This window comes from Castanea sativa, chromosome 12 (genome assembly GCF_040712315.1).
Source record: "Castanea sativa cultivar Marrone di Chiusa Pesio chromosome 12, ASM4071231v1".
NCBI classification, from domain to species: domain Eukaryota; kingdom Viridiplantae; phylum Streptophyta; class Magnoliopsida; order Fagales; family Fagaceae; genus Castanea; species Castanea sativa.
This window is the reverse complement of record NC_134024.1, coordinates 15,932,373-16,189,815: the sequence shown is the minus strand read 5'-3', so window position 1 is coordinate 16,189,815 and position 257,443 is coordinate 15,932,373. Positions and strand designations below refer to the sequence as shown.

The window sequence follows — 257,443 nt, the reverse complement described above, 5'->3', positions numbered from 1 at the left end:
CTTTTCTTTTTTGAATTTATATGTCCGTTTTCTTGTAATAGTGGGTGCTTGAGGTGTAATATCTGTTCTATTTGAATCATATATATATGTTGTGGCTTAGTTTCATCAGTTGACCAGAGAATCGAACAGAATTATAGTTTTCTATCCAGTATCAATTTTCATGTTGAGATTTGCTCGAAAGTTAGACTGTTGTCGTATCCAAAAAAAAAAATTTTAAAAAGAAAAAAGTGAGAGCCTAGCAATAGGTAAAAATGACCTCGATTTGCCAAGTGTCTAATTTTAAATACAAAATAGCTTAAATGAAGGGTGACTATTGATAGGTAAAAATGTGATATTAGTAGAAGATCCAAATGAGAACCAATAAAAATCTCAACATTTATTAATGTTAAGATTGATGTATATATAACATTGCTCAAAGATGTTGGAGAACTGGGAAGTGAGAGAAGATGCAAGCTCATAATTTATTTTCCTAATTATTCTCTCTCATTTCCTTGGTTAGAAATTAGAACTCATAATATCTAATATTTCCATACACAAGCGAGCTAATGGATATCTTTGGCAATAGCTTAGCAGTTAGCACGTTTCTGAGCATTCCTCAAACTTAAATTATTTAGTTGTATTTTACTTTTAAACATTAATGTTGTTTGTTCGAAGGGAATCATAAACACCAAAATGGTTTGCAATGTATAAAACTAGTTCCCTTTTTGAAAACCTGGGACGTCGTCCTTGTCTAAAAAGGGACACTTAATAAAACGGCTAAAACTCCTGTCGTCAACCATGGTCCAAGGATGGATTATATAAATTAATCAAAATGTCAAGAAAATGTGCTGCTTTAATACACTAATATATATTATATATATGCACACACATTAGACACCGAAATTATCTCCCTTTATTTCTTTGACGTGAAAGTTTTGTATGCATCCAACATATGAGACTTAAGATAACGTCTCTCTCTTGACAGGCACATTGCGTTTAACGGTTGAGACTGCTACTCTTCCATGAGTATAGAATAGAATTGTAAATTACAAGTTGAAATTCTCTTGAAAACCACGTTGTTTAATGAGAGGATAAACAATGTTACTGCGTACTGGTCGATACAACGCAACATTTTCCACTTTTTATTGGCCAACAGGTGTAGGCTAAGGTAGATGCATGAATGCTTTCGTTTGAGTAAAAAGGTTGATGAATGCTTTAGTTTGGAGAAACTTCTTGATTAATATATATACTTTATAATTGTCACAGTTGAGTTACCCTTTATTTCGTGTACGGATTTTGAACAAACAATATAATATGTAAAGTTTAAAGAAATCAACATAATATGGATTAGCATTTTATTTGCACAAAATTAGTGTGTATGCATAAAGATTTTTATAGATGAGATCATTGTTAATTTATGGTTGTCTTTATATTTCGCTCTATGTAGAGCATAAGAAGAAAATAAAATTTAACAGTAAAATAGTAAAAAAACACATCTAATAAAAAGTTATTGAATGATATAAAATCGATAAAAGTTTCACTATATATAACTTAAATCCAACCATAAATTAAATAACCTTCTGATTAGACTTATCTTAAATCAAAGACCCACACACATATTGGGTTAGAGTTGAGGCATGATGCTAATCCTACGCAGTAGAATTAGATGATTTTAGCAAATAAAATATTCCAAGTTGAAGAGTATAACTGAATTAAGTTGATTATTCTTGATACGCTGGGGAACATTAATCAATGACACCAAATAACTAAAAAGAACACCTTAATTACTAGGACAGAGATTATATGTATTATCATAGTTATGAGAACTGATATGGATGTCCACTTTGAGAGATGTTGCTTTCGGTTAAACAGCCAGATTAATGTTCATATATAGCTAATTCAACAACTAGTAAGTGTATTTTAAAAAATTAAAATTTCTATGATGGAGGTTTATTATGAATTAATGTTTAAATTATCTTCTTTAAAAGTTTAGTTGTGTATGTATTTTATGTTTCTTTTTTTGTAGAAAACTTTCATTTAAGCACAATTACTAAATTTAGTTATGCATGTATACCTGGAAAAGAGAATTCACTACCTACTTTAGTTATAAGCATAGTTAAATATATAAAGATCATTCCCACTTGATAGTAAAAAATTGTTGATTTTTATAGAATATGGATGAGTACTTCAAAGTTTAAAATATAAAAGCAATGGTGCAAATCAGAATGGAACATAACAAGGGTGCCAATGGGCGAGAATATGATTTATACCTGGGCATATCATAGCATAGGGGATGACTTGCCCACAGGACCTAATAGAAGAAAAATAACCCAATAGGACCTAAGGTTGGTTCACTTCTTTATAAAATTAGTTGGGAAATATATAGGTATTCAAATTTCAAAGCATCACTTTAATAAAAGGCTACCAAAAAACAGCTTCTTCTATAACACGTTTTCAATTGAGGATTGAATCTCATTGTCACCAAATTGACGCCTCTGAAGGACGAAGAGGAGATGGCCCAAAAAGAAGAACGAAGAGTACTCAATCAAGCAACTCATGGGCCCTATGAAACCAATACATGCACAAAATTACGGAAGAAATTAAAGTTCAACCGCGACTGCTAAATTTCCCATTAATAGTGACTATTAAAAAAACAGTGCTATAAATTACTAATGCTTATTTATTTTTTATTTTTTTCCAAAATGACTTAAGCCACGATAAAATCACAAAAAAAAAAGTCGTTTATGAATTAATTACTTTAACATCGCAATCTTTTCAAATACAGCTGTTTCCAGCAGTGGATTCGATTCATGTCTAATACTTTCTTATACTTAACCTAAGATAAATGCAACCTATCTTATCTTTGTACATGTAGGATGGGCCACCATCTTTCATTTTCTTTTCCTTCAAACCAAACATAATAAGAGTGTTGTTAGGAAGGAGCGGAATTGGGGCACTCCTTCTTTTTAAGGAGTGTCCCAATAAGAATGTTGTTAGGAGGGAGCGGAATTGGGGCACTCCTTTTTTAATTCTTCTACCGACGAATTTGTTTGATTTAAGAGGATTAGAGATAAGAATATTTGATTGTGTATTATATAATCAAAAGATTCTGATTAAGCACATTTTTCAACTTCACAGCTAAATATGATATCGATAGGTGATCCCACTAAAAGTGAGGTTTTGCATCATATTATTTAAGATTTATTGCATTTATAACATTATTAATAAATTTAAGGTTAACCGGCACTACGAAGAAAAAAAAATTCTGACACAGCCACTAGCAAAAATAAAACATAGTTAAAAGGTTATGTGATCTTTCTTGCTTTTTTTGATGAACAAAAGTTATGTGGTCTAGTTATGAGATCAGAAATCTTTTATATTTTTACTTGCCAACATCTGCATTTTTGATCGATCGAGCAGCTCTCTCTCTCTCTCTCTCAGCGTTGAAGTTTGTTCATGCATGTGATAAAATTTCACATCAAGTAAGAATAACCAGGTATAATATTACGAGTCACAAATCAATTGAGTCAAGCTCCTCAAATAATTGACAAGAAAAGCAGTCATCAAAGTTTGATTTGTTCAGATATTAAAAAGCAAAAGAAAGACTCAAAAGATATACAGTTATATACACCAGTATTAAAGAATGGAAGCCAATCTCTAGATTTTTCAGCCATTGCCTATTGGTGGGTTTGTTATCAAAAAAGGGTTTCAACTATTGGAAGATGGCTATCTTGTTTTGACATGGATGTGTCAAGTGTCAAATATGCAATGACTAGAGGAAATCAACTTGCAATTAATGTAGAACTTAGCCATTTATTGTGTATAAAAAAGTTTATTTTGTCAAGTTGTTTTGTTTTATAGTTTTGCGAATATATATATATATATATATATATATATATATATATATATATAAAATATAAATCAAAAGTTTAAATTCTATAAAAATGTAATATAAAACTTAAGTTTTACACCTTCAAATCTCAACATGTCATATTATCTTTTTACATATTAAAAAATAAACACAATTACACCAAATATATTTTAATACCCATTTGAAAATTTAACTAAATTGAGAGTTTATTGAGATGTTATTAGGTGTGATGAGATGTATCAAGTCTTAAGTAAAAAGCTAATGTGACAATTTCTTGATAAGAATTATACATTTTTTAAAACTGAAAATAAACTCAACCAATGAAAAACTCACAAACTTGATTTCATTTACAAACAGTTTGGTAATTTTTTCCTATAAAACATGATGTTGGATAGAAGGATAAGGATTAAGAATCTAAGATACAAATATATATATATATAATAGGTGAAGTAAAGAGAAACTCCAATTGGAATTCTAAATTAGAATTCTAATCTATTGTTATGCCACGTGTCAATGTAAATATGAAATTGGAGTCTAATTTGTAATTCCGATGTGCTTCTTTTTTTTCCTTTTTTTTTCCACACCCGTGTATTTTCAGGTTCACCTCTCTTTTCCACACTCACGTATTTTCAAGTCACCTCCCTTTTCCACATGGAATTTCAAAAGAATCTTTCGGTATCAATGATGCATGTATTTGGGTATTTTTGTATCTTATAGAAGAGGTTCTCCAAATATTTTGATTGTACTTGTCTTTACAATTTTCATGGTCCTGGTTTATGCTCTGCAAAACGAATTCCAACCATTCCTAAGGTTTGATTACTGCTTTCTTTCATCTACCTATACTGTCGTTCCTTTTTGTGTAAATTTTTTTTTGTTTAATTATATAATTTTGTGGTTTTCCTATGATTGATGTTGTATGTTTATTGTCTTTCATTTGCCTATACTTTCTTTCCTTTTTGTCAATAATTTTTATTGCTTAATTATAAAATTTTTTTGTTTTCCTATCATTGATATTGCATGTTTCTTTTATTTTTTATAACACGTTATCAGCACAAGTCTCTACCTAATTTCGAAATGAAGTTGTAATCCCATTATTCTTCAAATATCAAAGATTATTTGTGTAGTTTTCTCAACTCACTGTAAGTTTTCTTTTAAGGAATTAGTACTTATCCTATTTGTTTGTCTTTATGTTTTATGCTCATAATTTTAGTGATTTTTAATTGATAAATTTTTATTTATGAGATTTACGTTATTCTATTGTTATATATTGTTATGAGATGCACGTTATGAGATTCACATTTAATTGATTAAAACATTTTGTTAAAAATAGTTTGTGATAAAGCAACTTAATCATAGTTATATGTACCGTGTATGAATCAACCTTGAATATATATGTCTATGTAGCATTCTTTCATTAGAATTTTGTATGATAAAAGTATTTGTTAAAAAATTATATAATACTAAGTTTTATTAAACATGAATAAACTAAGTCTTTTAAACATGACTAAACTCATGATTAATAAATAAATAAATAAATAACAAAACCAATAGTATCACTTAAATAATAAAATGCAATATATTTATTTCCATTGTTTTATTAAATTATATCAATTCTCGTGCCGTAACATAGGTTACATACTAGTTATTCTCTAAAGAGGAGCATCACTACTATATGTAAAATCAAACTCTTTAGCACGAAGCTAAAAATTCAATTCAATTCATATATATATATATATATATATATATATATATATATATATATATATATATATATATATATATATACCGTTACTTTAATTTAAGGGTTTAATGTTACACTCTTTTACGCTTTCTCTTTTTTATGATACTCTTTCCATTTTGCGCAAGTTTTCACTTTGGGATCCTATTTCCAAGTTCTATATTCCAATTTTGTTGCTAAAAAGGGTAATTATGCTTTGAGCCCAAGCCACGCAGAAAACAATCCAATGCTTGTGAGCTAAGCATTACTAAGAAAAACCATGCATAGTCTATATCTAAAATCTTGTCACGCTTGAAGCACTTTTTACATGATATATGCCACCAAATGTTATCGTGAAGAATCTTGATCCAACCATAAAAGTAGAAAGGGTAAAAAGAGATTAAAGGAAAACTACCTAAGTGTCTAAAAAAATAGATGCTCTTCAACCAACAAAAAAAGAAATGCTCGATTACTTAAACTATTCGATTTGTCCGATTTCTGAACCTTACAGTAATTTCATTATCTTGGCGAGATTAGAATCTGGTGCAATACTGCTAGGTGTAATTACCTCCTTCCACCCTTGCAAATTTTTTTTTTTTTTTACAATTTTTACTTTTTTACTTTTACTATTTTTACTTTTTTTTATTTAATGGTTGAGATTGAAAGTTGATTTTTCAACTTCCAATCTCAGTCATTAAAAGCAATTGATGATCTTAATCTATTTTGGTGTGCACAAGTTTCTCATAGAAGGTACATGCATAGAAAAAGAAAAAGAAAAAGAAGAGAGAACCAATGAGCGGGTGTTACTGTTCAGGAAGCAGTAGCAGTAGCACCATTCTATTACCATTATCATCGTTCCTTGTGTGGTAAGCTTCATTTGTTGGTCATTCCTTCTCCATCAACAGAGAAAAAAAAAAAAGTGTAGATGGTAATATGGGACAAAGGAAGTGAATTTCTGTTTTAAGACTTGTACTATAGAAAGTTTTAAAAAAATTTAGCCGGCATATAAAGTAACACAAACACTAATAAATAAAATAATAAATTGAGAGAATTTATGGGCATATAATTTTAGAACATACCTATAAAGGAAAAACTCTATTATGTTTTTGGTGTATGTTACTTCTCTCTTACAAGGGGTGGACCCCACACTTGCAATGTGTGATGAAAATATCCGATAGTGCCTTTTTTATTTTATTGAAATATGTTGAGATATATTGGACCATAACCCATAAAATTTTATTTTATTGAAATATGTCGAGATATATTGGATCATAACCCATAAAAGTTATTTTATGATATAGGAATAACTTATCGATTTATGAACTAAAAATAACTTTTTATTTTGTAACTGTTTTTGAAGGGTAATGAGTTAATCTATAAATTCATGATGTTTAGAAATGTCCCAATTCGAGTTAGAATCATTATGACAAATACACAGTTTCATTTACCTTAAACAGAAACTTCATAATTGTAGTTTTGCAGTTGGTGGCTGTATTATATCCTGAAGGTGAACTTCATAATCTAGCTATCTCTTTGGAATGGGTGCAAGTATCATCTTAAATGTAATATTTAATACACTCCTCGTAGACCTAGTCACAGTATCTTTTGATTTCTACTCATATTACTCAACATCAACAGATCTCAAGAGTGAGAGATGCTACATACTTTGCTAGGTTACAGTAGTATTACTGTTATACAGACCATTTGATCATTGTTTATCCCAACATTGGTTTAGAATTTCACATGCTTTTGATAGCCTTACTCTTTCGGTCTATCCAAATTGTTGAAGTTTTACTCCAAAGTAAAGGCACCATTAGGTCCATTGCTTTATATCTAAAATCTCCTATATATGCATTTAGCAAAAAAAAAAAAAAAAAAAAAATGTATGGGATTCAGACGCGCTTCCAATTTTGGACACGTTTCTAAATCTTAACATGTCCTATGCATTTTATATCTAATTGATCATGTCACAAATACTTGGTAATTCAATTTCCACAAATTTGAAAATAAGATCAACAAGAAATCTTTCTTCTTCTTCTTTCTTTTAATCTTTTGGGTATAAATGTATTCAAATTACATTTTCTTTTCCGGGGAGATATTGCTTATAAAAAAATGTAGGTAATACAAATAACAAAAAATGCACCACTCATATATGGTCTATTGGCTAACATACATAATGAATACTCATTAGTTATATGATGAAACACGATCCTCTCCATTTTAAATTAGAGAGAGACTAATTCAAGTCTAAGATTTTATTTCCTAAATCTCATAGTATATAAAAAAACATATTATTTAAAATTTTAAATAACGTAATACTAAATAAACTATTAGATTTATAATATTTAATTTGAACTAATAAATAAAATTTTCTTTTTTCTTTTTAAGATTGAAATAAATCTGTTTTAAATAGAGATGACCCAATACTTGTAGGGCACCACAAATATACTTTCCAAACACTCATTATACATTATAAATTCACAATGGTGTGCTAATTAGATGTGTATGGGACCAGTGAGATATTAACTTTACACATTTTTATTGGTCCAAAATAGGGAAAAGTACACCAATCTTTCTGACTTTATAAGCACAAATCAAAATGTGTTACCTAAGCAAAATGATGACAAGGTTTGAACCCTTTTGAGTTTTGATCAAGGCTTTGGAAAAAGTCATCCTTAAAACCCCAATTTAGGCACATGAATTAAGTGAAGCCTTCTCGTCAAAGTAAGTGAGCTAAAGAGAAGATTGAAATATGCGAGTTGGGCCAACCATTCAAAAAGAAATAATACCATAGACACAATATTTTTTCACAAATTTAATATAATTTATTGTAATCTATATATAATAAAAATTATATCAATGATAAATCTAAATAAAAATTAACAATCTTATTTCAAAGGTAACATAAAAATTGAGTAATTGTGAAAATTGTTGTGTTATTTTCAAATTCAAATTCAAGATTGAAGTAGTGATTGAAGGAAAAATGAGAAAGATAGATGAAAGTGATGATAGGGATAGTAATAGTTAAGGGCATCCCCCATAACCCAAAAGAAATAACATCAAAGAAGTCATTGTCAATCCACTCGGTCGGAAAGGGCCTTAATTAAAGACTCACCCTCTCTCATCTCTCCCTCCCATGTGTCCCTCTCTTTCAAACTTGAAGAAATGAAAAGAAAGGCTATGTAGAAGTAAGGTTGAGCTAACCATTAACCAAATTCTTCTCATTCATTGACAATTTCTCTCTCTCTCTCTCTCTCTCAATCTTGTATGTGGTGTGGATTGTGGACCCTACTTCACCTCCAACCAGCGGCGCTATTAGTCTTTACTTGGTTTCCAAGCTCACCCACCTCCTCCTCTCTCTCTCTCTCTCTCTCTCTCTCTCTCTCACATAAATCAACCTCATCCTCCATTTATTATAAACAAATTCAAACACCACCTTACCATCTTCTTGCTCTGTCTCCCTCTCTCTCTCTCTCTCTATCTCTCTCAAAGTCTTGGCTCTCTCCTTCTACCAAGTCCAAACTAGCTTTCTAGTTTCTTCTCTATATTTTATTACAATTTACAAAACCCACAAAAAATATCCTATTCCTCAAGTTTCCTAAACCAATCATAAACCCAATACAAATATCCATCTATTAAAAAAAAAAAAAAGACACAAAAACAATGAAAGGTGAATATGTAGAACCAAAAAACGAAAACACTTCCAACATGTTCTCAAAACTTCACCACCCTTCTTCCCCACATCTCCAAAACCCATTTTCTCACCCTTTCCACCAAGTCCCCACCGACTCCCAAACCCAACAACATCATCATCACCAACATCATCATCATCACCAACAACAACAACAACAACACTCCGAAGACGACGAGAGCCGAAGCAGTGGTGGTGGGCCCACACCGGCCCAAACTCCGGGCCTAAAGCCCAAACACGACGCTGATGGAGCGTCAATCGAAGTGGTTCGGCGGCCCAGAGGCCGCCCGCCCGGTTCCAAAAACAAGCCCAAACCGCCCGTCATCATAACCCGAGAGCCCGAACCGGCCATGAGCCCGTACATTCTCGAAGTCCCAGGCGGAAACGACGTCGTCGAGGCGATCTCCAAGTTCTGTCGCCGCAAAAACACCGGCCTCTGCGTATTAACAGCTTCCGGAACCGTCGCCAACGTCACGTTACGTCAGCCGTCGACCACACCCGGCGCCACCGTTACTTTTCACGGCCGTTTCGACATCTTATCGGTCTCCGCCACCTTCCTAACGGCGTCGTTTCCACCAATCCCCAACGGGTTCACCATCTCCCTCGCCGGCCCTCAGGGCCAGATCGTCGGAGGACTCGTCGCCGGAGCTTTACTCGCCGCAGGAACCGTCTTCGTGGTAGCTGCCTCGTTCAACAACCCCACGTACCACCGCCTCCCGCCTGAGCTGGAAGATATAAGGGACGAAGGAAATTCACCGCCTCACGCGGCGGTTTCTGGTGGAGATAGTGGGCAACACCCGGCGGCACCGTCTCAGGGAGGAGGAGGAGAGTCGTGCGGGAATATGGCTATGTATAGTTGCCACTTGCCTTCCGATGTGATTTGGGCTCCTACTGCTAGACCACCACCACCACCACCACCTTACTAATTTTAGTGTTTTCTCTTTCTTTTTTGGTTTTTTAAATTTCTGGGTACTGTGAATTTTAGAAAGTCTTTTATTTTGTTGTTGGAATCTGGGGTTTGTCACCCTGGATCAACTTCTTTGTTTAAATTTCATGTTAATGTTAATGTTAATCTTAGCGTTTTTTTAGTTTACCTGTTTAGGGTTTTTTTTTTCTTTATAAAAAAAAATTAATATTTTATTTCTATTTTGGGAAATTTAAATAGTGGTTTTTTTAAAAAAAATTTTATTTATAAAAAAAAAAAAAGAAAAAAAGAACCGGGTTCAGAATTCAGATATTCACATTGTGTGGAAAAAAAAAAGTCATGAGCTGATACTCTGTCATTCTTTAATGGTGGATAGCTTTCATGGGTCAAAATCAAGCTTTTTTTTTTTTTTTTTTTTTTTGGTGTGTGTTTTTTTTCTCTCTCTCTCTCTCTCTCTCTTTCTCTGGCTCTGCGTTTTTTTGGGGTTCAAAATTGAATTTGGTCTGGCATTCACATGTTAGATACTGGTGGAGTAATAAAGGATTGGGCATGGGTTTTGGGTTTTGCTTTGAAGTTTGAGAACTGATGAGAGGACTGAGCATGAATGTGTATACACATGAATGAGTCCACAGTACTGCTTTCTCTGCTATTACTATTGCTTTGCTGCTGCTATGCTATGCTATGCTATGCTGGCTCGCTGAGCCAATCTGCATGCGCGAAGATTGTGCTTTGACTCTGATTGATTTCCCTTTACTTTACTTTACGTCTCAGGCTGCTTGATTCGGATAAAGTTAACAGAAGAGAACGTGGCTAGGGTTTTGTGTGACAGGGCCTTTTCAGTGTTTATAAGAGAGAGAGAGAGAGCCTGTGTTTGTTTTTGCTTTATTCAAGGCGTTCTTGAAAGCTCTGTGTGAGAGAGAGAACTTGATGAGAAAGTAGAGAAAATCCCAAACTTTATTTCTCCATCTGCTTTCAATCTATCCATCTATCTACCTCTCTGATTCTACAAGCTGTACTTTACTTTGTCTCTTTGTCCCTTCTCTCTCTCTGCTTTTTCTTTGATAGCTTTTAAAAGAAAAAGAAGACTTGTGTTATGAGCTTGTTAAAAAGACTCTCATCATCCCAGTCTTCACGGTTATTCACACCACCGTTTTGACAGGGCACTAGTTTTTATTGGCTGTGAATTTTTTTTTTCTCTGGTTGAGCTCATTATTACAGGGACACTCGTGCATATATACGAGTTTAAAGGCAAATGTGCTGATTATTTTAGAAAAGAAAGAACAAGTATAGGAGTTGTTACTAAAGTACAAAACTATTATGGGCCTGTATCAACTTCTAGTTCTTCATCTGCATTATTGCGGGATGGTTTGGAAAAGGATGTTTCCAGTTTGTTTTCTATCTCAAATGGGATTGGGATTGGGATTGGCCAAGTTCGAATTATCTAGAAAAATATCAACAACAAAAAATGTTACATTTTTTGGGGTAAAATAAAAATGAAAGGCTGAAAAAAGTGTCTGAGAATATATATATATATATATATATATATTAACAAGTCTTGGTTTAGAGATTTTTGAAGTAGAATGAAATGTTTATTCTTAGTGTAGATGATATAATTTACTTGCTGTGGAAGATAAGGATTTTTCTTGATATGAAAGAAAATTTCATTATTGAAGTTTGGTGGCTTTTGCCTAAGGGTTTCTCCCGCATGGGGAGAGTAGAAACTCGTAAAAGAACATAAATGAGTTTCTTCTAAGAGTAAATGGTGGGTTTTGGGGGTTGAAAGATCATCGTATCCTAGTTGTGTGTTGAGAGTTGTTTGTTTTGTGAGTGCAGCGAGAGTTATTAGTGTATGAAGACATTGACTAGTAACGTTATTTTATTTTTTAAAAATTCGTGCAGGTGAAAATGTGTAATATTGTTTAAAAATTAAAAACATATGTTTAAACACGTGTATCAAACGGGTCCTGAGTTTGTGAGTTTATGTTGGTGATATTTGTGAGTGTTGATTAATGTCGTTATAATTCATATCGTTAATAGTGTGTAATTTTTGTTGGCGTTGCCTGTGAACATAGGTATAGAGTTGGTCAAACTACATTAAATACTGTTATTTCTTATAGATGTTTTATTTTTTTTGTTCACATGAATGTGTTTCTGCTAGCCTCAAATCATAATAATTGATGTTAAAACTTGTGTGCGTGTATGTTTTTTCAAAGATACAAACACACACATAAAGGAGAGGAAATCATGCATAAAGATTTTTTATTATTATTATTGTAACTATAGATCATTGAGTCGAATTACCTAATTGCCAAAGATTTTAACAAACACTGCTTTAGAGAAGCAAACAAGTGCGTCGGCGCACTCGCACGCAAACAAGGCACCGTTTTTATCAAGTGGAAGCTGCCCCCACAACATTGGCACAGACTGAACATAGATGGATCCTCTCTTGGCAATCCTAGATGTTCTGGGGGAGGGGGCATTATTAGAAACTCTAATGGCGAGTGGGTGGGAGGCTATGCTTGAGCTATTGGAATCATAACCAGTGCTGCAACTGAATTATGGGCATTACGAGACGGATTAAAAATGTGCATTGGCTTAAACCTTCCAGCTGTGATAATAGAGTTGGATGCAAAACTTGTTGTGGATCTTTTGAAAAAATCGGGTGGGAGTTTAAATGGGAATGATGTAATTGTGGTAGACTACAAGGAAAGCCACAAGAAAATCCCAAGAACTCTTATCAAACATTGCTTTGGAGAAGCAAACAAGTGCGCCGATGCACTCGGGAGAAGAGGAGCCTTATTGTCCCAAGACTTTACCTCCTTCTCCTTCCCTCCTTTTGATGTAGCTCTTTTGCTTAGCCTAGATTTTGTTGGCACTTTGTATGAGCGTGTCTGTTCAATTTTTTTTTGTATTTGCTCCTGCTTAGTTAATGAATTTCTCCTTCTTACCCAAAAAAAATAATTTAACAAAGGGTTTCAAAAAAAAGAATAAGAACTAGTATTACAAACTAGGGAATATATGTGCCAAGTTTGCTTTATATTATATGTTTGTTTCACCATAGAATAAAGAAAGATTGTACATTCTTTTACTTAGGAAAAAAAAGAAAGTAAAACAATCTTATTTTTGAAGTTTGGTTTGCAATAGGTGCAAAAGAGAAATTAAGAAAATAAAGTGTAACTCCTTTAGATTCCACAAATTTTTTTTCTTCCAAACAAATCAGTTTAGAAAAGATTTGGCTTGACTTTAGTGCTTTTGTGCAGTAAATCTACTGTGATGGCAACATGTGTCAACTTTTAATAATATATCACTATCATAACAAGATCACTGTATTGATTGGAGCAAACTAGATCCAATTTTTGCCTGTTTGGAAAAGAATGAGAATGATATGTTGATGGAATTACTAAAACTTAATTGATTTTCTTTCTATATATTTCACTACCTTGCCTTTGAAGCATAAAAAATGAAAACAATGTAATTTTTGGATACTTTTCCTTTGTTTTCTATCATTTCCTTCTTTGTGAATAGTGAATGAAATCAAATGTAACAAGATCACGTATAAAGAACTTAACAATCCCCTTATTCTTTGAAGTGTTCAGTTTGTAGACTTGTGGATTGTTTGGCAAACCAAATGCAAGGGTAGGTTTAATAATATTTTGAGGTATGATTTATATGACATAATTTCAAGAAATTGACATCGATAATCGATATAGCAATCAAGTGAACACAATTTTGATTTTTAATTTTTTTTTTTTATAAATAAAAGTATATTTCATTATCGGTGATCATTGATCAATAACAATAGCAGTTTTTGCATAAATAAAATTGTTGATGCAATTGATTGCAAAAGATCTACAAACACTTGTTATAAGCAAAAATTAACACGAAGGGATCATTGGTTTGATCTGAAGAATAACACTTCAATGCTTAAGTTAGCATGGGTAAAGTTTTTGCCCTCTTCTCATGTACTAGCTGCTACTATTTATGTGTGCATACTTACCATGTTGGCAATACGAGCTTTGGATGTGTGATGGAGACATATCAAAGTCCCTAGCTTTTTCAAGATTTTTTCTTATGATAATCATTTAGGTCGGTGGCTAAGTTAGCTCGACGTAAATCTCTCCTCAATTCAATCTTGGAGACCTTCGAGGTCGAGCTAAGGAGCGTAATCAAACTCGAAGTGCCACGTCATCAAGAAATTCATCAATAATCACATGTTCGAATATGCTATTTCTTTGAACATATTAATATTATGATGTATTAAATTGTCATCGTAATGCTTATTGTATCCCTCTTACCTAACTTATGATTAGTTGGAATTAAGCACAGAATATACTACGATAAAAAAAAGCCCCACTTCCCTCTCTCTCAAAATTATTCAAAACAACTTGTGTACAATATTTTCCACTTAATTAGGATGAATTACATATACAAAATTCATAAGTATATAATTAACAGTTATTTTGACTCGGCTCATTTACAATCATACTTAAAAAAAAAAAATAGTAATTTGAATTTACAAATTAGGTTCCCGTCAATCAAATGCATCAAGAAGCCCCAAAATTTGGAGCAAAGAAATTTTTGTCAAAATCCAATAATTTTTTTTCCAAGTTGGATGAAAGACACCATTAGGCATTCACTTTTGTATGCCGATTGTATTTTCGTCACCTGCCGCCCCTTTCCTTGACCTTTCTTTTAGCCCTTGATTTCAAAAAAGTCTCATCAACTACTTGTGATGAAAATAGTCATCATTGTTGATCAATGATCATATTGGTTGTGAGATCATTGTTGAAACCAACACTAAATGCACAGCCCCATTTCCTACAAAAATGTCCTTATGTGGGGGTGGTAAACCTAATGATATATCCAGTTGTGCACAATTGACTTAGTTGCCGTGCTGTCGGAGATTTTGCTGTGTATATATAGATTGCCAAAATAAGATTGTCTGTTCAAGTTGAGACATTTTTGGAAAATTTGTAAAACCCACTATTAACTCATCACTTCTGCATCTCAGCTTTGTGCTCAATTAAACCACTTATATCGAGACTGTGCTAGTATTCAAGTATTGGATTGCACTCTTTTTTTGGGAAGTGTTTTGGCTTTCACACTTTGTACACAGATTTAAGTAGACAAACTTAGCTTGCAAGCTTTGTTTTTGTTTTTGTTTTTGTTTTTGTTTTTGCTGATTATTGTTTTTTTAATAATAAATAATTATATGATGTTGGATAGATTTTTACTTATTTATTAATGTTTCATCAATGTAAAAATGATATTGAATAATTATCACTCAACAAGTTTTGGAAAAAGAAATCATGAATTTTGTGTCATAAGAAAAAGTTATTCTACAACAACATTTTCACAACAAACTAAAGAGGCAACCCACCGTATATCAAAATAAAATTTAAAAAAATTAAATATTATACCGAGACTCATCATAATTGAAAACTAAGATGTGAAAATGTTGTAACATTTTGTTGGGTCTCTAGACTCCTACATGGGAAAATTACCCTCGCCTTTCACATAAATAATGAGTTTATCATGAATTTAATTATTGAGATCTACTGTTATGTGAGAGGAGAAAGTACAAAGTTATTGTACTTCTAAAGTATTATATAATTTTTGTGGGTTCCAGTTAGTTCAACTGGTAAAATCTCTGATAGTTGTATAAGAGACATGGGGTTCAATCCCTGCCTACACCAAAAACTGATTGGTGTCTTGGTCTGATAATAAAGAGCTATTATCAGGAGTGGACGTCATAAGTTGAAACTCTCTAAAAAAAAGTATTATATAATTTCCTATATTACTAAGAGCATTCATATCCACTTAAACAAAAAAAAAAAAAAAAAAAAACCACCTATATCTATTTATATATATTCACTTCTACAACACACTCTGCATCTCATTTTTTATCTAACAATACATCAAATTTAAAAAAATATATATATTTTTAAAATAAAATAAAAAGTCTGAGAGAGAGAGAGAATGTAGATTATATAAAATAATCGAAAAAAGACGACGATAGAATAAATATGCATTGTTTATTTTTACATGTTGCTACAAGTATCATATATTTTTAGATGATACAGTAGCAATGTGCAAAATTTTGAACAATGATACATAACTATATGTGAGTGTGTTTTTGGTAATTTTTTGCTACAATATATTTAAAATTGAAAAATTAACAAATGCTTTAAGGATGTTGATTTAAGAAATATATTTTAAGAATTCTAGGAAAAAAAACTGATATTTTTAATAATTTTTTATATTTCACATTATAGTGATATTAATATTTTCTTAAAATTGTTCATGCCGCCTCGGTCTAAAATGTCATCGCTCTAACAAGTGGCATCATTGGTTTGTTGCGGGTTTGCCTCATAAAACCGCATGACATTTGGTGGGGAAAAGCTGAAAAGGCAAATCATTCGTACTAAAACGGCATTTAGTTGTAAACAAAAAGTCCCGTGTAGTAGCATAGGATCCGAATTTACTCAATTAACAGTCCTTGCACAATTGCACGTTTGCACTTTGCACAATTATTAATTTAAAATGAACTTCTCGGTTTTTCAATTCCCTATAATAAGTTAATCAATTATCAATTTATTATTTTATGGGGGTAGAAAAGAATGTACTGACATTGATCCCATAAAATACTCATTTTATTTGACTATGGGGTTATTCAATTTCCAAATGAAACACATGCACACATCAGTACAGATTTTCAATAACAAATCCCATTGTTTATTCATTTTTTTTTCTTTCGAATTTAGAACGTGTTACTTTCTAAATTTAGCCTCACATTGTTTATGGAAAATTCCAGTTACCAATTTAAAAAATAATTTACCAAAAGAGGTGAAAAAGAAAGTACATGCAATTTGGTTAATGAAAAATATTTATTTTTCCTTAGCCTATCAGTATAAATACACGTGGCCACGGGATTTTAACAGTGGTTTGGTGTGAGTCCAAGTTTTCTGTCCTATTCTTTCTATTCCACTATATACTCCACAAATAAAAACTTGTCATGTGTTCATTTATTTTATTAAGTTCTAAATTTATGCTTTCTATTATTTCAATTTCTTAAAAATAATGGGTTATTTATTTATTTATTTTAGAAAATTGAAAAAATAAAAAGCATAAATTTAGCATTTAATAAAATAGATGGATATGTGACATGTTTTTATTTGTGGAGTATATGGTGGAATAAAAAGAGTGAGATAGTGAAGTGGGTTCCAGTTAGCTCAACTGGTAAAGTCTCTGATGGTTGTATAAGAGATCTGGGGTTCAATCCCCGCCTACACCAAAAATTGATTGGTGTCTTGATCTGATGATAAAGAGCTATCATCAGGAGCGGACGTCATAGGTTGAAACTCTTTCAAAAAAACAAAAAAGAAAGAAAGAAAGAAAGAGTGAGATAGAAGATTCGGACTCGTTTGGTGTGGGTTTTGGGGATTCCAATTCTTCTGTCTTATTTTTCTAGAACCTCCCTACCGGCCCATCCCTACTGGCCACCACCACCAACCATCGTCGACACTACCAGGAGGAGATTGCCGACCACTACTGTCAGCCAACCACCCGTTAACTTCAACTAGTGACTCAAAGAAAACCCAAAACACTTATAATAATAATAATAATAATAATAATAATAATAATAATAATAATAATATAATAATAATAATAATAAAATAATAAATAAATAAAACTCAAACACCTCCCTACCACCACCACCAAAAATTGGCTGGCGCTAGCAAACGATGCCCTCGACATCGTCAGTCACGACAACTACCACATCTTAATCCCCATCTCTAGCCAACAAATAAAAACTTTTAAAAGAAAATTACTCAATACACCCTATCAGTCACTGCTACTCTCCTTCGGTGCCACCAAGAGATTGTGACGCCATGCGGTGGTGTTGGCGTCCGACCTCTTCTTGATGGCATCGGAGAAGGGTGGTGGCGCTGATCTCTTCGATCAGATTTATTTTGGTTAGATTTTCGCTAGCTATAGTTGTTATTGTTGTTGCTTGGTAGTTGAGCTTAGAGAGAGAGAGAACGGTAGCGATGTCTTGTAGTTGTGGTGGCATTGGAGGTTGGTGGTGGTGGTGGTGCAGATTCGTGTGGTTGTGATGACAACGACATGGTCGTGATTGGCCTTTGATGGTTTTTTTATAAATTTTTTTTTATGGTGGAGTGATGGTGGTTGGTGGGATTGGCTTGGGTTTTTTACGGTGTGTAGATTGGGCAAAATGGTCGTCGTGATTGGTGACGTGGTGATGGTTGGTGGCTGATGGGGATGGTTTAGGTTTTTATTTATTTTATGAAACTAAAATAAGAGAAATCTAAAAATTAGATTTGAATTAAATGGGTGTACATGTGACAAGTTTCTATTGTTGGAGTATAAAGTGAATTAGGAAAAATGAGACAGAAGATTTGGACTCCGCCTTAGAGTACGTGGATCAAAGATCAACTGCAATGGATTTTTCAATCTGGGTGATGTTTTTGTACTTAGTAGTATGTGTGTTTATGCTATGATTTCACATACAAATTCCAATCTTTATGGTCCAAAATCAGGTTTTATAGTTCGATTTGGGTGAATAAAGTATATTGTGGTCCAAACTGTGAGGTAAGTTTATGAAATATTTCTGTCATGAGTAATTTGTGTGAAATATTTTGTGGTCCAAAAAATGGTTTTAGAAATGCTTAATGCCACTACAAAATGAAATTAACCATTAAAAGAAGTGCACAGAGAAGATGAATGCAAATTTAAATGGTGGATAAAAGCATTTAGAAAAGATGAATGTTATACTCACAATATTTTCACAATAAAATTTAAGTAGAAGGTTGTTATTAACTGTTATGAGTGAATAAAAAAAGTAATTTAAATTGTGAATTCAAATTAAGACTAATAATAATTTATAAGTTAAGATTTGTTGTGAAAATATTTTAAAAACGTCGTGAATGTAATAGCACTTCTATTTAGAAAATGACACGGGGAATTAAGTAGTTCCAAATCATTGGATCCACTTGATTTGTTAAGCAATGGGGCATCTAATGTGGGACCATGACGCAGATAAACACTATATAATAATGTTTTATATAACTAGTTTTTCTAAAGAATGCTGCTAAGCATATCTAGTGAAGTCGCCAAATGCCAATAACTTAGTTAAAATAGAGTATATAACTTTCCGTATTTAGTCAATAAAGTGGGCTCGAGATTACTGTACACGAAGAAGATCAAGGTTAATTCAAGATGGCTTTTGTTAAGGGTGGCGGTGCCTTTGTGTATTAGATAAGCAGTTTCAAAAGGGTCCCATCGGCTTTTTTCTTTCTTTTTCTTTTTTACTTGTCGGAATCGCTTGCTTCTAACTTACCCTTTCCTCTTCATTTTAATCCGAAATGTGTTAACATTGGAAAATAATAAAAAATAATAAAAATATGACTTTTAATCTAAAAGTGACTCGACTATCATTGTCCAATTTTTATTTTTAGATATAATAGTGTACATACTATTATATTATTTAAAATTTTAAATGGCAGGATAGAGGGTCTTTAAATTTGTAATACTTAATATAAACCATAAAATGGATAAAATGAACAAGATTTAATATGGAGAGTTGGTGTACAAGGGCGCTTGTCTACATGTTGATAGTTGATACAAAAATAAAAGGAAAATACTAAAAACATTACAAATTTTATTAAATAATATTCCTTGTAAGCTAATGTAACAATAAATGTGAAAAGCATAATAAATAAAGGGAAATTATTCTTTTAAATTGTACTATATAATGTAAATTTATATTGTATCGTACAATATAAAAGAAAAATATTGTGTACAACATTTGTCACGTTTAATGTTTCTATCATACAAGTTTACCAAGTACAATGTATGAAGGTCAACATATAAAAGTCCACAAATAAATAAGTATCAGAATTATTTTTTATTTCATTTTTTAAGATTAGGTGACACATCAATTCATATATATATATATATATATCATGTGCTAAAAACTATAGTACCAACCCTAACATCAAAAAGGCATACGAGCTTCCGGTTACTTTTTCTCTATACATTGCATGAAGTGAAATTTAATTTCTTCGGGAATCATAATGATAATCAGCCTGATCTACTGACTACTCGATACGTGTGGAAAACTTTTTCATGATAGCTAGCAAAAGTGGCACTTGGCCAAAATCTGTAGGTTTTTCCAAACAAAATGGAAACATCTTTATTGCCGAAAAAGAAGAGCTAGCATGCAATGGTTGTTGAAGCACGAAGAAAATGGGTTGCACTAAAGATTTGGATTGGATTGGGTTTGCCCACAACTTATGACTGGTTTTGTCTGTAGCTGCTTCTTTGTTTCAACATGTTTTAGACAGACGAGATGGGATTAGATCTGCGGTGGTGCGGCGGTGCGACTTTTTTTTTTTTCTCTCATGCTTTGTTAAGATTTGTGGAAAAAGCTACAATTAAGGGCATGCTTTGCTATGAATGCGCGAGTGAGTTAATAACAACTAACAAGCAGCCGCAACTCTTTTGGGACTGGATTCAGTGGCAGATCCACTTTGAGAGTACTAAAGGGGCCATGGCTCCTAAAGTCTTCAAATTAATGTTACACCTTTAAATCTTCTAGTATTCAAAAATCGTCTATTTTTTTTAAAAGCGAAAATCTTCTATTGATATATATATATATATGATAATACTATTATTTTTATGTATCACCATACCGTCTTAAAAAAAAAAAAAGTGAAAATACTATTTTGGTCTCTCTCTCTCTCTCTCTCTCTCTCTCTCTATATATATATATATATATATATTTTTTTTTTTTTTTGAAATGGGTCTTTATATTTTGAAGTTATAATCAATTTAGTTTTTACATTTTAGTGCTCATTTGGTATCCCATAGTTTTCGATAACTTAATTTTTAAATGTGATGTGAGACAAAACAATGATAATTAACTTGTTTCCAGGAAAAAAAAAACACTGTTTTTAGTTGAATTAATACACTATACAAATTAATGCCCACATCAGCACTTACATATAAAAAAAATAGCCACGTCGACGTTTAAAAATAGTTTTTTTATATAACAATTTTATCATTTTCTTTTAATTTTCATAACATTTCTTGGTAACCAGACATATTTTCACTTATTTATTTATTTTATATTTTACTTTCTTGCAATTTTGTTGGTAACCATTTAATATTACATGCAATTAGGTTCATCACCACTTAACCTAGATCCACCAGGCCACCACCATCCCAAATCACCACCACCACCATACCCAAATTACCACCGCCCCAACAATCCAGCCCCACTACCAAATCCAAATCCACCACCACCAAACTTGAATTACCACCCCCCCTAACAATCCAACACCACTACCAGACCCTAAAATCAAATTTCAACCACAAGAGAGATATTTTGAACCATCAAACAACTCAAAGCCTTACACCAACACAGATCAAAGGAGAGACCAAGTGGGTAGTCCAAGAAAATTAGAGATAGAGGGATAGAGCAAGAAGGCCATCTTGATGTTTGATGATATTCTTTTAGTAATGAGTGGCTACAGTTTTAGCAATTCCATATGAGAATTTTTTTTTGTTTACATTTTTTTATTTTTGTTTTAATTTTTTTAATTAAAATATTGACATGGTAGTATTTAATGTTAATTAAAATTTTTTATTATTATTTGAGTAGCCATGTCAGCATTAAGCATGTCAACAATGCACACCGTAGCAAAAAAAAAAAAAAAAACCAATGCACACCATTAGTCATGTTGGCATTTTCCATTAGTGAGTTAATAGTAAGGACTAAATTAACTGTAAGTTGAAAATAATAGGGACCAAATAGATTGATCCCAAAATTTGGGGACCAAAATAATATTTTCACCTAAAATAAATTAAGTTTTAAGGCTTTAAGCTACATTTTAGACTCATATATGATCAAGTCAAACTATTATTATTATTTCATAGAAAGAAGTCAAATTAACTTGAAAGTAAATCATGAGCTCAGATCAATAACTTGCAGGCTATTTTTCTCAATAAAATTAAGAATATTTTATTCATGATAAGCATGATTTCACCTTTTTTTTTTTAATATGGAAAATTTAAAATTTTGACATCTTTGTTTGAAACATGTCAATTAAATTATAAATTTTACTAACATGTACCTTAAGGGTCCACAATAGTATACTATTTTTAGAAAAAGTTTTATTGAAAATTGAAAAAGTTTTAATAATTTTTTTAATTTCCGATAAATTTTTTCTAAAATCGGATTTGTTAATGTATGTCCTAAAGGTATACATTAACCGGACCCTTAAACTATAAAGCTTTTGTATATCTCACCAGCTTCATAACTACTTGTTTACCAAAAAAAAAAAACTTCACAACTACTCGTTTTATATATGTTCTTACAAACACCTTTTAAAAATCATTTATTTTTTGCCACCTAAATTGAAAATAGAACAAAATAGTACTTTGCCAAATAAGTTGAGCTTGAACTCCAAAGTTGCGAAAATGATATGTTGTACCCGGCATATATGCTGGGTCTCTCACACAGAGGCGGGTCCCACGCACTGTGGGGCCCACCTCTGTGTGAGTGACCCGGCATATATGCCGGGTATACCATATACCAGCTCAAGTTGACGCGTGAGTCCTTGACTCGAACGAGCCCACTAATTCTGTCGTTGAGAATTAATAGTTTTGGTGGGAAAATTCTACGGTCACTTGGGGAAAGGTCAAAACACTACATCTACTTCAACACCCCCAACCCCCCTCTACATATATATATATATATATATATATATATATATATATATATATATATACACACTAAAGTCAACAATTTATTTAGTTGAAACTAAAATTTTTTTGATAAAAATATTGTAAATAAAACTAAAAAATAGTTGAAATAGTATTGTGAGACTCATAAATAGTAACAAAAATAAATTAAATAATAAAAAAATAAAAAAAAATTAAGTCAATACGCAACCTATGTCTACAAGATTGAGCTACTAGTCTTAAGTACTATGGAGCAAGTGGTATTAATTATTATTATTAATCTGAATTCAAACAGCCTTAAAGCTCAACTGAATCTGACTCATTTATCGCACTAGCATCCCCAAATAAGTACTAGAAGTGTCTAGATAAGTCTGTGTGCGCCTGCTTGTCTGAGTCTATATATAGCAACAAGTTGGAAAATGAGGGTCCCAAAGTTCCCACATGCAGGAGCAAGCAAAGACACAAGCATTAAATTTTGGTTAGCTAGTGGCTAGGGAGATATCAACTAGAGCGGGCTGCTGCTGAATCACGTTCAGAAAATGCATGTGACCGGAGTAACCCATTGTGGACTTTGTTCAATGCAAGAGAAAACTAGGCATTCATTTCATGGACTTTAATGATCATTCACATTCAATAAGTCTAGGCACAAAATATAATTTGTTCACAGCTGCTGAAATGAGTTGTGCCTATCCTAGTTAAAATAGTATTAGTGATAAAACTAAATGAAAATGATATTGCTCTAATTACAAGTAAGTGGAGTAACCCATTGTGGACTTTGTTCAATGCAAGAGAAAACTAGGCATCCATGGACTTTGATGATCGTTCACAATCAATAAGTCTAGGCACACAATTTGTTCACAATTGCTGAAATAGGTTGTGCTTATCTTAATAAAAATACTATTAGTGATAGATCTAAATGAAAATGATATTTGCTTTAATCAAAATGTTTAAAGCACACCAACTTTGTCATAATTTGTACATGTGTCAAATTGGATTATATCACTTACATATAAGTCCACCACTGATACTTGGTTAAAAGTAATCCAATCACAAATTAAACACATATTGCTTAGTTTTTATTATCCAACACTCGCAATTTAAAAAAAAAAAAAAGTTTTAACCTATGGTGTTCACTCTAGATGATAGCTCATCATCATCAGACCAAGACACTAATCAGTTTATAGTATAGACAGAGATTAAACCCTATATATCTTATTCAACCATTAAATACTTTATTGATTAAGTTAACTGGAACTAAGAGTCCATATATACTTATTCAAAGCAATTAGTAGACTATTTTTCTTTATATGAATAATTAATGCACTAGTCTCATATTTATGAAATCCGGACCATTACTCCAAATAATGGATTGCTGTTTAACCTTGAACGTACCCCCTAAGCCCTGCCTCCCAAATTGATTGGGATAGCCAATATATACACGGTAGCAACAACAATCTAACATATGAAATCAAAGGACTATTCGCTATATAGTATAAACCATCAAATTCAAATTAACTATCCAATTCAAACTCAAAAAAGGCTTAATGGGTCCAAACTTTGGCAGTGCATTCCTGACCGTGAAAGTCAGGCTGCGTCATAAAAAGATGGTAGTAACGTGTACGGAGCTCATTGTCCAACAGTTTGAACTTTGAAGTTTTAATTTCTTGCTAGTGCAAAGCTTCTATTCAGAGCCATAATACAGGCCCTCCAAAAAGTCAATGAATGTAGTTACTTCTTATCTAGAGGCAATAATAAAGGAGAAGAAATTGAGCAACTGGGTATGGGGGGTTGTTGTGTGTGGCCCATTTGGGCATGTAGGTTTTTTTGGTGGGTGGACCATTCTTCGTTTCTGCTCCTGGCCACATGCCACATGGTCATGCCTACTAATCTTTCCCCTTTTGTCATGTTTCACTGTTCCATCTTGACTTTTCTTACTGCTAAGACTTTTCTTACTGCTAAGACTTTTCTTACGAGCTTAGGAGTCTAGGACTATTTCTCGCTTGTGTCCGAGAGAAAAACACTTATACCCATGAAAAACTGTTCAAGGTTTGTAGTTAAAAGAATAGCAAATTGGTAGATCAGTCATAGAAAACTATGATAACCCAAAATTGATTAAACATGTCCCCAAGTGGCCATGAGTGTCGTAAGAATTTTCAGATCTATTTACATTCATGAATAAGTCCAGCTAAAGAGTCTTTTTTTTTTTTTTTTTGAGAAAGAGCTAAAGAGTCTCTTGGCTCTGGCACTTCTTCACACTTTTTCATTTGTTTCTCCAAAAAAAAAAAAAAAAAAGAAGCCCAAATTGACCCAATGTACAAAAACCAAGCTTAATAAATTAAATGGGCCAGTTGAACAAATGTGAGCTAGAGATGATCTTATTTGCAGCCACGTTTCATTTTGTTAATCAAGTTGTCAAGCACTAAAGCAACTTCTTTCCCCAGCGCCAATTTTAAGTCATAATCAATTTTGCAGCTCCTACTTTCAACTAATTCCTTACCTGCACTGTTTTTAAGTTTTTGATATTATTACTATAAAATTCATTTGGAGGTTCATGCGCTCCTCACAAGAGTAATTCATGGCTTCTCTTTGCATGAACACACCAGACATTTCAGAGGGAAACTTGGGTTCGTTGGGTTCACAATAGAAAAGCACCCATCGGCACTGTGGATGGCGCCCAAAACAAGTACATAAAAACACACATCATTTGGGAAGGCAGAGTTGCTGTGGCCTCTTGCCACATCCATGAAACTGCATGAACCATGTAAACTTTCAAGTGGTATATATTATTATTTACGACCAAAAATAGAAGGTTGTTTTACCCGTTTGGTACATGATAAACATATTTAAGACGATGGTGGTCAACTGGGACTAAAACATTCCACTAGAACAGCCATTCAGATTTGGCCTCAACCAAGAACAGCATCAAGCTTCAAATTAGCTTGGTGATCCATCCCTTTGATATTACCTTTTACTCTCCTAATAAGGATTCATATTTTTCTTGAGCCAACCACCAACTAGTTTGATGAGGGATACTGCGTAACAAAAATGGCCATGGCTGATTCATTATAAAGAGCCAGCTATAGGCGTATATTACATGCAGACCCCCTCTAAACTCTTACTTCCACTCATTAACTTGATGTATTATAACTGAATGTCTAATCTCTTCGTTCACTTGCCGATTTTCTAAAAGATATGCCAGTCTTTACATCGTGGAAGGCGTTTAATCCTAATCTCTCTGAGTCAGTGTCCCTACAACTACTACTATTCACTAACTTTCTACAATGTCTAGCCGAATCAGAATGCAAAAAAGTAACACCTTTCTGGCCTCCCAAATCCACCAGCCTGCTACTACCACTGAGCGGTCTGTCCCGAAAACCATTACCTTCCATTGTTGAATTTGCACAATCAGTTTGAGAACCACTTGTTTCAGGGAAACCTGAAGCATTCCGCTCCAAATAAGAATTGGGTGAATGCTTCGAGCACGAGGGTGAAGAATAGGAAGAGGAAGAGGAAGAACATGTATCAGAGTCAGAAGGGTTCCTTAAAGGGCTGTTCCAACCATGTCCTGAATCACCAAATATGCAGTCAGGAAAGTCATCAGCGCTTGCAGAATCACGGGTGCTATCAGTGCTGCAGGAACCTTCATCAGAGTTGTGGCTGAGGAGGGATGAATTGTCACTTGATGAGTCCTCTTCTAGTATCCTTTGTAACTGGCGGTACCTTGTGTAGAAAGATACAAAGCTGGTGGAACCATCTCGAGGATTTGAACCAGGAAAATTTGGGACGACACTTGGATGTGTGGACAGCGACCTTGGAATGGATGTATTCTTCCCATTGAACCAGGACGGTATGACTTTAATTTTAGCATCTGAAGATAATATTCTGTTCCTTATCAACCGTGGGGCCCTTGGTGAGCACCTGTAAGGTAGTTAATTAGTAAAATACCCATGCAATAAACTATGGAAATCTTAATTTAATACCACACAGAGAGAGAGAGAGAGAGAGAGATTTCAGCTCCTTAGATCTATTACCTGGCATATAGCAGCAGGTATGCCCCTTTTGTCAAGACCCTTTCAAGTTCAACAGCAGTTACCTACCCATGACCAGCACAATGATTAAAATTTTGCAATTCAATGTTTCAGTAGGACAAAGTATATATAAAACAAGAAAACAAGAGGATATAAAACACTAGATACAGGCCCATTATTGAACTTTGAAGTATCTACAAGGGTCCAAACATTGGCTCGAAGATCCAAAACACCAAAGAGATCCTTCATGCATGTCCAATTCATAAAATAAACTACATTTTTACTTATCAAAAAAAAAAAAAAACTACATTTTCTCTTAACAATTTTTCTAATTTTCCTTCAATCTTCACAAATGCAGGTAAAACACAACTTTATCACCAACAAATCAAAGTAGAACATCAGTCTAGAAATCACAAGCAATGAAGTGTAGCTCCATAGTCACCCTCACCCAAAAACAATAATACTTAAATAATAATAATAATAATAAGATGAAGATTAAAGGTGCCTTGAACTAAGCAGCTTGCCTAAAAACAATTGTATGTCAAAAAAAGAACTTTCCATTGGAGGAGAGGAGTCAGGAGACCTCAAGTAAAATTCAACACATCCAATGCTTAATATGGATAAGTAGAGATAAAATTTTGAATTTGGCATATGAAACTGGCTTAAGAAGTGCAGTATCAAATTTGAAAACTTACAGAGCTGTCATCAATCTTGAACCACTTATTTTGGCTATTCTTGACATAACACACATAATGACCCGAAAAAGACGCATTCATGATGTCCAAGTGTACCACCACTCCATAAAGCCTATATATAGGTGACTTATCACTGGTTCCACTACAAAATGGTGCCAAGTCCAGGATCTCTGGAAACTGAATTGGCTTATTGAGCTTCCCAAATTTACCTGACTGTAAAAACATCATTTGTAAGTAATAAAATATGAACTTATACACCATAAAGCAAAATAACATCCTTGATGAAAATGTCAAAAGAATATACCTGAAATCGCTTTAGTGCTATTGTAAGAACATTTGGAGCCTCCATTATTGTCAATTTCTTTTTGGCCCTCTCATAAGATTTACATCTGATTAAAAAATAATTGTATACTATTACAAAAAGTGTACCACCACTTGTTAAGCTAATGCTTCCAAGGAAAGTAGAGAAATTGCATAAAGGAAACTACTAATTATAGACGATAAATAAAATAAAAATAAAAATAAAAATAAAAATCCAAAGGCAGGTAAGAAATTATATTGCTTCATCATAAGCCAATACAAGAAAATATGATGTCATGTAAATTAAAAAATGGGTCATAAATTTCACATACAAGCTCACCTGCACCCCTCCACCCAACCCTTTCAAAAAGAATATCATGGAAAAGAAAAAAAAAAAGTTTAACATGTTAAAATTAAAATAAATCAATCATACGTTTGTCACTTATTAAAATGACAATATTGCTTCCCCAAACCAATGGCTAAACGCTGATCTCTAGAACACACCTGATCACCCACTACCTATCAATCACCCTGTGAGATTTATGTCTACTTTTTTATGATTGTTCAAACTGCGGTCAAACAGATCTACTTCAGACCAATAGTTACAGTTTCAGACTTTCAGTGCACAAATTCTGCTGAAGTCAACCATTGTCATATATATAGAGAAACAAAAGTAAACATTAAATATAGATATTTGTTACAAGAATAAGCAATGGAAATCCTTGTATGATACAACCATACTAAAAGAGAAAACTTGTACCATAAGCAAGATTTTAACAAGTTTTTTACAGTTTAAGGCTGATAAGACAGAATTTAATAAATGGCTGATACCAGATTAGTTAAGAGGCTCAACCTCAAAATCCACACATCAACCAGACTCGATTTTGTGAAAAGGAAGACTGATTAGTGTTGTGTTTTTAGTGTCACTGAAGCATAGGACAACACAAATTCTCCAATGTATTGCCAAAAGGCTCATTTGTTAAAACCTAATTGAGCTAGAGCATTTAGGTTAAAAATTATCAATCAACTACAGCTGTAGCAAAAGAATTCCAGATTATAACAACAAAATATGCTCTCAAGAGCTTTATAAAACACAGTAATCCAACCTGCTACACTGGTACTTGTTTTCACCATCCAAAGTCTCAGTAGCCGTAAATTGTTTAAGGGCCTCTTCCAGGGTTCCTATATCTCCTTCAATCTCAACAGTAAGGTCCATCATCCTTTCGTGGCGCTCAGACTTGCCTTGGCACTTTGTACATTTAATCTGCAGACAACAGTATCAAATTTATATGCATTACTGGCATCCAAGAAGAAATGTTATCACAGGTTGCCAATTAGAATGGATTTAAAACAGTTAAAAATGCTCCAATTGAAAGACAGGAATACAGTGCATTGGTTGGACAACTAGCATTTTGAATAGCATTAATTCTCATAAAGACAATACAATACCTTCGAACGGAGGTAGCCTCCAAATGTAAGGCCCATTAAAGTGGTTTCTTCTTCCAAAGAGCCTGATGCCTTTACCCCAGCTTCCTTAAGGCAGATAGATTGCATTGTATCAATAGCATGCCTGTTATTTTAAATTGTCAGTTAACCCATACATTACTCTTTGACAGCTGATCTGTAGAAACATAGCAAGGCATAAACTAGTTTATGATAGCCAGAATTTAGAAAGCAAACCGTAGGAACTCATGTGCATCCTCTTCTGTCCCACTACCAAGCTGACTTCCAATATTTTGTAGTTGTGAAAGTATCTTAATAGGAGATAGTGGAGAGCTCCTTTCTTTTGCCTTCAATACTAAACTTTCCAACTCACAGGTGAAACACCATTCTTTCTTTACACCTGAAATAGAAAGAATTTAAAATAAATAAATGAATTATCTTCATTTTATACAAAAGCTACCAAGGATAATATATAAATAGTAAAAAAATTAATGGATACATGATTGAGACCATGATCATAAACATACATGCTTTCGAATGAAGCCCTTGCAGAAAATAAGCATGCAAAGGAGGAGTGAAAGCTAAGCACTGGAGCACCGCATTGGCATAACAGCTGCAAGGAAAAAGGGAAGAATAAGAATTATGAATATATGTTAAAGAAGCATAAGAAAATTCCTTGTAGAAAAGGTAATTCAAACAAAAACATAAGAGCTGAAGGTCAAGATTTCAACATCTGCAAAATGTACTCCATATTCAGCTATGGACAATGGAGAAATAGCATAACTCCACTCCACACAATAACATAATCTCATTGCACAAAATTAAAATGAATTAAGGCAAAAGTAAAACATAAAGCAAGTTGCAATTCAATTGACATCTCACCACACCACACAGCAAATTTATTAGATGCTTAAACACAGGCATGTGCCTCAAGTGCTGACAAAGAACACATAGGCATGCCTGCATATAGACCATTACAAAAGCAGTATCCAGCAAAAAGTAGTGTATCTCTATGTGCACATGCAAAAAAAAACGTATGCATTGAACCAGAGAAATTTAGCAATAATATGATCACGCCTTACACATTGAGTAATGAAATTAATGTGCTGTCTAGGTGAATGTTTTTTCGAATCTATGAAGGCATGATAGCAAGTGCTATTGTAATGTCATCAATAATGTATTGGCATAAGTTCTTAACATGTGAGATATATAAATCAAAATATAGCACATTCAAAGGTTAAGATAATGATGTCATCAGAATAAATGGCATAAAACAAATAAAAATTATAAATTCACCATATATGGTTGGAAGATAAATGGCTGTCATTGAGCATCACAATTTTACAAATATACATAATATGATAATATATATACGTGTGTGTGTGTGTGTGTAACAACACATTAGGGCATACAAATTGACAACAATAATACATTATGGACCAAGAGAAGATAAAACAATGTATTTAAATCAATCATAAAAAACTGCTGTATTTCCTGTATCATGCTATTAAAGAAGTTGAAAGCAAACAGCAACAAGATTTCATGAAGAACTTACCAGAAACATACAATTAGTACATGCTTCCTATAAAAAAATAACCATTCTACATTACCTGTTTCCACAATTAATAAGGCCACAAGGGCTCAACTCCACCTTGTTGCAATGATAGAGCTTGACAAACAATTCATATGGAAAGAGCCCCTGAAAAAACAAACACATAGTCAAAAAAGAAATTCTATTGCATCCCAGAATTCTATAGATGCAAAGAACACAAGTTGAAGCAAAACCTTGTCAGAGTATCTCTTAGTAACCTCACATTCATCCCTTAATGGATAGTTCTTTGACAATTTAGATCCTCTGAACTGATGAACTACCTTCTGCACAGATGATTTCAAGCCACTCCTAGAATTTGGAGAAGAATTTGTAACCTGGGAGGGTATGGAAGCACTAGCCTGAACACCATCAACCTTTCCATATTTAACTGGAACTGAATGCCCTTCAGCACCAGAAGCTAAACAAGCATCAAAAGCACTAGATGATAAAGATCCAACTTCTCTAGACTTCAAAGGGTGTGAATTACTGACAGGGTCATTAACAACAAGGTTTGACCTTGCAGAGATTGAAGATGGCATGTTACCGGCATTTGCATCACCTGTACACATTGAATCTCCTGGATTACTTGGAGATTGATGAACATACGAAGAGGATGATGACATAGACTTAACTCCTCTGGACTTCAATGTATGTGAATCACTGCTAGTGCCATTATCTGTACGACTAGACCCTTCATTGTTCAAGGATACAGAGTTCTGGCCCTTTGGAGAATGAACACTAATGTTTTCTGTTAAAGCTGTTCTGTCAACATGCTTAGGAATCCTCGAAGCACCTTTAAGAGCATCATCTGATACAGTGCCTTTTATCTCCGCACCTTGTGAATGCAAAGGAGAAGTGCTTTCAGAAAAATTGAATGAAAAATGTAAGGCAGATCCAGAATCAGATAATTTGCTCTTGCTGGCTCCATTAGAATTGGACAGAGCAGAATTATCTGGGGAATCACTTGTTGACCCAATGGAGTCAAGAGTTCTACCCCAAAAATCAGAAGACACAGCACAATTTTCAGCATTTGAACCCCCTTGTGAGTGACTATTCCCCAAACCTGAACTACTAGTTGACACACTCTGATGCTCTCCTTCACTTCGATCAGGTTTGATCTTATCTAGTTTACTTGATTTATTATGAACACCTACAGAATCGACTAAACTAGCAAACTTTGGAGATAACTTCTTGATTTGGTTCATGTTGTCAACACTAGTGGTCTCAAGCACATCGAGGGAATTATCAACAGACGCATCTACATCCGATCCCCCGGACTCATTCGAACTTTCACCCACAGAAGCATCATCAGATACATCACCACTGGTGGTGGAACCAGAAAATCCAGAAAACGAGTCACTAGATGCTTCGGAAACAGAATCAGTCCCTTTACCATCTTGAACAAACTCCACTTTAACACCACCAACCTTCTCAGATGGAGATTTGCTAGAGCATCCAGAATCGTCGTACACTGCAGGTTCCTCAGGCAATGTTTTGATTGGCTTCGCATGCTGCCCGCCTTCACTCTCAACACCACCGCCATCGATTCCATCACGATCAGCAACATTAGGAGGACGACATTCATCCTTGTGACCTTGTCGCCAGTGTACTATCTGGCATTTCCCGGAACTACAAAAATTCAAATCCTTATGTCACTAACTCGAAACATATCATCAAATCTTAACTATTCAATATTCACTACCAATTACATATCAACATAAAACGCCAACGACCCTCTATCTCAACTAACACCTCCTTCCCTTACAAGTGGCTAGGCAGAAGGTGAGGCCGTGGGTTCAAAACCCGTTAGGCGCATGTGTAACTTACCAATAAAAATAAAATAAAATACGCCGTAGTCTAATTTACTATCAGGAATCATTTAGTGGTTGGTAAGGTCTCTTATGGTTTGAATCGATGATCATCATGAAACGGACGCCATAGAATACAAATCTTATGGTTGTATCTATGAAAACAAAAATTGCTAGCAGGAATTTGAGCACAATTTAGAATCTAATAAGCTATATCTAACAATGCCTCTCGAATTTCAATTCACAAAATACAATACCCCCAAAAATTAAACAATTATAAAACCAAATTAGCAAGTTAGTCAAAATTTCTAAATTTGGCCCCAAAAAAACGTACCAGTATCTAATGGCCTTGCATCGAGCACACCGAGTAGTAGTCGGAGAGTAACAAACGGCGCACTGATAATTCGTGGATATCGGAGCTGCCGGAGCCGCCGCAGAGACTGAGTCGGCGGGGCTGTGGCTGTAGCTGTAGCTGTAGCCGTAGCCAGCCGAGGCTTCGAGCTCGGCTCTAGCGGCTTCTTCGGCTGCGAGCACCAAAAGCCGCTTGATCTCGGCTTTTCTGGCCTCCGAGAGCAGCCATTTTCGCCGGATAAAAAACCCGATCGCCGCGATGAAAACCAGAAATAGGCTCTGAAACCCTAATATATACCCGATACTGCGCATTTATGTTCTCCACCGTTCGATTATACACATCCAGCGACTGCGAGAACACCGGAAAATCCAATTGTCGCCACCGCACATAGATTTCTTGTTTTCAAGTCTGGGAATGATCAGCCAATCGGGATTCGATTTAGGTGATCACTGATCAGAAAAATGAAACAAAACGGAGATAAAAATAGTTTGTTGAATGAGCGAGTGATAGTGAAGAGAAATTGAAAAGAGGAAAAGGAAAAGCAAATCCCGCGGATTTAGAATTCCGTAGATAGGGAAATGGATCGAGTATTTAGGGGTGAGAAGAGAAAAGATAATTTTGGAAGTAAAATAAATGTGTTTTAAATAATACACTTTCTTTAACCCAAAAAAAAATATATATATAATAATACTCTCCCTCTGCCCAAATTCTTGGTGTGTCTAGAAAATCCAAGAATAATCGGAAGGAGTTGGCTTAAGAACTTCGTTATTTCTATGAGATTTGTGTTCAAAAATTTTTGTCAATATGGTGGGGCCACTCTAAGGAATAATACAGAAGAATAATATACAGTCGTATACAGTATCAATTGATAAAGATTTGTATAATAACAATTGACAGAGATTAAATTTAAGATCTTTTATTTAAAAATAATAAATTTTGCCATTGAATTAACAGGAATACTGCTTGTTCATAAAAAAAAAACAATCCAAACATTATTTAACACTTTGTTTGTGTAAAAAATGTACAAATTTTGAAAATTATTTTTTTTAATTTAATGCAATTTCTGTAGCATTATCTTTTAAAATAAAGTGTAAGATATGAATTTTATTTATTAATTAAAAAAAGCATGAAACTGTAGTTTTACCGTTTGGAAAAGGAAATTAATTAATTAATTAAATATATTAATAAAATACTTGAGAAATTTGTTGGTCGGGGGAAAGGAATTTCGTTTTCAGGTAGAGGAAAGCGTGAATTCTTCGCTCATCAAATATTCGGTTTAGGAATGGAATGAGCCGGTTCGGACCGGGGAATCTAGCGGTTATTCCGGTTCGGTTTGGAGATTCTATTTGTTTATTGGTCTTTAACGTGTTTGTTCTTTTTGTTTTTTCCTCTGCCTTTTGCGGTCGGTCTTTCCAATTTTTTTTATTGTTGTGGGAAATGCAAATTGTGGTGTGAGAAAGTTATTGGCTTTAGAGGCTAGCAAGTGCTGATGTGAGCATGTGATTGTGGGGCCTATGGGATTTGGAGGGATGTGGTGGGGGGAACGGACGGTGGATATTGGCTTGTGACGGCTTGATTTGGTGGTGGTAGTACGTGTGACTATGATGGCTCACTCACCAGTTGTTTTCTTAAGAATAATGGTGACATAACCATTAATTAACACTCCTTTCTATTTTGCAATATGGTTTTCATTTTTGTGATCCTATGCATTAAATGAGATATAAGATTAACAGGTGAATAATGTTAAACACGTGTCATGTTTATGTCGCATTCAGTGTTTGATGTGATCTTATGTACTAAATAAAACACAAAATCACTAGGTGAATACTGTTAAATACGTGTCATGTCTATATCGCATTTAATGTGTGATGTAGCGATAATTGTTTTACATTAATCACAATATGTTATTGAAATAATTGTAAAAAATTATGTCATGATTATGCCTACTGTTTTCCTAATATTAATAAATGATGTGCAACTGGCATGGAATGAAGCATGAACCATTCTACAAGTAAGTGCTTTTCTAGGGTATGGTAAGTCTTAAACGATATTATCTCCATCTAAAAAAATATTGGTAGTATTAGGTAAAAAGGTAAAACTTCCAAAACTATTATTATGAATTTAAACTTTAGAAAACGAAGCATTCAATTTTAAATAAAGTAAATAGTATGATATAAATTTTATTTATTAATTTTGAAAAAAAAAATGGCTTAATTTTGAGACATCTCAAAATAGAATAGAGGACTAACAATTTGAGACCGAAGAACATAACGGCTTAGATACTTGCCATATTGTTTTTCTAATTTTGGTAAGTGAGGTGCAATGGGCATGGGATTAACGGTTAACCATTCCACAAGTAATTGCTTTTCTAGGTATGAGAGAAGTGGTAATGGAACTCATATAATACTATATAATATATGAAACAAAAAGGCAAAGACTTAACTAAACATAAAACTAATTTTTGTTCCTTATGTCGGTAAATTATAAATAAATAAATTGATGACAAATAAATTATTTATAAGATGAGTAGGATTGGTATAGCATGTCCCATGGAAACATAAGTTAAGTTTTCTATATCCGAATGGTGTTAGGTCAAAATTGATGCCTGAATTTTCTATAACATTAGCTCTTGTTCACTGTAGTGACTGCATTTTTCTGCAGCTTGAGAGAAACGGCAAACTAAAGCTAATGAATATTTCCTAGAAACTAAAGGGATAATTCTTAGGTGACAATGATGATGACTGTGTTGACGGGGCTATTTGTTTTCGTCGTATGGTTGATTCTTTGGCGTACGAATTGAGGAAAAAAAAATGCCTCTTGACATGACAAAGGACAGTGCACATGAGGAATAACCATGAATTGAAGTAACTTGTAATGTGGAGCACATTACCTTGTTGTCTAAAGTTGAAACCTATGTTCTATTCCATGATACTAATACAGTAATGAGTTTGTTTTTCTTAGAAATAGTGTCATCCCACTGTGTACCAAGACATCAATTAGTTTATCGGTATAGATCAAATCTCAAATTTTTTATTTAATGACAATAAATTTTACCAGTTGAGCTAACTAAAACTCTTCAGTAATAAGTTTTTTGTGTAAACATAGTTCTTTTTTTTTTTATATACAAGATAAATATTCTACTCTAGTCTAATCTAAGTGTATATGTGTGTGAAGTTCCTTTTTGAAGACTTGAACCCTGACCATTTCTCTTCACACTCCACAAGCACTTATACTTAACCACAACACCAAAGCTGCGCAGTGGTGTGTGAACATAGTTCATATTTTGTTCTTTAAGTGACTGACAAAAGGATTTTTCATGAACCTTGTGATTTGAACTTAAGATTTAATTTGGGAACATTGCTACGTTCTAAAATAAGAAAAATTTCAATTTTATGTTCTAGGAAACTATTTGGAAAGTGCATATTATTTTATGAAAATTAGCAACAAATCATCATGCTTTAATGTAGTTAATGATATGCAAGTAACTTATACTTTCTAAAAACTCAACATATATATTTGCAAAAAACCCTACCAAATTAGGCCTATTTACTAAATTGGTAGGTATTGTTGCAACAATTGCTCTTAATAATTTCTAAACCCAACAATTGCTCTTAATAATTTCTAAATCTATTTGGAAAGTGCAGATTATTTTATGAAATTACCAAAAAAATCATTATGCTTTAATGTAGTTAATGATATGCAAGTAACTTATACTTAATTTCTAAAAACTGAAACATATATATTTGCAGAAAACCCTACCAAATTAGGCCTATTTACTAAATTGGTAGGTATTGTTGCAACAATTGCTCTTAATAATTTCTAAATCTATTTGGAAAGTGCAGATTATTTTATGAAATGAACAAAAAAATCATTATTCTTTAATGTAGTTAATGATATGCAAGTAACATATACTTTATAAAAAAATGAAACATATTTGCAGAAACCCTACCAAATTAGGTCTATTTGCAAAATTTGTAGGTATTGTTGCATGACTTGCATCAGTGCTCTTGATTTTTTGCTAAATCCAACAATTAATTAACAATTAACATGTCATACACATACATCAGTTGGGCTGTCATATCCTTTGTTACCAAATCAAAGTGAATGCATTGATACATGAGCTATAATTAGAAGGTGTGCAACAGTTGAGCAAAAATTTGGTTGCCACATTATCTATAAGCTATTAGAAATCTCATAGCACCCATCAAATATATGACAAGTATAGAATAAAATATTGTTTATCTATACACATTGTGGGGACTAAAAGAACCTAGGTGGGTATTTGGGCCTTGGGCTTTATTGATAGGCACTAATTCGTTTTAGACTAAAGGCCCCTAGAGCTGCAGGTCGGCCCATGGGTCGAGAGTTCGAGGATTCGTCCGAGGACGAATCTCTCCTCAGACAGACCTGCAATGATCCTGAGATTTGCCAAAAGGATCAAGACAGAGTTTTGGAAAAACCGTTGGTTAAGAGGGGGATTCAAGCACCCTCTGGACACAATGGTGTGAGAGAAATATCTCAGAAAAAAGGCTGCAACCTCCACATTAAAGACCCTGCACCTACTTCTCTAGCCGCATTAATGGGGAAGTGACCCCTGAACAGTAGAAGGGGCCTTCTAGCCATTGCTTAAGGATTTAGGGGTAAGATTTGTGTGACACATGGCTGAAGAGGGAAGGAGAAGAAGTATTTAAAAAGGGAAGAGAGTAAAGAAAGTGGGAGGCCTTTTTGTAAAAAAGAACTAGAGAAAGACTAAGGATTGTAACCTTTAAAAGAAAAAAGAGAAATAATATACAAATTGTCCTCAGCCTATGCCCGAGGAGGTTCATTTTGCCCTATTTGTCCATTGTTTGTAAGTACTGTAATATTCTAGCCTGTTCATCAAGCTTCGAGCACCACTAAACTAGATTGCGAACCCACACTCTACAAATTTAATTGTTTAAGGCTCATTGGGCCTGAGCCCACGTGTGTTTTTAAAGTTCAAGTACAATTGTGCACTTACAATTAGTGCCTTCTGTGGGGATCTAGCGTTGGAAGAACTCGAACACGATGGCAGGCTTAGGCTCGTACCATGCAGAATCTCAGGGATCGCAACCTAAGGATCCTTTCGAACATCTTGAACACCGGGAAGATCGAAAGGGTAGCATTCACACTGAATATCCTAGAGCAAGTCATACTCACGGTGGAGGCACGTCCACCCATGAAGATGAGGCTAAGGCCATGCAAAAGCAGATTGATCACCTTAAGAAGAAGTTGCGTTGCGTTAGGCGGAGGTGTGCTTCACCCTCATCCAATACCTCTTCGAGGGAATCCCGGGGAAGTAGTTATAGTTCGAGGTCATGGTCGCCCCCCAACAAAATCTCCTCTTACGAAGAGGATGGCCTATCAGGTCATAGGAACAGGAAGCTCCCCTCTAGGGGCTTGAGAAACGATGCCATGAGCCGGGCGTTGCACCAACTCTCCAAATCATCATTCTCACGCAGGGTTGAGAATGGGAGGCTCCCCAAGAGGTTCACCCAGCCTACCTTCACTATTTATAACGGCCAGACTGACCCGGTGGAACATGTGAGTCACTTTAACCAGAGAATGGCTGTGCATTCTCACAATGAGACCCTAATGTGCAAAGTATTCCCTTCTAGCTTGGGACCTGTTGCTATGAGGCGGTTCAACGGTCTTAAATCAGGGTCTATAAGTTCGTTCGGGGAACTAACTAGAGCATTCGCGTCACGGTTCATTACATGCAGTAGAGTTCCTCGACCGTCGGATTCACTGTTGTCTATGGCTATGAAGGAGGGCGAGACGTTGAAAGCATACTTCGACAGGTATTGGGAGATGTTTAACGAGATAGATGGTGATTTCGATGAGATGGTGATCAATACCTTTAAAGTAGGCCTTCCAACTGATCTTGATTTGAGGAAGTCCTTGGCCAAAAAACCTGTACGGAGTGTATGTCGCCTCATAGACCGTAGACGAATACAAAAAGGTCGAGGAAGACCAACAACAGGGAAAGGGTAAAGCGAAGGTTAACTCGCAGGAACGAAGGGATTTCAGGTCGGACAGATACCACAATAACAAGCTGAGAAGGGATTACTCCGGGCAGTCTGGCTCGGTGGCACCTCAGACTGTTAACACTGTATTCCGAGAACCGGTGCACCAGTTATTGGAAAAGGTCCGTAAGCAACCCTACTTCAGATGGCCCAGTAAGATGGCGGGGGATCCTGCCAGGAGGAATCAGAATCTCTTTTGTCAATACCATTAAGACGTGGGTCATACTACCGAGAACTGTCGGACCCTCTGGAACCACTTGGAACAACTTGTCAGGGAAGGAAAGTTAAAGCAGCACCTGTACCAACCTAGTGGGCAGGGCAATTAATTTGGCTCGAATAATCAGAGGAATAACTCATCTCGGCCTCCCTTGGGAACGATCAACGTTATCTTCGCTGCGCCTGGTAGGACTGGCTCATGTCCCACTAGGGTGATGGCAGTTTCACACTCCCAAGCCAAGGAGGGTGGCTCCAAGCCTAATAGATTGAAACTGAATGTGCCCGTCTTGGGCTTTTCAGAGGAAGATAAGGTTGGGACCATCCAACCCCATGACGACGCCCTAATGGTTACTCTGAGGATAGGGAATTATGATGTGAAAAGGGTAATGATCGATCAAGGAAGTGGCGCGGATATCATGTATCCTGATTTATTTAAAGGGCTGAAGTTGAAATTGGAGGACCTCACCCCTTATGACTCGCCGTTAATAAGTTTTGAAGGGAAGGCCGTTATACCAAAGGGACAGATCCGATTGCCCGTGCAATCTGGCTCGGAGATGGTCGAGGTGGATTTTATTGTGGTTGATGCATATTCCCCATACACAGCCATCATTGCCCGGCCCTGGCTGCACGCTTTGGGGCCTGTTTCCTCCACCTTGCATGTTAAGGTTAAGTTCCCGTCGGGGGAGTACATTGAAGAGATTCTCGTCAACCAACTGGTGGCCAAACAATGCATATCGGCCGCAGTGCTGTATCAAACCAAAGCTCAATCCTCGATCTCGGCTGTGAAAGACTCATAGCAATTAATGACTCTAGATGCACCCGATGTGGTGATAGTAGAGGAGGCCATATGTGAAGACCTGGAGAAGTTCCTGATATCGGATGATCCCAAAAGGTTCTTCCAGGTTGGGGTATGTTTGCCACACCAAGAGAAGATGGAATTGGTGGAGTTTCTAAAGAACAACGTCGATGTTTTTGCCTGGGACCCCTATAAGGCTCCGGGGGTTGACCCAAGCTTCATTTGTCATCATTTGAACGTCAATCCTGCTATTCCTCCTAGCAGGCAGCCCCCTTGGCATTCCTTCAAGGAGCACTCCGAAGCCATTAAGGAAAAGGTGCTCAAGCTCAAGAGGGTGGGGGCTATCAAGGAAGTTTTCTATCCGGAGTGGCTGGCGCATACAGTTATGGTCAAAAAGAAAAATGGAAAATGGCGGGTATGTGTGGACTTCAAAAATTTAAACAAAGTCTACCCAAAAGATCCGTTCCCAATACCGCGCATTGACCAGCTAGTGGACGCCACCGTCGGACATCCTCGGATGATTTTTTTGGACGCCTTCTAAGGTTATAACCAAATACAACTAGCAGAAGAAGATCAGGAGAAAACTGCCTTTATTACTCCAATAGGGAATTATCACTATAAAGTGATGCCGTTTGGATTGAAGAATGCTGGGGCTACTTACCAAAGGATGATGACCAGAATGTTTGAGTTGCAGCTTGGAAAGACCATTGAGATATACGTGGATGACATGGTAGTGAAGAGTAAGACGATATCTGTACACGTGAAAGATTTGGACAACGCTTTTCAGGTACTTAGAAAGTACAAGTTGCGTCTTAATGCCTTGAAATGTTCTTTTGGTGTGAGTTTTGGGAAGTTCTTGGGTTATATGGTTACTCATAGAGGGATAGAGGTGAATCTAGCGCAAGTCAAAGCTATTCAAACCTTACAGCCACCTCAGAATCCAAAGGAAGTTCAGAAATTGACCGGAATGATCGCTGCTCTCAGCAGGTTCATCTCTCGGTCAGCTGACCGATGCAAGCCTTTCTTCCGACTTCTGAATAAGTGGAGGGGGTTCCAGTGGTTCGAGGAGTGCATTATAGCCTTCCAACAACTTAAGAAACATATATCCTGGTCGCCCATTATGTCTCGGCCTGAAGTAGATGAAGTCCTGTTTGCGTATCTGGTAGTGGCCGTCCACGCCGTCAGCCTGGTCCTCATAAGGGACGACGGTAGGGTGCAAAGACTGGTCTATTACGTTAGTAAAACTTTGAATGACGCGGAGGTACGTTACCTACTTTTGGAGAAAGCACTTTTAGCCATAGTTCATACCACGCAGAGGCTTCCTCATTATTTCCAGTCCCACACCGTTGTAGTTTTGACTCAACTGCCTCTCAAGTCAGTTTTGCGTAGCGCTGACTACTCTGGAAGGGTGGCTAAATGGGGAACTATTTTGGGAGCTTTTGATATCAAATACATGCCGCGCACCTCCATAAAAGGCTAGGTTCTTGCAGATTTAATGGCGGAGTTTGCGGAACCATTGTTGGAGGAAGTTGTAAAGGAATCACACATAGATGAAAAATCAGTTGGCGTAATCATGGGCACAAGACCTCCCGCTTGGGAAGTATACGTTGATGGGGCCGTTAACCAGAAAGGGTCTGGCATAAGACTTGTCCTGGTATCCCCCAAGGGAATTGTCTTTGAAAAATCTCTGAGGTTAGTGTTCTCAGCTACTAATAATGAGGCCGAGTATGAAGCAGTCCTGGTTGGCATGAACATGGTGCATAAGATGGGAGGAAGGGGCGTTCATGTGCGCTCGGATTCTCAATTAGTGGTTGGCTAGGTGACAGGGACCATGGAGGCTAGGGACCCAAGAATGCAAGGATACTTGACCCAGGTCAAATGTTTACAATCTAAATTCGATTCCTTTATCCTGTTCCACGTCCCTAGAAGTGGAAATATACATGCAGACTCCTTGGCTACCTTAGCAACATCCTCGGCTCAGGGATTGCCTAGGATTATCCTTGTTGAAGATTTGCTAGAGCCAGCTCTTGCCACCGTTGGTGCACCCCGTATCCATTTAATAAGGTTTGGACCTAGTTGGATTTACCCTGTGATATCCTTTCTGAAAAAAGACATTCTCCCAGAGGACAAGTTTGAAGTTGACAAGATCTGTCGAAAGGCACCGCGTTTCTGGTTGTTCGAGGATCAGAAATTGTACAAACGATCCTTCTCTAGACCATATTTGTTATGCGTGCACCCCGAATCAATGAAGGTGCTTTTGAAAGAACTGCATGAGGGAATTTGTGGGAGCCATACTGGGGGAAGGTCCCTAGCTTATAGAGCCTTGACTTAGGGATATTGGTGGCCTAATATGCAGAGGGAAGCTCAGGACTATGCAAGAAAGTGTGACCAATGCCAGAGATTCGCTCCTAATATTCATCAGCCTGGAGGTGTTCTCAATCCTCTCTCCAGTCCTTGGCCCTTCGCCCAATGGGGGTTGGACATAGTAGGACCATTTCAGAGGGTTGTAGGAAACAAAAAGTGGCTGCTTGTGGGAACCGACTACTTCACCAAATGGGTAGAGGCTGAGCCCTTGACAAATATCAGGGACGTCGATTCCAAAAAGTTTATTTGGAAGAACATCATCACCAGGTTTGGGGTACCGCACACGCTCATTTCAGACAACAGCGTTCAATTTGATAGTAGAGCTTTTAGGAAATATTATGGTGACATGGGCATCATAAATAAATACTCTACTCCAGCTTATCCTCAAGGAAATGGGCAAGCCGAGGCTGTTAATAAGGTCATAGTCAGCGGACTCAAGAAAAGGCTGGACGATGCGAATGGTAGGTGGGTAAAAGAACTACCACATGTCTTATGGACATATCGAACTACGCCGCGAAGATCCACGGGGGAGACACCATTCTCTATGACCTATGGGGCCGAGGCGGTGATACCTTTAGAGCCTGGTTTCCCCACATTAAGGACGAGTTCGTTTAGTACAGAAAATAACAACGGCCTCTTGGAGAAGAGCCTAGATTTAGTCGAGGAACGACGAGAGACAGCTATGGTCTAAATGGCTTATTATCAGCAGAAGCTTAAACGAGGGTATGATGCCCATGTGAAGCCCAGGCTACTTGCGCCTGGGGATCTGGTTCTGAGAAAAGTTGTTGGTACTGCAAGAAACCCAGCTTGGGGAAAACTAGGACCGAACTGGAAATGACCATATCGGATTATTTCTGTAGCAAGCATAGGGTCATATCGACTAACTGATTTAGATGAAAAAGTTGTACAACGCCCGTGGAATGTAAACAACATTCGAAGGTATTATTATTAATAAAAGGCACTTTTGTCATTTGTGGTTTAAATTATAGATGTATATGGACTTATCAATTACAACTCTCGAAATATCAAACAGAAACTTGGTAATGCATGGTCCTCGGACCACATACCTTATGGAAATTGATATATTCCTAAATATCAAACAGAAACTTGGTAATGCATGGTCCTCGGACCACATACCTTGTGAAAATTGATATGTTCTTAAATATCAAACAGAAACTTGGTAATGCATGGTCCTCGGACCACATACCTTGTGAAAATTGATATATTATTAAATATCAAATAGAAACTTGGTAATGCATGGTCCTAGGACCACATACCTTGTGAAAATTGATATGTTCTTAAATATCAAACAGAAACTTGGTAATGCATGGTCCTCGGACCACATACCTAGTGAAAATTGGTATATTACTAAATATCAAACAGAAACTTGGTAATGCATGGTCCTCGGACCACATACCTTGTGGAAATTGATATATTCTAAAAAATCAAACAGAAACTTGGTAATACATGGGCCTCGGACCACATACCTTGTGGAAATTGATATATTACTAAATATCAAACAGAAACTTGGTAATGCATGGTCCTCAGACCACATACCTAGTGGAAATTGGTATATTACTAAATATCAAACAGAAACTTGGTAATGCATGGTCCTCAGACCACATACCTTGTGGAAATTGATATGTTCTTAAATATCAAACAAAAACTTGGTAATGCATGGTCCTCAGACCACATACCTTGTGGAAATTGATATGTTCTAAAAAATCAAACAGAAACTTGGTAATGCATGGTTCTCGGACCACATACCTTGTGAAAATTGATGTGTTCTTAAATATCAAACAGAAACTTGGTAATGCATGGTCCTCGGACCACATACCTTGTGGAAATTGGTATATTACTAAATATCAAACAGAAACTTGGTAATGCATGGTCCTTGGACCACATACCTAGTGGAAATTGGTATATTACAAAATATCAAACAGAAACTTGGTAATGCATGGTCCTCGGACCACATACTTTGTGGAAATTGATATGTTCTTAAATATCAAACAGAAACTTGGTAATGCATGGTCCTCGGACCACATACCTTGTGGAAATTCGTATATTACTAAATATCAAACAGAAACTTGGTAATGCATGGTCCTCGGACCACATACCTAGTGGAAATTGGTATATTACTAAATATCAAACAGAAACTTGGTAATGCATGGTCCTCGGACCACATACCTAGTGGAAATTGGTATATAATACTAAATATCAAACAAAAACTTGGTTTTGTATGGTACTCGGACCACATACCTTGTTAAGATTGATATTTGATTGTTTGTTGAATAGAACCATGGTTAAATTGAGTCTTAAGTTATATATCTTTAAGTGTCAGGCAAAAATTTGGTAAGGTAGGGTCCTCAGATCCCACACTTAACTAAAATTAGCGTTTCAGGTTACAAATTCTAAGTATCATATGGGTTTGCAAAATAAGGCACTACTTACCAGCTAAACCAGATTAGTCTTTGTTAGGTTTTTGGACGCTTAACTTCACAAGGCAAATATGTGTATTGCTGTTTAAAGTTTTAATTGTTCAACTGCTGAAAATTGACTTATTTATCTCATTCTTTCCTTCGATGTGTGCTAATGAGAACTTTTATGGTAAGCATAAAGATGAAAAGATGAAATAAACACAACTTAGATCAGAATCAAATAAAATCGTCTTTCATTAATTATGTCGATATGCATCATTACATGGAAAATTTTAAGTATAGAGAAAAAGAAGCCCTAGGCACAACCCTAAGCTTTTGAAGGAGGATCTTGCTGAGAAGTGCTGGTAGCCTCAGTGTCTTTTAATTCCAGCTCAAAGGAAGACAGAACTTGTTTTCCTTTGTCTGTTATAGTGGTTGGAGGGATAAGAGGCTCCACACTTTGGCTTAGGCCCTTCTCGGCACCCCCACTCCCTTCCTTCTCTTTATTGGAACCTGAAGGTTCTGTAGGATCCGAAATGAGCTATGGGATCACAAGAGGAAGAACAGGAGGAGCTGTCTCAGGGGCAAGAGTAGCAGCAGGAGCCTTTTCTATCTCATGTATGTCTAGGGGAAGCTAAATATTCTCAAACTTCCTTAGCTCGGAGGCTGAAGGAACCCCTGCTACATTTAGGGCTTCCCCCCAGACCTATTGACAGTACTCTCGGCACATGGCCGCGAAAACCTCTGTCAGCTGGTCTTTCGTTGCAGCTACCCCTTCCTTGTAACTTGCCTGCTTCGCAGCCTCTAGAGAATGCTCGAAGATACAAGCTTCGTCCTTCATTCACACAAGCTCCTTTTCCAAGTCCGAGCGTTCCTTCTGAGCTTGGGAGAGCTCATCATCCTTTTGATGAAGAAGCTTGCGCTACCCCTCCACTTGAGTCTTCATTGTTCTCAAATTAGCCTCGGTGTCGTCTCTTTATTTTTTTAAGTTGGCCAACTAAGAGGAGAGTCTCTCGTTTTTTACTAGGGCCTAGCCTAAGGACTTCTCAGTCTCCAGATGAATCTCCTGCTCCATTCTGGCCCTCTTCCGAGAATCCTCTACAAATTTCTCTGCAGCAAAGACCTCTTGAATGGCCTGTGACAAAGTGTCAGAGAGTTAGATGCAGGAAATACTTACTAATGATCCGATATTATGAAAATGAAATATTCATAAGTGAAACTTACCAGGGCCAATTCCCTTTTTAAAGAAAGGAACAGCTGAGGCTGGCTCATTTTTTCCAAGGCATCTATATCCTTGGGCAGCAGAAGGGAACGTTCCAACGCCTCGGCCAGGTGGTGGGTGTGGCCTTGTTGGAATTCCCTAATGCTGGACTGGCAAGAGATTGGTGCTTTGTCCAATCTCAAATCAGGAGAACAAGTAGCTGGTGCTCGGCGCACTTCGGCCATATCCCTGATTTCTCCACTTTCAACTGAACGAGCACGTCCCTTGCCCTTATCCAGTTTCTGCTACTAAGTTTGTTGTGGCTGGTGTCTTGGCTTCTTCTGCTTTTCGCCACCAGCCTCTTTGGCCTCCCCCTTCCTTTTCTTCTTGGGCTCCCCAACTGGAGGTTTAGGATCGGCTGGAGGAGGAGGAGGTGGCAAGGATAGAGGAACTTGGGACCCTCTTGCTCTTTTTTGGTCGACTTTCTCGCCTCTCTTCATTAGAAGGCCTTGAAGCACGTCCATTTCTTCCTCTTCGGAATCGTCTTCAGGCCAAGCAAATATTAAACCTGCAACTCCGGAGGCCTCGACGGGCTCTTCTTCCTCGTCAGAGAGCATGAAAAACTGGTTTCCTCGGGGTCTTTCGACGTCCTCAAGCTGAAACTGGTCTATCTCGTTGTCCAACGTGTGCGAAGAGGACACTTGCTCCTTTGGGACATCAGTTGCTTGAGAGTGCATCGAGAGAGGGATCACCGCAATGGGTCGCGTGTATAGGATGGTGTTGAGGTCGTCAGGGATGTCGTTGTCGGCAAGGAAGTGCGGCCTTGTTACGTTTATTCTCTTGCGCCTCCTATCCCCCGTGATAATCGCGTTCTCTATCTCCTGGAAATCCGAGGATATTGGGTCGTACCTTAGTATTAGGTGAGCCGCTCTAAGTTGCAGGTCCTCACTCACAAACACTTCTGAGCGTAGTACGCGGTTTAGGTCAGCAACATTGCAGTGGCTCAGACGGGAGCGCACGAGTTGCTTATCTGCAAGAAAAAAAATACTAAAGAAGCCAAGTATGGTCAGATCTGCAATGCATATGAGAAATCGAAATGGACAATGTGTAAAAGGAAATAAATATTGGAAGATTTTTAGATTAAAGTTCGGGGTAGAGAAATTAACTCCTAAAGAATCACACCTATGTCTCCCCATAAGACTGGGCAGTGAGGGCCGTCATGCTAGTTGCCTGAGGCGATAAGGTAGTCGTCCTTCATGCCTTTATTAGACTTGGGCAGACAAGAAATTAACCTAACTATACTAGACCGGGATTTAATGTAATAGCCTACGTTCCTAAGTTTGTGGCATTCGTACATGAAGACAACATCATGCCAAGTGAGGTTCAGGCCCATCTGCTCATTTAGAGTGTTGACACTTCCTAAGACCCTAAAAACATTGGGTGCGCATTGGTTTGGGCACAACCTGTGGTTGCAAAGGTATTCCCTAGTTACGCTTCTCATGGGGAGGGTTATCCCATCTTCTATGAAGGCAATCATGGGGATAATAACTTCTCCCGTCTTCTTAGAACCACCTACGGCTTCTGCCGAACAGTATTTCAAACCCACGTCACTGGGAATATGGTATTTGGCCCTAAAGTCTTCCATCCCAGCGACGATATCAACTAAACACTTAAATCTACCCATCTAAGAGAAAGGAAAGGGCAAGCTTCAAGAAGGAATGTGGTTAAGAAGGAAGCCGAGGACAAAATCCGAGGAGAAAAAAGTAGAGAAAGTAAGGACTTACAAGTTTGTAGTTATGCGAGTTTCCACGGATTTCTGGAGAGAAAAGATGATGACTGATGCTCTGATGTGATAGAATTCTGAAGAAATGAATGAAGACGCAGAATTTCAAGCGTTATGACGTGCGGGAGGCCGCCTCGAAATTGGATGCGTCCCGCCCAAATTTTCAGGAGGTGACAAGGACCGTAGGATATTCATCTCACTGTTGAACGTGGGGAACAGGGTGTAACTTGCGGTCATAAATGCGCGCGTTCTGGAAATCAAAGCGCCAAAACGGCATTTTTTAGGAACAAAACGACCCCCACACGCGCGGTGATGTACGAAACGTGTGAAGGGAGCTCTGGTCGGATCAAAACCCTATTTTTCTCCTCGGATGAGGAAAAATAAAGTTTTGAGGGGCTATTGTGGGGACTAAAAGAACCTAGGTGGGTATTTAGGCCTTGGGCTTTATTGATGGGCACTAATTCGTTTAGACTAAAGGCCCCTAGAGCTGCAGGTTGGCCCATGGGTCGAGAGTCCGAGGATTCGTTTGAGGACGAATCTCTCCTCGAACAGACCCGCAATGACCCTGAGATTCGCCAAAAGGATCAAGACAGAGTTCTGGAAAAACCGTTGGTTAAGAGGGGGATTCAAGTACCCTCTGGACACAACAGTGTGAGAGAAATATCTCAGAAAAAAGGCTGCTACCTCCACATTAAAGGCCCTGCACCTACTTTCTTGGCCGCATTAATAGGGAAGTGACCCCTGAATAGTAGAAGGGGCCTTCTGGCCATTGCTTAAGGATCTAGGGGTAAGATTTGTGTGACACGTGGCTGAAGAGGGAAGGAGAAGAAGTATTTAAAGAGGGAAGAGAGTAAAGAAAGGGGGAGGCCTTTTTGTAAAAAAGAACTAGAGAAAGACTAAGGATTGTAACCTTTAAAAGGAAAAAGAGAAATAATATACAAATTGTCCTCGGCCTATGCCCGAGGAGGTTCATTTTGCCCTATTTGTCCATTGTTTGTAAGTACTGTAATATTCTAGCCTGTTCATCAAGTTTCGAGCACCACTAAACTAGATTGCGAACCCATACTCTACAAATTTAGTTGTTTAAGGCTCATTTGGCCTGAGCCCACGTGTGTTTTTTGGGTCCAGGTGCAATTGTGCACTTACACACATCATAAATAAGGAAGTAGTGGGATATTAGGGTTATTAATTTTCCATATCTTGGTTTAAAATTGAGGCTTAATCATACTGTTAAACCTCACTTGATTCCATGCACAACTATATATACTTTCTAACCATCAACAATTTAAAATTGTCACACGCATAGTGATTGGGTTATCAGATCCCTAACAAATTAATCAAAGTGAAGGCAGTGATACATGAGCTATGAGAAGCTATGTAATAGTGGAGCAAAAATGTAGGTGTCACACAATCTAGAATAAAAAGTCTTATTGCACCCATCAAATATATGACAAATATGGACTTACCAAGATATTTTGTATCTATAAAAAATAAAAAAATCGTATATAAGGAAGTCCGATCAAGGAAATTAGAGTTATTAGCTTTTTTATTTGATATGCCAAGAATGTATTGACCCTTCATGATGAATTAACCAATTAATTAGCCAAGTTAATTAATTAATCGAATTAACATGCAAAATGCGTGGTAGCACAAACAAATCACCAACTAAGTTAATATGTAGCGGAAAATAAAGTTCACACGGTGATTTGTTTACGAATGAGGAAAACCTCCAAAGCAAAAACCCCATTGGATGATTTTAAGGTCACCACTCCTAAGAATCCACTATTATCACAACAAATGGTTACAAGTAAAGGAATCACAGTACTTTATACTAACCTACAGCTAAACCCTTACTCCAATACACAATTGGACTTGTTCTATAGTAACAATCTCTCATTTTCAATGCACAGCTCCTAGTATGTAACTAACCAATTGATGCGCGGATCCTAGTACACGGCTTACTCACTAACTTGAGAAAGATGTTGGCTGCAAAGTTCTTCAGCTCATCAACACGATGAAGATCACAAAACTCCTTGGTCATAAATCCCAACGGCGTACAAATGCAGCAGTTTCTTCAAGAGAAAGATGAACTAGGCAAATTCTGTCTCCAGTCACAATTTGCATGAACAAAACCTTTGCATAAAGTTTCGTCTAGTTGCAGTAGCTGAGACGACCCTTAAAATAATTCTTATATATGTCTAGGGTTGTGAGAAAAGAAAGCCTAAACATGTATACACGGATTTGTGTGAAATCAGATCTGAAAAACTAATTTTCATAAATCTCGATAGATAGGATATCTATCAAGCAGCTGTCAAGCATCGAGCTAAAGCAGCCTTTTAAACCTCGATAAATGCTATCTGTTGAGCTAGTTGTCGAACTTTAAAATCCAGCACTTCTTCACTTATTTCTTGGACAGAGTTGCATGGCTTCAATACTTGGACTTGAACTCTTGTTTTTTGAAGTATTAAACACATCCTAGATCTACCCAATTACAAGTAAAGTGTGTTTTGTCAAAGGATTAGTCAATTCTAAATAACATATGTTCCTAACATCATTCACATATGTCCTAACAATATATTGATTTAAAAGTGAGGCTTATTCTTACGATTAAATCTCACTTGTTTCTAGGTATAACTATACTTTATAATTTTAACAATTCAATTGTATTGAAAACTTATCGGGTTGTAAAAACATGAAAATTTCAATTATTGTGAGAAACTATTTGAAAAGTACTTTGAAAGCAAAAATGCCTCTAAAAAAAACCTACCAAATTAGGGCTAATGACTAAAGTTTGTAGGTATTAATCATTCCTATGAGTGCTCAAAATCATTTGCTATAGAACTAGCAATTAACAATTTAACATGCTCATAAATACACATACAAAAATGCCTCTAAAAAAACCTACCAAATTAGGGCTAATGACTAAAGTTTGTAGGTTATAAACAAAAAAAAAAAAAAAACTAAAGTTTGTAGGTATTTTCCAATCCTATGAGTGCTCAAAATCATTTGATATAGAACTAGCAATTAACAATTTAACATGCTCATAAATACACATACACCAGCTGGGTTGTAGGATCATTGGTTACCACTTACCAAATCAGAGTGAAGGCACTAATACATTAGTTATGAGAAACTATGTAACAGTGGAGCAAAAGCAACATAAGAAGTCTCATTGCACCCGTGAAAACTATGAACATTATGGACTGAACAAAATATTTTGTATTTATAGCTCTATACGTACATATCATAAATAAGGAAGCCTAGACAAGGAAATTAAGGTTATTAGACCTTTCGTATCTTGATTTTAAAACGAGGCTAAATCATACGGTCAAACCTTTTTTTTTTTTTTTTTTTTTTTTTCTATTCACACTTATTACTGTTACGCAATAACTATTTTAAACAAGATGAGTCAATATTAAAAATAAGCAATCACAAACACACACTCTTGTGGGAATGTAATTGTTAAGTGACCAATCTTTTTTTTTGACAAATTCTCCGTCATTATTATTATTTTTTAAATAAATAAATAAATATTTTTTTTGAGGAAGTATTATTTTTTAAATATAGCAAAGAGTTCTTTACTTGTACTCACTACTAACTATATGGTTATTCTCTTCATTTTATTTGAATATTTTTACCTATTAATTCTCTCTTCTTCTTCTTTTTTTCCTAAAGCTTATTGCATGTGTCAAGAATTATGTGATTTAAAAGTATTGTTTAGTTGTTTTCAAAAAAAAAAAAGAAGTATTGTTTAGTTATTCTCATGTGGATTCTCAAACAAATAAGTATTCTTATGTGCATTCAGTAGCCAATAATAAATAATCAATTCATCATTATTTTGATACTATCATTTGGAGCATTATTTTTTACCACTCCCCATCAAAATTTTAGACCTGGTCAATTCCTTGTATGGATTACTTTAGTCAAGATTACTTACCCCCACATGCCACAGGAGGATAAAAATGTAGCCAACAATGTTTGTGAAGTATTATTGGTTATGCCCAAAGGGCAAAAAACCAAAGTGTTTTAAAGAAAAGATGGTTTTGTTTGTTTGTTATTGTTTGCTTAATAAGAAAACATTTATTGAGACACAAAAACAAGGAAAGGGTTATAAGTTATAACCATCTTGATAGGCCAAGACTAAGAATGGTAGAGATGAAAACAGGACCCTTCCACACACAAAGAGAAACTCACCAGCCAATACTGTGAGCCAAAGAGTTCTGTTGTATATTTTTTAATATAAAACTTAAAAAAAAAAAATTAGTATAAAAAAAAAAAGAAACAATATCATACAAAAAATAAGGATACCTAAGGAGACTTGCTATTTGGACACTAATGAGGACGTGACCAATTTCACATCTCCTTCAAAGATTACTCAAGGGAATCCCACCATATCAACATTTTTCACATAAAAATTAAAAGCCTTGTCATTTTCTCCCATGCTTGGTGATGATGTTGAAAATCGTCAGTAAGCTGTACGGTCCCTACATACTCTTAGACGAGACCTGCACAACAAAAAAAGAAGAAGACTCTGCAGAGAGTACTGGTGTGGTACCGGCCAGATACCTTGTGAAGGTTAAGTTAGAGAACTTTCACAACTCTAGAGTGCCAGAGCTGAGGTAAATTAGGCGTTCTTTGATTTCTGAGGATTTTGGGTTTTTATAGTAACGTAAAACCGACTTTTGTTTCTTGATGAAGAAGATATTTCCTTGTAGGGAAGATCCTCATAAATACACGCATTTTATGAGATCCTTTCCATATATAGATTTTGTTGATTAGGGTTAATCGTGGGGCACAAGGCACTTCCATTTGAAGTTTCTTGAAGACCACTTAAGCCATATGGATGCCACGTGACTTTGCCATCCGTCCACTTTGTATCTGTCTACTTGGAATCTGTCCATCAAGGAGAGTCCGTCCCCCTTTGACACGATCTGTCGTCTTCCTCTTGCGTTTTGATCATTCACTATCCCAGTACCGTCGTCCATGGCAAGTTTTATTGAACGAGTCTGTCTACCTTAATTTTATTCTCTTTAGTCCCCTCACTCTATGGGTCCGTCGCCTTATTTTTTGAACAGACCCGTAGAGTGACGGTCTAACTCAACCCTTTAGGAAATGCATTCTGATTGACAAGCTAGCCTAGAGCCATTAGTGCAGTAGGGGCACGTGGCATGTTTTTAGTGGTCAATCACTTGAACCGAAGCGTCCCTTCATCTTCCGAGCCATTCCCTCTATATATATATGTTGCTTCTCCCTTTCATGTTTACTTTCCACAACAAATTTCCAGTGCCAAAGAGCTACCGTATACTTGCTTTTCAGCTGTGTCTTCTTTGTTGCTTGGTGCGACCGTCTGCCCTGCTTTCTCCATTTCCTTCCTTTGCGACGTTCAACTGAAAGTATCTTTCTCCTAAACTTTTTGCTATTCACTTTAAATGTTGCATGCCCGTCACATATGTAGATCTATAGAGTCTTAGGGGTGTATTCGTCACATGTAGGTGATAGATGTCTAGTGAGGCGTCGAGTGATCAATCATGTGTCCGCGAAGGAGTGGGCTACGATGAGGTGTATCCGTCAGGTCACAATGACCTCGATACCTCTTATGATGAAAGGGTTCCGTCTGCCAACTCTTTTTCTACAGAGGAGGATAAGGACATGGACGTGGACGTGGACGTGGACGTGGGCGTGGTCAGATCAGAGGGTGGTTCAGGTGGGGATCCAAATAGTGAAGACGTATACTTCGTTGATCCTCCTATCCAATTTGTCGTAGGCCCTGGTGACCTTAGAGAGGTTATCATTCTCCTGATATGGACGGTAGATGACTTCAACTCTAGCGTTAAGAAGAAACACTTTGAGACCCTTAGGGAAAGATACTAGATTCCCGTCGGCATCCCAATTCATCTACCTTTCAAATTTGAAAAGGGCTATTACCAGGGTGTCGAGGACATTAGGGTGTACGAGCAGATATTTAAGGCGGGACTCAGATTCCCTGTAAATGCTTTTCACCGCCGTCTACTTCAATACCTGGGGTTGGCAGTCACCCAGATTTCTTCGAATGCCTAGAGAGTCTTCCATGGCGCTAAAGTTTTGTATGGGGTCTTGTCTGATGGGGAGCGTAGGATGATGGTGGAGGAATTCTTCCACTGCTACCGTCTATCTGAAATCAACCAGTCTAAGGGTATGTACAATTTTCTACCAAGGAAGTCTGTACTTAAGCTAGTGTGTGACACCTCTGATTCAAACAAAAATTGGAAGAGCCGATACTTCTTTATTCAGGGTGACAATTGGATGTGTCACCCCGACAATCAGGAGTACATGCCTGTAGACAAAACTTAGGGCATAATGCCTCCATCTAGTAGGTGTTCGTCTGGTCTAAATTTTTTTTTTTATTATTTATCGTTGTTGGCCTAACCATCCCCTTTTTGCTGCTCAAGACTGTCTAGAGGTGACCTTGGAGCAGTGGAGCTTTTTGGAAAAAAAAAATCTTTAAGATTAAATTGGAAGAGAGAACGTGGGTGAAGCTTGTTACCTTGGATACAATCCATTGGTATTGTGACGGTCCTGAACCTACCGCAGTTGCTCGTCGCTACGACAGTCAGGCACGCAGATGTAAATCCATCGCAAGAGAAGGGCTTTCATCAAGCAACAGGCTGCTGTGCTGAAAAAAGGAGGGAAGCCTGCCTCCTAAGGGAACAGGTCCGATTAACCCGTCCATGAAGAGGAAACTGTCGGAGAAGACTGACCGTCAGAGAAGACCGATCGTCTCCCCAAGAAACCCAAGGTTGTGATAGGGTCGGCTGTCGGGGTGAATCCTAACGCAAAGAAGCCTCCTCTGCCAGGTCCTGGGAAGGGTAAAGGCCTTATGATGGGTCAAGTTCCCGTCACTGAAAAACACCCCGTCCTCATCCGTGAGGACTCTCAATATGAACTTGAGCAGCTTTGGTCCATCATCAAAGATGATGACTATGAGGACTTAGGCAACCATGCAACCAAGGCTATGGAAGACGGGTCTTTTTAACATTGCACAGGTACATCCGTCCCTTTCTTCCTCCCGTCGAGTTGTCTCCTTACTTTTCTAACCCTTGTTTTTTATTTTTGCAGGAGATACTTATGATGAAGGGCTTGATGGACTGTTACCTATCCCAGGAGACGGTGCTGGATCGTGTGAGGGCAAAGGCGAAGGCGACGGAGGTGGAGCTGGGGGAGTTAAAGGCCTGGAAGACGGTCCAAGAGAAAAAGCTTGTCGCATTGGAGCAACTCCGGGGTGAGTCAGAGAAGCAGATGGAGGTACTAAGGAAAATCCTCGAGGACTAGAAGGGAGAGATCCAATATGCCAAGGATCAGCTTCGTCAGGTTAAGGAAGACGCGATACAAGAGTATCATGACTCCGACGCCCTTTTAACAGAGCTCGGTGGCTCTTTTGTTGATGGCTTTGACTATTGCTTGTATCAAGTCAAGGCATCTTTTTCAAACCTGGAACTGTCCCATATTTCAATTGATGCTCAGGCCTAGACTCCAACCCAACCCATCTACTCTAAAAGCACCAACAAGTTGTTTGCTGATGACATCACCGTCGACCCTCAAAGTGACAGGGAGACTGCTCTTTGTGAAGATCAAGCCAAATCCGTTAGGGATGAAGCTCATCCACTTGAGGGGGACCAGACGGCTGAAGGGAAGGATGGAGAGAAGCCCGTGGATTAGAAATGTTTTTCTTTTTTACTTTGATTTAATTTTTCCTTTTTCACATGTAAAGATCTTTTGGGAGAACAATATTTTTTTTAATTCAACCGTTGCCTATTGCTTTCTTGGCTTTGCATGTAGAAATTTTCCCTTTATGGACCTTTTTAATATTTTGATATTTGTCGTTTGTATTTTGATTATATATCTGACGATATATGTTTGCAGTATATCCATCTACTTTGAACTTAATAAATTTAAATCATCCACTGAGATAAACCCGTCATCTTGTGGACTTCATAAATTTAAGTCATCCCTTGGGATGAACCCTTCCACCTGTGGACTTCATAATTCAAATCATCCCTTGGGATGAACCCGTCTACCTGTGGACTTCATAAATTCAAATCATCCTTTGGGATGAACCCGTCCACCTGTGGACTTAATAAATTTAAGTTATCCCCTGAGATGAACCCGTCCACTTGTGGACTTCATGGGTTCAAATCATCCTTTGGGATGAACCCTGTCCACTTGTGGACTCTATAGATATAAATCATCACTTGGGATGAGCCCATCCACTTGTGGGCTTAATAAATGTAAGTCATCCCATAGGATGAACCTGTCCACTTGTGGACTTTAATAAATGTGAGTCATCACTTAGGATGAACCCGTCCATTTATGGACTTCATTAATTTAAATCACCCATTGGGATGAACCTTGTCCACTTGTGGACTCTATAGATATAAATCATCTCTTGGGATGAGCCCGTCCACTTGTGGGCTTAATAAATGTAAGTCATCACATAGGATGAACTCGTCCACTTGTGGACTTTAATAAATGTAAGTCATCCCTCGGGATGAACCCGTCCACTTGTGGACTTCATTAATTTAAAATATCCATTGGGATGAGCCCGTCTAGTTGTGGACTTTAATAAATGTAAGTCATCCCTTAAGATGAACCAGTCCACTTGTGGACTTTATTAATTTAAATCATCCCTTGGGATGAGCCCGCCCACTTGTGGACTTAATAAATGTAAGTCATCCCCTAGGATGAACCTGCCCATTTGTGGGCTTAATAAATATTTCTGTAGACATACACATGACATATTTGAATAACTCCTCTTATTGTGATAAATACGTATGTAGAAATTGTTCTCAAAGAATAAAAAACTACCCTTGGGGCTTAAAAAGTACTGCAGATAGTAAAAATTAATTAAAAGGAAATAAACTAGAAATGAGGAGTGTTGTTGTTCATGCCGTCGTCTATTGGTAATATTTCTTTAAGTGCTCTGTGTTCCATGGGTGATGCAACTTTTGTCCATCTAGCGTCTCTAGGTGGTAGGTGCCTCTCATTTGCCATGACGCGATCCCATAAGGTCCTTCCCAATTTGGTCCGAGCTTTCCCTGGGCAGGATTTCTTATGGTGCCTGCCACCTTCCTTAAGACAAGATCTCTAACTTGGAAGTCCCTATGTCTGACTTTGGAGTTGTAGTGCTTGGCCATGAGGTCCTGGTACCGCGCTAGCCTTTGCTCAGCCGCCGCTCTGACCTCATTCACTAAATCAAGCCGAAAGCACATAGCTTCATCATTCCTACTTTCGTCATAGTTTTCAACTCTGTATCTTGTGAGTCCAACCTCGACCAAGATGACTGCCTCGCTTTCGTATGCTAGTCGGAATGGAGTCTCTCCCGTAGTTGTCCTTGCCGTTGTCCTGTAAGCCCATAAAACGCTGGGCAATTCTTCCAGCCATATTCCCTTTGCCCCTTTGAGCTGAGTCTTGATGATTTTGAGCAAGGATCGGTTCATAACCTCGACTTGTCCGTTGGCTTGAGGGTGGGCGGGTGATGAGTAGTGATTCTTGATTCCCAACTATGAGCAAAAATCCTTGAATGAATCGTTGTCGAACTGCTTCCCGTTGTCTAAGACCAAAACCCTAGGTATACCATACCTGCAGATGATGTTCCTCCATACAAAATTTCGTACAGTCTTCTCTGTGATGGTAGCCAGGGCGTCAGCTTCCACCCATTTGGTGAAGTAGTTTATACCGACTACTAGGAATTTCAACTGCCTAACTGCTGGTAGGAACGGTCCTATGATATCCAATCCCTATTGAGTGAACGGCCATGGGGCCATCATTAGGGTGAGCTCCTCTATTGGTTGTTTGATGAGGTTGCCAAACCTCTAACACTTGTCGCAAGCTTTGCATATGCATCTACATCCTTCTGCATGGTAGGCTAATAGTATCCCACCCGAATCAGTTTATGCACTAAAGATCATGGTCCTGAATGATTTCTGCAGATTCCTTTGTGGACTTCTCTCATGACATAGTCTGCTTCCTCCAAGCTAAGACACCTTAGGTACGGACGAGAGAAGCCCCTTTTGTACAAGACGCCTTTCATTAACACGAATTGCGCTGCCTAAACCTTTAACTTCCTAGCGGCCTCCTTGTCGTCCGGTAGCATACTGTCTTTTAGGTAGGAGGTTATCGGTGTAGTCCAGTTGCTTTCAGTACCTATCTCCTGCACACTGACACTGTCTATTAATGGTGAATTTTGAACAAAGGACAATACCTGACGAGGGATGGGTATGTGTTCTGCTGATGCAACCTTAGCAAGATGCTCGGCTTGCTCGTTCTCTTCCCTCGGGATTTGGACAAACTTCGCTTGGAGGTTGTTCACTCGATTCTTCACTTGCTCTAGGTACTTCTTCATCCGTTCACCCTTGCACTCGTAGTCCTTGTTTACATGACTTGTGACTACCTAAGAGTCGCAATACATGACTGTAGACACTCAATTTTGCACCCATTATTTAATCAAGGAAGATGATTGGAGTGACCATCCATGTACCCAAAAAAATCATTCTTGCATTACATGCATCATTTTGTTCTTATATCACATGCATCAATTTGTTCTTGCATTGCATGCATTAGTCTATTCATTGCATATCATAACAATGATCTTAAGATTCTAACGGTCACAACAGTGTGTCTGGTTTCTAAATTGAACCATTGGATTGAAAGATATTGCACGATCAAGTTTGCATAGTCCATATGCATTGTGTCTAAGAAGAGTCGACTACACACGATTAATTTAAATTAATTTTGATTGGCTGAACAATTAAAATTAATTAAATAATTTTGTGATTGGTTGATAATTAGTGTTTAAAATAGGGTTGCATGCATAGGAATAAAAGGGATGATTGGATAACAATAAAATTGTGGATAATCTGAACGTTATCAAGATTTATTTTAGGGTATTTATCTACAAGATAATTATTCTTAAAAAGTCTGAATTATCCAAAAAGAGACAAAAATCATAGACGGGGGATGAAAACGCGTCTAGGTGCAAGGACTGATCAAAAAACCCTAGAAAAGGAGTCCAAATGGTACCCGAACACGAAAGTGCGTTCAGCATCCAAGAGCCAATTTGGCATTATTGGAGTGTCGAACAACACTTTAAAAGTGCCGAATTCCCATATTTTGGGTTTTGGCCCAACGGCCTTCGGGTGATAATAAGACACATCCTTTTCGACCTTTTCGCACAAGGATGCGTCACGATTCACATTTTAAGTGTCATTGCTTTTTTTTTAAGCACTCCAGTCCCTATAAATAGGGACTAGGTCTCATAATTCAACACCTTTTTTTGACGCTCTGAGAAGCATACGTTTTGAGACTCTAAAATTGTTGATATTTGCTGATCCTCTCTGAGATTTGCTACAAGAATTTGGATTTTTAGGTTTCAAAGATAACTGAATAAGTTTCTTTGAACCCTAAATATCCTTTCAAGTAGAAAAGTGCTCATGCAAGAGGTTGCTTTCTAACCCTTTTGTTTTTATGTTTCTCTAATCATGATGGTGCATGTTTTATTGTTTCAAATATTCATATTCTGATTTGTTAATTTAGATTATCAAAATATGCTCTTGATTCTTTTATTGTTACTATAATTTGTTTCTTAGTTTTAAAGATCTGCATGTACTTAACTCCTTTTCTTCAAAATAAAACGAATATATATCTTCCTTGGATGTAGATCTAAATTTTTCTTCAAAATAAAACAGATTTGCATCTTTATTAGATGTAGATTTGAATTTTTCTTCAAATAAAATAGATCTACATCTTCCTTAGATGTAAATCTGAATTTTTCCTTGAACAAAAACAGATTTGCATCTTCCTTAGACGTAGATCTGAATTTTTCTTAAAACAAAAACTGATTTGTATCTTCTTTAGATACATATCTGATTTTTTTTTAATTCATGCATATTTTTGAAATAAAGAAAGAGATCATGTATTGTTGTATCTATTGTTTGTTTTGTTTGGTCCATGTAGCATAAAATTATTTAATGAATGAGATCCTCTCCATAAAAAAAATCTTTTTCAAATGGAAAACAGATATGATTTTTCTGTTATAAAAAAAACATTTTTTATCATCACAAAGTAGATATGATCCTTTACAAAACTCAAAACCATTTTTTTCTCTTAAAAACATATTTGAATTTTTTTAACCAACCAAAAGACTTTCTTTTATTAGATAAAAACATATCTGGATTTTCTCTTCAAAAACCATTTTTTTACATATACAAAAACAGATTTGATTTTTTATATGTCAAAATCTTTTTTTTTTCCTAATCATTAAAACATATATGAATTTTTTTAAACAAAAAAAGAGGATACATTTATAAATGGTTTTGTGTGGTTTAGTTTATTTCACATGTTCAACATATCATTTATAACATGCATAAAAATGGTACATTGCTCACAAGAGTCTAGAAGACTAGACTCTGTCTGGGCAGAATGGGTGCCTAATACCTTCCTAATCCGTAACCTAGCCTCCAACTTTAGGTCTTTGGCTAAGTAAATCTAGCTTTATCTTTGTTTTTATTTTTGGGTAGATTGTAACTATGACAAAAAGCCATGTATATTTTATAGTTTGTAACTAGGACCCAAAGGCATGTAATGTTCAAATTTTCAAATTTGTATCCCTTTTTTATTCAATCAATGAAATGAAGCAATTCAATTATGTATTTTTTTATTGAGTTTTTCTTATTTGTTATACATAAAAAATAAGTGAGACTCCACACCACAATTACCCAAAAAGAGAGGTGCCCTAAAAAGCACACCACAATCTCTCTTTTTTGAGAGGCAACCCCAAATTTGGTGAGGTCTCTCATAGTGGCGACTTCATTGAGAATGTCGAGGGCTAAGTTTCATATTAGACTTAAGTGACCAAATGTGTACCATTGTTTTGAATGGTCTTGCATGATATACTTGTTTGTTTGTGTGCTTATATTTGACCGGATGTTGTATAATATTTCGGTATATGGTATTTGTTGTATGTATTGCTTGTTAAAATCTTTTCCTAACTGTCGTAGTGTGTGCCATTCAAACAACAATGTATGCACCCCTTTTCAACAATTTTGTGGTGGTAGTAACCATGGATCACCAATCTTCATTAGATTTAGGTACCCAGTGGTGAACTTACCAACTCATAGCCTAAAGTCACTAGATCATTTCCTGTTAACTGTAAAGGACAAATCATGCCGTTCGAACCAACGCAATGTTCATTATATTACAAGTTGGGAGGTGTAATGTCCTAGCTATGGGAAACAATGAAACAACAAACCCACCTACAAAGTAATGACTTAAAACCTATCCCTAGGTCGGTCCTAGTTAAAATTGCATTGCATGCTGTGTGTGTTTGTTTTGGTTGATTGATGGATGTGGATGGGGTCTTAGCATTGATTAACCTGGCCAAGCCTGTCATTAGGGGGAGGATTTGGTCAAGATTTGAAGGAAGGCTGCAAAGAGAACCTAAGTCCGACATTCAAGCTAGTAGCTCCAGTTCCAAGCCCGTCACTCCAATCACAATATTGAAGCTGTCAAGCATAGAAGAAACTCCACTACTGTAACATCACAACCCCATCTTCAACCTCCAAGGTAGTTCAAGCCACCAGAAGTTTGAAGCTCCCTACACTATGGCAGAGGAAGGAGAACACCCAAACCCAGAGGAACCCATGAACACCCAAGAGCTACTCAACACTACAGTAGCTAGTTAAATTCAACTGAGGGAAGACATGAACTGTATGATGCAACAATTCCAAAATTTGAAGAGTAATCAAGAGAAGGACAAGATTGATCATGATCCACCAGCCGTAGAAAGTGAGAAAAAAATCAACGAAAGGATGAATAAAATGGAGCAGATGATTAGAAGAGCCCTTAAAATGGAGGACCTTAAGGACTATGATTCTCTCTCACTGTTCCCTAATGCAAGGTTGCTACCCAAAATCAAGATGCCAACCTTGGACATGTTTGATGGAACCGACAGCCCAAAGTCTCATTTGAAGATGTATACGAGGGCTATGCAGCCTTTAGGCACGACCGAGGAAGTACTTGCTCAAATGTTCCAAAGCACACTAATCGGAGCCGCTCTTAGGTGGTTCCTCAACTTGGATGATGCGAGGGCAAGAAGTTATGAGGACATCTGTTGAGAGTTTCACAAGCAATACAAGTACAATACGGAAGTGGATATCACAAGAAAAGACCTCGAGACTACCAACCAAGAGCTAAAGGAATCCTTCTCCACTTTCATTACCAAGTGGAGAGCTAAGGCCATATAGATGATAAGTAGGCCGAGTGAGGAAGAACAATTAGCCATGGTTGTAAAGAGTTTATTACTTGTGTATCATAACTATTGTTTGCACAATACTTTCCTAATTTTAAAACTCTAATTACTGCTGGAACCCAAATTAAGGATTCTATAAGCCATGGAACCATAAAGATTGATAACCCTCCAAGGTTTAAAAAGAATGTAGGATCTAAGGCTGCAGAAATTTCCAACATCCATAAAAATGATCCTTACTAATTAATTGCACATATTGCATTTGTGCAAGTGCCCCAAAGGCCTAGACCTAAGAGGGAATTTCATGAGTTGTATATGCCCATAAGTCAAGTGTATGACAAGCTAAAATCAAAAGAGTTACTGAAACCCTTAGATCCAAGACCAATTCCAAACCCTTTACCCTCAAAGTTTGATGTTAGTAAAAGATGTGTTTACCGTTGTTTTGCCCTTCGTCATGCAATTCAAGATCTAATAGACAACAAGGTGATTGTGCCGCCTACAAGGCCTAGCATCACTAATAATCCCTTGCCCAATCACAATTTTGGGAAAAGACCAAGGATTAATTGCTTGATGACCGAAGGGGAAAATAAGGAAGGTCCATCCAACTTGATCTATGACCTACCCGAATGCTTCATGATGACATGGGGAAGAATTAATGGATAGGGCATCTACTACCACCACAGGATATGACATATGGAATGAAGTATCAGAACTTAAGGATTACCAAACACCCACAAACGGGAGGAGACACTTCAAACCCCAAATGAATAACCAAACACCCACAAATGAGGGGAGATACTTCAAACCCTAAAGAAACCGACCTCAATAATCCAAAAAAATTGCCCACATCACAAGGGGGGGAGACACTTCAAACCCCCACATTTAGGGACCGACAATCCAGTGGAAGCCTTGAATAGATCTACCTAACAAACACCTACTGAGGAAGATGAAGTTCTCAAGCAACTACAAAAGACACAAGCTAACATATCCCTATGGGGTTTTCTCATGGCCTCATATAAACACCGTCAAAACCTAGTAGACCTGCTCAGCCAAATCCAAGTCCCTACAACCACAACCTCCTAATCTTAATGCTATGATTGGGTCCATAAATAGGGAACTTACCATCTCCTATTCTGACAAGGATCTGACCAAGAAAGGGAAGCACGACAACGACCATTTGCATATCACTGTAGATTCCATGGGGAAGAGGATACCGATGGTTTTGATAGATGATGGAAGCGCTTTGAATGTGTGTCCTTTGAAGATTGCAAGCTGCTTAGGCCTCATCATTGAAGACTTTGTACCTACAGATCAACATGTAAGGGCATATGACAACAGTAGAAGAGAGGTCTTGGGGACCATAATATTGGAGCTTACTATAGGACCAATGGTTAAGAAGGTGGATTTTCATGTCCTTAATATAGCCTCGTGCTTCAACATGCTCCTTGGGCAACTCTGGATTCATGACACAGAGGTCATACCTTCTTCCTTATATCAAAATGTTTTATTTCCATATGAAAGAGCTATTGTGATCATCTATGGGGATACTTTGACTGTACCTAAACCTATTTATGGTATTGATTCTGAGAAAGAGCCATTAACCTTTGATGGCTTTATGATTGAAAAGCCTGGTTTTGAAAAGAGAGAAGGAGAAGTTAAGAAGATCTCAACAGACTTTTCTCCTTATGGTTACAACAATGTGGTAGCAATGATGAGAAGAGTGAACTACCTTCTGGGGGTGAATTTGGGGAGAACTGTGAAAAAGCCAATAGTTTAGGACCCGACGGTCCCTACTGCCACACCACCTTTTGGGCTAGGCTATAAGTTTACTAATGATGATTTGCTAGAGATGGAAGTAAGAAAGATGGCCCGAGCCAAAGCCAAAGCCAAAGCCAAACCCAAAGCCAAAGCCAAAGCAAAAGAACTTACTTGTCCTCTAGAACCTCTGAATCCTTACATTCTTACATTGAATGAGAAGTTTGTAAAAGCCGAAGAGAGTCAACGTTATTGGGGATTCCCTGAATCAAGATTTGATCCCATGGAAAGAACAATGGTACCCGGATTCAAGATACTACTTGACTGCCACAACAAGGCTCCAGAGTTGAAAAAAGAAGACACAACGTGGGTTCCTACTGATTGGGCTAATTACATGGATCCTGATGCCATGACTACACTTCTGGGGAATCCCATTTGTAACATCGAAGATAAAGAGTATTGGGAGGCTACTCAGCATGCATTAAAGAGTATATATGAATTAAGAGCTTATAACAAAGATGAGGAAGGGGGAGCAGCCCCTAGTGATGATAAAGATGAAAGCAACAACAAGAGTGATAATAGTAGTGATAGCAGCAGCAATGATGGTGGACATGTTGATGACAGCAACACCGGTAGTGAGGACAACAACAGCAGAAGTTATGATAGCTCATGCAGTGGTGATGATTGGGGTGAACTCCCTAGTGATAGAGAAGATGTAGATCTATTCTATAAGGAATATGATAGTGGTGTGGACTATTATGATCAAGACATTAAAGACGAAGCCGAGGCTAACAGGTGGAGCAATCCTGATAGTGATCAATATAGACTAGTAAATGTGTTAAAGAATGTAAGAGAAGAGAATGCACAAGCCAATCAAATGTACCATGAAGAATATCCCTATGGGCACCTTTCAGATTGGAGTGATATCACTAATGTTAGCTCAAGGTCCGACCCTAGGTATGATAAGCATGGAAGAGAAGTTCCAGAATTGGGGTTGTATTACGATTCAGAACCAAGTTCACCCACTACTGAAGAGGAAGATGACATAAATGCTAGGTTGGCTGCTCTAGACCAAAGCTAATGGTCCATAGTCTCAAAATCATGACAGTTAAGAATGCTAAATGTAGTAATGAGAGGGAAGAAGAAGGTGAGCCAGAGCATCTCCCTTAACCCACTGACTTCTGATTCTGGTTATTTGTTGGCTTTGTATGTTTTTATTTCTAAAATTGGTAAAGAAACTCTTAATAATAAAGAATTAAAACATGGATACCTAGAACCTATAAAAGAAGAGATCCAACCTATTAACTTAGGAACTGAGGATGAGCCCAAAATAATCCAAGTGGGCAATACCTTAACCATTTCAAAAAAAGATGCATTAGTGGCACTACCTACAGAATTCAAGGAGGTCTTTGCTTGGTCATATGAAGACATGCCTGGGATTGATACAGATATAGTACAACACTACATTCCGACAAATCCAACCATGAAGCCAGTCAAGTAGAAGTTGAGGAGAATGAAACTAGAGTGGACTCTCAAGATTAAGGAAGAATTGGAGAAACAGTATAATGCTGGATTCCTAAGAGTGGTCAACTATCCAGAATGGTTAGCTAATGTGGTTCTAGTACCAAAGAAAGATAGGAAGGTCCGGATGTGTGTAGATTTTCGAGATCTAAACAAGGCCAGCCCGAAAGATGATTTTCCTTTGCCTTACATCGACGGCTTGGTTGACAACACAGCGGGTCATGCTCTACTATCGTTTATGGATGGATTTTCAGGGTAGAACTAGATCAAGATGGCTCTAGAAGATATGGAGAAAACCTCCTTTATTACTCCATGGGGGACATACTATTACAAGGTCATGCCATTTGGCCTTAAAAATGCTGGAGCTATTTACCAATGTCCAGCCACCACTTTGTTGCATGATTTGATCCACAAAGAATTAAAAGTTTATGTTGATGACATGATAGTGAAGTCCAAAAACCGTGAATGGCACATACTAGCTTTGAGGAAGTTTTTTGAAAGAATTTGGTTCTACAAGTTACGATTAAATCCTAAGAAATGCACTTTCGGAGTCAAATCTGGAAAACTGTTACGGTTTATGGTAAGCCAAAGAGGAATAGAAGTTGATCTTGACAAAATCAAGACAATTGTAGAAATGAAACCTCCAAGAACTAAAAAGGAGATCTAAGGATTTCTAGGGTGGATACAATACATCAGTAGGTTCATAGCCCAGCTCACTGTGACATGTGAACCAATCTTCAGACTGTTTAAGAAGGAAGTCCCTACAGTGTGGAATGAACAATGTCAAAAAGCCTTTGAGAAGATCAAGAGTTATCTGATGAAACCTTCAATACTTGTCCCACCAGTACCCGAAAAGCCATTGTTGTTGTATCTCACCACTACAGATACATTAATGGGGGCTTTACTTGCTCAATACCAAGAGAAAACTAGAAAGGAGAATGTGATTTACTACATTTGCAAGAAGATGTTGCCTTTTGAAGAGAAATACTCACCATTAGAGAAGACATGTGTAGCACTTGTTTGGGCAACCCACAAACTCAGACATTATATGCTTGCTTACAAGATTCTGTTGATTGCAAGAATAGATCCTTTGAAGTACTTAATGGAAAAACCCGTCTAAGATAGGAAGACAACTGAATGGGTATTGCTTTTTTCAGAATTTGATATTAAGTATGTGACTCAGAAATCTATGAAAGGGAGAGAAATTGTCGATCATTTAGTCCATTGTTCACCAAAATAAGCTGAAGAAATCCACGGGGACTTTCCGAATGAAGATATCATGGGGATTGAGGTAGAATCATGAAAGATGTATTTTGATGGAGCAACAAATCAAAATGGAAGTGAAATTGGGGTTCTCTTAATTTCACCAAAAGGGACACACATTCCATTTTCTAGCAAACTTTTCCTGCCACCAACAACGCCACAGCATATGAAGCTTGCATTATGAGTCTACAAGCAGCCATAAGCCTAGGAGTGAAGGAGTTGGAGGTATATGGAGACTCAGCTCTAATCATCTCTCAGATTCAGAATAAATGGAAGATCAAAGAAGAAAGACTTATGCCTCATCATGAATGTCTTCAAAAATGGGCATCAAAATTTAGCAAAATTCGACACCAGTATGTGCCAAGGATGCAGAATCAAATTGCAGATGCTCTAGCAACCATGGCATCCATGATGGATGGGCCGAAAGAAGATGAACCCAAATTGATAGTGTTAGAACATAAAGAAGAACTAGCTTATTGCTTGACAATAGAAGAAAAGGAAGAAAAGAATGAGGAAGGTGAGTGGTATGCAGACATCTTACAATACCTCATGGATGAGACATACTCACAATCTGCAAAAAAGAATGACCAATTGACCATCCGAATGTTGTCCACTAATTACATTATTTGTGGTGAAAGACTTTATAGAAGATCATATGATGGAATTCATTACCTTTGTGTAACCGCTAAGGAGGCACATCAAATAATTAAAGAAGTTCACGAGTCAAGTTATGGGCCATATATGAATGCACATATGTTGTCAAGAAAAATAATGAGACAAGGCTACTACTGGACCACTATGGAAGCCGAATGTGTGGCTCATGTTCGCAAATGTTATCAATGCCAAGTCCATGAAGATCTGAAACATATGCCGCCCATGCCACTACATACTATGACATCACCCTGGCCCTTCTCTACATGGGGGATAGACATTATAGGGAAGATTCATCCAACTGCATCCAATGGCCATGAATTCATACTTGTTGCTATAGACTACTTCACCAAATGGGTAGAAGCTGCCTCATACAAAGTTCATTCAGACCAACATCATCTGCAGATATGGGGTACCACATGAGATTATCTCTGACTATGGGCTACATTTTAAAGGAGAAACAGAGAAAGTACTGCAAAACATTCAGCACCAAAAGTCTTCACATTACCGTCCTCAAACTAATGGAGCAGTTGAGGCTACTAATAAAAATATAGGGTGAATCTCGAAGAAGAGCACAAAGAACTATAAGGATTGGCACCTACAATTACCCTATGCACTCTGGGGGTATAGAACATTAATTCGATCTTTCACAAGAGCCACTCCTTATTTATTGGTGTATGGGATGGAAGGACTCCTTCCCATTGAAATGGGTGTCCGTTCACTAAGGATGGTACTGAAAGTGAAATCCCTAAAATAGATTGGTTACAAAGTAGATATGACCAGTTATGCATGCTGGATGAGAAAAGATTCAATGCCCTGTATCACATTCAGGGGTACCAAAGGAGACTTAGGAAAGTTTTTGATAAGAAAGTAAGAACCAGAGATTTAAAGTTAGGAGATCTAGTGTTAAAATAAATCCGAGCCTTGGTTCAAGATGCAAACGAGAAATTCAAGCAAAATTGGGTAGGCCCATACATTATCAGGCAGATATACTCTTGAGGAGCAGTAAGGTTGATGGACTTAGATGCAAATCCTTTTCACTGAGCCAACCAACATGGATTAACTGAAGAAATACCATGTCTAAGGTGGTAGACTAAAAGCACCACGTCTGAAATGGTTGTAAACTATGTTATTTCCCTTCCTAGGTTTGATTAAAAAAAAACAAAAAACAAAAAAGGAAAAAAGAGCTCTCTAAGGCTGAAAACCTGAAAGGGCGGTCTAGATAAAAATTAGAGCAAAAAAAAGAAAGGTAGATTGAAAACCCAAAAGGGCAATCTACGCAAAATGAGAGTACAAAAAAAAGAGTGAGAGAGTCTGCTAGGTTGAAAACCCGAAAGGGCGGCTTAGGCAAAAATTAAGGCAAATAAAAAATCAATAAACTATGTGATGACCTGATCCTTCTATAAAAGGGGGAACCTAGGCAACCATGCATTGGTCCGGTCACAATTTCCCAAAACCCACCATTAGTCCATTAACCAAAATTTAACCAAAAATTCAACCATTCCTTTAAACCATGTCATTACACGAAATCTACACCTTAACCATAAAAATATGAATAAAAAACCTAAACTCTAAACCAAACCATAAAAAACCAAACCCCAAAAGCCTATACCATAAACAGAACCCCTAACCTGCAAATCCTAAATAACTCCTAAAAATAAGTGTTTTTTACATCAACTTCTAAATAAACATGCTCAAAACCAAAAAATAAGAAGGTCACTTTGTCTTCAATCTTTTCTTTTTCTGATCAATAATTTCTTTTATCATCCTTTTCTCATCTTTTGAATTCATAGTTGTCTTCGTCGAGTCTTTCCCAGTTGTCTATAAGAAATTGTTTCCTCATAGCAATCATCTTAGCTTCCTTGTCAGCAATGTTGTTCACCAACTAGTTAGAGTATTATGTAGTCATCCTGTGAAAGTGAACCTTGACAAAAGACTAGTCCACTTGGTCAGCCATCTCTAAACCCAGTAACATGTTCTTTACAGAAGTCGGATTTGTGTCCAGAGGTGAGAAAGGTCTTCTTCTTTTGCCACCAGGCATTCCTTGTTCATATTTGAATTGCCTCAAGAATCTATCTGTGTTGAAGAAAGTTGCCCTTCGCAACCCAATAAGGAAGATGTGATCTAATCCTAGAGACCGCAGTACAGGGGGTGGGCACTTCCACCAATAACAGTCCCGTTGAATTGAGGTACTTGATTTCTTACCCAAGAACTTCACCCAATCACTTTCAGTGTGGCACTCAGTTTTGATTATAGCCCTGCTAAGAAAACTACTAGCCCCATAATCACCAGTTGTAGGCTTGGAAATCATGTCCAGTCACTCCATCAGCCATATCTGCAAAGTTAAAGGACTCCCTAAGAAGTTCTGGGTTTCTCCACCATGAAATACAGCATCCAGTCCTAGAAGAGTTTCTGCTAAGATCAAAGAAACAGGATTGTCACCATCCTTAATTTGGCTCACAACACTTATGGCTCGAGCATCCATAAAACCATGTCTCCCAGAGTAAAGTAGAAATTCTCCCACGAAGCATAAGGCCAAACAGAAGTTTTTCTGCATATTGTCGGTCACTCCATAGGTGTGTTTGGCAATTAGCCAAGAGATAATTGCACTAAGATTCACCATATGGCCTTCAATCATACTATCAGTAATTGAAGTCGAAAGACCAAGAGCATTAGACAAAGATTCTTTATAGCTGGGATCATAAGAAACTGCAACAGATTTTCTACTTGGATCATAGCCCAAGATAGCGGAAAACTCTTCAATTGTCGAATAGAGTTCAACAGTGTTAAACTGAAATACATGATCTTTCGGATCCCAAAATTTCATAGCAGCACAAATGAAGTCCCACTTGATCTTGACGTTCCTTAGAGCCTTAATTCCCTCTAGTTTAAAGGCTGTAAAATTGGTTTTGGTGCTGAAATCAAGGCTACGAACCCATCTGTTGATATCATGAATTGTTGAACGAGAAAAATTTTGATTTGCTAGCCATAGATGACTTTTGCTTGTGGTTATTGTGTTTTGCTAACCTTTATGCAGAGAATTGTCGTAGGAGGATTCATTTATATAAGCCACATCAATTCCCAATCAGGTTTGAAATAGGTTTCAGAGAGTTTGTAGCTAATTAGGAGAGTGTTTCATGATCACAAATGAAGTAAATATTTTTCAAAAAATTCGAAAACGCGAAACATGCATTGGAAAATCATAAGGAGTCGGCCCACCATAGCACAAACGTCATCACGTGGCTCAGTGTCATTCGGCACTCCTCACGTGCCAAGTGGCACGTAGCCTCTCCATCGTACGTCCATGCAATCCCATGCAATTTCACGTTCTTGGACTTTTTTTAGATCATTTAACACTCAAAAAAAAAATTTTTTAGTCAAACTGAGACGCTATGATGTGTCTAACTCACTTGTTTTCAAAAAAATCAATCAAATCAAGTTTTTTTTAAGACTCATAAATTTATGTTCCAAACTAGGAGCATTTGCCCATGCCTCATGCAATTTTCAAAAAAAAAAAAAGATCATCATCATTCTTTTTTTTTTTTTTTTTTAAAGATCATCATCGTCTTTTCAAAAAATTCATCACCAAGATTTCCAAAATTCATGCATTCTTTTTTTTTTTTTTTTTTAAACTAGGGGCATTCACCCATGGCTCATTTATCTTTAAAAAAAAAGGGGGAGGGGGGGCACCATCATCATTTTTCTAAATAAAAAAAATTTCATCACTAAGATTTTCAAAGATTGTGCATTCATTTTAAAATAAGGGCATTCGGCTCTGCCTCATTCAAGCAAGTGCATATTCCAACAGAACTAACCAAGATAAGTTCAAATTGATACTACAAGACCTCATCAGGTGAATTCTAAACTTGTCTTAGTTAATATTTCTACATGACCCAAGGTGATGCCAACGACAAAGAGCTAAACATGGAAATTAATACAAGATTGTCTAATGAACACTTCCTTTTGTTTTGCAGGAAAAATAAAAATACAAGTCATACATCATTGGGACTCCGAGTTCGCCTGCGTGAGGATCTCCTTGATCCACCTCTAGAGGAGCCACCTTCAGTATTTCCTTCTTAACTTGAGAAAAAGCTAGGATCGTATTGATGATTTTCAAGTTCAAGGCTCCTTATCCCTTCCTCTAAAGTCCTTCTGGTAGCATCAGTCGCTTCCTTTTTATGTGCCTAAAAAGTCAGCAGAATCAAGTGTTAATTCCACCATCAAGTACAATTCAAGCAAGAGATACCCAGAAAGTAACAAGGCATTTCCAGCTCGAATCATTAAGCACATATTGGGAGGATTGAGTACAAGCCAATGACTGCAAGCCTTCAATCATCCGCATACTTTCATCCACAAGATTCACATCAACTTGAAGCACAAATCCCCTAGATCATGAACCATGCAATAAGTCAAGAAGAAGTAAGGACAAAGAATTGAAAATTCAAGAACACACCGGATCGGGCCAAGGAACATTCGGCACATGCTCTGGCCTATTCAAGGGCGTGGAACTATACGTTCTATCAGGATTCATCACATCGTACTGCGATGCTAGAAAATGAGGATAAGTCTCCATGAAAGAACTAGAAGAACTACCAGCATGATGAGGAGAAGGAATTTCTTCCTCTTCATCTCCCTCTTCCTCTCCTTCAGAAGGTGGATGCTGAAAATCCAACATGCAAATTTTGTCACCAAGATGAAATATGAAAAGAATTTGCAAAATGAAGATTTGACTTTCGAAAGGAAAAGAATTACCGTTTGACCAATCAAGCAACCTTGCAGATGAGTTTCAATAAATTCAAAATAATATCCTACTGTTCCTGGAACAACAAAGCCCCTGCGGGCCTGAGCAATATCTTTATCAGTCAGAAAGACAGCTAATGGGATGGAGGAACAAGGAGGAACTAGAATTGTTGTAGGAGGATGCACATGATGAACTTGGGGTGACACTTGATCACCAAGATACCAATACCTTCCATGCCCACACTTAAACAATGCCTGACAACCGTTAAGCTCCAAAGTCCGTTCACACTTTGCATACCTTTCACATCCAGACCAAGGATTTGAAGACACTTGAAAAATCACAAAGAAACCCAGAATGAGAAAAGAATCAAGCACCAAAGATCCCGCACCAAAAAAAATGAAGAGGTGAAAAAGAAGAAGGACTCACATCATCAACAGTCAAATTGTCAATCACTAAGCACCAAATTTCCAAAGAACGCTTGGAGGTTGCTGGCAAACGATACTGGGACAACCAATGGAGAAATCTAAGAAAAATGCCAGCAACTTCCTCTTGGGTTTCATGACCCAATCCAAAATACTCATACATCCAGACCTAAGAATTGCCACAACACCATTACCATAAAACCAAAATAATTTTCCAAAGCTTACTCATAGCCAAAAATTCCAAACCTCACCTACCATACAAATGGAGCTCCACCCAAGCTTGAAATACTTCGCCTAGAGAGTTAGGTCATGAATCAGAGTAGCATAGGCCATGCCGCCCCAGTCATAATTCCGGATTTATCCAATTTTTCTCAAGCTTTCTAAGCAGCATGGATTCACAGTACTGCCTAAGTCCGGACACAAGAAAGTACCAACAAAAAGAAGCATGAACATATGAGCACCTTTTGCCGCAGTCTCACAATGAGGAATATTTTCACATAGCCAAGACAAAGGGATATTGTTACTCCTCATTCTAGAAAGCACTACACCTAGAAGTTTCTTGAGTTCGGCTGAAGTAAAGGAATCATTGACGAGAATTGTTTCACCACCCAACCTCAGACCAATGATAACAGAGAAGTTAAAAGGTGTCAACATTACCTCCCTAATTCAAAGAAAGTGGAAGGTACATGTAGTGTCCCAGAAGCGTTCGGCCAAGGCGAGAAGTAACTGGAGATCTTTGTATTCATGTGTCTCATGATTCAACAAGGCTTCGAAGAAAGTGCCAAAGCCTGCTTCATTGATGATGTTTTTAATGCTAGGAGACAACGCTGCCCATGCACTTTTTAACATTTGGAAACTACCTCAACTCTTGAGGCTTTACAACATAAAAGTTCAGCTCATCAATTTTCCATAACCAAAACCACATCACAAAAAAAAAAAAAAAAACCAATGCCCCACCAGAATTTCACCACAATCAAAAATCTTCACATATCCATACATAACTTCCAAATTTTTTCCATAGCCATAGAAAAGTTCCTACACTTTCAAAAAATTCCACAAGCTCATGCACAAATAAATTCCCACATGGCCATAATCATAATCACAAAAAATTTCCAAGAACCAATATCACATGCCCAAAAAAATTCTTCCAAATTTCATACCTATAAAATTTTTCCATGTCCAAAAACTTTTTCCATACCCACAAATTTACCCACAAAATTTTTCCATGTCCATAAAACAAAGTTTACACATGTCAATAAACTTTTTTCCATATATATCATGAACACATTCACATAAGCCTACCACAAACTTTTCACAATGACAATACTCCCAAAATCCAAATCAAAATTCATCCAACAATATCAATATCTACTTACATTGTCAAAATTCCATAAGCCACCAACATTGTCCAAATTGCACCATGAATATAAATAAAAATAAAAAATAAAAACTTCAAGAATGCTCCAAAGCCAAAAATTTCCAATATAACGAATCACACAATGCCTCAAATTCCAAACAACCAAATGAAAATATCTCACCATGAAACTTTCAATGAAACATGCAACAACATTTTTCAAAGCGAAGAAATCAAAGAAAAACTCACCTTGATGTCTACATGACAATAAGGAGCATGGGTCCTAGGGTCTTGAAAAAGTCCATCCTCCTCATGCCAATCAAATGTTGGACCATATTTTTTACCATGAAAAGTAAGAAAAGAAGGTCCTTTGGAAGAAGAAGCCATCTTGGTGCAAAGAAAAATGGGTTTCACCAAAATGGGTGTGTGGTGAAAATGTTCAAAATACAAGGATCTAAAGAAATATTGATAGAGATGGATGGCAGAAGCTTGAGAAGAAATAGTGAGATGAAGAAGAAAAATCAAGGGGAAGAAGAGAGTGAATAGTGACAATGGAGGAAGAGAGGTGGAGAAGGATGAAACAAAAAAAGAAAAAAGAGAGACAAGGAAAGTTTGGCCCCCCACACTTGAACTCACAACCCAGTCAAACTCGGTCCAAAAAAAAAGAGAGGAGTTTTTCAAAGTTTTCCAAATATCTTTTAAACTCCAAATTCTCAAAATTTTCATCTCCATATCATGAAAAAAAAATCACATTTTTCAATATCAAATCTTTTTTTTTTTTTTAAATTCAAACCTCCAGTTTTCAAAATTTCAAGAAAAAAAAATTGAAACCCCAAGTTTCATGATCAAAATTTCAAGTCTTAATTTTCAAAATTCCAAATCTCAAAATTTCATATTTCAAATTCCAAATTCCAAATCAAAATCTCAAAGTTTCAAAGTCTCAAAATTTTAAATGTCAATTTCAAAACTTTCAAGCTTCAAAAAATCAAATCTTTTCCAAAAATAAAATCTTTTTCAATCAAAACTTTTCTTGATAAAAATCAAATTAAAAAGGGGTAAATGAAGATCACACATCTCAAAACGCAAAGGGACCACCAAGCACTTATCAGTTAGAGACCAATTCCAAATTTTAATTTTTGCAGGCAACAACTTGGTTTTAGGGAGGAGAAGCCCTTGATCACTTCAGTCAAGATCAAAATCATTGGTCACAGGAACCTACATATCCAAGATCAATACTGTGGTCGCAGACATCACTTTAGTCAAGATTAGAATCATTGGTCGCAAGAACCTACGTATCCAAGATCAATATTTTGGTCTCAGACATTATCTCAGTTAAGATCAGTTTCATTGGTCGCAGGAACCTTCGTATCCAAGATCAATATCATGGTCGCATACCTCACTTCAATCAAGATTAGAATCATTGGTCGCATACATCACTTCAATCAAGATTAGAATCATTGGTCGCAAGAACCCACGTATCCAAGATCAATATTGTGGTCGCAAACATTATTTCAGTCAAGATCAGAATCATTAGTCGCAGGAACCTATGTATCCAAGATCAATATCATGGTCACAAACATCACTTCAGTCAAGATCAAAATCATTGGTCGCAGGAACCTTCGAATCCAAAATCAATATCATGGTCGCAAACATTACCTCAGTCAAGATCAGATTCATTGGTCGCAAGAACCTACATATCCAAGATCAATATTGTGGTCACAGACATTATCTCAGTCAAGACCAAGTCCTTTGGTCGTAGACATTTCTTTCGTCAAGACCAAGCCCTTTGGTTGTAGACATTTCTTTCATCAAGATCAACCCCCCTTGGTCGCAAACAACTCCATTATCAAGATCAGAATGAAAAAGTCTCTTAGTCACATTAATTGTCAAGAATTATTTCAAAGTTCATCAGCTATCAATTAAGTAAAATGCTCACAATTTTCATTTTTTTTTTCAAAAAGATAAGGCACTAGTTCTATGTTCCAAAGTTTTAGTTCCAAGGGTTAGGTAATCTTTGAAAATTCAACCTCAATTAAATCATGGTCGCTAAAATTAGTGTCTTTGTTTTACATTGACATTCGCTTTCCAAGCTCTATCAATAAGGAGCATTCTGTAGACATTCGATTTTACACCCATGATTTAATCAAGGAAGATGACTAGAGTGACCATCCATGTCCCCAAAAAAATCATTCTTGCATTATATGCATCATTTTGCTCTTGCATCACATGCATCAATTTGTTCTTGCATTGCATGCATCAGTCTATTCATTGCATATCATAACAATGATCTTGAGATTCTAATGGTCGCAACGGTGTGTCCTGTTTCTAAATTGAACCATCGGATCGAAAGATATCGCATGATCAAGTTTGCACGGTCCATATGCATTGTGTCTAGGAAAAGTTGACTACACACGATTAATTTAAATTAATTTTGATTGGCTGAACAATTAAAATTAATTAAATAATTTTGTGATTGGTTGATTATTAGTGTTTAAAGTAGGGTTGCATGAATACGAATAAAAGAAAAGATTGAATAACAATAAAATCGTGGATAATCTGAATTTTATCATGATTTATTTTAGGGTATTTATCTACAAAATTATTGTTCTTAAAAAGCCTGAATTATCCAGAAAAGAGACAAAAATCATAGATGGAGGATGAAAACACGTATAGGTGCAAGGACCGGTCAAAAACCCTAGAAGAGGAGTCCAAATGGTACTTGAACACGAAAGTGCGTTCGGTGTCCAAGAGCCAATTCGGCACTTTTGGAGTGCCAAACGGTACTATAAAAGTTCTGCATCCCCATATTTTGGGCTTTGGCCTAATCGCCTTTGTGTGATGATAAGGCACATCCTTTTTGACCTTTTGGTAGAAGGATGCATCTCGATTCACATTTTAAGTGTCATTGCTTATTTTTTAAGCACTCTAGTTCCTATAAATAGGGACTGGGTCTCATAATTCAACACCTTTTTTTTACGCTCTAAGAGACATACGTTTTGAGACTCTCAAATTGCTAATATTTGCTGATCCTCTTTGAGATTTGCTACAAGAATTAGGGTTTTTAGGATTCAAAGATAACTGAATAAGTTTCTTTGAACCCTAAAATATCCTCTCAAGTAGAAGAGTGTTCATGCAAGAGGTTGCTTTCTAACCCTTTTGTTTTTATATTTCTCTTATCATGATGATGCATGTTTTATTGTTTCAAATATTCATATTCTGATTTGTTAATTCAGATTATCAAAATATGCTCTTGATTCTTTTATTGTTACTATAATCTGTTTCTTAGTTTTAAAGATCTGCATGTACTTAACTCATTTTCTTCAAAATAAAATGGATCTAAATCTTCCTTAGATGTAGATCTGAATTTTTCTTCAAAATAAAACAGATTTGCATCTTCATTAGATGTAGATTTGAATTTTTTTCAAATAAAATAGATCTACATCTTCCTTAGATGTTGATCTGAATTTTTCCTTAAACAAAAATGGATTTGCATCTTCCTTAGACATAGATTTGAATTTTTCTTAAAACAAAAACTGATTTGTATCTTCTTTAGATACAGATTTGATTTTTTTTTTTAATGCATGCAGATTTTTGAAATAAAGAAAGAGATCATGTATTGTTGCATCTGTTGTTTGTTTTGTTTGGTCCTTGTAGTATAAAATTATTTTATGAATTAGATCCTCTCCATAAAAAAAAAATCTTTTTCAAATGGAAAACAAATCTGATTTTTTTGTTATAAAAAACCATTTTTTATCATCACAAAGCAAATTTGATCCTTTACAAAACTCAAAACCATTTTTTTCTCTTAAAAATAGATCTGAATTTTTTTAACCAACCAAAAGACTTTGTTTTATTAAATAAAAACAAATTTGAATTTTCTCTTCAAAAACCATTTTTTTACACATACAAAAACAAATATGATTTTTTATAAGTCAAAATCAATTTTTTTTCTAATTATTAAAACAAATCGAAATTTTTTTAAACAAAAAATAGGATACATTCATAAATGGTTTTGTGTGGTTTAGTTTATTTCACATGTTCAACATATCATTTATAGCATGCATAAAAATGGTACATTAATCATAAGAGTCTAGAAGACCAAACACTGTCTAGGCAGAATAGGTGCCTAACACATTTCCATTTCGTAACCTAGCCTCCAAATTTAGGTTTTTGGCTAAGTAGATCTAGTTTTATCTTTATTTTTATTTTTGGGTAGATTGTAATTAGGACAAAAAGTTGTGTATTTTTGGTAGTTTGTAACTAGGACCCAAAACCATGTAATGTTCAAATTTTCAAATTTGTATCCCTTTTCTATTCAATCAATGAAATGAAGCAATTCAATTATGTATTTTTTTTTTTAGTTTTTTCTTATTTTTTGTATATAAAAAATAAGTGGCTACTCCACACCACAATTACCCAAAAAACGAGGTGCCCTAAAAAGCACACTACAATCTCTCTTTTTTTAGAGGCAACCCCAAATTTGGCGAGGTCTTTCATAGTGACCACATTTGCGGCTCTTGCTGCTTTGGCTAAATCGAGCCCTGCTATCAAGACTTCGTACTCTGCCTCGTTATTGGTCGCAGGGAAGTCGAGTCGGATCATGCATTTGATCTTGTCCCCTTTGGGAGAATGGAGTACTATACTAACTCTGCCTACTTGTCTATTGGACGACCCGTCCGTGTGGACACTCCATTGAGGCTATGCTTTTGCTCCTTGGACTTCCATGTTGGTGAATTCTGCGAAGAAGTTTGTGACGACTTACCCTTTTATGGTCGTTCGTGGGCAGTACTATATGTCGAACTCACTTAACTCAATTGCCCATATCGCCATCCGTCCAATTGCTTCAGGGCTGCTCATTACTCTCCACAGAGGTTTGTCTATTAGGACGACCATAGTGTGGGCCTGGAAGTATGGCTTAAGTTTACGAGTTGCAGTCACTAACGCAAAGACAAGCTTCTCCATTAGGGGGTACCTCTCTTCTGTGCCTCGGAGCGCCCGGCTAGTGTAGTACACAGGCTTATGTACCCTATCTTCTTCTCTAACTAAGGCTGCACTGACAGCCGCCTGGGAGACGGCCAAACAAAGAAATAATTCCTCCCCTGGTTTGGAGGTACTCCGCAACGGTGGGGAGGATAGGTATGCTTTTAGGTCTTCGAATGCTTGCTAACATTCAACCATCCACTTAAACGACTTCTCCAACGTGCGAAAGAAGGGCAAGCATTTGTCCTTTACTCTTGAGACGAACTTGTTTAGTGTGGCTACTTTGCCTTTGAGGTTTTGTATTTCCTTGATATTGTTGGCGGCATCATCTCCATTATTGCCTGTATCTTATTCGTTGACCTCAATACCTTTTTGGGATACCATAAACCCTAAGAATTTTTCAGCCGTCACCCTAAATGCACATTTGTTCGGATTCAGGTTCACGTTGTAGGAACGAAGGGTATCAAAGGTTTCCTTGAGGTCATCCAAATGGTGTCAACCTGTAGGCTCTTTACTAACATGTCGTCCACGTAGACTTAAACGTTCCTCCCAATTTGATGTGCGAATATCTTGTTCATCAACCTTTGATACGTGGCACCTGTGTTCTTGAACCCGAATGACATTACTTTGTAGCAAAAGAGACCCTAGCTAGTGACGAAAGAAGTCTTCTCCTGATCAATTTCATCCAACTTGATCTAGTTGTAACCAGAAAATGCGTCCATGAAGCTTAGCAACTGGTGTGTTGCTGTCGAATCCACCAAGATGTCACTCTGCGAAAGTGGCTAGCTGTCCTTGGGGCAAGCCCTGTTTAAGTCTGTGAAGTCTACACACATCCTTCACTTCCCGTTGGCCTTTTTGACCATCACCACATTGGCCAGCCAGTCGGGGTAGTATACTTCTCATATGAATTCTGCTTCTTGTAATTTGCAAACCTCTTCTGCTATGGCCTTGTCCTGCTCCTATGCAAACACCCATTTCTTCTGGCAGATGGGAGAAAATGAGGGCGATACATTCAACTTGTGGACTATGATCAAAGGATCGATTTTGGGCATGTCTTCATGGCTCCAGGTGAAGACGTCCTGGTTCTCCCTTAGAAATTCTGTGAGTGCCTGACGGACTGGTAGGCTGGCGAGAGTGTCGCAACTGGTCGTTCGCTCAGGCCTAGAGTCATCAAGGAGTACCTCTTCCAACCCTTCCACGGGCTCTACCACCGTCCGTTGTTCTTCTATGCACGTGGTTTGTGAATGATCGTCCATCTCCAGCATGGCAATAGAGCCCTCATGCGCCGCTACTTAATCACATCGTACCTCTCCCACTTTGTATTCAGTGGGGAACTTCATCATCAGGTGATAAGTTGAAGTTACGGCCTTCCACGAATTAAGGGTAGAACGGCCCAAGATGGCATTGTAAGCGGACGAACAGTCTACAACCAGGAATGTGACATCCTTGGTGATCTGTTGAGGGTAATCACCAACTGTTACAGGCAAAATGACCGCATCGAAGGGGTACACTCTTGTTCCTCCAAATCTAATGAGTGGCGCGTTAGTTGGAACTAGTTATTCTCTCCCAATCCTCATCTACTGAAACACCAGGTAGTAGAGTATATCAGCAGAGCTCCTGTTGTCCACAAGGACCCGGTGAGTGTTATAGTCCCCAACCCATATGCTAACTACAAGCGCATCGTCGTGTGGCTGGTGGAGATGTTGAGCATCCTCCTCTGTGAACCCAATTACAAGGTTGTCGATGTGTGCCATTCTTGGGATTAAGCCCTTCAGCTAAACGTTTTGAACCATCCTAAGGTAGGTCTTGCGTGCCTTCCTTGTTGAACCAGTGGTTGCAGTGCCCCCTACAATCATCCTTATGTCTCTTAGGGGTGGCCTAGGATGCTCGTTTTCCTTCCAGGCGGCTTGCTCTTGTGGTTGGTCTATCCTTTCCTTGCTGACAAACCTTTGCAACTTTCCTTGTTTGATAACTGCTTCTATCTATTGCTTCAAGTAGTAGCAGTCGAATGTATCGTGCCCGTGATCACGGTGGAAGCGATAGTTCTTGTCTCTGGACCTCTTGCTGGGGTCTCCCTTCAGCTTGCCAAGAAATGTCAAGGCTCCTTCGTCCTTAATCTGCATCAAGACTTGATCAATTGGGGCATTTAGTAGGGTGAAACTTGCGAACCTTCCAATAGGGGGTTTGGAGCGCCTATCCTCCTGCCTGTCTCCAGTCCTTTTTGTTTTTCCCCTCTATCCCGTCGTGTTTCTTCTTCTCTTTCCCTTTTCTTGGGCTTCTCTTCTCGGGTAAGCAATGCGTCTTCTGCATTCATGTACTTAGTAGCCCTGTAAAGTACATCCGACATGGTTTTAGGGTCAAGGAGAACAAAAACTTCCCTTTCTGTAATCTATTGGTGAATGCAGCCACAAGTATCTTGTCGTCGACTTCATCAATTGAAAGGGCCTCCTTATTAAAGTGGGTGATGTAAGATCTTAGCGTCTTATCCTCCTGTTGCTTGATGTTCATCAGGCACGCATTGGACTTATTATACCTGTGCCCATTGATAAAGTGCAAGGCAAACTGGGCGCTTAACTCCTTAAAGGTACTATTGAAATTTGGCATCAACTTGCTGAACCATACCCTTGTGGGGCCTTTCACCGTAGTGGGAAAGGGTCGGCACATGATCTCGTTCGTCATGCCTTGCAGGTGCATGAGAGTTTTAAACGACTCCAAGTGGTCCAAAGGATCTCCTGACCCGTCGTAGGTCTCTACTTACGGCATACAAAACTTCAAGGAGAACAAAAACTTCCCTTTCTGTAATCTATTGGTGAATGCAGCCACAAGTATCTTGTCGTCGACTTCATTAATTGAAAGGGCCTCTTTATTAAAGTGGGTGATGTAAGATCTTAGCGTCTCATCCTCCTGTTGCTTGATGTTCATTAGGCACGCAGTGGACTTCTTATACCTGTGCCCATCGATAAAATGCAAGGCAAACTGGGCGCTTAACTCCTTAAAGGTACTATTGAAATTTGGCATCAACTTGCTGAACCATACCCTTGTGGGGCCTTTCACCGTAGTGGGAAAGGGTTGGCACATGATCTCGTTCGTCATGCCTTGCAGGTGCACGAGAGTTTTGAATGACTCCAAGTGGTCCAAAGGATCTCCTGACCCGTCGTAGGTCTCTACTTATGGCATACAAAACTTCAGTGGGAAGGGGAAAGAAATGACGGGTGCAGTGAAGGGTGAGTCCATCCGATGGACCAACTCGTCGAGGTTGTTTGATACCCATCCTCTTAGGGCATTCATCATGAAGTCCATTCGTTCCTTCATCATTTACATCTCTGCGACCATGTATGGCGAAGCCGTATCTGTGGCGGATGGACGGCTTGCATCCTGTCGCTCTGGTCTTCTTGGGGCGTTGCTACCTTCCGGCCTTTCTTGATCCCTTCGCTCAACTGATACCTTCTTAGTCCTCCTCCTGAGTATTAAGCCATGCGTTCTTTTGACGTAACTATTCCTCTAGGTGATGGTTTTGCTTGGTGAGGCGTTCTACAACCGTGACGAAGGTCTGAACCTGTCTTTTGAGCGCAGCGGTATGTGGTTTGTCTCCTTGATTATTGTTGGTGGTCACCATCAAGCGAGTAAGTACCATCCAACTCTTTGTTTGGAAAGCGGGGGTATGGCTTACTTTGATTTTCCCACAGACGGCACCAACTGATGATGCCGAAAATTTTCAATAAATTACATGGTCCCTATGTACTCTTAGACGAGACCTACACAAAAAAGACCCTACAGAGAGTACCAGTATGGTATCGGCCAAATACCCTCTGAAGGTTAAGTTAGAGAACTTTCACAACTCTAGAGTGCCATAACTAAGGTAAATTATGCGTACCTTTATTTCTGAGGGTTTTGGGTTTTTATAGTAGCATAGAACCGACTTTTGTTTCTTGGTGAAAAAGATATTTCCTTGTAGAGAAGATCCTCATAAATACACACATTTCACGGGATCCTTTCCATATAGAGATTTTGTTGATTAGGGTTAATCGTAGGGCACAAAGCACTTCCATTTGAAGTTTCTTGAAGACCACTTAAGCCAAGTGGATGCCACGTGGCTTTGCCACCCGTCCACTTTGTATCCATCTACTTGGAATCCGTCCATTAGGGAGAGTCCGTCCCCTTTTGACATGATCCATCATCTTCCTCTTACGTTTTGATCATCCATTATTCCAGTACTGTCGCCCATGGTAGGTTCTATTGAACGAGTTCGTCTACCTTAATTTTATCCTCTTCACTTGGATTGAATTAACTTGGACTATGACTTGTCCAAGTGTGAGAGACTTTACCATCCTCTCTTATATAAACTACACATTTTTATCTATCATGCTTTCCATTTAATAAGTCATTCTGAATTCATAGGCATAAACATTTACGGGTGACAAATTAGAAGAAAGTTAGAGATTAAAAAAAAATCTTGCTTCATCATTATTAGCATAATATACCTCAACTTTCAAACTTAACAAAATTTTCAAATATTTATAAATTGTAACAATGGTTGTTTTTGAAAACCAAAAAGTTATTAGTCTACCTATTTGCTTATAGAATAGCTGTACTTATATATACTTACTCTTATAGTTTATACTGCAACGAAATGAGCACTTTTATCCTTAAACATTGTCAAAACTATTAAATTGGAAGATGATATAATGGGCTGTTTGATTTTTGTTCATTGAATGGGAAATTGCTATAAAACTTATTATAGAATCAATCACATATGATTGCTGAGATTTGAAAAACGTCTAATTTCATATTGACAAATCATAACTTATTGAGTTGAAACGTATTAAGAACAATTATTTTGTATATATTTTTTAATACAAAATAAATGCTAGTTTATTATTTATTTATATATTGATTTAGTTTTAATTTTTAGAACATTTATCATTTTTGAATGGTTAAAATTCTTTAGATCATGACTTGACCTTCAATGAAAAAATCATCATCTATCCTTGATGACTACTGTTGATGCCCACTTTTGACAAATGGCCCAACAACAGAAGAAACCCAATAATATAGAAAAGGAAAGAAAGGGAAAATAGTAAGGGAATAAGGAAATAAGTCTAGCAGATTGAAATGATAGGATTAATGGCTGGAAGGCCCACAAGAATGAAAAGAGGTAAAGAATGAGTAAATGGGCCGAGCAAGCCCAAGGAACAAAGTAGTAAGCCCATTGGAATAACAAGAGGTAAAGAAGAAGTAGATGGGCTGAGGAAGCCCAGGAGATGAGTTAGTAAACTCGATGGATCGGTCTAAAGGTCAATAAGCTCAAGAAGTAATAAGAGGTAAAGATGTGGTAATTGGGACGAGGAAGCCCAAAGGATCTAGCAAAAAGCCCATGAGAGTAAAAGGGGTAAAAGGGGTAAAGAGGAAGTAAATGGGGTAAAGAGGAAGTAAATGGGTTAAGGAAATCCAAGGAATGAAATGGGCCAAGGAAGTCCAAGGAATAAAATGGGCCAGTACAGCAGGATTATTGGCCAACAAAGCCCAAAATAGGTAAAGATGTGAAAAATGGGCTTGGGAAGCCCTAAGCAAAAGATTGACAAAGAAGTGGGCTAGCATGGCAGCCCACAAGTCCATGAGGTAACACAAAGCAAAAGTGAGGGTAAAGCTATAGCAGGCACGATGAAGTGATGTGGCAGGATCAACAGCCAAAATGCCCATGGACACAGAGAAGGAGAGCATGGGCTCGATAGGAAGATAAGGGTCTTTGCCCAAGCAACACCTAGTCCAAAGAAGGGATAAAAGATAGGGAAAAGGAGCCTAAAAGCCCATACATCATTCACGCCACAAGAGATAAACAACAACCAGAACGTACAGTAAAATCAAACAAACACGGAGGTAGCAAAAATGGTGTGAAGGCCAGAAAGAAACAAATTCAGACAGAGTGGAATATGCATAAAGGGCCAAGGCACCACCTACTTGTACCCAGCCAATATATGGGAGGTGGGCCACAAGTCAAGGTATTCAAAGGGTGTGGTTTGGCGGTGGGGAGAAAAAATGTCTATTTTGGGATTCCCACTTAAACTTCTTTAGGGAGAAATATCCTGTTGGGATAATATTTCACCTAAAAGAAGTAAATATGGGTTGAGACTACTTAATGCATGCCATAGAGGTAGGTGATGGAGAGACTTAATCCATATCTAAATGAGAGTAGTGAAAAACAGAGAGAGGCAAGATACAAGACAAATAATTTTGTCTAGGAATGGGGAGTGGTGCAACCAACAGATTCAAAGCAATGATAGTGGCTAAGCAGTCGGCAAGCTAGTGGGCAGTCTTAGAAGGACACTTATAAGGAACCAAAAGCAGTTGAGGGGTAAAAATAACATATCTCATCATGACAAACTATATAAAAAGTGATAGTTGTGAACAATAAAGTGAGGACGGGAGGAATGAACGAAGAAGAGGTAGAACACAAAAGAGAAGAGAGAAAGAAAAAGAATATACAAATTTAGAGAGACATGAGTGGTAGGAATAGAGGCATGCATCAATAGACTACATTTTTTCTCTCCCTCTTGACAAACCCACTTTCTGTGAGATTGAGAATCGAAGCTTAAACCATCTAGGTCATTTTTCTAAAGTGCTTAACTTCTATGATAGAAGTTTTCTTTGAGGTTATTCACATTGGGGATCGATTCTCTTCTTGGACTTGCATCTGCTGAGAAGCTAAGACTACTTTCTTGGTACACAAGTTTTTCTTTTATGATTGTTGAGTGATTAGTTTACCATTTAGTTATTGAGCTGTTTGTTATAGTGCCATCTTTATTTGTTGTATTATTCTGCCATAACTTTATTAAGCTACTTCCCTTTTATTTTGGTGTTAGTGTCATCTGTTTAGTGTTATTTTGCCATATTGTATTCTTGCTATAACATCTGTAACAGTTGTTCTTGTTGCGGGTACATCATACACTCAATACCTTTGTTTAGACACGTCCATATTGGAATGGCTCGACTTGTACACAAATTGGCCTAAAGTGTATTTCATTTAGGCAAGCCTCAACTCTCTTACCTCAAATCCACGGGCCACAACAGCAAGAGAGACCAAAGCCAAACGACACAAAGGAGCTCACCACAACTACCTACCTTACTCCCCACATTGCATACTTTTTTCCCACTAAAAAAAGAGAACGGGTGTGATGAGACACCCTTGATTTGATTCTACTCGGCCGTATTGTTATCCCTATTTAGGAGGTTTATTTATGTTCCCTTAAGGCAAAGAGGTATTACACTTTATTTAGCTTAATGTTTTTATTCAAAAACATTTTTTTCAAATATACCAAACACATTTTAGATGAGAAATGTTACATTCATAGTATTTTCACAATAATTTTACAACAAACTCTAGGTGGTAGGTATTGATTTTTTGGTATAAGCAATGACTAAATTTCAAATTTCTTATTCGATAACAAGAGAATTTATCAATCAAGCTAACTATAACCCAATTCTATCTAACATTTGTTGTGAAATTGGTATTTCTCATTTTTAGACTAGTAACTTCCCATTTTATTATGTAATGAATTGTGACAAAAATTGTATTATTTTATGTGGCCTAACATTACTCTAAGAATAAACATCATCACCGCACATCCTTGTTACAATGGTCACTTCACAAATATAAGTGTTTGTAAGGTGTGAGAGGCAAGAACTGAGATTTAAATTTTTAAGAAGAGTTTCACGCACATATACACTTACATTAGATTAAAATAGAATTTATATATTATATAAAAAAATAATAATAATAACATCAATAGACGCTCGTGCCACATGGCAAATGGCAATTCGAACCGCCCTAAACAAGTCCCCCTTACACAACCCGCCAATCTAAACACAAAATCATCTGTATGGCCGCTAGTCTGAAAAGTCGTAAACCCTTCAGTCCTCTGAAACGGCGCCGTACATCACCATCCATGCGCTTTAGCCCTTAGCAAAAATGGAAAAGAAAAAAAAAAAAAAACTAAATAAATATCAAAAGCAAAGCGAAACCATCAACTATCTAGAATACTACTTGCTACGATGGCCGGAAATTTAAGATGCGTGATCGTGGCCGTCGATGGAAGCGAGGAGAGCATGAACGCTTTAAGATGGGCCCTCGATAACCTCCAGCTCCGATCCCCTACGGACGATTCCACCACCGCCGGCTCCTTCGTTGTCCTCCACGTTCAATCTCCGCCGTCCATCGCCGCTAGCCTCAATCCTGGTTCAATCCCCTTCGGTGGCCCCAGTTAAGTATATCATTAACACGGCACCGTTTTATTATTAAGTTTTATTAATCACTGAAATGATTAACACTAACGAAATGTTAATTGCTTAATTACATAATAATTAGGCGATTTGGAAGTGCCTGCGTTCACTGCTGCTATTGAAGCTCACCAGAGACGAATCACTGAGGCGATTCTGGACCACGCTTTGCGAATTTGCTCTGAAAAAAATGTAAGTTTAATTCAATACACACTTATAAATTGGTATCTAAGTATGTTGTTGAATTTTGGTTGTTATATATATTTATATTTTAAGGTACTATAGGATTTGAATGAGCTGACTAGAATGAATCGTGTCGTGTAGGCAGGATTTGAATCCAGTACCTAATTCCACAACAAGAGACTTAACCAATTGACCTAACTGGAACGAGTCGTGTCGTGTAGTTTATCTTAATTACCAATGAGTGTTTCTTTCTGTTTCCATTTTGGCGGCTGTAGAACTCATTAGGTCATACTAATACAGTTGTGTACACTTTTAGCATTTTGACTTGTGGATAGGACAAGAGGGTATTGGACGGTTATTTTGAATTCGGGGAGTATATGCTTTCTCTAAGATCCTATTGTCATACAGTTTGCTTCACCTAATTTGTAGTTGGAAATTTTTTTTGTTCTTTTACGCGCAGATAAATGTCAAAACACATGTAGTTGTTGGTGATCCAAAGGAGAAGATCTGTGAAGTTGTTGAGAATTTGCAGGCGGATTTACTTGTGATGGGGTCCCGTGCTTTTGGCCCTATTAAAAGGTAAGTTTCTCTGTTATTTAATAGTCCATTGTCTTGGACTAATGGTAGGTTAGTCATCGTTTCTTGGAAGTTAGTAGTTTTTTCTCGTTCAATTTAAACCAAATTGGTGGTACCTAATTGGTTCTTAGCCTTGAACTTAGTTCACATTGAATGTCTGGACCATTATCTAGGAAGCTTACAAGTCATAAAGTGATTATATTCTGGTCTAGTGACTCATGATTGTTATGGATTGTCATGGCTTGTTTAGTGCCGTATCTTACAAGTTAAGGTTTTTGTTTTTTGTGGGTGATAATCTTACAAATTAAGATTAGACATAACAATCCTGTCTTTTAGCAAGTGTATGAGGCCACTTTGGAGGGTAGTAATTGGTTTGTAGTGCTATTTTCATATGCATTTCATCATCGTATTGACTTATTGTTTATTGGACTAAAAAAAAAAAGGATTTTAAACATGTGATGCATATTTATTTCACCTACTGAATTTTGGGATTCATATGGGATCCACCTTTCGTTCGTTCACCTTCTCATTGTGCAGTGTTCTTGCAACTTAAAAAGTGTACATGCCAATAGTTCTCTGTTTTGTTCTTCACTTTCGCTCTCTTTTTAGTGCAATGCCATGCAATCAACATTAGCGAATACCATGTGGGATCATTCTAATGAGTTAGGTCTAGTGAAGATGGCATGATTTTGGAGACAAAGTGGCTTGAGGAGTAGATAGAACTCCTTGGCAGGGCTGGTGCCTGCTCAAGAGAGCAACAAATTGGATTGCCTTAATGAGTGTAACCATAGCAATCCATTTTGATATTAGCTGAGTTATGCATCTAGTATACTTCCAATGTACCTAATGTATTATTATTATTTTTTCCAATAAAACTTTATTACCTATCAAAAAAAAAAAAAATCCAGAACATGATGGAGCCAAGAATATTCTTGAAGTGGAAACAGTGTTGTTAAAAGCGCACTTAAGTGCAAAGAGCAGAGCCCTTGGGGCTTTTTGCCTCTAAAGCGAAGTGTCATCACAAAAGCACTCTTTAAGCGCGCTTTTTTGAGCTTTTTTATTAAGCGCAAAGTGCGCTTTTTTTTAGCTTTTTATAATTTTTTTTATAAAAGAATTCTGATTTGATCTTTAGCCATTAGATCTAAATATGTTTGATATAAGCCATTAATTTAATATACAAAAACTAATAGTGTGGTGTGCTACCATACACCTAATCCTATCTTTTTAGATATTTTTGAACTTTTAACCATAACCACTCAAACAAACACTAAATTAGACACTCACAAAGATAACATTACTTAACATTCTAGTACTTTTTAGCCTTTTCCTTCTTGGTTCTATACTTCTATTTTGATTCAATCATGTTTTGTAATCATGGTCATCAAATATCATGGTTGCATATATTTTGTAAAACACAATAGAATCATATAAATGCTATATAAATTATATAAAATGTTTTACTGTAATTTATATGATTAATTGATACTTGATTGTTGTATTGATCATTAGTAATTTTTTTAAAAATTTATTAAATTTTTTTAAAAGTGTGTGCTTCACATCGATCAGGCGCGCGCTTGCGCTTTGCACCTAGGCTCCAGGAGGCCTTTGTGCTTAAGTGCGCTCAACGCTTTTAACAACACTGAGTGGAAAGGATGGACTCTTTCATTTAGTTGGATGGAAGTGGAAGAAGGGACTGAGCATGAAAAGTGTTCCTTTCCTTCCCTTCCTACTTGTAGGGGTGGTATATTGTGCAACTGATATATGCAACATCGATGTCACATGCATGAAGGGTTGAAGTATGTGGGTCTCACATACACGTAAGAGGAGTGTTGTATATACATGTTGCATGCATAGAGAGATAATTCCTCCCGTCCACTTCCTCCCTTCATATTATTCAAACTAGGTTAGATTGCATAGATGGTGAAGGGAAAGGAAATGGAAGGGATAAAGAGAGAAGGAAGGGAAGGCAAGGAGGAATAGTTTTCCTCCAAGTGTTTGGTTGCCTGTGGTAGAAAATGATGAAAAGAAAGATATTGTCCAAATAATTTTATTTTATTTTATTGTAAATTTAATGTCTTGTTTACAAGTCTGTACCCTCCTTATTGGGAGGAAAAAATATGGTGGGCCTAAAGGGAGAGCCGAGGGATCCCTCCATTTTCCTTGCCTGGCTTCCTCTTCCACCAACTTTAAGTGAATCAATTTCTCTGTAATTGGCTAATAGCCGAACATTCCACAATGGATCTTGATACAAACATAAGGCTCGTGGGGAAGGTACTGCATTGCAGTCTCTGAAGTAGCCATATGTCTGCCATGATATTAGTTGCATACATTGTTTTTCTGTACATTTTCTCTCCTCATTATTTATCTGCATATGAAACAATATGACAAATTTTGTCTTGTATTATGGGTTTGAGGGATTTGATAAGATGAAGAAGATCGTGGACATCCTAATATGTATGCTAAAATTGGTGAAACTCAATGTTTGTTCACAGGATGTTCTTGGGAAGTGTAAGCAACTATTGCACCTGCCATGCACAATGCCCAATTATCATAATCAAGGGCAAGGAGACTGCCTGACTAGCTGAGCTAGGTATGAATCTCAGTACTATGCTGTGAGAAGTTCCAAATTTTTTTATTGTTTTTAGTTTTGGTCTAGATTGTCTAGGACCTATTTGTCAATTATTTTTAGTCCTGACAATGTTTTCCTCTATGTATCTTGTCTTATCAAATTCTATGTTGCTCGTGATCCTTTATTTCAATGTAAGTCTTACTGTTGAAGCATTTTGCATATAGGCACATGGCTGTGTTCTTGAGGTCTTCTATGCTGCTTTGAGATTTAACAAATGTCTTGGCGAACCTTCACTTCTGGCCATAATTTTCTTTAAATCAAGTTCATAAATTCTGTAGTCATGTTCTCACTTTGTTTGGGAAAGCTTGCTTAGCTTGTGTTTCTATATAGCTGGATCTATCTAGGATATTTTTTAATATTTTATTGTTTGCTAGCTCAACTCTTAAAAATAAATTCTCTTGTATATGCTACTGTAGCATTGTGGCTTCCCTACCTAAAATGAATAGTTGCAAGTTGCAACTGATATATTTGATCAAAGAGATGAATTGAATTGGTTCAGATTAGTGCATGATGAATAAAAAATTTTCAATTGTTGTTGCTATTATTTTCGGCAATTAATCCCTGGTCCATTTGTTTCAGCTTTGTTTATCAAGATGTTCTGACTGTTGAATTCATTTCAGCTGCACAGAACACATTGCACTGTTATTTCGCAATGGGTTGTGCACTGAATCTTGTTTACTATATAACAATTTCCCATTTCTTATTTCTATTATATTCTACATATTTGTTTAATGCTTTATTTATAGCCGTGTCTACCTTGCATAGTCATTGGTTCCTTATGGACCTACACACATGTAGGTTCATTTAGTGAGCCAGTGGATTCCTCCTCTAGGAAGTTCTCTTAGGTCTGACACATGGTCAGCACCTACTTAGTAAGAACAGTTCTCTCTTTATAGAAGACCTTTAGTTATGATGATAATACACATTTTTGCAGTCATCTTTTGAATTAACCAATTAGCTGCTGCAGTTTGATTAGATAAGTATCTACTAAATCTGACATTTTTTCTGAAGGGTAGAGGCAAGCAAATCAGACCTACATCAATGCATTGCGTTATTTGTGCAAGCACACAAACATGCGCATGTATATATATAAGTTAATAAATTTTATTTGAAAAGACAAAGGGAAGATTTCCTATGAGAGGTGATTCTATCTTTTTCTAAAGAAGGCAATCACCAAAAAAAAAGAAAGTATAAAATTAACAAAGGACATTGAGGGGATGCTACCCAAGGACATCCAACATAAAAGGACCTCAAAAGGAGCTCTTTGATTACAAAAATAAATAGCTCAACACCATCAAAAGTTGTCCTGTTTCTTTCACGCCAAAGGGTTGACATAACACATAAAACAATAATTTGCCAAATTTAGCAAACCCTGTGCTGATGGAATTGTCATTGCCAACATTCCAGGAGCTCAATCATAGATATTGGCATCACCCAAACCGTCCCAAACAAAGCAAAAAACAAAGGACCAGATATCTGTTGCGACTGAACAATGAAGCAAAAGCTGGTCAATCCTGCTTCTCTTACACATGCAAAACACCAATCAATTATTAATAAATGCCTCTTACAAAGTTCAATTGTTAATATTTCCCCAACATTGCTTTTCTTGCCAAAAAAGGCAACCGTTCATGGGACCCTAGCACCCTGTATGCTTTTCCATGGAAAAGAATGGTTTGTTGAGCCCCCTATGGGCATTATAATATGAATGAACCTCAAATACCCCATTCTTTGTTGGCCTCCAAAACCTCGATCTCAACCATGGAAGTATGGAAGGTTTCCATAGAGCTGCTAAAAAAAAATGAAAAAAAAAAAAAAAAAAAATTCCATCAACTCTAGTCTCAATCCTGGAAAGGCTAAATGAATTGAGGGTTCTAGTGTCTCACCCGACATTCAGATGGATTGGCTTAATAAGAGGCCACTGTAGGATCCTTTTTGTGTTGTAATTTGAAATATATAGGTTGTTTTGCTCTTACTTTCAAACTTGGGGCTTGTTGATGGGATATGGCAAGGGACATGAAAGGAGACATGCAATTTTTAGAATTTGTGGAGTGATAATATGGCTTAAATTTAATTAGAGACTCAATGAGAAGCATAATGTTTGATAAAAATGAGAGGATTGAAGAACAGCCATTTTTATGCGCTGGCTACTTTATATTTCAATTGCTGACTTGGCATCCCTAATTTTGAAACTAAGTTGGTTGTATCTATTTTTTGTTGAACTCATTCAATAGAATTGGATCTGTGCTGCAGCTTAGGTTTTTATTACCTGTTCTCATCTTGTGTTGATGCTGATGGAGATCCAAGAACCAAGATAATATTGTACCTATGCAGTGCATTTGTGTTTCAAGTTGTTGCAGTTGGGGATGCTAAATGTTGTACAATCACTCTTCACATCCTTTGCAAGCTGGTTTGGTGGTGAAAATTGCATTTATGGCACCATTGTATATTTTGTGTTGCCATTGTTGTTGTTGTTGTAAAATTGTAAATTTTTGTTTATCAACATGTAACTTTAATTTAATTCATATGCTACATTGGGTGAGTGTTTTATTGATATTTATTCTAAATTAATTGATTTCTTTGGCCCTTTGTTTCTCATTTGACACCAGCTTGTGTTTATTTTTAGTTTTGCTTTCTGAAACAAATGTCTGTTGGCAATTACAGATATGGTCATAGCTCATTGTAACACTACCCTTTTTTCACGTTCGTCTTTTATGCTTTTCACATCTGAGTGAAGCTATGTTGACCTCATCTGGTACTATTTTTTCTGGTTTTGTCTTGACCTGCCTTGGTTCAAGTGAAATTCTGCTCTATTAATTAGATGGACAAGGCATTCTCAATTTCTCATACATAATATATGTTAGAAATTTAATTTTATTTTTTATAAAGAAATTGTTGGTACTTGATGTGGTGAAAGCACAATGCAGGTTCTGGCAGCTGCATTGGTGGGGGTGTGATGCTAAGGATAATGCTAAAGCAATACCCTTATACTTGAATTATCTTCAGGAGATTTTTAATGTGTTAAGAATTAATATCACAGATCAATGGTTGTGTGGTACCAATATGCTCTTCTTAGTTCTTAGATCCTCTGGTCCATTGTTGGGTGGATTAGATATGGGTGTGGCAATATTTTGCTCCACCAGGCTTGTCGACAATTTGCAATTCCAATATCATATGACTGAACAGTGAAACCTCGTGAGTGTGGTGGGGACTGCCATTTAATCATTGAGGGGTTAGAGTGGGTGAGTGAGCAGTCTTTAGTTTTCACTTTTTATCCATTAGTATCTCTTTGTTTACAGTGTTGTCTTTTCACCACAAGTACAAGCAAAGTGATCCTGTACTAGTATCGGCCGTACCGGCACGTATATCAGTACTGAAACAGTAATGTTTTGTACCGGTTTAAATACCGACCATACCGGCTATGTACCGGTCTATTTCGGGCAATACCGGCCGGTACCAATTATTTATTTATTTTAGTTTTGTAATTTTTGAATTTTTGTAAGGGTAGAATGGTAACTTATATTAACTTATTAGTATTATTTGTTTTTTTAATATGCAATGAATAATTAAGTTTTTTATTTTTCTTTTAATTGATGCTAAGGTTTAAATTTATGAATAATTTGTTATGAATTAAGGTAATGTTTTATGGTAATTTTTTATATTTATTATAATATACACACACACACACACACACACACATATATATATATATATATAATAATGGTAAACTCGAAACGGTACACCGGTATTGACCGGTATCGAAACATATCGTTCCACTGGTCAAATTGGTACAGCCTCCGATACGAGATTGACTCCCTTGAGTGGAAGTGATTTTCCTTGGATTCATAGCTATGTGCCCTTTTGGGGTGTTTTTGAAGGATGAAATATTGCCTTGTTAAAGCATAACATGATGCAAAAGAGGAATATTTTGTATCCTTAGGCTTTAGGGTTGTTATTTGTCAAGTAGAAGTGTTTTTGGTAATAGGATTCTACTAACGGATGCTCTTAGAGCACCACCATTTTAGAAAAAATTTTATGAAAAAAATAGAAGGGTAACTTCTTTTTTTACAACATTTTCATTTTCTCATAGAAAGTTTTTTAAAATGATTAATTAATGGATACTTTAAAGATACCTATTATCCAGACCCTTTTATGTTTTTTATTTTTTCAGTAATGTAAAACTAAATTATATCAGCTGCTTCATCCAAGAAAACTCAAAATATCAGCTTAGCAAAATGCAAATAGACCACATGATTTAGGTGCATTATCAGAGGCTAGAATCTTTCTTCAGAGGGGCAGTCGGTACAATTTGTGTACTTATTTCAGTGAAATGTTCAGTTTTAGAGAGCTATAAACAACTAACCTAATGTACAACTTATTCCATATGAGGTTTAGATCTGGATGTAGCATACATGTTGATAACACCAAGGACAACTGGAAATACAGATTTTACAGAAGCTGGGGCCATGGCTATAAGGAAAGTCTTTGTAAGTCCGTGACCGACCGTGTCTTGTGCTCGACCCAAGTAAAGGACAAAGTCACAAAAATCTAGTGCTGTCATTTTTCTCTAAAGAAAACTAAAGTAGTCACGAGCAGCTTCAGACGAATCAGACCAAAGCAATGAAACTCATTCATCTTCCTCATGTCATGTTTATGATAGTATCCTTCAATTATCTAATAATTTCACTAATGACACTGTCCCCAATGCTAGCTTGTTGACTTTGTTTTCTTAAGCACTTTGAATGGTTGAATCAATCACAAGACAGTTTTAACTTATGGAGGTAATTCAAAATAGTTTTTGTAGTGAGGAGATTGGAGAAAAGGAATCATAAATTCACTATAACCGGGGCTTGCAAGGAATAAACAATCTATTTTTTTTGCCTTAATAATAACAACTAGTAATAATTTTACACTTTAAATTTGTTATAAAAATGTTATGAAAATATTGTGGACATATCATTTTATATATAAAAAAAAAAAGCCAAAACTTTGAAAATGGGAAAATGCTAGTCATTACCACAAATTTGCTTACTTTATAATCACGAGCTTAGTAGTAAGTGGATCACTAAGTGGCACTTCCGTGATTCGCGGTTTCGCGCAGATCAGAAGGGCCAAACATGTCTTAGGGTAGATGTTCTACAAGATAACGACTTTCTTTGGACAATTATTATCTCTAGCCACGCAGTTTAGAACCCATATCCCATAAAGAACTATTTATTTTGTTTTAGGCTTTTTAGCTCTCCTTCTTTATTAAATACTAATAGAGCTTCTAGCTTTGTCTTTTAGCCACGGTTCCACTCCAACTTGTGCCTTCGTTATTATTAACCGCAACACAGCAATTATTTTGCGGCCTATTCTTAGAGCCTAGCTAAATGTTGCATGATTAGACTCCGTGATGTTCCATAATTCTCCAACCGGAAACTAACCAATTCATAATCTTACACCAATAATTACAAGGTTATTTACGTAATTTCAACCCCTTAACATCTTCTATATATAGTCCTATGCTATCGCTATCCCATTCCCCATGCACACAACACAAACACATTAAGATCTTTCTATTACTATCTCTCTTAGTCCAAATACCAAGCCATGGACTTGAGAATTTCCATGTTGGTGTTGTTCTTTGCTCTTCTTATCTCTACCACAAAAGCTCTAGATCCTTGTGATTCACAATCCAAAGCCAATGACCTCTCAATCATTCCCATCTATAGCAAATGCTCACCTTTCAAACCACCAAAGATTGAGTCATGGGTCAACACAATCATGGACATGGCTTCGACCAATGACCCAGAAAGGGTCAAGTATTTGTCAAGCTTAGTAGCCCAAAAAAAGGCAAGCTCAGTTCCAATAGGCCCAGGTCAGAGACTCTTTAACATTAACAACTATGTGGTTCGAGCCAAAGTAGGTTCGCCTGGCCAACTCATGTTCATGGTTTTAGACACAAGCAATGATGCTGCTTGGGTCCCATGTTCCGGGTGCACCGGATGTTCCAACACCATGTTCACACCCAATACTTCCTCTAGCTACACACCGTTGGATTGCTCTAAGCCCCAATGCTCTTATCTACGTGGAGTCTCCACATCATGTGTAAGCGGTGGGCCCACTGATCAATGTCTGTTTAATCAAACCTACGGTGGAGATTCATCTTTCTCAGCTACACTTGTACAAGACTCGTTAACGTTAGCCAATGATGTTGTTCCAAACTACGCTTTTGGTTGCATCAATGCTGTCTCTGGTGGGTCAATTCCAACCCAAGGGTTATTGGGTCTAGGTCGTGGGCCCTTGTCTTTGTTATCACAATCCGGGTCACTCTACTCGGGTTTGTTCTCATATTGCCTACCCAGTTTCAAATCCTACTACTTTTCCGGGTCACTCAAACTGGGTCCATTGGGTCAACCCACTAAAATTCGGACCACCCCACTTTTAAACAACCCGCACCGCCCATCTTTGTACTTTGTGAACCTCACAGGAGTGAGTATTGGCAGAGTTTTGGTCCCCATAGCTCCAGAGTTTCTAGCATTCAATCCCAACACTGGATCCGGAACCGTAATAGATTCGGGTACGGTTGTAACCCGATTCGTCCAACCTGCTTACGAGGCAATTCGAGACCAGTTTAGAAAACAAGTGAAAGGTCCATTTTCGAACCTGGGTGTGTTTGATACGTGTTTTGCTTCAACAAGTGAAGCTGAGGCACCAATAGTGACTTTGCATTTCACGGGCTTGGACTTGAAATTGCCAACGGAGAACAGCTTGATTCATAGTAGTTCTGGGAATTTGGCTTGTTTGGCTATGGCTGCGGCACCCAACAATGTGAACTCGGTGTTAAATGTTATAGCCAATTATCAGCAACAGAATCTTCGGATTTTGTTTGATGTTGCGAATTCTCGTGTGGGAATTGCACGTGAGCTTTGTAACTAGATGCTTTTAGGCTTAGCTCAAGTTGGGCATAAAAGCTGGTTTGCTTTGCTTTGCTTAGATTGTGCCTTTTTTATTTTTATCTTTATTTGTATTTCATGTCAATTAGATTCTGGCTTAATGTTTAATAGTTGGTAAAGTAAATAATGAGGATAAATTGTATGTGTAATGGTCGTATTTTATGGCTATGCTTTATAACAACAAATGAACAAATTGGAGTAATTGATTTGCTTTTTTTTATTTTTTTTTTATTTTTAAAGATAGATACTAGGGATAGGGAAGTAGGTTGAGAATTTGAATCACAAGTATAAGGTACAAAGGGGTGTTGTTACAAATTTACAACTAATTTAGTGGGAGAAAATGGATAAATGCCATATATTTTTTAAGTATGTAGTAAAATACTCATTTTTTCAAAGTAGTCAGTAAAAAGCTTATGTTTTAGAACTCAATTTTACGCGTAAAATTTGATATTCTCAAAATTAAGTTTTATGGGTAGCCCTCTCTAAACCCTCAATAAGTACCTGAAAGTCAAACAATCAGGACTAAACCCATCCACTAACATTGCTTTCAATACACTCTCAATTTCACTAACTCTACTCAATTTTGACCACCCACCAATAATAACATTATACGTCATACAGTCAAATGGTATCTCCCTTTAACTGAATTCAAAAATCCAATTTGCAGCACCAACATGGGATCTATGACACATACATTGTAAAAGCACATTCAAACACTCGGTATTACATTTCAACCCAAACTCTTCTACATTTCCAAACATTTGTATTGCTTTCGACACTTTATGAGCTCTAACAAAACTGTCCAATACAATTGATAGTCTCAAAATCAAGGCTCACTCCTTTTGTCCTCATGTCACGCAATATTTCCATCACAAACTTAAAAAAATTTCTTCTTCCTAACGCTTTGATAATCACACGGTAACTATTAATGTCCTTAGCTATAGCTGGGTTCTTAATCGCCCAATTGAAACACATAACCATTGCTTCACCACCTAAATTCCCTGTGTTCACTACTCGAGCAACAATGTCAAGACTCAATTCAATACCAACACTCGTTAAAGTCTGTTCGATTGCAGTTTTACCCTTCAGTTTCTGAAGGAAAACCACTCGTAATTTTTCTTTGGGCAATAAAAAACCATCGACTACTCCAAATTCAACTTCTTGTTTTGTGGGAATTTTAGAAAATCTAAATGGGTTTGGTGTTGAAGAGTTACGAGGGATTGGTAAAGCTCAGAGAGCTGGTCAAGAACGAAACGTTCCTTGGGATTTATTTCGTTCTTGATGTGATTCGGTGATGGTTGGTCATCTAGAGTTGAAAATGGAAATGGGAAAAATGAAGTAGGTGAAGAGAGGTAGTGGCAATGGTACCTGGTTTTGTTGAAGCGCTCGAGAAACCCGATAAATCGTCGGGATTGAAATGCCATGAAAAGCCCGACATTTAACCAATATCTTTTGTTCGGAGGCAATTACGACGGAGATTTGAGGTCTAAAGTCAATTCGTTGAGTCTCCAAAAACCGTTGAGGAATTTTTTTCGTTGAAGAGCGAGATGGGTCTTCTTCTTCGGCGTCGGAATCGGACAAGCTTGAAGCTTCGTCGGAGCTTTGCAAGAATAGTAACTCTACTGGGTTCTAGGAGCTATGGAGGTTCAGAGAATTGGTTCATCGAAGCAACAATGATGGCAAAGAGAAAGGCTTGGCCTTGTGTGGATTGGTACCGGGCTGCTGTGACAATGGATTGAAGGAGAGGCAGAGAATGGGTTGAAGGAGAGGAAGAGAGCGGCAGCTGCGCAGGGAAGAGAGAGAATTTTTTTTTTTGATTTTATGAAAGTTAACTCAGACTTACCAGAAACAGTGGGCGGGCTGTGAAATTTTTTAAGGGTAAAATAGTTTTTTTTTTATTTGTTGAGATGTCAAAGATTTAAAGCCATTAGATTAAATCTATGGCTGAGAATTTATGTATTGCACGGGATATGAATCCCTAAAGCAATATTTGTCATGATACATGACATAAAGTGATAAGACATATAGAGATGTAATTATACACGTTGCATTTTCATAATTCTAGAGTAGCCATTTAAATGGAACAGCCTCAAAAGTTTCACATTAAAAATTCCTCTTGTAGTGTCTATCATTGTTCACTTAAAAAATATACTAAAAAAGCTTCTTGAGTATGATAAATGCATGAAAGTGTTTAGATAGTTTAATTATTTAAACTAAATAACTTTAAGCAAATAAGTGACTTATTCAGAACAAGTTAACTTATTTACTTAAATCAGTTTTTGTCTCACATTCTAACAAATAAGCTAACAGTAAATAAGTTTAGCTAAAACTACCAAACACACCAAAATTTAAATCCTACATAAGTGCTTGAACAAATTCAAATTAAATCCACACAATAAAATATAACTAAGTATTATTTTAGAGTAGTTATAAGATTATTATACATTTGAGTATCAAATATAAGAAAGTTTGAAACTTCCTTGCATTTCTCAAAACAATGACCAAAAAAATATGGAAATAATGAAGAATCCACCAAATTTTCTCTGACAACAAGTGGAACACCCCTCCAACTCTTACTTAGAACATTCCTCCAGTCTTAACATCTCTTCATCAATATTATTATTTTTCTTAGAAACCTCTTCATCAATAATATTCACGATCACCAACACATTCATAGAATGATAGAACCAAAAGTACTCCAACACAAACCAACAAACTCCAAACACAAAACATAAAAAACAAGTAAAAACAAAATCAAAGGGAGAGACTCTTTTGCTTAATATGGTCTTCTCTCTCAACCATCTCTCTTTTTCTCAAAGAAAACATTGTTAATAATTCTGTCAACCCCACCACTGATGCACTGCAACACCTTCATCTCTCAACCTTCCATATAGCGCTAAGCACTCCCAATAAGCCCTCTTGCTCTTACTAATTCCTTTTTTCCCACCATGTCCTTGTGGCTTGCACTCCAAGAAAAGCTCATCCACCAACCTTATAGCCTTGCTCTTCACCATTTCTTCCACTACTTCAGCCTCTGCTTTCATGACCACGTACTCTTCACCCTTCACATTGTTTCTCAACCAATCTGACATCCCAATTTGCAAAACCTCTTTGCCTGAAGATTCCTCAGTCATGGTCTTGATTTTGTACATCTCGAACTCTTTGTTCCTCCTTGGATAATGCTTCGCAAACCAACTTGTTCCGCTGCCACCTTCTTTCTCTGGCAACCCAACATCTATAAACACATGTCGAGGATAGCTCTCGAGCGAGTCACCCATTAAATCAGGAAGGTACTTTGTTTTTTTCAAGTACCTGCTCGATCTCTTTGAAGATGCACGTGGTGGCTCGAGGAGAACATCTTCGAGATTCTTAAGTGCTGCTTTTTTTGCTTCCGAGGCATACCCAAATAGCTTTCTTTGTGTAGCTGAGTTAAGATCGACAAGACTTGTTTTCTTCATGGCCATGATGGTCGAGTCGAACTGCCTAAGGTAAACGATTTTGTAATTTGAGGGCTTATGGAATGCAACAGAGGGGTTTTCACTGAGTTCAACTGTGACAATGCCACCAATCTTGAGAGTCCTGTCAATGAATTCTGAAGCAGCAGGAAAGTTTGATAGCAAAACAAAATCGAAACTTTCACTTGGGATCGAGCTTTGTCGCTCCAAGTCATTGAATGAGATGAGGTCCATGTCATTGTCGTTTAGAATTTGAGACCTTTGAATGGTTTCCTCATTGCCATCCGTTAAGAAAACAGCTTTCTTATCTCCCACTCTCATAAGGCCTTCATTGGTCAAATCACGAAAAATCAATGGTAACAGTTCGAGATTGATCGTATCAGAAGCATCAAATTCTGGTGAAGAGGACAATGAGGGTCCTCTAATAATTGCCCCTATCTTAGGGAACGAAACAATAAGCAATGCCAAAATCATAGCACGAGCAAGAAGACTCAAAATTTTGGAGTTTGGGACTCTAATGATCAAATATTGAGTATCAGGGTAAACTCCAAGCCTACCCTCAATAGGCAAATGCTTGTATTTCTTAGAGTGTTTGGTGTGGACAACTTGGGCTACATCCATGGTGATATTCACAAATTCTTGAATGACGGAATGCCCGTGTGATACAACTTATTTTTCAGCTTTTTGAAAATGGAATTGTCGAAAAAGCTGAGAAAACAGTGAACTAAATTAGGATTCTGTTGTATATATATCGAGTTTTATGGCAAAGTGAGCAATGTATTCAGAGATAGGGGACAGAATAGAAGACAGGAAAGAGAGCTAAGATGAAAAAAAAAAAGAAAAAAAGAGAGAGAAAAATGGGAGCTATGCAGAGAGGAGAGGAAGCGATAGAATCAAACAGAACTTAGCGAGTGCAAAACCTAGCAGCGGTGTGATTTCCACCCACGAGGGCCACACGGGTGCTTTGCACATTAAACCACAATAACATCAACTGTCTCATCCGCTGTACCTCCATTTCTTTATTTTGTGTCCCAGATCGATGATGATGATCTCCAATGTTGACACTATTTAGCGATACATTTTGAGATCAATTAAGCTAAAGCTAGCGTGAGAAATAACTAAATTTCATACACACATACATCACCAATCAAAGGAACATGGAGGAAGACAGTAGAGAGAGAGGTTTTGATTTGGTTTTCTTTTTCTTTTTTTGGTAGTTCTTTTAAGGTTGTAGAGGGAAACTAAAAAAAAAAAAAAAGGCAAAATGGGGTTGTTGGGGAATAAGATCATTGAGGAGAATGATGATTGAATATTATTTATGAGAGAGAGAGCTAGATTGGAAGAGAGATTCTAAAGGGAATGAGTAGATTTGATTTGTCAAAACCATTGGTACCACGAGAAACAAGTTTGGCCTCCCATTAATTGCTAGATGTTTGCTATTATTAATTTTGCTCTCTAATAGTATCTTTTTTCTTGCATGGAGTGGAATTCTATGATCCTACCTATGGAAGCGCTTAGCGTTTGTTGTAACTTAACGCGAGTTTGAGGTGGCATTGGTTTTTGACTAAAAAGATAGGGTTTAATATATCCGAGTGGTATAATATTAGAGATACAAATTATCTTACAAATTTTTTTTAGAATGTTGATGTAGTGAATGATTATTGGTAAATGAAAATGTGATATTAATGGTGGGTTTAAATAAAAACTAATAATGGTGGGTCTAAATGAAAACCAATAAGAGGTTGACTACATCAACATTTTGTAAAAATATTATAAAATAGTTTGTAACCGTAGCATTACTCTAACTTCATATCCGAGATTTGATTTGGAGTTATCAGTTATTACAATTAAGTACATAGTTGGCTCCTAGATTTAGCTCCATGATTTTTTCAGTTTCTTCATTTTTGGTCTTTAGCCTTTTTCTTGCATAGTATGCTTAGTTTATTTCATCATGTACACTGGTTTTACATTGAGTGGAGGGTGGTTTTTAAAAAAAAAATTATTATTATGTATAAAATTTAAAAATTTATGATTTTTTCTACTTTAAAAAAAAATTTGTGACAACACTAAATTTTTTTTAGGCCCAACATAATTAAAATTTGGCAACAAACTTGGTTGTAAGTTAAGGTTACAATTCAATTTAATATTTTTTTTATTGGATGTGAATTTTAACAAATCCACCATTTAATTACATTTTCTTCTTATATCTTTTATACTTGCAAAATTTGAAGAAGATTAAAGATCAATAATTATGTTATCAATCAAAAGTTTAAATTTCGAGTTTTTGTAGTCTAAAATTATACATAAAAAATAAGTTTATGGATCAAATAGTAAATAACATCTGATTGACATGAAATTTGACACGTGTTTTAAGAACGTAGAGAACATGCAATTCAACGGTTAGATTTTCAAAATATGTAGCAATATTAATTTTTTTAGTAAGAGTTGTAGCCTTGTGCTACAACTTAGTTTGTAGCCAAATTTATGTCCTTAAATTTTAGTTCCCTTAACAATATATTAGGTTCATACATTAAAAAAAAATTTCATGTAACTAAAATTTTAAAAGAGATGTAGTTTGCAACATTGATAATTAGACTATGATGTAATGGCAAAATAAAAAAATTCGTAGATGAAAATTGTAAGACTTTATGTGTTTGCATGTGTTTGTGTGTGTGTGTTTTGCCGTCAATATATGAAGTTATTTTTTATTAGATTTTGTATAATTTAAGTTTCTTAATGACCAATCTCAAAAGAATTTCTGGAGCCGCCACTGGTTATGTATGGTTTTTTTTTTTTTTAATTAACAGCTTTCTTAATTAGAGCATTAGCATCAATTATGCTATAAAAAAAAATTTATTTTGATTTATCAAAAAGTTACTTTATCCATCTTAAAATATAATTTTACAATTTACTTACACCACATCTCTTACTTTTAACACACCACCATTAAAATAACCTAAAATAAGATCAAAATTTTATTGAAAAAAAAAAAAAAAAACTCAACCAGAGTAGAACACATGTTAAAGAAGAAAAAAGAAAAAAAAAATCAACCACAGTATGAGAGACATGACATGTGAGATGAGAGATAAAATGAAAAGAAAGAGTAAAAAAATTATAGAACATATTACCATACATTTCTATTTAGTAGAAGTGCATTGTTCCAAATGTTGATGTAGGGGTGTTTTTGATCTTTGGTGTAATAAATGCTAAAAAATTTAGCATTTAGCACACCAAATGCTACAATTTAAGTATAACTATGCTATTATCAACCTCCTATATATAAGTAAATAAGCTATTCAATTTTTTTTTTTTTTTTTGTTGAGATTTTACTTGAATTACAACTAATTACAATAGTTGGCTGTGGTAATTATGCTTTTTTTTTTTTTTTATAATTACTTTTTTAAGGTTATGTATAATTCCAACGCATAAAATCAACTGATTAAGAAATTACCAAGAATTTTGTAACTTAATTGGACTAGTCTTACCCTGTACAGAAATTAAACCCAATAGATAATAAAAATAATAATAAATAGTAAATACACATAGATATGTTCAAGCAACCCAAGAGAACATTTGCACTGAAAAACTCCACTAATTAAAATCCACACACAGATGTTTAACTCTGATTACCAAAAATCAAAACTAGGAGCAACAAGCATCCTATTTTACACTCCCAACAAAACAGAGCAAAGTGTAACCCGAAAAAAGGAAAAAAAAAAATCTCAAAATCAAATCTTGTGTGCTTCCACTTTCCAAAAAAAAAAAAAAGCTTATCTAAATTAGAAGTCTACTCCTTTATCAACTCCTAAGTTCAGAGCCAAAAAGCCCCAAATTTCTACTACTTTCCCATAGTTTCTCAGCTCCCAAACAGAACATTATATAATATAATATATATATATAAAACAAAAAATCTTATAACTCAAACCCCAAAATTAAAAATTAAAAATATATAAAGTAAAACCTGTTGAGTTAATCAGAAACATGTTATCATATAAATTTATATAAGGTAGATCAATTTAACGTCATTTTTTTCTGCCATTCTATTCTATTTGAGATCATAATCACCTTAAACCCAAAATTTGGAAAAAAATTACTGTTAGTCGAAATCCTAAACCCAAAATTGAAACCCTAAACCTAAAATCAAAACCCTAAACCTAAAATCGAAACCCTCCAATCACAAAATCGAAACCCTAAACCTAAAATCAAAACCCTAAACCAAAAATCGAAACCCTAAAACAAAAATGGAAACCCTAAAACAAAAATCAAAACAATCAATTTAAAAAACTTACTGTTAGTTGGCCCTGTCAGTGTCTTGAGTGAGATTGAGAGTTGGAGAGAGAGAGGGAGACCAAGGCAGCGCCGGTGTGTACGATCGGTGGTGGAGATTCGGTGTCTTAGGGGTTTTTTTTTTTAATTTTTTTGAGGGTAAGGCTTTTTGCCACCGCCTCGGACTTCAGTGTGGGTGAGGGTGGAGGCGGTGCCACGGCGCTTGGTCTGGAGGTCAGTAACGATGCCTTGGTGAACGACGGCGTGGGCAGTGTCGGGTGGGGCGGACTTGAGTTCGAGTTGGGTCTTGAGGGAAGCAGATTTTTTCTTTCTAATTTATAGTAGGGTTTTTAGCCCCGTTTTTAAAACGCAGCTTCAAGGTTAACTATGGCCGCGTTTTTCAATAAATGCGGCTTTAGGACAGACCTAGAGCCGCGTTTTTAAAACACGGCTTCAAGACATATATTAAAAAAAAAAATTCAGATGAGTTTGAAGCCGCGTTTTTAAAACGCAACTTCAGCTCATTCTAGAAAAACGCAGCTGGAGAACCAAAAAACGCAACTACAGACTTGAGCTTGGGCTGCGTTCAACCCACGCGGCCATAAATCAGGTGCTGTGGGTGTGTTTCTCAGAAACGCGGCCCAACTAGGGTCTTAGGCCGCATTTTTGCAAACGCGGCTGAAAAAAACGCGGCCTAAGACCCGCGTGTTTTGTAGTGAATATAAGATGTCTCTCTTACATCTTTATATATGTAAATATGAAACTAGTAGGATTTGATTGATACCACCTAAACCTTAATCACCCAAACTTGCAAGGCTCAAGTCAACTAACTTGGGCACTACTCATTTCATTCATGAGCTAGGGCATTTGGCTCGATTGAAACCAACTTATTTTCAAAAAACAAATGATCACACCGACACCACTACATGTCATCCACAGGAGCTTTCAATATGTAACTGAATACTTCCAAACGGCGTATCCACATAGTAATGAAATGTCACACCACATTGACTCACCTGTCATAGCATGGCAAACCCTAAGCCAAAGGCAAAGTGAAATTGAACTCCTCCAGAGGCAAACCTAGGTCGGCAGTCACTAACAGTCTGATTAGAGAGCAAATTAATTATGGGCAACTAGTTAGGTGAAATCTCCATGAAAATAGACCACAGCACTACACAATTCGTATCACAGGTGAGATTTGGGCAGCACCAACGAGGTTAACCTTCACATAGGATAAAGACTATAAGAATGTTATTCTTAAGGTAGATTCTCTTTTAAGTCACCATTATTTACATAATGAGCTAATGTCTTTACCATGGGAGAGACATTAACTGTAAGAGAAAGGATTCACATACCGGTAACAGGATATACCTCCACATATCTTTGCATTTGATTGTAAAAACATATTTGTTAGGGGCTAGCTAATACTTCGTGGTCAGACATTTTTTGAGAAGTAAACTTTTGTGTAGACCAGCTAGCAACACACAGAAGGAACCAAGGATTCTAATTCTACAATGAGTAACCCATTTTTATTGCATCATATCTTCTGTGGTTGTAATGCCCTTAACATCTACATATACATTCATATATATATCTAAACGTTACTGCATATACATATATAGATACGTTGAATAATTCTAGCTTTTATTCAAGTAAAAAAGAAAGAGACTTGTGACTCAATGTGACAAACAAGTTGGGCCAGGGCAGCTTGATACATTTGGAAGCCTAAGGTAAAAATTGATTATCCTGTATTAGATGCAAAATTACTACTAATTAATATGGAACTACGTATAATTTTTTTCTTTTTTTAAAAATTTTATAAACAGAAACAATTTGACAAAAATTTTCATACTTATTGATATGGCAGATTAATAGTAATAAGTAAAAAAACAGTGTTAGTAGTAGATTTAGATGAGAAATGATAAAAGTTTGCTAACTCAACTCTTATTATTATTCTTTTTTTTAGAAGTGCAACATTCACAATATTTTTTACAACATATCATAGGTTTTTAAGTTATTTTTTGTTTTCTATTTGAAAATATTATTATAGTTATTTTTTTGCCATCAATAACAACTTACTATTTAACATTAGTTGTAAATGTGTTGTGAAAAATATTGTAGATATTGCATTTTTCTCTATTTTTTATTTGTTTTTCATTTAATAAAAATATATTATTTTATTTATTGATTATAAATAACCTTATTAGTTAAAATTTGGAGGCCTTTTTTTTACTTGAGGCCTTAAGCGACCGCATTTTTTTGCTCTACCATTCAGCCAGAATGACAATCATGCATTGTTTTTGTTTCTTTAGCTAGAACTATTAATGTGATAGCTCTAACTCATACAAGTCAAATCTATAATTGTGGCGCGGGACCATAAAGAGAAAAAGCGTGAATGAATTCACGGGTGAGTTCTATCATCTATGGATCTCAAAAATTTAAACAATTCTCATAATAAATAAATATATTTTAAAAAAACATCCACCATGTTAACATTGCCTTTCAAGATTGCTTTATCCGAAATACATGTGAAATTAGGTTCTCACATGCATAAATTTAAGCATATCCTTCCCATATACTTGTTAGTGCCTTTTATTTTTATAGGAAACTATGGATTTATCACAAATCAAAATATGATTAGAACTTAGAGCCAACGGTAACAAACTTTAAACATGTAGTTCCCATGTACTTGTTTGTTGTTAGTGTATGTTATTTTTTTATTAACAACTGTACTATGGAATCACAAGTCGAAATATAGTTAAGAGCCCAACGAATCTATTCTATTTTTTAAACAATTAAACCCAAGGACACAAGATTAATTTTAAATCTAAAATGGACTGACTGGTGACTAGAACTCCCATTTTATATTTGAGTGGCCCAGCATCACTAGACCAACCATTTGTTTTTAGGCTAAGCTATTTGCAAATTGCATTTTTTTTTTTTAATAAACATGGTATTCAGACTTTTTTGATTATTTAGTTATTTTCTCAAATGTATGTGGTTTTTTTATTTTATACATACAAAGTTCTTACAAAAAAGAATATCTTGAAAATAACCTCAAGATATTGACAAAAAATTTCGAATCAAAATTTTATGAATGTTACCAGATTTCAAGAATCACCTATCACCATTGAGGTTCATTTCTTTTTATATATTGAAAGGAAAGGTCAACTGCGATGTGACGCAGATTTTGCAAGTGCAAGTAGCACCAAAATGGGATTTTCCTTTATGAAATTAGTTTGGTAATTGAGATTAGGGTGTCAAAAGATAAAAATGTCAGGGCCGGTCACCGACCGCACACTATGGCAAATGACACAAAACTCAGTGTGCAAACAACACTAAATTGTCGAGGAATATTTATAGTGGATTCATTAAAATAAGATTTGCAGTACAGCTTTTTGTAGCTCCCGTGGGATAGTGTGAGGCTGACTTCACAAATCACAGGCACCACATACCCTCTTCAACTTTCTAGAAAAATCATACAATTAATGGGCACGACACAACTTCTATCATTTGCCAAAATGGCAGTGTGTGTAAGTGGTTCGAAAATAGAACCATTTATGTTAGTACTCATAGATTTATGTGACAGTGATTCTCAATTACTCACAAATTGTTATCTTAGATTCTGCCAATAACAAAGTGGAATGGATACACTCATCATTAAAAAAAAATAAAAAAATAGAATAGATACAACATTTTCATATGAATAGACAGGTCAGCGTGTTTGATATTGTTATTTAAACAACAGTTAGTTTTTAGTATTTAAACATTACGGTATGTATTCTTACAACATTTTTTTACTTACAACTTAAACAACAATACTAGACATCTCTTACCAGGAGTTTTGTGTGGCATTCATAAAATTCCACAAGGGTTATGTGTGACACGACTAATAAGTTACACATAAAATAATACCACAAAAAGAATAAGTATTACACTTAAAACTTAAATGGGATTTCATAAAGGAGAAATCATAAAAAGATTTTGTTTACTTTCTCCAAAATTTAATGAAAAATCTTTTTAACTTGAAATGAATCTATTTCATGATTTAGATTAAATATTACAAACTAAAATTTTATCTATTTATTACAATAATATTTATTTTATTTTATTTTGCATTTAAAGTGGGCTTAGAGAGGATGGTTGGTTGTGATAATAGGCATGTTGAAAACAGTAAACGAATTGTGAAAACTGACTTGACTTTCCCCTCTTCCACTATATATATTAGCCTAATGAGCTAACTAAACCAATCATTCACATTCCTCAAACTCAGATTCCCCTAGTCCACAACAATGACTTCTTCTAATAAGCTCTTGTTCTCTCTCATTCTCGTTCTTTCTTTTCTTAGCTCTCCATCTTTTGCTGATGACCCTCTGAACACTCCTGTCTCTTCAGGAACCATTTGCAAGTCTACCCCAGACCCTTCTTATTGCAAATCTGTGCTGCCTAATAACCACACAGCCAATGTCTATGACTATGGCAGGTTTTCTGTCCATAAATCACTATCCCAATCCTACAAGTTTCTTAAACTAGTGGATAAGTACCTTAGACACAGTTCCACTTTGTCAAGAACTGCAATCCTTGCTCTTAAGGATTGTTATTCACTTGCTCAGCTGAACATAAACTTCTTATCAAGCTCTTTTGATACCGTGAGTAACACTAATGACACTCTATCTAGCTCCAAAGCTGAGGACATCCAAACCTTGCTTAGTGCCATTTTAACCAACCAAGATACTTGCTTGGATGGCCTTAAAGCCACAGCTTCAGCTTGGAGTGTGAAAAATGGTCTCTCAGTTCCACTCTCTAACGACACTAAATTGTACAGTGTCTCTCTAGCTCTCTTTACCAAAGGTTGGGTTCCAAGAAAGAAGAAGGGGACATGGCACCCAAAGAAGAAACATATCAATAAGGCAGTGATTTATGAGTCAATGAGTCGGAGAAAACTCGTTCAGATAGGTAAGGATGAAGAGGTTCTGGTAAGAGAAGTGGTGGTTGTGAACAAAAATGGAAGTGGGAATTTCACCACCATCAATGATGCCATTAATGCGGCACCAAATAACTCTGCTGCTAGTGATGGATACTTCTTGATTTATGTCACTGCTGGTGTTTACCAAGAGTACTTGTCAATTGCAACAAACAAGCCTTATTTGTTGATGATTGGAGATGGTGTTAATCAAACAATAATCACAGGCAACCGAAGCGTGGTAGATGGGTGGACAACTATGAGCTCTGCAACTTTCAGTAAGTACCAAGTATCAAAAACTTGAATTACTTATACACCATATTCTACACACTATAGCTTAACTTTTCAAATTTTGAAATCAAACATATATACACCAAATTTCAGTGATAAAAATTAAAAAGTATAACTTACTCTAAATTTTATGATATTATCAACACTTGTCATCAATGTTTTAGGATGTTAATAAGTTTTACATCAATGTTGCATTGCAGCTGTGAGGGGACAGGGGTTTATGGCAATGAACATTACTTTCCGTAATACAGCAGGAGCAATCAAGCAGCAAGCAGTTGCTGTACTTAACATGGCTGATTTGTCCACATTTTATAGCTGCAGCTTTGAAGCGTACCAAGACACCTTATTTGCACATTCCCTAAGGCAATTCTATAGAGATTGTGATGTATATGGGACAGTAGATTTCATATTTGGGAACGCTGCTGCTGTTTTCCAAAACAACAATTTCTATGCCCGGTTGCCAGTTAAAGGACAATTCAATCCCATCACTGCTCAAGGCCGAACAGACCCGAATCAAAACACGGGTATTTCAATCCATAATTGTACAATTAGAGCTGCAGATGATTTGGCTTCAAGCAATTTCCCAGTGAAGACATATCTAGGGAGGCCATGGAAGCAGTATTCTAGGACCGTTTATGTTCAATCTTTCATGGATAGTTTGGTAGAACCTGCTGGTTGGCATTATTGGAATGGAGATTTTGGGCTAGACACATTATATTATGCTGAGTATAACAATAGAGGCCCTGGTTCCAACACTACAACAAGAGTTACATGGCCTGGATACCATGTGATTAATGCTACAGATGCTGCTAATTTTACTGTTTCCAACTTCTTGCTTGGGGATCATTGGTTGCCTCAAACTGGAGTGCCTTACAATGGTGGCTTAATATGAGCAACCCTTTGGATATAGCTAGTTTCATGTCATTTACTTAGTGAGTTACAATGTCTGTAATGCCCAATCTTTCCAACACAAAGTTGGTTATGTATTTTGGAAAGTATTCATAGCAAAACCACGTGTCAGTATATAAAACCATGATCTTCCTCCATCAAAAAAATAAAAAGAATTTCCTTAAAAAATAAAAATAAAAATATGACCTTCCTTTTTATGGTAATAATCTATTGTATTTTAGCAGTTATTATGCTTAAGAAAATGTATTTAAAAAAAATTATATTAATTAGTAGTAGCATTGCCATTCAGACTTTGATTCAAGACCAAAAATGCCCATAAGTTAGGTCAAATAGATAAAGGTCGGTGTTGATTCTCTTACAAGGTCCGAGGAATTAAAGCCGTGCACGTCTATATAATAATATATTAAAACAAAAACTCGATGGAGAATTAAATTAGTTTTTTTTTTTTAATAAGTCTAATCACATAGCAAATTCCATACAAATATTTATAACTTGTGATTGGTATACAAAAAAAGTAAAAATAATAGTAGTACTAATCACAATATGTTACCTCAACATATTGTGAAAAAAAAAAAATTATATATATATTTTTTGTGTCTAAGCATTATTGTTTAATTATACTATATTTTTTACCAAGTATTTTAATTACATTCTAATTTGATGTCAAGTACCTTTAAATTTTACATGCACTCTAATTTTGTGTTATCTCATTACGTTTTTAAATATTTTTAAGTGTCTATAGTAAATTCATGCATATAAATTTATAAAGTATTATAAAAAAAAATAAAAAATAAAAAAAAACTCAACTAGAGTTTATAATGCTTATATTTGTTTTTTTGATAATACCCAATCTTCATTAAACAACAAGAGAAGCAGCATCTTTTCTCAATTGCTTAACAACAGCAAGAGGAAGAGAGTATTTGTTACAATATCCAAAAAACCTATGAGCAGCAGCAAATTTAGTAAGGGAACGTGCAACACAGTTATCATCTTTGCTAATCCAACTAAAAACACATTGGACAAAACCTTTGCTGAGTTCAAACACTAACAAAATGATGTAAATAGACCACTCAGTAGAGGATAACCTGAATTTAAAGCATCAATACATTGCCTAGAATCTTTTTCAACAATAATATTCTTAAGTTCCTCAGAGCGTGCAATCTGTAATGCCCAAAGAAAAGCTGCAGCTTTGGCCTATAGAGGGCTAGACAAGACATTCTATTTTGTCCAAGTACCTCACCAAAAGCATTTCGAGCTACTATAGCCAAAGTAGTGAAGGTATTTGTGACAATAGCATCAACATTGAGCCTGACTAGTGACTACATTTGACGGAGGAGAGAGCCATTTACAAACTTGATCTAGGTCTTGTTCTTGGGGGTGTACAATTTCTGTAATCAAAGAATACTCAATAGCCTTGTTGCAAATGTTTTGGATGATGACTGGTAGATTAACCTTTTCCCTTTGAAGTGCATTTTTAAGATTCCAAATGGCCTCAAGAGGAATGGCCATAAGTAAGGAGCATTGATTGGCCTCCTCCTTGGATTGGTAAAGCTAAGCTAGAAGATCCACCACCAAATTAATGATATCTACATGGTTGTTTATATCTAGATTGTCACTTCTAATTCCCAAGGGGCCTCCAATCCATATAGCTCTTTTGCCACATGACAATATAAGAACAAATGAGAATAGTCCTCTACACAAGCATTACATAAGCTGCAAGATTTGTTAGTAGCCCCAATTCTCTATCCTAGCTTCTCCTTTGGGTAGTTATACAGATTTTACAATATATACATATGTATATACAAAAGTTAGTGGTCATAAATTAGTTATAATCCTTTGAATACGAGTCTTTTCATTAACAACCATGAGCCACTCCTTTCCACTTCTCCAAAAAAAAGACAACACCCCTCATTGCTGTGCTTTATTGTTGTTGATGATCCAATCTAATCTTATGCAATATAGAGTACTTTGAACGCCAAATTAATTAATTCATGTTTTGTCTAAAGCAAAAGAAGAACATTTTAATATTCTCACGTTTGCAATCTTATAAGAATAAAATCTTCTGCATTCGTGTGGGGGAATGGTCCCAGAAAAAAGTTGGAGGCCAATAGTCCTTTGCAAGTCTGATTTAAATTGGGAAAATGAATCATCAACCAAATGTGGCTCTAAAAAGATAGGGAAACAGTGTATTATTTTTAATTTCCACTAAGTAGTCATGACTCTACTATAGTCTATAGACTTTGTAGACAGATAACATAAAAAAGATTGACATGATGTTTAATGGTATTAGGGATGGCAACTGATAAGTATAGAGTAAAGGTGGTAGAGAAAAGTCAGCTCATATGTATTGTCGACTCTTATTCCCTCTTTAATATGGAAAAAACTTACACGGGATATAAAATTAAATGATAAAGATGAGAGAGAAAATAGAAGGGTGCCGTAAGAGTCCTGAGATAGAATAAGACAAGTGTTTTGAAGATAATAAAAAAGTATTTATAAAAATAAATAAATTTTAAATATGATATGTATACAAAATTAAATTATATATATACACACTCTACAACCTAAGCATAGTGGGATGGGACGTGCAAAATCTCTTCTTCTTTTTTCTTTTTTTCTTTTTTTTCTTGCCTAAGCATGGTGGAATGGGATGTGTAAAATCTCTCTTTGCTCTATCTTCTCTTCGAAGTAAGGAGAAACCCTCATGCGACAGTGTAGTCGACGGGTCTAGATATTTTTGCCATTTCAATTAGTACAATTTTTTTTTTTTTATAAACTTTTTTGAGAAACAAAGACACACCCAATGGGGGAGGGAATGACTACAATCTTTTAGATTTGTCTGTCCGTTTCATTTCTTTTTTTTGGGCTTTGGGTGTTAGAGAAAGAGACCGAGTAGTTAAGCTTGGGCTTTATGGTTTCTCTTTCATAGGCCCAGACAAATTGGACTATGAAATGCTGTGTTGCAGCCGGTTGCCTTAGCCCAATAGACCCACCCATTTGTTAGACTGGGAGTTAACAGTGAACACCTCCCTTGGGCTTTTATTAAATGATTGTCAAGCTGGGAAAATATTCTATAGTACATGTTTAAGTAATTATGATTTCACTACGTGACAACTGTGTAGTCGCTTTGGCCGAGTGGTTAAGGCGTGTGCCTGCTAAGTACATGGGGTTTCCCCGCGAGAGTTCGAATCTCTCAGGCGACGAATTTTTTTGCACAAAATCAATTAGGTGTTTATTTTTTATAGAAACTATACAGCACCGCGGGCGCAAATTCCAAACTTGTTTTATAGTATATCACTATGAATTATTATGCCTACACTGTCGGTCAGATTTAAATTAAAATTTCATTTTGATGGATCGAGTTCAATGTTTTCAGCTACCTCAATAATGTTGCATATGCATTTTCCCATCAGTTTCCTACCCCAAACTATAAGCAATTTTAATTTGCATTGGAATTGGCCAATGAGAAATTTGAGGAAATGTTTCTTCCTAATCAGATCCGAAATTATTTTTAATATATATATCAGCATGAATTATGCCTAGAATTTCAGTTTCAATATAAAATTTTCGTTTTTGATGTTTTAACTACTATTAAATATCACATATAATATGTATATTTCAAGTTAGGGATCCAACCCAGTAGTTCAACTTCAATGTTCTCATATTTCTCTATAATATTGTTGCATATTCCTATCAGTTTCCTTCCCACCCCACCACCCCCAAACTTTAAGCAAATTTAATTTGCATTGGAATTGGCCACAACTTTTGACTTACTAATGATTGAATTTGTTGAAATGGATGATGGTCTCCATTTCACATTAACACGCACAAGAAAAATGAATTAAGGGTGCTCTCTAGATGGTGAGTTTGGTCCTCTAAAAGATTTAAATCTAAGTTTAAATGTCTTATTCAAATGGTTGATAATAGTTTTACAAATTCTTAAAAAAGATAGTTCAATGATAATAATAGTCTTTGTAATATTTCATATTTGTGGTTGGATCTTTATTTTTACCTTCACACTGTCCACCTGTTAAAAAAGAAAAAAAAAGTGTTTACAAAATCCTTGATCTAATTACATCTACGCCTTACAAAATCTTAGAAGTAATAGTTAAATAATAATTATTATCTTTGTAGTATGTTATATTTATAAAAAAAAAAAAAAAAAAAAAAAGTTTACAAAATCCCCGATCTAATTACATACATACCTAACAAAAGCATTAGCATTTAGCACGATTGTTTATTTTCAATGGTGCACCCGTCTCAAGAAGTCAAGATAGATTTATTTTCATATGATGAATTAATCTCATTGAAAAAAGTATCACTTTTCACTTGCCCTTTTAGACTTAAGAGACCATTCCTCCCTCACTTCCCACTTTCCCCCACAACTTTCTTCACCAGATAGGCCTAAGTATCCCACCAAATCCTGTAGATCTGCATCAAAAGTAACTATTATCTAATATGAGTTCGATCACAAAAATCAAGATTCCTAGTCTCTCTTTGTGGACATGAACTGGCATCAGCATTGTGCTTGACCCAAGATTATATTTCACGCGGAGAACAAAAATATTTGATAATTTTGTGCGTTGAGTGTATTCTAATTTTAGAGGTACACGGCTTATTTTGGGTACTTTGTGTTGATTTTTTTTCCAGAAATGTGCTGTTGGGTGAGTTTCAGTTTTAGTTGATGATAAAGAGCATAATCATCAGAAACGAACATTATAAGTTAAAATTCTATTAAAAAAAGTATTATTATCAAAAGTGAACACCATAAGTTGAAACTCTATAAAAATAAAAAATAAAAAATAAAAATAAAAAAAAGAAGGAGAGAAAAAAATATGCTGTTGAAGGGTACCAAAAGTTTATTCCCATATTTCATGAGATAATTATTTGTTATCATGTCTAAAGTTAAAATCAGAGGCATCTTCTAAATATTACAGTCTTGTATGCCATTTTATTCCTTTTCCACAAGTGGGAACAATTCTGAACGTATATAGGAGAAGCTCTAGAAACTTTTTTTTTTTTTTTGAGGAAGAAGCTCTAGAAACTTTAAAAGAAAAAGAAAGAAGTCAAAAAAATTGGGTAATTGATTTTCCAATCCACCCAATGGTGGGCTTGCTCTCGTCTACCAATATGGGCCACACAAATGACAATTAGTGCTTTTGGACCGTATCTTATAAACTTGAGGTTGAAATGGGAGATGCTCCACTTATTTTTCCTCTCCTAAGAGCATCCACAGCAGTCGAGCTAAAAATTTAGCAATTTAGCTCCACCAAAAGTTACTTTATCTATTTTACCTACACACATGCTGCAGCAGTGGATCTATTTTAGCTTTCAACACAATAAAATAATATAAATATCACAATAAAATAATATATCTACCACAATAAAATAATACATCTCACTACAATAAAAACACCACAATAAAAAAGTAATGTGAACGCAAAATAAAAAAATAATTTTTTTTTTAGCTCTCATGAACAGTGCACATCTATCTATAGATGTGCACTGTAGCAATGAGCTAAAAAAAAATAGATTTAGCTCCACTGCTGCATGCTTCTTTTTGATGTTTTGGTGGAGCTAAAATAGCTATATAGCTATTTAGCTCCACTGCTGCAAGTGCTCTAACATTAATAATGGTTTCCCATTAACGCCAGGAAATGTGGCTTGAAAACTTCCACGAATGGAGAAGTGTGTGATATTGTTCAAATTTTGTCTCTAAGTACCAAAAACACGAACCATACACCAGCCTCTTTAAAGATTTTTTTAGTTATGAAGCATTCCCAACTAAGCCTATATGTCACATATGACATATCCATCTAACCCTTTTTTTAACCTCTCAAATTTATTTAAAATATATTTTTTTTCTTGCAGAAAATTGAACGGCTAGATTGGTCACCCCCAATATTTGTATTGTTATGAAGAGAGAGAGAGAGAGAGAGAGAAATGAAAAAAAAAAAAATCCAACAACAACAATTTGGATTAAACGAAGATTTTTTAAAGCTGCAGTGTTAGTTAATTTTGGATTTATACTTTTAACTCACTTGTTTTGACTGGTTAGAAGTTAGCCAATGCTGACTCAATCTTTAGGTTGGGTCGTCAAATTTTAACAATTAACCAAATGGCTAGTCCGAAATAAACAAAGTTTATTTCTCTATATACTACTAAATCCTATTGGAGTAAATAAAATATTTAAAAACATTAAATTCCATGATGTTATCAATAAAATGGTCAAACTTAAGCATGATTTATATTATGCTTTCCAATCAAATTTAAATACATAATTATATTAACTTCAATAATTGTTATTAAGCATAGTCTATATGCTTCTAAAAAAAAAGTCAATATGTTTTTGAAAGAACCGGAGTGGGGTCTATACAATAGTTCTAATACAATTTTGATTGAAAATAAGACTTTGAACAAATTTTTAACACTTTGGAAAAAGCAACATATTTTGGAATTTCTAATTCAGGCCAAAACCAAATTGACTTTCTCATTAATTTTAGTTATAAATTTATGGCGTGCTCTTTTGGTTCTTAAAATGATAAATAGGCTTTACCAAAATGGGTCTTCAGCTCCCAAAGCCCAATTGACAGTTTACTTAATCACTCGCCGGCCTTTTTCCTCCGTCTGTTTATTAAGACGAAAATGAAAATTTCCCATTGTTTTATATTTTACTTTTTAAACGTTTAGACTGGCTCCTATAATTTCGGATCCAGTTGGGTTCGGTCAATAAACACACACTTATGACTCATAATAAGTCACGAGTCATGAAGCCACTGTGAAGCTAACCTAGCACTAACAACTACAACAACACCAACAACTTTTGGTTTCGTTGTAATAAAAGTCTAGGGCATCACTTGGGTCCCCACCAAACGCGTAAATACTAAATATAGTTCCTGCTAAGACCCAGCTTGCGCCGTGGCCGCGTATCCAATTCCTTTCTCTCTCTCTCTTTCCCACAAAACCATATATATATACTCCAACTCTCTTGGCCTCCAAACACAACAAGAACCCATTTCTCTCTTACATCATATGTCTCAAAGACCCAGTGTTCCTCATTCCTCCACCATCGCCTTCGGCATCCACTCTCATCTCCTGGTCTCCAGTGAGATGAACCCCAGTTCCAACTGGTCTTAATAATCGCTCTTTGATTCTCATATCGTTGTAGTCAGTACACAAAACTCTCCTTTCGTTTCTATCAGACGTTACTAGCACACACGACAAAGTTCTCATTTTTACGACGTCTGATAGTTTACGCAGAATTATGGGTGTCAAGGGATTTGTCGAGGGTGGCATTGCATCCATTGTCGCAGGATGTTCCACTCACCCACTAGATCTAATCAAAGTCCGCATGCAACTCCAGGGTGAGAAAGTTCACGCGCCTGCCCCACAGCCAATCCACAATCTCCGTCCAGCTTTCGCTTTCAACAACCTCCACGTCCCACACGCGCCATCCCTATCACTACCACCGCCGCCACCTCCACGCGCCTCCGCCGGACCCATTTCCGTGGGCATGAAAATCGTCCAAACCGAAGGCCTCGCCGCCTTGTACTCCGGCGTCTCCGCCACCGTGCTCCGCCAAACACTCTACTCCACCACCAGAATGGGCCTCTACGACGTGCTCAAAACCAAGTGGGCCCACAAGGAAACGGGCTACCTCTCGCTGCCCCACAAAATCGGAGCCGGCTTGATAGCCGGCGCAATCGGCGCGGCTGTGGGGAACCCAGCCGACGTGGCTATGGTTCGAATGCAAGCCGATGGTCGGCTCCCAATGGCTCAGCGCCGAAACTACAAGGGCGTGAGCGACGCGATTTCCCAAATGGCTAAGCAAGAAGGCGTGGCTAGCTTGTGGCGCGGCTCGGCTCTAACGGTAAACCGAGCCATGATCGTGACGGCCTCGCAGCTAGCCTCGTACGACCAGTTTAAGGAAATGATTATCGAAAAACACGTCATGAACGACGGTCTCGGGACGCACGTGACGGCGAGTTTCGCGGCGGGATTTGTGGCCTCCGTTGCGTCGAATCCAGTCGACGTGATCAAGACACGTGTCATGAACATGAAGGTGGAGCCCGGGTCGGTCCCACCGTACAGTGGGGCCCTAGATTGTGCTCTGAAGACTGTGAGAGCTGAGGGACCCATGGCCCTTTATAAAGGGTTTATACCCACAATTTCTAGGCAAGGGCCTTTTACTGTGGTCCTGTTTGTGACACTTGAGCAAGTTAGGAAGTTGCTTAAGGAGTTTTGAAAACTTTATGGTTTTGATTAAAAAAAATTGATGTTGACGAAGAATGCAGGGAATTAAAGGTCGTCTACTACTACTTTGAATAAATCATATGATTTTTTATATCAATTTTTGTAGTAGAGGATTTTAAGATTTATCAAATTGGATTGTCTTTTAATATTTGTTATTTGAGTAATGCTCTGTTCTTTTTGAGAAAAGTAATGCTCTGTTCTTTAATTAACAAAAATTTAGTACTTTTTGCAATTCTATTCTTTTGAATTTGGACTGCCTCAATTGTTAACTAGGAAAAATTATCTTATGCATTTCTCCTATGAAGCTCATTCCTTGGCAATGGTGGACGTTACCCCTCCAATCAAAGGCAGAGGGAAGGGTTGGGGGTACACTAAAATTGTTTTAATAAATTTTAGGTAATGGCTCCCTCTCATTTTTTTTCAAAGTATAAATATTGTTTAGGGTCTGTTTGGATAAGCTGTTTCAAAAGGCGCGTTTTAAAAACTAGCGTTTTTAAAACGTGCGTTTTGAAAACTTCATTTTAAAAACCACAGATAAGTGTTTGGTAAAAATGTGAAAATATGCGTTTTCTATTTTTAAAGTCATATTCAGCGTTTGGATAAGCTGTTATAAAAATAGCTGTTTTGAGTGTAAATTTCCAAAAAGGACTTAACTATTTTTTGAAGGTTATATTGTCATTTTTTCTATGATCAGTGTTTTTTTTATTATTGAAAATATGTAATTAAGCTTAACAATTACATTAATAATAACAACAATAATAATGTTTTTGTTGTTGAAATTCATGAAGAGAAGTTTATCAAATTTAAAATATTAAAAATAATTCATCAAGAAAAAGATATTAAAATGATTAGGAAAATAATTATATTAAAATGTTAATTGCCAACAATATCAATACTAGACAATCCATTATAATAATAAAAAAGTTCTTATCCGAAAAATCAAACACCAAAACAGAAATAATAAAAATATTGTTCACAACCCACAAATGGATCGAGCTATTTTGTCACGAACAAATTTCATCTCCTCATCTTGTATATTTTCAATGTTTGCCTGTTTGCTACTACCTTCTTCACTACTATTGCTTCTTGGTCTGTCCAAGTCATGTTCATCCCAATTGAATCCCTCATCTTCCCTATCATGTTTTCTAATAAAATTATGCAAAACACAAGTAGCAACTATAATGTTTCTTTGATGCTTAATGTCATAAGGTGGCATTTGCTTCAAAATTTTCCATTTATTCTTCCACACTCCAAAAGTTCGCTCAATTGCACTTCTAAGTGATGAGTGAACATAATTAAACCTCTCTTCTATGTGATTCTCTCGACCAGCTCGTCGAAAATCTGAAAGATGATACCTCTGTCCTTTATAAGGTGGCAAATATCCTTTCCTTAAAGGGTATCCAGCATCAACTAAATAATATTTTCCTAGTAAAAGAAAAAAAAAATGTAAGATGTACATAAATAATATCTTTCATACATATTTAATGTATAAAAATTTTATATACCTGGTGGTGGTTTTGGAAAGTTGACAGATTGTCGACGGATAGCATCTAAGAAAATACGTGTATCATGTGCTGCACCCTCCCACCCAGCCATAACAAATGTGAAAAGTAAATCAAAATCGCATGCTGCCATCACAATAAAAGATGTCACGCCCTTTCTATTATAATATGAAGCTTTTTTGTCGTCTCCAACAACAACTTGGATATGTGTACCGTCAATGGCACCAATGTAGTCCTAAAATAGAATAAAATTTTAGATACTTGGGAAATAATACTAACAAATATTAGAAACAATTAAAAAGAATGTATGAAATGAATACCTAAAAGTGTGGCATGTACAATGGATTTTTCTGTATATGTCTTGGAATTATACTAAATGTAGGGTCAGAAGGCTTGAGGATATCCATTGACATTATGTTAAGGCATTTTAAAACTCTATGAAAATGTCTGTGTATAGTCTCACCAGAATGTTGGAATCTTTCTTGAACCATCCTATAACAAGCTCCTTGTCCAAGTATCATTAAACATATACCTACTGACTCTTCAAGCCTAATATGTCTTGTGTGCTGAAGTCCATATGTATGTTGTAAAACATTACACAATTGAAGGAAAACATGTGGCTTCATTCTAAACATTTCGTAACATTTCGTTTCATTACCCGTCAAACAATCCATCAACCACATATAGCCAGTTTGTTCAGAATCTCTACAAGGTTGTTTATCCATATATTTCATATAATATGTCAATGCAACATGACATCCAGCCATAGCAAGATCGTATAATTCCTCATCATCATATTCATCAGTTTCCACATTAGAAGAATGATCTTCATCACTATTATCAATATAATCATTGTAATCCATAGGAATAACACCTAAAATATTATAGCAATAAATTAGATAAATCACAATAAAGAAAATGATTAATCATTTAAAAAATAATTAATCATTTAAAAAATAATAACTAGATAAATCAAAATAAGTATCTATCACACAACAAAAGCCCACAAAAGTATCTTAGATCGATACTACCTATGGAAAACCATAGGTAGTATCAATCTAAGATTAAGTGAAAAAACTACTTCATAACTTCATCTATGTTAATAACTAGCACCCTAACCGTTTTACAAAACTACTCAATCTCAGATTAACATGTGGGTCTCGCATTAGTAATGTAAAATTATTTTCCTTTACAAATGGTCTCAAAAAACTATTTGGATAAAAAAATTTATTTTTATGTGTGTGTATATATATATATATATATATATATATATATGTATGTATGTATATATTATATATTTTTAATGAGGGAGAATGATTACTCTCTTTGGAAAAAGAAAAAAAAAAAAAAAGAGATCTAAATATGATTCTAGCACATTAAATTTTAATAAGTTTTAATAATTAAATTTGTTTGCACATGTAAAAATATATGATTAAGAATGTGGGTCCCAATGTGAAGTTGTTGTGATGCCAAGCTATGGTTGCTATATGGTGCTGGAGCAATAAAGCAGTACTAAAGTCATAATTATAGCCTGGAGTAGTGTAGTATAAGTGGAGCAATGCCGCAGTGCAGAAGAGTTAGTGCAGCAGTGTGCAGATTTGCTAATAACACATAAGCATGTGACTAACTAGTGAGTTGTTAGTGAGCTGTCAAAAAGCTAGGAGCTTGTTACTAATCAATTGAAATTTATTATTATTATTATTTTTTTTGTGTGGATAATTCAGAAAACTTTGATTGACACAAAGTTACAACTTACAGATGTATCAGCAAACCCCAACAAGCAAAACAACAGTAACATGAAATTGCAAATTTAGGTCAAATAGGCAAAATAACATTCAAAAAGATGGACTGACTAGTACATACAAGAAACTTATTGGCTTAGAACTACAAGGTTTCTAAGTTAACCAAATTCCAATATTCTAGAGGGACTGTTCCAGAAAATTAATTTGCTTCTTCTTACTTAAAAAAAATTTCCATTCAAATTGCTAGCAAGTTCATTTTAAAGTACACAAACTTACACATTTGCACAGACTCTTTTGTTCCATGAAAATAAATTCAACAATGATGTGGGAATAAATATTTCCAGCTTTAGAGTTCCAACTTCCAAAAAGGAACCAATTACAGTTTAAGTGACAGAACAAAATAGGGAAAGTAGATAAGTCATAACAAACACTGATCCAATTGCCCATACTTTCTGCTGCATTAAACAACAGGTCAACTAATAGTCTAAAACCAGGCCTCAATTTCATGTACTAAAATTTCCATTACAATCCTTAAGTAACAAAGGAATCAAGCAATAACAGGTCTCTTACATTTTTCTTGTTTATCTTTCTAACTCCTTGGTCTCTCTCTAAAACCATATCAATTAGTGCAAGATCCAAACACAAGATAATCAAGCTATTGTCAGCCCAATGGTTGAGCCTTTTGAGCTATTAACATCCAAAACATGACTTTTTTTGTAGCATTCTTTCTTATTGCTACATTGTTCCAGTACTAGAATCATCAACTAGTGTTGGTTTTTTGTAATTCTCATTCTCTGTCAAAGTTGCATGCAAACCAAACTAGAAAGTACGATTGCTGATGAGAAAGACTTTTTGATCTCTCTCTCTCTCTCTCTCCAAAACCATATCAGTTAATCAAGCTATTGTCAGCCAATGGTGGAGCTTTTTTTTTTAGCTAATCAACAGCCAAAACATGACTCTTTTTTTTTTTTTTTTTGCATTCTTCCTTATTGCTACATTGTTCTAGTACTAGAATCAACCAACTAGTGTTGGGTTTTTGTAATTCTCATTCTTTATCAAAGCTGCATGCAAAAAATAAACTAGAGTAGTACTATTACTAATGAGAAAGGCTTATTATTTGTCATCAAGTTTTGATTTCTAAAAAGCTCCTTGTCCAAGTTTGGATTAGTACATGTTTGGTGTGTATTATTTCTCAGCTTGTCAATTAACTGTTGACTTTAGCTTGCACACTAAAACTAAAGAAAACAATACTTCTAGGCATCATTTCAGGTATTTGAGAGAGCTCAAGCATGATTACATCTACCTCAGGAATTGAAATGGAAGGTGCATCTTGTGCTCCAACCAGCACACTCATATCTAGGAATGGTGTTGTAACTTTATCAGAGCTCAGGCATGATTACTTGCAGCAGTAACATGCTTCCTTGCAGCAGTAATGCAGCAAGCTCTTCTACTACAGCAGCCACTGCACTACTCAGTCAGTCCACAAAGATCTAACACTCTGATACAATATGTTGCCACTACACTACTCAATCAGTACACAATATGATCCTAACACAGCACTGATTTAAGTTTTTTATCACAAAACCTAACAAACTCAACATTGGTGAAAAAAAAAAGTTGATTTATTGGTAGAAAATTGTGAGAACAATGAAAAGAGGTCCCAACTCTTGATTTATTAATACCTTTCTGTTCAAAGATACAGCCAAGCTTCTATCTTTGTAATTCAAACACCCTAACAGCCCAACAAGTTAAACACCCTAACAGCCACATTATTCAAATGATAAAACAATAAAACATTAAACATCTCTCTCCCATAAAACATTATTCATAGGATAAAACATAAAACACCCTAAGTGCCAAAGTAGTGCCCTCCTGACAATCTTGCCTCCTCTTGCAGAAACTTAAGTTGTAAATATGGTTCTTCCATCACGACAAACATCTCTCTCTTCTCTCGTTTCTGAAAAATACGTGCTGCCATGAGGTAGAGTTCGGAACCCTTCTCAATGCCATCTAAGGTGCACACGCGTTCCATGACATTACGAATAGTACTACTTGGCTCCACTAAAAAAGCTGAGTTCCTTAACTCCACAACATCACAAATACGACTAAGCTGTTGTGTCAACTGTAATGCAGTTCCTCCTTTCTTCCCTTTGCTCTGTGTGGATGATGGTAAAACTCGCTTCTTTCCTTTCTTTTGTGTTGGGTTAGGTGGTTGTGTGAGATTAGGAGTCTCATCTTCATGAACGTCATCATCATCATTTGGAGAAGATGAGTCAGCAGAAGTATCACCTAACCCCTCCTTAGGCGTCTCAAGATCATCAGGTAACACACCTGAAGTGGGCGCCCATGCTAAATTTCCTGTGGCTGCAATGTCCTTAAACATGATATCTAATAAGTCAATATTCTCCAAACCTTTCTCTCGAAATTTTGCAGCTTCAGGAACCTCCTACAATTTTGAATATTCTCATTAATAACTCAAATAGCATGGTTTATCTACTAATACAAAATATGTACAATGGGTTATACAAAACATACCATTAGTTTCCTCTCCCACCACTCATCAGTTGCAGCTATTGTTCCTTTGGCTGCATCCCATCCCAATCCAGTTTCACTTCCCTTCAACTTATTCCAAAGTACCCAATCTTTCTTCAAACTATCCCATTTATGCTTATACTTCGCCCTAGGATATTCCTTTCTAGTTTTCTTTTCAAAAGTTGCTATAATATTTGTCCAACCCTTTTTACTAAAGTGGGTATTAGGTCGATTACCCTTAAATACCTCATCCACACAAGCTTCGCAAAAGATAGTTGTTACTCTTGATGGCCATTGAGCTCTAACATTTGAGCTATTTTGGGATGACTTACCCATCTAAAAAAAACATGAGTTTGTTAATATTAATGTTCAGCCAAATACAGCAAGTTCTACAACCAAACCCATGAGAAAATCACAAAGAATCAAACAGGAATTCCTAGGTAAGTTCTACAACCACAAAGAATCACATAGTTTCAACCAAAGAATCAAACAAGAATTCCTAGGTTATTGCTGCAAAAGCTTCAATCCAACCAAACATTATTTCACAAAATAGATGTTCTTTAAGAGAGACATATCACTACAGCCACATAATGAAGGAAGGACAAACAAAATACAAGGCCATTATCCCATGCGTTTCAAAAAGGATGAAAACTTATGGCAGAAATTCCATGGCATCAAAGTTACTTAACAGAGACATTATTACACATTATACAGCAACAAAACCATGGAGGATCTGTGAGACAGAGAGAGCACTTACTAGCAACAGCAACAACAAAAAATCTCTAAATTCTAATATTTTGAGTTCAAGTAGTGTAAACCAACATGTCAAAAGCCCAAATCTATATCAGAAATTCAAATATGGGTAAGGGAGAATAGTTACCTGGAATTGCGATGAAGAACGATGATGAACAAAGCAGAGCAAAAACAACGAAGAGCCAATCCTTATGAAATTGATGAGTTTAGAGGCAGAGGACTGAGTATATATATATGGTGAAGGGAGCGGACTGAGGATAAGCATGGAAACAGAGGGTATTTCTGGTTTTCAGCCCAAAAAAAATAGCGGTATCACGATTTGCAAATCGCGCGATTTCGAAATCGCAACGGGAAATTACCTTTCCTGAAACGTGAAAATCTGCCGATTGAAAAACGCAATCCCACAAATTTTGCCCAGCCAAACATATCTTGATTTCTGCGGTTTGATAAACGGACGTTTAGCTCTCTCAATACGCCTAAACAAACGGGCTCTTAATATATTATTGTCTTATTTTTTTTCTTTTAATACTGACTTTTTTTTCATATTTAAATCATTAATTTTAGGAGCATTTAAAGCCGAATTAAGGATATTAAAGTATAAAAAGTCAATATTAGTTTAGCATTTTTTGAGAAAAATTTTCAGCTTCGCCACTGGTGCCAATTCACAATAACCACAATTAATTCTAAAGAATAATTGTCTTTTTTTTTTTAAATAGTTTAAATTCATTAGGTATCTATTCAAGTTAAATTATTTTTTATTTTAAACACGCATTGTTTAATTAAATTAGTGGAAATATTATTTCTAATGAAATATATACTCTCTAATTTACAGAAGGAAAAAAAAAACATAATTTTCATTCAAAACTTGAATTTATTTTTTTTAAACAAAGTAATAGTTACTCCCAAGGCTTAGAGCGCTAAAATTTATTCTTTATTGTTTGAAATAGTTACTCATTGTTGAAACCTAGTTGTCATACATATACTAGGTGCATGACTACCGGTTACCGTTGAGGTGGTTCACTTAGTAAAATAATTTACATTATTTTATGGTTAACATATCCCATAAAATAAGGAATAAGGATTATGTTAATGGATACTCTTAAGGTTTTGGAAATAATCCATAATAGGAAAGTGTTGACACAATTTTCATGAAAAATATAAAAAGATGCCAATAACATTTATTATTTTATGATTCTTTCAATATTTTTAGAAATATTTTATTTGGAGAGATTTTAAGGAGTCTCTAGTGCCTTTTTTTTTTTTTTTTTTTTTTTTAAGTTTTAGGGTGTGTTTGTTTGGAGATATTTTAGGAAGGATAGAAAATTTAGGAGAGAAAAGTGGAGAAATAACATTTTAAGTGGTTGTTTGGTTGGGGGAGAGAGGGAAAAATAAGTAGTAAGGATTAAGTGTTTTTTCAAGTTTTCTTCCTAAAATTGAGAAAAAGTCAAAAACTAGGAGATTTCTCAATTTGAGCGGACCAAAGTGCCCATATATATGTGCACATGGGCGTTGTGCTCACTTGTTCTTGGCTTTAATACAAGAAGCAAATTAAAAACAAGTTTTAGATTCACAATCACATGCCTCAGTTGTATACATAATTAGTTTTTAAAAACCATTTGATTCTAGCTTAACTTCTTTGTGGGAAAGAAAGAGTGATAAATCAAGTCATACATTCAATCTTCATAATTCCTTGTTAGCTAAATTGAGATTCAGATTTCAGAACACCTCCCCCCACCAAAATAACCCCTTCAAAATGGAGACTTGACACTAGGATTTTCTTCATTCGGCTTAAAAGCACCTTAGGCCAAGCAACTCCAATAGATGATGTATTTGACAATGGATGCGATTTATATAAAACCCTGCTTTGTCTTTGAACCAGCAAAAATCAGTAATCAAGATTACAAACCCTTAAGCTTACATCAAGGAGATGGTAGATATGTATAGCATGAGGCTATGGATGAGTATGGGCTTGAGCTTGATACAGGCATATCAAACTCAACCAACCTTGTGCCAATTCTATCCAACAAGTTTCATCATCTTTTGAAGCTTTATAAACCATGTTGTGGACCATATAAGCAACATCATATGCACAAAACAATTACATCAAGTGATCATATAAGACCTGGTATCATCTAAGATCACATAAGACTTGGTATCATCTAGAATTTGTCCTCGGATAAAGAAAAGAATAGCGCTCTAAGCCTTGGCCTTCTGGTCTTCCCCTATCCGGCTTATGGGGATGTTGGCCTTCTAATCTATTTCCTCTATCAGCCTTTCGGGGTGATTGGCTATCTGATTTTCTATGCCTTTCTTGGTTTTCAGGTGATTGTCCTTCGCTCCCACCCCTTTGTAGAAGTTCAGGGGTAATGCACAATAGTCCAATTCTCCACCTATATCTGGGCTTTGAACATATTGAACTTCAGAGGCTTTGGCCTTGTCCAGATTTAATAGTCAAGAATGACGAGGTTCCAATCCTCTACCAGACCCTTGGCTTTTATCTATATGTTGGAGTTCATTTGTTATCTGGCTACGCCGTTCCTCTAGAAAGTTCAGTTGGTTGTCAACTTTGACAGTGCAGAAGTGGTTGAATTTGCTCCCTGTTTACACACAGGTAAATAGGTGTTATCATCACTTTATCGCTAATTTGGAAATTCAAAAGAATAAACAATTAACCTCTCACAAGTCTTGAGAATAAATTCAACAACTAAAAAGTTCCCACACACACCACAACTAAAAAGTTCACAGCACCATCATCATTATTGTCTTAACAATATAATGGCATGTTATTATTAAGAACATGAAAACATGCATCCAAATAGATGCAGTTACAATGTTAGAATAAGACAATTGATTACACTGATTGTGTCAAGGAAAACCAGAATAAACCGATTAGGTATGAAGAAAGTGACAAATTAGTTTCAATTCATTGAGGTACTCCAAAGCTCCAAAAATATCTTGACTTTGCTAAATTCAAATTCCATTAAAGCACAAGAAACCCAACAAAACTACAGTCATGGTGATAGATATTTAACCCACCTCACTCCTTGAACCAGATCTCTTGGAATTGGAATTGCTTGGAGGCATAGACCTGGCTAGCATTGGCTCTGGAGTGGAAAAATTGGCAGACACCCCAACAGACCTGGAGTTGATGCTTTCTGGATCCAGATGCAGCTGGTGTTGAGGCAGATTTTGATCTAATAAAGATAAGTTCAGTGGAAATTACCAGATAAAACATTCTAATTTAGCACAATTGGTTCCTCAATAGATTGGCTGAGTTTGACTATTAAGCTCCTCAAGGCTTCTTTATTTGACAAGTACAAGCTCCTCGAGGCTTATACACCAACCGATGAAGCCTAAGTTTGAGTTTTGAGTTTATTTTCTAACAAGCAAGCCTGAGTAATGCCAGGCTCAATTTGATCAGGATTTGCTAACAGCTGAAGTGAACACAATGCTTTGTAGGGGAAACTACTAAAACAAGTCCTTAAGAAACCTACTACATAGACACAATACAGACAAGAAGGATGTCATAATTGCTATTATTACTAGTAAATTTATAGTTCAAGAAATAGGTGTCTGATCGGGCTAGAGATCAAGCTTGTGAACAAGCTTAGCCAAAACTTAATGGCCGTTTGGAAGTTAAAAAAAAGAGGGAGTAGAGTAAAGGAAGGGAGAGTAATTCAATTACTTTGTTTGAAAGTTTTTAAATGAAAAAGGGAAAGGGGTTTGGAGGGGTTTCTACTACTTCTAACCCCTCATTTTAATTCCTCAAATTGGAGAGATTTGGGAGAAAGTAGAGGAGATAAATTATTGACCAAATAAATTCTCTAATTTACCCTTTCTAAATTAACAAAATTACAAACCAATTATATAAATAATCTCTATTTGTTTCCTGAGAAAATTTAAGGTGAATGAAAAAAAAAAAATTGAATCTCACTATTTCACTGACACTGAAGCTAAACAATCATGTCATTTTCGCTAAAAACCCTTGAAAGACCACGAAAATGAAAAAAATAAATAATAAAAAATCAACTAATAACTTGAAATTTTTGAATTTTATTACTCCAACTTTCTGGGCAACCAAACAAAGTAATATGACCCGGTTTAGAATTACTGGATTGGTGAGGGTCTTGGGCAATTGGGCTGGTTTCGGACAAGCCCGAGAGCTCTCCAGAGTGGTTGTTTGATTTGGTTTCGGATATGCTTGCCAACTGGGTGTTGTTGCTATTCTTGGCCAAAGTTAAGCCAGAGGAGCTAGAGCTAGAGCTTGAAGTGAGTGCACCATTGGCCACTGAGCCACGAGTTCTCAGGGGAGAGACTGGTGAGGCCAGATCGAGCCGCGAAAGGCCATCGAAGAGGTCCTCATCAAGATCCCCGACACCATTCTCAACCTCATCGACAAGCACTACAGCATCGAGCTCGCTTGCGGCGAGCTCACTGTCGTCCGTCTCCGCTAGGGCGATGACGTCGTCGCCATCCTCGCCTGTGTCACTGATGAGATCCAATGGCCTCTAGCGAAAGACAAAGCCACCGTCAAGCTTGACCGCTCGTATTACTTCTTCTCCCTTTGCACCCCGAAGCAACACGCCTCCGATTTCGATTCCGATTCCGACGACGAAGGTGATGATAAAGACTCCGATAATATGTTGAAGAAGGAAATGGAAAATAGAGTGAGATTTGATTTGATCAGAGTTTGTGCGTGTGCATTTCTTTGTTACTGGAAGAGTTGGGCATAGAATTTATTTTTATTTTTGAGGTAATAAAAATTATTTTATAATAGTTAATAGTAGTTTTATACTTTTATTAGTGTTATTTGATGGAATGAGAATGTTGATTAAATAATTATTTAATCTAATAAATTAATTATAAACCAATGTTGTAAGTCCATTTTCAAATAGGAGTAAATTTGTCTATTTAAATCATTTTCTCTCATTTTTATCCTAATTTTTAAAACATCCAAACAAGAGGAAGAGTTAATTACTCTCTTCCCCCCTAACTAATTTTAAAAACATCCAAACAAAGTGGAGAATAATCATTCCCCTCTACTCTTCTTCCCACTACTCTCCTCCCCTCTACTCTCCTCCCTCCCTAAACTTCCAAACATGCCATAAATTAACAGAACCTTCATATGGTAATTTAAGCTCAAAAGGTGGGAAAATAAGAGCCTCGTGTTCAAAATCAAACTCATGCTTGATCCAAGTTCAACATAGGCCAGCTTGAAGAAAGTAATAGGCAACTCAGCTTTTGCACACCTAGTTTCTATATTAATTTGAAAGCCAATCTAGATGTCTTCAAGAGAGAACTTAGCATGACAACCGGTAATAGACACTCTTAAGTAGGTTGCAACTTGAAAAGCAAACACAAATAGAAAACAGGGCCAGTCACCACCACATACCCTTGGTGCGTTGGTCACTTCACAAGTAAAAGTGCTTATAGGGTGCGGGGGGCAAAAAGTGGGAAAATAAGAGCCTCGTGTTCAAAATTAAACTCATGCTTGATCCAAGTTCAACATAGGCCAGCTTGAAGAAAGTAATAGGCAACTTAGCTTTTGCACACCTAGTTTCTGTATTAATTTGAAAGTCAATCTAGATGTCTTCAAGAGAGAACTTAGCATGACAACTGGTAATAGACACTCTTAAGTAGGTTGCAACTTGCAAAGCAAACACAAATAGAAAACAGGGCTGGCCACCACTGCACACCCTTGGTGCATTGGTCACTCCACAAGTATAAGTGCTTGTAGGGTGTGGGAGGGCAAAAGCCGGAGTTCAAGTCTCCAAGAGGGAGCTTTACACACATATACACTTCGATTAGGTTAGAGTAAAAATTATATCTTGTATAAAAAAAATAAAACAAAATAAAATAAAAAAAGAAGAAAACAGGGCGGCCTAGGCCTAGGCCATTTTAGGCCATGGCTTAAGGCCACTAACATAGAAAGGCCCTTAAATTAAAATGGGGACTGTAAGTTTTTTTTTTTCTAATTGAAAAAAGAGTGGGTAACTTGCACATTTTTTTTTATCATATAGGTCTTATAAATTGATATGCCTGATCACAATAAGTAATTCAATATTCATTTATTCTTTTCTTGAAATATCACATTAGTTTGTAAGTTTTTTATAGTAAAATTTATAATACTTTAGCATTTTCTTCACACAAAAAAAAAATATGAATTAATAGAAATACAACATAATCACCAATTCACCATTAAGTGAATGAAAAATGCTAAAACTAACACAAATTTTATGACAAAACTTACAAATTGATCAAACAATATAATAAATGAATGTTTTGAATAACTTTTATTTATTGATATCTCGTTAGTTTGTAAAACCTACATAGTAAGTATCACTAGCTCACTTTGGATAAATTAGTCTTATTAATTAGTAAAAATTAATAATAGATTTGAAATAAAAAATTATAATATAAAAAATAAAATAAATATCATTTAAGTGATGTTTAAATATAAAAATGCCCCATTAAAATTTTATGATGTTACATATTTGTCCATAAATTTTATGCATCTTTCACATTTATATGGGCAAAAAAGTAAAATATATATATATATATATATATATATATATATATTTCTTTTCATTTCTTTTCTTATTGCAAACCAAACAAAGGAAATAAAAATTCATTTTTTTTTCTTTTCTTTTCCCCTTCTCTCCTTATTTCTAGATATACATGAGAGATTTAATTTTTTTTTTTTAATTTCCTTTCTACTATTTATTTCTTTTCTCTTCTCTTCCTTTGTTTATAACCAAATAAAGCGTAAGGGTGTGTTTGGTAGGAAGTTAAATAAGAAGGATAGGAAAGAAATGAGATAAAATTGGAAAGAAAATGAGTAATGAGTGCGTTTGGTTGGAAGATGAGAGAGATAGAGAAAATGGTGAGACCCAATAATTTTCTCTTTGGCTGACCAAAATTCAGGGGTTGTTTGGTAAGGTGTTTTGAGTAACAGTTTTCAGTATTTAAACAACATTATATTTTTTCACCTACATATATTTCCAAAAAATATAAACAACATTACTAGAATAACATTATCAAACTGCCCCTCAATCTCCCTAATCCAGAGAGAAAACTGAATTGAAAATGGCTGACCATGTTTTGGACAAAATTGCCCCTTCTAACGTCCCAATTTTTTGAACTTTTTTTTTTGGTGCTTCTTTTGTCTTTTTCTATGTTCATTATGTTTCTTTTTTGTTTTGCATTGATCAGATCAATTCTTCGGTTTTTTTTTCTTTCTTGTGTGCTTATCCAGTTATCCTTTATTTGATCAACAGTTACGGACAGACTTGTGAAGGAAAAAAAATCGAATCATTGAAGTAATACAAGTGCTTTCACTCTTCACCACTTCACGGGGAAATGGGAAAAAGTTGGTAGCGGGAAACTTCTTGGAAGGTTACTCCCAAAATTTGATAACTATAAATAAATGTATAATAATAAATTGGTATAAATTACCCATTAATATATATCCCAATTACCTAGAAAAATAAATAGCACTTGTTTAGCATTTCAAATAATTTATTCCCAGCAAAAGAAATAGATAAAATGTAAATTATGTAATTGCTTTTGGAAGGTAAACTTTTGCCGGTCTTTCTATATGAATTCTTTGACCCATGACAGCTGGTCTCACACTCAGGCCTTATTTGAGAGGAGAGAATGGAATGGAATGGAATGAAAAGAATAATTTTAAAATATTCTTCCATTTTCTTGTTTGGGAATTTTAATGAAAAGAATGGAAAGTCCATTCCCTTATTTGGGAGTTTAAGTGGAAGGGAATAGAATGGGTAGGAGGGAATACTCATTCCTCTCTATTCCCTTAAAATCTTAAATTTTCATTCCTCTCAAAATTGGGAGGAATGGGAGGGAATGAAATTAGATTTAATGAATTTTTTACTAAAACTCCCAAAATACCCCTATATATTCAACTTTTTATTTTAAAATAAGGGTCTAATAATAATATTGTTATAAAATGATTTCATTCCATTCCATTCCCTCCATGTTACTCCCAAACAAGATTACTCACATTCCATTCATTTGCATTCATTTCATTCATTTATTTTAAAACATCCAATCAAGGTTACTTAATTTCATTCTATTCCATTTTTTTCCATTCCTTTCCCTTACTTAAATCCACTCCATTTCATTTCATTCCATTCCTTTCCATTCCCTTATGATCATTCCATTCCATTCCCTTATGAACTCCCAAACGAAGCCTCAGACTCCACTGCATATCCAGCGTTATTTCAAGAGGCTTTTTTAGCTTTTCTCAGTCACACCTCAATTTCCTAAATCACTTGCTCACAGTTCAAAGCACATCCAATTCCTTCATGGCTTCAATTCCTTCTTCTTCTTCTTCTACCCGCAAATGGAAATATGATGTCTTCGTCAATTTTAGAGGGGAGGACGCCCGCACAAATTTTACAGACCATCTATATGCTACTTTGGAACAAAAAGGCATTTCCACTTTAAAGGACGATGAAACATTTGAGTGGGGAAAACGTATTCGTCCAGAGCTGCTCAAAGCAATAGAAGAATCGAGAATTGCTATTGTAATTTTCTCAAGAGACTATGCTTCTTCGACTTGGTGCTTGACTGAACTAGCAAAGATTGTTGCTTGCATGAAAAGGACAGGGCTAGTAGTCCTGCCAGTTTTCAACTATGTGGATCCAAGTGATGTGTGGAATCAGAAAGGGATTTATGCGAAAACCTTTAAGAAACATGAAGAGCCCTTCAAAGATATCAAAAAAAAAGATGTGTCCATGTGGAAAGCTGCTTTGAAAGAAGTTGGTAGTATTTCTGGATGGGATTTACGGAATAGGTAAGAATTAATTTTCTTTTCAAATGACGTGATATATGAGATTTTTTCAATCCTAAATTTATTTATTGTTTACAAGCACAAATTGGACTTTGGTTGAACAACTTTTGCATAGTTTGTGCCATATATATAATTATACACTTTGATTTTCCTTTTGATAGTGAACGAAGCTAAGGTCGTACTTATGCTGAATGTTTTGTCTCTAAATTAATGTTGCTAGCTCTACCTTGTCAATATTATTGTTCTGCTATCTTTGCAAGCCTGAATCAAAAGCTATCCAAGAAATCATTCGAAGGATATCTAGTGAATTGAATTGTAGATTCTCAAAGACTATTTCTAAAGACCTTGTTGGAATTGACTCCAGAGTGGAGGAAATGTTGGATTATTATTTTTGCGAAGGGTCGGGTGGTGTTCACTTTGTTGGGATTTGCGGGATGGGTGGAATAGGTAAAACAACTCTTGCACAATAAATTTATAGAAGAATTTCTAGTAACTTTGAAACTAGTAGCTTTATTGCTAACGTTAGTGAAGAAACTAAAAATCAAGATTTAATTTCATTACAGAAATAGCTTCTTTCTGAGATCCTCGGGCAATGCGAAATAAGGATATCAAACGTTTGTGAGGGAATCGATGTTATAGGGAATAGACTACGGGATAAAAGGGTTCTTATTGTTCTTGATGATGTGGATAGAGAAGAACAACTAGAAGCACTAGCAGGGAAACATGATTGGTTTGATTTTGGAAGTAGAATTATTTTAACAAGTAGAGATAGCCATTTGTTGAGAAGATGTGGAGTGGATGCTGTATATACAAGTAAGGGGTTGAATGATGAAGAAGCTTTTGAACTTTTTAGTTGGAGAGTTTTCAAGGAACCCTATCCTAAAGAAGATTATGTGGAGTTGTCTAAGGAATTTGTGAATTATGCTAAAGGCATTCCTTTAGCTATTACACTTGCAAGCTCTTTTATCATTTCTAGAAGCACATGTGAATGGAAAAGTGCTGTAAATAAATTTAAAAGACTCCCTATTTTAGGCATGATAGATGTACTTCTAAAGAGTTTTGATGAGTTGATGGTTACACAAAAAAATTTGTTTTTGGATATTGCGTGTTTTTTTGAAGGAAAGAACATCAATTGCATAAGAGAAATACTACAAAATTTTGGTTACTATCCAAACTATAATATTGATGTTCTTATGGACAAACATCTCATAACCATTGATGCATGGGGTACTATTAGGTTGCATGATTTGCTACAATTTATGGGTCAAGAAATTTTTCGTCATGAATGCCCTAAACCCGGTCAACATACTAGGTTGTGGCGTGATGAGGATGTCTTAGAAGTATTGACGAGTAATACTGTAAGTTGACTAGTCTAGACTTGAACTATGTATGTATGTATATATGTATGTATGTATGTATTCTTTCAAATTCTTTTAAGAGTTTTATAATTATTCTAATTTCACTATTCTTGATTACTAGGGAATAGAGAGAATTGAAGGCATAGTTCTAAAAGCACCTGTTCCTATAAAGGTACAACTGAATGTGGAATCCTTATCGAAGATGATAAACTTGAGATTGCTTAAGATTCAAAATGAGCTTATCCCAAACCACCTCAATTATCTTTCTAATGAGTTACGCATTATAGAATGGCATGGATATCCTTTAAATTCTATGCCAGCCAATTTCCAACCAAATAAACTTTTTGAATTGAAAATGCATTGCAGTGCCATCATTCAACTATGGAAAGGAATTGTGGTAAGATTTTCACTTATGCAAATGTAGTATTCTTTTCCTTTTCATTAGCGTTTGATATTATCTAATTTTCTATTGATATATATCAGAGTTTAGGCAATTTAAAGCTAATTGATCTGAGTGATTCTCAAAAGTTGATCGAGACCCCAGATTTCAGTGGAGCCCCATTTCTTAAGCATTTGATTCTTTGACGTTGTACAAGATTGTATAAGATTCATGCATCTATCAGAAATCTGAGACAACTTATTCAATTGGATTTAAATGGTTGCAAATGTCTTGAAATCCTTCCACCCAAGATCAGCTTGGAATCTCTTGAGGTTTTTGATCTTTCTGGTTGTTCAAGACTGAAGAAGTTTCCAGAGATTGTGGGAAATATGTCATGTTTATTGAAACTTGATTTGGACAAAACTGCTATAAAAGAATTATCAGTATCAGTGCAGAATTTAACCAACCTCACTTTTTTGAGTCTAAAAGACTGCAAGAATCTTTCAAGTGTAGGTGTTTGTTGCAGTTGGATTTTTTTTTTAAACTCTCACTCTATCCAGTTGTTCAAAATTGAAGAAGTTTCCAGAAATTATGGGAAATATGTCACGATTGACAGAATTATATTTGAACGAGACTACTATAGAAGAGTTGCATCATCAGTGGAGCATTTAATTGGCCTTACTTTTTTGAGTCTAAGAAATTGCAAGAATCTTTCAAGTCTTACTGATGCTATTTGTACAATGACATCTCCAAAAACTCTCATCTTATCTGGTTGCTCAAAACTTGATGAACTACCTGAGAACTTAGGGAATCTTGAAGGTTTAGAAGTGCTAGATGTGAGTGGAACGGCTATAAAAGCGCTACCTTCCTCCGTTGTTCTCTTAAAAAATCTCAGAGTAATATCTCTCTGCAGATGTGAACGGCTATCATCTAAATCTTTGAATAAGCTCCTTGGTTTTCTTATATTGCTTGTTGTCTTTAATATACTTATATCTGGAAGGAAATAATTTTGTTTACCTCCCGAAAAGTATTATTCCGCTATTTTACCCATGAGAACCTTTTTTGAAATATTGCACAAGTCTTCGATCATTGCAAAAGCTTTCATTAAATATACAATGTATTGATGCAACAGACTGTACTTCACACTGGAAACTTTATCAGTGACACCTGAAGATAATTTTCAGCCGACTCCTTGTCTTTTCAATTGCGTAATTGAGGAGTCCAAATCTTCTGTCCCACTTTTCCTGCTCCACTCTATACTCCACCAATAAAAACTTGTCACGTGTTCACCTAAGTAATTAAATACTATCATTATTGACTTATTAATGTTACCGTTATTAATTAATAGTAGTATTTAATTAATTAGGTGAATACGTGACAAGTTTTTATTGGTGGAGTATAGAGTGGAGCAGGAAAAGTGAAACAGAAGATTTAGACTCGTAATTGAGAACTAAAGATTGCTAAGACATTATGTCATTAATGACCAGGTATCTCCCTCTTTCTTACTCCCAAAAAAGATTTTATATATATATATATATTTTCCCCTCTCTCTTGCATGTGAAATTCCAAACCTCATGATTTTTTTGATTCAGAGACTCTGTGAACCATGCTGGGTATATGGTGTCAACATTCCTGGAAGTGAAATTCCGAAATGGTTTAGCTACCCAAATGTGCTGACATACCACACCAAAGAGGGTTCGACTCCCTAATCTAATTGATAGACTCATTCCATGTTTCGGAATTTGGATTGAGAATTCAAGCACACAAGACAAGGTGACGCTGATTGCAAAAGTGAAATCCATTGAAATTGGTAGCTTTGACGAATCTGCAAGGCTGATACGCTATTTTTCTCTTCTTCTTTTTTTTTTGGGTAAGTCACCGTCTTTCTCTCTCTTCTCTTATGAAACTTGTTTGTGGCTGTATATTTCTTTTTTCTTTTAATTCATTGGCATTTCTTTTCTTAAAAAGGGCCTAAGGTATTTTGTCTGTTAATCCAGATATGGAGCTTACCCCAAGGCTTGTAGGACTTGCAAAAGGATTTTGCTCTCAGGTATGTGAGTGGGATGTTAAGCCTCTATATATTTGGTGTGGTGGTATTCTTCATTCGAAGTTGCTGAGGGCCCAAATTTATTTGGGCATTTTTAACAGGCGTTGAGAATCAGTAAATATGATGATGACCCAATCAGTGATGAATATAGCCGGGTTGAACGGCATGGTTTACCAGCCCTAAGGGTAATACCTTTTTGTTTTGCCATGGATATGGCCTTCTCCTTCATCATTTCTGAGACAAGCTGCTATAGCAAGGGAAGGGAAAAAATTGGTAGTATTTATAACCTCAAACTGTAAGACAAGCTCCTCTTGTTCTCTGCTTAAATAGTTAAGAAATGGTGGGTGCATATGCAATTGCTTGCTAACTATTTCAAGCTATCTGGTACCTCCAACAGCCTTAATGAGTTATAGACTTACAGCTACCAATGCCATGACAAGCACCAGCAATGTAGTGCGTTTGGAATCTTCTTAGAATCACCTGCAATGAGTTGTATTGACCTTGCATATTGAGGATAATTATAAAACAACTTGTTCTCATTTATTTGTTGGTGTACTAGTAATCTTGAATTCCATTTCTTGCAGATTGTATTAAAGCATGCTGCTCCTATTGCGAATGATATGGTGGCTGCAGATCCCTCTTCTACAGTGGTGCATTCTTTGAGAAGGAATCAAGAATAGAAATCCTTAATATTCATGCTGCTGGCCAAACAAGGTGAAATTGACTATGAAGCTGTTGTAAAGCTTGCAGAGGTGATTGATTTTGGCTGGTGCCAGTTTTCATTTGATTATCATGGCTTCTTAATCTAGTTATTTGTTGCAAATTGTCCTAGGGCTTTAATAGGGCTGATCTTCAAAATTTTGGCACAGAGGCTGGAATGTCAGCAATTTGTGCAGAACGGGATTGTGTCATGCATGAAGATTTCATGAAGGTAAACCCTTTCATTCATTCAAAAATTTGTTCTGATTCTGGCAAGCAACTTATAAACTCTTCCCACCTTTTTTTTTTCAACGTTCTCTTCTCTCTTTTTTTTTTTTTTTTTTTTTTTCAACGTGACCTGATTTTCAACGTTTTTATTTTTTTCAACATTACCTGAAGGTTCTCTTCTCTCTCTTCTTCTTTTTTCAAAGTGACCTGAACTTTTATTTTTAACGTGACTTAATCTAATTTTTACATTATAATAATAAAAATAATAATATAAATTTATATATATGATGTGATAAATTTTATATTATCTTTCTTTTTTTTTCAAAAAAAAAATTATATTATGTAGTGAGTACAAATAAATCTATTTCTTACATATTATGTAACAAGGGTATAATAGTCAATTTATATAAATTACATTTTACATCCTTCCATTTTTCTCTCCAACTGAACAAAAGAGTTTCCACCCTCCCACTTTTCCACTCCACCAACCAAACACACGAGAGAAAACTAAATATTTTTCATCCTCCCACTTTTCCAATCCTCCAACCGAACGGACCCTTACAGTGTTGTTGGCTGACCTGGGGGAGGCCACGGTTTCTCCCTGTTTACTAATTTTTGCGGATTTCTTTGGAATCTCTAGCATTTTCTTCTATGATACTAATTGTAATTGTGACTCGTGGTCTTTTAGACAATTTGGGAGCATTGATATGCTCTGTTTCATTTGTTCATCTTGTTGCAGGCTGTGTGGAAGCTGAATGAAACAAAAAGATTCAAATCCAGTGTCCACTACAGTGCTCATTTTGGGAAAGACTAGTATTGTGTTATTTCATTTTCAGACCCATGGATGTTTGAGCATTGCATCTTTTTCCATGGATACGGCCACTTTTTACAATAAGCTGTGTTTTTATTTGCTTGTTGTCCAAGGAGTTCCAAAGATATAGTAGATTGGACACTTGCAAGGAGAATCACAGCATTTATTGGAGGCAACCAAATCATTGTCATTAATGGTGAGCTTTTAAGAATATGCGCTAATTTTATTGGTATGAACAATAGCAAATTAACACTTTGCTTGCATGTTTTCTTCGTTTTGCTGTTAGCCCTTATCATGGAATTATCTGTGCACAGGTTATGTGTAAGCACATTCCGTTTTAGTTCACTGGTTCTTCTTGGTGTTATCTATTGTATGCTACTTGCTAGAACCAACTCTTTCCATGTGGTACTCATATTGACCTCGCCATCATTTGCTGGTTACTATGAGTTTATGGTATGAATGATGATAGGGATACTACAACTTTTTGCTACGTAAACCTCACAAACTAATGTGTCACCAAATCATAGAAAGATAATTTAGATATTTATTGTTATATTTTACTAGTATTTATCACATCAATTTATTATTGGCTAGTTAGAAAACTAATATCGTGATGCATTTTGCTTCAGGTTGAAAGAAAAAACGTGTTATAGGGGGTTCAGTTTTGTGATATTTGCTGATGAAATTTCGGCGAGGAAAGCCTTTAAGAAAGTACATAGGATACTTGCACAGAAGGTGTGTCAGTAAATGTTATCGTGAAATATGATTAAATGTTATGCTGCTAATACTGCTGGTAATTTCAGCAATGCTATTGTTGGCAATGGCCCAATAGGCATGTGGGTTGTCAAGTATCAAAGGAAAGAGCCTCAGGAGTTCCTTATACAGAGTGGTTTGGGCCACTGTCTGTCACATGTGGTCTCAGCGAAACTCAAGAATTCATGGATGAGGGATCAAAACAGAGGAAAGCATAGTGAAGAGTGTGAGAAAAGATGTCAAGTTTTGGATGATGTTTAAAGGAAGTGGCTGCCACACTATCCTAAACAGAGTTCTCTGTTCTAACTGGTTTGTACCTCATTCCACCCTTAATGACTTACGCTTAAAAGTTTTCTAGTAGTTGGGTTTGTGATTCTTTTTTTAGTAAAAACAAGATGTTGGGTATAATTAGCACCAATCCGGTGCTGTATTTTAGTCTGAAGACTTGTGTCTCTATGTAAAACTGGGTTGGTACTTGGTATGATGAAACACTGCTTTTCATGTTGAGTAGGAAGTTTATGTCAGGGCAATTTCTCTTGTTGTAGCGGACTAGCTGAAGTCAACGTGTTTCAAATGTTTCTGTTTGCAACTTTCTATTGGTTTGTTTCATAATGAATAAATAAAAATTATGAATTATCCAAAAATTATAAAAAGAATGGCCGATGCCCTTTTTTAATCTTTGAATCATTGAGTTTTGAGGAGTAAGGACAACCACCCAAACCAGACACTTCCAAGTCCAACACTATAATTCTTAATATGTTTGATGGTTGCATTTGTCATTGTCTTCCCACTTTAGCACCTTTGTATTTCATCCTAATATTTTATTGATAAGCCAATTTTACAATTCTTTTGCTTTTTCTTTTTTTCTTTTTTTCTTTTTTCTTTTCTCTTTTGAGGGTGGTTCCGGGAGGGGAAGGGTGTTGGAAGTCAAATAAAGGAAGGTCTTTTTGACTTTACTGCTGAAGGAAACAAAAAAAGTAAGTAAACTCTTGGGAAAGAAAAATAAGTTTTATTCAACCTTAAGAAATTTCCAAGCAATGACATACTTTTTTCCCAGAAAGAAGAAAAAAAAAAAAAAGCTGTATGCCATTGTATGTAGAAGGTTCCTCACTGCAAGAAAAAAAAGTGTTTCAAATTGTTGGAGAAAAGGAAGCATTTAGGTCTTATTGCTTCCTCGGCAACAGTGGTGGTCAGCGTGCCAATTCACAATTATCACAATTATTTCTAAACATGTTTTGTTTAATGAAATCAGTGGAGATATTATTTCTAATCTCTAATTTACAGAGAAAAGAACATACAATTTTCATTCAAAACTTGTTGCTAAGAGAAAAAAAACAACACAAATCCATATTGGGAGTGGTGATAGATGGACAAATGGGGTGGAGAGATTTTCATTCAAAATAACATACAATTTTCATTCAAAAATGTGACAACTTGTACCTCTTGATGAGGCTAAACCGCTGAAGGACCCAAGATCTAAGTAAGGGTAAACCCTACACGCCTTGGAATGATGCTCACAATGATAGCTGATGGATATTTGAGTGCACATTAACCCAAAAAAAATCTATTTTCCGTGAAACTCACCCAACCTAAAACAACAAACCTTTCAATATAACTTAAGATCCTGTTAACGGATGTACTTAGGACAATTGTTAATACACTAAACTAGAATATTATACCAAGACATCATTGTGGCTTTAATATCAAGACACTGTCAACACATGATGATAATCTTAGATAACATGGTTGTTGTCCTCTTCCTATTTCTACTAATTAAAAAGAAAGAAAATTTCCTAATTAAAGCATATTCTTTTCTTCAATCTTCATATTTCTCCCGTATCACTCTTTCCTCTCCCCTTCCCCCCAGCCCCTTTAATTATTAGGTACTCCATGAGCAAAACTCTTCCCCTTACATAAAAGTCAATCTAATGTGGGTCCTTGTGGGGCTCACTATTCATATGGAAGGGCGTAAAGCATTATTTTAGGGATACCTTGCAGTGACCTTGTATTTAACTTCCCTTTAGTGGTGTGTCAAACACACCACAACAACAACAACAACAACAAAGCCTTCGTCCTAAAATTGGAGTCGGTTATGGATCTTCGATAGATTAGATTTGGTCGGCCACACTCCACGTCCAATGAAAGTGTCAGGCCTATTGTACATGGCATCAATGGACTATATAAGATACAACAAAAACTACAAAAATATATGTTTATGAAATTCACATAGGAAAAGAACTGCTTTGTGCAGAAGATAGATGTATCACTTACTCATCTTCTATGCCTTAATTAATGGATTCCATGGCAAGGTTATTTTTTTTCTATTTATTTAGTTATGTTTATTTATTTGCATCAATGGTTATCACTTATCATTTTGTCAACAATAATTGATAATGTCAATTTTTAATTGTGCAAAATTCTTTCCCAAATGATTTTAGACAACTAAATCTTAAACAAAAAATATTCGACTTGGAAGATTTTTTATAAGTATTCAACTTTAGAAAACTAATAAAGTTGGGATTGATGATCAGAGGAGTGACAGCCGACAGAATTCGTTTTGAATTTTGAAAGCAATGAAAATAGGCCTATTTAAAGAAAATGCTTGATTCATTTTTGTATATTTTCTTTTTTTATGCCTTCTCATCCTTTAGACAAAAATCATATCCTTTAACATTGTTATTCATCCAATTGAATATAGCCAATACCAGTGAAAAGTATTTCACTTCAAATGTTGCTTATAAGATATTTTTTTTAGACTTATTGTGAGCGTAATGATGGGAATAATTGGTTATGGGAAAACTAGTATTTTTCATGAGTATTTTTAGAGTAGGACAAAACTTAGGTACAATGCCTTGAGTGCTATTCCTTAGGTTTCCTTATTAAGATTCAACCATGTGACTACTTAACTTAAAATACACTTCCATCCCATGAAAAAAAATTCACATGGCAGACTGGGATGCATGGACCCGGCAAAATGCCCACCGTCCGATGCAGCGACACGCGAGGGACACCGTTGCCTACGTGTCGGTGCCGCTTCCAGCTTTTTTTTTTTTTTTTTTTTCGTTTCACTACTCGTGCCAACGGGGAGCAGACTCAGGCTGATTCGCGCTGAATCGGGCTGATTCATGCCATCTCGGTCCGTATCGGGCGAAACCGCCGAAACGCCGATTTAGGCCGAAATTTTTTTTTAACAAAAAAAAAAGGTGCAAAACGCACCGTTTGAACTTAATAAAAAAAACCCTAAACTCTCTCACGCATTCTTCACTTCAAACTTCAGCTCTCTCTCACTCGTCTTTGTGCTCTCTACCTCTCTGTCTCTACTCTCCGTCTCCCCTGTGAGACACTCAGCCACTCAGTCACACACACAATCTCACTCTCAAATCACTCTCACACTCACACAATCTCACTCTCAACTCACTCACAACCTCACCAACCCACTCTCAATCTCAAGTTCTCAACTCAACTCAAGTCTCAACTCTAAAGCTCAACCCACTCTCAGGAGTCTCAACTCAAGTATCAAACTAAAGCTTTCAATCTTAGTTTTTCAATTTTTTTAAGCTCAAGCTGATCTGATTTTTTTAGTTTGAAGCTCACCTCACCTGATTTGATTTTTTAAAATTTTTTATATAAGCTGTAATGTAATAATGTTGTGACTTGGGTTTGATTTTTTATTTAGTTAATAGTTATTACTCATTGTGATTTGTGAATCTGTGAACTGATCTAATTTTTTTAATTTTTTATATAAGTTGTAATGTTATGACTTGAGTTTGATTTATTATTAATTTATTTAGTTAATAGTTATTATTTGTAAGTTAAATTGAATCTATTGAATTTGTAATGGATGAAGTTACTAGCATAGAAACTTCACCTTCATCTAATCAAGAAGTGCCAAATGATGAAGCTCCTCTTTGGCAGTGTGTGAACAAAGTAGAAAAACCACCTGGTTCTACTGTTAAATCAGGTGGAAATGCACACTTTAAGTGCAACTATTGTGGTGTAGTTTTTTTGGGATCCTATTCTAGAGTTAAGACTCATTTATTAAAAATTCCTAATAAAGGTATTAAAGCATGCCCTAAGGTGACACCAAGCCATAGGCAAGAAATGCAACGAATGCATGATCAAGTTGAGAATGAGAAGTTAGAGAGAAGAATACCATGACTCCTCATTTCTAACTCTTCAAACCCTTGCCCTTAAACTTCTTGTACAACCTTGGTCATCCTCATGTGTTGAGAGGAATTGGAGCACATACAAATTCATTCATTTTTTAAAAAGAAACAAAATGGCTCCTGCATGCTCTGAGGATTTGATATATGTGCATCCTAATCTTCGACTCTTGTCAAGGAGTAATGAAGAGTACGTAAATACAACAACAAAGATGTGGGATATTGCAGGAGATTCTTGGAATGAGAGCAGCATACATGGAGAAGCTGGAATTCTTGAGAATGTTATCCTTACACTTGATGAGCCAGAGTTGGAGGCCATGGTTATTGGGAATGTTAACACTAGTGTTACTACTAGTGAAAGTGAAGTTCGAAATGAAGCTATGAATCTTGAAGATGATGATGGTGGTATTTGATTGTCTTGTTGATTATCTTTTCTTTTTTTTTAGTTTCAAACTTGTGAGTTGTATTCTAATTTCCGAACATCATGAAATGTTTTAGTTTCAAACTTGTGGGTTGTATTTAATTTATGAACATCATGTCTTAGTTATTATCTACTATTGCTTTTAAATTTGGTATACTTTTATATAATGTGAAAAAGTATGCTTAGCAATATATTAAATATAAATAAAAATATTTTTAGAAATTTTTTAATCGCCGCACCTGCACCCAACTTTTTCAAAAATTGCCAAATCCCGCACCTGCACCCGAAAACGCACTCGTGCTTCATAGATAGTAGAATCTTAAAGGAGGTACCTAAAGAACGACACCTAAGTACTGTACATAAGTCTTGCCCTTTTAGAGTATGATCGGTAAGACAAGTTATTGAAGAGAGTATGCTATAGGCATTTCATCACTTGTGACTGTCATTTAAGTTTGTATTTACTTGGAAAAGAAACGAGGATTAAATCTTCGAAAATTTGTATCTTAGTTTTTTTTTTTTGGTTGTCTTCGCTCACATCTTGTATTTGTTTGGACAATTTGGTTAATACCTAAAATTGTTCCAAGCATGCTAGAGCATAATAGAAAAGCTTCTAAGGGTCTGGAGATTCTAATGCACTATCTCTCCACAATATTCCTCTTGTTCTGTTTGAGTGAAGAACACATAATTCAATGAGAGAGTCAATTCTCAAATACAATTCATATACTTAGGAACATCAAGTTGCCCAACTCTTGTTCACCTGTTTTATTTTGATCAATAATATTGAAGTTTATAATTAAAAAAAAGTTGCCCAACATTACCAAGTCTACAGTCTACTAAATGAAAATTTTTATTAAAATAATGAACAAAATTTACAATGAAATCCAAACACTAAAAACAAAGATCTGCCCCATCTGCAAACACAAAAATCATTTGGTAACTAGAAGCTAACACAACCTAAGTCCTAACAAGCAAGCTAATGCAAGTGCATCCGAGCTTCTGAAGTGCATTTACAACTCCAAATTAAAACAACTATTCCAAAACCATACGGGCAATTCACATCAGAACCAAATCTTCAAAGCCAGTTAAAAGGCTAAAATAAAAGACCCACAATCACAATCTGGAGGTAAAAAAAAAACGAGGACTCATAGTCAGGATAACAACCTCCCAACATTACAAATTCAAAATAACTTAAAACACAATATCAGATAAGCATCCCAGTAGGAAAGTCTCGTCTTGTGGTTGTGGTAATAGGTGAAAACGGCAAAGTTCCACTACCTAGAGTCCTAGACTTCTCTGAATTTCAACCTGATAGAAAAGAGAGAGGAAGTAGATTTCTTTGCAAGTGTGGTTGGTGAAAAGCTGCTGACTCATTTGTTATAAACAGGTGTCAATTGTCTATTGGTTGGAAGGCTTTGGAAGGACCATGTCAGCTGTCCAGGTTTTAATAAGTTCTCGTCCGGTTAGCATAAGAGAAGGTGAAAAAAATATTTTAAAGAAAAGAAAAATATACTGATGGGGCGGCATGACTCAGTGAAAGAAAAAAACAAATTTGAATGATTAAGGGAGAGTTTGGCGAAGTTATTCTGGTAACAGTGTTCGTGTTTTTTAGAAATATGTATAGGTGAAATTGTGTGTAAAAATATGTATAATGTTGTTTAAATACTGAAATTGTTGTTTGAAATACACTATCAAACAACCCTTAAGTAAGAGATTTTTAATAACATTATTTAAGGTGTGTTTGTTTCGACAGTAAAGCAATTCCGGAAAATGTTTTCAGGAAAGGAAAATATTTTCAGGAAAGGAAAATATTTTTAGATGTTTGGTGGCATTTTAAAAAATACTTTGGAAAATATTTTCCGGTGTTTGGTTGTCATCTTGAAAATATTATAGAAAATGCATTTTGTATTTGTTGCTCACATTTTCTCACATTTTCTCAGCTTCCAAACAAATATCATGAACAACAAAACCCAAAAAAAAAAAAAAAACTCATCAAATTTTCTTAATACAGCTCAACAAAACCCAAAAATAAAAAAACCTCATCGTCAATTTTTCTCAATACAAATCAACAAAACCCAAATCGGTCAGAGAAGAATGAAGACAGAGAGAGAAAGAGGTGACTGGCGATGGCGAAGGGGAGATCGTGCCGGCGCGGCGCGGCGAAGGCGAAGGCGAGATCGTGATCGGCGATGGCGAAGGCGAGATCGTGATCGGCGATGGCAACTGGGTTCGACGAAGAGAGAGGCGAAGGCGCGATCTCGCCGGGACTAGGTTCGGCGACTGGGTTCGCCGAAGAGAGAAGCGAAGGCGCGACTCGTCGGCGCGGGTTGGGGTGCGACTCGCCAGCGCGGGTTGGGGCGCGACTCGCTCTCTCTACTCTCTCTTCATGCTCTCTCTCTCTCTCTCTCTCTCTCTCTCTCTCTCTTCGTGCTCTGTCTCTCTGAATTTTCTGGAAAATTCCTATTTGAAGGTAAAATAGACATGGAATTCATTTTACGGGTGGGGAGGGTTGATTTTACGATCAACTGGTTTCATTTTCTGTTTGACCAAAATTTCAGGTGTTGCCAAACACCCGCAAATGCTGAAAACATTTTCCGGAATTGATTTACTGTCGAAACAAACGCACCCTTAGTTTTATAGAAATATGTGTGGGTGAAAAAGTGCCTGAAAATATGTATTGTAATGTTTAAATAATATTTTTCATTATTTAAATACCGTTACTAAACGGGGCCTAACTTTTAGGATGGCCAATAGTTTCGAAGTTAGGAAGTCACGTCAGTTGTGAGTTTAGATAAAAACCAATTACAACATATCACTTAATTTTTATTATAAAATTATTGTAAAAATATTGTGAACATAGTACTAAGATAATTACATTTAAACTTATTTTAGTTGGGTTAAGACAAAATTTTAGTATAAGTTTAAGTTTAAGGTCTTCCAACAAAATTTAAATTTGGGGTGTTCAAACAAAATTATATGTATAAAATGTTTTTTTTTTTTTTTTGGGCCATGTCAGGGGACCCCTAGCCTTGGCTGGCTATAGCACTGCCCATGATCATTAAGGTGGCGTTTGGATAGCACGTTTGCGCGTCCACGTCCACGTCTGGGCCTTTTTTTTTTTCAAGCGCGTCTGTCACTGTTCATTGATCATAAACAGTGATTTTAGGCCAATGAACAGTAATTTTTGGCATGAACAATACTTTTTACACATTTAAAAATTATTTTACTACAGTGTTTTTAGTTTTCAATTTTCAGCGCGTCTATCACAGGTGGTTTCATTTCACTTTAGACCATTTCACGGGAAATGAGAAAAAGTTCAGCAGGAACTTTCTTGGAAAGTTACTCTCAAAATGTGAATTTTTTTAAAACTATAAATAAATGTATTATAATAATAATCTTACAATATTTATGAATTATGATTTTTTAAAGTTACCTAAAAACTAAAAATTTACTAAAAGTATGTTGTTAACAGATATATTTTAATAGATAAATCAAAACAAAATCTGAAACATTACACATAACATTGATTTTTATTTCTTAATATTGTGGGGGGTAAAAATGCTTAAATGTACATTTGGGCCTTGGGCCTGATTTGTTGGTATAAGTCTGTTTAATTAGAATTTTCGAGACCCACAGGCCAGTTCGCGCTACAAGAGGCAGAGGAATTGTCCGAGGAGTATCTCCTCGGACGGGCCCAGTAAAGGCCATGGGATGTGCTAAAGGATTTAGAGACAGAATTCTGGAAGATCTGTTGGGTAAAGGCGTGATCCAAGCACTCGTTAGAAGGAGGAATGTGCAAGAAATATCTGAGGAAAAAAGCTGCTACCACCGCATTAAAGGCCCTACATCTACCTTCCTGGCCGCATTAATGGAGAAATGACCTCTGAACAGTAATATTTAGCCCTCCAGCTATTATTTGAAGACTTCAAGAAAGTGGTGGATGAGACAAGTATCTAGGAGGAAAATCTGAGTGACACGTGGGAGAGAAAGAAGAGAAGAAGGGGGATATAAGAGGACAGGAGAGGTATGAAAAGGGGGACGGAGAAAAAACTAGAAGACCAATTGTAATCTTTTGCTTAGAGAAAGAAAGGCAATACAAGTGGTCCTCGGCTTACGTCCAAGAAGAATTTTTTGTCATATTCATCTATTATTTGCATAGATTGCGGCATTCTAGCCTGCTTATCAACTCTCCAATATTCCTAACCTAGATTTCAAACTCATACTCTACAAATTTCATTGTATAAGACTCTTTGGGCCTAGGTCCATCTAGTGATTGGACCGGGTACAAATTGTGCACTTACAATTGGCGCCGTCTGTGGGAATCTAGTGTTGAAGGAATTGGAACATCATAGCAGGCTTAGGTTCGCATCATGCAGAATCTCAGGGGTCCCAACGCGAAGATCATTTTGAGCGTCTTGAGCATCAAAGAGATCAAGAGGGAAGTGTGCATACAGTATACCCTGATGCAAGCCATTCGCGTGGTGGAAGCGGCGCCGCCCATGAGGATGATGCCAAGGCCATGCAGAGGGAGATTGACCACCTTAAGAAAAAGCTACGCCGTGTCAGATGAAGGCGGGCTTCACCTCCGTCCAATCCTTCCTCTGAGGGGTCCCAGGGAAGTAGTTACAGTCCAAGGTCCAGGACTCCCCCTAGCGAAACCTTCTCTTACGAGAAGGATGAGCTTCCAAGTCGTAAGCATAAGAAGTTTCCCTCCAAGGGCTTGGGAAACGATGCTATGAGCCGAGCGTTGCACCAACTCTCCAAGTCACCCTTCTTACGCAGAATCGAGAAGGGAAGGCTCCCACGGCGGTTCACTCAGCCCACCTTCACTATTGATAATGGCAGGATAGACCCAATCGAACACGTGAGCCATTTTAATCAGAAGATGGCAGTACATTCTCAGAACGAAACATTGATGTGCAAAGTCTTTCTCTCTAGCCTGGGACCTGTTGCTATGAGATGGTTTAATGAACTAAAGCCGAGGTCTGTCGATTCTTTCATGGAACTCACTAGGGCATTCGCGTCTCGATTCATTACATGCAACAGAGTCCCTCGGCCTTTGGACTCATTGTTATCCATGGCCATGAGGAAAGGTGAGACTTTGAAAGCGTATTCTGACAGATACTCGGAAATGTTTAATGAAATCGACGGTGATTTTGACAAAATGGCGATTAACACTTTCAAAGTGGGTCTTCCAATTGATCACGATTTAAGAAAATCTCTGACCAAAAAGCCCATACGAAGTGTACGTCGCCTTATGGATCGCATCAACGAGTACAAAAGGGTTGAGAAAAATCAACAACAAGGTAAGGGCAAGGTGAAGGATATCCTTCAGGAGAGAAGAGATTTCAGGTCGGACAAGTACCATAACAATAAGCCGAGGAGAGATTTCTCTGGGCAATCTAGTTCAGCCACTCCTCAAGTAGTTAATACCGTATTCCGAGAACTAGTGCACCAATTGCTGGAGAAAGTCCGCAAGGAACCCTACTTCAAGTGGCCCAGTTTGATGGCGAGGAACCCTACGAAACTGAATTAGAACCTCTTTTGCTAGTATCATCAGGATGTGGGTCATACTACTGAAAATTGTCGAACCTTTTGGAACCATTTAGAGCAGCTTGTTAGTGAGGGAAAATTGAAGCAGCACCTGTATCAACCCAATAGACAAGGAAATCATTCTGGTTCAAATAATCAGAAGAACAACTCATCTCGGCCACCTTTGGGAATGATTAATGTCATCTTCGCTACACCTGGTAGGACTGGTTCCTGTCCTACAAGGGTGATGGCGGTGTCACATTCCCAGGCCGAGGAGTCTGGCTCGAGGTCGAAGAGGATCAAAGGGAGTATGCCTATTTTGAGATTCCCTAATGAGGATAAGGTTGGGACTATTCAACCGCATGACGATGCCCTGGTGGTCACATTAAGGATAGGGAATTATGACATCAGGAGGGTGATGGTCGATCAGGGTAGCGGTGCGGATATTATGTACCCTGACTTATTCAAGGGGCTTAAGTTAGACCTGGAGGATCTCACTCCCTATGATTCGTCGTTGATAAGCTTTGAAGGGAAGGCTGTCATACCAAAGGGACAAATTCATTTTCCCGTACAGTCGGGCCCGGAAACAGTCGATGTAGATTTCATTGTGGTTGACGCATATTCTCCATACACGGCCATCGTCGCAAGGCCTTAGCTGCATGCTTTGGGTGCTGTCTCCTCGACTTTACATGTTAAAGTGAAATTTCCCTCAGGTGGATTGATTGAAGAAATTCTTGGGAGCCAATTAGTAGCAAGGCAATGCATATCGGCCGCAATTCTGCATCAAGCCAAATCAGAATCCTTGACCTCAGCTGTGGAAGACTTATAGCAATTAACAACTCCGGATGTGCCCGGGGCAGTGACAGCAGAAGAGGCCACATGTGAAGAGTTGGAAAGATTTCTCATAAATGATGACCCCGAAAGGTTCTTTCAAGTTGGGATACGGCTACCACACCAAGAGAAGATGGAATTAGTGATGTTTTTGAAAAACAATATCGATGATTTTGCATGGGATCCCTATGAGGCTCCGGGGGTTGACCCAAGTTTCATTTGCCATCATCTGAACTTCAATCTTGCCGTTATTCCTAGGAGGCAACCACCTCGGCGTTCTTCGAAATAACATGCCGAGGCCGTCAAGGAAAAGGTGCTCAAGCTCAAAAGAGCTGGGCCTATTAAAGAAGTTTTCTACCCAGAATGGTTGGCGCACACTGTCATAGTAAAAAAGAAGAGCGGAAAGTGGAGAGTATGTGTGGACTTCACAGACCTGAACAAAGCCTGCCCAAAAGACTCGTTCCCGATGCCTCGCATCGATCAGCTAGTGGATGCTACGGTTGGGCATCCTCGGATGAGTTTTTTGGATACCTTTCAAGGTTATCACCAAATACCTTTAGCGTTGGGTGATAAGGAGAAGACTGCCTTCATTACTCCTACGGGGAATTATCACTATAAAGTGATGCCATTCGGTTTGAAAAATGCAGGGGCTACTTACCAAAGGATGATGACCAGGATGTTCGAATCGCAGCTTGGGAAGACCATTGAGGTATATGTGGATGATATGGTAGTGAAGAGTAAGACAATACCTATGTATGTGAAAGATTTGGACGACACCTTTCAAACACTTAGGAAGTACAAGCTGCGCCTTAACGCCTCAAAGTGTTCTTTTGGGGTGGGCTCCGTAAAGTTCCTAGGCTACATGGTGACTCATAGAGGAATAGAGGCAAATCTGGCACAGGTCAGAGCCATTCAGGGCTTACAACCACCTCGAAATCCGAAAGAAGTTCAGAAATTGACCGGGATGATTGCTGCTCTCAGCAGGTTTATCTCTTGGTCCGCTGATAGTTGTAGACCTTTTTTTCCAATTTTTAAATAAGTGGAAAGGATTCCAATGGTCCGAGGAGTGCGCTTTAGCTTTTCAGCAACTTAAGGAATATCTTTCCCGGCCACCCATCATGTCTCGGCCGGAGGTCGATGAAATCCTGTTTGCATACCTAGCTGTAGCTATCCATGCAGTCAGCTTGGTTCTGATAAGGGATGACGGTGGAGTACAAAGGCTGGTTTATTATGTTAGCAAATCTTTGAGTGAAGCTGAGGTGCGTTATTTGCCTTTGGAGAAGGCAATTCTGGCCGTAGTCCATGCTACACGAAAACTTCCTCACTACTTCCAATCCCACACCGTCATGGTTTTGACTCAACTGCCTCTCAAGTCAGTATTGCGAAGTGCTGACTACTCGGGGAGGGTAGCCAAGTGGGGAACTATTCTGGAAGCTTTCGATATCAAATATTTGCTGCGCACCTCGATGAAGGGCCAGGTTCTTGCTGATTTAGTGGCAGAGTTCATCGAACCATCGTTAGAAGAAGCTACAAAGGAATCGCACATGGATGAAAAATCAGTTGGCATGATCACATGCAAAGGGCCTCCAATTTGGAAAGCGTATGTTAATGGGGCAGCAAACTAGAGGGGATCAGGCGTTGGACTTATTTTGGTATCCCCTGAGGGAATTACCTTTGAGAAATCATTGAGATTAGCGTTCCCGGCCACCAATAACGAGGCTGAGTACGAAACTGTCTTAGTCGGTATGGATATGGTCTGGAGAATAGGGGGAAAGGCAGTTCATATGTCCTCGGATTCTCAATTAGTTATGGGCCAAGTGACGAGAACCATGGAGGCTAGGGATCCAAGAATGCAAGAGTACCTGACCTAGGTCAAATGTTTACAATCCAAGTTTGATTCTTTCATCCTTTCACATGTTTCTAGAAGTGGAAACACGCATGCGGACTCGTAGGCCATTTTGGCGGCGTCCTCGGCTCAGTGTTTGCCTAGGATTATCCTTGTCGAAGACTTGTTGAAACCGACTTTAACCACCACAAGTGTCGTCCATATCCATCAGATAAGGCTCGGACCTAGCTGGATGGACCCCGTAGTTTCTTTTCTAAAGAGCGACATCCTGCCCGATGACAAGTCTGAAGCAGATAAAATTCGTCGAAATTCGCCTCGATTCTGGTTGTCCGAGGATCAAAAGCTGTATAAACGCTCATTTTCCGACCATACCTGCTATGTGTACATCCTGAAGCGACGGAAGCACTTTTGGAAGAATTGCACGAGGGAATTTGTGGAAGCCATACTGGGGGGAGATCTTTAGCCCATAGAGCTCTGACTCAGGGATATTGGTGGCCCAATATGCAGAGAGAAGCTTAGGACTACGCAAGAAAATGTGACCAATGCCAGAGGTTTGCTTCCAATATTCATCAGCCTGGTGGTGTCCTTAATCCTTTGTCTAGTCTTTGGCCATTCGCTCAATGGGAACTGGATATAGTTGGGCCTTTTCCGAGGGCTGTGGGAAATAAAAGGTGGCTACTCGTGGGAACTGATTACTTCACCAAGTGGGTTGAAGCTGAGCCTTTATCAAATATTAAGGATGTGGACGCCAAGAAATTTATCTGGAAGAACATTATCACTTTTGGGGTACCTCGCACACTTATTTCAGATAATAGCGTTCAATTTGATAGTAAAGCTTTCAGGAAATATGGTAATAACTTGGGTATCACAAATAGATACTCCACTCCAGCTTATCCTCAGGGAAATAGTCAGGCCGAGGCCGTTAACAAAGTTATAGTCAATGGACTTAAGAAAAGACTGGATGACGCAAAGGGTAGATGGGTAGAGGAATTGCCACACGTTTTGTGGACATATCGGACTACGCCGCAAAGATCCACTGGAGAAACACCCTTCTCCATGACTTACGAGGCTGAGGTGGTGATACCTTTGGAATCTAGGTTTCTCACATTGAGGACGAGTTCTTTCAACCCGGGAAATAACGATGGCCTCCTGGAGAAAAGCCTGGATCTGGTTGAGGAACGGCGAGAGGCCACCATGGTCCAACTGGCTTATTATCAGCAGAAGCTCAAACGAGGATATGATGCTCATGTGAAGTTAAGGCCACTAGCGCCTGGGGATTTGGTGTTAAGGAAAGTCATGGGTACTTCCAAAAATCCAGTGTGGGGAAAGTTAGCACCAATTTGGGAAGGACCATACCAAATCATTTCTGTAGCGGGCATAAGGTCATATCGCTTAGTTGATTTAGATGAAAAAATTGTACAACGCCCTTGAAGGTATTATTATTAATAAAAAGCATTTTTGTCGTTCGTTGTTCAAATTATCATTATGTAACAGTTCGATTTACTTATTACGAATATCAAACAGAAATTTGGTCATGCATGGTCCTCGGACCATATACCTCATGGAAATTGATATCCTATTGATTGTTAAACAGAACCTTAGTTATGTCGGGTCCTCAGACCTTCTACTTTGGGAAAATTAACATTTCAATTCGCTATTTCTAAATATCAAATAGAAACTTGGTCATGCATGGTCCTCGGACCACATACCTCGTGGAAATTGATATCCTATTGATTGTTAAACAGAACCTTAGTTATATCGGGTCCTCGGACCTTCTACTTTGGAAAAATTAACATTTCAATTCGCTATTTCTAAATATCAAACAGAAACTTGGTCATGCATGGTCCTCGGATCACATACATCATGGAAATTGATATCCTATTGATTGTTAAACAGAACCTTAGTTATGTCAGGTCCTCGGACCTTCTACTTTAGGGAAATTAACATTTCAATTCGCTATTTCTAAATATCAAACAGAAACTTGGTCATGCATGGTCCTCGGACCACATACCTCGTGGAAATTGATATCCTATTGATTGTTAAACAAAACATTAATTATGTCGGGTCCTTGGACCTTCTACTTTGGGAAAATTAACATTTCAATTCGCTATTTCTAAATATCAAACAGAAACTTGGTCATGCATGGTCCTCAGACCACATACCTCATGGAAATTGATATCTTATTGATTGTTAAACAGAACCTTAGTTATGTCGAGTCATCGAACCTTCTACTTTGGAGAAATTAACATTTCAATTTGCTATTTCTAAATATCAAATAGAAACTTGGTCATGCATGGTCATCGGACCACATACCTCTTAGAAATTGATATCCTATTAATTGTTAAACAGAACCTTAGTTATGTCGGATCCTCGGACCTTCTACTTTGGGGAAATTAACATTTCAATTCGCTATTTCTAAATATCAAACAAAAGCTTGGTCATGCATGGTCCTCAGACCACATACCTCGTGGAAATTGATATCTTATTGATTGTTAAACAAAACCTTAGTTATGTCGAGTCCTCGGACCTTCTACTTTGGGGAAATTAACATTTCAATTCGCTATTTCTAAATATCAAACAGAAACTTGGTCATGCATGGTCCTCGGACGACATACCTCATGAAAATTGATATCCTATTGACTGTTAAATAGAACCTTAGTTACATTGGGTCCTCGGACCCTCTACTTTGGGGAAATTAGCAGAAACCGTGCCTCATAAGTGTTGATGTGTTGATGAGCCACAGTAAGTTTGATGGATTGCTTTATGCCCCAAACTAAATGCTAAGTTCAGTTTTAGATTGTGAATTGTTGTATTACATATATTATGGTTTTGAGGCATAATTTACATATATACACTAAGTGTATGTACTTTTATTTGAAGATACTGCTAATCGAAATGTTATAAAGACTTTACTATGTATTAGGGGGTGGAGTTAATTGTTCCACTCATGTAATTTTGCGCTAAGGAGAAGCGAATTAGTATTTTTGTACTGAAGGCTGGAAGTCAGTTGAAGATCCAACCTTTCAAACTTCTCATTAGTTTTGTCAAGATATACACTGGAAATGAAAGCCCTAATACAAAAATTATTACATGAAAAAAGGGGCGGGAGTCCTAGCTAGCCTAAGTCTTAAACCTTGGTGGGGGGTCCTGTTGGATGTGCTGGCAGCCCTTCTGCATTGCTTTCCTCCTCCGTTTGTTTTAGCTCTGCTTCGAATGAAGTCTGGACTTGTTTCCCTTTGTCCCTTGCCACTGGTGGAGGAGCATTGGGCTCAGTATCCTTGTTCGGAGGCTTCTTGGCTTTGTTGCCTTGTTCTTTCTCTTTGTCAGATCAGTAGGTTCCTTAGGAGTTAGAGTGGGTTCTTGAATGATGAGTGGATGCGTTAAAGGCGCTGTCTCGGGGGTAAGTGTGACAGGAGGAAGTTCTTCGAGCACTTGGATGTCCCGAGGAAGCCAAATGTTCTCAGGTTTCCTCAAATCGAAAGTCGTGGGAATCCCTGCCACGTTCAGGGCTTCTGCCCACACTTGTTAGCAATCCTCCCTGCATAGCTCTGTGAACTCCTCTGTCAGTTGATTTTCTGTCGCTTTAACCCCTTCTTTGTAAGCAGCCTTCTTGGCAGCCTTCACGCTTTCCTTAAGGGTACAAGCCCCTTCCCTCACTCGAGCAAGCTCCTTCTTCAGGTCAGAGTTTTCTTGTTAGGCTTTGGACAAGTCCTCATCCTTTTCACATAGAAGTTTGTGTTGCCCCTCTACCTGAGTTTTCATCGTTTTAAAGCTGGCCTTGGCACCATCTCTCTCCCTCTTCTCCTCTATCAGCTACTTGGTTAGGTTCTCGTTCTCCGCAAGGGTTTGGCCTAAGGCCTTCTCGGTCTCCAATCTGACCTCAAGTTCAGCTATAGCCTTTTTTCGAAAGTCTTCCACCCACCTTTCTGCAGCAAAGACTTCTTATATGACCTGCATTAAAGTATTAAACAAATGCATTATTGTTCAAACAAATCCAAGGTATGTATGAATGATTTTTCACTAAAACGTAATGAAAGCAGTAAGGTGGGGTTAAATACGAGACACTCACCAAAGCCAAGTCCCTTTTGAGAGAGAGAAAAAGATGTGGTTGAGTCATCTTGTCTTGGGCATCCATGTCCTTTGGTAGGAGAAGAGGCTGTTCCAAAGCCTCAGCCAGGTGATGAGCGTGTCCTTGCTGGAACGCCCTGATGCTGGATTGGTAGGAGATTGGGGCCCCATCTAGCTTCAATTCAGGAGACTAGTTGGCCTGTGTACGACGTACCTTAGCCAGGTCATGATTCTCCCCACTCTCCACTGAAGAGGCACGAGTTTTACCTTAGCCTACTTTCTGTTGTTGTTGTTGTTGTTGTTGCTTGAGTTTCTTCTGCCTTTCCCTCTCTGTCTCCTCAGCCTCGTTCTTCCTCTTCTTCTTAGGATCTGAGATGTGAACCTTGGGGTCAATAGGAGGAGGGGGTGGTGGCAGGATGGGAGGGGGTTGCGATCCAACCGTTCCCTTCTTAGGAGCTTGGGTGCCCCTCATGTTCATCAACTTTCTAAGGGTAGACATGTCGTCTTCCTCGAAGCTGGATTCGAGCTGTGCTATCACTAAACCTTTTATTCCGAAAGTTTTTGCGGGCACCTGTTCTTCGTCCGAGAGGATGACGAGATGATCCTCTCAAGGTTTCTCAGCTTCTTCAAGACAAAACTGGTCAATCTCCTCGTCGAACGATTGTTGCAAGGACGCAGGTTCTTCTCGGATGGCTATTGTTTGGGAATGTGCCGAGAGAGGAATTGTTGCGATGGGGCGAGAGTACAGGATGATGGAGGGGTCGTCTGGGAGTTCGTGGTCAGAAAGGAAGCCTCGTCGTGAAATATCTATCCTTTTGCGTCGTTGGTCTCCTGCGGTGATCGCGTTGTCAATCTCTTGGAAATCGTCTGATAAAGGATCGTATCCTAATATTAAGTGGGCTGCTCTCACTTATAGGTCTTCGCTAACAAACACTTCGGATCGAAGAACGCGATTGAGGTCTGCGACGCTGTAAAGACTTAGACGCAGCCGTACGTGTTGTTTATCTGTGAAAAACATCCGAGGAGACGAGCATGGTTAGATCAGCAATGAATATCAAAGAAAGGTGTAGTAATACGCAATGTAATAAAAAATGGTAAAGTTAATGGGACTAAGTCACAGGTTAGGGAATCTAACTCCTATGGAGTCATACTTGGGTCTCCCCATTCGACTGGGAAGTGAGGACCATCAGACCAGTTTCCCGAGGCGATAAGATAGTCATCTTTCATGCCTTTATTGGATTTGGGAAGACAGGATAACAATGCTAGATCTGGATTTAAGGTAATATCCTACACCTTTAAGTTTATGGCACTCGTACATGTAAACGACGTTGTGCCATGTGAGGTTCAGCCCCATTTGTTCATTTAAAGCGTCAACACAACCTAAGACTCTAAACACATTTGGTGTGCACTGATCTGGGTATAACCTATGATTACGTAGGTATTCGCTGGTTACGTTTCTCATGGGAAGGGTCATCCCACCTTCTAGGAATGCGATGATGGGGATGATAACTTCTCCCTCTCTTCTAGCGTTACCTATGGCTTCTACTGGGCAATATCTTAAGCCTACGTCTTGGGGAATATGATATTTGGCCCGAAAACCCGGCGTCCGTATCTACTAAACACTTAAATCTACCCATCTGGTGGGAGTGAGAATGAAATTTTAGAGAAGGGGAGGGGTCTAGTTGGTGGCCGAGAACAGAAGCCGAGGAGAAATGAGTAAAGGAAGTTGAGAACTTATGGGAAATAGTTAGGCGATTCTTCACAAGCTTCTTGAGAGGAAAGAGAGTGAGTAACTCTTAGACTTGATTGATTTCTGAAAGGATGGATGGAGATTCGGTTTCCTAGGCGTTTTGGCGTGTGGGAGGCGGCCTCGAATCAAAATTATCCCGCCCAAATTTTTAGAGCGAACCCGGACCGTTGGATGCGTATCTCACCGTTGAACGTGGGGAACAAGACGTAACTTACAGTCATTAATGCGTGTGTTCTGGGTTTCGAAGCGTCAGGGGCGGTTTTAAAGAAACGAAAGGACCCCTACTTGTGTGGCGGTATGCAAAGTGTGTGGAGGGTGCGCTGTTGGTTCAAAACTCCATTTCTCTCCTCGGATGGGGGGAAAATGAAGTTTTGAGGGGCTATTGTGGGGGGTAAAAATGCTTAAATGCACATTTAGGCCTTGGGCCTGGTTTGTTGGTATAAGTCTGTTTAATCAGAGTCTTCGAGGCCCACAGGCCAGTTCGCGCTACAAGGGGCAGAGGAATTGTCCGAGGAGGAGTATCTCCTCGAACAGGCCCAGTAAAGGCCATGGGACGTGCTAAAGGATTTAGAGACAGAATTCTGGAAAATCTGTTGGGTAAAGGCGTGATCCAAGCACTCATTAGAAGGAGGAACGTGCGAGAAATATCTGAGGAAAAAAGCTGCTACCACCCCATTAAAGGCCCTGCATCTACCTCCCTGGCCCCATTAATGGAGGAATAACTAATATTCAGCCTTCCAGCTATTATTTGAAGACTTCAAGAAGGTGGTGGATGGGACAAGTATCTAGGAGGAAAATCTGTGCGACACGTGGGAGAGAAAGAAGAGAAGAAGAGGGATATAAGAGGACAGGAGAGGTATGAAGAGGGGGACGGAGAAAAAACTGGAAGACCAATTGTAATCTTTTGCTTAGAGAAAGAAAGGCAATACAAGTGGTCATCGACTTACGTTCGAGGAGAGTTTTTTGTCATATTCATCTATTATTTGCATAGATTGCGGCATTCTAGCCTGTTTATCAACTCTCCAATATCCCTAACCTAGATTTCAAACCCATACTCTACAAATTTCATTGTATAAGACTTTTTGGGCCTGGGTCCATCTAGTGATTGGACAGGGTACAAATTGTGCACTTACAAATATATATCCCAATTACCTAAAAAATAAAAAACACTTGGTTAGCATTTTAAATAATTTCTTCCCGGCAAAAGAAATAGATAAAATGTAAATTATGTAATTGCTTTTGGCAGGCAAACTTTAAAACCTTTTCCGATCTCTCTGTGTGAATTCTTTGACTCCATTGCATACTCAGTGTTATTTCAAGAGGCTTTTTTAGCTTTTTCAGTCACACCTCAATTTCCTAAACCACTCTCTCACAGTTCAATCACCTCCAATTCCTTCATGGCTTTAATTCTGTCGTCGTCTTCTTCTTCTTCTTCTACCCGTGGATCGAAACACGATGTCTTCATCAGTTTCAGAGGGGAGGACACCCGCAAAAAATTCACAGACCATCTATACGCTGGTTTGGAACAAAAAGGCATATCCACTTTTAGGGATGATGAAAAACTCGAGCGGGGAACACCTATTGGCCCAGGGCTATTCAAAGCAATAGAAGAATCAAGGTTTGCTGTTGTAATTCTCTCAAGCGACTATGCTTCTTCGAGGTGGTGCTTGATTGAACTAGCAAAGATTCTTGATTGCATGAGAAAGACTGGGTTAAAAGTACTGCCGGTTTTCCACTATGTGGATCCCAGTGATGTGTGGAATCAGGGGGAGATTTATGCAAAAGCCTTCAATAAACATGAAGAGCATTTCAAAGATAGCAACGAAGAAGATGTGCACATGTGGAAAGCTGCTTTGACGGAAGTTGCTAGTATTGCTGGATGGGATTTACGGGATAGGTAAGAATTTCTTTTCTTTTCAAGTGATGATATATATATGTTTCTTATTTTTTTATCCTAAATAATTGGACTTTGGTTGAACAACCTTTGCATAGTTTGTGCCACTACCATATATATATTATACACTTTGAGTTTCCTTCTGATACTGAACGACGCTAAGGGCGTACTTATGCTGAATCTTTTGTCTCTATATTAAATTTGCTAGCTCTACCTTGTCAATATTATTGTTCTGCTATCTTTGCAGTCATGAATCAAAAGTTTTCCAAGAAATCGTTGGAACTATATCTAGTGAATTGAATCGTAGCTTCTCAAAGACTATTTCTAAAAACCTTGTTGGAATAGACTCCCGTGTGGAGGAAATGTTGGATTATTATTTGTGTGAAGGTCCGGATGATGTTCGCTTTGTTGGGATTTGTGGCATGGATAGAATAGGCAAGACAACCCTTGCACAAGAAAGTTATTGAAGAATTTCTGGTAACTTTGAAGCCAGCTGCTTTATTGCTAATGTTAAAGAAGAAACTAGAAATCAAGGTTTAGTTTCATTACAGAAACAGCTTCTTTCTAAGATCCTCGTGCAAAGCGAAATAAGGATATCAAACATTTGTGAGGGAATCAAAGTTATAAGGTATAGACTACGCGGTAAAAAGGTTCTTATTGTTTTTGATGATGTGAATAGAGAAGAACAACTAGAAGCACTAGCAGGGAAACAAGATTGGTTTGGTCTTGGAAGTAGAATTATTTTAACAAGTAGAGATAGCCATTTGTTAATAGGACATGGAATGGATGCTCTATATAATTGTAAGGGGTTGAATGATGATGAAGCTTTGGAGCTTTTTAGTTGCAGAGTTTTCAAGAAACGCTATCCTAAGGAAGGTTATGTGGAGTTGTCTAAGGACTTTGTGAATTATGCATTTGGCATTTCTTTAGCTATTACAGTTTTAGGCTCTTTCTTGTTTGCTAAAGGAATAGATGAATGGAAAACCACTCTAGATAAACTAAAAAATTGCCCTAATTCAAGCACTTTTGATATACTTCAAAAGAGTTTTGATGGATTGACGGAGACATAAAGAATTGTTTTTTAATATTGCGTGTTTTTTTTTAAGGAGAGAACATTAATTGCATAAGAGATATAATAGAAAGCCCTGGTTACCATCCAGACTATGATATTAATGTTCTTATGGACAAACATCTCATAAATATTGATGCATGTGGTACTATTAGGATGCATGATTTGCTACAATTTATGTGTCAAGAAATTGTTGTTCGTGAATCCCCTAAAGATCCCGGTGAACGTAGTAGGTTGTGGTGTTATGAGGATGTCTTCCATGTATTGGAGAATGATACTGTAAGTTGACTAGTCTAAACCTGAACTATATATATATATTCTTCCAAATTATTTTAAGAGTTTTGTAACTATTCTAATTTCATTATTCTTGGTTACTAGGGAACAGAGTCAATTCAAGGCGTAGTTCTAAAAGCACATGTTCATAAAAAGGGACGATTGAATGTTGAATCCTTTTCAAAGATGCTTAATTTGAGATTGCTTAAGATTCAAGATGTGCTTCTCCCAAACCACCTCGATTATCTTTCTAGGGAGTTACTCATTATAGAATGGCATGGATATCCTTTAAATTCTATGCCAACCAGTTTCCAGCCAATTAAACTTGTTGAATTGAAAATCCATTGCAGCGCCATCATTCAACTATGGAAAGGAATTGTGGTAAGATTTTCACTTATGCAAATGTAGTATTCTTTTCCTTTTCACTAGTGTTTGATATTATCTAACTATCTATTGATATATATCAGAGTTTAGACAAGTTAAAGCTCATTGATCTGAGTGATTCACAAAAGTTGATCGAGACCCCAGATTTCAGTGGAGCCCCATTTCTTAAGCATTTGATTCTTTGACGTTGTACACAATTGTATAAAATTCATGCATCTCTCGGAAATCTCAAATGGCTTATTCAATTAGATTTAAATGGTTGCAAATGTCTTGAAATCCTTCCACCCAAGATCAGAATGGAATCTCTTGAGGTTTTTGATCTTTCTGGTTGTTCAAGACTGAAGAAGTTGCCAGAGATTGTGGGAAATATGTCATGTTTATCAAAACTCGATTTGGACAAAACTGCTATAAAAGAAATACCAGCATCAGTGTAGAATTTAACCAACCTCACTTTTTTGAGTCTAAAAGACTACAAGAATCTTTCAAGTCTTGGTGTTTGTTGCAGTTTGATATTTTTAAAAACTCTCACTCTATCTGGTTGTTCAAAATTGAAGAAGTTTCCAGAATTTGTGGGAAATATGTCGTGTTTGACAGAATTATATTTGAACGAGACTGCTATAGAAGAGTTGCCATCATCATTGGAGCATTTAACTGGCCTTACTTTTTTGAGTCTAAGAAATTGCAAGAATCTTTCAAGTCTTACAGATGCTATTTGTACAATTACATCTCTAAAAACTCTTATCTTATCTGGTTGTTCAAAACTTGATGAACTACCTGAGAACTTGGGGAATCTTGAAGGTCTGGAAGTGCTAGATGTGAGTGGCACAGCTATTAAAGCGCTGCCTACTTCCGTTGTTCTCTTAAAAAATCTCAGAGTAATATCTCTCTGTAGATGTGAAGGGCTATCTGTTGTAAACTTTAAGCATAAAGCAATTTAGAAAATATCTGAAACAAATATCTTATTGAATTCAAAGTAACCTGTTGACTTATATAAGCCTTACAAAGAGACAAAATAGGAAACAAACAACCCACGTTGAACAACCCACTTGCTAAATGGCTAATAACATGGTAAATGGTTAAGGAAATGGTCAAACTCTACTTACGTGTCCTAAATAATAGGATTTATTAACTGAATGAACTTTGACAACCCCAACAATTCCTCCCTGAAAGTCGTTGCGTAATGCTTTCAGTTTATTTGTGGTACCACACACACACCCATTGACTCACGCAGCTTCAAGAACATATCCAACTTGAGTGGTTTTGTCATTATGTCTGCAACTTGTTCTTGTGTGACACAATGCTTTAGCTCAACAACTCCATCTCTGGTCAAATCACGCAAGAAATGAAATCTTACATCAATGTGTTTGCTGCGTCCATGCATGACTGGATTCTTGGATAGCTTAATGGTAGAAGCTATCACATAACACAGAGGTACACTTGCCTTGAGAATGACCAAGCTTCTCCAATACTCTCCTCATCCACACCCCTTGACAAGCACAAGAGGCAGCGCCACAAACTCTGCTTCAAGGAGTGGACAAAGCAACTACAGGTTGCTTTTTAGAGGACCAGGACACAGCTCCTTCGATGAGTAGAAACACATAACCAGGAAGTGCTTTTCCTGTCATCTACATCTCCTGCATAATCACGTCGTATATGCCATCAACTCTCCATTACCCTCCTTTCGATAAAAAACTCCCAAATCCACAGTACCTTTCAAGTATCTTAACACCCTTTTCGCAGCTTGCAAATGCAACTCAGTTGGACTTGCCATGAATCTGCTAATGAGAGACACCACATACATCAAGTCTGGCCTTGTTGCAGTTAGATACATAAGACTTCCGACCAATTGTTTGTACATGGTAGCATTCACCTTGGATCCTTCTTCATCCTTCATTAGTCTAACTCCAGGAACAATGGGATTCTTCACACTATTACTCTTCTCCATCCTAAACCTCTCCAAAACATCTTTTGCATACTTTCTTTGACTAATATAAATGCCTTCAGGATTTTGTAAAACCTCCACACCGAGAAAATATTTCATCTTTCCCAAATCAGTCATATCAAATTCAAGTTTCATAGAATTCTTGAACTTAACAAACATACTCTCATCATCACCAGTAAAAATTAGATCATCAACATATAAGCTAACAATTAAAATTTTACCTCCATCTCCCCTTTTTGTGAATAAGGTGTGTTCACAGTTGCACTTCTCAAATCCTTCTTTTGACAAAATATGCTTCAATCATTTACCATGCACGAGGAGCTTGTTTAAGGCCATACAATGCCTTCTTCAATTTGTATACCTTATACTCTTCACCTTTCTTCTCATACCCCGTGGTTGCTCAACAAACACCGCTTCATTTAGCTCTCCATGCAAGAAAGCGCTTTTGACATCAAGCCGATACATTCCAACTATTTCGAGCGCTAAAGCAATTATCATTCGAATCGTATCCCACCTAGCCATAGCGCAAACACCTCGGTATAATCTATGCCATGTCCTCTATACCCTTTCGCCACCAACCGAGCCTTACACTTGTCAACCTCGCCATTTTCGTTGAGTTTAGTTTTGAAAACCCACTTTACTCCAATCTTCTTCATTCCCTTAGGCAAATCTGTCAACTCCCAAGTTCCATTTCTTTCGATCGCTTCTATCTCCAAGTCCATTGCAGCTCTCCACTTGGAACTCTGAATAGCTTCTTCAAAGGTAGTCGGATCTGAAGTTGAGGTAAACAGAACCAAATTGTTGTGCTCAGCTTCTTTATCTGAGAATTCTCCCCCACTCACATAATCTTCCATCCAGAACGGTACTCTTCTGTTCCTCCCTTCTGGTGAGCTTTCTTCAGATGTTGGAGAATTCTCTCCAAGTGACTCACTTGAAGATAAGCTATCCTCTCCTCCTTCTTCTTCTGCTGCCACCTCCTCTTCAGATTCTTCTTCACTTTGATCATGTTCACTTCCTTCTTCATTACTATCTCCCCACTCAAGAATATCAAGTCTTGCTTCTTCATTACTTCTTCCCCAATCCCAGCACTCATTTTCTTCAAAAACCACATCTCTGCTTACAACTATCTTCTTGGATGTTGGATCATAAAGTCTATATGCTTTAGACTCTTCACTCATCCCTAGCAGCACACACTGGAAACTTTTATCATCTAGCTTCTTTCTCTTACTGTCTGACACATGAACATGGCCAATGCATCCAAAAACCCGAAAATAATCAACATTGGGTTTGACACCACTCCAAGCCTCTTCAGGAGTCATATCTTTCACTGCCAATGTAGGACTTCTATTGAGCACGTGTGCTGTCCAATTTACTGCTTCTGGCCAGAAATTCTTTGGAACTTGCTTCTCTGATAACATACTTCTAACCATGTTCATGATTGTCCTGTTCTTGCGCTCAGCTACTCCATTTTGTTGGGGAGTGTAGGCCGGCAAGGTAAGCCTGCCTGCTAATACCATTAACTTTGCAAAAGTCATTGAACTCGTGAGAGTTGAACTCTCCACCCCTATCTGTGCGCAGACAACGAATAAAAACTCCTGTCTTTTTCTCAACAAGGTTTTTATAATTCTTAAAGATAGTAAAAGCTTCAGATTTTTCAGCAAGAAAATATATCCACACCTTACGACTGTAATCATCAATAAAGCTTATGAAATACCTCTTCTTACTATTGGAAACGGGTTTGATAGGTCCAGATCTGCATGCATGTACCAACTGTCTTTGTGATGCTCTCCATAAACTCCTCTTTGGAATTTCGTTCCTGTGTTGCTTTCCCACCATGCAATCAGTGCATATTTTGGATGGTGCCTTCAACTGTGGTAACCCTCTCACCATTTTCTTATATTGCAATGTTCTCAGACCCTTGAAACTTAGATGCCCGTATCTACAGTGCCAAAGGTGAGTATTGTCTTCAAGAATTGTTTGGAAGCAAATGGAAGCTTTTGGCAGAATTTGTGCAAGCAATATGAACATCCTGTTTGCAGACATTCTGTTGCATAATAAGCCCTTTCTTGGGATGATAGATTCTACATACTCCATGTTGTATCAAAATAGCTACACCTCTTTCTTGCAATTGTCCAACACTTAATAAGTTATTTTTCAACTCAGGTATATAGAAAACATCAGTGATTACCTGAGTTACTCCAGCAATTTGCAATCTAATGTTATCTTTTCCTAACACAACCATCTTGGAATTATTCCCGAGCTTCACAGAGTGCCGGAATTCCTCATCAAGATCCAAGAACCACTCCTTATTTGCACACATATGATTGCTACACCCTGAATCAAGGAACCAGACATCTTCTCTCCTTGATTGATTAAGCTCCACATATGACATCAGCAACATTTCCTCTTTCTCCTCAAGCTCAGCATAATTTGCTTCCTTCTCCCATTTAGGACACTCATATTGAAAATGCCCTAATTGATGACACTTGTAACACTCAACTGTAGCTTTGTTGAATGCTTGTCTTCCTCTTCCTCTGCCTCTTCCTCGAAAAGCTCCACGACCTCGACCGCCTCCTCTTCCACCAATTCTATCATCGTAGGCCACCTTTAATGCATGCTCATCTCTCCATGCCCGTTCATCCTCCGTTCATGTACCAATAAACCACCCCAACTCATCAATGGTTAAGGTGTCTAAGTTATTAGACTCTTCAACCGAACACACAACATAGTCGAACTTTGAGGTCATTGATCTCAAGATCTTTTCAATGATCACCACTTGCTGCATGTTTTCACCATGAATCTTCATCTTGTTTGCTATGATGAGTGTTCGAGCGAAGTACGCATCAACACACTCACCCACTTTCATCTGAACCTCAGACTCCTTCCGAAGAGCTTGAAGTTGTGCTCTTTGACTCTTGTGGAACCCTGGTACTTCCTGCTTCATAGAGTCCCAAATGTGCTTGGCAGTGTGTCTCTGTTGAGGATCGTCTCCATAATGGTTCGATCAATGGCTTGGAACAGATAATTCTTAACCTTCAAATCTTTCACTTCTAGTTGCCAATTGATTTTTGTTGTGCTTCAGTGATCTCCACTCCTTCTACAGCAGCAGGGATTCCAGTTTCCACCAAGCTCCAATACTCCTTTGAACGAAGAAAATTTTCCATAAGCATGGACCAATGATCGTAATGGCCATCAAACTTAGGAATTGCAGGTTGAACGAAATTATTTTCAGCTGCTGCCATACTTCAATTCTCTCTGTTCTCACTCTTTCTCTTCTTAAGAAACTGCGGTTTCTTTTCTCTCACAATCAGGCCCCGTGATGGTGCTCTGATACCAAATTGTTGTAAACTTTAAGCATAAAGCAATTTAGAAAATATCTGAAACAAATATCTTATTGAATTCAAAGTAACCTGTTGACTTATATAAGCCTTACAAAGAGACAAAATAGGAAACAAACAACCCACGTTGAACAACCCACTTGCTAAATGGCTAATAACATGGTAAATGGTTAAGGAAATGGTCAAACTCTACTTACGTGTCCTAAATAATAGGATTTATTAACTGAATGAACTTTGACAACCCCAACACTATCATCTAAATCATTGAATAAGCGTCTCAATTTTCTTTTATTCCTCGGCTTTTCTTTATTGCTTGTCATCTTTAATATACTTCTATCTGGAAGGAAATACTTTTGTTTGCGTCCTGAAAATTATTATTCAGCTATCTGATCTACGAGAACCTTTTTTTAAAAATTGCCCAAGTCTTTGATCATTGCAAGAGCTTCTATTTAATACGGCACATTGATGCAACAGACTGTACCTCACTGGAAACCTTATCAGTGAGACCTGAAGATGATTTTCAGCCAACTCCTTGTCTTTTCAATTGCGTAATTGGGAATCAAGGAAGGCTACAATAATATGCTAACAACTGAACATTGCTTAGACATTATGTCATTAATGACCAGGTATCTCCCTCTCTCTTACTCCCAAAAAAGATTATATATATATTCCCTCTCTCTTGCATGTGAAATTCTAAACTTCAAGATTTTTATGTTTCAGAGACACTTTGAGCCATGCCGGGTATATGGTGTTGACATTCCTGGAAGTGAAATTCTGAAATGGTTTAGCCACCAAAATGTGTAGACATACCACACCAAAGAGGATGCAACTCCCTAATCTAATTGATAGACTCGTTCCATGTTTCAGAATTTGGATTGAGAATTCAAGCACACAAGACAAGGTGACTCTGATTGCAAGGAAGAGAAGTCCCAGTGAAATTGGTAGCTTTGATGAATCTGCAAGACTGATACACTATTTTTCTCTAATTTTTTTTGTAAGTCACCGTCTTTCTCTCTCTTCTCTTATGAAACTTGTGTGTGGCTGTATATTTCTATTTTTTCTTTTAATTCATTGGCATTTCTTTTCTCAAAAAGGGCCTAGGGTATTTTGTTTGTTAATCCAGGAATGGAGATTACCCCAAGGCTTGCAGGACTTGCAAAAGGATTTTGCTCTCAGGTATGTGAGTGGGATGTTAAGCCTCCATATATTTGGCGTGGTATTATTCTTCATTCAAAGTTGCTCAGGGCCCAAATTTATTTGCGCATTTTTAACAGGCATTGAGAATCAGTAAATATGATGATGACCCAATCAGTGATGAATATAGCCAGGTTGAACAGCATGGTTTACCAGTCCTAAGGGTAATACCTTTTTGTTTTGCCATGGATGTGGCCTTCTCCTTCATTATTTCTGCGACAAGCTGCTATAGCAAGCGAAGGGAAAAAATTCGTAGTATTTGTATCCTCAAAACTGTAGGATAAGCTCGTCTTGTTCTCTGCTTAAATAGTTGAGAAATGGTGGGTGCACATGCAATTGCATGCTAACTATTTCAAGCTATCTGGTACCTCTAACAGCCTTTAATGACTTAAAGACTTATAGTTACCATTGCCATGACAAGCACCGGCAATGTAGTGCATGTGGCATCCTCTTCAAACCACCTGCAATGAGTTGTATGGACCTCGCATATTGAAGACAATTAGAAAACAATTTGTTCTCATTTATTTGTTGGTGCACTAGTAATATTGAATTCCATTTCTTGCAGATTGTATTAGAGCATGCTGCTCCTATTGCAAATGATGTGGTGGAGGCAGATCCCTCTTCTACAGTGGTGCATTATTTGAGAAGGAATCAAGAATAGAAATCCTTAATATTCATGCTGCTGCCCAAACACGGTGAAATTGACTATGAAGCTGTTATAAAGTTTGCAGAGGTGATTGATTTTGGCTGGTGCTATTTTTCATTTAATTATCGAGGCTTCCTAATCTAGTTATTTGTTGTAAATTGTCCTAGGGCTTTAATGGGGCTGATCTTTGAAATGTTGGCACAGAAACTGGCATGTCAGCAATATGTGCAGAATGGGATTGTGTCATGCATGAAGTATTCATGAAGGCAAACCATTTCTTTCATTCAAAACTTTCTTCCTGATTCTGTCAAGCAACTTATTGTGTTGTTGGTTGATCTGGAGGAGGCCACATTTCTGTTCACTAATTTTTGCGGGTTCCTTCTGATCTCTAGCTTTTTCTGCTATGATAATAATTGAAATTGTGACTCATGTAGTCTTTTAGACAATTCAGGAGCATTGATATGCTCTGTTTCATCTATTTATATTGTTGCAGGCTGTGTATAGGCTGAATGAAGCAAAAAGATTCAAATCCAGTGCCCACTACAGTGCTGATTTTGGGAAACACTTTCATTGTGTCATTTTCATTTCCAGAGCCACGGATGTTTGAGCAGTGCATCTTATTCCATGGATATATGCATTAATATCCACTATATTAATCTAAATAGGGCCACTTTTTACAATAAGTTGTGTTATTTTTATTTGCTGCTTGTCCAAGGAGGACCGAAGATACAGTAGATTGGACACTTGCAAGGAGAATCATAGCATTTATCGGAGGCAACCAAGTCATTGTCATTAATGGTGAGCTTTTAAGAATATTCGTTAATTTTATTGGTATGGACAATGGCAGATGAACACTTTGTTTGCACGTTTTCTTCATTTTGCTTTTAGCCCTTATCATGGAATTATCTGTGCACAAGTTATGTGTAAACACATTCCGTTTTAGTTCACTAATTCTTCTTGGTGTTATCTATTGTTTGCTACTTGTTAGAACCAATTCTTTCCATGCAGTACTCATATTGACCTCGCCATCATTTGCTGGTTAATATGAGTTTATGGTATGAATGATGATAGGGATACTACAACTTTGCTATGTAAACCTCACAAACTAATGTGTCACCAATTATAGAAAGATAATTTAGATATTTATTGTTATATATTAGCATTTATCACATTCTTTTTGGGTTTTGGCCATATATTATTGGCTTGTTATAAAACTAATATCGTGATACATTTTGCTTCAGGATGAAAGAAAAACATGTTATAGGGGGTTCGGTTCTGTGACATTTGCTGATGAAATTTCAGCGAGGAATGCCTCTAAGAAAGTACATAGGATTCTTGTGCAGAAGGTGTGTCGGTAAATGTTATCTTGAAATATGATTTAATGTTATGCTGCTAATACTGCTGGTAATTTCAGCAATGCTATTGTTGGCAATGGCCCAATAGGCATCTATGTGGGTTGTCCAGTATCAAAGGAAAGAGCCTCAGGAGTTCCTTATACAGAGTGGTTTGGGCTACGGTATGTCGCATATGGTCTCAGCGAAACTCAAGAATTCATGGATGAGAGATCAAAACAGAGGAAAGCATAGTGGAGTGAGAAAAGATGTCAAGTTTTGGATGATGTTTAGAGGAAGTGGCTGCAACACTATCCTAAACAGAGTTCTCTGTTCTAACTGGTTTGTACCTCATTCCATCCTTAACGAATCCTGCTTAAAAGTTTTCTATTAGTTGGGTTTGTGATTCTTTTGTTAGTAAAAACAAGATGTTGGGTATGATTAGCACCAATCTGGTGCTGTAGTTTAGTCTGAATACTCTTGTCTCTATATAGAACTGGGTTGGGGTGATGTAACGTTGTTTTTCATGTTGAGTAGGAAGTTTATGTCAGAGCAAATTCTCTTCTTGTAGTGGACTAGCTGAAGTGACGTGTTTCAAATGTTTCTGTTTGTAACTTTGTATTGGTTTGTTTTATAATCAAAATTCCACACACAAAAAAAGGCATCGGCCATTCTTTATATAATTATATATATATATATATGAATTATCCAAAAATTATAAAAAGAATGGCCGATGCCCTTTTTTGTGTGTGGAAGCAACGATCTTTGAATCTTTTGAGTTTTGAGGAGTAAGGACAAGCACCCAAACCGGACACTTTTAACACTAATTTCTTAATATGTTTGATGGTTGCATTTGTCATTGTCTTCCCACTTTAGCACCTTTTTATTTCATCCTAATATTTTATTGATAAGCCGATTTTACATTTCTTTTTCTTTCTTTTTTTTCTTTTGAGGGTGGTTCCGGGAGGGGAAGGGTGTTGTTCGACGTCAAATAAAGGAAGGTCTTTTTGACTTGACTGCTAAAGGAAACATAAAGTAAGTAAACTCTTGGGAAAGAAAAATAAGCTTTATTCAACCTTTAGAAATTTCCAAGCAATGACATACTTTTTTCCAAGAAAGAAAAAAAAAACAAACAAACAAATATAAATGTATGCCATTGTATGTAAAAGGTTCCTCATTGCAAAAAAATTGTTTCAAATTGTTGGAGAAAAGGAAGCATTTAGGCAATAAGTCTTATTGCTTCCAAGGCAATAGTGGTGGCTAGTGCCAATTCACAATTATCACAATTATTTCTAAACATGTTTTGTTTAATGAAATCTGTGGAAATATTATTTCTAATCTCTAATTTACAGAGAAATTAACATACAATTTTCATTCAAAACTTGTTGCTATCAAGAGGAAAAGACAACACAAATATATATGTTTGGAGTGGTGATAGACCCACAGATGTGGTGGAGAGATTTTCATTCAAAATAACATAAAATTTTCATTCAAACTTTTTATGGGACAACTTGTAGCTCTTGATGGGGCTAAAACCGCGGATGGATCCAAGATCTAAGCAAGGGTAAGCCCTACACACCTCGGAATGACGCTCACAATGATAGCTGACGGATATTTTGGTACACATTAACAACAAATTTATTCTCGGTATAACTCACCCAACTAAAACAACAAACCTTTGATATAACTTAGGATTCTATTAATGGAATGCCTTTGGACAATTTTTAATTAATCAATTTAAGAAAATTTTGACAAAATTTTCACAGGAAATATAAAAAGTCCTCAAAAATATTAATTATTTTTTATTTTGCCATAAAAAGTTTTAAAAAATATTTTCTAAGCAAATACCATTAAAGTATCCATTAACTTTTTCCTATAACTTATTGGTTTTAAATACACTATACTTTTTGAGTCCAAAAAAAAAAAAACCAACTATACAGTCTATACTTGTATTCAATTTATTTATTTAAACAAAATAAGCTTGCAAAGAAAATTACTGGTAACTAGCTCCGCAAGTTTTGAAATAGTTACACGTTGCTAAAATCTAATTAGGATCTGAGTTAGCTAATTATTACAAATGGCATTCAGTAGGTGGGTGGACAACTGGGCAAGGCTGAGGTGGCTCACCTAGTATCATTTACAATATTTTATTTTATTGCATTTTATTAAGTTGACTCTGTTTTTATTGATGTGGTTTATAATAGGTGACTTGTTTTTGTAGGAGTAGACACTAGACACTGTACAGTATCAGCCATCTGGTAGTTTTTTTCAACCTGACTTCAATACATGTTCTCGAACCTATACCTATAAGTCCGAGTCCAAGTCAGTTTTGGACATTTCAAATTGAGTTGAAAATGTGGAAAACTTAAACCCATTTGGCTCCAGTCCAAGTCAGTGTCTGACATTTTCAAAACTGAATTGAAAATGTTCCAAAATAATTTATATTGGAGTGGTAGACCATATGTTACTATTTCTTTTTAGGTTATTTAATTTATTAATTTACTTTTTGGCATGTGATAGTGCTAAAAAGTTCAGCTTCCTTACTTCACATGCAGAACTTCAGATATGCTTTCATACAAGAAGCAAATATAAAACAAGTTTCAGATTCACAATCACATGTCTCAGTTGTATACATAATTAGTTTCACAGTTAAAAACCATTTGATTCTATTATAATTTCTTTGTGGGAAAGAAAAAGCGATAAATCAAGTCATACATTCAATCTTCATAATTCCTTGTTAGCTTAATTGAGATTCAGAACACCTCCCCCCACCAAAAAAAACCCCCTTCAAAATGGAGGCTTGATACTATGATTTTCTTCTTTAAACTTAAAAGCACCTCAGGCCAAGCAACTCCAATAGATGATGTATTTGACAATGGATGTGATTGATATAAAACCCTGCTTTGTCTTTGAACCAGCAAAAATCAGTAATCAAGATTACAAACACTTAAGCTTACATCAAGGAGAAGGAAGATCTGTACATCATAAGGCTATGGATGAGTACGGGCTTGAGCTTGATACAGGCATATCAAACTCAACCTTGTGCCAATTCTATCCAACAAGTTTCATCATTTTTTGAAGCTTTATGAACCATGTTGTGGACGATATAAGCAACATCATATGCACAAAACAATCACATCAAGTGATCATATAAGACCTGGTATCATCTAAGATCACATAAGACTTGGTATCATCTAGAATTTGTCCTTGGATGAAGAAAAGAATGGCGCTCTAAGCCTTGGCCCTCTGATCTTCCCCTATCCGGCTTATGGGGATGTTGGCCTTCTAATCTATTTCCTCTATCAGCCTTTCGGGGTGATTGGCTATCTGATTTTCTATGCCTTTCTGGGTTTTCAGGTGATTGTCCTTCAGCTCCCACTCCTTTGTAGAGGTTTGGGGGTAATGCACAATAGTCCAATTCTCCACCTATATCTGGGCTTTGAACATATTGAACTTCAGAGGCTTTGGCCTTGTCCAGATTTGGTTGACGAGAATGACGAGGTTCCAATCCTCTACCAGACCCTTGGCTTTTATCCATATGTTGGAGTTCATTTGTTATCTGGCTACGCCGTTCCTTTAGAAAGTTCAGTCGGGTTGTCAACTTTGACAACGCAGAAGTTGTTGAATTTGCTCCCTGTTTATACGCAGGTAAAGAGGTGTTATCATCACTTTATCACTAATTTGGCAATTCAAAAGAATAAACAATTAACCTCTCACAAGTCTAAGAATAAATTCAACAAGTTAATGTTCCATATAATTTCAATTGCTATCATGCATATAGTAAAGCTCCCACACATACACCACAACTAAAAAGTTCACAGCACCACCATCATTATTGTCATAACAAAATAATGGCATGTTATCATTAAGAACATGAAAACATGCATCCAAATAGATGCAGTTACAATGTTAGAATAAGACAATTGATTACACTGATTGTGTCAAGGAAAACCAGGATAAACCGATTAGGTATGAAGAAGGTGACAGTAGTTTCAATTCATTGAGGTACTCCAAAGCTCCAAAAACAACTTGACTTTGCTAAATTCAAATTCCATTAAAGCACAAGAAAACCAACAAAACTACAGTCATGGTGATATATATTTAACCTACCTCACCCCTTGAACCAGATCTCCTGGAATTGGAATTGCTTGGAGGCATAGACCTGGCTAGCGTTGGCTCTGGAGTGGAAAAATTGGCAGATGCCCCAACAGACCTGGAGTTGATGCTTGCTGGATCCAGATGCAGCTGGTGTTGAGGCAGATTTTGATCTGATAAAGATGTTGATTCCAGCAGCCTCTCACTCTCATTTTCTGCTCCATCCAAATAAGAATCCTAATGCATCCAAATCCTGAGGTAAGTTCAATGGAAATTACCAGATAAAACATTCTAAATTAGCACAATCGGGTGCTCAATAGATTGGCTGAGTTTGACTATTAAGCTCCTCAAGGCTTCTTTATTTGACAAGTACAAGCTCCTCGAGGCTTATACACCAACCACTGAAGCCTAAGTTTGAGTTTTGATTTAATTTTCTAAAAAGCAAGCCTGAGTAATGCCAGGCTCAATTTGATCAGGATTTGCTAACAGCTGAAGTGAACACAATGCTTTGTAGGGGAAAATACTAAAACAAGTCCTTAATAACTAGTAAATTAAGAGTTTAAGAAGTAGGTGTTTGATTGGGCTAAAGATCAAGCTTGTGAACAAGCTTAGACAAAACTTAAATTAACAGAACATTTAGATGGTAATTTAAGCTCAAAAGGTGGGAAAATAAGAGCCAAGAGCTCAAAATTAAACTCAAGCTTGATCCAAGTTCAACATAGGCCAGCTTGAAGAAAGTAATAGGCAACTCAGCTTTTGCACACCTAGTTTCTATCTAATATTATTTCAGATAAAATAAGATGGCTGAAATTTAATATCAGATAAGATACAATCAGGAAAAACTTATATTTCTAAGAATAGATAAACAGATGAGCAGAACCAAAAGGGCATACGTAGGTGGGGACCGTGAAAGTCCAGGAAAAATTTTATTGTAAGACTATCGTGTTGCTGAAGACTTCAGCTTGCATATTTAATGTCATGAACCAAAAAAGGGGGAAAATATTTATATCTGCATTACTTTATTCCAGATATTTCAGGTTCCTTCAATCACAAAACACTGGAATATTGAGTTAAGTAAATTTGTGAAGAAGAATAGCAACTTACCCTGCCTTACATTGACCTCACAAAGAAAAAATTAATTTCTATGCTAGACTTCCTCTGGTATATCAAATATTCTTTTATTCTTCCCTTATGTTTTTCTCTTTAATGACTGGTGGGCAAATTTGATCTCAAAGATTCAAATCCTAGATTATTAGGTTTTCCTGTGTTATAGGCTTCCATCATTCATTGTTATTCAAGACAGTTTTCAGGAAAAACAAATAGAAATAAAAACTGAAGTTGGTGAATAATATGAATACCATAATAAAAAAAATGGATGATCTCTAATTATATATTTCTTTCAAATTTATTGTTATTATGAAAATACAGAGCATAGTTGAAATTTATTTACTACTTATTCTCATGTATCCACCAAAATTTATGCAAAATGAAAAGCCATCCCTCCACAGAAGATAAGACTAGCAGACATATTTGCAAAAACAGTTCCTAAGCTAGATACAATTTTGGTTCCTCATTCAACAAATCCAGTCCAGCTCCAGCAAAATCTTAGGACCCAACAGGCCAGCATCATTAAAAGATAAAATTCACATCTATTGGGTCCCAGAGCAAAGTTTCATCAGCTAAGTGAGACCTACCATTCAAGTCTTGTTTTTCCAAAACTATAAAATGATCTTATTGTGCTCACACGGCCATAACTGATTGGATGATTAAATATAGAAGAGAGAAATTGTGCAGATACTCCATTAGTCAGAATGTCACTCATCCATAACTAACCTGAGGAAATTCTAGCATTCACCCAATTGAGACTCTTGCTCAAAGAATAATCTCAAATGCTACATGAATTTACCTGGCTTCTTGACCTTTCATAAAGTGAAGTGGCTGTGGCTTCAGTATCCTGCTTATCTTTCCTGTACCCAAATTTCCGAGGGATAAAAAGAATGAGTAATCAAACTAAAGTAACCAAATATCCAAAAGATGAATATTCTTCACACATTTATCTGCTTCAGATCACCAAAGGCCTTATACACATATGTGGGTGACTGGTAAGTAAACTATATATGAATTTGGTATATGTCTTACATCATAACATTTCAAGCATTAAAAGTAACATGTAAACTTTAGTAAATCTTTTTACAAATATCAAGTAGAAGATGATGCAAGAAGAGATGGACCATTATGTAAAATAAAAACTTACAGTTTTGCTTGTTGATCCAGAGTTTGTTGGGGTTCATTGTATGAAGCATGCATAGAACCATAGTTTTGTTCACGCTGTTGACTAAGCTGTACTCCAAGATCATCGACCTTCTTCTTCAATTTGATGACATCTTCCTCTGCCTTAGCTATTTCCTCAAGCTCTGCCTTAGTCTTTGGCACATTTGCAAGTTAAAAAATAGATCAAAGCAAATTATGGCATATTAAATGTGAGGTAGACTAACCTTTTCATCAATAGTGGCTAAAACAGGTAAAGGCCATTGAGAAATTTGAATTCCTCCTTCAAGAGTGCTCCTCAAGTCTCTTTCTTTTTGCAACTGTTCCTGTAGTCTGGCTACCTGTAAGTACAATTAACACTCAAATGAGGCCTTCCTCATCACATTTAGTTACCAAATATATAATTCAATTAAAATCCACGCATCAAAAAGATCAGAAAATAGCATTCAGAACATTTAGAATGAACACAACACAGGAATAATGTGTGTATGAGCACAGGTGTGCGGGAGTGTGTGAATGTTCTTTTAGGAAAAAAGAAGGAAAAGGAAAAGAAAAGGAAGTATCTCCAATATGAAAAAAGTACATCTTGCTCAAGAGCTAGACGACGTTCATGCAAGGCCTTCTTTCGTGTTTCCAGGCCAGCTTGCAGATCTGCATTCCCTTTAGCCTGCAAAGAGAAATTTTAATTAACATTAAAATTTCCCCCCAAAATTTCTTACAAGGATAACTTAAAAGAGAAATATTTGAATCCTCCACCTCCTCTGCAATTCTGTTTTCCAATTCAGTTTTGGTGGCCTGAAGCCTCTGGATTTCCACCCTACATAAGCGTCAAAAGAAAAAACGAAATTACATGGATAGAACAATTGGGAGTAAATTAAGAGCCACCATCTGTATTAAAGTACAATGCATACACAGAATCAAACTTCTCTCTTGACTGTTTAAAATTTATTCGTTGTAAATGCACCACCATAAATGACAAAGGCAAATGGCCAAAATCTCATGGTAATCACTAAAGTCTTCAGAGAAATACATAGACCTAATACTGAAAGTATGTGCCATCGTGATCAAAATGCATTTATGATAAACATTGTAAAGATGCAACTATTTACAATTGTATACTACATTTTGAGCGGGGCAGGGGTTGGAGGAAAGAAAAGAGAATTTTCACCGAGTGAGAAAACACAGTTTTTATCACATAAACCTACTCAATAGAATTGAAAAGATAATTGACAGTGGAAAACAGTGTTACAACCTGATATCCAACACTTCTCAAAAGAACCCCTTTTCAATAAACCGTGGGGGATAATTGACAATGAAAAATAAAATCATTCATTTAGAACTCTAAAATCCTTGATCAGTATTTAATTCTTGAAAAAGAAATGAGACTATCAGGGTTTTGAATAATTCTTCATCTTTATAAAGATGGAGCTCCAACTATTCCAACCTTGAATAAATACTCTAAAATAGAATATCATACCAAGACATCATTGTGGCTTTAATATCAAGACACTGTCAACATATGATGATAATCTTAGATAACACAGTGGCTGTCCTCTTCCCTATCTCTACTAATTAAAAAGAAAGAAAAAATTCCTAATGAAAGCATATTCTTTTCTTCAATCTTCATATTTCTCCCGCATCACTCTTTCCTGTCCCCCTCCCCCCAGCCCCTCTCTCGTTTAATTATTAGGTACTCCATGAGCAAAAATCTCCCCCTCACAAAATTAAATCTAATGTGTGGGTCCTTGTGGGGCTCACTATTCATATGGATGGGCGGGAAGCACTGTTTCAGAGATACCTTGTAGTGACCCAGCATTTAACTTCCCTTTAGTGGTGAGTCAAACACACAGCAACAATAACAAAGCCTTGGTCCTAAAATTTGGGGTCGGCTATGGATCCCCAATAGATTAGATTAGGTTGGCCACACTCCACCTCCAGTGAAAGTGTCAGGCCTGTTGTACATGGCATCAATGGACAATACAAGATGCAACAAAATCTACAGAAATATATGTTTCTGAAATTCACATAGGAAAAGAATTGCTTTGTGCAGAAGATAGATGTATCACTTACTCATCTTCTATGCCATAATCAATGGATTCCATGGAAAGGTTCTTCTTTGCCTGCACTCATGTAAAATAAATAAACTAAAAAACACTCTCATGACAACAGCAAAAAAAAAAAAAAATATTGAAGCATGGATGACAATTTGAGCAATTCAAAATAAATGGATGTCAAGATTCAAATCCTCTATTGAAAAAGCTAGACTAAATATAATTGTAAAAGATATAGCTGGAGAAACATGACTAAGAATAGAAGGCATCGAAGCAAAAATGTGTATCATAAATCCAGAAAAATACTCACAGAGGTACGTCCCCACATAGTGCGCCGCCTAGCACCATGTACAGGTCCATTCGATGTGGTTGTAGCCTTTTGTATGCGCGAGGATGGACTGGGACTAGTAGAAGCAGGAACTGAACTTGATTCTTTAGAAACATTTCCTAGGAGTTCAGCAGACTCAATATCCTGCATTGCTGAACTATTATTGCTTTGATTCAGAAAATTCCCACCACTTTCTAGACCATCATGTTGAGTCATTGAAGTTTTATTCAAATTTGATGAAAACAAATGTCTGTCTTTGGAAGCATCACCTACTTCAAGAGACTTGGAACCCAAGTCTGAACCATCAAAATCCTGCACCTTTCAACTAGTTAGTACAAATTTAAAAAGCATCATAATCCAGCACCTCTCGAATAGTTAGTATGACTGGGGTAGCCTCACTCTCTCTCTAGAAAACAAAATATCAATCAAAATAAAGAAATGTTGAATATTGCCTCAAATTCCTAATTACTTTTGGTTTGGGTTTCCTTGACGTAGAAGGAAAGGTTTTTCCTTGGTGTAGCAAAAAATGAATTTACTAGGTGTAGAAGACAAGAAATTTACTATTCTCCATGACATAAAAGGAAAAGTATTCTTTATTGCAGAAGTAATAGGCATTCCTTGTCTATTAAGGAATAGGATTGAAGTCTTATAAATAGGCATTGCTACAAAGGGTTTGGTGGCTTTTGCCCAAGGTTCCTCCCACGTGGGGAGAGGTGAAAGGGTGAAAGGCTCCTAGAAGAACATGAGTGGGTTTCTCTGAAGAGTAGTTGGTAAATTATTTAGGTTGAAAGATTACTCAGGGTTATGTATTGAGAGTTTGTTTGAGTTTGTGTGTGAGGGAGTTATTGGGTGTATTGGGGTTTTGGGTTTGTGAGTTTATGTTGGTGAGGTTTGTGAGTGTTGTTTGTGTGAGTTGTGAATGTTGATTAATGTTGTTGTAAGTTATATTGTTGATAGCGGATATTTTGGTTGGCATTTCCCGTGGTCGTAGGCATGGAGTTGGCCAAACCACTTTAAATATTGCTGTCTCGTGTGGTTGTTTTATTTTCTGGTTCATGTGAATGCGTTTCTGCTAGCCCCAAATCACAATAATTGATATTAGAGCTTCTAATGTTTGCATAACAAGAAAGAATCCAGAGCAGACAGACAGCACATATATATATGAAGAGAATGGCGACCCACTAATGTATATGAGCAGAGGAGAATAAACACTAGCACTGAGCTCAGTAGGTGGTCTTGCAATGAAATCACAAGACTTGCATGATTACGCGAAATAGGTTTGAGTTTGTACCAGCCACACTTTAGGCAGATTGGTTCCTCAAAAAGAGGGGGAGGGGGGCACAGGTTCAACCTCCCAGGACAGCATATTTAGTAAAGGTGGAGGCTAGCAGCTTCAAAGTTCGAGGCTCCAGGCTCTAGTCCAAAAGAATCAACGGGAGAAGGAAAAGGGGAGAAAGGGGGAGGGGGGATCAAGTCAAAAAGCAATGAAAAACTTATTTTAAAATAAAAAAAGGCGAACCAATAAAATGGTTGATAGACAATAATATAAAGACTTAAAAGAAAAGTGATAGAAGCATTTAATGAGTAAATTTAGTAATTTAATCATGTGCAGCAAAGACCGATCAGAACACATTAAGAATTGACTTAGTATCGAATAAAAGGCCATAATGCAATTCAGTGAAGATAGATTTCCTATAACCATAATTAGTTTTATAGTATTCCACATACACAATCATACCAGTGACTATCAAAATAAAACCATGATTGATCTGAAAAATGGCAGAAATAATGTTTGAGAAAAAAGGGTGAAAGAATCTAGGCTTCAGAACTGGATGAGTATCTGTATTAATTTGAAAGTCAATCTAGATGTCTTCAAGAGAGAACTTAGACATGACAATAGACTCTCTAAGTACATTGCAAAGCAAACACAAATGGAAAACATGTACGTCTAAACACATAGCAAGACTACAAGGTTGCTCAGATGTAGGAATGCAGAAGCACCAAATATTAATCCTAATCAAACCTAGAAGTCCAATGCACCAAATATTTATTCTCAGTTCTGGCAATAGGAATGGAGAAGGATAAATTATCCCTTTACTACAATGAGAGTGTGCAAGTAAATAGGATGCTCATGTAAGAAAGTACAGAGACAAACCTGATCATCACACAGATCATAGTCTCCAGGGTCACCACTCTCACTGCAGGTTTCACCTGATGCATTTTCAACATTATCACCTGCTTCTGCATCAGACTCATGTGTAGCATCACCATATTCATCATCTTCATAGGACTCATCATCATCAGTTGCCTCTTCACTCTCACTTCCGCTCTCTTCTGTGTCGGTGTATATTTCAGGGGAGATGGACCCTTCCTGCAAACACACTAGAATTCATGAGTCACAAAGAAAAAGTAAGAATTAATTCACAAAGAAGCCATTGAGCTCTAGTTCAAATGGTACTTCCACCACCCTTAACAATGGGATGGAAGGTAAGGTTGGGGTTCAAGACCCACAACCTGTGTATGTAGCGTACCAATAAAAAAACTTCACACTGAAGTTGTTATCTGATTTTAGCAATAGCCAATACAGCATTTTACTAATTATTTTATAGCACTGAAAAACCCTCAAATTTAAATTTTTATGCTAGTAAATGAGCTCAAACTCTTTGGGGGTTAATAGCAAGGAGACAGAAGATATGCATTAATACTTCACAATTCCATAAGGAGGATACAAGGAAGCACCTTCATCAGTGGAGTACCTGAACTAGTTTGAAAATGAAAAGTAAAATGATAAAAAGAAATATTTCTACTAAAGTTGATATGTCATCTTCATTGAATGGCAGTTATTCGCTCCTTGTCAACTGACTCCATTCTTTTTTTTAAAAGAGTTTATATGGAGTTTATTGCAATCTCAAATAATGTTTGAAAGATCTATAAGAAAGAAAAAACACCTATGGAATTCCTAGATCATTAGGACAATTAACATGTAAAAAACCTAATCATGAAAGAAAAACATATAGCCCATACTAGCACAGATATGAATGTGTGGGTGTGGGAAGTGCGTGGGAAAATGATAATAGGAAAGCATATCAAAACTGACTGTGAATGAGGAAGACATTAGAACTTACCCCAAATATGTTATCATACTCCTCCAATAAGGTTATAACAATGGCTTGAGCATGGTTAGCTGCAGCAGCTGCTTGCAGAAGTTGTGCAGAACCATCACCACCAACATCAAAATTAGTTTCAATTTCACAATCACCAGCTAAAAGGGGACGCAAAAGTAACGGAGCCATGCAAGCAGCGACAGCTGAGGAGCTCATTCGATTCTCAGCTTTGTGAGATGCTACAATTTGCATCATCACAAGTACTCTAAACGGGGGCAAAAATAAACAGATTAAAAAATAAAACAACATCCAATAAAAAATGCAAGGAGGTAAGGCTAGTGAGAGTATAATTTTCAGATGGGGAAAACAAAAAGGAAAAGAAATGATCATATATAAAAAAATATATATCAATATCTGTCTATATGTGCCATTGCGTGCGAGTGTCAATTTCCCCATTTATCTAAGAATTCAAAGTACAATCAATATTGAAACTGAAAAGGAAAAATAAGCATTAAATTAAAGAGAAAAAAGGCATTCAAAGAAATAGTTTCTATTTGAAAAAATGAATCTAAAAGATAATTAAATTACGACAAACACAATATCTGTATAGTCAAACAGACATAGAGGTGATAGTAAACATGATGTATGAACTACCTCTGCAATAAGCGGCGATTAGGCTCCGGAAATGTTTCACATATTGCTGCACGCATAGCATCAACTCTAACACTACGATCAGTTCCTGGACATCATTGAACAATAAGAAAAGTGAACATTAAAAAGAATACTGGGCATATGGTAAAACATCCAAATGTAATGTGTTGTATAAAATTTCCTTTGATAATTTCCACAGCATCTCCAAAGAAGAGACTATAGCATATCTTGTACATAGGAAAGTTTCTCGTCATACAATTAATTTTTTTATCAAAATAAAAAAATGTAAACACATTTATGAAAAAGCATGAGAGCGAGATCAAAATAGTTAAAAATTCCATTTTCTGACTGCTCTTTTCCAAGTAATATCCATGGCTCTATGCACCTATTGAAATAAGGAAGTGAAAAGTCACATCCTCCAGTAAATTCTAAATGTTCAATCACATTTGTTTTGTCACAAAGGTAGTTCTCCTCACCACCAAATGTTAATGATTTATATGCATTGAATACATTTTCAACTTATTCCCCAACATTTTACTATGTTAGCACTAAATGTATTGTAATGTGGTAAATTACAACTAGGCCTGCAAGCAACAACAAAACAAAAGATGGTAAACAAACAGTTGATCAACAGACTTACGACATGCTTCTAAGAGTGCTTTGCAGCAAGATGCAGGAACTGGAGAAGATGGCAACTCCCGGAGGACATACTGGGATAATTACAAGAAAAACAATTAACAAAACGGTTTAGCATCCATTGTGTGCTGTAACCTACATGAAGGATCAATATTTTTGCTATAATTATAAGGAGATACCTTGACACAATCAGCAACAATATGTGGATCCTCCTCTGGAGAAAACTCAATTTTTCCTAAATTAAAACATTATCCAAAAACTGTTAAGATACAGACATTAAACCCAAAAAACAAAAACGAATCTCTAATGTGAAGCCACAATACAACTATGGTTTCTTTTACTGAAACACTCCAAAGGCAAAGAGGAGTTCATATAATTGACCATTAGTTTTTTTTTTTTTTTTTTCACTGTGATTGTCTTTATTTCATTTTAAAAATAAAATAAATAAATAAATAAACAAATTTGTGGTTATGTCCATATAGCAAGTGGCAGTTTTTCACAGAGGGTAAATTCAAAAAATAAAAATTACAAATCAGTTACTACAGTCCTATTCCCACATCTTATGGTGTAGCTAATTGCCAATTCACCCATATAACAACTATGATATAAATTCAAGATCTGAAAAGTGAGAATCACCTTGCATGCAAAACTTAATGAACCAAAAAAAGAAAAGAAAAAAAGATGATGCATTTAATTATGAATATAAGATTAAAGTTAGTCAAGAACAGCATATATCCAAAGAAACCCACCCTGCTCATATTCCCGAATTCGACGTTCAACATCCTCAACATAGGCAGCTTGTCTCAAGATCCCTTCTACTTTGACGCCTGTTATATTTTTTATCAGATAGATAAACAAAGCAACAAAAAAAACATATATTTATGTGTATCCAAACCAATAACGAAAGGAGCCCTACAGATCGACAATTGCTATATTAACAAAAAACCCAAAGTGAGAGCTATAACTTAAATAACAAATGAGGGTAACTGTGGCAAATGAAATTAAAGTGTGCTGTAATGCATATTAGATGTTGCAAGCATTTGGCAGGAAAAAAAAAAAAGAATAGACACTTTATTTTTCTGTAATCATATTACATTTGCATGATTTCTGCACAAAAAAAGCTAAAATTAAACAAGACGAGATTATTTAGAAACTGCACCAAAATAAATTTCTATAGTGAAACAAGAATAAAGTCTTGACATTGATTAGAACTTGCCCAAAGATATAAATGTTCAGTACAGCAACAAGTTCTACAGGACTACAATATTTAAAAACATATTAAATCTTCCACAATCCACCAGTCATCCTCAGATTGAACATTGAAACTCATCTATATCTTTTTCCTACCGATTTCTCCTGGGATCACTATAGTAACATAATTAAATGAATGGAGTTCGAAATTTTCAAATGAAAATTTGAAATTAAGCTAATGGTTTTTAAAAATTTTATAAAATCCCAGATGAAATATGTATTAATAGATTTCCTGGCAGTAGATTATTCATACATGTTGCAAAAAGTTGTTAAAATTATACACTCTTTTTATCGTAGTATGCCATCTTCCATTAGGAAGAGAAAGATTTGCGGCCAATACATATTTAACCTTCAATGCAAGAATATAGCTATTAAACTTCAATAGAGTAATAAAATCAGCTAATGACACACCCATAAGCTGTGGAGCAGCAAGAGAGTCAATAATTAAAGATCCTCTAATGACACAAGCACACTAAAGATTCTCTCAAGCATAAGATTGAAAGGGGAAAAAACATTATTTCAGAAACATTATTTATAATATTATTCAGAAGACAGATATGCATTAAAAAGTAAATTATTTCACAGAATTCACATTTTAAAGTACCGCAGAAATGAGATCCTAAATGATAGCTCTAGGGGGGGAAAAGGCACTAGACCCACCGTACTCTTCCATAAAGTTAAGGGCTTTTTCCAAAAAAGATGGAGTTCCATCAACATCTTCCAAAGCAAGTAAAACTGGTCTGCCAATAACTGAAGATTTCACTGGCGGTCCCTCCTTCACTGCAAAAGAAGTAAGGAAAATATCAAATATCTCAATGAAGTGAAAATTACCCCAAGTTCAACTTCAAAACAGTATGCCTCATCACACAAGAATAAATGTTCCAGATACTAGTCAAGATATATTTTCAAGAACTTTCATGCTATTATTGACAAAAACTTACAAAACCTAGTACATGGGAAGTTTATTAAAGAATAATATCATGAAAACAAAAACAAAACAAAAAAAATACTATTGGAACAACACAAGGTGTTTTTTCTGTTCTCATAGTTACAGCAGAGTTAATCCACTGCCCAGATATTTTAATTGCAACCAAAGGTTCTGATGAGAACGAAGCTATATGGAGACCACTCAGACGTACTTAACTTAATGAAAATGAAGCTAATGATTAAATTTTATTCATTCTCATGCCAAAAACTGTTTTTTATGAAGCAACTCTACCAGCTCAGAAATAATGCAAAACATAAGCACAAAAAACAAAGTGTGAAGTTAAACAATAGATGAAAAGCATGATGACAACAAGGGCATACACTGGTCCGAAGAATTATCAACTGAATCAGTCTGATCATTCCTGAAGATACCATTTTGCCCCATCACAATACCTGAACTTGGTGCTTGTGACAGAGCATTCTCAAGTGCAGTCTTCCACTCATACAAATCCTCCGACGTTTCAGCCTGTAATACCATAAAAAAGGCACATCAGAAGCAGACAGAAAAAATTGAATAACAAGCCCAGAGGAGCCTTCTCTATTCTTACGTTTGCCCCAATCATTTTTGGACTTGATCAAGTTTCAACATGTCTTCTGTATGTTTTTCCCGCTCAAATAAAAAGTCCGAATTCCATGAAGTTATCATTCAGAAGGACTATTTATGTTTTTCTCTCCATATTTCTAGTTTTGGCCCCAAAAGCTTCCCCAAGTAATATGGCCTTCATGAAATTCTTGAAGCAAATGCAGTTCCCACCAAAGGTTCCATGTGATGAGGATCATATTTGATGAGGTGGCATTGAAATAAAATGGTTCCAACTTCCTTGCTTATGAATCTTATGGTTCTCTTTTTTAAAATTTAAATTAAAATTAAAATAAAAGGCCTTTGGAAGAGTTTTGTGTAGATTTTGCACTCAATTTACGACAAGTTTCCATTAATTAGTACATACATCATGAACTCTTAAGAGATCTAGTCAGGCCCCAATCTTTATCCCCTCTATCATCTTTTTCCTTCTCTTTCTTTGTCTTACAGTTTACTTTACACAACCAGCCTTTCTTTAAACCTTAAAAACCAATTCAACCGTTTTTAATTCAATAATTGTTGTGGGGATGGGGGGGGAGGAGGATTTGAACCCTAGAAGCCTCTGCTAGAAAAATCAGGATATGCCAGTTGAGCTACAAGGCTCTTGGCTACTCTCGGTCAACCAAATAGATTTGACCCATGAATCCTTAAGGAAAAATTTGAAAATTTATAAACTGAATCGCCATTTAAAGGAGGGATAAAAGCTCTTCCTTTTCCAACTAGTTGAGGCTAGCAGTATTACAAGAGTTCCATCATTCCAGCTTCAGGTGCAAAATCTGTTTTATTTATTATTATTACTTTAAACTTCCAATCTTTTGAGCAATATTCCCCTTTAAATCATCTTATACTGTTTCAAAAGTCATTCATAAGGGCACTGTGTTTTGTATTTTATACATATGAAAAGCAAATAAAATTTGGGATGCATTGATTATAATGACTTGAAAGAATGACACATCACAGTTTACATTATTAGACGTGATTATACCAATTTTTGAAGTAGTTCTACACCAGTCAAGCAAAGAAAAAAGTTCTTTTTTTAAGGATGGGGGAAGCACCTTAAGTGTGAAAGCTCGACCATCACGACCATCAGGAAAGAGCACAGTCAATAGTTTTTTATCTGCTTTGACCTCCACACTATAGATTATTGAAATGAAGGACAACAAGGTTAGTAAACTTCTCCATTTCCATAATGGGCAAAACCATGAGAAGGAAGCCGGAAAACCAAGTAAACTCTAACTAGGAATTAAAAACAAAAAGAAAAATAAAAAAGCCAACCTGCCTGAATTGTTGAGGTCAATACCACCAAGGGTCAAATTCACTTCACTCCCCTTCTGAGGAACAACATTCTGAAAATTAAAACAATAGTAGATTGAACCTTCTGAAACCTTAATGTAGTACGTCACACGCAATACATACATAGGTAGGGGTGTGTGTGTGTATAAAGGTCCTTTCATTCAGCTACTGCTTCGCACACCTGATCTAATATAAAGCATAAGATTAAAATTAGGCAATTGAGTTGACTACGCTATGCTAATTCCCCTGTGAGTCCAAACACCAAGAGCATCTACCATACCAAGCCATGGTCAATGAATAAGTTTTTCAAATTATCTCAAAGATCATCATATCCTGTGCATAAGGCTCCCTCTTCTTTGAGGTCTAGAGAAAGGAGTTTTCGTTCACTTATTCATAACTAGAATGCTAAGCATGTGGTTTCTCCAGTTAACTAATCTATGCAACTATGGGTTAAAGATATGGCCGATTAAAGTCAATTTGAATGCCATTTTAAAATATTACTTAACAGTTCTATTCATTCATAAACAACTATAACTGGCTCCTTTTTCCTGTGTTCAGTATTGACTAACTGCTTAAGGTATTATCTTATAGGCCATCCATAAGAGCCAATCAATATTATTATCAGAAGCAAGAACAGCAGCAACATACTCCTCTCCATGCAAGGAAAATCAGCAAACTCCATAGCCAGTAACTAGATCTGCTGCTTGAAGTGGACATGTGTCCCCAAAAGTGTTTCAATTGGAAACAGCCACTATATATTAGGGAAGGGAAAGGAGATGAAATCTGAAACTAAATTCTTCTGGATTAGAGTGAAAAAAAATGCAAATAAAGGATGATCATGGTATGTAAGTTTTAGCTTCAAATATCTTAGCAAAGAAAACCCAAAGCCGACCCCAACAGCTCTTAATCAGTTCATTGTGTCCTTCTTCATCATTTTAAAATAACTGCTACAATGCTATAACAGATTTCACAAGAATACAGATTAAAGGAAACTAAACAACTACTTACTGGATCACTTCTGAAGAAGACCAAGGAAGTACGTGTTAAAATAAACCACCTTTTCTTCCAGGATGTCCATCCAATCCCTATATAAAAAAATTACATAAACATTAATTTCAGACATCTTCAAATGCCTTAGTTAGAACATTAGTGTTAAATGTACACTAAATTAAGAAATATGTGTTGGGTAGAAATAAGAGTAAACCATAACTGCACTGCCCTGATAAAAGAAATGTGCGCGCGCGTGTGTGTGTGTGTGTGAGAGAGAGAGAGAGAGAAAGCAAGACTAATGAGTTCTGTCAAAAATCGGTATCGTCATTGAAACACAAAACTTGATAGTTTATTCCAGCAGTCAACCTATTCTGGAAGTAACAAACCTTATCCTCAGCCAAGAAAAATCATCTCAAGTAAATAACAATGATTAAAACTTTAAAATGTCCATTTGAAAAACTTTTGGTCCATTCAATGGCTTGACTATATGCACAACACCACGAGCCATTCTAAATTAGCAAACAAATGTAAATAAACGCAAAAAAATTCATCTATAATTATTCAAGTATACAGATACATGCACAACAGACAAACTGTAACTGCCTAGCCAAAAATAAAATTTTTTTTTTTTTTAAAAAAAAAAACAAACAAACAAACAAAAAAACAGAAATTGTACGTAAATATTTTCCCTTAACCCCCACACACACAAGAGAGAGAGAGAGAAGGAAATGGCAGAGGAGTTTAAACACAAAACAAACAAGAAAAACCATATATACCACTGCTGGTTCTAAGGAAACCCAAACCAATATCAGCAATCATGAAAATTGTGACATCTTAGAAAAACTAGCAGAAATTTAGAACACCTAAGGTGTTTACAGTCCATGTCTTGCTTCTTGTTAATTCAGTATAAATTTTATATGCAAACCAAGGAAATAAAACACACCTTTGGATGATATAAAAAGCGGCCCGCTCTTGAAAACCTGCAAGACAGTTATGCTTCAGTACACCTTAAGTTTCAGGGCTTCTAATAGAAATAAACAACAAAAAATACAATATATATATATATATAGTATATACACCTTTCCTATTCAATTTTTTTGTTCATCATATAACAAAAAAATGTTCTCACATGGAAATTGATATGATACCAAACTTTCATTCAAAAATCTCACAATAAAAATTATGATGACAATAAAAAGACCAATGTGCAAGTATCAAAAATGTATAAAGCATTAAACACATTGAAAAGTAATATTCAAAATAAAAAGGCTTATTACTGTATTGCCACCCCGATACCGCAAATACTCCGGCTGCGGAGGCGGAGGAGGTGGTCGTGGATCGTCGTCGCAGCCGCCGCCACCTTCTCCCTATAACACAATACACCAAAATTCATCAAAACCATGCACTCAAATCCCTCATTCAAACATAACAATGAATTTTCGTTAACTAAAATTTAATCTAATTTATACGTAATCACAATGTGTATTCAAAATTCAATTCATTCAAACGAAAATTTGAACAAAAAGTCACATTGGAGAGAAATTGAAGCCAAAGTACCTGAGAAGATTCTGCATTTCGGGTAGTCATATCTCTGATCCCAAAATCACAGAATCGTTATAACCAAAAAATACAAATTTCGGCAAAAAATTACGAGCTAAGCTAATTGGATCAAACACCGTTCCTGCAATCACATTGATCAAACTCGTAATGAAATTTCAAAAAAACAGAAAAATCAATCAAAGAACATTCAGAAACAAACCTAATCCACCAAAAATGGTTAACCGTATTATTGCTTCTATAAATAGAAAAATAAAAACTTTTTTTTTTCAAATGATGATTTCAGAAACGTGTAATGCGAAAATACTTTGATTTTACATTACCTTGTGTAAAAGAAAAAAATAAATTAAATTAGAGCGCGTTTGGATGAAAAGAAAAAGAGGAGGAAGAAGCATATAAAAGAAAAGTGAAACAGAAACAGACTTCTCTCTCTCTCTCTCTTTCTCCTTTTGCTTTCTGAATTTTCTCTCTCTTGGTCCGTAGAGGCAGAATTGTTGTTTGTTTTTCCAACGGAAACCCGGGGGGTCAAGCGAGAAAAACCCAAATAGAGCGGGGAGAAAGTCTATAAACACATACAAATTTGACAAACACAATTTCACACTTTGGCTGACGTGGCAGATTGATAACAAAAATTTAAAAAAAAAATGTATGAGCGTGGCACAATTTATTACACAACTTTTACTGTAACTCAGCACATGACAATTTATGAGTGGTAAAAAAGTGTTGTAGGTTCATGTGGGTTTACACTTCCACCACTCATGACTCATCATGTGACGTGTTGTGGCAAAATTTGTGGAAGAAGTTATGATCCTAAGACTGCTCAAAATCTCTGTCTATTTTAGCATAAAATTTTATTCTTTTTATTTTATACACACTACTCAAAATACTGCATGTCATATTATTTATTTTACATTATATTTTATTAAAATATTTTCTAATTTTTTTAATATTGTTTCCCTTTTTCCTGACACAACAACTATCGTTAATTATCTTCCTTTATCTTCGGGTGTAGACAAATGGAAAATTAATATTTTCAATTACTACACAGTTATTATAACAACCATATATTTTTACACAATTTTACATCACTAGATTAAGTAATTGAAATTTTGACCTGATTGGCTAATGTGTGGTATTTTCTATTATATAGGCGTTGGTACAAATGTTCAAAAAATGATGGATTTTAATGGTGGATCCTTGTAAAAAAATAGTAAAAACTTGCCGAGTCAAAACTCTTGTAAAAAAATGTTGTGCAAATACTGTATGTAGCATTGCTCTAAAGTTGGCCGTCCTAATATGCATCAGTTGTACACGTCAACCGTGTATTCTCAGTCTTACGCTGTAACTATAAACGATCGTGCTGGAGGGAAAACGTGGAGTTCGGGAGGGGCATTTTTGGGAAATTTGGACTAAAGCTCTGTTGTTTGTCTCTCTCTTACGAGTTGGTATGTCACTGACTACCTGTTCGGTCGTAGGCTACCATCCAAACGTGTAAACACGTGGCTAGTATCTGAAATTTACAGCTAGGACAAAGAGATTGGACTAGGGCAAGTGCTTTGTAGCCACACTACTATCTGAAATTTAGCTTTTTTTATATTAAAATTTAAAATAAAATAAAAAACCTAAATTATAAATTGCGTTTTAGAAGTATATTGATATAATACCTGAACTTTTAAAATTTGAATTTTATATGTTTTATTAGGTTTGTCTTAACGATTCTCTATTTATATTTTTTGTTAAGTGATACATAAACTTGTCACACATATGTAGTTTGTTTGATAAAATGATGTCACAATATTTTTATTATGCCACATTTTGAATTTTTTAATTTTTTAAGGCTACAAAAATGATGTGCCGTTATTTTATTAGACAAATTAAACACGCGGGACAAGTTTATGTGGCATTCAATGAAAAATATGGATGAAATGGATGCTAATTAGGAATGTTCGTGGTGCGATGCAATGCGGTTTTGGGCCATTTTTAGCACCGCACTTTGCGGTGCGGTTTAGCTAAAATCATAACTGCACTGCACCTTATTTTTGTGGTCACATGTGCAGTGTGGTGTGGTGCGGTTTAAAGTTTAGCCAAAACTATAACCGCACCGCACCTTATTTTTGCAGTCACATATGCGGTGAATGTATAAGATGCGGTTTAAATGATTTGAAATTAATATATTTTTCAAATTTTAGACTTTTTTTTGCCTAACTCAAAACTAATTTTTCCCTTTGTTTTGATCCAAATTTTAAACTATTGAGTTAGTTTTTCTTTATTTTGGGTTGGCTTTCCTAATTAACACTTGCTAGGGTTATCAAACTTTTTTTTTTTTAAACTAGGGTTATTAAACTATTAATAATATATTTAATATTAAAAATATTTAAATATATTAATATATAGAGAGGCTGTAGTGCGGTGCAATTTGTATGGTTTTCTTATTATAAAACCGCAAACCACACTGCACCATGCGGCGTGGTGCGGTTATGTCATTTTGTGGGCGGTTTTGGTGTGGTTTTTGTGGTTTGGTGAACACCCCTAATGCTAATGCAAACGGAATAGAATTTCATGAGGTAATATTCAAATTCTAAAACTTTATAGTGTAAAATTCAAATACTCTCAAACTTAAGAAGGGGCAAGGTTTCCCTCCGTAGCAGGATGGGACACTAGATTGATTCGTGTCTATTTCAAGATTTGTGTTAGTTTCGTGTACCATTTAGTGTTAGATATTTTTTTCAATAAATAAAATAAAATAAAACCTAAAAAACATACTTATAATACAATACAAACACCATTGACTTGCTTTCAAATTCAAACTTATACTTTAAATGGAATCTAAAAATTCTAAAACTTCATGATGTTAAATCCAAACACCCCTAGACTCAAGAAAGGGAGCAAGGTTTCCCTCTGCAGCAAGACTGAACACAAGATTAATACGTGTTTATTTTAAGATATGTGTTAGTTTCGCGTACCATTTAGTGTTGGGTATTTTTTTTTAAATAAATCAAATCAAATCAAACCTAAAAAACATACTTATAATACAACTAGACTCTGAGCACGCGCCTGTGCGCGTGTTCAGAGATTCTTTTATTTTTTTGGATAAAGGTTAATAGTTTACATCTATTATAATTTAGAAAAATAAAATTTTCAAACAAATTAAAAGGATAAACTTTAGAGATAAGTAATAATTATAATTTTTTTTTGAACATGAATGGAAAAAAATCCTAAATTTTAGAAATTCTATTTTTGAATTCAAAATGAAATTTGTTATTTGACATTAATGAGGGTATTTTTGAACCACATAAAATTCCAGTTGAAATAGATAAATCATTTTTTATATAGTATAGATATAGATGCAAACACCATTGACTTGCTTTAAAATTCAAACTTATCCTTTAAAATTCAAACTTATACGTTAAATGGAATCTAAAAAATACTCCTAACTACTACTATAATGCATCTAAAAAGAAAGTAGAGGCATAATAGAAAAATAAGTAATTAGTGGCTTCTAATTTTAAAAACAGAATAATATTTTAGGACGTCTCAAAATGGAATACAAGATCAACAGTTTGGATGGATGTAGTATTTTTTAAGTTGATTTTAAAGTTTAAATTCAAATTAACTTATACATATATTTTTTATCTTTAAATTTGTTTTCAATTTGGTTCTTTATGTTCTAAAATTTTAATTATAACTCTTTATGTTTGATTATGCTTTTATGTTGGTTTTATTGTCTATTTCCGTTAGTAATCTAATGGTACCTTAAATTTATATATGAGTAACACTAATTAACATGTACTTTATTCTCAAATTAGATCTCGAATATTAATATGGTTTCAAATTGTATGTTATAATTCACTAGTTCCAAATAGAATAACATTCAATAAATTGTTTTTCAATAGGTTCACCAAATAAAATCTAATGGTACCTTAAATTTATATATGAGTAACACTAATTAACATGTACTTTATTCTCCCTTTCAAAAAAACATGTACTTTATTCTCAAATTAGATCTCGAATATTAATATCGTTTATGTAGGGACACGATTTTCAGACCAAGCCCAAAAATGTGAGGATTTTGGCCCAGTGAACCCAGTACAATAAATTTGTAAATAGTGGGTCAAAGAGTTAGATTTTAGTGCATAAATAACAGTTAATATGGTTTCGGATGATGAGCCAACAAGAATTGTACCTGGTTTGTGCAAGAAAGTTTGTTCTTGGCACAGCCTGAGGAGCTCTGTTCTAATATATATTGGATGACAATGGTTACAGGAGTTGTTGAGATTGCTACAGTGCTTTCTCTTCTCATTTTTCCATCCCCTATTCTCTGAGATCTTTACCCTTATTTATATTACATCTCTCCCTTTATCCTTACCCTACACGTGAACTACATGTGGACAGTTGATGGTTTATGCTGATACTTGTCCCATCAGCCGCCTTTAAAAGTCTTCTGGGGTGGCTGTAAGGCTGCCATAATACTGTTCAAAGGTCACTTCCTCATTAATGCAGTGGTAGTAGCTTTCTCTTAGATATTTTTGAGTCTTTATCCCTCTTGTACGTTCATGATGCTCGTTGCTATCATTAGAATTTCCTGAAAGGTCATCTTTGATCATTAGGATCTATACCAGATTTGCGTTTAGCTTTATTCCGAGGAGATAGTACTCCTCGGACTCGGACCACCCATGCTTCTTAGCCAAAACCACATGCTCTTGGCTAAATCCCAAAATCCATGACCCCACAGTTTCAAATTGTATGTTATAATTCACTAGTTCCAAATAGAATAACATTCAATAAATTGTTTTTCAATAGGTTCGGCAAATAAAATATTTAGAATTCAAACTTCACGTACACAAAAAATCAATTGATATTTTTAAATTAAAATTCTATCATAACTATAAATAAAAAAAAAAAATTAAATACATCGTTTTCTAAGTTTTGTCTTCCCGTAATGTTTGGTGCTTGAGTCTACTTCAAGAATTGTAATACGTATGTTCATTTTTTGGCCTTCCAGTTGTAGTTGTCAAGACTGTTCTTCTCCCCTTGTCCATATGTTTTTTTTCCCAAAAAATAAACTTATCGTTTCATTATTTAAAAAAAAAAAATCAAATACTGAAATTTCAAAGTCATATCAATTTGAACCTCGAAGTGATATGTATGATATGATATTAAAAGTTTAACGCTCGATTTGAAATTATAAGGTTTAGTTTGTAACAAATCTTTTTTTTTTTTTTTTTGAGAATCAATTTGTAACAATTTTAAGTTCGAGTGATGAAGCAGAATCTCGTCGGTTGCTTTGGGGTTCGTCCAGATGGTGCTGGTTGTACTCTGACGAACCTATGGAAACAAGAACTTACTCGAATGGTTACTGGTGTGGTGCCTGCCACAACGCCTCCGATGCCCAAGTCAGTGTGAAAGAAGGTAGCAGTCAAAATATCAAAAATAACTCAGTATACGTTGTGATGTTGTATGTACCTTGTATTGGTATTGTGAAGGCTTTATATATCTATGTGGACTATAGCCGTTGGGGTGTTAATGTCTCCCCTGATAACGTCTTTGGCGGAGTAATGGGTTTTAATGTGTTTCCACCGGTTTGTCCAGCTGGTCCTGTAATGGTCCGGGACATTATTGACAGCATTAAATGGCCTTAATGTTCTCGTCAATGACACGGATAATCGGTCAGGTTCGTCTGTGGAGGCGGGCTCGTCTGTGTTCAACTTCATCAATCCCATTGGTGACGTTTCATTGAAACTTTCAAAACATTTAATTTAAAATCACTCATAAGTAAAATATATTAGAGCTTAAAATGTAATTTGACTAAAGACTTGTGGGATTGAAATCTTGTGTGATCGGGGGCATGAGCTGTTTATGATTTTGCAGGCCTTGGATATGGTCAGCCGGAATTGGCTCCTTAAACAGTCAAACTAATTACCTACCATTGACATAGAGTGGGGCCTAATTTTTAACCTAGACCACCTGATTTTTTATTTTTTTTTGCTTGACCACCTGATTTAAAAGATGACGAGTCACGAGTGCTTATAGTGGAGGAAGACTTGTAAACTGGTTTAAAAAATTATCGCGGTGTTTAATTATCGGTGCTCAAAATAATGTAAAATTTGTGATTTAAAAAATGTTATAAAAATATGTGTTTATAATATAAAAAAATGTATTTAGTATCATATTTCAATTAACATATTTTAAAATGTAAAAAAATATAATTGTATGTTTAATACGTGTATGTGTGTATTTCTTTTACGTGAAGGTTGTATGGTAAAATAATACTATATTATTTAAGGAGAGAAAAAAAAAGTGTGACAAAAAGGTGGAACCATGAAAAAAAAAAGGAGTTTGGTCTTATGACTCTTGTCAATGGACCTCACATTTTTTAACTTATTTACAAAAAGATCATTTAACAACGTTACTTGAAAACTAAAAATTAGTATGAATGAATTTTCAAAATACATGTCTTAAATACCTTAATTTAATAATTAAGCACTTTTTTTTTTTCTCACAATTTATAGTGTTTAAATACTGAAAACAGTTGCTTGATAATGATTTTTTCAGTTTTTTTAATAAAAAAAAAGTATTTTATCATGTTATGACCTACAAGTATGACCAAAATGATGAGTCGTAGGACAATAGAACTTGATAGGCAAGCTTTAAAGGGAGAAATAATTGGTCACATTGATTTTGGTAGCCATGCCACCCACCAATTTTAAAGGTCCTAAATGTAGTGGGATTGTCGAGCCATGCTAATTTGTGTGCCCCTTTTCCTTACCAACTCAAAGTTGAACTATCAGTGTCCATAATGGCTGTAATCAATGAGCTCATAAAAGCTAGCACCTAAAAAGGTATCCTAATTGGGGGAGAGGATTGATTCTTCTTTTGTTAATCTATTCTGTTACTAGTTCATTGTCCCGATACAAAGCTTTGGTAGAAGGTTGCCATCTATAGAATCGTATTTAATTTGGCCTTTAAATTGAGTGATGTTAAAGGTATAATAAATTTCATAATTTATTGAGATGACAAATTATGATTAGTATAATATTATGTTTACATCAATTTAATATTGATATCATTTTTATTGTATACCAATCACAACATACTAATTTATCAATTGTGAGGAATAAATTTGAAAATAAAAGATAAAATTTATTGTATTAGCAAACTTATTATTTTCAATTTGTATAATCATTATATTTTTAAATTGAACTCACACAAAAAATAATAATAATAATAAAACAAAACAAACAAACAAAATCAATGACAACAACAACGACCACCACCATGGCAGCATACATCACAAAGTTAGTGAGGACCATGCAGGATCATCATTTTAATAATTTCAATAATAGTCTAAAGAAACAAGTATTTAGTGAAAACATACAAAAATCAAGAAATACTTCTATTTCCATAGTATATTTCCCTGTGTGCTCTTGTTTTGTTTTATGTATAATCCTTATTTGTTTGTTTTTTTTTTTTTTTTGGGAGAATCATAAGCCTTATTTGTTGAATAAACAAGGCTTGATTTCTTTTGGATAGTTGTACTAAACTCTCTGTGTCTCTCCACGTAAAAGTAAACAAAACACAAAGACAGAGTTCAATGATATGAGGTTGAAACTTGACAAAGACAATGCATTTTGTCTTGCAGGATTATAGCCTTGTGGGCCACAAAGCAAGCATTCATCGCATGCAACCATCAAATAAACACTTTCACATGTTAAGCATATAAAAGATAAACATGTAATTACAACCTTGACTCATAGGTAGGAAACCAAGAATTTTCACAGTACTCCTTGTCCTAGTTCCAACTCATGGATTTGTCAACAAAAGCAAAAAGCTCACTTAAAAAGGTTTACGATTTCAATTTGGAAATGGGACTAGCATCCATATTTTGGGAGGACCAGGAGTGTTTTAAATAACTTCATTCCACAACTTCAATGTCACTTGGGTAGTTGTGTGTCACAGTTGTTGATACCAAACAAAAAGCTATGGTACATAGAATTAAATATCTTAAGTGATTTGATATCTAAACAACAAACAAAATTTGCAGAATTGACTTGCCCCTCAATCTCAGCTAGATAAACTTTGATGGAGCCTTGGCAAAATTGAAAACAAAAATTCTAATACCACGTTAAATGTCATAATTTGTACCGCAACTATCCACGTGACAGACTGTGAATAATAGAAAAAAATAAATAAGTTTATGTGAAAGTGACACAGTCACAGTTTAATACCTATAATAATTATAGCAAAAATTATAATATTTTATGTGGTACTATACTGAAACTACTCTATTGGTAATATTACTGCTGAATCTGTTACATCACAGACCAACTATGTGCTCTTTTTAATTATTCGGTCAAAATAATGGAAATGCCAGTGGATATTAACCAAAGATCCATGAAAGACTAAAAATATTATTGTGGAAAATTTAGTGGGCAACAATGGTTTATAGAGGGTAACCTATATGCTTTTGCCTTTTTGTAATCAAAAACCTGTATACGAAAAAATCTAAAGGCATCGAATACTAGACGAAAATTTCCCTCACTCTCTCTTTTACTTTATACTGTGCTCACGTGAATCCCTACGATATGTCCTATTTTCACGCTCCTTTTGCAGTAATAGTCAGGTCCCTATCAATATAGATTATTATTATTATTTTTTTTATTATTTTGAGAATCCGGATTTTTAAATTTAATAAGTCTGAGGATACAATTATTTTATACTCAACTTATGCCTCAAGTTAGGATTTGTTTATAATAAAAATAGTGTCAGCGATATATTCAGGTGAAAGTGACATTATTCCCATCATTAGTTAATAAGGTGTTAGAGTTAGGCTCTTTTAGATATATATCACTGTCAATTTTTTTAAAATTTTTTCTTAATTTTTTATATATATGTTAAAAATACTTAGTATTTTTTTCTAAAAAAAATCTTAATAAAGCTTGAAATTGATTGAAAGCGTGATTGTAGCATTGTTGTTTAACTTTAGAAAGGGTGTCTGTCTCTCTATCAGTGATTAGGTGAAGTCTATTCTTTTTTTTTGGGGCCCCAAAACCTGGGAGTGAGCATAAATAAGGAAGAAAAAAAAATCACCTTATTTGCATAAATGGCTTGTGATTCTCTATGGTTATGCTGAAAGAAACAAAACTATAAAGCATAGACCCTAAAGATGGCTTATCAACAAGTCCTGTTAAATTTTTAGAATAGTCCACCCGATGGCTTTAGAAAGTTTTGGCCCAAAATAGGGTCCAGACAAATAGGTGGGCTCCAAAACAACCCAATACGTGTCACATGCAAGATTTTTTGATTAGCTGTTAGATTGGCCGGCTTTGTCACATCATGTCGAAACTAGGAAATATATTGCTCCAATCACTAATGGGCTTTGAATCAAATTGTATCTTCAATTTTATAAACATTGGATGTTGGTGGGAATTTAGCACTCTAGGGAATATGAGCAAATTGTCAAATTAAGAAAAAAAATATTGCTTAATTTAAATTACTTTCAATGGCCCATGCGTAACAAGATAGACAAGTTTTATATTAGTTATTGTGAAATTTTGTGAACTTTTTTTTAATTATGAGTTATGACATAATAAGGGTACATTTATAACATTTTTTAAACATTTTCACAACAAATTTTAAGTGAAAGGTTGTTACAGATTTTTAATTTGAATATACCATTAAAATTATTTTCTTGTCCACCCGTAACCGTTCGTAACAACTTGTCACCTTTTATGAGTTATGACATTGATAAGTGCTATGTCCACAACTTTTTCTAAACACTTTCACAACAAATTTTAGATGAAAGGTTGTTACAAGTTTTTAATTTGAATTCACCATTGAAATTACTTTCTTTTCTATCCGTAATAGTTTGTAACAACTTGTCACCTATAATTTGTTGTCAAAGTATGGTGAAAATATTGTGAATGTGGCATTTTTTATGACATTAGCTTTATTACTTAAATACAATTTAAAATGGTTTTAATTTTAAATCTTTAATTAGTAAAGTAAGACCTAAGAGTTTGAATTTCAATAAATTACATGGTTAAATTTAAATTTAAAAGCATTTTAAAAAATAAAAAAATTAAAAAATGCAATATTATGATTTAGTTTTCTATTTAAGCTATAAAACAATTAATGCCTTAACTTAATAATAAAGAGCAATCAAATCACATAGTAATCCAAAATTAACAAGTTCGACAATCAAGCTAGAAAGTTTCAGATGTTTTTACCCCCAACAAATTTAGAAAAATTCGTTTGCAACTTGCAAGTAAGCACACTTAGAATTTGTTGTCAAAATATGGTAAAAATATTATCAACATGACATTTCTTTATGACATTAGCTTTAGTATTTAAATACAATTTAAGATTATTTTAATTTTAAATATTTAATTAATAAAGTTTTTTTTATAGGAATTAATAAAGTTAAGACTTGAGAGTTTGAATTTCAATAAATTACATGGTTAAATTTAAATTTAAAACCATTTAAGAAAAATAAATAAACTAATGCAATATTATGATTCAATTTTCTGTGTAAACTAAAAAGCAGTTAATGCCTTGACTTAATAATAAAAGCAATCAAATCAGACATTAATCCAAAATTAACAAGTTCAGCAATCAAGCCAGAAGGTTTAAGACGTTTTTACCTCAACAAATTCAGAAACATTCGTTAGCAACTTGCAGGTAAGCACACCAATTAGCTCAGCTTAATGGTAAGTAACAAATAAATTCTCTAAATTCATCTGATTAAATAAATTTAATACCACAATATTATTTACCGTTTCCGTGTAGTATTTGAAAACTTTGGAAAACAAATTCCAAATTCACGAGAAACATTAAAAAAATAATAGAGTCCCCAAAAAAACCATCACGTTTGGGAAAACTAGAAGACAAGGTAAAAACGAAACAAAACCCGCACATGTCCAATAATTCTCCGAAACCCAAAACTCAAACCTCAAAAAACAACAACACGATCTATCTGAATTCCATAGGGTTCTCAATTCATGGACCTGGAAAAACAATTTCATAGGGCTTGAAAAACTAAAGAGCAGAGGAAAAGGAATTCAAATTCTTGTGATTTTAAATTTTATTAGAGCTGGCCTTTTCTGAGTCTGTGAATTGTGCTATATAGATATAGCCAGGGCTTGTTGTTGTTGTTGTGTGCTTGTTGCACATGGAGAATTCGGAGACGGATAGGGTTCGATTGAAGAGGAAGACTTTGCAGTCTGTGGTGGAACAGTGTCAACGAGCTCTTGAATTGCTCGCTACGACGAGCGGCGTTGACGGTGGCAGTGACGATGAGGAAGACGATGACGGTGACGGTGGCACACGTGGCGAAAGCTCAGCCTCGGGATCTCGCCGTGGCGGTGATCGAGAAGCTGACGAGGTACGAATTTTTGTGATCAATTTGGTTTCTAGGGTTTTTTTTATTTTATTTTATTTTATGCTTTGTACGGACAATTTAGTTGTAGTTTAGCTAATGAAAATTGCCAATTGGATTTGAATTGTGAGAGAAACCTTAGCAAAATCTAGTGAAACTTTAGCTTTGAATTTGTTTTGGTTTTTTGTGTTTTTAAAAATTGTGAGACTGAAACTGAAAATGAAAGCATTAATTGGAAAAGTGTTTTTCAAAACTTTTTTTTTTTGTTGGGTAATTACTGATTAGCCTTTTGAATTTGTGGTAGGACATACTGAATTTATTTTCATTTATTCCAATACATAGTGTTTGTTTTTTAGCTGAGCCTGTGTCTCTGGTATGCGGCATTGAATGTTTGAGGCATGCTGGTTTGCAACTAGGATTGGATATACAATGAATGCTCGGGTCCAAATTTACTGGATAATGAATTAGTATACTGAGTCTACTGTCTACGGCTTAACTGATTTTTAGTTCGAGCCAATGTTAAGAATGGTTTAAGTTGTTCTAAAGACGGTTAATTGAAGTCATGTTTGTTCTGCAATTTTGTTATCTGAGGTTTACCTTGATGAGGTTTCACGTCATCAAAAATAGAATTTGTTTTTGATTAAGAGGGTCTGTAGTTTGAGAATGTTGCTCTGAACTTAATTTCCTTCCCATTGGAATGTGAGTCCTGAATTTTGATGTTAATGTTCAAATAGAAATAAATGAAGGGCCCCATTTTCAAATTTGGAGGCATAGCCCGTTGTTAGTCATGAAAATTATCACTATATATCATTATTATGCAATTAAGGGTTTGTCTTGGTTAATTACCACACTAATTTAAGTAGACAGATCTTTGATCCAGCATCATGTGCCGTATATTAAGTCTGTGCCAACTGTTTATATACTTTAAGATCAATATATATCAAACCTCTCTCGTATGACACATGCTCTGGAACCTTTAGATAGATGTGCTACTGAAAATTCTGTTTTCTTCCCCCATTTAAAACACCATTTATATAATGTGGTATAAATAAGTTGCCCTTGTCATCCTCTAATCTTGTAGCCTTGTCCAGTGTAGTCATTAAATACTAATTGTGAATGAGTTATGCGTTTTTGTGATTCATTGATAGGATAATATATGCTTACTTCCACGCTGTAACTCCATATCCTCTCCATCTTATTACAGTTGTGCGATCTTCTTAAGTCTAGAGTTCAATGCGCTGACTTCCTTGAAAAGCTAGAGAGTGCACAGGTGACAGTTCCACAAAATATGGCTGGTATGTATGCAAAGATGGCTCCATTTTTTGACTTGTTGCCAATTACACTAGTCTTTTCGAAGTTCAGCTGTTAGCAACTTTGTGCTTGGATTTATAATAGTTGGCCTTTTCTCATTAAGGCTTGGAATTGGATGCTAAAAGAATTTCTTGTACTGTCGCAGAAGAAGGTAATTCTTGGGATATGGTCAATAAAAATGATCTATGGGAAAGTGAAAGTGACGAATTGGATCAAGAAGACTATGTTCTTGTTAGGCAAGAAGATATAGTAGAGGGTATTGCATGCTTCATGGCTGCATATTTGTTGTCCCTCAAACAGACTAAGGTGTGCCAGGTTTCCACTCTTAGTTAAAATTTGAAGTTTCCTAGATCGATCTTTCCCTAGTTAGTTAACTTATCATTATTATGATTTTTTTTTTTTTAATTTTAAACAGTATCCCACACTTGTATAACCATCCTTGACTTCAATTGATTTTATGCTATGGCTGTTATTGACCCTCATTATACAACTTATAAGTTATAATGAACTCATGGGAGACATATTTTAACAATTATTGGAAATACTATTGGATATGGTTTCCATATCCATTTTCTTCTCTTGTTCTGATAAAAAAAGTTTGATCAATTACCGGTCCTGTGTAAGTGTATCTGTTGGACCGCATCTAATGGTTTAAATTTGTGCATATACTTTTGCTACATTGAAAGCTTGCTTGAGTGAGGGTCTCTGGGCATGTTTTGTATCCAGGTGCTTTTTGCACACATAAGTATTAACCCTTATACATCATTCAGCAAATTGATAGTGCACATAGGAAAGAGGTATCATTAAATTAAGATTAGTATGCATGCTAGAGTTTGATTTTCTTTTTAATGACCTCTTCAGAAAATGACCCTAAGAATCTATTATGGGTTTACAACAACAAAAAGCCTTAGTCCCAAATATTATGGGTTTCATGTTAAAAAGATTTGCAATCCTTTCTAAGTATGGTATTAAAGTTGCTATGTGTTTGAAGATTCAACTTGGATTATAAGTTATGCTATTGTATTTTCTATTATGCCAGATGAAAGCAATGGGGGTCATATAATTATATATTTGACTCTGTGAAGATCAACATGTGTAAACATGGTGCTTTATCTGCTTTATTGTTGAACCCAGATTAAAGAATTTGTGATTTTTTTTTCCCAGTTTTAACTGTGTCACACACACAAGTTTAATGACAAGGTCTATGCATGTCAACCATGGGTTATATAAAGAAATTAAGAAGTAAAAAGATGATGATATACTATCTTTGAAGAATAAAATGTTTTCTAAATGGTTGATGTTTATTTTGCAGGATTTGACCCCGAACCAACTCCAGGATGGTAAGTTTGATTGGCTTTATCCTTTAACTGTTCCGTGCCTATATTTTTCTTCCTAATGTTGTATGATGAATTGAAGAGAAAATTTTCTATAGTTTTCTGTCATCTGTTCATTCCAAATACAATTTATGCGTAGTTGTAACAATTTTGTTGCTGGTGATATGGGAATGGAGTTCTGACATTCTCTGAATTCTTTTTTAGCCCTTAGCAAGACATTTTCAGTGAAAAAGAAAAAGGGAAAGCTTCGGAAGGCATGGGATGGAAGCAAAGTTATTTATAATGTGGCTTCTTGGGGTGCAACTGCTATAGGGTAGGTTAATTATGTTAAATTCTGCTTATATATACATGGTCTATATTTATTATGCAGTGTGTATTGGTTATTTTATGGTGTGGGCTACCAGTGTGAAGTGAACTATGTCTTCTGATCAGTACCTTGTCAAGTTCCAAGGATCTTCACTTTGCTCCCACATCTATATTTGATTGATAAAGCCAATACCACTATTTATTTATTTTTTATTATAGAATTACCTTATCTACTGATCTTGATCTTTTTCTTTTTTCCCCTAACAGGATATACCAAAACCCTGTAATTCTAAGGGCTGCAACCAAGGCATTCTGGACTTCTTGTCATGTAATATCAAAGCTTCTCTGATTTGCTTGTGCTGCGTGGAGGAAAATTCCGATGTTAGGATTCTTTGTTGTATTTGTGGTTGTGCTAGCTCGGTGTTCCACACGTTGTAACATTAATGCGATTCATTTCATGACCACTGATTAATTAGTTTGTTGACATCATTTTTAATCTTGTAAATATTTCTTCCTTTCGAAGCATTTCCAGAGTGCAATTCAAATTCATTGGAAAAGTTTCATTGTAAGGCTTGCAGTCTTATTCTTACTTGCACTTTCATTAAGGCTATCTCCCTGAGTGCACGGACTTGCATTAGCTAGCAACAGATGTATATATATGTTGTATTATTATGTTGTCAATAAGTGGCACCGAACAACCGATGGGATTATATTTAATGTAATTACTAATTAGGTCATGGCTTATCATATGATTCTTAATTAGTGAGCAATTAACCTCTTTAGCATCTGCATTGTAGAACAAATTTAAGTGAAAGATCTGTTTCTGAAATCAAAGAAAGAATAACATGTTTCAACTAGTCTTGGTGAAAAAAAAAACTAGTTCCTCGAATCTTATTTAAACCTAATCCAATAGGTGGCACATGATATTCAGATATTCTATGTTTTATTCCTTGTCCTAATTTAAAAATAGTATGATGGTAAGAGAAATGAACATTTAAACCTAATCCAACAAATTTGCTTCTTTAAAGGGATCACGTTTCTTCGATTCGAAGATGCTGCCTTAATAAAATGGTTGGTTGGGAATCTAGCTAATATTATTACGTAGGTTTTAATTAACTTGGACAACAAAGTTGTTGGTACTGTTATCCAGTACAGACGTTAAAGGATCTCTATGAACAGGTGGCTTGTGCATATGTCACAGCACACACATACTATGAAATATGAATATTCGGTCCAGATATGGGGAATTATTTTTATTTTGAGAAAGAAACCATTTGATGAGTTTGTTTTGACCAAAGCAGCACACCTTGTGCTGGATCATTGAGAGGATCAATTCACAGCTACTCGAGAATAGGCGAAAATCCTGTTTACATTGGGCTGGGTTTATAAGCTGTGTGGTCCATATGTTACTTTCACACAAGTTGCATGCAGTGGGCATATAAGATACTTTCTTCCAAAATAGGGGATTATGCATTTCTAGTTAAGCGATGTATCAAGTGCAGAATTTTATTGACAATACTTATTGTAATTTCTAAAAATAAAAAACCGATACTTGTTATAGTTATTTTTGCACAATTTATTTTCATTTCTAAAAAGAAAAATTAAATTCGATAAAATCCTAATTTGAAATAGATTATCTCACAAAAAGATTAAAGTGAAATAGTCAAATTATAGGCTTATCAAAAAAGAAATAGTCATGTTAGCAAAACTTAGGCCGTTGGTTGCTTGTGACAACCTGAGAGGTGCAAGCTCTTTTATAACGTTACTACTAGGTCTAGCTGTTTCTGTTACACAAGGTATGGTCTGAATTCCAACAAAGAGGCTACCCACACATATTTCGCTTAAAGGTGCAGTTTTCATTTTCCAACCGCTTACCTGGTTTATTGGGTTACGCATTTGCATTCACATGTAGCCTGAACGAGACTAGCACCTAAAGCTTTTAATGTAACCATGTGACTTTGCTGGCAATCCTAAGGAAAAGCAGCAAGTCCTTTATTTGTTTCTACGATAATATTTTCTAGAAAATATTATCATTTTTCAAAAAATATTTTCTAAAAAACTATCTTATTTTCTTATGTTTCATAGTAACCTTAAATGAATTAACAGACAATCTTCTAACTTCTATTATTTAGCTTATTGTGAGATAATTTAAGAGAACAATTTCTAAAAATATATCATATTTTTTAAGTTAATCAAAGATAGTTTTCTTTTAATTCATTTTTCTGATGCTACCAAACGTTGAAAAACACAACTATTTTTATACAAGTTTTTCATCAAAACAAAATTTGTATTCATAACCATTGATGTGGCATTAAAGGCTTTTAGAAGCTTAATACCCAGAATAGCCCAGTTCATTTTTTCTCTTTTCAAGAGTGAACATGTCTTGTCTAGTTGACCAGCCAAAAATTTGAGGACAACTAAAACACGGTAAAACAGAGGCAACGCCACTAAAACCATATATGGATATTACAAAGAAAAAAGGCGAGGATCAATTTTCCAGTATCTATTTATATTTTCATTATGGAAAATATAGGTAGGTTGAAAAAATGGAATTTTCTAAAGAGAGTAGATTTATGAATCTGGAGCAGCTGAGTTGCTTGCTCCCTCTACAAAATTAGCAACCCCAGCAGTCAATGGGACTATATATAATTCTGTATGCAGGCCAATGAGATCGTGTACCATCTTGTATCTACCAGGATACATATACTTGAGCTTTTTGATAAGACATGCCCCTCCCCCCGTCATATTTACATAGGCTCAATAGTAAAATGTGTTGTCCTTGTGATTCGGAGCATCCTTACAAAGAATTGAACGGACCTCCATGATAGATCTAGGTGGTTCCAGGTCCTTCTCTTGAATTGCATTTCCAAGCAATTGCTGCATCTGTGAAGCAAAGGTATCATCGAGAATCTGCAAAGTAAGGACAGGTCAGACATCAGAAGGGAAAAGTACAGAAAGAAGGTATAATAAAACCACTTCCGACTATAATGACACCAGAAAACTAAGTTACCTACCTGCCAATGGCCATACCACACTCAGTCATAGACTCATGAAGCTCAGGTCGCATATTCATAACCCCCACCCTCCCCAATAATAAAGTGGAAAACAAAAACTGTGTAATGCTTCTGGAATTGGGGAGCCCATGGTTCTCAATGTTGACTATGGAGAACCTTGTAGTACATTAGGGAATAACAATATTTGTAACAACCAAGGTAACAGAAATATGCAGTATTTAACAAAAAATGGTCCCTGCAGGAACCAGCTAGTATGAGTGTGCCAACAACTTTGATGAATTGATTCACACCCCATTTTCTAAGCTTGATAAGGTGGTTCTAATGATGTATCTGATTAAGTTTTCTGAGTGTCCTAGATGTAATCTGAAGGAGTCCCCCAATTGACTATAGTTTCTATAAGCAGGCTACTTCAGCAAATGACAGCACACAAAATAATATAATCTAATCAACTTTTCTCTTTTGATAGGTTAAAAAAAAGTTTATCAGCTTTTTAAATTTAGATGTAATTGGAAGGAACCAACTATATCATTGATCATAGACTATACTGCCCAAATCCATGCGAACTGCACCACTGCTGTTCTAACTGAAATTTTGAATAAAGCTGTAGTGCTACTACTGATCAATGACAAAAAAAAGTGTTAACGCTATTACTTACAGTTACTGCAATTCGTGAACCTTTATACCATGACCTGTTCTCTTTCCTGTTCTCCAAGAAACTTAAGACATCCTGTAACAAGAAATATAACATTAGCCTCGGGCCTGACTTTGGAAAGTAGCATGACAATATGATCCAGATGCAATTAACTTACCTGTCCCATCCGATCCCAGTAACCTCGACAGATTGCAATGAAAACATGAGTCTCAAAGATGGTATGGAGATGATTCATTGTATTTGTCAGCTGCTCTTTCAGTGGCTGCATTCTACCCCGTACATCAGATTCCACCACAGTTTCCTTTGAATCTTGAAGAATCTTTTTCAGTTTTGTGGCATTCTGTAACTTTGTCTGGAACAACAAAATAAAAGTAAATCAAGCACACATGACAGAAATCCTTGCCTAATTTAATTTTATACAAGAAATATTACTCAGAAAAAAGGGAACCAAAACTTGGCTGCTGCAGATATATACAGAACAGCAGTAATTTAAGCCTGTACACATCTATTGGGACTATAAATGTAGGTATGCCTATTGGAGTTTATAGGGACACTTTTATTTCAAACAAGAATTACTCATATGTCATCCAGCAAGCTTTATTACAGTAGATAAGCTGCAGAAGGGCCCACAACCTCCACTTTTGAGGATAGCATAAACAAAGACACTTGTACAAGACCAACTTCAGGAACAAAAAATTTGTTGTTGTACATTGCCAAAGATCTTTCATTTTATTGTTAAATTTTTTTAAAAAAATAAATAAAAAAGAAGAAATATCTATCTTTTTGTTTATGTCATCTCATTAACTAAAATATATCTTAGCTTAGGTCCCAAACTACTTCCAAATCATGCAAAATCCAAACAAATCATGTGCCAGTTTCAGGATGATACTCACATTCTCTACAAGTTTCTCCACCACTGCTTGCAGATAATTTCTGAACTTGGCTCTCAGCATCACTGTTACCTCACTGAGACGCTCTCCAGGGACTGCGTTGTTTCCTCCGTCAGGGATGCAAGAACCCCATGACTTGAACTGAACTTCTACCTTGGGGCGCAGGACATCAATCATCCTCTTCAAGGAATTCAGTAGAATTCCCAGCTGAAAGGCAACACTAGATTTTCAAACCAGAATAATATACCTAGTTAAAGGAACCTTACAAATTTGGGAAGTTCCAACTGACCTCATCAGGAACTACATAGGGGCAAACAGAACGTTTGGCAAGTTTCTGGACATACTTTAGGCCAAATTTCTTGGGTGCCATATTTTCCTTCACTGGTGCCAAGACATCTGCATATTGCTTATCTAAAGCTTCCACTACCGCCTTCTCAACATCAGCAATAGCCTAGTGGAAAACATAATCCAAAAAGGTAAAACAATTTTAGTATTTTCATATATTTTTATTGCTGTTATTTCAATTAACATATGAACAAATTTGGAATCTTGTCTTGCAAGTTCTAGTGCTTCATAAAGTGAATAAGATAATTGGTGACTACCCAAAATGAGTCCACAATGAGATGAGATAAGTTCTTGAGCAAATCCCGTGTTTATCTTGAATAAAGCCAAACAAGGTGATAATGGTTTGGAAATTACAAGAAAGATAGGCTCGGTTTTGATTTGCAATGAAAGACAAAGACGTGAAGGAATGCAAATAGCACCGTCGTAAGATAAAAAGAAAGTTCATATATATGTTTTCATTTATTTTTTCTTAGTTCTTTCCTCTTATTTACGTATTTATTGTTGTATAAGACTGCTCAGTATTTCACTTGAACTGCAGAAATAAAAAGCTTTATTTTTAAGCCCTTAACCTCTTTTTGACACCCAGCCTCACTAGTCACTTCAAAGTTCAAATTAAGCCTAGGAATTTTATGAATCAATAATCAACCAAAAGGCTGGTCACTAGAGTTAGACAATGGTCAGAGACACATAAAAAAATATGCTTGTAACTCAAATAGATCTTTAAAAAAAACAACACCCACAGGGTTAAATAAAGAAAAAGATGTAGACGTCTGAGACCAAATAGAAAAATAAAGATTGAAAGATGAAGAACCCGTCTGGACATACATTCTCCAAGCCGAAAATATATTCTGGCCATCGGCAAATGATGATCTCATAGTCGCTCAAAGTTTCTTTCAGTCGGTCATACATGTCATCAACAAAAGGAGTAGTAGAATGTTGTGTCCTAACTCCTGACCATTTTACCTGCAAGTACATAACTTTCAGATGATTAAGTACAACTTGTAGAATGTGCAATAAAATTGAAGATTCAAGAATTTCAAAGAATCAACTGTCAACATAGTCCTCCAATATGCTGGTCCCCGTCCCCCCAAAACAAACAGAAAAAAAAAAAAAAAAAAGAAAAGCCCCAAAAAATTAAAAACTTGGATGAGTCAAAGTTACTCGATTGCTTTCCATCAAAGCAGTTATGGAGAAGAACCAAAAGGATTTGGCAAGCATAAGGAGTGAATACATATGGTAATACCATGGTTTAACGCATTTACCTTGTCTAATTTGCAGGACTCGAGCAAAGAGAGACGCTTATCTTGTATCCATACCATAATATACAAGTGGAATAATTCTTTTGCATCAACTCCACCTTTAACAGGACTGAGAAAGAACATAACATTGGTTAAAACCACACAAAATAATAACTACTATGATAGTCAAACTCTTGTTCTGCTCTTCTGTGCCATTAAAATAATACAGAAGAAATAATATTACCTGATTTTCCAGCTGGCAAGATCTCTCTGAAAATCTGCTGTAGCGATAACAAGTTCTGCTACAGGAGGTGAAGGGCCCGTGGGGGGGCAAGCAATGAGGAAAGCACGCAATCTGTTGCAAAGCTCGTTGCTGTAGATGCATGCAGACAGATTTGGGAGGTCTAAAAAACTGTACAAAGAAATTCAAAATATTAGAATCCCACTTGCTTGACATGAGAGTGCGAGACAAACCACCAAGTAAGAACCATGTAGATAAGCACCATGAAAATTTTGAACATGTATGCAATAGTGTCAATCTAAGGATGACCCCCCCAGCCAAGAGTGTGTTTGCAAATCATATTTATCAAGCGAGTGCAACACACTTTAAAAAAGTAATTAGAATGAAGGAACTTAAGGAGTTGATAATTTTTTTTTATGGGTAAGGAACTTAAGGAGTTGATAATATATCAAAAGCAATAACAATAATGATAATGATGGTGATTATATATTACTACTGCTTCTACCACTATAATAATGATAATGATAATAATAATTATTATTTAAGATCAGAAGGAAAAAAAATAAATCAAGGCTTTTATTTACATTTTTTAAGGTTGACTTAAGTATATATCAATCTTGAATGGAACATTTCAGATTGCTGAGAATCAAATTGTTCCATTTAAATTTCTTCAACAGTACAGTGAAGCCAAACTTTGAAGGCATGTGCTGTCAAATGTGAGATCGTAAATTTGGAAGTGAAAGATGGACTAATAAGAGACAAACCAATATATTGCACATTATGATGCAGGTCACGTGACTATCATCATCTCAGATTTTTGCAAAATTCAGGTATCAATGCATTGATTAGTTGAGGAACGTACCTGGGAAGAATGTGTTGATTATGGATCTCAATATCAGTAAAAATTTCATTTCTAATGTTCATGCACAGTGATATCATCTTCTGGTAAGCAGTAGACATAGTAACATTATCCATTAAAATGCCTTCATTATTGCCGGTAATGTATTCATCTGTCTCAGCCAAATGTCTTCTTGATCTCTTCTTTGAAGCAACCTGGGGAGACACTAACTCTGAGTAAACAGATAAATGTACAACTAAAGCAAGCATCATAATGAAAAATGTTGGTTCAGTCTCTCAGACCTGAAAATAATGGCATAAAGCAGTCTGAGCCTCAGGAGACAAGATGTCGTGAAGAAGTGTATATAATTTAACAGCAGGTTCCAGCGCAGGTGCTGCTAGCCCAGTTGCAGGCTTGAAAACCTCCATAATACCCGAGGGCAATGATTCATCAAGTGACTTATAATTCTCAAAAACTAAGGAGAATATCTGTTCAATTTGATCCTTAGTTTCTCCTAAAATTCGATTCTGATGAGGCAACCAGAAATTATGCAAATTTGTGTTAGGAGAGATATATGGATCAGGCTGAGAACTATTAACCAGAAACAATGTCAATATTGCAGAAAAGCAACTTGGAAAAGAACAACATAACAATCAGAACAATCATCACATGCTTTAAACTGGAAAGCAGATTTGTACCTCTTGATGACTCAATATGTTCTTGCTGTGGCCTTTCATAAGAACGGGCATTAACAATTCATACACCAAGTTGAGGCAGTCAGCTGTTGGCGTAGCTACATCCATGACATAAGAAAGGTATCTATTCACATGGCACATTGACACATAATTTGAGTAAATAGCCAACCATAACAAGTGGTGATAATTTTTATTGCATGGCCTACTATTTTCAATATCAAAAAGCAATTGACATTAACATATCAATTACCTCAGTTTGGTGTATACTTCAGAAACCCCATAATATGAGGCAAACTCTGTTAAAAGCCACTTCCATGGGCCATGCAACAATAAGTTTCTTTGTTGAAAATGCTGAACCTTCATAGCAACCTCCAAAACTAGATCATATGCAACTGTTTCTGCGACAGAACCACACTGGGACCAAAGGAATAGCATATAATATCATCAAGCTATTCAGTAAGCCATGACATGATACAAAGAATACATGTTCCTACTCTCTTCGAATGTAAAGATTCGTGTGTTTCTATTCTTTATAAATATTTTGTATAGACACCCTACGTGCATATAGTATCTCCTCCTTTTAATAAAATATTATTATCTATATATTAAAAAATATACACGTTCCCACTTTCAAATACTGAACAATCATTCTTCATACAACTACTCTTCTCTTCTTCTTTTTTATGGATTTGGGTAAGGGAATATCTTTAACAATCAAGGAACTTTTTCTTTGAGTACAGGCTGCCAATCTCTCATTGTAAATAAGGGGGTATGCCTTTAATTATCTAAATGAAGAGACAATAGAAATATCAAGACAAAGACTGCAGCTACTCACCACTTCAATTATAGAATTTGGGTGATACTGATATTACAGCATATTACAATACCCAAAGATACAATATATCTCAATATGCTCAGGTAAGTTAAAATTCTACAGTTATTAACCATCAATTTCAAAATTAATTACTCCCTCTGCCCCATAATGAGTAGGTTTATGTAAATGCAAACATTTTAAATTTGAACATAACTTTCCAAATTTGCCCCTTTAGAAGTAATCAACACACAAATTGTGGCGCACACGTTATGGGAAGTAATATTTTGATTTGTGGAATGGACATTAAAGGAAAATTTTTACAGCAAGTAATCACAAGGTCATATCTTCATTAATACATAGCATGTCTCACATCCTGATCTTTCACTAAATGATCATCTATGTTAGCAACCTTGTACCATGATTCAGTTAAGACAACAGCTTACAGGCAGCTTTTATTAGAAATGGTTAGTACATTTGAAGACTACTGTAAAGGGTCCCTCACCTTGGGATGACTATTATCATCTGAAACAGTTGAATAGTTTATATACAGCTGTATCTTGCCCACAAGCTCATGCTCTGGCTCGCGATAAACAGACCACCAGCGTAGCTTGTCAGCCTGCATTCAACTCTAGTATCAGCCTTCTATCTCAACAATTTTCAGAAAAATGTCCTTAAATCTAATGTCAGGGCAAAATAATATTACCGGGTCATCAGCAATAGTAGCCACTTGAACAAGGACGCGGCCAAAATGCTTCCCCTTGGAATCCTGGACTTCAACTAGCAGATCATCTCCTATACTATCTGGAAAGCTGTAGAGTTGTCAGCATCTTTCTCAAGAAAATCTAGAAATAGAAAGAATAAAAGCAGGAAGAGAACGTACAAGATATGCATATCACCAGCTCCAGGTTGCGTTCGGATGGCATCTTCTTCAGGTGAACTTTTCAGCCTTAACATACAAGAGTACGTTTCTGATAACATTTGCACAGGGGGGAACCCTTTAAGTCACAGTATTCAGAAGAAAATTAAAAGAGAATGAACCAAGAAAGATTTTAAACAGTGCTACAAATAAAGGGTCTGAACATCACATCAATGCAAATATGTCATTTATAGGTTTAATCACAGGGGCAACTCATAGCAATTCTGAAATTGTAACAAACTTGTCATTTGTGACGCTTAGTCTAGCCAGAAATGGAAAATTAGCCTACTAAAGCACACAATGCATTTTGCACGGTACCACATTCTTATACTGTGTTTTCTAAACATAGATATACCTGAACGGTTTTCTATCCTTCTAATTTTAGGTGATTTTTTTTTTTAATGAAATAGTTATTTATGACACCCTTCCCCCCCAAAAAAGTCTAAATCAGCAGCTAATTCATCTTGTATGACAAATCGATAAAGCACATAGTTTGCATACCTTGCACCGCTTCATATGATGTTGAGCTGCTGCGTAGAGTTGTTACACCATTTTTGAGGAGTCCAGACACCTGTTTTATATACTTTGTACTGGCATGCACATATGCCAAGCTCTGACGTGAAAAAGAACGATTTGCAGGTAGACGTGGTGCAACACGAATTTTTCTTAAAGCTTGACATCCAGAAGCAAGTGTTGACTGCAAATTAGAGAGGTGATATTGAATGGTTTCCAACTTAATTACTGGTGGCCTAAAGGATGTGATACTACAGCCAGTAGGTGGGTCAAGGGACATCTTCACTTTACGCACTGCACAATCAACAAGATTTTAGGAACGTTCCCTTATAAGCTTGAATGACAAGAGTGCCAAAGCTGAGGAAATAAACTACCTTGCACCCTCATCTTGCCAATCTTTTTCTTAGGCTTTGGAGCAACCCCCTCACTGGTAAGCTCCGAAGTTTGCTTCTTCATTAGTTCATCTTCTGATTGTAATAGTACTTGCCGTAATCTACAAATATATTATTTTAAGAGTAAGCATAAAGTATCAAAAGGAAAAACCATGAAAATGTTTCTGTATGTTATTTGGAAAGTTTACACAATCTGCATCATCAGAGAATCATTCAATGGAAAATAGTTGAATTTCTATGCTGTTGAATGTAGTAGACAAATGTTAGCTGCAAGGAGAAAGTGTGAGGGAGGAACACAGTTTTTCTTTTTTATACATAATAGGACTCGATAAAAAAAAAAAGCGCAGAAGGGGCACAACCCTAGTAAACAAGGAGTATGCATAGAACGGAAAGCCCAAACAAAATAACAAAAAAAGGCAGAAAAAATAGAAGTAAAAAAAAAAAATTAACGAAAGCTTAGGGTGTCCAGGAACTCTAGACGTTCGTGGTGGTAGAAGTAGGAGAAATTGAAGTCCAACCACATATAGTCTTCAGGAATGAGAACTTCATCTTTGCCAAATTCAACTCTTTCCCCCAAAGCAACAGACATTTCATTCTCTAGAGACACCACATTAAGCCCAAAGGAACGGCTATCCAAATCTCCCCATTGCTTCTTTTTCAAAAACACCCCTTCCAACCCAGAAACATATTAAGACTGAAGAAGGTATAACCAATAGACTCCAAACAGACAGAAAACAAAGACCACAACTCCCAAGCCATTGCACAATGAAGAAAAAGATGAACCACTCTCTCAATGGTTCTTGCACATAAAGCACCAATCCATAAGTATCAACCCTCATCTCCTTAAATTATCAATAGTCAACATTTCTAATACTGCACACAATGGAAAAAATAGAACACATGGAGGCACCCCAACTTTCCAAATGCTCTCTCAATACCTTGTAGTAGTTCTTCACTTGTAAGCCTTTAAAATTTGAAGGAATGCATGGGGCACAGTTGGAATTAAAACGACTTGTGGGAATAAATACATTTTAAGCACTACCACTTTGATCCAGTGATTTTAAATATGTACTTTCTGAAAAAGTACAGAGTACTGACTTGTAAAGTAAAAACAAACTAAATAGGTTTTGCATTACTGAGGAGAAACTAAACCAAGGCAAGGGCATTAAGATTCCCAATTAGTCATGGTAAGAATTATTTAGATATTTTATCAAAAAAATAACTGTTTAGATATCAACGGAACTAACAAACTAAGAATCTTATGCCAATAAATAAACTATGAATAGTGGTTCAAGTAACATTTAAGATGTTGGGAGTTCAATGATTTTTTCTAACTTGCCAATAATGAGATGCGATAAAGTTTGTCCCTATGTTGAATAGAATATTATATATATATATTGGTGCAATAAGATGCAGAAGGGCCAGACAGCTAAGGAAGGCTGGAAAGGATATATACTATAGTCCAATAAGAAGCAATAGAAGTCCAAAATACAGTTTCTTATATGAGGAAATAATTGAGCAAATTTTTTGTTCTTGGCCACAAACATTTAGGGTCTGTTTAGGATCCGCTTATTTTACTAAAACTGAAAACTTTTTGCTGAAAGTACTGTAGAAAAAGGTAAAGTTAACTGAAAAAGTACAGTAGGACCCATGAATAGCACCAAAAAGTGCAGTGGGACCTATGAATAGTACCAAAAATAAGCTGAATAATAAAATAAGTTGGCAAAAATAATCTTTGCCAAATAGACACTTAGGATATGGATTATTACAAATACAAAAACTAAACTCAAAACTAGCTTGAATTGGTGGCATTATAGACGAATAACAAGAAGAGACTGAACCCACCCGAAAGCATCCCGTAATAGAGCACATTCATTGTCCAAGAACATGGGGGCTTCCATGCACTCCATTGCCCATGCATGTAGGCAAAGTCGCGCGCATGCATCATATGCAATCACAGCATGCCATGGCCCTAGAGCACTGAATTTGATTTAAAAATCAAACAAGAACAGTTAAAGATCACATTTAATAATAGGAAAAGGACTCTAGGCTTATCATCAGCTCCATCTATGGTGTTCAAAGAGATACCTTGCATGAAATGTTGGGAGGCGGGCTAGATATGAACCTGAAGATGCACCTGCTTCGGAACCAGCTGTAGTTCTGTCAACAGATAATATAGCAAAATGGTTAATTTCCCAAATTTATGACAAAAACTAAAGTGTTTAGACGTTAAAGCACACAAGTATAATGTGCCGCAAATGAATATGTCCTTTCAAGACCTCAAGTGTAATGTGCATCCCAAAAACACACTTGCATACAACTTTTGCCAAAAAGAACAATTGAAGAACACTAACCTTACAAACTGATCGGCATTCCTAGTTACAGTATCATTCTCTGGCTTAACAGTAAATGTGCTTTCTGATGTATTCCGATCATTTTTGTTTGAGATTTTACTCGAACCTGGTACGTATGGTGTACTATGTACTCTAGATACTGGACTTCTATCAGCAGCTTGCTTAATTTCATGAGTTGAACCATCAATAGGAGGTGCACTGGGAATATCATCATCATCATCATCATCAGAGAACTTATCAGTCCGCAAGTTTCTCAAATGTGAATCCTGTAAAATATAACAATTTAACAAAGACAGTAAATAAGATTCAATTGATAGCATGGATGCATATGCGGAACGTGAAAAGAATTTAAATTAACAAGATAGTTTGCATATATCATACTAGTGCTAATAAAGGAAACTGTTACATTACAAACCTTGAGTCTAATAATGATACAAATTTCAATATAATATAAGAGTTTAAATTGCTTTGTGGCCCGCCTAAGAATAGTTTGAAAGAGTGAAAAGCTAGGCCTCATTAATACAATCAAAGTTATTTCTGCAAGACAAGGAACCAATAGAAACTGATATATAAAAAGGGGGTTTAAGATCATCATCAACCATGTTTCTAAATTAGGATTACATTGGGATGCTATTCTCGAAATCTAAACACATAACATCCAAAAAATTATGTACAATCCATAACACAACAATAACAGATAGTACACCAACACAAGCTCCAAAACATAATATAAGCTCCAAAAGTATTTACAAACCTTTTCAGCGGCACTTTCCACATTCACCTGCGATGGCACACTAGAAGCATATCCCCCCGAAACATAAGCTCTACCCCGAGGCACAGCCCCATTGATGCTTCCCACTTGTGTAGAAGAAAACTCCGAGCTAGCAGCAGAATCTGATGACTCATCCTCCGTATAGCCATTCCGCCCAACAGGGTACCTCCCATTTCCCCTCACCAACCTCTCTGCCAAATTCCCACGTCTTCCTACCACCGTTTCCATTGACGAACTAACATCAGAATACATGTAATCACTACCATAACGCGCCTGCCTCTGCACCGGGTTTCCATACCTATGAGCAGTGGTATTAGGTACCCTCTCGTCTTGTGGAGACGATTCTAACGAGTACCTACGCCCATACACCTCCTCCTCAGATTCAGTACTCATATCTTTCTCAGAATTAGACCCACTATCATCTACATCACCAGGTATCGTTCTTGATACTGGAATGGCATTCATAGGTAAATGTCCACTTCTAAATTTAGATGGAGGGGGCAATCCAAATCCCCGGCCGCCGCCATTTCGAATGCCAGTAATAGGGTCAATCCTGGTTCTCAAATTTGAATTTGATAATGTAACTTCCTTCTGATTAGAAAACAAAACCAGAAATTAATTTCTTCTTACTTTGAAAAAAAAATAAAAATAAAACTAAAAGCAATTTCCATAACCAGATCCTATTATCCTAGTACACTACAAACAAGCAAAATTTACTGAGTAAAAATTAATGAAAATAAGCTATAAAAAAAATTAAGTGAAAATGAGAAAATGGGAATTGAGTTTGTGAAAACTGACCTCTCTAACCCAACGAAGGGCATTCTTATCAAGTCCATCAGTGAACATTATCCCTAGGTATTTATCTTCACCTAAACCCAAAAAACCAAATCTCAGTTACAATTTAAACACAGAAAAAACTATAGTAAAACTAAATAAACAAAGAAATCAGAAGCTATAAACACAGAGATTTTAGTACTCAAAAGAAAACGAACTCACATATGAATCGAGCTTAAGGTTTTCACAGCTGAAATAACTAAACAAAGCGCAATGCTAAACGAAACTTTGAGATTTACACAGAGAGAGAGAGAGAGAGAGAGAAACCTAGTATATAACAGGAAGGGGTTCGAGAGATTTGAGAGAATGAAAAAGGTTTTACTTAGCGAAAAAGCTTCCTCTGCGCAGCTCAGAGAGAGACTGATCAGTGAGATTTGGTTGTGAGGTTTGGTACTTTTTTAGTTTTGGTTACTCTCTTTCACTGAACCCTTTTTTTCTTTTTTATGTTTTTTTTTTTTTTTTTAATGTCTTTGGTTTTTTTCTTTTTTGGTAGATTCTCTCTTTCAAATTAACACTCCAACGATGATGTCGGTTCAGAATGTTGCCCCATGCAAACGTCGTCGTGTCGTCAACGAAATAATCACATGACGCACCGTTTACCCCCAAAAAAAAAATTTCAAAAAAAAAATCCTATATTTTGAGAGTTTACTTTACATCTTCAAAAATGACAAATTAAAATTTTTTTTTAAGAACAACAAATTAAACCTTTAAAATCTGCTATAAAAAATAACCTTTAAAATGTAAATAATTAAATAATATAGTTTTAAATATAATAAATTAAACCCTAAGCTTTAGGTTTTAAATAGTAACAAATTTAATAGTAAGTCTTATTGTGTTTGGAGTTTTAACATGTTCCAAATATTAAATTCGCTATTTTTTAAAATCTCAAAAATAATTTGTTGTGGGTTTAAGATATTAGATCAAGCTTCCATCCAATATTTAGATAAATACAAAACTTACCCATAATTATTTTAAAATCTGTAATGTAATCAAGTCGATTCCTCCCGTGCAGGTAAGTTAAACTCTAATTTGAATATCTAATTTATTAATTTCAAAATGATATGATTGAATTTTTTATTTTTTATTTATTTTTGATGAGAGAATTTTTTATTTTTGTTAGTGCACTATAATTTTTTATGAAACAATGAGAAATTAATGAAACATAAAGATCCTAAATAGTCCGCAAATAAAGCGCACGTAGGTGAGATTAGGCAGTGAGGGCATGAAAAAAAGTAACGGGTAGTTGACGTGGCAAAGTGGTGCTTCGTTTTTTTTTTTTAACTATTACTATTAAAAAACATTAAATAGTTGAACGTTGTAGTGGGGACACTTTTACTCTAAATTCCCGCTAGCACACAAGTCACATGGGAATGGTCGGTCCCACTTTTGGCCCGTACTTTTCTTCTTTCTTAACAGGGTAGAATTATGTGTCACTGTGTCTGTGTTTGCCGTGTGATGCTCGTGGGTTCTAAATAATTCTATAATGTTTGTTTGTAAGCAACAACAACAATAATTTTGAGGAATGAAGTTTCTTTTCTTTGGTAAAAGAAAGGCTATGTTCACAGGGCACATGTGGTTTCCGTTGGTAAGAGCATTCACAGCAGTAAAGCTAAAAATTTAACAATTTAACTCTATCAAAAGTTACTTTATTTATTTTACCTACACACATGTTGCAGCAGTGGATCTATATTAACTTTCAACACAATAAAATAATATAAACATCACAATAAAATAATATATCTACCACAATAAAATAATACATCTCACTACAATAAAAACACTACAATAAAAACACCACAATAAAAAGGTAATGTGAATACAAAATAAATTTTTTTTTTTTTTTAGCTCTCATGAACAGTGCACATCTATATAGATGTGCACTGTAGCAATGAGCTAAAAAAATATAGATTTAGCTTCACTGCTGCATGCTTCTTTTTGGTGTTTTGGTGGAGCTAAAATAGCTATATAGCTATTTAAATCCACTGCTGCAAGTGCTCAACCAAGCTTTATAAAAAATCTACGGCTATGTTAGAATCTGTGGACTAATCACAGACTACAATTTTTATCACCCACTTATTCCACGTTGGCGGCGAAAAATGATAAGGGTATGAACTTTAATTTGAAATTTTTTGAACATGTCAGTATGACAGCTGGAGAATATGCTTTTTTTTTTTTTTTTTCCATTTCATTATTTGCTATTAGTACTATAATTGTTTATTGTTGGTTGTGTTATTACTACCTTCTTGACTATAGGCCAACAAACTTTAGCACTTTTGTTTCTCGAAATGACAAAAACAAAAAAAAACTTTAGCACTTTTTTCCTTTTTTTTGATAAATGCAAACCTTAGCACTTAAGCATATTAAATAATCCTAGTAATTGAGACTTTCCAGCAAATAAAAAATAAAAGCTAATTAATAAAACCTAATAAAGTAACGGATGAAGATTACTATCATCTCAAGCTTTTTAGGTAACTTCATTTATGGAGTTTTCTAAATCTTATCCTTAAAATTAATGGATTGAATTTTATTTCACTATTAATAATCGTTACTATTACTATCTTGGTATCTATTTAAAATTAAATTATTGGAAAGAATTTTAAAAAAGCTATAATGTAATTATCTTTAAAATTTTAAAAATTTCTAGTACAAATATCATTTTAAGGGCAATACATGGTTGAGGAAAAGAATTTTTAGAAGAAAATATATAAGGTAGCTTAAAGGTAGGATGTAGTCTTCTATGTAATTGTTATATGCAATCAATGACTCATAACATGTGTGAAGTCTACAAGTATGTGGTCTGAAAAACTGTGAAACAATAGTTGCATAAAATTAATGTATAAGATAGATTATGTTGGTTTAGATTTCAACTACGAGAAACTAGTTGTAAACAATCACTTTCATATAAATTGTGTCATGACTTTTATTATAACTTTAATAAAATCAATTGTGAGTGGTAAACAATCACTTTCACATATTTCTATCATTTTTTCTCCACCGTTCATATTTTACACATATCTCCATCATTTTTTCTCCACCGTTCATACTTTACGGCATTATAATTTTGATAAAAGTTATTGCACTAAAAAAGGTATAACTAAACTTTATAATCTCATAACTCCTTTTTCAAATTGGCTGGCAGCCTCATGCAAGCTTCCACAAAAGGAGACATTCCTTACTGCCTTGCGAAGTAGTTGCAGAACAAAATCAAAAGAAACAGGACAGAAAGTCATCGACATTGACTTCAATTGTAGTGGCTCACTTGCAGAAAATAAATTTGACAATGACTTTAATTGTAGCTGCACTCCCCTTCAAATGATCCTCTTTGGTCTACATCATCATGCCCCGTCCACGAGTCTAATAAATTTATCGACCGTTTGAGCAAAATTTTCTCTGGTCCAAAGGGAACATGCAATTAGATGTAACATGCATTTGTGGGACACGCGAAAATGATAGACAACTCAGGTTTCACCAATGGCGTGACTGTCTCATTTTTTAGTTTACTAGGTAAGCCATACAGTTAAATAAAATTCCTCCAAGACAAGACAGACTGGGAGTCAAGTCAGAATTATCAAATCTTATCATGCAGTGACATGTGTGATGTATCATAGATTTGTGGGACACATGAAAATGATTGGCAATTCAGGGTGACTATCTCATTTTTAAATTCAAATTTGCTAGGTGAACCAGACAAATATTTGTCCAAGTCAAGACAATAAGAACATGTCAGTTGGAATTAGCAATCCAAAAACTACAAAGTCCAATAAGAATCATAAGAAACCGAATTTTAAATTAATCATCTTGTTAATTCAAATCAATTTATTTTTTATTGGGGCTTGGATTTTTTTATAATTTTGCTCATGGTTACATGATTACATCCCAGTTGACAATGACTCTCTGGATGGAATCTTTATATATAAATTATTGCAACAAAAAAACACCCACTTTCAATGAAGTGGCAAAACATTCAACAGGAAACAAAACGATTTATTGTAGTTCTTTTGTGTAAATTGAACATGAGTAAAATACGAGGCAATTTTTGTTGGTATCTTAAGCATACAACTCGTCAACATTACACTCCCCAATGAAAACTTTTAAGCTCCGTGGTGAACCACAACTGCCTTCAGCAATAATTGCTCTATCATTGGCAGCCATGTGAGCAACAACCTTGTAAATCATTTCGATCTGCAAAAAAAGACGAGAAAGTAAAAAGTTTTAGTTAAGCCTTCAGTTTGTTTGTGAGAGTTTCTAAAAAGGGAGTAGGGTAGAAGATGTGCAGTGATAGTTACACACTACGTACCAGATACATAGATGAAATATCTATTTTGAAAACATGATTTTAGTTAATCTTTTGAAATAGTGTTTTCAAAATACGATACTCCATCTCACAATTATAACTAAAATCATGTTTTCAAAACACGATTTCAGTTAGTGTATATGGCATTGTATAACTTAGTGTGTGCAACAATAATTAACGATAAAAGATATTGCAATTACATCTTCAGGAGCATGGCAACGCTCAGCTACTTCCTCAAGGGTCAAGGGTTCTACAGGCTCTTTACAACTGAAAAATGAGACACAAATTTGTAGTAATCAGTTACAAATCTACTTTTAACTAAACAAAAAGAGAACATTAGCACAGAACAGAACTGCATCTAAGAAGTATCATTTTATGCAGAAGTTAGTTGCAAACAGATTTATTGACTACTCAAATGGTCAGAATCCAAGTCCCCTATGGTAAATGCTGCGGTCCTTTTATTTCGTCCAGGTTTTGGTTAATGTTAATATAAAATTTTAAAGGCCCTGCCAGAGGATTCCTGGGTTTGGGATGTGTATTTGTAATACTAAAAATCTTTTTATAAAATCCAAAATTTTCGTATCTTATTTTCAGAAGTCAAACATACAGCAATAACACCATCCTGATATTTTATCCTTGTCTATACTCATGCACTAGGGACATCTAAAAATGACATATTTTGGCATAAAACCTGCTCCAACAAACCCTATTGCTTTCAAGCAAGCTTTCTCACTTGAAAAAGAACTACTCTATATTTACAAGGTTAAAATATATTTAATTATTTTTCTGAGACCATAAATTTAAGATTCACATAGGACTTCACATTTCAAAATTGATATTAAAAAAAATTGTTTAAAAAAAATGATAAATAGGAGTAAAGAAAAAGACCTAGGTTGCTAAAGATTTGACATAATACCTGGCCTCATTGAGTACTGTCAAAACACGCTTCTGAAGAGCTAATACTTCTCCTGCTGCTTTTTTGCCAGCTTCCACTCCTGAGATAAAGATAGACAGAGAGAGATGAAAAGAGGAACACCAGTCAGATAAATTGATCGAACATGAAAAATTAACTTTAAGATAATATATGTAGCGCCGAAAGCATGATGCAGTCGCATCCACCACCTTTGAATGCTGACTTCTGGACCAAAAGTTTAATAAGCAAAAGAAAATCTATATTTACCAGGTTGGTGGTAAGCATTAATGTTGACAAGTGAGGCATATATCCCCACTGCTCGCTCATAAAGTGCTATAAGTGCACCCACGGATCTAGGTGTCACTTCTTGCACTGTTACTGTAATAGACTCGCGGCTATTAGAATACAAAGCTGACCTTGTTCCCTGTATGTAATTGAATTAGTATGTACAGATTAGTAAAAGGACAAGAGTGTTTACCAAAAAAAAAAAAAAGGACAGAGTAACTGGCTGGTTGGAATAAATCTAACCTGTAGCATGCCAAAGAGGTAGTCACCACATGTCACACCAGGTTCAAGCTCCCAATCATGACCAGGGGGTCTATCACGAAGCACCTCAATGAATGTCACAAAGAAATTGTGCACACCTTCTCTCAGTTGTTGAATATAACTACATAAAAGAACAAATGCATCAGGTCTAAGCAGAGTCTGCATCATGGGATATATCATATACTCCTAAAAATTTAACGAAAAACTCACGCATGCTGATCTGTGCTCCCTTTATTTCCATATACGGTAAGTCCTTGATTCACCTGTGATATCAAAGAGTCAAAATCTTCAATTACACTACAATTTGAACATCTTTGACGATAAGTATTTCCATTTATCTCATCAAGCCCATATTGAAGTGGTCCTTTATGCTTTAGTTGGAGTTGGCCCCCTCAACAACTTATGCCAAAAGAAAATGTGATCAAATTTGATGCAAGTTGACTCATTAAGTCTTTCTAGGATATATCAGATAAACACAGCCATGAGGCCAAGGACTCAAAAGAAATACATCAAATTTGAAGCTTTCCAATAGTATACTTATAATACCTTTTTTTTTTATAGGTACAAAAAAGTTTATTATAGAAACTACTATATGCATAGTACCTTTTTTATGTAGTTAATACTTCCCAATACTTATACTTTGTTCAATATCTTACCTGATATTTACACTTCTTAACATAAATATCATATATGACATAATTTTTATGCCACATACTCCAGATGATAAGCCCCATTGGGTCAAAGTTTGAACACAGAAACATGTCAATCAGCAAGAGTTTCAACAAACAAATAAATATCTAAATGCAACATTAATCTTTTAGCAATTTGGATAATTGAACCAACAATCAAACTACTGAATACCCCCTTCTCAAATTTATGCTTGGTCGACTTCTTATAGCCATTCAGAAGACCTTGCGAAAACGTAGATTGAGTGTGTAAATGGCTTGGGGAAAACAAGAATAGGCACATGTCACGTGGGAAAAAAGGGAAATTCTCTAGATAGAATCATATTCACCAATGGCAGAACTCACCAAAATGGTAACAGTACTATATATGCTTCAGTCTAATGAACCTTCTTTTTTATAAGTTAAAATTCTATAGCATGGTCATGATGATTTAAAATTGGATGTCTAACTAGCCATTATGGCATATGAACTTGAATTAATCTTCTAGATTTTCAAGTTTTACATCACTCAATAATTAAGTTGCACACACAAAAGCTAGTTACTCAAATTTGTTGCACATACCCGATTTCCATCCAAGTCAAACTCCTTCCCAATAGATTCCATGACCAACTGCTGCAAATACCGACTAAATAATAATAGGCTGTCCTTGTAAGGAAGAACAACCATATCCTGAGAAAAAAAACAGGGGAAAGAAAAACCAATTTAAGAGAAGCTGAAATTTTAAATATTATGCAAATCTTAATAGAGTATTAAGTACCTTTGATCCTATCCCATCAGAAGCCCAATACCAGCATAAAGCTAGCAACGCTGCAGGATTATTCCTGACCTAAATCAAAGAAATCAACCAAAAGGGTTAAACTTTTTCCCCTTTTTTGTTGGGGGGGGGGGGGGGGTGAAGAGACAAGTATCTCCCATGAAAACAGAACTATTATGACAATAAATTTCACAGTATGCAATTTTGTCTCAAGGAAGCAAGATTTCAACTTATTGGCTGGAATAGAACATCAGACACAATTAAATAAAGAGCACTAAGTCATATTAAAAAAAATTGTACTTTAAAAAGTCATATTAAATATATTTCTAGCCAACAAGAAGAACAGTAGATGTCTTTGCTATTGAAACTAGCAGAATACAGCTCTTTGAATAGGAAGATTCTATTGGTCTGGTTGAATCTTCAAAACCACCATTCACACACAGACAAAATAAAGAAAAAGGAAGCATGCATGCATAGAGTTCCCTATCAGTAATAATGAACATGTTTAATACGAAAAAACACACAATTTCAGTTTATGACATATGTTGCACAATGCTAACTCTATGCAGAAAAGAGCCATGCCAGGAATTATCTCTTGCAAAAGGTACCTATCCCCCATTCAAAGGAAAAGCTTAATCTTCAACCTACAGGAGAAATGAGAATGAGGAAATGAAGGGAGTAAACCACTCCACCCTTTCTTATTCAGCATATATCTGCCCTCATTTTTGTGCAGGGTGTTGCTATAACACAAGTAAAAGAAATCTGAAGCCATAAGGGAACAAACCAACTCTTTCCTTTTTCTTTTTTTTTGGTTTGATAAGTAGTCTTTCCAATTTATTAGGAGCTCCTGGCATTGATTTCATTGGGGCATTTGGAACAAATGTAAACTTTGTTTCTAATTAGACTGTACAGGATGAACTGTAAATGACAGATTAATGACTTTGTCCACTTCCATAAATTTATGACCAACAAAGTTCTTTATCCTCACCGAATAAATAACAGCATCAGAACTAGACAATGATTAAAAAGAATGGTTGATTGCAAATTCATACCACAGTAGTTCTATTTGCCTCATCCATTATTGATGCACCAGCAAGCATTTCTCTTATGTCAATTCCCTGAAGCATAAATTGCATATAAATAACCATAAAACATAAAGGATTATCACATCAAATTCAGAATTCAAGAATCACTAACCTGAAGTGCTGCTGGAAGCAGACCAACTGCAGACATTTCAGAAGTTCTACCACCCACCCAGTCAAACATAGGGAATCTAGCTAACCAGCCCTCAATTCTTGCAGTGTTGTCTAATAATGAATTTTCTTGTGTTATAGCAACACCCTGCACAAAAACATTTTTAAGCAACCAAATCACAATTTTGCCATCAAATTAAGAAGGAGAAAAATCCCAGGCATTAATGTCTGGACTACATCCAAATATGTGCAAATCAATCTATATCTTATCTGGCTAGTGTTAAGACTTGCAAAATCTTAGTTTGCAACTCTGGATCAAAATTATCACCAAAAAATTGTTTTAGATTTTTATTATGAAGTAGGGGTGTAATTAATAAAAGCAGAAAGAAAAACCTGAGATCAAAACCTGTTTTGCAAACTCCAGGCCAGCTTCACGAAAAGCCTTCTGTACTTCCAACAAACCATTTCTAGTTTCAGGAGTGCCTCCACTCTAAGGAAAAGTTGACATTACATTAGCAGCAAACCTTACAACGTAATCCAGAATACCCATTATTTAACTGCAAAATGGCTCTTTTTTCAGGGGCTTATTTCCAGCTTATTCTTATGTACATCTTTTTAAAGCTGCACTTTTTCTAGGTACAATTGTACTTTTTCTAGGTACAACTATACTATTTTAAGCATAATAAGCCAATGAAAATAAGCTCTCCCAAACGAGGACTAAACAAATAAGGAAGGATAATTTCCACGCAGACCTTTGAAATCACTATTACAAGGGTAGATGCCAGCTCATCACCAAGCTGTGCAATCTGATGATCAATTCCTGCTGGATCTGTATTGTCAATGAATCTTATCTGCCAATAAGACAAGAACATATTTATCAGCACATTCAAAAACAATCAAAATAGGAGCAATAGAATCAAGTTAGATTAAAAAGTACGCATAGCTAGGTTATATCATTGAAAAAAAGGACAATTTACAATTTGCCACTCCTTCAATGTCTAGATATTGTAATCCAGCTCTTAGTCCTTATGAGGCATAGAAACCCTCACAAGCCATTGGGTAGCTTGGTTATATGATATCATTTGAAGCCAGTAAGGCCATTCCTTCATTTACTCGTTTGGGAGGAGGGAATGGAATGGAATGTAATGGAAATGAATGAAAAGAGTAATTTTATAATATTCTTCTCTTCTCTTGTTTGGGAGTTTTAATGGAGGAAATGGAAAGCTTATTCCCTTGTTTGGGAGTTTAAGTGGGAGGGAATGAAATAGGTAGGAGGGAACATTCATTCCTCTCTATTCCCTTAAAACCTCAAATTTTCATTCCTCCCGAAATTGGGAGGAATGAGAGGGAATGGAATTAGATTTAATAATTTTTTTTTACTAAAACTCCCAAAATACCCCTATATATTCAACCCTTTATTTTAAAATAGAGGTCTAATAGTAAAATTGTCATAAAATTATTCTATTTCATTCCCTCCATGTTGCTTCCAAACAAGATTACTTACATTCTATTCATTTTCATTTATTTTCATTCCTTTATTTTAAAACATCCAATCAAGGTTACTTAATTTCATTCTATTCCATTCTTTTCCATTTCTTTCCCTTACTTAAATACATTTCATTCCATTCATTTCCATTCCCTTAAGATCATTTCATTCCCTTATGAACTCCCAAACGGAGCCTTAGGGTGTAATATATGCACCAGACAAGCCCTAACCAGAATATATTGCACCACTCATGACAATTACTTCTCAAACAAATAATTTTTTTATAAGTAATTTTCATTAAAAGCACAACCCTAGTACATAAGATGCATATAGGATAAAACACCCTGAAGACTAGCATCTAAAATTCAAAAGTTCAAAAAAAAACCCAAATTCAAAGTGGAAATAATTAAAATAGGAGGAATGGGATCAGTTCGATTTAACAGTATGCATAGCTGGGTTATATCAGTTTGATTTAACAGTCAGGCCTTTCCTCTACTTGGAGTGTAATACATCCACCAGACAAGCCCCAACCAGAATATATTGCACCACTCATAACAAATACTTCTCAACCAAATAATTCTTTGATAAATGAAATTTACTAAAAGCACAATAAGAAACACAGCCCTAGTACATAGGATGTATATGGGATAAAACATCCTTACTAGCATCTAATATTTCAAAAGTTCAAAAAACTCAAACAAATGCTAAATGGAAAGTGAGGTAGTAGCTCAAGAACAACAACCCATGATGATTATATCACACTTTCTTCAATTGTCCATTGTAAGGATTTCTGTCCACGTAAAAATACGACAAGCTTTAACCTTTCATAATACATCCACCAGACAAGCCCCAACCAGAATATATTGCACCACTCTTAACAAATACTTCTCAACCAAATAATTCTTTGATAAATGAAATTTATTAAAAGCAAAATAAGAAACACAACCCTAGTACATAGGATGTTTATAGGATAAAACATCCTTACTAGTATCTACAATTTCAAAAGTTTAAAAAACTCGAACAAATGCTAAATGGAAATTGAGGTAGTAGCTCAAGAACAGCAACCCACAATGATTATATCACGCTTTCTTAAATTGTTAATTGCAAGGATTTCTGTCCACGTAAAAATATGACAAGCTTCAACCTTTCATAAATTTTTCCAATGTACTGCCAACCCCAACCTTGGTGCCATATGATTTTGAGTTCAAAGCCATGGCTTTTAGTAGGAATCCAAATCATTTTATCATCAACCCCCTAACAAACTTTGTAGAGCATTTCAAGACCAAAGGATTCCAGTTCCAATAATGCACCACTCTAACAAATCTTTGGTTCCAATGAAGACTATCATTTGACCAGACCATATTTTCTGCCATTGTTGCATCGTTTTTGATAATTCAATTATTACAAAAAGTGGGGAAGGGGGAATTTGAACACGAGTTCCACCAGGCTCTTGGCCCCCATTGTTGGATCATTATCCCATGCAATGTGGAAGTGTTCTTTGTATGCTAAACAAATTTGGGAAGGAAAGGGGGGGGGGGGGGAGAGAGAGTCACAGTTCATCAAGAAAAGGCAAAGCACGAAAAAAAAAAAAAAAAAAAAAAAAAAAAAAGCTTCTTCAACATGTATATTCAATTAATATTTTAACATATGGAGTATGAAAAAAATGAAAGATATAAGATGAAAAAAAATGCTGGTGCAGCGAAATTTGTCACAATTATACTTTATAATTGCAATGTGGATGATTAAAGAAAAAGCAAAACCAGCACCGATAGACACCCAAGTACAAGGGTCTCATGTACCTTAAGAGGAGGATTATCGGGGGCCAACGCCTCTGCAACAAACTGTGGTCCAAGAGCTGAACCTCCAATCCCAACAGAAAGTATTTGAGTAAAGTGACCTTCTGGAGAAGTTGGGGGTTTAATCTGCAATTTTGATTTCAAGCAAAGAGCACGTAAAAAAAAATGGCAAAGTAGACCACCACTGACAACATAATGCCGAAAGTATTTTGGTAGCATTCCAATAATTCAAATTATGGCATGCATCTAAAAACTCGTACATGTATTTAATGTCTTAAACCCTAGAAGGCAAGTAATAGAAAGGGGAACACAATTCCACACAACATCCAGCAGACACCTTCTTGATCAACCAAGCGAAATTCCATTTTTCGTTATATTAGACTTTCAAAAAGTATAGTTAACAGTGTTATACCATTCTTCTTTTCTTATTGAAAAAAATACACCAACCTCCCTTGAGATATAAAGGAGTGACAATGACAACTTGCAAAAAAGACAGTCCTCTCCTTAAGATTTGTGATAAACATAACTAATACAATGAAATACCTATTTTACCCTTGAGTAGTTTAATTAAACATTCCTAATTTTTGGTAAATTGATTAAATCAGATATCTTAAGGACAAAACAAGGACTTCATTGATAACCAAGGGAAAATCAAAAACATTATCACTTAAATAAGGACAAGTTATTCCACAAGAATTTTATTGTATTTTTTATATGCACTTATGGTGCGTTTGGATAAGCGGTTGCAAAACAGTGTTTTGAGTTAAAATGAGCATTTGTATGAGGAATTGCTGATGCAAAACGGAATTGGGTTTAAAAACACACTTTTAGGCTCCCAAGACACCTAACCAAACGGACCCTTATCGCAAAGCTTAGTAAAGGACTGTCATTTCCTTATACCTTGAGGATATTGTAATTTTCCCTTTATTTTTTTGATTTCTTAATAGAATATGATAAACAGTATAAAAACTCCAATTAGCTTCTAAACACTTGGACACAACGAATATAACAATGTTACCTTCAAATCTCAAAGTACAGCCTTTTTCAAACTTCACTTTTCAAACCCCATTTTCAAAAACTGAAAAAGAAAATTGTCCCAAAACTCGAGCATTTAGTATGAATGTGAGTTTCCAACAGAGACATCAAGTGTTCAAATACCCTCTCCCCGAACTATCGAATTATAAATAAATAAATAATCCAATTTTAAGTCAATCCAAACAATCCCCTAATGCCTAACTTCCATAAGCAACGAATTTGCAACTGATTAAACGACCATATATTGACTCAAAATTAGTCAAACTTCTCAAAAGTCAACAGTCAAAACTGACCTTACCACTGACGACGTCGTTTGCGAAGCTACACACAGCGTCGAGTGTGTTCTCAATCTGAGACCTCAAGGACGATTTGGGCGCGAGCTTAGGGCTCCGAAGCCAATAGTGTCCGACCATGCGACCTTCGTCCGGGTTCGCAATCGCGCCTTTCTCCAACTCCTCCATGGCCTTAAACGCGCCTCTGAACCGGGGCTCCATCTCGGCCACGAACTCGTCCGAGAACCCGACCCGGCTCACATCGATGAGCAACCCTAGGTCCTTGTGCTGGTACAGCCAATCCACGTACCTCCTCCACAGAGCCCTAGGATCTTTCTCCAAAGCTTCAATCTTCTCCTTCTTCTTCAAAATCTCAGGCTTCGAAGACGACGATAGCTCGGCGGAGATCTCGCGCGCCACGGACTGAGTCCGATCGGCGAGTTTGGGCGGCGAGCGAGTTGGGAACGCCAACCAGTCGCGTCGGAGCGAGTGGATTGATCTGAGGAGAGGCTTTTGGGGCTTGAGAGATGGGGAAGATGAACAAATGCCAGAGATGGAAGCCATTGGAGATCGCGAAGAAAACGGTGTCGTTTAGAGAGGGGTTTGCTGGTAGTAGTGGTAGTACTAATCCATGGCGAGGTTTTAAATTTCTGAGCCGAGAAAATTTGGGTTTGTGTCTGTGTTTGGGTTTGTGTTTGTGTATTGGGGTTTTTGTCTGTTGGTTCAGGGTGACATGGTTCACTCATTGATTGGCTGGTAGTTTCCTTGCTAATTGACCGGAATGGACTTTGGCGGGTTTCTATTTTACACCAATGCCCCCACATATTCCTCCTCAGTCACTGTCTGTAATGTTGACTAGTCGAGCTACCCCAATAGGAAATTGCCACGTCGATAACATAATTTATCTGAAGCATACTCCAATTTTCTGTTTTTAAATTGGCTTGCCAGTTGGCTCAAAATCAAAGGTATTTAGATTCACTAAAACGGACGAGAGTGTGACCTTTAAAAAAAGAACAAATCAACGTATGAATATATGATTTTAAATTTTAATGCTATTTTGGTGCTCCTTTTTTGGAACTAGCTTCATCAATATATGAACATATGATTTCGGTATTTATTTTTTGGAGCTAGCATTATCACACTTGTGGCCATATTAGTAGTTCTTAATAGGCTTGTCAACGGTCGGGTTTGTGCCCAACTTAGCCTCGACCCGAATGGGGTGGGTGAATAAAAAATTGACCCGAAGACCTAGTCGAATTTTTTGATTCGAGTCTTGTCGGTTTCAGGTTGATTCGGGTCGGTATCAAGTTTATCACCGAGATCTGACGAGATTCGGGTCGGTATTGATTCGGATGAAATTTGGCCAGATCTGACGAGATCTGACCAAAATCTAGCCAAATTCGTTGAGATCTGGCCTAGAATTCGTCAGATAACAGTGAGATCTAGTTGGAAAATCGTAATACTTCGTTGAAAATGATCAAAGATTCGATTCGAGCCGAGTGTCACGGGTTTGGAACACAAAAACCAACAACCGACTTGCATGGGGTCAAGTTAGCTTTGCCGGAACCTGCATCCAACCGATGGAGTCGTCAGATTGGGTGGTGGCGGTCAGACACAGGCGGGTTAGTCGGGTTGTGTAGGTCGCCGGGTCTTCCGGGCAGTAGTATTTCTTAATGCATAATATAGTGGACAAACGTGTACACAAGGGATTTAGTATATTTTTTGGTCCAACGATATGCTTATCATAAATTCTTTAGAATTAGCCTCACGACATTCCGGGCCATATTAGGATCTGTTTGGATACTGCTTATTACTGAAAATTGAAAACACTGTAGTAAAATAATTTTTAAATGTGTAAATAGTGCTATGGGATCCAATTTTAAAATTGATTTTGCCAAATTCCGTACTTACAGGTCCCATAAATAGTGCACGGGGCCCACTGGGTAAAACACCAAACGCAAACGATGTTCTAGTGCAATCCAAACACTCGCTTAGTAGTTCTCAGTGTAATGAGTTTTTTTTTTTTTTAGGGTTTAGTGTCATTTTTAGTGTCATACTAATATTATTCATTATCACTATCAATTTATTTGAATGAAATTCCATATTTTCATCGATTTATTGGTCTTTTATAATAAAATTTGTAATGGTTTTAGCTTTTCTTAAATGAATTATAACTTTCTCCTAGTTCTTCAATAATTCTAGTCTAGAATTCGCCTCCTAATCTTATAGTCCATATTATTTCTTCTTATATACATATATTTTTTGATACATTGATAATTTGATAGTTGAGGGAACAAAGAGTTGAACCATTTATATCTTCATAAAAAATATTAAGAGTTGTTAGTTGAGTTACAAAGTTTTTAACAATGTACATAGTGTTTTAAATCAATAAGAATTTTGCTATGGCTTTTAGCTCAAAACTGCTAACAATCAACAATTTTAACTAGATGATATAATCCCATATTAAATTTACTTAACAAACTCATTTTTAACTCTTTTGTCGTGCGTGCTTCATAACTTCGCTTCTTCTTCTTTTTCCTTTTTTTTTTTTTGAGAAACACACACACATATATAAAGGAAGGAGATGAGATAAATGAATACATTCACACGCCAACAAAAAAACTGCATGCGACAGTTAGTGTCGTGAAGTAAGTGATAAACCCCTTCTCAATATCACATATTACTGATGTGGGACGACTTAACAACACTAAGTAATTTTTTTTTTGTTGAGAAACACATACACACACATATATAGGGGAAGGGGGATGAGACAAGGGAATACACTCACACACCAACATCAAAACTGCATGCGACTTCGCTTCTTATTTTGAGTAATTATATAGTACTAATTACCAATTCTAGTGTGCAACATGACAAAGGGCACGTAAAAATAAAATGACCTTTCTTTTTAACTTGAAAAGTCGATTTCTATCTAATTGTAGATTGAAGGCTACCATTAGATGGTTTCGGTTCCCATTAACACCTTGGTTTATAATAGCTGTGTGTAATGTGTTGGTATTGTCATTGAATTACACAAGAGGCCAATTTCTTGTTTCTAGATTTATGTTAGGACATGACTTAGGTACAATACTTAGATACTATTCTTTAAGTTCTCATCTAAAATTTTTGCCATATAACTTTTTTCTCATATAATGAAAAGTGTATTTTTTTTAATTTAATACTTACATGGCAAAATCTTAAAAGAGAAAACTAAATAAAAATACTTAAGATATTGTATATAAGTTTTATTCATTATGTTAATCTTAGATACAATATTGGTGAAATTATGCTAAGAATAAACTATTGAAGCATGATGCTGAAACCAATAACTCTACAAATGGGGAGAAAAAACAAAATGTGGAGGCTTTTAAGTGCCTGTTTGTTTCAGCTTTTAGAAGTTGAAATGCGCATTTTGAAACCAAATTTATTAAATGTGCGTTTGGTAAATTTTAAAAGTTGTGTTTTGTAAAAAAGTTGCGCGGTAGGTTTTTATCACAATATTTGCACAATACTTTCACAATAAATCTTAAGTAGTAGATTATTATTAGTTAATATTGGTGAGAAAAAAAAATTGTAGAAAGAGAAAAAATTAATTTTAATAGTACCTTTAAATTGAAATCAGTATCAATTTTTATCACAATATTTTTACAATACTTTAACAATAAATCTTAAGTGGTAGGTTATTATTAGCTAATATTGGTGAGAAAAAATAATTTTTTAGAAAGAGAAACAAATAATTGTAATAGTACGTTCAAATTAAAATCAGTATCAATTATTACAATATTTTCACAATAAATCTTAAGTGGTAAGTTATTATTAGCTAATATTAGTGAGAAAAAAATAATTTTTTTAGAAAAAGGAAAATTGATTTAAGTACGATGAAGTAGTTTATTTGAGTATGAAACAGACTCTTTTATATTTACATTGTCCTTTTTGGTAATTTACCATTCAAACCACCACTTTTATAAGTGTCAGCTAAACACTCAGTTTTTTCAAAAAGCATTTTTTAACCGTTTTTAAAAAAAACACTTTTTCATACTGCACTTTTTAAAAACCCCACTTTTTCAAAAATGCTAGTTTTAAAAAGCTGAACCAAATTCACCCTAAAATTGATACTGCAGGAGGCCTTCCTACCAGAATCTCATTGGGGCAAATGAGCAAAGTGTGGTAAAAGAAGTGAAATGTATGTAGACTATCAAAGTTTTTTAATTTGTGGAAGGAAAGTATGATTTGCTTTTATATATAGAGGCACGGAATTAGAGATTTTGATATGGCAAGTATTTTATATCCATCCACACATCACTTGCCAAAAGAAAGGGACAGACCCATGAAAATAAATTTTCACATTCAACAATTGAGCTCTTTACACGTGATGCAAATTGTGGGGTTATGGTCCAATAACAAGAATGAGCAATGTAATGATGCAAAGGATTAAGAAATATCAATGAAACGTGTTTGCTAATTATCTTTTGCGTATATTTGTTATGTTAGAAAATTATTTTCCAGTAAAAATTCGAGATTTAATAGTTATTTAAACTTAAAGCATTTGAACAAAACCATAGTGCTTTTTGATAGTATAGCTCACCTACATGGTGTTGCTGAATGATTGAATGGCTGATCATGTGCTTGAATGTAAGTTGCACGTGCTCATGCTTGGTTAGCCATATCCAATTCTTGATCAATTAAGCTAGGTGTTTGGCATACAAAAATATTTGGATGCTCAACCTGTTAGTCTAAGAAGTCTGTTAAGATCATCCACAGCAGTGGAGCTAAAAATTTAGCAATTTAGCTCCACCAAAAGTTACTTTATCTATTTTACCTACACACATGCTGCAGCAGTGGATCTATTTTAGCTTTCAACACAATAAAATAATATAAACATTACAATAAAATAATATATATACCACAATAAAATAATACATCTCACTACAATAAAAATACCACAATAAAAAGGTAATGTGAACACAAAATAAAAAATTAATTTTTTTTTTAGCTCTCATGAACAGTGCACATCTATCTATGTGCATTATGTATAATTTAAAAAAATATAGATTTAGCTCCACTGCTGCATACTTCTTTTTGGTGTTTTGGTGGAGCTAAAATAGCTATATAGCTATTTAGCTCCACTGCTGCAAGTGCTCTTAAGCACAGCTTAAAACCAAAAAGGATCTACATTCATATTTTGACACTTTAGGTATAAGAGAATGGCATTCATTTCTCAGCTGCCCTTCTTGCAACTATTACCGATGATACCAACTTTTCCACTGTTTGTGAGAATAGTAACACCCGTAAAACCCATTACTTTTGATCTTATCATAACCTCCCTTAATGTGTATTTAGATGAGTTTATTTTATTTATAGAGTAAAAGTATACTTTTACACTTTTACTTTGAAAAATATGATACTTTTAAAAAGTTACACATTTTCTTTTGAAATCAAAATAAATTAATCTAAATAAGTTGTCACTCCTTTGTTACCATTATTTCGATAATAGATGTGGCCCAAATTTGATTGTCAATTAGTCATGACTGTCCACAACAAGCATATTATTTAAATAGTTGAAACTAATGGTGACTGTTGCATCTAAAGGTCTGCATGTTTAATTTACAGATACAACAACCACCTCATGATTTCATCATTGTGTGCCTCTCCAAGATATCAAAAGTTCTTGACTTTTAGATAGGCACAAGAGACTCCTAACTTGTTTTCTGCCTCTCGCGCCCTTTCTTGTCCGAGGCTTTTAATTGCTTTCAGAAGACATTGAAGTTATTCAAGAGAGGGTGAGAAAACTAAAAGTGTGCTTTGGTTGTAGTTTTTTATTGTTTATTTTATTCGCTAAAAGTTAGTTAAAAATTTTAACATTATTGGTGTTATTACTTATTGATTTCCTCCTCCATCTTTACCTACATAGTTCACAAAATGCGAATAAACAACACATTGAAACACAAATATGAGAAATCACTAGACACATGAGAGAGAGGGAGCAGTGAATTGACTATTGAGTGAGAGGGAGCAATAAGTGGTTTGGGGTTTGAGAATTGAGAGTAGGAGGAGGGCATGAGACTCTGAGAGTGAGTACGTCTAAAATAGAATAAGTTAAAATTAGATACTTATATGAAGTGTTTAAAGATTTAGGGTCGGTAAAGTTTGAACTGACAATTATATCACTTATAAGTTTTTGCAATTACTCATTTTTTTTTAACTTTAAAATATAGGTTTAATATAAAAGACATTCGATAAATCTAAAATAAAACAAATATTTATAAGTTAAAAAAGTTGTTTTAAATGGGTTGTTTTGTGTTAACACATAAACTGGCGTATCAAATGTGTGAATTGTCATGTTTGTGTCGTATTCGCGAGTCATGTCAAACGTTAACACCACTAGTTAAAATATAGTTATACTTGAAAAAAAATGAGGCTTTAAAAAACTATATAACAATAAAGTTAAAAAGCTGAAAGGATTAGCATGAAGTTAGGGTCTGTTTGGGATCTGATTATTTTGCTAAATTGAAAACTTTTCGCTGAAAATACTGTAAAAAAAGGTAAAAGTTAACTGAAATAGTATCATATGATTTGTAAAGAGTAAAAAAAAAAAAATGCAATAGAGCTCATAAATAATAGTAAAAATAAATTATATAGTAAAATAAGCTAACTTTTTAAGCTGAAGCAAATATCACACTTAAAAGCACCAAATTTCCACCAAGTAGCTTAAGAATTGAAGCAAAAAGTATATAATGATTGAAGTTGTTTTCTATAGTATTTTATGTAGTGGTTGCCTGGCTTGTAACAACACCTACAGGGACTAATAGTTTTACATTTTATTAATTGAATTCTCACCGTCTCCTTTAAACTACTACAAGAATAATAAAATAATAAAACGGTCACGCGTAGAGGTATTTGTTGGTGTCAACTCTCAAGCGCGAATCCCACATCGCGTAAAAAAGAGTAAGGGGGAGGCGAGGCAAGGAAATAAAAGGAGAAGGAAGGAGCTAACCAAAGCATACCTTTCTCGGCCTTTTGGCTAAGATCAAGTGTAGTATCTGTTCTTATCAGTTTAATATCTGATATGTGGCCCATCGGGTCACACGATATTAAATTTATTTCTTGAGGGGGAGAGCCCACCACAATAGCTTGCTATTGGGGCTCTTAAGCGTCGTCCATGCGTTGCACTATTGCACGGGCCTGGCGCATCCCACCCAATTATAGTCTAAAAGTTTACTCTAAAATCTGGAACTGTGAATGAATCGGACTAAACAGGCACAAGCCACGGGTGTTTAGTCTTGGGTTTATTCATAGGAGGCCGAAAGCAAGTGCGTTGAAAGAACAGGGCTGGGTTATATTTTATCTCTCAGTTTTTCATTACTATCTTTATACACTAATTTTTCCTTTATAGGCCCAAGACTGAAAACTGTGGTGAGACAGGAGACCAATCAGGTCATAAAAAAAGGCCCAATACTGGATTGGATCGGATCATGATCAGCTCTACTCATTGTATCGAAGTAAATAGGGCCCTATAAATCAAAAGAAACCTATAAAAGCACCTAAAATAAATAAATTTGGTGAAAAATGCTAAAGTTATAAACTATTTTACAATTATTATTATTTCTATATACTATAAAATTGAAGTTTTTGACTTTTTAAGTTTTATTAACTTTTCTTGGAGCTTCCCCACAATTTTCCATGTAATTCTCATTTTTTATTTTATTTTGTTTAAGGAAAATTTAATTGTTTAACTTCAACCCCATATTTTTCTAAAAAAAAAAAAATTCAACCCGATAGTTTTAGGAAAACCCCAATATATTTGACAGACCTCATTTTCTTCTCTCTTTTCTACCCATGACATAGCCACACTATCAGCCATTACTGTCAATGTCAGCCACCATAGCCTAGCCATTGCGTGTTTAAAAGCTAGTTTTTATTTATTATTATTATTATTATTATTATTATTATTATTTGCGTAAAATAGTCCCACATTCTGCAAAAGAGAGTAAGGGGAGTGTAGAAAGGAAATAAAAGGGAGTAACACTAAGTGTTTGTTTGGCTGGTATAGTTTTTTAAAACCTCAATTTTTTATTATTTTTTTTCAATATTTCAAAGTATAAGTATACTGTACCACATTTATAATAGAAAAAACTAAATAAATTATTTCCAAATAGACACTAAAATGACAAAAACTTACCCAATTTTTGCTACGATTTTTCATGTGATGAGTTATGAGTGGTGGAGATATAGACCCACAACTTTTTCTCTTTCACTCACAAATTGTCATTGAGTTGTACAAAAATTGTGTTCTAATTAGTTTAATATATCACCACACACTCTTGGCATGTGGGACGTCCCCACAATATTAAAAATGCCCATCACAATTTAATATGAATATTGTTTAATTTTTAGGCCAAAAGAAAAACAAATTATGTTGCTAAAAATAAATTATTAGTAAGTTAATTATTTTTTTATGCATTGCAAGATTCTAAAAGTCCCATCTTTTTTTTCTTGAAAAATTAGAATGTTTCGATTTTTTAAGTATTTGACTATTTTCTCAGGTGTATGCAGTTCCCTATCCTACATGTACTAGGTTATTGTAGGGAGAAAGCTCATATAAAAGTCAGTCTCTTATATTGTCCATAATGAGAGAAATTAAGCTTATAAACTACACAACAAATTATTCAATCAACAATATTAATTGTATGCAGGGGTTGAAAAGAAACCTATAAACAAATATCTTCTTATTCTTTAAGTGGTTTTTAATCATATTTCTTCCTTTGTGTTTATACACAAATGGCTCTATGTGATTCGTATGACCTTACGCCATGCATAAACTAATAATATGACTGTATATCTCTCATAGAATTATTATATATTTAGTTTTTTTTGGGTGGATTGAACTTTTTTTTTGTTGAGAAAGAAGACTTTGAATTTCATTAAGACAAATTAGTGTTGTGGAGGAACATCCTCCACGCTGTAAAACTCGTAACATGTCTTGCATGTTTTGCTAGGTAATGAGCAACAAAATTACAAGTCTACGAGTGTGGAAAAAAGAAATGCAATTGACATCAATAGTAGCTTTGGCCGAAGCAAGAATTTGACCAAATGGAGATAGAGAATCTTCACTGCTCTTGAGAGTTTTTATTACCAATTTGGAGTCGCCTTCCAGGATGAAATTGGAAAAGTTGAGTTCTTGAGCAAAGGAAATGGCCCTTAAAGCTACCAAGGCTTCAACTAGATCAGAAGAAAATGGAAACTAAATCTGTTCTAAGAGGGAGGCAAGTACCTGTCCATGATTGTTGCGGATAATGACACCCAAACCAGCCTTGTTTATATCTTTGAATGTTGCCCATCAAAGTTAACCGTAAGAGAACTTTCAGGTGGAGGGATTCATGAAACCCGACTTGATCTAGACATCGAAACCTAGGATTGCTGAGCATGATGGAAGTCAGATAGGGCTTGCTGAGAGTTTGGGATTACCTGTATAATGGGATAATCTTTGTTGTTAACTTTGATTTGATTCTTACGAAGCCAAACTGTCCACAATATGACTGCCATCAAATTATCCAGGTTTTTCCTTTCTTCGTTGGCATGTTGAAGTAAGTCCTTAATGTCACGGAATGACTGAGTTTGGGGGAAAGAAAAATCTGGCATAGATTCCCAGATTGCTGAAAGTTTCAATCATTCCCAGATTGCATATAGAATAGTTTCAACAGCTTGCTTGTAGTGATCGCAAGTTTCATCTTGGAGAATTTGTCTCTTTTTCAGGTTCTTCTTCACTGGGACAACGTCTCTACACGAACTCCATGTGAAATTCTTAACTTAATTTGGGACCCAAAGACCCCAAATTTGTTTCCATATCCCACTGTCTTGCCGTGAGTATCCAGAAGCCAGATTGGTCAAATTTTCTTTTGCTAGAAAATTGTAACCAGACCTGACTGTATACTCACCCTGTTAGAAATACTGAATTCAATAGTATTGTATTTCTCACTGAAAGAATATACATGAGTGCCTTTATATAGGAGGCATATGAGTGCAGTACAAGTAAATATGGGTGTAGTACAAGTAAGAGTGCTTTACAAGTAAACTAGTTGGACCCAAAGCCCACAACATTATACATGTTAATAGCCCCCCTCAAACTCAAGGTGGATGTGAGACCAACTTGAGGTTGTCAACCAAAGTATGAAGGCGTCCTGTAGGATGTGACTTGGTGAAGATATCTGCAAGTTGATCTGTAGAGCAGACAGATATTGGCTCACCTGGTGAACAGCATAAGAAATGTCTGGATGAGTAACAGTGAGATAAACTAGGCTACCAACTAAACGTCTGTAAAGAGAGGGATTAGACAATGGTTTCCCCCTGAAGGAGTCAGATTCGTATTAAGCACAACTGGAGTGTCAACAGTCTTGCTATCAGTGAGTCCAGCTCTAGACAAGAGTTCAGAGGCATACTTGGCTTGAGTAATGTAAAGTCCATCTGTAGAATGAGTGATTTCAAGACCCAAGAAGTAGCTGAGATGTCCAAGATCTTTCATCTCAAACTGCTGACTGAGAAAATCCTTAAGTTCTTGAATGCCACTGAGGTCATCACCAGTTATGATCATATCATCCACATACAGGAGAAGTAAAATAGTGCCTTTGTCAGTGCGACGAAGAAATAAGGCAGAATCATAATGACTGGCCATGTAACCCAAGCGAGAGATGGTAGAGCTGAATTTGGCAAACCAAGCTCGTGGAGCTTGTTTAAGGCCATAAAGTGCATGTCGAAGGTGACAAACCTTGTTTGATTGAACAGAGAGACCAAGAGGAGGTTGCATATAAACTTTTTCACTTAAATTTCCATTAAGGAATGCATTTTTGACATCCATCTGGAAAAGATCCCATTTACTGGCAGCAGCAACAGCTAAGAGGGCACGAATAGATGAGATACGAGCAACCGGAGCAAATGTCTCTTCATAATCAATCCCATACTCCTGTGTAAAATATTTTACAAGACGAGCTTTGTAGCGCTCAATGGACCCATCAGAGCGAGTCTTAATCTTACAGATCCACTTACAACCAACCATAGATTTCCCAGGGGGAAGAGTGACTAAGTCCCAAGTATGGTTTTTAGATAATGCATAAAGTTCCTCTTTCATTGCAATCTGCCATAAAGGGTTAGTGGAAGCCTCATGATAGGTGTGAGGCTCGTGCAGTGTAGCAAGGGCAGTGTAACAAGGGCAGTGTAACAATGATAGTCAAGTAAATGTGCAGGAATGGACCTTACCCGAGTTGAGTGACGATGTGGAATGTCTTGTGCATGATTTTCAAGCGGAGCAGGAGCAAGGGACCCAAGATCAGGGTTAGGTAGCTCGTCTTCGACCTGTTCATCTTCCACCTGTTCATTAAAGGGGGAACTAGGAAAAGGATCAAGGATATCTGGTGGTTGGACAAAGAAGTCAATAGGAGAATTAGGAGCAGCTATAAGAGGATCAGGATCAGTTATAGGAGGGTCAGGAGCAGCTACAGAAGGAATATGTGTCTCATCTGGAAATAGATCTAAGACAGAAGAGGAAGATAGAGAAGCACGAAAGTGAGAGAGCTCGACAAAGAGGCGATGTTCCCAAAAGACAACATTGCGAGAGATACGAAGACGATGAGAAATAGGATCATAACACCGATACCCCTTTTGAGTTTCGCCATAGCCAAGAAAACAACAAAGTCTTGACCTAGGCTCAAGTTTGTTATGCTCATGTGGCTGAAGAAGAAAGAAACAAGCAGAGCCGAATGAGTGAAGGTGGTGATAGTCTGGAGGTAACCCAAAAAAACGCTCATATGGAGTTTGATTTTGGATGACAGGACTGAGAATGCGATTAATAGCATGAACAACATAAAGAGCAGCTTCGCCCCAAAAAGGAGCAGGAACTTTGGCAGAAATAAGAAGAGCACGAATAGTGTCAAGAATATGACGAAGTTTTCGTTCGGCTCTATCATTTTGCTGAGAGGTACCTGGACAAGTTAGTTGATGAACAGTTCCATAGGAATGCAAAACAGCTTGGAAAGCATATTGAGTGTACTCAAGAGTATTATCAGATCGAAATTTTTTGATACATCTGGAAAATTGAGTTTCAACCATTTTTGCAAAATTAGAATATACTTGCAATAATTCAAAACGATGTTTCATATTAAAAATCCAACTATAGCGAGAGTAATCATCAACAAAGACAACAAAATATAGAGATCCGCTAATACTAGAGACAGAGGAAGGTCCCCAAACATCAGAATGAATAAGGTCAAAGATATCAGTGGATATTGATTCACTAGTATTGAAAGGTAAAGCTGGTTGTTTTCCTAACTGACATGAAACACAATCAAAATTTTCTGTAGACACTGAACCTAACAAACCTCTAGAAGCCAATTGTTGTACACGAGAAGAAGATGTGTGACCAAGACGAGCATGCCAAAGTGCAAGGGAAGGAATAGAAGAAACTGCAGCAGCTGCGGCAATAGAAACAGGAGTAATAAGTGGAAGACGAAGGTTGTCCACGGGAAACATACGCCCAACTCTGGGACCGGTCCCTAGCTCCTGTCCCGTCCTTGGATCCTGCACAATACACCCAGAATAATCAAATATAATTCGATAACCTAACTCAGCTAATTGTCCCACAGAAAACAAATTGTAAGAAAGGCCAAAAACATTAAAGACCCCAGAAACTGAGAGGTTGGAGGTTGAAACAGAACCTATATTATGACCATACATTATGGAACCATTTGCTGTGCGAATAGTAAGAGGGTGTGGTGTAGGTTTAAGTTCAGAAAATAAGGACGAGTGAGGTGTCATATGATTGCAACAAGCAAAATCCATAAGCCGAATCCATAAGCCAAGAGGAAGGAGACATACCGGATAGAGCTAAGAGAGAAGAGGAATAAGATGCATTACCAATTATACAAATGACATTGGCGATGATGTTTTTAAGGTCATATGTGGACATGGTGAAAGTGCGACTTGAAGACTTAGACTGTGCAGAGACGGGAGCCATTGGTTGGACACTCTCAATGTTAGCAATAGTGGCAGCAGAAATTGAAACAACAGATTTATTGCGCTGATAGCAAGTCTCAATATTATGGCCAAAACGTTTGCAAAAATTGCAAAAATGTTTGCTGGATTGTCGGCGACGATTGTTGCAAAAAGAAGAAGACATGTCCTTATTCTTCATTTAGAAGCAAAATATGCAAAAATGGATTGCAAAAATGAAATCTACGCGAAAAATTGGGTAAGGAGCACATGGATTGCAAAAAGTCAACTATGGAGAAAAGTCAACGGTCAAAGTCAACGCGGGTCAACGATGACGTGGTGGGCGACGTCAACAGTGCGGATGGACGATGATGTCAGCGATGACGTGGCAGTGATGACGTCACCTAGGGCTGATGTCAGTAGGTGCAGAGTAGCGCGTTGTAGTGCGTAAAGAAGGATGTCGGCGTGTGGCAGCGCGTGGGCATGTGATCTTCAGTGCAGGATCTTTGAGCGGCGCGTGCGGGCTCCGATGGCTTCACAGCTTCCACTAAGGTGTAGATCGGTGTAAGACGATCTCAGTGGTACCTGAAGAAAACTAATCGGAGCAAGAGTCGCGGCGGTGCAGAAAGAGGCAGTGGTCTTTGCAATGTGAAACGCCTCAACGATGGTTGTTACAGGTCCGAAACCCAAGGACGATGTCTGGAAGACGTCAAAGGTTCAACGGTGAAAGGCTGCAACAGTTGTTGTGACGACGGAAGTGATGTTGAGAATGGAGTAACACCAATAAAAGACAAGACTACTAAAAAAAAAAGGTCAGAGCAGTGGCTCTGATACCATGTTAGAAATACTGAATTCAATAGTATTGTATTTCTCATTGAAAGAATATACATGAGTGTCTTTATATAGGAGGCATATGAGTGCAGTACAAGTAAATATGTGTGTAGTATAAGTAAGAGTGCTTTACAAGTAAACTAATTGGGCCTAAAGCCCACAACATTATACATGTTAACACACCCGATGCTGTGAAAGGCCAAACCAACTTATATTCAACCAAGGTAGCGCACAAGAGAATGCTCTCTATCAAACTTACCTATTGAGGGTTGAATAAACCATGTAAAAGATTGTCATCCCGGCTCTTTGAAACCGGGTCAATTAGTTCAAATACCTTTATATCTTCAAAACTTGCAACAATTGGTGATAAGATTCGTGGATGGCCAAAAAGTGGTAACCAAACATCAAGCCATGTACTGATGGAGTCCCCACAACCCACTCTCCATTTAGCTCCTTTCAAAAGAACATCTTGGCCTTTTAAAATACTACGCCAAGCATAAGAAGCCAAAGTAGAATCAGTAGCTTCCATAATTGAGCAATTAGGGAAGAATTTGGATTTCAACACCCAGTAAAAGTGGGAAATCTTATGGTGCAAAAGTCTCCATGCTTCTTTTGAGAGTAGTGCATCATTGAAAAGTGCCAAATCCTTGAAGCCCATACCACCATCAGATTTTGGATGACATAAAGTATCCCATTTAACCTAATGAATCTTTCTCCTATCTCCCTTTTGCCTCCACCCAAACTTCCTTATGAGACTTTCGATTTTTGAACATAATCCCAAAGGAATAAGCAGTTTGAAATTGAGAATTGAGAGTAGGAGAGCATGAGACTGTGAGAGTATGTCTAAAATAAAATGAAATTAGATACTTATATTAGTTATATGAGGGGTTTAGATATTTAGGGTTTGTAAATTTTCAATTTACAACTATATTACTTATAAGTTTTTGTAATTACTCATTTTTCTTTTTAACTTTAAAATATAGGTTTAATATAAAAGGTATTCGTTCCTTAAGAAAAAAAGTATAAAATGTATTTGATAAATATAAAATAAAATGAATATTTATATGAGTTAAAAAAGTTGTTTTAAATGTGTCGTTTCGCGTTAACAAATATAAATTAGTTTATCAAAAGTGTGAATTGCAGGTCATATAATACTACGCCAAGCATAAGAAGCCAAAGTAGAATCAGTAGCTTCCATAATTGAGCAATTAGGGAAGAATTTGGATTTCAACACCCGGTAAAAGAGGGAAATCTTATGGTGCAAAAGTCTCCATGCTTCTTTTGAGAGTAGTGCATCATTGAAAAGTGCCAAATCCTTGAAGCCCATACCACCATCAGATTTTGGATGACATAAAGTATCCCATTTAACCTAATGAATCTTTCTCCTATCTCCCTTTTGCCTCCACCCAAACTTCCTTATGAGACTTTCGATTTTTGAACATAATCCCAAAGGAATAAGCAGTTTGAAATTGAGAATTGAGAGTAGGAGAGCATGAGACTGTGAGAGTATGTCTAAAATAAAATGAAATTAGATACTTATATTAGTTATATGAGGGGTTTAGATATTTAGGGTTTGTAAAGTTTCAATTTACAACTATATTACTTATAAGTTTTTGTAATTACTCATTTTTCTTTTTAACTTTAAAATATAGGTTTAATATAAAAGGTATTCGTTCCTTAAGAAAAAAAGTATAAAATGTATTTGATAAATATAAAATAAAATGAATATTTATATGAGTTAAAAAAGTTGTTTTAAATGGGTCGTTTTGCGTTAACAAATATAAATTAGTTTATCAAAAGTGTGAATTGCAGGTCATATTTGCTTGTCAAATAAGTTGATTCACTTATTTCCCTAACCCGTAAAAACATGTGTCGTGGTCGTGTCGTATTTGTAAGTCATGTTAAATATTGTCACCTCTAGTTAAAATATAGTTGTACTTGAAAAGGATAAAGTTTTAAAAAACTATACAACAATTAAGTTAAAAAGCTGAGAGGATTAGCATGAACCTAAAAGCACAAAATTTCCGCCAAGTTGCTCAAGAATTGAAGCAAAAAGTATTATGATTGCATTTGTTTTCTATAGTATTTTATGTAGTGATTGCCTGGCTTGTAACAACACATACAATTTGTAGAGTGGTTTTCGGGTTGTTTCTATTTACCAATTCAGGGACTAACAGTTTCACATTTTATTAATTGAATTCTCACCATGTTCTTTAAACTACAACAAGCATAATAATAAAAAAACAAAAAGTCACGCACAGAGATCGTTGTACCGCCCACAAATAAGCGCTCCTGCCATTGTACGTGTTGGTCTCAAGCGCGAATCCCACATCGCGTAAAAAAGAGTAAGGGGGAGGCGAGGTAAGGCAATAAAAGGAGAAGGAAGGAGCTAAACAAATCATACCTTTCTCGGCCTTTTGGCTAAGATCAAGTGTAGTATCTGTTCTTATCAGTTTAATATCTGATATGTGGCCCATCGGGTCACACGATATTAAATTTATTTCTTGAGGGGGAGAGCCCACCACAATAGCTTGCTATTGGGGCTCTTAAGCGTCGTCCATGCGTTGCACTATTGCACGGGCCTGGCGCACCCCACCCAATTATAGTCTAAAAGTTTACTCTAAAATCTGGAACTGTGAATGAATCGGACTAAACAGGCACAAGCCAACGGGTTTATTCATAGGAGGCCGAAAGCAAGTGCGTTGAAAGAACAGGGTTGGGTTATATTTTATCTCACAGTTTTTCATTACTATCTTTATACACTAATTTTTCCTTTATAGGCCCAAGACTGAAAACTGTGGTGAGACCGGAGACCAATCAGGTCATAAAAAACAGGTCCAATACTGGGTTGGATCGGATCATGATCAGCTCTACTCATTGTATCGAAGTAAATAGGGCCCTATAAATCAAAAGCAACCTATAAAAGCGCTTAAAATAAATGAACTTATGAAAAATGCTAAAACTATAAATTATTTTACAATAATAATAATAATTATTTTGTGTAAAATAGTTCCACATCTTGCAAAAGAGAGGAAGGGAAGTGTAATAGGAAATAAAAAAGGAGTAATACTAATAGTCTTTTTGGCCGGAGTTTATACACTCCGCTTTTATGTATAGTTTTTAAAAGCTTTACTTATTTTTTTTCTCTCACTATTTTTAAGTATAAATATACTTTACCACATTTTTATATAAGTTGTTTCCAAATGGATAATAGGACCACAAAAACTTACCCAATTTTTGCTAAGACTTGCCCGAGGTGAGTTATGAGTAGTGGAGATGTGAACCCACCATTTTTTTTCTTTCACTCACAAATTGCCATTGAGTTGTACCAAATTTTCTTTTTTTGATAGGAAGTTGTACCAAAATTCTGTTCTAATTAGTTTAATATACTACTATGCATCTTTGGTGTGATAGTTACTACACAAGTACAAAGTTTGCTTGGAGTGTGTGGGGGCAATAATTGAGGTTTAAGTTTCTAGGAAGAAATTTCACAAACATATATATTTAGATTATACTAAAATAAAATTTATATTTTGTATAAAAAATAATAATTTAATATCTGGTATGTGGGTTGATGGTCCACATGATATTAAAAATGGCCATCACAATTTAATATGCATATTGTTTATTTTTTTAGGCCAAAAGAAAAAAAAAATTATTATGTTGCTAAAAACAAGTTATTAGTAAGTTCCCTAAAAAAAAAGTAAGTTAATTATTTTTTTTAATGCAAAAATATAAGTCAATAAACTGTAGTTATAATCTTCTCAAAAAAAAAAAAAAAACTGTAGTTATAAAGGTTTCAAGAGCCATGTATTTGCTCTAGCATTAGTTATATTAAAAACATCTAAGTGGTAGTTATTTAATATTGTTTTTCCTTAGCTTTTGCTTTCTCTTAATAAAAAAGATAAAAATTTACACTCTTTTGAGTTTAGGATTGCTTCTAAATTTATTTCTGAACTTTCAAAAATTGTAAACATCGAGTATTGGGCATCTTTAAAACTTACATAACAAAAAAGTCAAGAAAGGGAATGAAAAAACATATGCATATATCCAGTCGTTACGTTGACAACAAACTAATGAGATGAAGACCTAATCACATTGTTAAAGTACTAGTCGTGCCTATTTGGGTTACACATCAAGTATTTAACTGCACACTCCACTGTTGTCATGTAGTATGGTGGTGTGAATGTGTGTTTCAAACACCTTTATTCTTATTTATTTTTTAGTCATTGAAAATTTATGAGAAAAATAACTGTTGGACAATAATTGATAATATAGCCGTTGGGCTTTTAAGGGTTATTAATAACCAATAATTATAGATTATTATCTTCATAAGTAGCCTATATAATACTTGTGGGGAGTAGAAAGACCCTGATCAGGATGTGGGCCTTTGGGCCATGCTAAGGAAGACCGACCTGCTCTTGGGTTTAGAACTTGTTATTACTACGGGTCGGCCCATATGCCGAGGATCCGAGAATCCAGCCGAGGGTGAATTTCCCTTTGGACGGATACCGGAGAACCCGGGACTTCATGGTAAAGGTTAGGGAATGACACGGTCAAAACCAATGGTTAAAGGGGGTGAACCCTTGAATGTCCTAGAAGCACCGATGTTAGAGAAATACCAAAGATAAAGGCTGCCACCTCCACATTAAAGACCCTGCACCTACCACCCTGGCCGCATTAATGGGGAAGTGACACCTGAACAGTGGAAGGGAAACTTCTGGTTACTATTCAAAGGCACTGAGAAAAGAAATATCTAGGCTAAGGGGGAGTTGGGGCAACACGTGTACAAAGTATCAAAAATAGGAGTATTTAAGGAGCAACTTAGAACAGGAATGGGGGCTCCCTTTTTTGTAATCTAAAAGAAAAAGAAAAAAGAGAAAGAGATAATATAAGAACAGCTCTTGGCTTACGTCCGAGCAGGTTGATTTACAATATTCCTTGTTGTTTTCAAGTGTTTGCAATCTTTGGCTTGTCATTTAATCCTCAGACACTTCTAACCTGGGTTTCAAGCCCACACTCTACAAATTCATATTGTTTAAGGCTCATTGGGCCTGAGCCCGTAACTGTTCTTGGGGCCAGGTGCAATTGTGCACTTACAATTGGCGCCGTCTGTGGGAAATCTAGTCTAGAAGAGGTAGGGATATTATGGCAGGCTTAGGCTCTCACCATGCAGAGTCACAGGGATCACAACCGGAGGACCATTTTGAGCGTCTTGAACATCGAAGGGATCGTGAGGGAAGTGTCCATACAGAGTACCCAGGCGCCAGCCATACTCATGGTGGGGGTAGCGCCCCCCAAGAGGACGGTTCTAAAACCATGCAGAAGGAGATCAACCGTTTAAAGAGAAAGCTACGCCGCGCCAGACGTAGGCCTTCATCATCCTCACCTAGTGCTTCCTCGGAAGAGGATAGGCGAGCTGGCTACAGTTCGAGATCGTGCTCACCTGCCAGCTCAGTGTCCTCCGGTGAAGAGGACGACCGGCCAGCTCGCAGACGCAAGAATCTTCCTTCTAGGGGCTTAGGCAACGACGCTATGAGTAGGGCGTTACACCAACTCTCCAAATCTCCGTTTTCACGGAGGATTGAGAGGGGGAGGCTCCCCAGGAGGTTCACCCAGCCCACCTTTACCATCTACAATGGCCGGACTGATCCGGTGGAGCACGTGAGTCACGTCAACCAGAGGATGGCAGTGCACTCTCACAACGAGACTCTGATGTGTAAAGTTTTCCCCTCCAGCTTGGGACCTGTGGCTATGAGATGGTTTAACGGTCTCAAATCGGGGTCTGTAGGCTCATTCGGGGAGCTAACTAGGGCATTTGCTTCGCGGTTCATTACGTGTAGCAGAGTCCCTCGGCCATTGGACTTGCTGCTATCCATGGCCATGAAGGAAGGGGAGACGCTGAAAGCATACTCCGACCGATACTGAGAAATGTTTAATGAAATAGATGGTGATTTTGATGAGGTAGCGCTTAATACCTTTTAGGTAGGTCTTCCTACTGACCACGACCTAAGAAAGTCTTTGACGAAAAAGCCCGTCCGCAGCGTACGCCGCCTTATGGATCGTATTGATGAGTACAAAAGGGTAGAGGAAGACCAGCAGCAGGGGAAGGGAAAGGAGAAGGTTATCCCGCAGGAGAGAAGGGATTTCAGGTTGGACAGATATCACAACAACAAGCCGAGGAGGGATTACTTCGGGCAATCCGGCTCGGCAAAGACTCGAGCCGTAAATGCGTGTTCCGAGAACCAGTGCATCAGTTACTAGAGAAAGTTCGTAAAGAGCCCTTCTTCAGATGGCCCAGCAAGATGGCAGGGGACCCTGCGAAAAGAAATCAAAACCTCTTTTGTCAGTACCATCAGGATGTGGGCCACACTACTGAGAACTGTCGGACCCTGTGGAACCATCTGGAGCAGCTCGTCGGTGAGGGAAAGTTGAAGCAGCACTTGTGTCAGCCCACTGGGCAGGTCAGTCAAGTTGGCTCAAACAACCAGAGGAATAATTCATCTCGGCCAGCATTGGGAACAATTAATGTTATCTTCGCTGCACTTGGTAGGACCGGCTCAGGTCCCACTAGGGTGATGGCGGTTTTCCATCCTCAGGCCGAGGATGTGGGTAGTAGGCCGAAGAGGTTGAAGGGCACTTAGCCCGTCTTAGGTTTCTCCGAGGAGGATAAGGTAGGGACTATCTAGCCCCATGACGATACTTTTGTGGTCACCCTAAGGATAGGGAACTATGATGTGAGAATGGTGATGATAGATCAGGGCAGCGGTGCAGATATCATGTACCCTGATCTATTTAAGGGGCTAAGGTTGGAGTTGGAAGATCTAACTCCTTACGACTCGCCACTTATAAGCTTCGAAGGGAGAGCCGTTGTGCCGAAGGGACATATCCGTTTACCCGTTCAATCCGGCTCAGAAACGGTTGAGGTAGATTTCATTGTGGTTGACGCGTACTCTCCATATACAGCCATCCTCGCCAGGCCCTGGCTGCACGCGCTTGGGGCTGTCTCCTCTACCTTGCACGTTAAAGTCAAATTCCCCTCGGGGGAATGTGTTGAAGAAATCCTCGGCAGCCAATCGGTAGCCAGGCAGTGCATATCGGCTGCGGTACTACATCAGACAGAAGCCAAGACTTCGGCTTTAATCACCAAAGACTTATAGCAGTTAACGGCTCCTGATTCATCTGGAATGGTGACAGGAGATGAGACACATTGCGAGGAGTTAGAGAAGTTTCCAGTAGCCGATGACCCAGAGAGATTCTTCCAAGTCGGTGTACTTTTGCCACACCAAGAGAAGATAGAATTGTTAGAATTCTTGAAGGACAATGTTGATGTTTTTGCGTGGGATCCTTATGAAGCTCCAGGCGTGGATCCGGGCTTCATTTGTCATCACTTAAATGTCAACCCAGCTATTGTTCCGAGGAGGCAGCCACCTCGGTGATCTTCCAGAGAGCATTCTGAGGCTGTGAAGGAAGAGGTTCTTAAACTCAAAAGGGTGGGGGCTATCAAAGAAGTTTTTTACCCCGAATGGTTGGCTCATACTGTTGTTGTTAGAAAGAAAAATGGAACGTGGAGGGTATGTGTGGACTTTACTGATCTGAACAAGGCCTGTCCTAAAGATTCGTTCCTAATGCCACGTATTGATCAACTGGTGGATGCCACTGTCGGACATCCTCGGATGAGTTTTTTGGACGCCTTCCAGGGTTACCACCAGATTCCCTTGGCCTTAGAGGATCAGGAGAAGACTGCCTTCATTACACCGACGGGGAATTATTATTATAAGGTCATGCCATTCGGCTTGAAGAATGCTGGGGCTACTATCAAAGGATGATGACCAGAATGTTCGAACAGCAAATGGGGAAAACCATTGAAGTATATGTGGACGATATGGTGGTGAAAAGCAAAACAATACCCTCACACGTGAAAGATTTGGCCGACACTTTTCAGATACTGAGAAAGTACAAGTTGCGCCTCAACGCCTCAAAGTGCTCTTTCGGCGTGGGGTCTGGAAAGTTCTTGGGATACATGATTACTCATAGAGGCATAGATGTAAATTCGGTGCAGGTCAAGGCTATTCAGGACTTGCAGCCTCCTCGGAACCCAAAAGAAATTCAAAAGTTAACGGGAATGATTGCCGCCTTGAATAGGTTCATATCTCGGTCAGCTGACCGGTGTCGTCCTTTCTTCCAACTGATGAATAAGTGGAAAGGGTTTCAATGGACCGAGGACTGCAAGTTAGCTTTTCAACAGCTCAAGCAATATCTTTCTCGGCCACCCATTCTGTCTCGTCCGGAGGCACATGAGATTTTGTTTGCCTATCTGGCAGTGGCCATCCACGCGGTCAGCTTGGTCCTGATAAGAGATGATAACGGGGTGCAAAAACCGGTATATTACGTTAGTAAGTCTTTAGGTGATGCCGAGGTGCGTTATCAACCCTTAGAGAAAGCGCTCCTGGCCGTGGTTCATGCCACGCGAAAGCTTTCTCATTATTTTCAGTCCCACACAGTGGTTGTTCTGACTCAATTGCCCCTCAAGGCAGTGCTGCGTAGCGCCGACTACTCAGGAAGGATAGCAAAGTGGGGGACCATCCTGGGGGCTTTTGATGTTAAATATAAGCCTCGCACCTCGGTGAAGGGCCAGGTCCTCGCTGACTTGGTGGCGGAATTTGCCGAGCCATTGCTGGAAGAAACTCTAAAAGAGGCCCACATGGGTGAAAAATCAGTTGGTGTGATCACAGCTGCGGTATCTCCGATTTGGGAAGTGTATGTGGATGGGGCAGCCAATCAGAGAGGGTCAGGTGTTGGACTTGTCCTAACGTCCCCCGAGGGAATTATTTTCGAAAAGTCTTTGAGATTGGCATTCTCGGCCACTAATAATGAGGCCGAATACGAAGCGGTCTTGGTAGGCATGAAAATGGTGCATAGAATGGGTGGAAAGGAAGTCCATGTCTTCTCGGACTCTCAACTGGTGGTCGGCTAGGTCACGAGGACCATGGAGGCTAGAGATCCAAGGATGCAGGAATATTTGGCCCAGATCAAGCGCCAGCAAACTGAATTTTACTCCTTCGCCTTAACTCATATCTCTCGGAGCGGAAACACCCATGCAGACTCCTTAGCCACGTTGGCAATGTCCTCGGCTCAAGGTTTACCTAGGGTTATCCTCGTTGAGGATTTACTAGAACCCTCTCTTGTCATTGCCAACTCGCCTCGCATCCATCTAATAAGGCCTGGACCTAGTTGGATCGACCCGATCATATCTTTTCTTAGGAATGATGTCCTTCCTGAGGACAAATCTGAAGCAGATAAGATACGTCGAAAGGCGCCACGTTTCTGGTTGTCTGAGGACCAGAAACTGTACAAACGATCCTTTTCAGGACCGTACTTGTTGTGTGTACACCTTGACTCAACGGAAGGGCTTCTAGAAGAACTGCATGAAGGGATTTATGGCAGCCACACTGGGGGAAGATCCTTAGCCCACAGAGCTCTGACTCAGGGTTATTGGTGGCCCAATATGCAAAGAGAGGCTCAAGACTATGCCAGGAAATGTGATCAGTGTCAGAGGTTCGCCCCTAATATTCATCAACCTGGAGGAGTTCTTAACCCCCTTTCCAGTCCTTGGCCCTTCGCACAGTGGAGACTAGACATAGTTGGGCCATTTCCGAGGGCAACAGGTAACAAAAGATGGCTTCTCGTGGGAACAGACTATTTCACTAAATGGGTTGAGGCCGAGCCCTTGGAAAATATTAGAGATGTTGACTCCAAGAAGTTTTTTTGGAAAAACATCGTCACTAGATTCGGTATACCACACACACTCATCTCAGACAATGGTGTTCAGTTCGACAGTAAGGCTTTTAGGAAGTATTGTGGTGACATGGGTATCATAAATAGATATTCCACCCCAGCTTATCCTCAAGGAAATGGGCAAGCCGAGGCCGTTAACAAGGTCATTGTCAGTGGGCTGAAGAAAAGGTTGGACGATGCGAAAGGCAGATGGGTAGAAGAGCTCCCTCATGTTCTGTGGACGTATCGGACCACACCACACAGGTCCACTG

The 257,443-nt window shown here is 36.3% G+C and overlaps 15 protein-coding genes, 3 non-coding genes and 4 pseudogenes across 28 annotated transcripts; 13 read left to right on the top strand and 9 right to left on the bottom strand.

Annotated features, from left to right (window-relative positions):
- Window positions 1-8,706: 8,706 nt before the first annotated feature.
- Window positions 8,707-10,344, top strand: LOC142619381 (AT-hook motif nuclear-localized protein 17). The gene has a single exon (XM_075792469.1). It carries the CDS (start codon window positions 9,231-9,233, stop codon window positions 10,182-10,184), a length of 954 nt encoding a protein of 317 aa, XP_075648584.1. The 5' UTR covers window positions 8,707-9,230; the 3' UTR covers window positions 10,185-10,344.
- A 15,369-nt stretch (window positions 10,345-25,713) lies between these two features.
- On the bottom strand, window positions 25,714-33,626 carry LOC142619368 (ubiquitin carboxyl-terminal hydrolase 16-like). Its single transcript, XM_075792451.1, has 11 exons — window positions 33,151-33,626; window positions 31,203-32,637; window positions 31,028-31,116; window positions 29,945-30,030; window positions 29,655-29,817; window positions 29,424-29,544; window positions 29,081-29,238; window positions 27,979-28,063; window positions 27,675-27,887; window positions 26,983-27,044; window positions 25,714-26,869 (listed from the first exon to the last, which is right to left on the bottom strand). The coding sequence occupies exons 1-11, from the start codon at window positions 33,477-33,479 to the stop codon at window positions 26,107-26,109; spliced, it is 3,504 nt and encodes a 1,167-aa protein (XP_075648566.1). The 5' UTR covers window positions 33,480-33,626; the 3' UTR covers window positions 25,714-26,106.
- Window positions 33,627-56,919: 23,293 nt separating this feature from the next.
- LOC142620256 (uncharacterized) lies at window positions 56,920-57,462 on the bottom strand. The gene has a single exon (XM_075793654.1). The coding sequence runs from the start codon at window positions 57,460-57,462 to the stop codon at window positions 56,920-56,922; it is 543 nt and encodes a 180-aa protein (XP_075649769.1).
- Window positions 57,463-65,814: 8,352 nt separating this feature from the next.
- LOC142620255 (uncharacterized) lies at window positions 65,815-67,880 on the top strand. Its single transcript, XM_075793652.1, has 2 exons — window positions 65,815-66,123; window positions 66,939-67,880. Exons 1-2 carry the CDS (start codon window positions 65,815-65,817, stop codon window positions 67,878-67,880), a joined length of 1,251 nt encoding a protein of 416 aa, XP_075649767.1.
- Window positions 67,881-86,813: 18,933 nt separating this feature from the next.
- Window positions 86,814-93,209, top strand: LOC142619995 (universal stress protein PHOS34). Of its 3 annotated transcripts, none has more exons than XM_075793425.1 (5): window positions 86,814-87,211; window positions 87,317-87,420; window positions 87,872-87,990; window positions 90,480-90,577; window positions 92,948-93,209. In XM_075793425.1, the coding sequence occupies exons 1-4, from the start codon at window positions 87,004-87,006 to the stop codon at window positions 90,562-90,564; spliced, it is 516 nt and encodes a 171-aa protein (XP_075649540.1). In that variant the 5' UTR covers window positions 86,814-87,003; the 3' UTR covers window positions 90,565-90,577; window positions 92,948-93,209. The 3 variants fall into 3 exon arrangements, with proteins under 3 accessions (XP_075649540.1, XP_075649539.1, XP_075649542.1); XM_075793424.1 differs by having other exon boundaries at window positions 86,843-87,211; window positions 92,867-93,209; XM_075793427.1 differs by lacking the exon at window positions 92,948-93,209 and adding an exon at window positions 90,781-91,114 and having other exon boundaries at window positions 86,843-87,211.
- A 2,921-nt stretch (window positions 93,210-96,130) lies between these two features.
- LOC142619347 (aspartyl protease AED3) lies at window positions 96,131-97,700 on the top strand. Its single transcript, XM_075792423.1, has one exon. It carries the CDS (start codon window positions 96,206-96,208, stop codon window positions 97,532-97,534), a length of 1,329 nt encoding a protein of 442 aa, XP_075648538.1. The 5' UTR covers window positions 96,131-96,205; the 3' UTR covers window positions 97,535-97,700.
- A 333-nt stretch (window positions 97,701-98,033) lies between these two features.
- On the bottom strand, window positions 98,034-99,403 carry LOC142620254 (putative pentatricopeptide repeat-containing protein At5g43820; annotated as a pseudogene).
- A 988-nt stretch (window positions 99,404-100,391) lies between these two features.
- Window positions 100,392-101,627, bottom strand: LOC142620253 (uncharacterized). The gene has a single exon (XM_075793651.1). It carries the CDS (start codon window positions 101,625-101,627, stop codon window positions 100,392-100,394), a length of 1,236 nt encoding a protein of 411 aa, XP_075649766.1.
- Window positions 101,628-109,527: 7,900 nt separating this feature from the next.
- LOC142618874 (putative pectinesterase/pectinesterase inhibitor 41) lies at window positions 109,528-111,536 on the top strand. The gene is made up of 2 exons (XM_075791914.1): window positions 109,528-110,513; window positions 110,727-111,536. Exons 1-2 carry the CDS (start codon window positions 109,565-109,567, stop codon window positions 111,416-111,418), a joined length of 1,641 nt encoding a protein of 546 aa, XP_075648029.1. The 5' UTR covers window positions 109,528-109,564; the 3' UTR covers window positions 111,419-111,536.
- A 3,020-nt stretch (window positions 111,537-114,556) lies between these two features.
- Window positions 114,557-114,638, top strand: TRNAS-GCU (transfer RNA serine (anticodon GCU)). The gene has a single exon. It is a non-coding gene; the product is annotated as a tRNA-Ser (tRNA).
- Window positions 114,639-118,357: 3,719 nt separating this feature from the next.
- LOC142619782 (mitochondrial uncoupling protein 4-like) lies at window positions 118,358-119,874 on the top strand. Its single transcript, XM_075793066.1, has one exon. It carries the CDS (start codon window positions 118,700-118,702, stop codon window positions 119,678-119,680), a length of 981 nt encoding a protein of 326 aa, XP_075649181.1. The 5' UTR covers window positions 118,358-118,699; the 3' UTR covers window positions 119,681-119,874.
- Window positions 119,875-124,588: 4,714 nt separating this feature from the next.
- On the bottom strand, window positions 124,589-126,703 carry LOC142619192 (L10-interacting MYB domain-containing protein-like). The gene is made up of 3 exons (XM_075792269.1): window positions 126,345-126,703; window positions 125,468-125,800; window positions 124,589-125,378 (listed from the first exon to the last, which is right to left on the bottom strand). Exons 1-3 carry the CDS (start codon window positions 126,480-126,482, stop codon window positions 124,782-124,784), a joined length of 1,068 nt encoding a protein of 355 aa, XP_075648384.1. The 5' UTR covers window positions 126,483-126,703; the 3' UTR covers window positions 124,589-124,781.
- A 7,841-nt stretch (window positions 126,704-134,544) lies between these two features.
- LOC142619217 (TMV resistance protein N-like) lies at window positions 134,545-137,776 on the top strand (annotated as a pseudogene).
- A 992-nt stretch (window positions 137,777-138,768) lies between these two features.
- Window positions 138,769-141,848, top strand: LOC142620252 (uncharacterized; annotated as a pseudogene).
- A 19,338-nt stretch (window positions 141,849-161,186) lies between these two features.
- On the top strand, window positions 161,187-164,473 carry LOC142620251 (disease resistance protein Roq1-like; annotated as a pseudogene).
- A 2,970-nt stretch (window positions 164,474-167,443) lies between these two features.
- LOC142620250 (uncharacterized) lies at window positions 167,444-168,421 on the bottom strand. Its single transcript, XM_075793649.1, has 2 exons — window positions 168,200-168,421; window positions 167,444-168,118 (listed from the first exon to the last, which is right to left on the bottom strand). Exons 1-2 carry the CDS (start codon window positions 168,419-168,421, stop codon window positions 167,444-167,446), a joined length of 897 nt encoding a protein of 298 aa, XP_075649764.1.
- Window positions 168,422-174,698: 6,277 nt separating this feature from the next.
- On the bottom strand, window positions 174,699-192,318 carry LOC142619704 (rho GTPase-activating protein REN1). 4 transcript variants are annotated; one of them, XM_075792937.1, is made up of 25 exons: window positions 192,101-192,293; window positions 191,778-191,901; window positions 191,498-191,587; window positions 191,164-191,200; window positions 190,239-190,315; window positions 189,213-189,283; window positions 188,993-189,071; window positions 187,679-187,823; window positions 187,031-187,150; window positions 185,869-185,946; window positions 185,299-185,354; window positions 185,124-185,193; window positions 184,487-184,571; window positions 183,854-184,097; window positions 182,884-183,099; window positions 181,002-181,040; window positions 180,711-180,872; window positions 180,420-180,469; window positions 179,106-179,166; window positions 178,933-179,016; window positions 178,577-178,690; window positions 178,336-178,505; window positions 177,988-178,048; window positions 176,097-176,318; window positions 174,699-175,620 (listed from the first exon to the last, which is right to left on the bottom strand). In XM_075792937.1, exons 2-25 carry the CDS (start codon window positions 191,805-191,807, stop codon window positions 175,177-175,179), a joined length of 2,805 nt encoding a protein of 934 aa, XP_075649052.1. In that variant the 5' UTR covers window positions 191,808-191,901; window positions 192,101-192,293; the 3' UTR covers window positions 174,699-175,176. The 4 variants fall into 4 exon arrangements, with proteins under 4 accessions (XP_075649052.1, XP_075649049.1, XP_075649048.1 ...); XM_075792934.1 differs by having other exon boundaries at window positions 180,711-181,040; window positions 192,201-192,318; XM_075792933.1 differs by having other exon boundaries at window positions 180,711-181,040.
- A 10,278-nt stretch (window positions 192,319-202,596) lies between these two features.
- On the top strand, window positions 202,597-206,671 carry LOC142620853 (uncharacterized). 2 transcript variants are annotated; one of them, XM_075794157.1, is made up of 6 exons: window positions 202,597-203,157; window positions 204,356-204,446; window positions 204,608-204,768; window positions 205,775-205,802; window positions 206,001-206,109; window positions 206,370-206,671. In XM_075794157.1, exons 1-6 carry the CDS (start codon window positions 202,945-202,947, stop codon window positions 206,449-206,451), a joined length of 684 nt encoding a protein of 227 aa, XP_075650272.1. In that variant the 5' UTR covers window positions 202,597-202,944; the 3' UTR covers window positions 206,452-206,671. The 2 variants fall into 2 exon arrangements, with proteins under 2 accessions (XP_075650272.1, XP_075650271.1); XM_075794156.1 differs by having other exon boundaries at window positions 202,617-203,157; window positions 204,566-204,768.
- A 1,773-nt stretch (window positions 206,672-208,444) lies between these two features.
- Window positions 208,445-221,015, bottom strand: LOC142619959 (uncharacterized). 5 transcript variants are annotated; one of them, XM_075793367.1, is made up of 23 exons: window positions 220,878-221,015; window positions 220,575-220,645; window positions 219,759-220,367; window positions 219,005-219,270; window positions 218,739-218,810; window positions 218,496-218,630; window positions 216,633-216,751; window positions 216,247-216,552; window positions 215,710-215,824; window positions 215,533-215,638; window positions 215,332-215,445; window positions 214,266-214,429; window positions 214,019-214,139; window positions 213,623-213,847; window positions 213,345-213,535; window positions 212,486-212,653; window positions 212,266-212,371; window positions 211,829-211,966; window positions 210,948-211,109; window positions 210,662-210,865; window positions 209,926-210,120; window positions 209,772-209,843; window positions 208,445-209,012 (listed from the first exon to the last, which is right to left on the bottom strand). In XM_075793367.1, the coding sequence occupies exons 2-23, from the start codon at window positions 220,620-220,622 to the stop codon at window positions 208,860-208,862; spliced, it is 3,789 nt and encodes a 1,262-aa protein (XP_075649482.1). In that variant the 5' UTR covers window positions 220,623-220,645; window positions 220,878-221,015; the 3' UTR covers window positions 208,445-208,859. The 5 variants fall into 5 exon arrangements, with proteins under 5 accessions (XP_075649482.1, XP_075649484.1, XP_075649481.1 ...); XM_075793369.1 differs by having other exon boundaries at window positions 219,759-220,364; XM_075793366.1 differs by having other exon boundaries at window positions 220,773-221,009.
- Window positions 221,016-224,490: 3,475 nt separating this feature from the next.
- Window positions 224,491-234,352, bottom strand: LOC142619845 (glucose-6-phosphate isomerase 1, chloroplastic). The gene is made up of 14 exons (XM_075793162.1): window positions 233,607-234,352; window positions 232,282-232,404; window positions 229,749-229,847; window positions 229,403-229,486; window positions 229,001-229,144; window positions 228,856-228,921; window positions 227,807-227,875; window positions 227,611-227,718; window positions 226,574-226,626; window positions 226,346-226,484; window positions 226,085-226,241; window positions 225,821-225,899; window positions 225,105-225,171; window positions 224,491-224,792 (listed from the first exon to the last, which is right to left on the bottom strand). Exons 1-14 carry the CDS (start codon window positions 234,147-234,149, stop codon window positions 224,658-224,660), a joined length of 1,866 nt encoding a protein of 621 aa, XP_075649277.1. The 5' UTR covers window positions 234,150-234,352; the 3' UTR covers window positions 224,491-224,657.
- A 6,233-nt stretch (window positions 234,353-240,585) lies between these two features.
- LOC142621406 (U2 spliceosomal RNA) lies at window positions 240,586-240,781 on the top strand. The gene has a single exon (XR_012841785.1). It is a non-coding gene; the product is annotated as a U2 spliceosomal RNA (small nuclear RNA).
- A 9,013-nt stretch (window positions 240,782-249,794) lies between these two features.
- On the top strand, window positions 249,795-249,990 carry LOC142621393 (U2 spliceosomal RNA). The gene has a single exon (XR_012841774.1). It is a non-coding gene; the product is annotated as a U2 spliceosomal RNA (small nuclear RNA).
- The last annotated feature ends 7,453 nt before the right edge of the window (window positions 249,991-257,443 follow it).

What these genes read in the sequence shown, in the direction of transcription:
- LOC142619381 (XM_075792469.1), top strand. Translation starts at nt 9,231, where the DNA reads ATGAAAGGTGAATATGTAGAACCAAAAAACGAAAACACTTCCAACATG.
- LOC142619368 (XM_075792451.1), bottom strand. Translation starts at nt 33,479, where the DNA reads ATGCGCAGTATCGGGTATATATTAGGGTTTCAGAGCCTATTTCTGGTT. An exon ending in AACAAGTACCAGTGTAGCAG is followed by an intron (nt 28,064 to 29,080) that starts GTTGGATTACTG and finishes TTTTTTAATCAG; the next exon opens with ATGTAAATCTTATGAGAGGG. An exon ending in TACCTGCTGCTATATGCCAG is followed by an intron (nt 26,870 to 26,982) that starts GTAATAGATCTA and finishes ACTACCTTACAG; the next exon opens with GTGCTCACCAAGGGCCCCAC.
- LOC142620256 (XM_075793654.1), bottom strand. Translation starts at nt 57,462, where the DNA reads ATGAACCGATCCTTGCTCAAAATCATCAAGACTCAGCTCAAAGGGGCA.
- LOC142620255 (XM_075793652.1), top strand. Translation starts at nt 65,815, where the DNA reads ATGGCTCTAGAAGATATGGAGAAAACCTCCTTTATTACTCCATGGGGG. An exon ending in GAAAACTGTTACGGTTTATG is followed by an intron (nt 66,124 to 66,938) that starts GTAAGCCAAAGA and finishes TCCATTTTCTAG; the next exon opens with CAAACTTTTCCTGCCACCAA.
- LOC142619995 (XM_075793425.1), top strand. Translation starts at nt 87,004, where the DNA reads ATGGCCGGAAATTTAAGATGCGTGATCGTGGCCGTCGATGGAAGCGAG. An exon ending in AATCCCCTTCGGTGGCCCCA is followed by an intron (nt 87,212 to 87,316) that starts GTTAAGTATATC and finishes CATAATAATTAG; the next exon opens with GCGATTTGGAAGTGCCTGCG. An exon ending in GCTTTTGGCCCTATTAAAAG is followed by an intron (nt 87,991 to 90,479) that starts GTAAGTTTCTCT and finishes GTTTGTTCACAG; the next exon opens with GATGTTCTTGGGAAGTGTAA.
- LOC142619347 (XM_075792423.1), top strand. Translation starts at nt 96,206, where the DNA reads ATGGACTTGAGAATTTCCATGTTGGTGTTGTTCTTTGCTCTTCTTATC.
- LOC142620253 (XM_075793651.1), bottom strand. Translation starts at nt 101,627, where the DNA reads ATGGATGTAGCCCAAGTTGTCCACACCAAACACTCTAAGAAATACAAG.
- LOC142618874 (XM_075791914.1), top strand. Translation starts at nt 109,565, where the DNA reads ATGACTTCTTCTAATAAGCTCTTGTTCTCTCTCATTCTCGTTCTTTCT. An exon ending in TATGAGCTCTGCAACTTTCA is followed by an intron (nt 110,514 to 110,726) that starts GTAAGTACCAAG and finishes GTTGCATTGCAG; the next exon opens with CTGTGAGGGGACAGGGGTTT.
- LOC142619782 (XM_075793066.1), top strand. Translation starts at nt 118,700, where the DNA reads ATGGGTGTCAAGGGATTTGTCGAGGGTGGCATTGCATCCATTGTCGCA.
- LOC142619192 (XM_075792269.1), bottom strand. Translation starts at nt 126,482, where the DNA reads ATGCTTATCCTCAGTCCGCTCCCTTCACCATATATATATACTCAGTCC. An exon ending in GTTCTTCATCGCAATTCCAG is followed by an intron (nt 125,801 to 126,344) that starts GTAACTATTCTC and finishes TGTTTTTTTTAG; the next exon opens with ATGGGTAAGTCATCCCAAAA. An exon ending in GGTGGGAGAGGAAACTAATG is followed by an intron (nt 125,379 to 125,467) that starts GTATGTTTTGTA and finishes TCAAAATTGTAG; the next exon opens with GAGGTTCCTGAAGCTGCAAA.
- LOC142620250 (XM_075793649.1), bottom strand. Translation starts at nt 168,421, where the DNA reads ATGAAGCAGGAAGTACCAGGGTTCCACAAGAGTCAAAGAGCACAACTT. An exon ending in CCTCAAAGTTCGACTATGTT is followed by an intron (nt 168,119 to 168,199) that starts GTGTGTTCGGTT and finishes ACATGAACGGAG; the next exon opens with GATGAACGGGCATGGAGAGA.
- LOC142619704 (XM_075792934.1), bottom strand. Translation starts at nt 191,807, where the DNA reads ATGACTACCCGAAATGCAGAATCTTCTCAG. An exon ending in AGTATGATAACATATTTGGG is followed by an intron (nt 183,100 to 183,853) that starts GTAAGTTCTAAT and finishes GTGTGTTTGCAG; the next exon opens with GAAGGGTCCATCTCCCCTGA. An exon ending in GATTATGGCATAGAAGATGA is followed by an intron (nt 179,167 to 180,419) that starts GTAAGTGATACA and finishes ACGCTTATGTAG; the next exon opens with GGTGGAAATCCAGAGGCTTC.
- LOC142620853 (XM_075794156.1), top strand. Translation starts at nt 202,945, where the DNA reads ATGGAGAATTCGGAGACGGATAGGGTTCGATTGAAGAGGAAGACTTTG. An exon ending in GTGATCGAGAAGCTGACGAG is followed by an intron (nt 203,158 to 204,355) that starts GTACGAATTTTT and finishes ATCTTATTACAG; the next exon opens with TTGTGCGATCTTCTTAAGTC. An exon ending in TGGGGTGCAACTGCTATAGG is followed by an intron (nt 206,110 to 206,369) that starts GTAGGTTAATTA and finishes TTCCCCTAACAG; the next exon opens with GATATACCAAAACCCTGTAA.
- LOC142619959 (XM_075793367.1), bottom strand. Translation starts at nt 220,622, where the DNA reads ATGTTCACTGATGGACTTGATAAGAATGCCCTTCGTTGGGTTAGAGAG. An exon ending in CCCTTCGTTGGGTTAGAGAG is followed by an intron (nt 220,368 to 220,574) that starts GTCAGTTTTCAC and finishes TTTTCTAATCAG; the next exon opens with AAGGAAGTTACATTATCAAA. An exon ending in GTTCACGAATTGCAGTAACT is followed by an intron (nt 209,013 to 209,771) that starts GTAAGTAATAGC and finishes CTTACTTTGCAG; the next exon opens with ATTCTCGATGATACCTTTGC.
- LOC142619845 (XM_075793162.1), bottom strand. Translation starts at nt 234,149, where the DNA reads ATGGCTTCCATCTCTGGCATTTGTTCATCTTCCCCATCTCTCAAGCCC. An exon ending in TTGTAATAGTGATTTCAAAG is followed by an intron (nt 229,487 to 229,748) that starts GTCTGCGTGGAA and finishes ACTTTTCCTTAG; the next exon opens with AGTGGAGGCACTCCTGAAAC. An exon ending in GTTGCCATGCTCCTGAAGAT is followed by an intron (nt 224,793 to 225,104) that starts GTAATTGCAATA and finishes CTTTTTTTGCAG; the next exon opens with ATCGAAATGATTTACAAGGT.